Genomic DNA, 284076 nt, shown 5'->3' on the forward strand with positions numbered 1-284076 from the left:
GTCCTGGCCGTTGGGGTCACAGAGCGGTGTGTGTTGGGGGGGAGGGGGGGGTGTGAATCAGCAGATGGAAGACCGCTCTCTGTTTCTCCCTCTCTCTCTGCAACTATGCCTCCCTGCACAGCACCAGCCCCGTGCTAGGGTAGGCGGGACCAGGCTGGTTGTTACATTCCCAGCTGTTAAGCAATTAAAATAAATTCAAGACCCATCATTCCCTAATGGCTACATTTTATTATTTCTGCACTGTTGGGGTTTTTACAGTGATACCGTCAGCCCGGTGCCGGTTCGCAGAGCCTGTGTGAGCACAGCCTGTGCTGGCCTCTTGTCTCCTCCCTGCAGGCTGCACCCCGAGACGCGGAGCTCCCCCACAAAAGTGCAGGTTGCTCCGGCTTCCCACGCATCGGAACGCCCGGCCGCAGAGAAGCCGAGCAGGGGCGTTCAGGGCGGCCCGCCTGCTGCAGGCGCGAAAGGCAGGAGGTGCCCGGGTCTGTCTACTGGGCTCAGCCGCGCGGCTGCTGGGGAGTCCTTGACCTGGAAAAGAGAGATCGATCACTCGAGCCTCCACTCGCCGAGCCTGTCAGGAATCGGGACGCGGGGATCTGCTGGGGATGCCTGGGGGCGCCGGCGCGCGAAGCCCGGAGGGAGGCTCGGCGCGGCCGGGCGGGAGGGCCGAGGGCTGAGGGCTGAGGGCCGGGGTGGGCGGCTCGCACGCGGCCGCGCGGCGCCGGGACCGCGTCCCAGGTGCTCGCCGGGCCCCTGGGCTGCGGGGCCGCAGCTGCGCTGGTGCCGGCAAGCGTGTTCGCAGATGCGGGCGACTCGGGCGCTGCTGGGTCGGTGCCGGCCGGCGAGGCCGGAGGCGCCCTGGAGCCCATCCCACTGGACGGCCCCCGACGCGGTGGTTTCCTAGAAGGGCCCCGAGCGGTGTCCTTTCCCAAAGTTGCCGCCGATCGTCCGCAGAGCGGGGGGCGTATGCCTCCAGCCCAGGTTTTCTGCACCCGAAGTCCCGCCCTCCGACGTGCGGGGCCCCGGTTCACCCAGAACAACGTTGCGATCCATATTTGCTGTATTTCGTAGGGGGAAGCAGTTGAACGAGGACCATGAGGTCAGAGGCTCACTTTTTTACTGTCTCAAATCAAGAAAGCGAAAGCAAACCGTCGAGGCTTTGACTGAAGCGTCCTGCGCGTTGTGCCTCGGAGCACCGGTTTTGTGACTCTCATCATGGCAGAAGGGAGATCGCCAGACAAAAAAAGGCCTCGCAGAAGCTTATCCGGCAGGAAAACTGAAAAAAAGGCGCCGAGTTCTATCATCTCGTTCTTTAACAACGCGCCGCCTGCTAAACTTGCCTGCCCCGTGTGTAGTCAGATGGTGCCAAGATATGACTTAAACCGACACCTTGATGAAATGTGTGCTGGCAGCGACGTCGTTGGACTCGATCCAGCGCAGACCGGCTTGATCAACTCTAAGGTATCCGCAGTGGGGTCGGCCAGTATTGCCCTAGCAGGTGTAACACCGAAGAAGCCATCACCAACCAAGACGCGTTTAACCCCTGGCAAAAACGATTCAGCAGAAATGAACAGAAAACAGCATACGAGTCCCTACTTTAAAGCGAGTGGTGACTTCATATGCAAAAGTCAAGATGAGCTGAGAAATCAGAACGTGCAAGTCATTTCTTTGGGAAGCCTGTCATCCAAGTTGTCCAGAAAATACATAAAAGCTAGGGTGTCGGGAGATAAGGGTGAGGAGTTGGCCAGCCGTAGTCCACGGGGCGCTGTCTCCCCGGCTGGGAGGAGTCTGGTTGGTAGCTGTTCAGAACCTGAGGACAAGGAGGAACTTTTGGAGAATAGTTCTCAAAAGGAAAACATTTTTACATGTAATTCTTTAGAGGAAGAAAGTCCTGAACACGCACTAGAAAGCAGCAGAATAATGGAAGCTGAGAGCCAGAGGGGCACCGGGGAGTGTGGGAAGTCAGTTCCCACCCGCGGAGTCTCAGCTAAAGCTCCCGCTCCGTCTTCGCCAGATGTAACAGCCGGGCAGGCACTGAATTGTCCTACAGAAGCCGGACTTGTGAAGCAGGAGAGGGTCAGCAGAATAGACCATGTAGGGGTTGAAACACGTGAGGCAGGCAACCGCGAAGAGCAAGAACTGACTGGCGTTTCAGAAACTAAAACACGGTCATCAGATTCGGAGCCAAGATCTCAGGGTTCAGCAGCGGATGCTCCTAGCTGGAGTGCTGTCCAGAAGCCTCCTCTGGAGGGTGACAGCGGCTCAGAGAATGAAGTCGCTCGCAGTGTTCCTGCGGAACAGGGGTCAAGCTGCAGTGTGGCCGGAGCAGTGACCGCGACCCCGCCGAGCCAGCCTTACTACCTCCAGAGTTTCCTTGTGGTGCTGCGAGCCGTGCTGGGGAGTGAAGATGATATGATGCTTTTTGATGAACAGGAGAAGGGAATTGTAACTCGATTTTTTCAGTTATCAGGTATCCTATGCCTGTTGGCTTTTGAGGTTTTCCCTTTTGCTGTCCTGTTTGCTTGTGACGGATGGGTAGTGATCTAATGACCACAAGGAGGCACTGTGGTTTTGTAAGTACCGGTGATTCCCATGGTATGACAAAACTTACCGACTTTATGGTGGTTTGAAATGGTCTTCATACAAACGTCCTGTTTTTCATTGTCAATACAGTATTCAGTACATTACACGAGATATTCAATACTTTCTTTCAAAATGGGCTTTTGTAAGTAAAGTACCCCACTCTAGGAAAATGCAAGTGTTCTAAGCACATTTAAGATAGGCTGGACTACACTGTGATGTTTGCTAGCTTAGGTATATTACATGCAGCTGTGACTTACTTTCCAACTTAACAACAGCTTAGGCCGGCGCCGCGCCTCACTAGGCTAATCCTCCGCCTTGCGGCGCCGGCACACCGGGTTCTAGTCCCGGTCGGGGCGCCGGTTCTGTCCTGGTTGCCCCTCTTCCAGGCCAGCTCTCTGCTGTGGCCAGGGAGTGCAGTGGAGGATGGCCCAAGTGCTTGGGCCCTGCACCCCATGGGAGACCAGGAGAAGTACCTGGCTCCTGCCATCGGATCAGCGCAGTGCGCAGGCTGCAGTGCGCCGGCCGCGGCGGCCATTGGAGGGTGAACCAATGGCAAAGGAAGACCTTTCTCTCTGTCTCTCTCTCTCACTGTCCACTCTGCCTGTCAGAAAAAAAAAAAAACAAAAAACAACAACAAAAAAAAACAAAACAAAACACCAGCTTATCAGGATGTAACTGCTGTAAGTTGGGGAGCACCCTATCTGTACTCTGGGAGAACTCTGGGGATCTGAGCTATTTCAGTTTGTATTGAGATGGGTGGGCATGCCTAAGAGGCAAGATTTCCTGCCTGGTGACGTCTGCTCCTACAAGTGTACTTTGGTTGTAGCAGAAACAGCTGTTTTTCCTTTTTGTGTATATTTGACATTTATAAAATAGCCTTTCCCAGATTTAAAAAAGTTTGACTTAAAAAAGTAACCTTACATTTTTAACATATAAGTAGGCTCACTGTTAGGGTGTTTTGTTTTCACACACCATTTCCTCCACCATGAAAGTAAAGTAAAATAAAATGCAGGAAAAAACAGACCAACATGAGGCAGATTTTCTTTCCCCAGCGACATTTTGGATTCCTGGACTTACCTTATAAAGTCAGGGTGTGGAGGAAATGGAAACTTTGAAGCTTCATTGGGACATTTCAAAGTGCTGGTTTATACTTCAGATTTTGGGCAGCCTGAGTGGCTGTGAGCTGTAGTGCGAGTTTGAAGGAAAAGGCGCCCTTGTGTTGCAGCCCTGGTGACCCAAAGGGCCACATCGGCTCTGTGGAACAGCCCCTTCAAGGTCGGCAAACTTCCTTGGTGACCTCCCTGTCCTCTGATAAACTGGAGCCATGTGTGACTCGGTAGATAGAACAATGAAAAACCCTGAGCATTGCTACCACCGTGTAAGAGAAGATTTGGTTTTAACTTTGCACTGTAGGATTATGATACTCCTTGCATAACTTGCTAACTCCTGATTGATGCCGGGACTTTGGCAGAGTGGGCACAATCCTTTGGTTGGGAGTTGATTGCAGTCTGCCTGTATTTTTTGAGTAGTTGTTGGCTGTGTTCTTCCTATAATTGAAAAATACGAAGTTTGCCTAGAACAAGTTCTTCATTTTCTTTTATATTGTCTCCGTGGAGAATCATATACAATATGTCTGTGTATGACGATAATGGTTGCTAAATTGATTTTGCCTGTTTAAAAGGCCTATGCTGTAGTGTAGCAGGTTAAGCCGCCACCTGCAGTGCTAGAACCCCATGTGGGCGTTGGCTCGAACCCAGCTGCTGCATTTCCAATCTGCCTCCCTGCTAATGTGCCTGGGAAAGCAGCAGAAGATGGCTCAGGTACTTGGGCCCCTGCACCCTCCTGGGAGACCCAGATGAAGCTCCTAGCCCAGCCATTTGGGGAGTGAATCAGCAGATGGAAGAGCTCTCTTTAAAGCAAAAGAAAAAAAAAAAAAAAGGAGAATGTCAAAAATTTTATTTTAGAGTTGACAGAAGTTCAAAGCTAAAGGTCAGTGAAACAACTTGGTCAAGAACACTGAATTAGAACGGGGCTGCTACACATTTTTTTAAAAATTATTTTCAGGTTGTATTCAACCAAAACCAAAATAATGTGTGTTAAACTAAAAGTAAAGAACGATGGGGCTGGTGTCATAGCACAGCTGCTTGTATCACCAGCATCTCTTATTGGAGTGTTGGTTCAAGTCCTGGCTGCTCTGACTCTGACCCAGCTCCTTGCTAATGTACTTGGGAAAGCAGCAGATGATGGCCCAAGTGCTAGGGCCCCTGCCACCCATGTGGGAGACCCAGATGGAGTTCCTGGCTCCTACCTGGCCCAGCCTAGGTCCTTGAGGCCACTTGGGGAGTGAACCAGCGATAGAAGATCTCTCGCCCTGTCACTCTGCCTTAAGAAGACAAATCTTTTTTAAAATAGAAGTATATAGCAAAATAACTAGATTGGGGGGGGGAGGTTGGGCTTCTTTGAGACCTAAAAGTAGCTAGAAAGTAGGAAACTTGATTGGAACCTCTTTGTGGCTTATACCATGAGATGCATTACTGTATGTGTGGTAAGCATAAAAGGGGACTTCCAGAAATTTGTGGGCAAATGAAATTAAAAATATAATGTAAACATTCTATGGATTTTTAAAAAAAGATATATTTATTTGTTTGAGGAGTTACAGAGGCGGGGGGTCTTACATCTGCTATTTCACTCCCCAAGTGGCCTCAATGGCCAGAGCTCAGCCAGGTCGAAGCTAGGAGCTTCTTCCGGATCTCCCACATGGTTGGCAAGAGCCCAAGCACTTGGGCCATCTTCCAGTGCTTTTCCCAGGCCATTAGCAGGGAGCTGGATCAGAAGTGGATCAGCCAGGACACGAGCCAGCACCTATGTAGGATGCCACCCACTATTCCACTGTGGACTTTTTGAAGCCCTATCTTGTGTTTTTCTAGTAAAGTTTATTTCCTCACCTCAGGTTTAAAAAGTAAATGATGTTGGTTTTACAAGAAAGAAAATGTTTTTCACCACTTTTCTTAAATTTATTGCAGCTAGTGGCCAGAAGTTATATGTACGGCTCTTTCAACGGAAGTTGAGCTGGATTAAGTTGAATAAATTAGAATATGAAGAGATTGCCCCCGACCTGACACCTGTGATTGAGGAATTGACTCGTGCTGGCTTTCTACAGACAGGTATGACTAGTAGAAGGAAATGTGAAATGAAAATGTCCTTTGCCGGCACTGCAGCTCACTAGGCTAATCCTCCGGCTGCAGCGCTGGTTCCCCGGGTTCTAGTCCCGGCTGGGGCGCCGGTTCTGTCCTGGTTGCTCCTCTTCCATTCTAGCTCTCTGCTGTGGCCCAGGAGTGAGTGGAGGATGGCCCAGGTTCTTGGGCCCTGCACCCGCATGGGAAACCAGGAGGAAGCACTTGGCTCCTGGCTTCGGATCGGCGCAGCGCAACGGCCGCAGCGGCCATTTGGGAGGTGAACCAACAGAAAAGGAAGACCTTTCTCTCTGTCTCTATCACTGTCTAACTCTCCCTGTCAAAAAACAAAAACAAAAAAGCGAAAATGTCCTGAAGAGTTTTCTGTAGAATGATGGTATTGTGACTCAGGCTCCCTCTCCTAGTTGTTGCCTGCCTAATCCACAGTAATTTTTTTAAACTGGGTTTAATCTTGGGATAAAAATTAACCCTATGTTGCTAAAGCCATTATTAACCAGCATTAAGCCTTCTAGGGGGGCTGGTGCCTGAAGTGCCACCGTCTCATAGGGGTGCTGGTTTGAGCCCTTGCTGCTCTACTTCTAATCTAGCTCTCTGCTATGACCTGGGAAAGCAGTAGAAGATGGCCCAAGTCCTTGGGCCCCTGAACCCACATGAGAGACCCGGAGGAGGCTCCTGGCTCCTGGCTTCAGATTGGCCCAGCTCTGGCCATTTGGCCACTGTGGCCATTTGGGGAGTGAACTAGGAGATGAAGACTTCTTTCTCTCTCTCTCTCTCTCTCTCTGTAACTCTGCCTTTCAAATAAAATAAATAAGTCTTAAGAAAAAAAGACTGATTGTTACAGATCTTATAGGTTGAGGATCATAAAGTTACCTTTAGGATATAGGAAAGAGATGTGGTATATGAATTAGAAGAAATATATTCCTCCTTTGCTGTCTCCTTCAAGAAGAACTTGGCCCATCTTACTCAGATTCCTCAGGACAAAGCTGACTTGAATATTGAAACCAATATTGCCTCCAAAAATCTCATCTACCCCCATGTGCACACCTAAGTTGATTGCCTGAAGAATTTTAATTGCTTTAAGCATATAAAAACACTAAAGAAACGTCTGTCTTCCCCAGTGATACCTCGGTTGTCTGAAGTAGCATGGGTTAAGTACCTACTGTTAATTGGGTATAATGTTATACTGGGAATGTAGGTCAAAGGAGAATGAAAGAGGTGAGCCTTGAGTTCGTTTGGATGAATACAGGAAATCAAGCCAGGTGATTGCTCAGAAGTGGAGTTTGTAGGGGGAGCAGTAAGAGAAGGTCAAGTTTGGGTGATTGTTAGGGTGGAACTGGTTAGGGTAGAAGATGGGGAAAGTTGGGGAGAGGCATGGAGGCTTAGAGGAGGAGCTTTGACATGAGTGCTTGGGTGAGACAGGAAAATCCATCCAACAATGCTTCCCACATGTCCATGTCATCCTGGGAGCTGGAATCTCAGTACCCCCACTGCCCCAGTGTGGAAAATCTATAACAAAATAATTAGATTTTTAGGTAGGGCTTCTCTGAGGGAGAAAGCTAACTAGAAAGTGGGAAACCTCATTTTAGATGTTTTAAAGTAATGAATAATCATTACAAAATTGAAAACTTTTTATGGCTTATACCATAAAATGCATTACTAAACATGAGGTAAGCATACGAGGGATGCAGATTCTATAAGTTGACATGTCTGACAGGTGAGTGCTGCAGGTGAGCCTTTAATTACCTTTCAATGACCTTTAGCAACAAAATGAGAAGCCCAGTAGCCCACTGTTGCACTCAGTGGATGAGGAATGTGATGTGATGGACGCGATCGAGCTGGGCACCGCCTGGTGAAATGTGATCTGTCAGGTGTAATGTGAGTGGGAAGAAAGTTCTTCACACGGACCGAAACCGTACTGTTTCACTACACCACAGGAAGATGTATTTGAAGGCTTTAAAATACCAGGATCACCACCACCATCACTGGGGGGAGGAAGAGACCGGAAAGTTCCTCATGGCTAAAGGTCAGCTGGGCAAGTTGTTCCTTTATACAGAGGCCACTTGTCATCTGGATTTCAGAGTTTTGAAGGACGCTTTGTCTGTAAGGGAGGGAAGATCTACAAGCTTCCTTCCCCTGAAGCAGAAGCCCTGGCAGCTGGCTTCGTGGGACTGTTTGGAGAATGTCACTTCAGAAAATTCCTAGTGTCTGCTGCCAACTTTGATGAAAGAGGCGCTTGAACTTTTGAAGGTGTTGATCCTGAGAAGAGTGCGATGCAAGCTGTGTATAAGAAACTTGATTTGGGCCAGGCTGCTTCAGGTCTTGGAGGTTATGCTCTTGTACTTTACAGGACCAGTGACTACTGAGATCAACTATGGTGTGAAACCATCAGCAGGGTGAAACTTTACAGTGAGTCTCCGGCAAGAGATGGCCAAAGCACATACCTTTATCCACTCTATGGCTTTGGCGAACTGCCACAAGGATTTGCAAGTCTAAGTGCTGCTGATGGAGGTACCCACGTGCTGAATAACCCTACTGAAGAATTCGTTGTGCAGAATGGGACAGTAATTGGTGTGAGATCTGAAGGAGGGGTCGCTCACTATCAGCAGCTCATCTGTGACGCCAGCTATGAAGAAAGTAGGCCAGGTGGACAGTTATCTGCATCCTTGGCCACCCCGTCAAGAACACTAGTGGTGCCAGCTCCTGCCAGTTTGATGTCTCTGCATGATTTCCTGTGCACACTGTGTGGCAGCATAAGGGAGGCACAGTGCCATAGTTAGTACAGCTGTGTACACAAGGAACCAAGAAAGAAGTCAGACCAGCTGTGGTGCTCTTGGAACCAATTCAGCAGAAGTTTGTTAGCATCAGTGACCTCCTTGTACCAAAAAGTTTGGGAAAAGAAAGCCAGATCTTTATTTCCTGCACATATGATGCCACAACCTTGAGACAACTTGTGATGACATCTATAAGAGGATCAGAGTTTGAGGAAATGAAACACATCTTGGGGAAGACTAACAACAGTATGTGTTATTTAACTAGGACAAATTAAAAATTTGGCAAATAATGCATATTGCCTGAAATCAGTATTGTTGGGCCTGCTTTTGTAAACAAGATGGAGGGATTGAAGATCACTATACCTGTAAATATTCCTCCCCTTCATCTTTCTAATGTCATGTATTTTTTTTTTTTTTTTGACAGGCAGAGTTAGACAGTGAGAGACAGAGAGAAAGGTCTTCCTTCTGTTGGTTCACACCCCCCCCCCCCAAATGGCCGCTATGGCCGGCGGGCTGCACCGACCCGAAGCCAGGAGCCAGGTGCTTCCGCCTGGTGCACGCCATGTGGGTGCAGGGCCCAAACACTTGGGCCATCCTCCACTGCCTTCCTGGGCCACAGCAGAGAGCTGGACTGGAAGAGGAGCAACCGGGACAGAACCAACGCCCCAACCAGGACTAGAACCCTGGGTGCCAGCGCTGCAGGTGGAGGATTAGCCTAGTGAGCTGCGGTGCTGGCTGTCATATATTAAATTACTTTCTTGGAGTGGCTATTCAGAATTGGCAGGTTACTACATTCTGGTCAATTTAACCAAACCAACTTTTCCCCCTGGTGAAGGATCGGCTTTAAACAAACATTGTGACACTGATACAGAAAACTTAATGCAGTATTTGTATATTTTAATCAGCATAGCTTTGCGATTATGTGCTGCTGCTACTCAAGAGCTGGATCTGTACAATTTGTGTGCCATCTGTCCACATGACATTAAGAAGATTGTAAACTGAATATTCTGTCATTTGGAACAGCATCCCCAAGTTTTCCCTCTAACTTTATGTTTGATGTTATGTCAAGTATTATGGCAGGGCCACAGGTTTGGTTTATGTGGGCATAAAATTCTAATGGAACTCCAGACTTTGGGAGTCATTTGGAGGAAGCCAGTATGTCGTTTAACCTATGGAAATTGGTGAGGAAGGGGAAAGGAATCTTTCCTGAAGCAGGGGAAATGTAGAAGCTTCTCTTATACCCCATGTGTGGCTGCTTCCGTGGGCCACGCTGCAATGCAGTGTTGATTTCACAGAGTCTACTTTAGTCTGCCTCAGAAAGGCTCCAGATGCTTTCTGTCCTGCAAAAATAAAGCCAGACTCTGGAGACAAAGCAAACAACAAAGAACATTACCAGGCGTGCAGTGCATGCCTAATCACCATTTGTACCCTGCGAAAGAAGGCACTGCCCTAAACTGACTGCCTTTAAGGCAGAGACCAGTTGAGTCTTTTAAAAATTTTCTTTTCTTTTCTTTTCTTTTCTTTTCTTTTCTTTTCTTTTCTTTTCTTTTCTTTTCTTTTCTTTTCTTTCTTTCTTTCTTTTTTTCTTTCTCTCTCTCTCTCTCTCTCTCTCTCTCTTTTCTTTCTTTCTCTTTTCTTTCTTTCTCTTTCTTTCTTTCTCTTTCTTTCTCTCTCTCTCTCTCTCTTTCTCTCTCTCTTTTTCTTTCTTTCTTTCTTTGCCTCCCTCCCTCCCTCCCTCCCTTCCTCCCTTCCTTCCTTTTTAGATTGATTTATTTATTTGAAACAGAGTTACAGAGAACAGAGGCATAGAGAGAGAGAGAAGTCTTCCACCTGTGGGTTCACTCTCCAAATGTCTACAGCAGCCAGAGCTGGGCCAATCCAAAGCCAGGAGCCAGCAGCTTCTTCTTGGTCTCCCATGTGGGTGCAGGGGTCCAAACACTTGTGCCATCTTCTACTGCTGTCCCAGGCCATGAGCAGAGAGCTGGATTGGAAGTGGAACAACTGGGACATGAACCGGCCCCCATATGGGATGCTAGCTTAGCCTACTATGCTGCAGCACCAGCCCCTATTTATTTATTTCATCTTATTTGAAAAAGAAGGAGACAGAGACAGATAGCAATCTCGCATCTGTGGTTCACTTTCCAAATGCCTGCAATAGCCAGGGCTGAGTGAGACTGAAACCAGGAGCCAGGAATCCAGTTTGAGTCTCCGCCGTGGGTGGCAGGGTACCCAAGTACTTGAACCATCACCTCCTGCCTCCAGGTTGCATAATAGCAGGAGTCTGGATTGGAAGAAGAGCAGCCGGACATCCCATGTGGTGTAACCGCTGTACCAGTCGCTGGCTCCCACCAGCTGGCTGTGATTCAGCTGAATCCCTGGGCTTGGTCTGGTGTCTGGGCCCACGATAGCTGGACATCTTCCTGGGCCTGAATGCCTGAGCCCATGGAAGGGCTGCCAACCTGTAACATGTGAGCAAGCAGAGACCTGAGGAGAGGGGGCAGCCGGTGACCAGATTACCAGCAACCTGATTTGAAGGGGTCCTGTCAGAGGCTTTGTGATGACAAAGACAAGAATGTGTATTCCAGTAAGCTTTCCAGTAGTTGCCTGTGCCATAATGGCTGTTCATGTATGTCCTTGTTTTAGTAAACTTTTCTTTTAATTTTTAGTGAGAAATTCTATTATGTTGTAACTTCTTAAGCGATAACTACCTTCTACACTCTTTAATAATTGGTTTGGCAGACTAATGAAAATGTCGGCAGAATTTCATTGTGTTTATATTTAGCTAAGCTTTCTTCTTCCTAAACTGAGTAAAGCTAGAGAATAGTAAAATTCTTTGAAACCATTTTTAACCTTTTTTTAATGTTTAAATTATTTCAGAATCTGAGTTGCAAGAACTCTCTGAAGTGCTTGAACTCCTTTCTGCCCCTGAACTAAAAGCCCTGGCCAGGACCTTCCACTTGGGGAATACCAACGGACAGAAACAGCAGCTGGTGGACGCCTTTCTCAAACTGGCCAAACAGCGCTCGGTCTGCACTTGGGGCCAGAGTCAGCCTGGGATCCGTGCAGTGATTTTAAAAAGGTTTTGTTGGCTATTGTTACAGTAAAACATTCAGTTGTTGATTAGACATATTAACTCATTATAATAGATTGTGCACATCTTCAAATTGTCATTGCTTATTTCTGTTGTAATTAAAAGGTGAAAGCTAGACGAGCCTTAATTATAATAGCTGGGATGTTTTCTTGGACTATTGTTTTTGGTTCTTATTGTTGCACCCTGCTACTTTAGGATCAAGAAAAATCAGTAGGCAGTAGAGTGAAGGCAGTGGGCCTTTGGTCAGTTCTAGCATTTTATCACCCAAGAAAAACACAGTTTTATACTGTTCTTATAAGATTTTAGGATAGACTATTCAGTCAAATTTTTTGTTGAAGGTAATTGGTCGATCTTTTTAAACTTTTTTTTTGACAGGCAGAGTGGACAAGTGAGAGAGAGAGACAGAGAGAAAGGTCTTCCTTTACCGTTGGTTCACCCTCCAATGGCCACTGTGGCCGGCGCACCGTGCTGATCCGAAGCCAGGAGCCAGGTGTTTTTCCTGGTCTCCCATGCGGGTGCAGGGCCCAAGCACTTGGGCCATCCTCCACTGCACTCCCTGGCCACAGCAGAGAGCTGGACTGGAAGAGGAGCAACCAGGATGGAATCCAGTGCCCCCACCGGGACTAGAACCTGGGGTGCCGGCGCTGCAAGGTGGAGGATTAGCCTATTGAGCCACGGCGCCGGCCTAAAAACATTTTTAAAATTTTCTTTTTTAAAGGATTTCTTTCTTTTTTTAGAAAGATTTATTTATTTATTTGAAAGTCAGAGTTACACAGAAAGAGGAGAGGCACAGAGAGAGAGAGGTCTTCCATCCACTGGTTCACTCCCCAGATGGCTGCAATGGCCGGAGCTGCGCTGATCCAAAGCCAGGAGCTGGGAGCTTCTTCCAGGTCTCCCACGTGGGTGCAGGGGCCCAAGGACTTGGGCCATCCTCGGGTGCTTTCCCAGGCCAGAGCAGAGAGCTGGATTGGAAGTGGAGTGGCCAGGTCTCGAACCAGTGCCCAAATGAGATGCCAGTGTGCCTCAGGCCAAGGCGTTGACCTGCTGCACCGCAATGCCGGCCCTAAAAGATTTATTTCTCTGAAAGAGAGAGAAAGGGAAAGAGAGAGAGATTGAGAGAGAGAGATTGAGTGATTTTTATATCCTCTGGTTCACTCCCCAAATGACTACAACTGCCTACTGGACGAAGCCAGGAGAAGGAACTCCCTCCGGGTCTCCCAGGTGGGTGGCCATCTGCTGCCTTCTCAGGCACATTAACAGGGTGCTGGGTTGGTAGCCGGTACTTGAGCCCACCCTCTGATATGGGATGCCAGCGTCACAGGCTATGACTTAACTGTTGCACCATAGTGCCAGCCTCAGACAGTCTTTTTTTTGAGATTTATTTATTTTTTGGAAAGAGTTACACAGAGAGAGGAGAGGCAGAGAGAAAGAGGTCTTCCGTCCGATGGTTCACTCCCCAGATGGCCGCAACAGCCAGAGCTAATCTGAGCCAAGCCAGGAGCCAGGAGCTTCTTCTGGGTCTCCCACATGGGTACAGGGATCCAAAGTTTTGGGCCATCTTCTACTGCTTCCCCAGGCCATAGCAGAGAGCTGGATTGGAAGAGGAGGAGTTGGGACTAGAACCGGCACTGATATGGGATGCTGGCGCTTCAGGCCAGGGCATTAACCCGCTATGCCAGCCCCCAGACAGACTTAATATGCAACTTTTCTTGAGTTTAACAGTCGTTTACCAAAAACTGGGTGATTTATTTTGCCTTTGAGAAGCGCTTAAACTTTCAGTTTGGGGAAGATCAGAACTTTTAGACTAGATTTATTTTGCCCACTTTGTTTATAAAGCAAACCATATCACCTTTAGTCTGGGAAACCACTATTCTGGAGTGGTCGGGATGAAATATGATGATGCTTCTGAAAACACTAAAATGATGTCATTGTTATTTATTTTGTGTAACTTCAAGCTGTTCTGTGCCAAGAACCCATCCCATCAGGGATATGCTGTAAATACTAATCTTTAATAAAATATGGCTTTAATAAAGCAGACATTAATTAAGGAAAATGTCACTATCAATACTTCAAAAATGTTTATATTGTAGATTTTCCAAGATATTTTCATAAATTATGTGTTTATAGTTAATTGCCTTTAGAACTGTAAAACACTCATCCTGTGGTATCTTAAATGTCTTCTAAGTCCCCTCTTTATGCAGTTGAGTGTATATTTCTTAAGTATTCGATAATAACCTTATTTATAGGTAAACAAAATTCACAGCTTTCTCTTAGTATTTAGCATATAAATAGGTGCAGTAAAAGAAATAAGGTAAATAATTGTTATCAGTGAGTTTAGGAAAATAAAATTCTTGAGGCCATTTTAGCTGTAGTAAAAATCGCTCTTCTTTAGGATTGTGCTTTATTTCTGCATTCTGATGTGGAGCCCAGCAGGGAGATTTCAGAGTCCGGGAGCCCCACGCGGGCAGCGCCTGGCCCTCCTGCCGTGCTGTTGTCATCTGCTGTTACCTTGAGGAAACGCAAAGCGCAGTCTTCACCCTTACTCAGTCCTTGCCTGTGTAACTTTCCATTCGTGGCCCAGAGACTGTCCACAGGGGCCACCCCTGGGCCTCCGCAGGGAGGTGGAGGCAATGAGCCCTTGTGGCAGTTTCTGGGATGAGTGGTTTGTAGTAAAACGCCATCCCCTCTGCTCTCAGGACTCTGATGGTGGCATTGACCCTGCAGTGCCCCCAAGGGTGCCGCACTGCTTCTGGCCTAGTAGTTTCTGTGATGGGGTACCGGGTCTTCCACTGGTCAGGGGGTTCTCAGCTGGGGCATCTGGCATCATCTGTGGTTAGTTTTGGTTGTTACTGCGAGAGATGGTGATGCTCATGGCATCTTGTGACCGGAGGCCAGGGACGCTGCCGAGCATCCTGTGATACACTGGACAGCTCCCCTGGCTCCCGCCCACCACCTGGTCCCCCACCGCCTGGTCTCCAGCCTGACCAAGTGTCCATTGTGCTGGGTGAGAAGTCCTGCTGTAGATGCTAGGGCTCAGAGGGTCCACATGGCCCGGAAGTTAGTCCAAGCCCACCTTGCAGAAGCTAGAGGTGAACTGAATTTGCTCCGAGGCCACGCTGGGGTGGAGATGTTCCTGGAGCGCTTTGCGCGTCAGAGTAGCGCCAAATGTCGCTTCCTCTTACAAAATCCGATGCTTAACAAGAACCTTTGAGGATGACATTTTAAATAACTATGTAATATAAATCATTGCATGAATCAAAAATGGAGACTTGGTGATGTCAGATAGCACCACTTTATGAAAGCTTTCCTGGTGTTCTGAAGGTTCGCACCCAGCATGGGCAGTGGTGGCTAAGGAGAGACTTATTGAACCCCACTCTGTGTGGAACCATTTGGAGATGGAGATTCATTTCATCCTCTTGGTGGCCCCTGGGAACTTGAGTGATGCTCCAGCACCACAGGTGGCAGTGGTAGACTTGGTTTTGGGCTTAGAGTAATGAGTGCCATTTCTCTTTATTTTAGCTGAAAATAACTTGTGAGGTCTGGTATCCAAGTGCTTGTGAACCGGAAAGAAAGTTCTGTGTTGCACATTTTTCAGAGCTAAGGACTTGGCTGGTCCATCGCTGCGAGTGTGTGCAGGCCCCAGGGCTGTGTTCTCCCGGATCTTGCTGCTCTTCTCGTTGACCGACTCTGTGGAAGATGAAGAAGCGGCCTGTGGAGGTCAGGGTCAGCTCTCCACCGTCCTGTTGGTCAACCTTGGCCGACTGGAGTTTCCCAGCTACACCATCAACCGGAAAACCCGAATCTTCCAAGACAGGGAAGACCTTATCAGGTAAGAAATGTTAATTCACTGTAATATCTGTGTATTGTACAGTGTAGCAAAAAGCTGTTATTTTTCTGCTAGCTAAAGTAGAGCATTAACTCTACAGCCAAGAGTATCGGATGTGTCTTGTGTCTTACTTACATGCATTTCTAAGACGACAGGAGACTGCAGAACTGTGTTTCGATTAAGGTTGCCAAAATCATTGTTTTGAGTTAGAGCTAAAAAGGACGTTCCCTGATTTGTGTTCTCAAATAGCTTTGGCAAGGAGCATTTTAAATTTTATTTTACTTTTTATTCAAGAGACTGACACAGAGAGAGATGTGGGGGGGTGGGGACAGAAAGAAAGAGCTCCCATCCATTGCCTCCTCCTGGAGTGCCTGAAATAGTCATGGCTGGGGCCAAAGCTGGCAGTGGGAGCTGGCGCTCACTGCCAGGACTCCCACGTGAGTAGAAGGAACCCCATTACTGAGCCATCGCCACTGCCTCCCAGGATCTGTGTTAGCAGAAAGCTGGGGTCAGGATCTGGATCTGAGAATCAAACCCATACTCTGATGCGGGGCCTGGGCATCTTAAACAGTAGGCCTAAGGCCTGTACCAGGAGTGTCTTGAAAATACAGGCATTTAACAGACGCGCCTCCGTGTGTTGTTGGCGTGAACTGGGCTGTGAGGAATGTTGTCCGAGTGCTGTCACTTCAGATGAAGCTGATAACTTGTGTACTGTGTATCAGAATTACGAATGTGGTGAACTAGAAATTTTCACCAGTTTATATTAGAACATGGATTTGGGGAAAACGTGGTGTGATCAGCAAAAGTAGGTCTGAGGAGAAAAAATAGTGTGGGTGTTATAGAGAAGAAATACTTGAATATCCTAAAAAAAATACCTTTTTCAAGAAAAATGAATTTGGGTATCCTATGGTGGTCCTTTTGGTTCTTGATTTAAGAATGCTGGGGGCCGGTGCTGTGTGTAGTGAGTAAAGCTGCTGCCTGCAGTGTTGGCGTCGCATGTGGGCACTGATTCGAGTCCTGGCTGCTCCACTTCTGATCCAGCTCTCTACTATGGCCTGGGAAAGTAGTACAAGATGGCTTCTTGGGTCCCTGCACCCATGTGGGAGACCCGTAAGAAGCTCAGGCTCCTGGCTTTGGATCGGCACAGCCCCAGCCATTGTGGCCATCTGGGGGTGAACCAGCAGATGGAAGACCTCTCTCTCTCTCTCTCTTACTCTCACTCTCTCTGCCTCTCAAATAAGTAAATAAATCTTCTAAAAAAAAAAAAAAAAGAATTCTGACTCAGGGCTGGTGTTGCACCCTAAAGAATTCTGACTCAGGGCTGGTGTTGCACCCTAATGGGTTAAGCCACCGCCTGTGATGCTGTGATGTACATCCCATGTGGATGCCAGTTCAAGTCCCGGCTGCTCCACTTCCGATCCAGCTTCCTGCTAATATCTGGGAAAGCAGTAGAAGATGGCCCAAGTCCTTGGGCTCCTGCGGCTATGTAGGAAACACGGAGGAGGCTCCTGGTTCCTGGCTTTGGATCCGCCCAGCTCCAGCCATTGCAGCCATTTAGGGAGTGAACCAGCTGATGGAAGACTCACTCTCTCTCTCTCTCCCTCTCTCTCTTTCTCTCGCTTTGTAATTCTGCCTTGCAAATTAATCTTTAAAAAAATTTTAAAAGAAAGAATTCTGACTGAAATTTAACTGAAATTCACTCTGACGTCTGCTTTTAGGAAAGTCCTTCAGTATTTCTAGAAGAGCTTTTAGAAGTTAGCGGTTGAAATGATTGGATGAAAGCAGGACCAAAAGGTAGTGTCTGCAGGCCATTTTGCCTTCGTTATTAGAGGGCTCAGTATCTCATTTCTGCTCACTGAGGGGAACATTTTAAGCCAGGTCTCCTAAAGTGACAGTTCCTCTTACTCTGGTTTCATTTTTAGTGGGCTTGTGTTTTCTGTTCCTGGAGATGTGACTCTGCAGCCAAGTGCCAGGCTCGCTGCACTCCTGGGCCACAATGCCACACTGTGCCTCAGTGTTTCCCGTACAGTGGGACAAGTAACAGCACATTCTTACCGGTGCGTGGATGACGCATGTGACGTGCTTAGAGCCGGCCTCCGGGGAGTGCTAGCACATGTTAGGGTTAGGCTGGCACTACTGCTGTTGCATCTAAGGCAGTTGCTTTTCACTTCTGTGATGCACAAAATCATTCACACTCAAAGTTTGCAGGGGGTGGGGTAGTTTGCCTGGGGATAGAAAATAAGCCATCCCACATTCTTTCTAGTAAGTAGGTGTGCTTTAAGTAATAGGAATAACTAAAACTCTTCATTATGCAAAATGCCTTAACAGGGAAATGAATTTGGACTTCACTGACTGCAGGATGATACCAAACACGTGGTAACAGGAGAGCTGGCCTCAGAGCCCCTTCGTCTACCTCTTTACTTGACATGATTGGTCCTGTTTTCTTTCTCCTCGTGTATTCGGTAAACATGAGTGAGTGTTGAGTACCTGCTGTGGGTCCAGGTAATGGGTTGCAGCAGCAAACAAGATGGCGTCTGTGCTGTCATGGGCTGCATTTCACTGGGGAGATGGACATGTTATAGGGAATGACAAGTGCTGGGACAAGACTGGCTCAGGCAGTGTCCCTGGAGAGCGGACGTTGACGTGAGACCTGAGAATGGGAAGGAGCCGGCCCTGCCGGGGCTTGGTGAGTGAGTGGTGCACAGGCCCTGAGGCAGAACAGACCTTGCCGAGCTGGAGAAACTCAGAAGACTGTGGCTAACTCCCCAGAATAGTAGTGCAAGGCAGGTTCTGCGGGGACCAGGACCACAGGGCCCAGAGCGTCCTCGCCCTAGAAGCCCGGGTGAGCACTGAGTCTCTGAGCACGTGGGCAGGTGAGTGGCTGTCTCAGGCGTTCACAGACGCGTTCTGTGGGCTGTGAGCAAGAGGAGCTGCAGGAGGGCTGGCTGCACTTGGTGACCTCAGTGCAGGGTGCTAGCGGTCATCCACGACTGGGCCGCTGGCAGCAGTGGAGACGGAATCAGTCTGGGAAAGACGGGGAGTGGAAAAGGCTTGACCATGATTCGATGGGGGCATAGGAAAGGCCGGATCGCTGGAGGCTCGGGTGTTTGCCAAGGTGTTGATGGGGGGACGGAGGTGACTCCACTGGGGTCAGTTCGTGGGGTGCCAGCAGCCGCTCAGGTGACACTGCCCTCTGGTGTTGGGCATACTGTCAGCTGCTCAGGGAGGGATTCGGCCTCCAGAGAACTCTGGGAGTCACTGGCATGCGGGGGGCACTGGAAGCTGTGGAGCTGAACGGGGCCCTGAGGAGGACGGAGAGTAGGAGCCTGCACTCGGAGAGCAGGGGGAGGAGGAGCAGCCTGGTATGCGGGAGGGATGCTGGGGGCTGGCAGGAAGCCTCTCAAGGATGAGAGACCATCGGCCCGAAGTCAGCAGAGAGGCAGGCACACCTGGGGCGGAAGGAGGCGGGGCTTAGCCAGCTGTGTGCGGTGGGAGGCCTGGGCAGGGGCAGCTCCAGAGGCACCTGGTTCCATGCGTGGTGAGCGTGAGGCCGAGGCAGTTTCCTCGAGTTGTGTTTGTCGGGAGGGAGAGCGGCAGGTGTGCACAAGAGGGCTGAGGACAAAGGAGGGGCCGTGAGCAGAGCGGGGCCTGCAGCCATGGGAGCTCAGGCCCTCTCCTGGCGTGGCTGGGGAAGCAAAATGACAAGGAAGCCGTCTTGCGGGGTGGGCTGAGCTGCAGCACGAAGTACCTGCACATTGGAAACCTGTGGTCTTGGCTCAGTGCAGCCAGTCCCCTGGCCCTGTCATTTTTTTTAAGCAAAGTTCAGGGCCCTGGAGACAGGCCAAGAGGAAGAGGTGCCCGTGCCTGGTGGCCCAGGTGGACAGTGCTGTTCCCAAGGAGCGTGACACTGGGTTCCCGCTGGGAGTGCGGGCCCAGCTGGGGGCCTGTGAGCCGGGGAAATCGCTGCCAGCAATGCAGGGCTGCGAGGGTTGGAGGGCCAGCGGGTGAAATGCTCGCAGTCGGGTTGTTGAGGGCGACGGTCACTGAGGAGGAGGTTCCGAGTGGCCGGGGGCATGTGAGTAGCAGGAGATGGAGGTAGGGGTTGCTGGCCAGGAGGTCTCAAGGTTGAGTGTTCTGTGTGTCCTTGCCCGTGTGCTGTGTTGGAGTCATGGATGGGAGACAGGGAGGGAAAGCAGGGCACCCAGGTGGCGTCTCCCAGAGTCGACAGAAGCAGCCCGCCCCTGCCCAAGGCCTCAGCAGCTTCCACGGAGGAGGGAGATGATGAGGGAGCCCGAGTGGGCAGGAAGGATGCCCAGGGCTGAGGATGTACCACCCCTCACCGGGCAGTCGGGAAGAGGCGGCCGCCCCTGGTTGAGTGGTTCCACAGCAGCAGGGGGAGGTTTGGGGCAGATGCGGGTGAGTCTTCCTGCGTGAGTCCAGAGGTGATGAGAGCTGGCCCGTGGCAGGGAGGCCTCAGGAGGTGAGGCGTGGTAGGGTCCCCCCACCCCTTGGATTAAGCTGCAATGCTGAGTGTGTGGGGGCTGCTCTGACCGAGTGCGGGGCCGGGGCGAGGAGGGCACTCCTGCCCGTCCGTGGCAGCCTCCACTCAGTGTCTCTGCTGCACCCTCTTCTTAGTGGCCCCGCAGTGGTGCAGTGGCAGACCACCAAAGCATTGGGTCTCACAGCTTGTGAGTGACATTACACACGGGCAGTTTCTTTTCCTCTTATCTGCATGTCTGTACACATCGGTAATGCATGCTTTGCTGTGAGTCCAAAGCAATGATTATGTACTCAAAAGTGGTACAGAATCCTCGGTCAAATGTCTGCTTTTGCATCTAAAGGAGCAAAGAGAAGTTGTCTGTCTGCGGCTGAACGCAGGCCAACATTTCAGCATCCGCATCGCCCATAGAATGTTCCTGAAGTTAGTTTTGAAACATCCTAAGTAAAAGCTTGGTTGGGCATCATCCTCGGGCTACCTCTGACTGCAAATGATTCAGGTTATCAAATCTAATCTTAGTGTAAATCCACAGGAGATCACATGTTGGCATGGCTGCAGCCAGGTTGTCGAATGATGGAATGAAGGCGTGCCAGACGTTGGGAATGATGATGTTTCCGAAGCGACCTGTTCCCTCAGGATCACTCTTGTGGCTGGGGAGGGGTAACTTGTGGAAAGGCTCATTCCCATCTGAGGCTGCCTCTCCCCCAGGTACGCAGCGGCCGTGCACATGCTGAGCGACATCTCCACCGCCATGGCCAACGGGAACTGGGAAGAAGCTAGGGAGCTCTCTGAGCGTGCAAAACGGGAGTGGAGTGAGCTGAAAGACCACCCTTCCTTGAGGTGAGAGGTTTTCTTTTTAGGTACCTGCCACAGTTTACTTCCTGACCGAGCTGGTGCGGCCACTGTGGTTGTTCGTGACCGACGTTCTGCCTTGGCTCTGCGGTCAGACAGCCGTGGCGTCGCTCGCGTCTGCTGCTCGCTCTTCATGGAGTCCGAGGGCAGCGGGAAACAAGCACAGGTCTGAGAGTTTAAGAGAATTTTATGAAACTCCCACTCCCGTGCTCGCGACAGCGCACATAAGCCAACACTGGGCTTTGGCTCGCCGTCCTTGTGAGTGGCTTCGCTTGGTCCAGCTGCATTTATGTGAGGGAAGCGAGCCCAGGACAGGGCACGGGACAGGCACCAGGTCTGTTCTGGTGGAAACTGAAAAAGGCCACACCAAGTGAACGTTCACCTTTAAAGGTCCAAGTCCACAGCACGTGGCCTTCTGTTCTGTTGGATTGATGTTGAACACCTTTAGTATTTGTTTTCCTTTGTTACATAATGCTAAGGAAAATTAGTATTAGCAGATGCCTCTTTAAAAAGCACATTTAGGATATATATATATATATTTTTTTTTTGACAGGCAGAGTTAGACAGTAAGCGAGAGAGACAGAGAGAAAGGTCTTCCTTCTGTTGGTTCAACCCCTAAATGGCCATTATGGCTGTGCTGCATCAATCTGCATCCAGGAGCCAGGTGCTTCTCCTGGTCTCCCATGGGGTGCAGGGCCCAAGCACCTGGGCCATCCTCCACTGCACTCCCGGGCCACAGCAGAGAGTTGGACTGGAAGAGGAGCAGCTGGGACAGAATCCGGCGCCCCAACCAGGACTAGAACCTGGAGTGCCGGCGCCGCAGGCAGAGGATTAGCCTAGTGAGCTGCGGCGCCGGCTAGGATATGTATTTTATAACGAGATAAAGTACTGACTTAACGATCATAGCCAGGAGGCTGGGTTCCTGGAGAACGAGGCTGATGAGAAAGACCAGGCAGCCCGCAGGGGCTCGGGGGCGGCAACTGCTCTGTGCCCTGCAGTGCGGGAGAAGAGGATGGCTGGGCTCCAGGGCACTTCCGGTGTGCACGCTGGGGTTCAGGTTTCTTACAGCTTTCACAGCTGCACAGTGCTATTCACCTTTTGACTGAACCATTTTCAAAGGTAAAAACCATTCTTCGTTCGCAGGATTTAGAAAACCACAGGCAGGCCCAGGGTTTAGCCCGCTGTTGTCCGCTCACTCCACTGTCTCAACAACCGGGGACGCAGTGGCCGCCTGTGGGAGCACAGTGTGTGCTCCAGACAGCTGGAAACACAGGCACTTCCCGACTTAGAGAGGTTGGAGGACGCTTTTTCAACTTCAGAGTGGTCAGAGAGCCTGATGTGTTCTGCAGGAAGCCCACTTGGACTTTCCCCAGGCTAGACCCAGGCCTGAACCTCTCGTGGTGCCCAGGGGGAGCAGCCAGGACTGGGCCGCGTGCTGTGTGCCAGGCCGTCCTGTGCGGCAGGCGGGGTGCGCTCAGTGCCTTTCCCAGTTAGCATCCTTCCAGCCTAATGATGGGCGTATCAGAATGTACCCCCTTGTCAGGCAAGGAGCGTTTGTGTTAGAGTATACCTTTTAGAAACATAGGAATTCTGTCGCCTTTGTCACTGCGTGGAGTTGTTAAACTACGTTTCTGTCTTAGGTACCACGAGGGTTTGCCCCTCTTTCTGCGGTGCTTCACCGTTGGGTGGATTTACACGAGGATCCTGTCTCGGATGGTGGAGGTACTGCAGAGACTTCACCTGTATGAGGTGAGTGTGAGGCCCCGCCCCTTCCTCCTGAGGGACCTCCTGCCGGGCTCCCAGCAGTTCCCACACACTCAGTCAGCTCACAGTAGTGGACGAAAGTCATTTAACGCAGGCAACCTGCTGTCTCTCGGGTAAGCAGAGAAGAGGTGCCAGAGACGTGCTTGCTCACGTGTTGGGGGTCTCTGCTGGACGGTGTGTCTCCCTGCCCCAGCCAGGGTCTCTAGCTGTAGCCTGGGTCTCTTTCGGAGCTCGCTGTGAGCTCTAGGGGGTCTCCCAAAACCCTAGAGGTGGAGATCTCACGTCTCCTTATGCGTCCTCGTCAGCTCTCACGCATTCTCTGGAAATAACTTATAATCTCAAATAGGAAATCTCCTTTCTTTAAAACTAACATTGTGAAATTGCTTTATTTCACTTTTTTTGTTGTTGTTGTGTTTGATATTTGTATAAAGGTTGAGCATCCGTTATCAGAAATGTCAGAGTGTTTCAGATGTTTCAGATTTTTGAGTTTTTTCTGACTTTGAAATACTTGTTTCAATGTTACTGATTGAGCATCCTTCATCCAAAGATCCAGAATTCTCCAAAACCCAGAGCGTTCCGTGCTGAAGTGCCCGTTTTGGGTTTTGAGGTTCGATTAGAGATGCTTGGCCTGCTGAAAAGCAGCGATTCGCACAGAGGATGCCGGGTGGGCTCTTGCCCGGGGCGCTGGAGACCCCGACGGGAGCCCCAGACGGACTCTCGCAGTGCTGGGTGTGGGCTTACGCCTTCTTCTGGGGCAAACCTTTCGTGTTCCACAGAGATTCAAGAACCACAGAAGGTTAATATCTAGAATGGCCAAACACGCTGTCCATCAGTGCAGCCCGGAGGAGTCCCTGTGGAGGTGGCTGTTTGGCTGCAGACTTCCTGTTTACTGTCCTGCCTGCCCCAGATCCCTCTTACGACCGGTCCGTACCTGCTGGGTTCTCGGAAGCTTGCAGGTCTGCCAGCCCTGAGCGTACTCGAGTGTGGCTCCACCCGGGCTGCCACGGCTTGCCGAGAGCCTCATGCCCAGGCTCAGCACCTGCAGGCAGGGGCCTGAGTGAAAAGTGGGGATGTAGGGTGCCACGGCCACTCCAGGGGGCATGGCCGCCTCCACCCTGTGAGCCCCAGGTCCTTGGCCGTGGTTTAGGGTGGAAAGCTGTGAGCCGATCCTCTTAGCTTCTAAATGTGATTACACTGGATTGCCTCGGGAGCTCCTGAGCGCTCTCTGTTGTTGTCGCCGTAGGAAGCTGTCAAGGAGCTCGAGAGCCTTTTGTCTCAGAAGATTTACTGTCCTGACAGCAGAGGCCGGTGGTGGGATCGCCTGGCCCTGAACTTGCACCAGCACCTGAAGCGCCTGGAACTGGTACTCGTAGCAAAACACACCCTAGGCTCTTTATACTCCCATGTGAATTTTTAGCGAACTTTAAATCCTTAACAAATGTCACTGTAACGAGAACATTTATTTTATGAATGTTCTTCTGTCTGAATTCTTGCAAGCCCAGAAGAAAGCCCAGGGGCGGTAAGGGAAGCATCAGCATGAAGACGGGAGACAGCTGCCTTCTGCTTGCTGATTCGGGAGATGGGTTGGCAGTGGACTCTGCACTGGGACTTAGGATTTAGGGTCTGGGGACTGGGGGAGAGGGAGAGTCCGATGCCTCAGCCCTGGGCAGGTGCCTTCAAGGAAGGTGTTTAGTTTTGCAAAAGGTGGTTTTTATTTGTTTGTTGCACGGAGCCTCCAGGTAGAAAGATGGATGAAAGTAGGTTCCCCAGCTTGTCCTATTCCAGGTGGATTTGCTGTGCTGCTGGGATGTCAGGCAGGCTGGTTTTTCTAGCCAGTGCCTGTGTGCCTGGGGTGGGATCTTAGGGACTTGAAAGCGGAGGGATTGGTTGCCTCCAGGACAAGCAGGGTGGGGAGGAAAGCAGGGCAGGGCCCCGAGGCTGCGGCCCTGAGCCCAGCAACAGTGGCTCTTTGTGCGGCTGCCTGGAGTTCCACTCCCCGTCTTCATCCCAGCCAGCCAGGAGTTGAATGGAGGGCACTGTGCTGCTGGGAGCTTTGGTTTTTTCCAGAGGCCCATTAACCGAAGCAGGGTGATGTAGGCGTGGAAAAAATTGGCCACGGAATGTGGAACTGTGACATGGCTTGACAGCCTTAAATGAACAAGCGCCTTGTGAGCCAGTGTGCTGGGGAGCGGCCCTGGAGTGGGCGCGGGCTTCCTGTCCTGCCCGTGTTTACAGCAGCTAACGTAGCAGGAGGAAGCCCCTGTTAGCCCAGAACCAAGTATGGGATGGAAAACGCCGAGTGTTGCTGCCGCGTACTTTCAGTGACATGCGGGCTCTCGGATTTTGCAGATTTCCCTGTGTTCACAGTTGCGTTAGGAGTAGTCTGGCCTTCACAGGGAGGACCTGCACGGAGCTGGATTTTGAGACTGATGGGAAGAACACCCTCGTTCCCTTGAACCTTGCCCCGCAGTCGCCTTGGCGGCCCTTGTGATCCCTGCAGTGTGTTCCTGCCTCCCACGTGCTTTGTATCCATCCCCAGCAGAGCCTGAGAGCAGAGCGCTGCTTCCTGCAGGGTCCCGCAGCCCCAGGGGAGGGGTGCGGCCGGCCGGCCATGCCCTCCTGTGGCCAGACCCCTGCCCTCAGCTCTGCCGAGCCCGCTGCAGCCTCACATTCTCACGTCTTGACTTCTTTCGGCCGTTTACCTCCTGGTGGCCTGAGCCCTCACTGATTTTTAAGTTTCCTTTCCCCCTCCTTTTTCTGTTGTGTAGTACAGTATAACGTAGATAAAATCTGCCGCCTTAAGTTTTCAGGTGTCCCGTTCAGTGGCGTCAGTGCTGCTCGGCCACCACCGCTGGCTGCTCCTCCCTCCAGAACTGGAGCGGGGTGGGGGCATTAATTTTCACCCCGGGCTCTTGCCAAGCACAAAGCATTCTTAGTGCTGATGTGAATAAGGTCAGTTTTATTCAGTAGGTAAGAAAGTGAACACACACACACGTGCATGAATGCAGGTTGCCCCCACACAGACTGGGCAGTGGGCCGGGGGGGGGGGCAGCGCCCCAGCACCCCCTCAGTTGTGGTCTGGTGGAAGAGAGAGCGCGAGCACCCAGCTGTTGGCCTTGCTTCCGAGGGGCTGCCTCTGCAGGAGAGAAGCCACCCGAGGTTCTGTGGTCCCTCCGGAGGTTCCGTGTGGAGCTTCACACGCGTATTTTCATGGCCTCTTCCCCCCAGATAAAGCAGGTGCATCTCAGAGAAGGGGGTGTTGTGATAAGTAGCATAGAGTCGCCCTCGGGGCGGGGGTGGTGGCAGTGGCTTGTAGGTGCCTCCAGCTTGGCAGACCCTCACCTTGCTGCCGCCTCTCCTGGTCAGAACCAGTGAACAGCCCCTCCCCACCTTCTCTTCCCCCAGCCTCTTGGTGAGCTCTTGCCTTTTTTAAAAGACTTACTCATTGATTTCAAAGTCAGAGTTACAAAGAGAGAGAGAAAGAGAGAGGGAGACATCTTCCATCTGCTCACCCACTCCTCACATGGCTGCGGCAGCCAGGGCTGGCCAGGAACTTCTTCCAGGTATCCCCCCATGTGAGTGGCAGGGCCCAGACACTTGGGCCATCCTCCTCTGCTGCTTTTCCAGGCCATGGCAGGGAATACACTCGCAGTCCCTGCTGAGGGTGACTGTTGCCTTGTTTGCAGAGGAGCAGTGGGTGAGACAGTCACAGGCTGTCTGAGCAACATGGACTGCACTCCAAGAAGCATACTTGTTTGTTTGTTTGTCTAGAAACCTTTTAAGTAAGGGCTACAAACTTCATGCATTTCATAAATACAACTTTAAGAACGTAGTGATTCTTCCCACCATACCTGCCCTCCTACCCCTCTTCCTCCTCCCTCTCCTATGCCCATTCTTCTTTTTTACAAAGATCTGATTTCAATTAACTTTGTACACATACAATTAGCTCTGTACTCAGTAAAGAGTTCAACAAATTGTATGAAAAAAAGACAAAACTGCTCCTCAACAGTCAAGACAAGGGCTGTTCAGAGTCATTGTGTCTCAAAGTGTCAATTTCACTCTGTAGATGACCTGTAAGGTGCTCTATTAGTTATCACAGATCAGGGAGTCCTTTTAGGACTAGCTTATTTCACTAAGTATGATGTTTTCCAGTTTCATCCATTTTGTTGCAAATGACAGGATTTCTTCCTTTTTTTTTAAACTGCTATGTAGTATTCCATGGTATACATATCCCATAATTTCCTTATCTAGTCTTCAGTTGATGGACATTTGAGATGATTCCATATCTTAGCTATTTTAAAAAAATGGACATTTTTCACCAAATGTATTTGAAGAATTGGTGGATTTTAAAGTATAAATCTAGTATCTATTTGAGAGGCAGGCAGAGAGCTCCTCTCTACTGGTTCATTGTCCAGATGCCTGCAGCAACCAAGGGTGTGCCTGACTGAAGCTGGGAGCCAGGAACGCAGTCCACGTCTCCATTGTGGGCGACAAGGACCCAACTCCTTGTGCCATCAGCTGCCACCTCCCAGAGCGGGCATTAGCAGGAAGCTGGACTGGGAAGCAGTGAGGTTAGAATCTAGGTACTGTGGTATCGAGTGAGGCCTCCTCACTGCTCTGCCAGACCCAGCCCCATAGTTTTTTGGTTTTACTTTTTTGGGTTTTTAAAAAGATTTATTTATTTATTTATTTGAAAGGCAGAGTTACAGAGAGGCAGAGGCAGAGAGAAAGAGAGAGAGAGAAAGAGAGAGAGAGGTCTTCCATCCACTGGTCCACTCTCCAGATGGCTGCAATGGCCGGAGCTGCACCGATCCGAAGCCAGGAGCAAGGAGCTGCTTCTGGGTCTCCCACGTGGGTGCAGGGTCTCCCACGTGGGTACAGGGTCTCCCAAGGACTTGGGCCATCTTCTGCTGCCTTCCCAGACCATAAAAGAGAGCTAAATTGGGAGTGAAGCAGCCAGGACTCAAACCAGCACCCATATGGGATGCCAGCACTGTAGGCGGCAGCATTACCTGCTATGCCACAGCACTGGCCCCCCATAGTTTTTCTCATAACATCTGTTTTTCACTGATTTCTCAAGTGTCCTGGTACAAGTAGTTCCCCTAAACCTTGGGTTCCACTCCCTGGGAATAAGGAATCTGGACCAGCCTTCTGGGTCCTGGTTGCCTGTGAGATTGACCTTGGAACGCTGGTGTGTGACACCTGGCCCCTGCGCTGCAGATTCTTATCTGTGGACCAGGGCTGGGTGCACAGTTGCCTTTAAAAGTTTCTCGGGTGATCCTGACAGCCACTGAGCCAGGTTTTCCTCTCGAGTCCGCAGCACAGGCGTCCCTGAGGTCCCGTCCTCGGAGGTGGTAGCGACAGGGATCCAGGGCCCATGCGAACAGCAGGCCAGCTGTGCTCTAACGCGTAGACATTGGCCCGGAGCGGATCGTGTGTTCAAAGCGGCAGGTCTCAGGATACGGCCTGCACGTCTAGAAGTGCTTGTCACTCATTTGCTAACTAGCAATATTGAATAACTAGCAGTGGTTTTTCCTGTCAAGCTGACTAGTGGAAGCTGCCACAGGTCCTAACGTGTGATTTTGCTGTTTGCTAGGCCATTAAGTGCATTGCTGAAGGGCTGGCAGACCCAGACGTCAGGACAGGACACCGGCTGTCCCTCTACCAGAGAGCCGTGCGCCTGCGAGAGTCTGCAGGCTGTAAGAAGTACCGGTGCCTCTTCCGTGGGCTCCCGGAGATAACCGTGGGAGAGGTCAGGCATGTAAGTCGGTGTCCTCGGCGCATCGGATGTGTTTATTTCCTTATTTGAAAGGCAGAGTTAGAGAGAGGAGGAGCTTGATCTTTTGTCTGCTAGTTCACTCCCTAAATGGCTGCAAAGGCTGGGGCGGGCCAGGCCGAAGCCAGGAGCTTCATCCAGTTCTCCCACGTGGGTGCAGAGGCCCAAGGACTTGCGCCATCTGCTGTTGCTTTCCCAGGCGCGTTAGCATGAGCTGGATTGGAAGTAGAGCAGCCAGGACTTGAACCTGCACTCATATGGGACGTGAACTTGCAGGTGGTGGCCTAACCTGTGCCACAGCCCCGGCCCTGGTGCTTTGGATTTCAATGCATTCTGACTGGAAGCAGCCTAACAGCAGTTTTTAGAGTGTTGTCTGGGACAGGGACAGGGCCGTTGCTGCTGTGTCCCTGTCACGCCCTCCTTCTCGGAAGGCTGGGCTGGCCACACCCCAGGTAAGTGACCGAACTCCTGAGTGGGAACTGGCAGCACTGGGGCCTGGAGGTGGCTCTGGGGCCGGGACAGCAGAGTTGGGCTCATGGCACGAGCCCTGCATGCCGAGTCCTCAGGACGCAGGCAGGGTGTCAGGGCCTTAAGCTGCCGTGAGGCTCACCGTGCCCCTCTGCTGCCCTCCTAGGTGACCATCACGGGTAGGCTGTGCCCGCAGCGTGGAATGGGCAAGTCTGTGTTTGTGATGGAGACTGGGGACAGCGCCACCCCCACCACGGTCCTGTGTTCTGTGGAGGAGCTGGCCCTCGAGCATTACAGACAAAGTGGCTTTGACCAGGGTAAGCCGGCAGCCCCCACCCCACCCGGCCACTGTGTGGTGAACAGCATTGCATGGTGGCTTGTCAGTAGCAGGACACTGTCATCCGTCTGTCCTCTGCCCACGGTAGGAGATGCTGCTCCCCGTGGGAATGGGGAAGGTGACTGGGTTTTCAAGGTCATCTTCCCATTCCGTCAGGAGCCGCCACCCCTTGGGGCACGGTGCTCTCTGGTGGCGGGGCAGCACGTGGACCTGTCTTTGCTCTCCAAAGGCTGGTACTGGGCGGGCATGGGACGAGGAGGGCCAGAGGACTGCGGGGAGCCTGATGGATGGGCGGGGGCCAGGCTGCTTCCGAGGGGTGTGAGCAGGCCCAGAGGCAGGGCAGCGCCGGGAGGCACTGGAGGGATGTGTTCCTGGGTGGTGGAGCATCAGGGGCCAGCGAAGTGGCTGGAGAGAGCAGCGCTTGGAATTCCTTGCCAAACGAGCTCTGTCCCTCTGAGGAGGCGAAGGGTTTCCTGTCTCCCCGTCTTTGTGGGTGTCTCTCCTGGGAGCCCAGAGGCTGCAAAGGACGATTGTTGGTGACACTGATGGAAGTGACACCAGTAAGAGAAAAGCACCATTGGTCCCCACTGAGCCGGCTTCTCTCTACCTTTCACACGCTTTGGTTTCTTTTTTATTGGTGGGAGAGGAGGAAGGCGTGTGTGTGTGCATGTCTGTGTAGGTGTGCTGGAACTGTCGGCGTGTGGTGTTTGCCCACTGCCTGTGTGTGTTCACGGCTGTTTGTGTACAAGAGTGAGAAGCCCCTGTGGTGTGCTGATGAGCCTAGAACCTAGAGAACTTGGCTGAGGACAGGGGTGTGATACCCCGGCCATGAACCTGTACCTCAACTCCCCATTTCCTTGCAGAGCCTGGCGACCCCCTGCCTCCCTGCTGGAGGACGGGGAGCTGACCTCTGTTCTCTCCACCTGCCACCCACCGTGTGTGCGTCCTTAGCGTTCAGGCGGCAGCAGCGTGGCGCCTGGGCAGTTGAGGAATCAGAACAGTCCCTGCCAAGTCCAGGGATGCAGGGCAGCTGGCACTGCCCCGCCTCCTCCCGGCAGATCTTGGTTGAGAGGATTTATTCAGGCTGCCTGTGTGGACTCTGCGCCGGCCCAGCGCCCCCAGCAGGGCCTCTGCGGCCTGGGAGGGGCCTCTGCCGTCTCCTGTGGCGTGCGTGCAGGCTGCTCACTGGAGTTTAGAACCCAGCTTTGTGCCTTGGAATGGGGCATCCAGTGTGTCTCTTCCTTCCTTGCACTGGGGTGCTGTGTTTGCAGACAGAGCTGATGGGTGCCTGTGTGTGCCTGTGTCGTAGGGATCCACGGGGAGGGGTCCACCTTCAGCACCCTGTGCGGCCTCCTCCTGTGGGATGTCATCTTCATGGATGGGATTCCAGACGTCTTCAGAAACGCCTACCAGGTACCCCGGCTTGCTGCAGCCCACAGACCTTTGTGTTTTATTAAAGATTTTCTTATTTGAAAGTCAGAGTTGTGGGGCAGAGGGTGGAGGGGAGAGGTCTTCCATCCGCTGGTCCACTCTCCAAATGGCCACAGTGGCCAGGGCTGGGCCAGGCTGAAGTCAGGAGCCAGGAGCTTCTCCCAGGTCTCCCACGTGGGGGCAGGGGCACAAACACTTGGGCCGTCTTCCACTGCTTTCCCAGGCCATCCGCTGGAAGCTGGATTGGAAGTGGAGCAGCCTGGACTGGAACCGGTGCCCATATGGGATGCCAGCCCTGCAGACAGTGGCTTGACCTACTGTGCCACAGGGTCATCCCCAAACATGTTTTTAAGCCTTCGCTTCAGCCTGCCCTGGGCGTCTCTCAGCCCAGCTCCGTGCCAAGGGCTGTCACATCAACTGTTACATGTGCCAGCCACGGGGGCAAGTTGCTTCTCTAAATAACCAGCCTGATAACGTGCTCTTCCATCAGATTACACATCCGATCGTGTTTACACATTTGTGAGAGGGGTACGTGGACAGCTCGGCCATGTCCAGACTGCGTAGGTAGCAAACAGTCCTGTGAGGGCTGCAGCTGGCTGCAGGCCCGCAGGCGCCAGCTCGCTTCCCTGCCCCGCAGGCCTGCCCGCTGGACCTGTGCACGGACAGCTTCTTCGCGAGCCGGGGCCCGGCCCTGGAGGCCAGGCTGCAGCTGATCCACGACGCCTCGGCGGAGAGCCTGCGAGCCCAGGTGGCGGCCACGTGGCGGGCCCAGGAAGGCAGAGCGGCCGCCCTCGTCAGCTGGGATCGGTTCACTTCTCTCCAGCAAGCTCAGGTAAACCACTCGCCTGTGTGGCAGGAGTTGGTCAAGCCTCCCTGGAGCTGAGTGTCTTTTAGGCACCTGTAGCAAGGCACACTTTGGCACATGTGGCACACGTGGCACAGACGCACGTGGAAGCCACCTGTGGGGAGCCCGAGGCTGTGGCGTGCGCCACGGCTTCTGCATGTCAGCTGTGGCGGCCTCCTGGGTGCTATAGATCACGCCACAGTACTCGGCCCTCACCCAGCGTTAACTCCTGTGTGACAGCTGTTACGTCGCACTCTTCAGGGAATAGTGGCCAAGTCGAAGTCTGTCTTGGTTTGCTACGGGGTTTATTTATTTTTTTACCTGAGTATTTTCTGTCCGTGGATGTGGAAGCCCTGGGTACAGAGGACCACCCGAACCTGTATTTGTAGATTAGACGTGTGTGTGTATGAGAGAGAGCGGGAGACACCCCTGCCCCCAGCTCAGGTGCCAGTGTCACCGACAGGAACAGGTTCAGGCGGAAAAAAGCCTCAGTTGTGCCTTTAAAAAAAATTTTTTTTTAAGATTTTATTTATTTATTTGAGAGGTAGAGTTACAGACAGTGAGAGAGGGAGAGAGGTCTTCCATCTGCTGGTTCACTCCCCGGATGGCCACAACAGCTGGAGCTGTGCCGATCCAGGTCTCCCCTGCCGAGCCAGGTCTCCCACGCGGGTACAGGAGCCCAAGGCCTTGGGCCATCTTCCATTGCTTTCCCAGGCCACAGCAGAGAGCTGGATGGGAAGAGGAGCATCCGGGGCTGGAACCAGCGCCCATATGGGATGCCGGCACCGCAGGCGGAGGATTAGCCTATTGAGCCGCGGCGCCGGCCCCAGTTGTGCCTTTTCTACCCAAGTTAGGGTTTCTGTTGCGGGAGCTCTGGCCCGGCAGGACTCCGCCTCCGGGAGTGGCCGCAGCCTGTCCCTGAGCGCTCGCTCCAACTTCCTTTGTCCTCACCAGTCCCGGGTCTCCGGGGCAGAGGTGCGATGAGTGACCCAGAGCTTGCAGGGGGATTCCCGCAGGGCAGCTCTGGTTTGCACTGGGGCCCTCTGGCTGCGCGGGGCGTGGCTCACCACCCGTGCTTTGTGTTCAGGACCTCGTCTCCTGCCTGGGCGGCCCTGTCCTCAGTGGCGTGTGCAGGCGCCTGGCCGCTGACTTCCGGCACTGCCGAGGGGGCCTCCCGGACCTGGTGGTGTGGAGCTCCCGAAGCCATCGCTTTAAGGTGGGTTGAGTCCACGTCCAGTCACGCTGATAGCTAACAACGGAACCGGAGGCCTCGCTGCCGCCACCGCGAGGCAGCTTGCGTGCGAGCGGAAGTCGCCGTCCGAGGGCTGCACCGCGGTCCCCAGAGCCACTCTCGGGCAGTCTCGCGGGGGTGGACGCCACCTGGGATGCCCTGCGTGCCTGCGGGGGCCTCGCCTGTCCCCCACCCCCGCCACAGGGCCCTGCTGGGGGTTTTCTTACCGAATGTTCAGATTCAGAATACACACACACGATTGGGGGGCGGGTCTTAGAAAGTTCGTGGAATTTGCACATCTTGAAACAACTACGAATGAATTTCAAAAATTCGTGTTTTAGTTCCATTTTTCTTCAGATGTTTTGAAGTTCCCTTGCAGATGTTAGTGAAAACTGTAGCCTGCTGGGATGGCTGCGTGTTTTCTTGAGACACTAACTTTTTAAAACTTCCCTTCCAGCTGGTGGAAGTGAAAGGCCCCAACGACCGGCTGTCGCCCAAGCAGGTGATCTGGCTGGACGAGCTGCAGAGGCTGGGCGCCGCCGTTGAGGTCTGCCACGTGGCTGCGGTTGGAGCGAAGAGCCAAGGCCTCAGCTGAAAGCCACAGAACCAGTACTCTCTGGCCATATACTGATAGGCTTTCAAAAGCATAAAGCAATGTATTGTGTTTAATTTTTATTGCTGTCCGTTATAAACCAATGGTTTCACGACTCACTGTATAGTGTTGGCATATTGTAAAACTTGCTGTTTGAATGCACTGATCCTACACAGTAGGCAATAAACGTTTCAGAAGGTCAACACTGTCGCGGCCATGTGAGGAGCTGCAGGCTTCCGTGCTAGGCTGGACTCAGGAAACAACTGACCCGAGGTGGTGCACAGCTTCAGGTTCTCACGCAGAATAGCTCGCTGGAATGGAGGTGCCTGGTTCATCTAGATTTTTCTGCTGCTTTACTCATTTAAGCTGTTAAACATTCTTGTTTTATGTTTATGCATGAGGGTCAGATGAAATTCTGATCTCTTTAACAATCTAAAAAAAGAAAATTCAGATTCTCGTCAAGTTGCTTACCTGCCTAGGACGCGTGTCCGTGCCTGCTCTCAGCAGCAGGGCTGGATCAGCGGAGGAGCGTGCTGGCCTTGCAAGCACAGACCTGAGGGGCAGGCGTGCGGTGGCGTGGTCAGAAAGCTGCTTTGGCTGCCTCATCCCATGTTGGAATGCCCAGGTTTTTGAGTCCCGGCTCCATTCCCAATTCTAGTTCTTGCTAATGCACATGGTAAGACGCAGCTGGGGCCGGGCCGTGGCTCACTTGGCTAATCCTCCGCCTGTGGCGCCAACACCCCAGGTTCTAGTCCCAGTTGGGGGTGCCGGTTCTGTCCGATTGCCCCTCTTCCAGTCCAGCTCTCTGCTGTGGCCCGGGAAGGCAGTGGAGGATGGCCCAAGTGCTTGGGCCCTGTACCCGCAAGGGGGACCAGGAGGAAGCACCTGGTTCCTGGCTTTGGATTGGCACAGTGCCAGCCATAGCAGCCATTTGGGGGGTGAACCAATCAATGGAAAAAGACCTTTCTCTCTCTCTCTCAGTATCTCACTCTGCCTGTCAAAAAAAAAAAGAGAGAAAGAGAGAGGCAACTAGGACCAGCACTGTGATGTAGTGGGTAAAGCTGCTGCCTGCGGCACCAGTATCCCATATGGGCTGGCTCCTGGTTTCTGATCCAGCTCTCTGCTGTGACCTGGGAAAGCAGCAGAAGATGGCTCAAGTCCTTGGGCCTCTGCACCCACATGGGAGACCCAAAAGAAACTCCTGGCTCCTGGTTTCAGATTGGCATAGCTCAAGCTATTTAGCCATCTGAGGAGTGGATTAGCGGATGGAAGCTCTCTCTCTCTCTCTGCCTCTCTGTAATTCTGCCTTTCAAATAAACACACTTTTTTTTTTTTTTTTTTTGAGGCAGCAAGTGACAGCCCAAATAACTGGTTCCCTGCCACCCACATGAGAGTCGCTGGCCTCAGCCTGGCCCAGCCCTGCCAGTGCAGGCATTTGGGTGTGGACAGCGGATGGGATTTTATCTAATAGAAAACATCCTAATGAGTAAATTAGGGGTGATTTGTACATTGATATAATAATTGAACAGGATAGTGCCTTACCACTGCTGGAAGGGCCCAGATTCGGGATGGTGGATGGCAAGAGCCAGGCCCAGGAGTCAGGGACCGTGTTCTTGTCCCCCGGGGACTCTGAGCCCTTCGTGGGAAATGTTACTGCCCGGTTTGTGCATCCATCGACTGGAAGGAGCAGTGAGGCCGTGGCTCGCGACCATCCCTGTGGACTTCACTTAGCCGGGTCTGGGGCTGTTCGGAGTGCTGCTGCTCACCACCCGACTTTAGAGGGCGTGCACAGCAAACGGGTGGCACGCAAGTGTGGTGAGTGCGGGAAGACGCCTGTGTGTCTGCAGTCACTGAGCTCCTGCGGATTGCACACTGATACCGACAGCAGAGGGTTTGTGTCAAAGTTTTATTAGCAGTCACAATTTTGTTCACATTCAATCCGTTAAACAGACCTGTCATCTCCCTGCTCATCCTACTTAGCTCAAGTCATCAGTTTTAGGCACAAAGGTTTTAGCTTTCAAGGTCAAGTTTTAATTCCATGAGGTTACTGCCACAGCAAGCAGACTTTGTTGCAGGTGTTGGACAGTTTGCACCCTCTGTTAGTAAAAACTAATATCCTTTCCTTAAATAGAGTCAAGCATTTTTGGTTTTAAAACTCCATCATAAAATATCAGTAAGACACTGTACATCTTTAAGCTCGACACTGCCGAGTCCGGCGCTGGCTGGCGTGTGTGTGGCGCTCAGCAGCCCAGGCTCCACTCGGGGCTATGGCCATGCCCGTGAGCCGCGGCCCGTGGAGCCCTGTACAGAGCCACGTGCACCCCTCCTCCACAGAGTCCTTCCTGTAGGTAGAGGGGCCGAGCAGCTTTACTGTGGCCCGGATGTAAGGCTGTCACAGTTGTTTTTCATATTATGCACAATAACCTGTGGCACAATAATCATGATACAACAACTCTCCAGCAAAAATAAAACATTTTACAACATTTATCATACAAAAATATGCATATTTTCTATTTTAAAACAGTATTAGTACCTAGTTTTTTAAACTTACAAATTTTAAAAAATTACTAAATGAGTTGAAATAAATGTGTGAGGGAAGCGATTAGAGAAATAGATGCTTAACCCAAAAAATGAATTGAGAACAATGAGAAATAATAAAGCAGCTTACTGAAAAGGGAGGATGATTATTACACTTTACACGGCATGGAAGGCTGTGGTGTTTTAAAGGGATCAGGCCGTTTTCCAATCAAGGATCATGAAATGTTTGGTGGTGATGATGTCATTTATACACACTGAAAGCAGCCCTTATGTCTGAGGCAACAGGTGGGCAGAAACACTGGATTCATCCCCAAGTTGAATTTCCTAAGACGTTTTATAAGAACTCCTGTCCTGTTAATCTAGACGCATTATCGAACAATTTTTAAAAGGTAAAGAACTTAAATATATACATCTGTTTGGTACACATAAAGGCAAACACTATTTTGAGAACACTTGTTTTTACAAAAGGAAATAAGCTAACTAGACACTTGACTATAAAAACCTTCCAAATCTCAAGATAGCAGTTTAAGGAGACCATAGACAACAAACACGTGGGTCTTTTAATCAGGGAATGGGGGTGGGGCAGTGCACGGCCTGGGCTAGAGACCTCCGGCTTGGCCTCCTGCGGTGCTGGCCAGGCTCCTGTCGCCAGGTGTGCGACCAAGGGGGTCTCAGGCTGAGGCACCTTTGCCCCTCAGCTTCAAGACCGCTGCTGTGGCTATTTCTGAAGAGGCAGTGTTCCGAGAGAAGCTCCCTGTCCTCCTCCTACTCTTTCTTCCTAAGCAAGAACTCTGAGAAGGGAGGGACCTCTGCACGTGCCAACGACAGCTGACTGCACTGGAGAGACCGGCAGGAGCCCCGCGGTTCTGAGGGTGCAGGCGGCGCAGCAGTTGCTCACATGGTTCCCAGCTGCCACGGCTGGGGTTGCACCACTGAGGGGGGGCCTGAGTAGCCTCTTGGGATCAGCGCCCCAGACTTTCAGATTTGGGGACCCCGGGCTGTTGATATGAAGCTTTTTAAAAATCTACTTGCAATATGCAGTGGGATTTTAACTCCCCAGTTTTAAAAAGTGTTACTTGTATCTTAATATTAAAGGCACTTCCAAGTTTAATTATAGTATCTTTACAGTTAACAGTGCATGTCACTTTACAGTTCTGTGTAGCTTAAAGCAAACTCATGATTTGAAAACACAGTGATCTAAGGTCCCAACGTGGTCTGAAATAATAAATTCTGGCCTGAGAACACCGAACCCTCATCAGGTGAGTTCAAGTACAGATAACAGAAGTGACCAGAAAAATCCATGAACGCCTGCGAATGCCTGTTGGGGATTTTACCGGGTGTTTCTGAAAACAATGGAACTATTCACTTTGATGTCTGTTTCTCTGGGTTGGTTCGGAATAGCGGGATACAGCAGACAACACCTGGTTTGATGAGTTACAGGAAGGGGGAATGTGTGCCTGCCCATCCCTGAAGATGAGGCCCACTTAGAGAGAGGAGACCTGAAGTTCCACCTAGAACCGTGAAGAACATGATTCCTCGTTTTTAAATATTAGTGCAAATTTCAACTATTATTCTTACATATAACAATGATCCAAGTTTTAAATGTCTAGCTTAGCACTTTTAATTTAGAGAAGAAAATGTACAGCATCCCTCAAAACGTCTAGAAAACCCTACGTCTTAGTCTTCATTTGCCAGTGTCTCAGTAGATAACCAAATTTTGGCCCCACTTAAAAATTTGCTTAATGGCGTTCCTAAAATGCTTCGTCGGCACAGATTCCCGACCGGAGAGAAGGGGAAGGAGGACGACAGGAACTCGGGGGTGCCCGCCGCGTGCGCCTGCGGGCCGCCGGCGCGGAAGTACATCCTGCTCTGGGCCGGCTCCGCACAGCCGGCGTCCAGGGCGCCGCCGCGCTGCTGCCGCAGGGTCCTGCTCAGCGCGTCCACCTCGTCGGCCAGCAGCGAGAGCTTGCGGAAGGCCGTGATGAAGCCGCCCAGGCTGATCTGCGCCTCGGGGACCCAGCGGAAGTAGCACAGCTTCCAGAGTTTGATGTGCGCTGCCGAGAGGCGGGGCAGAATCACGCCGTGCAGGTCGCACGGCCTGGAGAACCAGTCTCGGAAATACTGCTCCGCGTCGCCGCCCCGGCCGTCGGCCTGCTGCTGGGGGTCCGGCTTCGGCTTCAGGACGAGCGAGTTCCTCCTGGGCAGCAGCTCCGGGTCGCTGAGGACTCCGTTGCGGAAGGAGGACGGCACTGCTCTGAGCGTGGAGCTGTAGCTCTTCTGTGCGGAACAGAGACGCGTTACTCTCCGGGCTTCCCGTTCTGGGAGGCTCACGAAGGTGCGGCGCAAACGTCAGCCCAAATCCTGAAAACGGTCGGGCCTGCAGCCTCCGAGGGCACTGCCAGGCCTGCTCGGTGGCACTGTGAGCCGCCTCTGGATTTAACTGCACAGAGCACCGACTGCTGAGGCCGCACCCACGCCTGCACGGGGGGGGGGGGGGGGGGGTGGGGGGGTGCACCCTATCCATTAACAACAGCAAGTGCAAATCTCAGACTCCTGGATTTAACTGCACAGAGCACCGACTGCTGAGGCCGCACCCACGCCTGCACGGGGGGGGGGGGGGGGGGTGCACCCTATCCATTAACAACAGCAAGTGCAAATCTCAGACTCCGAAGAACAATGAAACCGAGTCCCGGCGCGCCCCAGGGAGCCTGGGGAGCTGCCCGTGCCCAGGGGGCAGGCGCCCCCAGGCCCACAGCCACAGCTGCCGCAGGCAGATGCTCGCGGGGCACTGCGGGCCGCAGGGAGGAGGAGGTTAGGATGCGCCGTTTTAGTTAGAAAGGGAGGGATTCCTCAGAAAGGTGCATTAGCGGTGGCCGGTTTTAACGCTGTGTGCCCCGGGAAAGATGTGTCTGCGTGAGGCGGCATCGGGTGTTCGCTCGCGCGGCTAGAATTTACCTTTGTCCGTCTGAAAGACTTCATGGAGCTGCTCTGTAGGCAAGGCGTGCTCTTGCCGATGTAGACGGGGTTGTGGAAGAGGGCGCGCTCCCTCGCTGTGAACTGGAGGGACCAGTCCCACACCGAGGGGAATTTCAGGCCCTTTTCATCACCCAACTGGATATTTTTGCTTATAGCAAATTCCTACAAAAGAAAACAGCTGCGTATTTGTGAAAGGACAGAACTGAAGACGTCCTCGTGTGACTTCTGTTTCGATGCAGCAGGTGAAATGTGCGGAACTAGAGCATTAAAAACCCGTCAGAGCAGTGCTCCCGCTTCCAGGACCGAGCCACGCCTGCCCTGGAGACCCAGCTTAGGAGCCCAAGGAAGCCACATCCCCCGACCAGTGAGAACCTGAGACGTAGGCTTTCCCCCACAGACACCATCAGATCCTCGCTGCGGGCTGAGCCGCCCTGGGTCCCCCCAGAGCAAGGGAGCAGTGCAAGGCCACTGGAGGAAGGTACCCTTCACCGTGCACAGGGCTTGGGCTCCCCGGCAGGCAGCACGGCCCAGCCCGAACTGCAGACTGAAGCAGGCACAACGTCTCCTGGAGGAAGCACCGCAATACTGGGTATTCAAATGGTGGCAGAAGACTCTTATTTGCTGTTCTGTACCTTAAAGAATTTTTCCAAAATTTCTACAAAACCCCCAGGAATTTCTGTAGGAAGAGGAAAGCAGGAAGGAATGTAGATGCCACAGCCCAGCTCTCGTCCCTGCTGGAATGATGGCCTGCAGTCATCGGGACACGGTTAAGCTTTGCAACACCTACCACACAGAGCTTTTTAAAAAATGTTTTTGAAGAATTTTCTTTGGCGTAGTGGGTAAAGCCACTGTCTATGATGCTGGCATCCCATATGGGCACCAGTATGTGTCCCAACGGCTCCAGTTCTGATTCAGCTCTGTGCTAATGGCCTGGGAAAAGCACGGGAAGACGGCCCAAGTGTCTGGACCCTTTCCATCCACGTGGGAGACCCAGATGAAGCTCCTGGCTTCGGTCTAGCCCAACTCTGGCCCTTGCAGCCATTTGGAGAGTGAACCAGTGGGTGGAAGATCTCTCTAATTCAGACTTTCAAATAAATAAATATATCTTCACCCTCCCCCCAGAATTTCTATGCCAAATAAGAATTCATTAAGCATCAAATATTGACAATTTTTTAAATGACTTAGGATTTCATCATACATATGCAGATTGAAAACAATCCATTTGCTTTAAAAATAGTACTGTTCTGAGTGGAAATTAAAACAGCAATCCTAACATGTTTTTCATGGCCCTTAGCGAAGAATATAGAGAACAGTTGGGGCCGGCGCCATGGCGCAGGTTAATCCTCCACCTGTGGCGCCAGAATCCCATACGGGCGCCGGTTCTAATCCCGGCTGCTCCACTTCCCATCCAGCTCTCTGCTGTGGCCTGGGAAAGCAATGGAAGATGGCCCAACTCTTTGGGCCCCTGCACCCACGTGGGAGACCCGGAAGAAGCTCCTGGCTCCTGGCTTTGGATCGGCGCAGCTCTGGCCGTTGCGACTACTTGGGGAGTGAACCAGCAGATGGAAGACCTCTCTCTCTGTCTCTACGTCTCACTGTCTGTAACTCTACCTCTCAAATAAATAAATAAACTCTTAAAAAAAAGAGAGAGAGAACAGGCATCTTTATTTTAAGTGTGAAAACTACAATTATTTTTCTCCACAGCTAGATGTTCCACCAACAGTGCCTGACCACTGGCATCTAAAGTGGCCTCAGAGTGGAAAAAGGGGTTCACCTTTGGCTTGTGGCCTACCAGTGAGGGCAGCACTGTGTTAAGAACGGCAACTCTTAGTCAATGGCCATTCCCCTGCCAGGGAGGTGGGAGGGGCGGGCGGGACTGGCGTTAGGACCTGTCAGAAAAAGTCTCTGAAAAAGACAAATTAAAACTATTTACCACTGGGACATAAGAGAGGAAAAATTAGGTGAAACAGCTTTTTTTTTTTTAAATTCCCAATTAATAAACTATTGGTCATCGTATCTCAGCATATCCAGAACCCAAGAAGCCAAAGTGATCAACAAGCGTCTCTGGGCATAAAGTGCCCCACTCGGGTGCCCACTGTCCCCGTCACTGTCCTCTTTGCCACCGTGCTGACTGCTGCTGCCTTCCCGGGCGCCCATTCTTGTGCAGGCTCTCATGCCAGGCAGGGAAGGGAGAGGTGGAGACGAGAGCCAGGGAGGCAGCAGCCAGGCAGGGATCCCGGGGCGGGGGGAGGGCAGGGGACCGGGAGGCCTCTGAGCCGGGCACAGTGCGCAGCTCAAGCTCTCTCGGGGGAACAGCATTTGTTCGCAAACTTCCCTTCCCTAAGCAGCCCCTGACAGTGCTCCGTCCCTCCGAGCCCTGGGGTCTGGGAAGGCAGCAGTGCTCCCTGTCCTGCTGCTCCCCCGGGGCTTTCTGCCTCTGGGGAAACTCCGGGCCCTGTCTTGCTGTGGGATGCTCTTTTCCCCTGTAATGGAGTTCTCCCTACTGCACAGCATGAATAAGCTCCTTACTGTCCTCTACAGTTTGTCTTTTGTCCCTTCTACCCAGTGTTAAGGGTGATCTCACAGTGCTTCGGAGTTGAACCAGTGTTCACACCTTGCAGTGCCGTCAAAGGCACAGCTGTGAGGCTGCTGGTCCCCCTCACAGACGAGGAGCTGGGTTCCTGGGCTGGGGTCTGAGCGGCTGGCACTCCTCCCACACGAGGGCCAGAACTCAGGCTGCGTGCCCCGGGCCGCACTGCCTCGCGAGGGCCCTGAAGCCCCTCTAACAGTCTCCAGCAGGCCTCCGGGAGCCCTGTCCGCTCCTCTCGGGCTACTGCAGCATGTTACCAGCCGCCCTGAGGGGTCACACGTGGCCAGGACACAGCTCGTGCTTCTCGATGGTTTCCCGATGCACAAGGCTGGAGACCCTCCTTAGTCATAATCACTTTCCTTTAGGTGAGGGAATTTGTGACCAAAGATTCCTAATTCTACCCAGGGACTGCCATGTGACACACGGGTTCTGAGAATACAGCAAGAGAGCGTCCCAGTCTAGTCCCCCGACGGGCGCTCATTCCTATGCCTTCTGCTCCATAGGACTTTCTTCCCCACAACGCTCTTCAAGAGAAATCACCTTGTTTTCTACAACTTTTACTCCACTGATTGAGGAAAGAGTCTTATTACCTAGCAGCCCAAGTGTGAAAATATAAATACCAAAAGCATGACATTCGAGGTGGTTAAACTAATACGAATATTTAAACTGGATTATTATGAACAATTTGCATAGAAGAAAAATATTCTTCACAATTAAGTAATCTATATTTTTGTCCTTAAAATAATTTATTCAAAAATTGCAACTTCAAGTAATAGCTTTGAACTGTATGTTTTAAATATACAGTTAACTATATTTCAATATATCTCAATAAAGTTTAAAAGAAAAAGTAGACATGGCCACACAAGGCCACTTACTGTGCTCTGCTTCACCCGCTGGTGGGGCGAGTTGAACAGGAAGGTGCCGAAGAGTGAGATCCGAGTGCTGTCATACAGCACTGCCAGGTAGGTCTCCGAGAACTCGAAGGCTGCTGGGTACTGTTCTAACAGCTGCCACGTGGCGTCCAAGAACAGCAGAAATAAGGGGGACTGTCACATACAAACAGTGCGGTTATCTAGTGTTGTCCTTTGGGCATTCACATTTCTAAATTATTGCTGATATTAAGGAAGAGATCAATAAGAAAACATCTAAGCACTGAGCTACAGATCTGTGACTGAATAAACGTATCTTATGTCAAACCTAAGAAGTATATTTGACGAACATCATAACCCTTATTTGCCTACTAAGTACAACAGACTGAAATGGCAAAGCAGAGAGATGAACAAGGAAGAGCCAAATATGCAGGAAGGCATGTCCTGGAACATTCTTTAGAATACTCAACAATCCGGCGCCGCTACGCGGAGGATTAGCCTAGTGAGCCGCGGCGCCGGCACACTGGGTTCTAGTCCCGGTCAGGGCGCCGGATTCTGTCCCGGTTGCCCCTCTTCCAGGCCAGCCCTCTGCTGTGGCCAGGGAGTGTAGTGGAGGATGGCCCAGGTGCTTGGGCCCTGCACCCCATGGGAGACCAGGAAAAGCACCTGGCTCCTGGCTCCTGCCATCGGATCAGCGCGGTGCACTGGCCGCAGCGCGCCGGCCGCGGCGGCCATTGGAGGGTGAACCAACGGCAAAAGGAAGACCTTTCTCTCTGTCTCTCTCTCTCACTGTCCACTCTGCCTGTCAAAAAAAAAAAAAAAAAGAATACTCAACAATCAACTGACTTCCGTGATTACCCTTTGGTTGCCCTGTAGGCTTACTACCCAGAAATCCTCCCTAAGTTTCAGTAGAAAGTTTGACCGTGGCCTCTAGACTATGTGGTGTATCCCAAAGTGCCGCAGCTAATGGCAGCTGTTTGTAGGAGATACCAAGAGTCAAACGGTGCTCCTCTAACACCCCTGCAAACACCAATCTGACCCACGTGGTTTATAAGACACCTGCAGGGTCTTCTGTGGCCTGACGACGGATCCAAGGCAGCCGCAGCCCACAGCTGTCCAAGGACGACCTGCTCAGACTGCCCGTTCTCCAGACAGTGCGTTACTCCTGAAGTGACTGGAAAATAGCTCATGTGCCTGCTACCTGCTCTGCAGAGGAGTTAATGCAGAATCTCTTCAGATAATTTTGAAGTTAGACAAATTCAATAATTTTTTTAAATTTCACCTGTGTAGCCACAATACTCTTTCCTACAGTTCATCAAGTCGACCTCTAATGCATTAGTTAGCCCTGGACGGAGGAATCTGAGACGTTCTAGATGAAGTAAAACCCCTCTCTTTCTGTAAAGGCATTAAGACTCGTTACCTCCTTCTCCGATCTCTTTAAATGGTTGCATCTGTCTAGGAACTGATATCCCGACATGACCCACTCCTTCTGAATCAGACTCTGAAATCCAGTAATTGTCCTAAAATAAGGATCCAGCATCACTTGAACAAGAGAAGCCACAGAACAGCTCAAGTCTCTTCCCTCTTCCTCTGTAAATAAAATGGAAAGAAAAAAATTACTGCACAGAAAAACGCTGAGAAGGGGAAGGTGTGTCAATGGGGAAATTTAGTTGCTTTCCGCTGGTAGGCTGCCTTCAAAACAATTTGCATAAGGAAATTTTACTGGATTCTAGTGACTCTAAGATAGTAGACTTTTAGATAAACTAAATTAGTATTTAACAGAGGACTGTCTTTTATCTAAGAGTGTTTGCCAGGTAAGAGAAGCTCATTCCTCACACCTTTTACATTTGAATGTTTTGTAACAGAAAATATTTCTGGAATCACTGTGCTGTTTTGTGAAGGATACTAAATATAGTATTTTTACTGACAACATTGTAATGACCACAGGTGAATGAGGGGATGAGACTGTCTACTATCGCTGTGAGGGTAGCAAATATTTCCTTCTTTTTATAATTCTTTTTCAACAAGACCAGAATTATCATATTAAAGCTAGCCAAAGAAGTCAGAAGAAAGCTACCAACCACTATCCCTTATCATTACAGATATAAAAATATTAGCGAAATTTAAGTAAACAAAATTATCCCAACCAAACCCAAGGTTCGTTTATCCCATTAAGACCATGTTTTCAATTCTGTACTTCAGCAACAACATATCTATTTCAAAGTTACTGTAAGTGGCATATTCCTCAACTTGAGTCTTTAAATAAGATGGTGGGACACAATGGGTTAGCAGCTGACAAAGTAATGTATATTAATACAAGACAAGGACAACGTGATCATCTCAGCACACGCAGAGGAAGAAGCTGCCACATTTCTGCGTTTATTCCCGACAGACATTTGGCAAGCTGGAGACCTGATCAGAGGCATTGCCAAACAACGCTAACATCATTCTCACTCGTCAGAGACTGCGGGCTTTCCTCCTCCCATCAGAACAAGACAAGGATGCCGGCTTCTGACAGTCTCTATACTGGATGGCAGGCTTAGCCAGAGCAACCAGGCACCAAAAATAAATAAAAGGCATCCATCTCAGAGATAAAAACTGTATTTGCGGGCAACACACTGCTACTTTAGGATTCCTAAGGAATTCACAGAGTAACTATTGGAACTAATAGATGAGTCCAGTAAGGTTGCAGGGATTCCAAACACAGTAACACACTGAGTACATCATAAATCTAGAGATGAAATTTGAGAGCAATTATACATAGTAAAATAAAAAAACACTTAAAGAGTTTATAAAGTAAATATAAGACATGTAAAAAAACCACAAAACATTGCTGGTGAAATATCTAAATAAAAGGAGAGAATTCACTTCATTGACTGGCCACTTCAATACAGATAATATTTTCCTCAAACTGGCCAATGGGTTCAACACACTGCTATCAAAACCCCAGTAGGGGCCGGCGCCGCGGCTCACTAGGCTAATCCTCCGCCTTGCGGCGCCGGCACACCGGGTTCTAGTCCCAGTCGGGGTGCCAGATTCTGTCCCGGCTGCCCCTCTTCCAGGCCAGCTCTCTGCTGTGGCCAGGGAGTGCAGTGGAGGATGGCCCAAGTACTTGGGTCCTGTACCCCATGGGAGACCAGGAGAAGCACCTGGCTCCTGCCATCGGATCAGCGCGGTGCGCCGGCCGCAGCGCGCTAGCCGCAGCGGCCATTGGAGGGTGAACCAACGGCAAAAGGAAGACCTTTCTCTCTGTCTCTCTCTCTCACTGCCACTCTGTCAAAAAAAAAAAAAAAAAGAAGAAGTAGATTAATTATTGCCTGGTGCTGGGACACAGGAATCTTTTTGGAGTAATGAAACTTCTTTTTTTGCAATTTATTTTATTTATTTGAAAGGCAGGGTTACAGATGGGAGAGAGAGAGATGGTTCACTACCCAAATAGCTGCAATGGCCAGAGCTGGGCCAATCTGAAGCCAGGAGCCAGGAGCTTCTTCTGGGTCGCCACGTGGAAGCAGGGGCCTAAGCACTTGGGCCATCTTCCGCAGAGAGATGGATCGGAAGAGGAGCAAGCGGACAGGAACCGGCGTCCCTATGGGAATTCAGCACAGCAGGCAGAAGCCTAATCTGCTATACCACAGTGCCAGCCCCATGATGGACCATTTCTAAAACTGGACTCTGTATTTACTAAAAATTATTGTACATTCAAAATGAGTGAATTTTATAGCATGTACATTATTCCTCTATGAACTGTTTCAAAAACATACTCTTAAAAAAAAGTAAAACACAGGAACACAGGTTTAGCACTTTTGTTGATGTCTTTTACATTATAAATGCGTAGAGAATCAAGGGTAAGCAGGACTTTACCGTAAGATGAGAACACCCGTTGGCTGAGAGGAGAAATAAGCTGATTTGGGGGCTTAGCCTGCATTTGTGAATCAAAATACATACTTTGTATCAAAGAATTACTTTATGTAGTGAATATTTCTCCCCTTTAGGGTTTTATGCATCTTTGCCTGGTTAAAGCTAGTTGTTTGACAGTTGGTAAAAATATTTCTCCAGCCGTAAGTAACATCCTGTATCCACACACTGTGGGGAGCAGCCCGGACTGGACTGAGTTACTGGAATTAAGACTTATTCTGTGCATCTGCTCTCCCACAATATGGCGCTGGGAGAGAAGTAAACAGCTTCCGCACAGCTGCCTCCAGTTCAACCAATAAACTGTAGGACTTGCTACTGATTGGAGGAGAGCAGCATACTCGGCGTGTGGGCAGCCGAGTTGGGATTGGCGGAGGAGGACTATAAAGGAGGAGAGAGACGGCATGCACCAGGAACATCTAAGGGGAACATCTAAGGGGAACATCTGAGGGAACACCTGTGCAGCCCCCAGAAAGCCGGCCGGCGGTGTGCCGCTCCCCTGCGGAAGTGGGGAATGTGGCCAGGGGGAACTGCCCTTCCACGGAGGTGGAAGGGATAGTAGCCAACCCGGGAAGAACCAGCAGCAAACCCGGGGAGGGCCGAGCAGATGAAAGAACAGCGCAGGGTCCTGTGTCGTTCCTCCACGAAGAGGGGGAGCGACAACACACTATGCAACATGAATGTGTTATAAAAAAGTAGTTCATGGTGCATTAAACTTTATCTGTAAACTTAGACATTCTGGTAGTGTGAAGTCTTTCACTACAAAGTCATCCTCTGATGAACTGAACCAGCTGTACAGTGACGTTATATTAGACACAATTAGCATAGCAGTGCAACTGTTTCCTCAGTCACAATCTGCCAAGAGTTAGAGGCATTTAAAGCTAAAACAAATCTGTATGAATTAGAAAACAGCAAGATTGGAGAGATAAGGTTAATACTAAATATTAATCTATAAGTGATGATTCACTGTTCCCAGGTTATAAAAGGTATCTAATAAAGGTAGAAAATCAGATGTTTTTGTGCCACTGTTTGGCTCTAATGTGCAAAATCTGTAGTGTGTTTGACAGTGCTGTAGTAAGACAGCTGAGATGATTAGTTTACTGGAATGTGGACAGTCACCTAGGTTGGCTGGCGCAATGGTCACAATATTTTCAGGAATTACTTTAATTACCTTGTAGGACTACAGAGAGATGTTTGCTTTCTAGCATGTACACAAGTTCTGCTGAATGTTTAAGGAATGCCCTGAAAAGAGAAGGAAACATACTGTTAAAAATAAGATTTCCACTACAAATATATTTCAAAAGTGTACAACTTGCTTTATTGCACTTCACTTTATTTTGTGTCACAGATACTCATGTTTTTAGAGCTGGAGGTTTGGGGCTGGTGCTGTGGCGCAGTAGGTTAATCCTCCGCCTGCAGCGTCAGCATCCCATGTGGGCACCGGTTCTAGTCCCAGCTGCTCTTCTTCTGATCCAGCTCTCTGCTATAGGCTGGGAAAGCAGTAGAGGATGGCCCGAGTCCTTGGGCCCCTGCATCCACATGGGAGACCCAGAAGAAGCTCCTGGCTACTGATAGGCCCTGCTCCAGCTGTTGCAGCCATATGGGGAGTAAACCAGTGGATGGAAGATCTCTCTTTCTGTCTCTCCCTCTGTAAGTCGACCTCTTAAATAAATAAAATCTTTAAAAAAAAAAAGAGTTGGAAGTTGGTGTCATTCCTGTGTCCAACAATTCTATCGTGCCACTTTTCCAACAGCATGTGTCCCCTTCATGACCCATGCTCATAAGACAGAAACTTAATTGATAAACGTGTGCGTGTTCTGACTGTTGCATCAATTAACTGTTCTCTCATCCCCCTCCTGTTCTTGAGCCTATTCCCAAGACAGCAAAATATTGAAAGTGGGCCAATTAGTAACTACAATAACCTCTTAAGTGTACAAGTGAAAAGGGATGAATCATGCCGTCTTTCATTTTAAATAAAAAACCGGGAATGGTTACATTTAGCAAGGAAGGCATGTAGAAAGCTGAGATAAGCTGAGTGCTAGGTCTCGGGTCAAACCTCGTAGAAACACCTGTGCACAGACCCACATGTGGAAGTGTGCATCAAACTGACGAAATCTGAGTAAGATGTCAGACTGTAGATTGTACCTGTAGATCTCACCAATGCCAATGTCCTGGTTTTGATGCTGTGCTCCCATTATCTAAGATGTTACCACGGTGGGAAGCTAAGTGAGGAGTCCATGGCTTTCTGTACGATCTTTGTACCTCCTATGAGTCTATAATGATTTCAAGATAAAAAGCTAATGAAAGAAGTTGTACAAACCTGACATATTCTAACCACCGGGTACTTTCCAGTGAAGATAACCATTTTTCTTCAGTTTCTTCAAAAGGCTCTGTAATAAATATGGCAATTTTAAATATGGCTAAAGATACAGGCATATATAAACACAATCACACATTTTAGGCTTTTGAAGCTTAATTTTATGTAAGTAACATCAGAGGTAAGAGATAACATCGCAGTCTCTAACATTTAAAAGTTGGCTCTCAGTGTCATGAATCTTCACTTTAGTAACACAGAATACACATCTAAGGTGACTTGTTATTATTCTCTATCACATAAAACAAAGCACTTCCCTCTGCACTCCGGGAGATGTCAGACAGGCTGACCAACTCTGCCTCCCGAGGAGCGATTCCCAGCCTTCCTGGTCAGCCTGTGTCTTGATTCTGGCCATCCTGATCTGTGTGAACAGAGGCCCAGGCACTGTCTCACCGCTTCCTGACTGCAAACCACACTCTGCTTCTCTTCCCGAGCCCTGCTGCCAGTGCTGCCTCTTGAGGCTTTGCTTATGGGGCCTGGGGGCTGACCATTAAAAGGAGGTGGCACCTGTGCCCAGCCCAGAGAGCAAGTATTCAGACACTTGGCATGGGGCTGCAGAGCTCTCCTTCCAGGCAAGTGTCAAGGCTGCCTCTCCTCACCCCTAGGGCACATGGAAGCCACCTGATAACAGACACATTAGAAAACTTGATACCCAGGTCAGGTCACCCATCCCAAATAAAACTAACTGTGCATTAAAGCCTTGAAGTAAGTCTGTCTGTAAGGTAGCACGGTGCTCCACTCAGCAGACGCTTCTAGAAAACTGTTCTATGTGCCTTTCAGGACGCAGAGACGATATCACAGGTTCATTTTCTCTCCAAAACAAAACGCAGCTTAAATCTCACTTTCTAGATTTTGATATCCTCATACAATAAAATCTGTATACAAATCTCAATGAGCCTCTCCTTAAATATAATCTATTTCTATATCTTTAAGGAACATCACTTTCCCTGATAGAACTCATGCAATTCTTTACCCTCCATACAATTATATATATATATAGTAAATATATCTATATACATACATACATACACACACACATATATGAATTTGAAATGAGTGAAATTACCATTAACACACAGTTGCTTTAGTTTAACAAATGCTGCCTGTATTTCTTGAATGTTAGGCAAGGTCTTATCCAAATCTGATTTGTAAACGTCACTTCTCTGTGGATGACTTTTAGTTATTGCATTACAAATCCTAATAAAGACAAAATGAGTTAGTCACTAGTCCTTCATTCATTATTAAGCACTTACTGCAAGCCAAGATACTATCCTAACAGCTGGGGACAGAGATGAGAACAAGCTCAGCCCTCACGGAAGTTACACTCTCAGCAGTGACGGGTCCATAACCAGAACACAGTGCTGGGGCCACTGCCCCGGACGGCTCAACCCAGGCGACTTGGGGTTACTTTAGATCAAAAATCCAAGAAAGCTCCCTGCGAAGACAGCACTGAAGCTGAGACTCAAATGACTAAGAACAGAGCAAAGTCTGGGTAAAGTGTTTGAGGCACAAGGAACGTGGGTGCAAAGGTCCTGTGGTGGGGGAAAAAGGCTGGGCTGCTGGAAAAATCCAGGGAAGGCAGTGAGGCTACATGACATGCCTGAGGGACAAAGGTGTGGAGAGGGGACTGGACACCAGAGGACCTGTCCTGTTCAGGAAGAAAAGTAGGAACGCTGACAAAACAAAAGGCACTGAATGGACTCTTAGCTTGATCAATTAAATAACCCAAACTGCCACTGGCTGTAGCTTTATACCTAACTCTTACCCAACTGTGTTGCAATCTTACTTTTTTCTTTTGACAGGCAGAGTTAGACAGTGAGTGAGAGAGACAGAGAGAAAGGTCTTCCTTCTGTTGGTTCACCCCCCAGATGGCTGCTACAGCCGGCGCGCTGTGCCGATCCGAAGCCAAGAGCCAGGTGCCTCCCCCTGGTCTCCCATGTGGGTACAGGGCCCAAGCACTTGGGCCATCCTCCACTGCACTCCCGGGCCACAGCAGAGAGCTGGACTGAAAGAAGAGCAACCAGGACAGAACCGGCGCCCCAACTGGGACTAGAACCCGGAGTGCCGGCGCCGCAGGTGGAGGACTAGTCTAGTGAGCCGCGGCGCCAGCTGCAATCTTACCTTCTTACAGCAAAATTCCTAAGTGGGCACTTAACCAGTTTAGAAAACAGGGGTTAGAATATGACAGTTTCTAATGCGATTAAGAGGACGTTTAAATCCACAGAGAATATGGATTCATGTGGACTGTGGACCCCTCATTTCTGGAAAACTGAATGGACATCTGAGGACCACTTGAGAGTCACCCAATTCAGCTCAATGATGTCGTGGAAAAATCCCAAGATCTGGCAGTAGGTATACGGGCTGGGATATTTCTGAGGTGCCCAGAGCCTGTGTTCTAAGATCTGTTCATGTGTTCCTAATTTAGTCAAATACAGACAAATATCCTGGCTACTTCCTGGGTGTTAACTACATAACAGTGTGTTAAACACACATTCCAGTTAGGAAAGACAAACATCACACACACACACACACACACAACGCAATTGAAAGCTGAAATTAAGTGTTATGAAGGAAAGTTAGAGACCTCTACAGAATGATGAGTGTGAGGGCTGACTAATTCGGAGGAAGGCTAATCCTAAAAAGTGTGCTACAAAGAAGGAGGACCAGTGGGCAGGAGAGGAAGGCGATGTGGATGAGCAGGAGGAAGGCAGCCAGGATCAGGGGGTGCAGATCTGTACCACAGAATGTGTCCAGGGTGTGCAACATGGAAGGAAGAAGTGACAGCACTTACAATGGCTGAAGCAGGTGGATTTGCAAGCTCTCTGAAGAATGAGGTGAGGAGGACTGACGAAATATGAAGATGGGGAAAGCAAAGAATAAAGGCATCGAGGCTGAAACCTCAGTTTAGGAGTGGGCTCGTGAGGCGTGCAGGCCGTATCCTTGAGTGTGCTTTTGGACAAAAGGAGTTTACAGGGCCTTTGAGACCTCCACACGGAATGTGTCAAATTAGACTGGAGACAACAACAGGAGTCACTGTGCACTTACTCCTCATGTAGGATCTCTGTCCTTAATGTGCTGTACACTGAGGCTTAATGCTATAACGAGTACTCAAACAGTATATTTCACTTTGTGTTTCTATGGGGGTGCAAACGATTGAAATCTTTACTTAATGTACACTAAACTGATCTTCTGCAAAAAAAAAAAAAAAAAAAAGAAATTATCAATTCCCAACTTGACTCTCACTGGGATTAAACATGACAATAGGTCTGATCTGATTTCATCATCACTTAAAAAAAATCATCTATTATTTTTCACTTTATGTTTCTGTGTGGGAGCAAACTGTTGAAATCCTTACTTAAGGTATACTAAGCTGATCTTCTGTATATTAAGATAATCGAAAATGAATCTTGATGTGAATGGAAGGGGAGAGGGAGTGGGAAAGGGGAGGGTTGTGGGTGGGAGGGACGGTATGGGGGGGAAGCCATTGTAACCCATGAGTCGTACTTTGGAAATTTATATTCATTAAATAAAAGATAAAAAAAAAAATTAGACTGGAGAAATAAATGTACTGGTCACTAAAGCCACAGCCCTGTATGCACTTCTTCAGGGTAAAATACAGACTGGGAAGAGGAAGTGGCCTTAGACAGCCTCTAGGCGACGTCTGGGGAAAGAACGGGTGTGCCCACGGGAACAGGGCTGCAGGAGCGGAGGGGGACAGCAGCTGAGGGCCCAGAGCGCTGCCCAGTGAGCGGTCCACAGCGTGGCAGCTACTGCTGGAACTGAGGGCCCCTGCTTCAGGGACAAGTCACTAACGACTTCAGCAGATGCTGCCAAGCTCATGTGCAGTGGCTCATCAAAAGCATTTCCTAGCTACTGTGACTACGTAGACCTTGTAAGACAAAAATAACACACAATAAATACAAGAAAAGTTGATTTGTCCTGAAGTCACTCAATTGGACCTCACAGCACTGGTTTTTTTATTTTTCATCTACTTGAAAGTCAGAGCGACAGAGAGACAGAGACAGAGAGACCTTAGTATCTGCTGGTTTAGCCCCCAACCGCTAGGGCTGGACAAAGGCCTGGAACCCCATACGGGCTTCCCATCGGGTGGGAGGGGCCCAACCACCTGGGCCACCATCTGCTACCTCCCAGGCAGGATGCATTAACGGAAAGCTGGATTAGAAGCAGAACTGCCAATACTTGAGCTGGCACTTGGAAAGTGGATGTGGGTGTCCCAAATGGTGGCTTAACCCCCTGTACAACACCCACCCCAGCACTGTGAAAGTGTATTAATGCCACGTTACAGCAAGATGTCAGTAATGTATGATCCTCAAGTACCTTATAAAGCCAAAGAATTAAAATTATATTTAGTATAACTTAAATGTTAGTAACCATATTCACAATCTCTTCAAAATGGCAATTCTTATATAGCATATATGGTGTTAATAATAAGACTATGCCACTTGCCAAGTATTTTCAATTAACAAGGAATTTACTGTATACTTAGTTATGACAAGTACAATATCTAAAACAACAATGACCGTATCTCAGTCACCTCTGGTCAATCTTCCTCTGCTGCAGCACATCCTTGATGAGGGCCATTCGCACAAGGGCACTGCCGTTTGAGTGGCTCCAACACCAGAGCTAGGAAAGAGGCAGACCCCTTACTTGACTGGGGGGTGGAGACAGAGGACATCAGTGCTAAGGAAGCCAAACAGAAGGCACTTACCGGTATCCTTCTTCCAACAAAAGAATGGGAAAAGATCTTTAGATCTTGGTCTGCTAAAGAACTTGGCACTACAAAGTATTCTGGAAGGCTGCAAGACAAAAAAAAAGAAAAAAGATCCTAATCAGAGTATTGTGCTGAAGGCAGAACAGTGCACTCTATAAACGCTACCTGTAATTAAACACGCTTATCCCATTTAACATGCACCCCCACGAACAGCAACGTGGAGGGATGGGGGTCACTGAGGGTCCTAGGCATTACACGCTACACCATGTGCCACGTGGCCAATTCTCACACAATTTAACTTGCAGCATGAGAAAAATCTAAAGAAGGTATCAGAAATCTTTTCCAGAATGACTATTAATCAAATATGCAAGCAGTTATTGAAACACATACACATTTTTGTTTTGATAGGCTGCAGAGAACTTGAGTCTTAAAATAAAGCATCCAGAAAAAAATCATATATACTAAATGATATTAAACATATTTTAAAAAGAAATTCCTGGTTATGTTTGGGGATTCTAGGAAACCAGTTCAATATTTTGAAAACTGGAAAGAGGAAAAAAGTAGTGATTTATACTTCCTTTCTGTTTTTTAAAAATTTATTTATTTATTTGAAAAGCAAAGAGTAAGAGTGAGAGAGGGAAGGAGAGAAGGAGAGAGAGGGAAAGGTAGAGGGAGATGGAGAGCGGGAGAGGCGGAGGGGTGGAAAGGGGGAGGGGGAGGGAGGGAGGGAGGGAAGGGAAGGGGGAGAGAGGGGGAAAGAAGAAGGGGGGGGGAGAGAGAGAGAGAGAGAGAGATAGAGAGAGAGAGAGGTTGACTGAGGTATTTTTCACCCAGGGGCTCACTTCCTAATGCCCACAACAGCTGGAGCTGAGCCAGGCAGAAGCCAAGAGGCAGGAACTCAAGGTAGGTCTCCCACGTGGGTGGTAAGGACCCACCTACCATCATCATTGCCTTCAAGGGTTCACATTAGTAAGAAGATGGAATCAATCAGGAACACAGCCAGGACTTGAACCCTAGCACTCCAATACAGGATGTGGGCATCCCCGCTGGCATCTTAACCTTCAGGTCAAATGCCAGCCCCTACCCTGCCTTTCTTATTACATAACCTGTATTTCAGGGTACTAGTGGCTGGTCAGAAAAAAGGTCTGAAAGAAAAATGACAGAATTGGAATATGATTAACAGCAACCCCTAATGAAGTAAGCGATCTAGGCAATGATTCTCACTCCCAAAGAACACTATTTTTGCAGCTAAAATCTTAACATAAATTGGAAGACTATGCTGGATGGGTCAGGTTGACAGCCTAGAACCCTGGGTCAGCCAGCATCACAATGAAAAAGCAACTGAAAGACACACGCACACATATACACACACATGTGCACACACACACATATACACACATGTGTGTGTACACACACATATATACACGTGTGCACATACACATAGTCACATATTCTTCTTCACACACACACACACACACACACACACACTGAGCCAGTCTCAGACAGAAGTTGATCCAACAGGAAGCACACACCACCTCCAAATGAGACACTGTGGCCAAAAACATCTAACCTGAATCCAGTGAAGCCTCTAGAGCTAACACTTTACAGGAAATACAGGAAACAAAGGAATGTGTTAAAGGACACCACAGGGATAAAACCAGCAGCATCTGAAGTATGGAAAGTTCTATGGCACAAATGACTTGGCTTTGTCAACCAAAAAATACGGTCAGTAAAAATAATGGGGGAACACAATTGTGTATTAAAAGGTTGAAGAGACATACCAACCGAATGGAACCTCTATACTTTGCTTGAACCCTGTCTGAACAAACCAACTGCACAAGTTAACAACATAAAAGCAAACAAACACTGGCTAGACTATTGATAATAGTAAAGAATAACTGCCAAATTTTTTCAATGAATAATGGTATGTGTTAAAAAAAAAAACCCTTATCTTTAAAATATTCATTAAAACTATTAAAAACAAAGATTCCACTGCCCATAACTTGAAAGTTATCCATTACAGCAGAGTTTGATTATTCACGTCATAGGGAAGTCACCCCCAGCTTAACAGCAGTCAAACTGTACTTACCAAGTAGATACCATGTAACCCTCATTAACAGAACACACTCTCCACCCGGAAGCACCAGTCCTCTTGACTTCTCTGTCCCAATCTGAGTACGTTTCAAACAGCGGAGTTTTTTGGCTACTGCCAGCACCTGGTCCACTAACTCCACCTCCTCCGCTTTCACAGGGTACTCCATTCATGTTGCTGGCTGCAGGAAAAAGCGCATGCTTACTCTTGTGCACGTCGTGTTTCACGCACCATGACTCCCCCCATTCCGTGCTTCCGGTCACGTGTGCACTTTGTAGTATCTCCACTTCGCCGCATCCTTCAAGCTCCTCAAGCATCGTCTCACCCTTCCAGGCTAACATCCCTACCAGCTCTTTGCTGGCAAACACCGCTGAGCTGCCCGCCCTCCCCCAGATCTGCCTCTTCTGCCTCCACCTTGCCTTGACGACTTCCACAGGATCATGCTGGCTCCTCTACTGTGCTGACCTCTTCTCCCTGCCTTTCACTGACCACCTTCCAAGCAATGCGGAATGCCTGCTGCCCACATTTCTTCTCTGTTTATTGCTCCTTAATTTTCAGCAGTCGCCCATCTCTCCCATTCCATGGACACTACGGCTGAGCCTCCCTCATCACCCTGCCCTACACTGTGGGGTAAATCCAAGTCCTTGCTTATTTTCTCTACATTTTACTCGTGAAAATGAATACATCCAATAATTATCTCTGTTCTCAAGCCCACCACATCTTTCATTTCTCTAACACTGACTTCTCATCTAATTTGCTATTTTCTGTCTGCTCATTAGAAAATTCTTGGTTTCCTGTATCTACTCAATTTTCCTTTGAGAAGGTCACACAAAAGGTTCTTTTGCTTAGCTTGAGTGTTGCTCCCACACATAGACTTAGCACGTGGAACTAGACTTCAATTTCCTTAGCAAGGAGCCTTCCTATAGAGGGATGCAGCTATCTCCCAGGAACATCCCTCAGCCTCGAGTGTGCCTGCAAAGTGACTAGAGAGAAGCTATCGCACAATCAGTCAGGTTTACGGCAATCTGGGGTGATCGGTGGCACAACCCCTCTTGACCCAGAATCTCACCACCACACACTTCAACTGTGGCCAAGTCTCCCCACTGACATCCCTGACGGGATGTCCTACTGGCTTTGAACCAGACAGCAGTTACAAGACACTCTTCCCTAACATGATGCTAGTACCCAGCCCTACACTTCTAGTTGTGTGCATTTTCCAACTGAATGAAGACAACCTAACAGCTTCTCTTGGTCTTAAAGAGCCTCACTTAAATGACGTGGCCTCGGTTCTCCATTCCTTCCAGTTCCCATTCTCCTCTGCAGCCACATGATGTCCTTCACTGCCCCATGAATCTACCATGCCCATTGCTACTGATCATTTATTACTCCTGGTACAAGTATTTTCTGAGCGCCCACCAGATGCCTGTGTGTGAGAGCAAAATGGTAACATCTGAGCTCTATCCTGAAAGCACTAACGGAGGAGTAGGCCGTGACTGCAGTAATCGCAGTGCACTGGATGTCTCAGCGCAATGAAGACGCGGGAGAGGAAACCCCTAACTCTTGCTGGGGAGGAAGGCTGGGGCAGGAGGCTTCAAGACTTGACCACATCTGAACAGAGTGCTAAGGAGTGAGTCACAGTGGCCAGGTGGCTGGTAAAGATGACGCAAACACACTGGCAGAGAACATAAACAGAGTACAACTGTACAACATCAAGTAACTAGATACTGTTAGAGCAGTAGAGATGCAAGCGATGGTGGGAAAAAGGCTAGAGAATTAGATGGGGTCTGAACTCTACGTCTGCGCTGCAGGAAAGAAAAACTGCTAGCTGTAAGTGCCCAATGAAATATAAACTAAAATGAAAATAAAATTTGAGTTCCTCAGTTGCACTAACCTCATTTCAAGTCCTCAAGAGTCACATGTGGCTAGTAGTTATCCTTCTAGGCAGCACAGAGGAGAAAATATGTCCATTACTGGAGAGTGCCACTGTAGATTATGAAAATTCTTATGTAACTGTGAAGTTTTTCTGGCATCAGAATTACTCAGTGTGAGACCAGCATTACGGTGTAGGAGGTCAAGCCACCGCTTGCAACACTGGCATCCCATACTGGAACGCCACCCCAAGAGCCAGCTGATCCACCTGCTATCCAACTCCCTGCTAATGCACCTGGGAAAACAGTGGATGATGGCTCAAATATCTGTATCAAAAATACACGGCACCCACGTGGGAGAGTTGGATTGAATCCCAAGCTCCTGGGTTCAGGCTAGCCCAGCCATGCCATTGTGGCCATTTTGGGGAGTGAACAAGCACTCTTCCTGTCTTTCCCTCCCACGGTAACTCAGCCTCTCCAATAAATAAAAAATAAATAAAAAAGAATTAGTAATTCTAATTTTAGGAATTTGTTAAATATGAAGATGGCAATTCTAAGCCCACCTCCTGGAGTCCAGTTCATCTCAGCACTTTCTGTGGGGAAACACAACCACCAGAATATGCACTGGGCAGCCCGGGCACAGTGGTCTCTCCAGAACATAAAACCTGCCAGGAATTATCAGGCAATTCCCAATCTATATGGAGTATTCCACAGCACCAACACACAGAAACCTATTCAATACCAGAAAACTGGTGATTCATCATATGACTAAACTGGGGGAAAAACCCACATGACCAGCTTGGTAAATACAGGAAAACATTTGACAGAGTTCAACACCTGTTTATCATTTTACCAAAAAAAAAAAAAAAAAAAAAAAAAAAAAAAAAGGCTAGCAAATTTGGAGTAAAAGGGATTGTAACTTGAAACAGGGAATTTATGAAAAATACACATCACACAGCATCCTCATCAAATCCAGGAAGAGAAATGATCCTGTTAATGTTACTGCTGTTCAACACTGTACCAGATGTCCCAGCCACAGCACTGTCAGACAAGTATAAAGAATACACTCAGACTTTTAAGAGGGGTGTGTAAATAGACTGATAACAAAGCCCTAGCTGAGAGGCTAACACTGAATAGTTTTTAGTGTTCTGAGTTGAAGATTTTGTTAAGCAAGGCTGAGAATGTGTTATTGCTATGAAACTGTTTCTCTGTGATCTAATTTAGAAGTCTAAGCCTAGATTTCCCGTTAATTTTTAGAGGTTCCAGCTAATTCGGTCCACTATTATCAGTTTGGCCTCAAGCAACAGGATCAATAACAACAGTGGTCAGGACTAGGTTTTTAGTCTAGCAGTCACTCCCTTCACATTGAGTACTTGGGTTTGATTCCTGGCGAGAGACCCTAACTTCAGTTTCTCTGCCAATATAAACCTTTGGAGGCAGCAGGCTGTAGTACAAATAATTAGGCTCCTGCCACTCACATGGGAGATCTCGGCTGAGCTCCCACGCCCAGCTCGAGCTCTGGCTGTTGAGCGTTTGGGGAGTGAAACCAGTGGAAAGGAGTGAGAGCTGAGCGAGCCAGTGCGTGGTTCACGTAGGAAAAGGGAGTGAAACCAGTGGAAAGGAGTGAGAGCTGAGCGAGCCAGCGCATGGTTCACACAGGAAAAGAAAACTACCACATTAATGACACTGCAGAAGAAGGTAAAAAGAGGACTGTGATCATTACTGTGTTCAAAAGAGAAAGAAAGTGGCTCTTAAAGGGGATATCCTGACTTAATGAGCCTGTGGTGAACCTACGTAGTTGCGTTTCTAAAGGCCCCAAAGTGATTCTGATGCCTGTGGCTGACTGATTTAATCACGAGTGGTAAAAGAACTGACAATTAACAAACTTTAAAAATTCCTACAATGGTTCAAATGGATTAAGTATTTTAAAAAAACGATTCAAACAAAAATCTAAGACCTGTGTTAACATAAAGGATAAAATTTAAAAATAAATTTCACTGAAAAGGTGCATTTTCTGATGTGCAACCACAATGTAACCTCAGACCTCACCACAGTATTCATAAGCAGTTCCATTAGGAGGCAGAGCTGCTGGCACTGAGCCTACAAACAACGTCAGGCGGTTTTCAATGACTCTAGTCCAGGGGCCGGTGCTTGTGGCATGGTGGGTAAACCTGCCGCCTGCCGTGACAGAATCCCACATGGGCGCCGGTTCAAGTCCAGCTGCTCCACTTCCTGTGCAGCTCTCTGCTACGGCCTGGGAAAGGCCTAGAGGATGGCCCAAGCCCATGAGCCTGCACCTGCATGGGAGACCTGGAAGAATTTCCTGGCTCCTGGCTTCAGATTGGCCCAGCTCCAGCCATTGTGGCCGTTTGGGGAGTGAACCAGCAGATGGAAGACTCCTCTCTCTCTTTTTCTCTCTCTCTCTGCCTCTGCCTCTCTGTAACTCTTTCAAGTAAATAAATAAATCTTTAAAAAAAATTCTTTAGTCCAGAAGCATAATCTGACACCTTATCAATTTTATAACAAAGATATATCTCTACTTTTAAAAATCTTTGCCCAATAATAATCTGATCAATGAAAAGAGTTCTCATGGTTTCTTTTCAAGGTGAAAAGAAAAAACAGAAATCACTGTTGTTGCTAGTGCTCCCGTGGCGTCTGTGTGCAGCAAAGTTCTGAACCTTGTGGTTGCTACACATTTTCCTGTACTCAGGACACCCACAGAAGTGTTTGGATGACTGCTGAACTTTTCAGAAATGGTTTCTACTCTTGTGATGCAGGTTTGTGAAAGAAAATCTCACAATGTTTAAGGTCAGGTAAAAGATTCTTTTCTTAAACAGTTGCAGGGGCATCTTCTAATTTCAGATTTTACTGTGGAAATAGCATTGCCACCTACCTGCCTGCAAAAAGGACTCCTTTAATCCAGGCAATGAATCAAGGTGTCATCCAGAAGTTCAAGAGTAGATTATTGGGCATCTTTCACTCACAATTTAATGAATTCTGACTGTAGTGTGTGGAAATTTCAGGCTTCTTTTGATCTTAAAGATGCAGTTTATGCTTCTGTAACAGCATGGAAGGATATTAAAGGATGTTATCCTATGAGTCATCTTAACACAACTTTGGCCAGTGTTATGTTCATGAAGTACTTGTCAAAGTTGGACGGGTTTGAAGAATGTAATATAAAAAGGTATTGCTGAATGTTTTAGGTATTAAGTTTTACCAGTAAACTATAGAAGAAGAAACAGAGGACTGACTAATAGAAAACCCAGTAGGAGAGGAGCTACTTTGGTTTTTAACTGTTTGAAGCATTATAAATCTAAGATGCCTAAAAGGAATGAAGGAAGAGAAACGTGAAAAACAATTTAGAGGAGGCATCAGGTTACCAACTGTGGAACAGTTTACTGCATTTGCTAAGCCCAAGTCATTAAATTACTGCACCAGTCATGGGTCTATACACCGGACCAAATCATTTCTATTAGAAAAATAGTAGCATGAAGAACTGGTCTGTTTCATAAACAAGTTTAAGTGGGAACTGAAGACTGTCTCCTTCAACTCGTCCATAGACCCCTTGAAACTTTCAATGCTACTCTCTTGCAACTTTGCAAAAGGATCTTATTGAAGGTAACTGGTGATCACCATTCTGTAAGCCTGATGATGACCCAAAGGAACACCTACCTAACAGTGCAGGAACTATACTACTTTAAGATAATAAGTGAATTTAGTTTATATTCAGAAATAAACTTAAAAATGCAAATGTACTGTTCAAGTCTAAGCTATAACTAGTGTACATTTTGAAAAGAAAAATTAAGTCACAATACTTTTCATCCAATTTCTATATTGCACTATAAGACACAAGTTGTTCTGCAAAGCATTTTTGCATATAACATCTCTTTAGTCTTGATATCTTTTAACATAATAAAAATGTACTTACACCATCCACTGAGTACCAATACTACATTTTAATGTATTTACAATACAGTGATGTTGGAATATACTTTTATTTTGTAGGTTATTTAGATTATTATCACAGGGTTCAAAGTAACAAGATATAAAAGTCCAGTACAGTTATTAATAATTTGTAAGACCCAGACCAGGCTGCAATGAATGAGTCTTTCATTATACAACAGACTGATTTATTTGACTTCGTGTGCTTCAATCTAGCTGACCTGCAGTCATTAACCCACATGTGGGCTAAGACACAGCCTTTTTGTTTTCCTCTATCTTTGTAAGATTTTAAAAAGTTTATTAAAATTATATCTGTATATAATTAGAAAGTACAGAATCACAAGCTCCTCTAGAATTTTCCTTGGTGACATCACAGCTGACCCAGATAATGCAGACAAAACTATTCTACTTACACAAAATTCTGTCATTTGGATAAATGTTCATCTTCCTTTCATTACTCTTACTCAGAAACACAAAGTCAGTATTTTGGCAATCTTAATGAAATCCATTAAAATTTTTAACCACTTCAGCTTTTGTATGAAATTATACCTTGCCAGAAAAGATCATGCTTTTCAACTACTTTTTAGATTTTTGCCAGTGTTCTTAAAAAGTAAGATTATTTTAACCTGTGCGACCAATTAAAATGGGCTGAAGATTTATTCTTCATCATAAAAGGCAAGTAAGTGACTGGCGGTAAAATATTTGATGTGGTGGGCAGGTGCCGTGGTGTAGTGGGCTAAGCCTCTGCCTGTGACGCCAGCATCCCATACAGGTGCCAGTTCATGCCCTGGCTGCTCCTCTTACAATCCAGCTCTCTGCTTATGGCCTGGGAAAGCAGCGGAAGATGGCCCAAGTGCTTGGGCCCCTGTACCCACATCAGAGACCCGGAAGAAGCTCCTGGCTCCTGGCTTTGGACCGGCCCAGCTCTGGCTGTTGCAGCCATTTGGGGAATGAACCAGTGGATGAAAGATCTCACTCTCTCATCTCTATTTATCTGTAACTCTGTCTCTTGAATAAATAAATTTTTAAAAAATGACATGAATCTTGTAAGACCACATTTATAGTCATTTAAGGTTCTTCCTGACCACTTTTCATGAAACAATCTGGTTATGGTGTAGGGGGATAAAGCCTCTCCCTGTGATGCCGGCATTCCATATGGCCACCAGTTTGTGTCCTGGCTGCTCCACTTCTGATCCAGCTCCCTGCTAATGCACCCTGCTAAAGCAGCAGAAAATGACCCAAGTGCTTGGGCCCCTGCACTCACATGGGAGACATGGATGAAGCTTCTGGCTTGGGCCTGGCAGTTGCAGCCATTTGGGGAGTAAATCAGCGGATGGAAGATCTCTCTCTTTACATTTCTCCATCTCCCTCTTTGACTTTCGAATAAATAAATAAATTTAAAAAAATAGAATCTGACAAATATTGGTTCTTTTAGTATACAGTGCTTCTCTAACAGTTATGAATCTGTTTATTAAAGTTTCATGTGCTTGGAGGCTTCTGATAAACATAAGAATAAAATTTATACATGTAAAATTAGTTACAATATTCAATATGTTCATATTTACCTGAATTGTGGTATTTTTTCCCAACATATTCAAATGCAAAGAGTAGCTGGAGGTCTGTTGGCTGGGAATAATGAGCTATTGCAAGGCATACCTAGGAAAAATTCTACATTTAGAATTTGATTTTAACACACTTAGTTAAATGAAATGTACAATAAGGCCTTGGTCACTGGGAGCATCACCATGGGGCAGTGATTACAGATACTATTTACAGGTTTTTCTGTTGACCTAGAATGTGAAAGAGCCCCTTATGGCCAAGTTTCTCATTCACTGATGTGCCCTCAGGATACTGCTAAATCTTTAATCAGTACACGGTAAGTATTCAGTATGCATATAGTAAGTTGAATTTTAACAGAAAAGTAATTTTATTCCAGTAAATGGAACTGTAAAGTCACAGAAGCAGTCTCCAGAAAGGCAGTGAGAACATATCCACTCACCAAAAAGAAAGGAAAAAAAAAAAGCTTCATTTTGAATGGACTGGAAAGGTGTATATATATGCACACACACACGGCATACAATTTTACAGTTTATACCTCATGGACAAAAAAGTCTAATATAAAGTCCACAACCACAAAAAATAAAGAAACCCAAAATACATGGGTGGCTGTAAAGAGGTACATCAAAAAAACCTGGTTAGACTACAGTGGTGGGGGACTACGTCCTGAGGTGGAAACGGATCGAGGTTTGAATTCCTCCATCGAGCACTCGCTATGTAACTGGAGTGAAGTCAGTTCCTCTCTCAGCCAATCTGCTCACCTAGAAAATAATACCTAGGCGTGGTGAAGATAATCTTACTGTATGCTTGGCCTTTGGAGGAGCTCCATTTATGGAATTTGGGTTTTTATTATTTTCAACTGCTGTTGGATAGAATGAAGGATGGTACTTTATGCTTACAAATCCTGAACTAGACTGTGGGAGAAAAAGTTCTTAAATGAGCAGAGAAGAAAGAAGAAATTTTGTAAGACATATGCAAGAAGGGTCCAGCAAAATGTAAACAAGGTTAAGTATCACTTAGAAGGTAAAGCATTAAGCCAGACAACATACTCTGGACAGTGAGCAAGAAAAGTTTAGTCACTAGTTTTGTCAAATTAGTGGTGTTCTGAGTGACTTGATATAAATTCTATTAACCACAAAACATGTGTCAGTTTATTATTTAAACTATATTTTATATGTTAAATATCTTCCATGGAATAAATGTTTCTTGTCTGACTAAATTATAACAGGCAACCAAGGAAATGAAATTGATCACTACTTCCAACCAAAAAACAAAACAAAACAAACTTCCTCTTACACAGTATCTCAACTTCTCAATATCTTTAGAACTTTCTCTAAGGGTCCCACTTAGAAAAGTAAGAAGACGGTTATCTACATTCCCATTCCTACTCTATCAGTCTTCCTCGAAGTACTTCTTATAGTAGCAAAACTACTGAAATCTGTACTTTGAAAAAGTCACCTCTTCCTATCCCCTTGGGCACGATATTTAGCTTGTAAGCTTTGTTGTACTTTTCTCCACAAATTTTTCGGCCCATTTCACTACACTGCCATAGCTACATCCTTAAGCCATATTTACATTATGACACTTTAATAGGCTTCCCTACATCCTGGAAATCCACATTACTTAAGAATTCTCTTCGAAAGACGTCATTTGGAATAATAATTGTGCTCTCTTGGTATCTTCTATGTTTCCCAGATACCTATACAATAAATTCCCTTATTCTTGACTCCTCATAAAACTGGCTCTCCTCACTGGTCACCCCTCTCTTCCCAATGTTCAACTCAGTAGTTCGTGGTCAGAGAAAACCACGTATGAACGTATCTCACAGCCTCAGCCACCTCCTCTGTCACACTCTTGGGTTGGGAACTCCTTCTACTCCTCTCAGCCAAGCATGTTGGAACTATCCATTCTGTCCCACACCACTCCCTCCACAAGCCTTCACTGGCTGAACCACTTTCAGAGTATTACTTTCAGAAACCCTTCTGTTGTCTCCAAATAATGACAATTCCAACACAAAGTGGCACTAATTATTTGTGCTTACAGAACTGTACTTTCAAGGTACTCACATAATAGTGTGGAGTAAAAGTAGGACAGGGGTAGTTGTTACACTTCGACCATCAAGTTCAATCACTTAAGAGGAGATGCCACATTTCTTACTCATTCAACAAATACTACTGAGCACCTACCATGTTCAAAGCCTCAAGGATGGAGTGAATGAAAGTCAAATCCCTGTCCCCATGAAGTTTATATTCTAGTGGAGAAGACAGACACTGACTAAGACAAACAAGAAAAAATACAGTGAATCAGACAACTGTAAGTGCTAGAGGAGGCACAGACAAAAAGGGCAGGAAAGGCATGAGGAAGCATTACAGTGAGAACAGAAGAAAGGAGACTGCAGACGTGGACACTGGGCTGAGGGCCTCTGCAGACGGGCACCGGCCTGGAGACCAGGGCATTTTGTAGCTCCGGGTCAGCAGCCCTCTGAGGGTGCTTTGTGTCTAATAGCAGCTGTATTAAAAATACTAGTTGACAAAATTAGTTACCACAGTGCTCTACATCAATTAATACTAGTCTATCACATTCTCTAAGACAGTTAGAAAGCAGTCACAAGCCCTGTTTACATAAAAGAAATTCACAGATCATTGACTATACAACTTTTTTTTGTGGTCACAAAGCAAAAGCATCAAGAATAACAACAAAACAAAGCCTATCGGCGAGATAAAACCCAACACAATCTATTTCTAAAAAGTCCCTTAAAAAAGCACTGTATCTCATTAGGTTAGGAAGTGAGAATGTTTAATATCACCTGCACTTAAAGAAAGAAAAAAATACTGTGAAACTAGCACTCAGTGTAACTGCTCCCGCAGTGGGTGATTTGTGGGGTGAGGGGACACAGCTTGAACCGCAGGTACTGTTGTTTGGTGGTCTGACTACAGGTGCACAGACAGCCTTTTCATATAACTGAGGTAAGGGGTATCTTTGGGGACACAAAGGCACATAAACTTGTGTATCTGACTGGACATGGATTACATTCATGTTGTTACCACAGAACCCTCTGAAGAGAAAGCCAAGTGTCTTTCTTTCTGAACTTTTTCATACAATTAAAAAAAATTGCAGCAAATTTCTCCTGAGTTTTTGAAAGACTTAAAAATAAGTTCTCATTTCATGTAAACTCATTCCAATTTCATAGTTATTCCCTAAACATTAAAATTTTTAGAAAAACTATCTTTAAAAATTGGCTTTGAAATAGGTGCCCTATCATAAGAAATGATAAGAATGCTGGTGTTAAAGACATTAAATTATGGAAAATATTTTACTGCAGAAAAAAATTAATCTACTTTAAAAAAGAAGGAATTTTTGGACCACAGCAGACACTTCTCTGGACAGAGCCAGAAGTACCCATAGTTCACAGCTTCTCCTCTAAGACAATGTGGTGGTACAGGACTGGAGAAGCTCAATCACAGGAGATACTCAAATCTCAACAAGTTCCATCCCATTTGCAAACAAACCAGTTTTCCTCTATTACTTTGGTCTGAAAACCAAGGATTAAATATAATATTCAAGGTAAAAATGATAGTTTAAGAAAAAGCCAACTTGTTTTTTCCTCCAAAGAACCACTCATTTCTAGAAAGTACGCCTGAATAAGGTGTGGTTTATAACCAACTAATTTGAGAATAAAGCAGAGACAAAGCATATACATTCCACTTACCAACTATATATATAAAGATATAGATAGATATGTGTATATATATATATGTATATATATATATATTTGTAAGCAATAAGTCATTATTTAAAAACATTTTTGGCCCCTCAACTTTAAGCAAAGTTTCTTCAGCTAGAAATGGTGGCTCAATGTTGCCATGAGGTTAGATGTCAAGTTCTATATCACTACATCCCTTCTTTTACACAAACTTTTCGCAAACATCGTTTTCCCATGACAGTCCAAGGATAATGAGGATGAATAGATATAGTTGAAGAATAATCTAATTTCATCATGATATAAATTGAGACACTGACTAGACACCCAGAAGGTTTTAGAACAACATTTAACAAATGTGAACTAATTTAGTATTTTGAGATTTCATATTTCAAACAAAAACTGCAAAACTTTCAGTATTTCAAAACCTAATCAATCACCCATCAGAAAACTCCAAACATGCATCTCGTCATTTTAAGACAACTTATAAAATCAAAGCATTTTTTCCAGAGAAAACTTAGTATTCAAAGCTTCTAGGAGGTAAAATTGAGCTGTAACTTTCCAAGTTACCTAATTTTAGATGAAAGCTTTCATTTGAAATAAGAGTGTGCCAGCATTTCTGTTTTATCTCAGAAAGCCACCAGACTTTGGTAGCCACATATAACCAACTCTCTGTGTGTGAAAATATGTAAATCTAGGAAAATTTTTATTCTAATTGCCTGTATGTTTTTCCTGTATTTCCCTCCCCATGACTACACAAAAGACACAGAGTATTTCTTTCAGGCCTGAGGTAACGTGCTGTTTATACTTTCAGACCCCAGGGAAAGGACTTTTGTCCGAATCCTGGTTTTGGGAAAGGGCACCAGCTGGTGCAGCTTGTGCACAGGGTTCAATGAGGGCCTTCATTATTCTCAGAAGCACAACAAACAAGGGATACGTTGAATTTTCAGAGGACTTATTATGTTTTGTTCATTTGGCAACTAATCATTTGTGTGGGAACATTTTTATGCTATGCAGTCTCCATTTGCCCCTGCTTCATCTTCTCCACTAGACTTAAACTCTTTAAAGAAACAAACAGCATCTACCTTTTTCCTATTTTTGAGCACACTGACTCACACATCAAAAATAACCCATTTTTTGGCTCATGAACTAAGTCAAATAATTATGATTTCTACTTGTTAAATAGTGTCATCTGGGGCAGGCGATTAGACTTGTGGGTTAAGATGCCAATTGGGATACCTGTACCCACATCAGAGTGCCTGGGTTCAAGTCTCAACTCTGTTCCTGATTCCAATTTCCTGCTGATGCACACCCTGGGTGGCAACAGAACATAGCTCAAGTGACCAAGTCCCTGCCACCTGGACTGGGTTCCTGGCTCCCAGCACCAGCCTGGCCCAAGTCTGGCCATTGTGGACATTTGGGAAGTGGAACCAGTAAATAGCAGCTCACTCTCTATTTAAAAAAAAAAAAAAAAAGTGTTATCTGAAACATACAGTAAGGGAGTAAGAGTGAGTTAAGCTTCCCAAAAGAATACTGGGCTACCAGTATCAATCCCCTACTCAAAATGTCTTGTCCTAACTCTGACTCCCAAGTTCTGCAACATCCCTTCTCTTGAGATATTATACATTTCAAGTTAGAGTTGTCACAAGCAAGTTCTTGATGCTTTGATCAATTAGATTACAAGTTTGAGAAAGTAACCTGGCTAAAATATTTTACATATAGTCTACTACTTAATTAATTCTAAAGTCCTTCTGTATCAGAAAAGGCATACCACACTATAAAAAGCCAAAGTCACAAATATCGGAATCAAAGCGCTCAAAGGGGCCATCACAGTTACCTATCGAATCGTCAATGGGAGCGTGCCAAGAGCTGGTTACACAGACTCTATTCAAAAACTCAGTCTCACAGCCAGCCCATGGTGACACTGCTGGACAGTCCCCATGGTCATGTATTTTCAGACAGCCTTCCACCTCATGCTGACTCTCTATGAAGAAACTAGGTCTGAGGTGGCGGGAGAACTGTTGCTTCTAGTTCTGGAAGCAAATCTACCACTTCCTCATCGCAGTAAATGGAGACAGCTGCCTTAAGATCTTTTAGACCTCTCATTTTGACATCACAAGAAATGTCACTGCAGTCTAATGACCATGAGAAGGAAATGCATCCACTGCTTGGTGGTGCAGAGCTGCCTCAGTTCTGAGAAAAAGTCACTCCTATTCCACTGTTGCTCTATTCCCAGTACACGGGAGGAGGCTTTCTTTGGGAATTTTGTCACTGTTCTTCACATTTGCTGCATCACAGATTGACAGAGGGACATGGGGTCTACAGGCTTCACCCTGCTGGCAAGAGCTGGAATATATAGCGAAGTGGAGATGTTTGCCCTTGAATTTACTTCATGATCAGGCAATAAACATTCTGGAAGGCAAAGGGGAAAAAAATCAAACAAAAAGTTCCTAGCTTTGGGGTGGGTGTTGAGGCACAGCAGGTTAAGCCCCTACATGGATACACACATCCCATATTAAAGTGCTGGTCTGAGTCCCGGCTACTCTACTTCCTTTTCGGCTCCCTGCTAATGTGCCTAGGAAACAGTGGATGATGACTCAAACACTTAAGTTCCTGCCACTCATGCGGGAAACACAGATGGAGCACCTGGCTCCTGGCTTTAGCCTGCCCAGCCCCAGCTGCTGTAGCCATTTGGTGAAGGAACCAATAGATGAAGATCTCTGTCAGTTTTTCAAATAAATAAATAAAATTAAAAATGTTATTTGAAGTATACGAATTCCATGTATTTCATATTTACAGATTTAGGAATATAGTAATAAATAAATCTTAACCAAAAAAAGTTCCCAGTTTTGAGCTACCTCTGTCAAGTATCATTCAAATCAATTTATTAAAATTTCCTTGAAGCTCTAATAATTACTAGGCCTCTCCCATAACTCGCCCAGCTCTTATGTAACCTGAGTCAAGTTCTCAGTTGTTTCACTTTGTGGAATGAATTAAAGACCTTACCAAATCCCAATCACAGCACATCTTCAACCCTGCAACCAAGGACACCAGCCACTACCAGTCTAAAAAAGGTCTGTAAATTTCCCCATTAGATCCAGAATATTTTAGGAGTTGACGAGAAAATTATATAGCATGTTTTAAAGCAGCTATAAACTAATATAAGAAAATAGCGGTTAATACTCTTGGGTTTGTTTTACTCGAGGAGACATCTGATAATTTCCCATAAAACAAATCTAAGCAATTAAGGAATGAAGCTTTCCACACACCAAGACAGCGAGGAGCCCAGGACTGGGTCAAGTTAACAGTTTTACCTTTTTGGCACTTTCAGGACCTGATTCATCAAAGCGAAATCTGACAATTCTGAAATCTTTGCAATAAATAATTAACTCTGTTGGGTTAAATTTCAGTTTCTGGTTAGGGCCTAGGACTTTCTGCTTCCTCTTGTGGTCATTTACTAAAAGGAAAAAATATAGAAAAAACGTGTGAAAACTTTTTGTTACTTACATTTTGTACACTTTCACGATTTCTCAGTGAAAATAAGTAGAAAGGTACCCATCACTTGACCACTGCTTCTCTGCAACCTTCGTATTTGTCTATAACTCCTAGAACTTTGGGGTCTATTTTGAGTTTGCTTTTGAAGATACTTTAAAATATAATCTGCATGCAACCACCACCATCTACATACATTTAATGATTAAACTTTTAATTTAAAAGAGGACAAAATATTGAAACTTTTATAAAAAGCTGTACAATCTGTATCTCCGTTTTAAAATAATTTTCTCAGTTTCCCTCTCTTAGTTAACGTTCAAGGGACTAAAAAAACACATCAGTAAATCTACAGAAACAAAATTCCAACTCAAGTACTTAAAAGGTATGATTCTTTAAAGAAGAATTCCAGCGCAGAGCCCATTTTTATTAGAGCAATATGTACAGAATACTACATACCTGTGACAATTTGTTCAATGCATGTTAAAGGGACATCATGTTCTCCAAGAAGGAGGTTTCTATAATGGAATTTCTGAAATAAAAAATGTTCACATAAATTTTTTCCCAGTAACCTCACAATGATAATACAAGCCTTATGTTTACATGTGATGAGAAACTGTAACAGCGATTTCTAAAAAGCACAGGAAGCTTTTCCCTGTGCAGCTAGGACCATTCTGAGGACACAGTATCTTAGAGCACACTGCAGGAGTAAGAAGCATGTTAAAATCATGTTCTCTCCGCCTTTCTCTCCACACTCTATTAAAAAGAGGTGGAAATTATGTTCAAATGTGTAGCACAATATTATTATAATACCCAAGCACTTCACAGGCAAACATCTGTATATCTGGTTCTGGAGCAGTACTGGTTTCCCATATGGGTACTGGTTCAAGTCCCAGCTGCGGCACTTCCAATCCAGCTTCCTGCTAATGTGCCTGGGAAAGCAGCAGAAGATGGCTTAAGTGCTTGGGCCCCTGCACCCATGTAAGAGACCCAGAAGAAACTCCTGGCTCCTGGAGCCCAGTTCCAGTCATTAAGGCCATTTGGGGAATGAATTAGCAGATAGAAGATCTCTAACTCTGCTTTTCAAATAAATTAATTAATTACAAAATGAAAAATGAAGAAAAAGGGGCTCCTAGGTCATTGCATTACAATGGGGTAAAATCATACATGATTTTCATAATGGAGATTTTAAGAGTAGAAAATATCTTCTTAGAGCAGAAAGCCCACCAGGAAAAAATACTTCAGAAAAAGCTTTTGACAAACTATAACATTTTTTTCCCCTGTTAAATCAATGTTTTATACTCATTTTTCAAACTAAGAACACAGTTGACAGAGAATTTCAACTTGCTGGCAGCAGGGAACTGGTTTGTTTTTCCTATTAATGATACCAGATTTAAGCTGCTCCAGGTATATGCTGCTCATTTACACTGAATGCTAGGGCCAGAGATCATAATGATACAAAAAAAAAAACCTAAGGAAAAACCCAAGTCTACATCCAATAAGCCAGTATCTTTATATACAACGTATTGGTAATACCTCAAGTTTATTCTAAATATACCTACAGAAGACTGTAATAAACACATAAATTGTAACAAGCACATAAATTAATAAATGACTATATGAAAAATAGTTATCCACAGTGAGACCATTCAATGCAAAGTCTATGGTTAATAAGCAATATTTCATTAGACAACAATTACTATAATAAATAGAGATCTTGGGAACAAATGTGTGTAACACTTTATAAATCAAAAGAAAAAGAGCTGAAAGAAAAGTCCAGGACCTGTAAATGAAATCAATGACTAAAACTTTTTTAAAAATAAACTTTGCTTTTCAGTAAGAATATAATAGTTCAAGAGGTTTTTTTCTTTTTAAGATTTATTTATTTATTTGAAAGGATTACATAGAAAGAGAAAGAGAGAGAGAGAGAGAGAATCTTCCATCCGCTGGTTCTCTCCCCAGATGTCCACAACTGCCTGGGCTGGGCCAAGCAGAAGCAGGAGCTTCATCAAGGCCTCCTACATGGGTGCAGGGGCCCAAGTGCTTGGACCATCTTCTGCTGCTTTCCCAAGCACATTAGCAGGGAGCTGGATGAGAGGTAGAACAGCTGGGACTCAAACCAGTGCCCAAAACGGATGCTGGTGTCACAGGCTATGGCTTAACCTACTATGCCACAAAACTGGTCCCAGTTCAAAGGTTATTAAAGAAAGAGCTCATCAATAGTTTTCCTCATTCTTGTTATACACTAGAAATTAGAATCTGATGTTTTGAGAACAGAATGAATTAATTAAAAAATAAAACCCATAAAACATAAAAAAAATTGTTAATTAAGTTCTTTTGACTAATAAAAAAAAGGAGGGTCCAGCGCTGTGGCGCAGCAGGCTGGGCTGCAGCCTCCAATGCTAGCATCCTGTATTGGCACTGGTTTGAGTCCCAGCTGCTCCACTTCTGCTCCAGTTTCCTAATGTGCCTAGGAGAGCAGCAGAGGATGGCCCAAGTTCTTGGGCTCCTGCACCCCCGTGGGGGACCCAGAAGAAGCTCCTGGCTCCTGGATTCAGTCTGGCCCAGTCCTAGCCATTGCAGCCATTGGGTTAATGAACCAGTGGATGGAAGATCTTTCTGTCTCCTTCCCTCCCTCTCTCCCTCTCTCTATAACTCTGCCTTTCAAGTATATAAATAAAAAATATTAAAAAAAAATAAAAACCAAAATATGTTTGTTTTTATAAGCAGGTTGAAAGATTTGGAAGAAAGTAATTCCCTTTTACATAAAGGTTATATATCCTATATATCAATGATCACAGAGAACAAACAAAGCAAGGTATTTTTTTTTAAATCTCCTCATTAATTCTATTGCTTATTAAAATCCCAACATTCTTTTCAAACTTTATTTTGAATCTTAATGCATTCCCAACATTTTATCAGTTACTAATAATTGTATTATAATTTTTCCACACTGACTTATAATAATATGTACTACTTACAGTACGTCACACACCCTGACACAATTAAACAGTGTACAAGCAAAACATACCTGCAAGGGCATTGGGTCATCTGTAATGAAGGAGATTTTGAAGTTACTGCATATCAGCTTTCCCCATAGATCATACTGACTTGTGTCTGTTGCAATGCATTTTCTCACAAAATTGACTTCATTTACAACAATTTCTCCTTAAAAAAAAAAAATGGAAAAAAATGTGTAAGCTATAACTACACCATAAAATGTCAACAGTCACTGTGCAAGCTAGAACAAACAGTTCATGATGATGACAATAAGAGGACTATTCACCGATTACTTCCCGGGTGCTCTAAAAAGGGACAACAAAAAGCACCATCCTCCATTTGTGAGGCATGGGAACTGAGGTGAGCGGTTAGGGGCCTATGGCAGTGGAACCAGAAGAAGGCTGAGCTGAGTCCGCACTCTTCTCCGTGCCTCAGCCCCTCAGGTATCTGCCAAAGGGCACTCTGGAGAAGAAATGAACGGCACCTTCTCTTTCACGGTGCCCTCATGGAAGATCTGTGTTCTACTCACACGTGACCTGATCTCGAAAACCAGCATCTCTGATCCCGTTTATTAAAAAAATGAGAAAGAGTTCAGTTTTATTTTAAAATACATTACATAAAGCCAAATCCAGCTTCTCTATGCACTCAAATCATAACTTAGTAGGCAACAAACCTTAAAATATACATTGAGTTCAAAAGATTGAAGAAATAAATTTAAGAAACCAAAATAAAAGTTACAATGTGCCTTAGAGGAGTAATTTTCTATAGTCCATTTAAAACTCGGTTATCATTAACCCTTAATTTCAAGATCTAAAACTCAACTAGATCTGGGAACATCTTTAAGCCATTAGTCTCTAGAGCCGGTGGTGAAGTTAGGGTACTGATTTACTTGGCTTTTTCTATCATTACACAAATCTCTAACAGGGGCCAGCACTGTGGCAGAGGGGGTCAAACCACACTTGTGATGCCGCCGTCCCAGACTGGAGCACTGCTTTGAGGCCCTGCTCCCCTGCTTCAATCCAGCTTCCTGCTAACGCGCTTCGGAAGGCAGCAGACGGCCCAGGAACTTGGGCCCCCGCCACCCATGTGGGAGACCCAAATGCATTCCCAGCTCCTGGGGTTAGCCTGGTTCATACTCAGCTATTGTGGCCATTTGGGAAGTGAACCACCAGATGGAGGATCTCTGTGTCTCTGTCTCTCCATCACTCTGGCTTTTGAGTAAATCAAACAAACAAACAAACAAACAAATCTTCAACAGTGATGGATAGACTCTGTCTGAAGTCACTCCCCAAACACCTACCAATTCATGAAGAATGAAACTACCATCTCAGAATAATCCACTAACAAAAATGCTACAGTAGGTGTGAGTTACAAAAGCTCCTACTCAAAGTTCTTAAAATGTGTAAGGCTAGTTTTAAGAACAGCTCCCCTAACTTATTTGAAGATTTAATTAAAATCTATTCATGTTACATTCTTGGCTCAAACCACGTGGGTCTGTTTCCGTTCCGAAGACCAGCTTCCTTCTATGGCCCTGGCACACGTAGCCAGCATCCTCCACCTCAGCTCCCTGCTTCACCACAACAGCCGTCCACACTCCCAACATGTGCCACAGCATTTCCATCGATGCAGTCTAAGCGCAAGCTTCCTCTCGGGATACCCTGCTCTTCGCCCAGTCACTCTCTCAGGAATACCTTCTCTTTTAAAATGTTCCTGCCTACATTAATCCTCCTTCCATATAATCACATAATTCTAATACTCACATAGTGCTATAATTTTATATACATGGGATCTTCAAAAACTTCATGTAAAATGCAAATTATTAGAAAATGGTCATGATTTTCAAGGTTTTTTACACCAAATACTCATCTTTTAATACCATTTTCCATGAACTTTTTGAAGTGTTCTCACATATATTTTCTTTTTTTTTTATTTATTTATTTTTTTAATTTATTTTTTGACAGGCAGAGTGGACAGTGAGAGAGAGAGACAGAGAGAAAGGTCTTCCTTTGCCGTTGGTTTACCCTCCAATGGCCGCCGCAGCGCGCACTGCGCTGATCCGATGGCAGGAGCCGGGAGCCAGGTGCTTCTCCTGGTCTCCCATGGGGTGCCGGGCCCAAGCACCTGGGCCATCCTCCACTGCACTCCCGGGCCACAGCAGAGAGCTGGCCTGGAAGAGGGGCAACCGGGACAGAATCCGGCGCCCCGACCGGGACTAGAACCCAGTGTGCCGGCGCCGCAAGGCGGAGGATTAGCCTAGTGAGCCGCGGCGTCGGCCTCACATATATTTTCAAATTAATGCCTGCCTCACCGTCAGGATCCTATAAGGGTAAAAGATGGACTGACTTTTAATCAATATTGAAATGTTAGCACACTGTTAAAACAGTGCTTACCACATGGTAGGTGCCTGCGAAATGAAGTGTTAAACGTGTAGATGACTGAAGTCACTGCACTACACCAGGTTTACCAGCTAGCACAAACTATTCCAGACAGGATGGAAATCAGTAATTCAACATGGCCAAGCAGCGAAGTGGGCTTGGAAGAAAAGGGCTCTCTGGGTAAACATACATAAAGCTGGGAAAATGTCGCAAACTACTACTGTTGGATTACACACGCAGGGAGGCACTGTAAAAATCAACCACTGGGAGTTTCTCCGCTTGTCCTGCCTGGTTCTCTAACCGGCCTGTAAGTATGGAAAGTCGATGTTTTCCTTAATGCACAGACAAGGGACCTGTTGGACCCACTTTCCTACAATTTAAAAATAGTAAGAAGTAAATTTGGAACTTACAACTCAATGTTATAATTTCAAATCCGAAACCTATCTCCCTATATTTGCATAAAGTTACTAAATGTACTACAGAGAGATACAGCAAGCACCAAAATTGATTTTAAAGATACAAAGTACTGGTCGTAACTGCATTCTACTGTGAAAAATTAAAAATTGCAAAGACATACATCAGAATTCACTGAATAATTCAAATACAACATTTAAATCCTCTAAATGCCCTTGAACAGGAAGTTTGCCAATTCTCATATCTGGGTTATTGAATACTTCACCCTTTCTCCCCAATAAATCTTAGCCAGCAGCTTTGAGTGGGCCTTTAACTTAAACAACTAACCTAATTATTCTCAGTTCAGAGTTAGAGGACACATCCCTGTAACACGAATGTCCTTGTGCCAAAACTACAGGCTTGGAGTATCCCCCTATGTGTTACCTCACACTGTGCCACCTTCTTTACCCACCCCACCTACCCAGAAAAGGACTCTTGAAGCAATGCTACAAAATCTCATCCAGTTCTAACACTTACAACTCATACATACTTCTTATATGTTGTACTGAAATAAAAGTTTATTTAAAAACCAAAAGAGTGCTGGCATTGTGGTGTAGTGGGTTAAGCCACCACCTGTGATGCCAGCATCCATATGAGCACTGGCTAAGTCCTAGCTGCTCTGCTTCAGATCCAGCTGCCTGTTAATGCACCTGGGAAAGCAACAGAAGATGACCCAAGTACCTGGGACACTGCCACCCACGTGGGAGACCTGGATGGAGTTCCAGGCTCCTAGCTTCAGCTTAGTCCAGCCGTAGCCATTGAGGCCATTTGGGGAGTGAACAGTAGACAGAAGATCTCTCTTTACCGCTTCCTCTCTCTCTAACCTGCCTTTCAAATAAATCAATCAGTCTTCAAAACAACACAACACAAACCACACAACGGGATTTTAGATTCTGGAGAAGTGGAGCCTAGGTAATAACGGAAAGGAAGAGATAGAGAGCTTGTGACCAGGATGTTACAGCTATACCACAACCATCAGCTAACTGTATTTATGAGGCACACACAAGATCCCTTCTCTAGAAACCTGATTTTCTGACACAAAAGTAGAAAGTAAAGCCTATGAATGCAATGAGAATGAGACAAAGAAAAGGAGAATGCATTTAACGGGTCCAGGACGGGGTGGAGCTTTTTTTCTGTCAATGGCCATTTGGATGTTTGTAACATCATTCATAGGCTATACAAAAGTATCCACTTAGAAATCAGCCTCCTATAAACTTATTCCATTGCAAGTCCCACCTATGGTTGCCTTGGCAGGCCCAGACCAAATGATTGCAAAGGCCTACGACAGCCAGTAGGCCAGACATTCCCCACCCTGGTCTAGGAGATAGTCAACCACGGACCACGGGCCAAACAGAGCCTTATTTTTGTAAATAAGATTTTAATAAAACATAGGCATGCCGATTCGTTTGTGTACTGCATTTGACTGCTTGCAAGGCACAAAGGAGAGCTGAGCACCCACAACAGAGACCTTATAGCCTACAAAACCTGAGACTTTAAAAAAAAAAAAAAAAGATTTATTTATTTATTTGAAAAGTACAGTTCAAGACAGAGAGAGGGTGAGACAGAGAGGTTTTCCATCTGCTGATTCACTCCCCAAATGGCCCCAATGGCCAGAGCAGGGCTGATCTGAAGCCAGGAGCTAGGAGCTTCTTCTGAGTCTCCCATGTGGATACAGGGGCCTAAGCACTTGGACTATCTTCTACTGCTTTCCCAGGTCATTAGCAGGGAGCTGGATGGGAAGTAAAGCAGCTGGGACTCAAACCAGGGTCCATATGGGATGTCGGCACTACAGGCCGAAGTTTAACTTACTATACCACAGCCTAAAACATTTACTACAAGGCACATTACAGAACAGGTTGGCCAACTCACATCGGAGATGGTAAGTTGGGTGACAACTCTCAAAATTATGTGAGGCATGGGCTGACACTGTGGTGTAGTGGATAAAGCTGCCACCTGCAGTGTCAGCATCCCATATGGGCCCTGATTCGAGTCCTAGCTGCTCCACTTCTGATCCAGCTCTCTGCTATGGCCTGGGAAAGCAGTGGAAGGTGGCCCAAGTCCTTGGCCCCTGCACCCGCGTGGGACACCAGAAGAAGCTCCTGGCTCCTGGCTTCAGATCGGCACAGCTCCAGGCATTGAGGCCATCTAGGGAGTGAACCAGCGGATGGAAGACCTCTCGCTCTCTCTCTCTGCCTCTCTTCTCTCTGTGTAACTCTTTCAAATAAAAACACAAATCTTTTTTAAAAAAAAATTATGTGAGACAAGGCTTAGAAGATGCAGTTGGGGCTTGGCATCTGAGGGCTGGTGCTTTAATCTGCAGTGTGGCCACGACCCCACAGAGCTCTGGAGGACACTCAGAGCAGTAACAGACCACCTTTTCTGGAAGGTGTCCGGAAGAGCCAGGTGTCAAAAGGCTCCTTTCTCACCAAAGAGCTCAGCACAAAGCACAAAGCCCTGTCTGCTCACCTAACAAGTTTCTGCTGATAACCTAGAAAAAAAGGATAGGAGCTGTCGCATTAAGCTACTGCCATATACTGTAAACTGTGGGCCAGAAAACTAGCCAACAAAGAGAAAGCAGGCAAAGATGGCCTCTTTCTAAATAGACACATAAAAGAAAAGTACTTGGACTGTTTTTGTTTACATTTTAAATTAGTAGCCTTGAAGAAGAAGCTCATAATAAAAGCATGAAGAGGGCACTGAGCCTGTATCCTGGGCTTCATATTCCGTGAAGAGGCATGTGCTAGGCGACGTAAGCACGCACCGTGCTCGTATCAGCACGGCGCTTCACGCCATCAGCCATGCAGAACTACCCACACTGGTGGGAAGTCATGGGAAGCCTCATAGACAATAAAGCAAGCAGATTAGCTTCAGTGTGGGTAAGCAAAAAGCATCACAGAAAAACCTTCTACGTCAGAATATCAGCTAACGGTTTCTACAATTCCTCCCAGGGAAGGAATCATCAGTTTTCTTAAGGCCCTTCTTTCCATCTGAAAAGATAAATAGGAAAGGAAATGTAATTAAAGTTAATACATTTCCAAATGCTAACAGCTAGGAAAGTTTTTAACTCCTTGAGGATCAATTATATTATATTATCTTTCCTAACATGTTACACATTTATAAGTCAATACATGTTTGATGAATAGAAATACATTTTCTTATAAATTTTAGTTTGGAAAATAGACTAAGAGAAAATATCATTGTGCACAGTAGCTAACTTACTTATGGAATGTGTAAAGGCCAAACACATAATTCAACCTATGACTTTATTATTTTATTTGTGAAACAGACACGGAAACAGAGAGAGAGGGAGTGCTCCCTTCTGCTGGCTTACTCCCCAAATGCCTGAAATAGCCTGGGATAGGCCAGGGCACCACAGGCCTCCCAGGTGGGTGGCATGGCAGGAACCCAACTACTCTGAGCTCTCATGATTACTTCCAAGGGAAGACTTGAGCTGGGAACCAGGAAGAGAATGCAGGCACTCTGATGTGGGACAGGGGTGTTTTAACCACTAGTCTAAACGTCTACTCCCTAACCTGTGGTTTAAGTAGGATGACCTACTGTACCATTTTACCTAGAATGGAGGCATTTCCCCAATATGTGGATTTTTAGCTCTAAAATTAGGTCAGTCTCAGATAAACTTGGTCATCCCAGTTTTAAATAAATTCAGGAATTAAAGTAGCCTGAAAGGTATTATGGGAAGGTACAACTATGTAGAAGACAAATACAAAATATCTGACTTTGTCACTGTTACTAAGAAGGTCTGACTCTACCAGTCATGGTCACATGCAATACAAAAAAGCATGTAGTCAAGTACCCATTCAGTGAGTGCTAGCCACAATGGAACAGTTATAATGCAGACCTCAGAAGTGACTAGAATGAAATTTTGAAAAGAGAAGAGGGTTGGGATAGTATAGAACATAAAGTAATTGCAACAAAGGCCTAAATAAGGAAGAAGACATCTGGGAGACAGTAAGGAATCTTCCTGATTGAGGTCAGAGAGTGTTAGAAAATTGTAGATTAGCCGGCGCCGTGGCTCAACAGGCTAATCCTCCACCTTGCGGTGCCGGCACACCGGGTTCTAGTCCCAGTCAGGGCGCCGGATTCTGTCCCGGTTGCCCCTCTTCCAGGCCAGCTCTCTGCTATGGCCCGGGAGTGCAGTGGAGGATGGCCCAAGTGCCTGGGCCCTGCACCCCATGGGAGACCAGGAGAAACACCTGGCTCCTGCCTTCGGATCAGCACAGTGTGCCGGCCGCAGCGTGCCGGCCTCGGCGGCCACTGGAGTGTGAACCAAAGGCAAAAGGAAGACCTTTCTCTCTGTCTCTCTCACTGTCCACTCTGCCTGTCAAAAAAGAAAAAAAAAAAAAATTGTAGATTAAAGAATTTGGATTTCTATCCTGTTTTAGTAAGACTGTATGTATGAAGGTTCATAAGGAGTTTCTTTTTTTTTTTTTAAAGAAAAAGATTTGTATTTACTCATTTGAAAGTCAGAGTTGGGGCCAGTGCTATGGCTTTGTGGGTAAAGCTGCCGCCTGCAGTGCCAGCATCCCATATGGGCACGGGTTCTAGTCCCGGCTGCTCCACTTCTGATGCAGCTCTTTGCTGTGGCCTGGGAAAGCAGTAGAATATGGCCCAAGTCCTTGGGCCCCTGCACCCACGTGGGAGACCCACAAGAAGCTTCTGGCTCCTGGCTTCAGATCGGCCGAGCTCCCAACGTTGTGGCCAATCAGGGAATGAAACAATGGAAGGAAGATCTTTCTCTGTCTCTCCCTCTCACTGTCTGTAACTCTACCTCTCAAATAAAAAATAAATAAAATCTTAAAAAAAGAGAGAAAGACTGACAGTGAAGCAGAAAACAAACACAGTACATTAAGTGATCCAAAGAGGAAATACGTAAACCACAAACAAGACAGCTACACAACAATGGTTACTGCCATTTTCCAGATGGCCCACGGTTGCACATGTTGCTGATCTGATTACAAAAGGCTCTCACAATCAGTGCATTCACCATCAATCTCATGGTTAATTCCAATAATAAAAGTGCTGTCAGCACTGTCCATGGGAAGAGGGAAAGAACTGAGTGACACACAGCCTCAGCACAGCAGCAAAGGTGTAGCAGGCATTCAAGATCCACAGAACAAAGCATTTCCTGGAAGCCTTTTCTGACAGCCCTGCCCTAGCCCCACATCTGGCTGAGGTGCCCTTCTCTGAGGTCTCACAACCTCTGTTCTCAGCAGGTCCCCAGTGAACAAGCAGCTCCCCACCTCTTCAATCCTTCTACCTCCCTGCCACGAACGTGGAGCACACATTCCATAACTGTGGAACTATTGCTAGCCCTAGCATTTCAACTCTTCTCCCTCCCAGCTCACAGACCCTTAAAACGATCAGGCCTCGGGTTGAAAGACAGCAGATACTTTCAAGTCCTACTCCCTACAAATCTTCCATCCTCGCCACAAAGATGTCACCGGCATCCCCAGCCTCTGCTTTGGAGCAGCCAGCAACCGGAAGTCCACTGTCTCCCACGACATTCTGCTTTCTGGCAGCTGAAACTGTAAGATTCTCCTTGCACACGGTCAAAATCTGTCACTGCTGTGAAAAGGGTACAGGCAAGGACAGAACTCCCTCTGGCTGACATGCAATCTGCACCCTACTGTCACCGTGCAGCCAGGCAGGCCATGCTGCTCCACGGTTAGAGGCACAGGCTAGAAGCTGGGCACAGAACTCTGGCTCTGCCCTTGCTAGCTGCTCAACACCAGGCAAGCTACTTCACCTCTGCACATTATAGTTGTCTCATCTGTCACATGAGTACCAAATGGTACCTGACTCGACAGTGCTGTTAGGAGGACTAGCTACTACCACCATCATAAATAACATACACACCCCCAAAGAAGGTAGAAGGACGTACCTCAGCATGAGGGGTGAGCCTTAAACCAAATAAACCTGGCTTTATGGAAGAAGGCTACATTCGTAACTGTCTCATTGTGAGCAAGGGTGGGTAAACACTTCACCCAGATTTGAGGCCAGGCCCTGGCTGGACTTCGCCAACCCCTAGGTTGATCTAGGTCACAATTTTCTACCTCTTACACAGGCAGCTTGGAGATCACCTGGGTCTTGCTGCCATACAAGCACACAGCACTTCCAGTCCCTTCGCCAGCTAGTACAGAGCCTGGCACCCAGGACACACCGAAGCTCGCCCTGAACCACTCCACCAGTCCGGCAGCTAGCCGAAAGGCGACAGGCATAGACCAACATTCCACGCCCTTAACAAATATGCTGGAACACAAACATATACACATTTACACACATACGTTTTAAAATTCTCGCTTGAATGTTAGAAAGTACTGGAGTGACTTTACACATACATGATCAATTAACCAAAGACAGACTCACATTACGATGGAAGATGAACAAAAAGTACGCTAAGGCTAACGACTTCGACAGAGTGCTGGATTTCAACCCTTCAACCTAGGCTCTAGGAGAACACTTGTGAGATACTTGGCATCAAGTAAGTCTTCCTTTTATCCTTCTGTCTGGGAGCTGATCTGTGTGCACGGCTAAGGGAGCCGTGTGAGCAGGCAGGAGTCCTTCAGCCACTCGTGCAGCAGGCCCTGCAGCGTCCCCGCGGCCCAGGCATGCCGGACATCAGCACCAGGGATTTCAGTCGGGTACGGGCTCCACCTCAAGGGGCTTTACAAACCAGGAAAGCTGAAGATTATGAACACAAGCCACAGCCTAAATTAAATCACTAGTCAATTTCTTCTATTTTCTTTACTTAATAAAAGATGAGAAACGTTTTAAAATTAGCCTTGTTATGTCCCAAAAGAACACATGGTGACTGCACACAAATAAACAATTGATTTTGTGTTCTAATTTTCATCTGCTTATTGAATTAAGAGTTCAAACTTCGGGCACCTGAAGTAAGATATCCTAGGACCCAAGGCATGATGCCAAAACACAGCACACGAGACTAGATTTCTGAACAATTACTTTTTGTCCTGTGTGCCCGGGTGAAGCCACAGGTGACTTGGCTAAGTTTTCTCCTGATTCCTGACTATAATGAAAGCCAGAATACATTCTTCAACCCCTCAGTAAAAGCCCTAGCCTAGCCTAGGTCTTCATTTATTTTAAAGATTTGTTTACTTATTTGAAAGGCAGAGTTACAGAGAGAGAGAGACAGAGAGACAGACAGACCGACCAGGGCTGGGCCAGACCAAAGCCACAAGCCTAGAGCTCCATCGAGGCCTCCCAGATGGGTGGCAAGGGTCCATGACTTGAGCCATCTTCCGCTGCCTTCTCAGGCATATTAGCAGGGAGTCAGATTGGAAGTGGAACAGCTGGGTCTCCAACTGGTGCTCTCACAGGATGCTGGCATTACAGGCGTTAGCTTTACACACTGCGCCACATTAGCAGCCTCTAGCCTCGGTCATAGGTCACCAACACTTCAGTTACTTCCCACTTGTCTACAGAGTTCATGAGTGTAGCAGAAGGGTAAGGGTCAAAGGAGAAGCAACAGAGGTTCTAGTGGTATTCAGAGATGTGACACAAGAGGTAGAGCAGGAGAGAGAGGCCACTGTAGGACGGTCAGGGAGAACACACTCAGACAAGTGTGGAAAGACCAGGGTGAGAAGATAAAAACAGAGGGCACGAGAAGGAAGGGCAAAAGACACAACAATTTGGGGGACAGGTGCTGTGGCACAGCGGGTGAGGCTGCCACCTGCAGTGCTGGCAGCCTATATGGGCACCAGTTTGAGTCCTGGCTGCTCCACTTCTGATCCAGCTCTTTGCTGTGGTCTGGGAAAGCAGTAGAAGATGGCCCAAGTCTTTGGGCCCCTGCACCCACATGGGAGACCTGGAAGAAGCTCCTAGCTCCTGGCTTTGGACTGGCGCAGCTCCAGCCATTGCAACCAACTGAAGAGTGAACCAGTGGATGGAAGACCCCTCTCTCTCTCTGCATAACTCTTTCAAATAAATAAATAAATAAATCTTTAAAAAAAAAAAAACAAACAATTTGGGATTGGTTCAGGGTTCTTTAAGGATAGGTCAAGTACCAACAGAAGGCTGGATGACACAGCCATGTTCACAGGTTAGCTATGATGTGGAATTCAATGCAAGAAAAATTAACACAGCCAGATAATTCCTTAATAGGCCATTAAAAGACCCAGATTTGGCTATCATTTCTAGGACAAGTAAACCACTTACAGGCAGGAACTGGATATCAAATCTTTCTCAAAAAACTGACTTTTCTATAGAAAGGTGATTTTTTAGTAATTTTACAGGATAATCCTTCAATGAGAAATCCCAAGTTTTTTAAACAGTTCTCATGAGCACATCTTAAACTTAAAAGCCGGCTCTAAAACATCAGGCATCATCCTGAGAAGCTAAGACTATGTGTTGACTGGAGTCATAGCGGGGGGGCGTGAAGGCCTCAGACCAGGCCTGTCCGAAGTCGAGGAAGCCGAAGTCCAGCAACTCCCAGGCACTCATTCAAGACGAGCCGCTTCCCGTCTGCTATTCCAACGCCTGCAGTGACTAAGACTAAGCGAGAGCACACACAGGGCGCAAGCGTTACTCAGTAATTCTGGTTTTCACCCTGAGGAAGGGTACAAAGGATGAATTAGCACATAGCTTGGATGAAAAACACGGAGGAAATCAAGGAGAAACATGTATAACTAAGGCCCATAACAAAATTTAAGAAGGTTATGGGTTAGTTTATACCATATGGAGCCAAAGGTCGATGTTTATAATGTGCCCGTCTCTACTTTTCCAGTTATTATGGGTAAGATTTTAATTGATACTCCTTAAAGGTGACTTTACATAATGACTGAGATTTTAAAATGCTGTGAGAAGCCACACAAACTGGCATTTGATTATACTTCAGGTTTAAAACAGGCTTTCCTAAGTATCAGGCTCCTTCTCCCAAGAACCTTATTAAACGACTGACTTTTCCTAATGATTAGACAACTGTTACAAGACTCAAAATACAACCTGAATACTATTTTGTAGGCTCTAAAACAAACGCAGCTCCAATCCCTACCCTGTCTCTAAAATCCTCCAAGGCAGTTCTTGTTCTAAAGCAGTGATTCCTAACCTGGAGACTGTGTTCCCACAAGGTGTGTAACACACACACACACAGCGATCAATGCCTGGAGACACTGTGGATGTGGCAACTAACTTGCAACTACCTGGTGGAGGAAGGGGGGTAAGACTGGCGCCCACTGGGTAGAGGCCAGGGAATGGTCGTACCCAACAGCTCTCTCAACAATTACTAGGCCCAAAATGTCAACAGGGGCTGTGCTGGGAAACCCTGTCCAAAAGGGCAACCAGCTAACTTGCAAATACAGCTGACAACCTCAAAGACGACCGCCGAGGGAGCAACTCCAGGTTCACCGAGCTTTGACACTCCAGAGACACAGACGCGCCACGAGTTACTTTGCAACTATCAAAAGGCATTAAAATGATGACCTACTAATCATAAATGCTCAAAACTGCAGACAGACAAGCCGGGCAAAGAGTACTTTCACTACCCAGGCAGTTAAAGGCATACTTCCCTTCAAAAGGGACATTTCAGGAGACCAAGAAGAGAGACTGAGGGAGCGATATATATGCCTCAGAGTTTTCAATGACGCTAGAAACGTCCCAGAGCAAACACCAATCCTCATTATTTTTGCTGCTGTGGGCCTGGTCGATGCTAAGCAGCTCATCTTCTCCTCTCGGGCATCCGGCTTCTAACTGGACAGAGTTGAAAACAAAGGCAGGGGGAGTAGCACACCCTACTCCGAGATCAAGACACGACGCCCAGGTACCTGCTGGAACCCCGTTTACCTGGCAAGAGGACTGGCTCCAGTTTTTTAATCTTCGGTTCCGCACTGATCTGATCGTCAGTCTGAAATACATGAGCGATTGAAATCCATCAAGCCGCCCTCAAGACACGAAGGCCAATGTCCCCGCTCAGTGACGACGCCTGGAGCGCACCGGATCCCACCCACCGCACCCCGCACCCCTCTCCCGTCTCAGCCCAGCTCCTCTCCAGACCTGCTCGTTACCGACAATAAAACCAATAAGGGGCTTGGGCCCGTCCCAGCGTTCCCCCATCCGACGGGCAGGTGACCTGCCCCGCCGGGTGACACAGGCGCTGCGGGGCGAAAACCGACCCAGCTCCCCGCGAGGTCTCTCCTGGACCTCGGCACGCACCGGGCGGACCGAGCCGGCGGGGCTGCGGGCACAGAACGGCTGAGCGCCCTCCTCCAAGTTTCCACCGAGCCCGGGGGCACTGCCCGCGTCGCGGCTCGGACAGCGCGCGCAGCCTCCCCGGGGCCCCTGCCCCTGCCCCCGGGGCCGCGCTGGCCCGGGGGCGCCCCGGAAGCTCGAGGCGGGAGCGGGCTGTTTACCTGAGGCGGCGGCAGGAGGTAAGACCTGAAGGTGGGTCTGGGCGGCTTGAGCGAGAACATGGTGCCGCCGTCGCGGGCCAGCGGCAGCGCCGACGCCTCCCGACGCCCCGAGGCCGAGAGCTCCCCGTGCGCCCGCCCAGGCCCCGTCTGCGGCCGGCCGGGCCGGACGGGCTGACGGGCGGGGACTCGGCGGAGCGCCCGCCCGAGCGGGGAGGAGCCTGGGCAGAGCCGCACCGACGCGGGCCCCGGGGCCCATCCCCGGAAGGGGCTCGGCGCCCCGCCCCGAGCGACGGCGCGGACGGCGCGGACGCCGCACCCGCCTCTACGCCGCGCTGCCTCCGGGGCCCGCGGTGGCGCGGAGGGCCTGCTGCCCGGCGGTCAGCTAAAGCGCCGGGGGCCGCGGCGCCGAGTAGCCATTTTGGGAGCGCGCACCTACGGCGGCCCGCAAGGGTCACCAGGGGCCCCTGGGACCTACGGCGGCCCGCAGGGGTCAGGGTCACGGCGGCCCTCTCTGGTGCCCGGGCGGCAGACTGGTGGAGACGGTGCTGTCGCGGGTCCCCCACGGACCCTCTGCCTGGGACAGCGCTCTTGGCGGCTGCTCGGTAGTCAGTCGGCGCGGGCGAGCGTTATTTGTTGACGTCTCCGGGGAGGAGCCCGCGGCCGGGGCGGGGGGCCACCAGGTGTCCTGGTTCAGACCCTCGCGCGGGCAGTGCCGCACGGGGACGAGCCCCGCCGACCCTGGGGCGGATTCCGCCGCGTCCCTCCGCCTGTCTCCTTGGCGCGAAACTTTGAGAGGGCAGGGACCTCCCGTCAGTGTCTCTGGCTGCTGGGTTCCGTGGGATGCGGACGCGCGTGGGCGCCGCGGGGACAGGGCGGGCGACGCTGGCGGGCAGCCGCGGGCTCCTCCGCGGAGCCGACGGATCCGTCTCCAGCCCGGCCTCGCGCGTCCCGGCACCGCAGCCCCCGCGGGAGTAGGCGCTGGCGCTGCGCGCGTGGCCGTCGGTGGCCAGGGACGCGTGCGGGGCGTGTCCGGCCCTCGCCCGCCGCGTCTCGGTGACCCTGGCAGTCCTGGCTCGCTCCTGTACTTTGAGGAGTTAGACCCCGAGACAGCGTTGCATGATTCTTCTCACGGAGGGGTCCCGTGTACCGTGCCAAGCCACAGGCACGCTGACCGGCGGTGCTAATGGGAACCTCTGCAAATCAAACCAAGATGCAAGAAGTGGCTCTCTCTGCAGACCGGACATCCCACTGGTTAGGTAGTTAACCTGCTTGAATAACGTGTAGCTCCATTTTGCCCAGGAACTGTAGTTATACTTTTTTAAAAAATTATTTTTCTAAAAGACTTTTTAAAAATTTACTTAAAAAGCAAAGTTACACAGGAGAGACAGAGAAATCTTCCATCCGCTGGTTCACTCCCCAGCCGGCCACAGCTGCCAAGGCTGGCCAGGCGGAAGGCAGGAGCCCAGAGCTGCTTCTGGGTCTCCCACATGGGTGCAGGGCCCCAAGGACTTGGCCATCCTCAGTTGCTTTCCCAGGCGCATTAAGAAGGAGCTGGATCAGAAGTGGAGCAGCCAGGAATGAACTGGTGTCCATATGGGATGCTGGCGCTGCAGGCCAGGGCTTTAACCTCTGCGCCACAGCACAGGCCCCTTTAAATTTATTTTTAAATTGAGCTTTAAGATGTTAACTCTAGGCCGTTGCCACGGCTCACTAGGCTAATCCTCCACATGCGGCGCCAGCATCCTGGGTTCTAGTCCCAGTTGGGATTCTATCCCGGTTGCTCCTCTTCCAGTCCAGCTCTCTGCTGTGGCCTGGGAAGGCAGTGGAGGATGGCCCAGGTGCCTGTGCCCCTGCGCCCGCATGGGAGACCAGGAAGAAGCACCTGGCTCCTGGCTTTGGATCGGCGCAGCGCTGGCCATGGCAGCCATTTGGGGAGTGAACCAATGGAAGAAAGACCTTTCTCTCTGTCTCTCTCTCACTGTCTGTAGCAGTTGATTTCTCAACAATGTTGCAGTGGATTCCTTTCTGAGAGGAGGAGCGTGGTGAGGGCAAGAGGTGCGAGTCACCACACAGACCCCGGTAGTTGGGTGAAAGCAGACTTGAGGCAAGCAGCCCGCAAACTTGTTTATTTCAGTTGGTACAACATCTTATATAGCCAAGACCAGCCAATCCGGTCAAGGGGCGGTCTATGCCCCAACCAATCACAGCCTGTTGCCAGGTGGGTTTCAAAGCTATTCCTGAGTAACTGACACTTGCTTGCCAGCGGCCACCTTGCCGTGGCCTTCTCATTCCACCACATCTAACTGCCTGTCAAATAAATAAAAACAAAAAAAGAAAAAAAGAATCTACTAGACTTCCCTCCTGCAATGGGACCCCCACTGAGGGCAGGCTGCTAGACTGACAGCAAAACTGGGTGGAAGAAATAGAATAGAGACAAAGGAAAGACAGGGTCTGGATGAAAAGACAGGGTCTGGATGAAAAGACAGGGCCAGGAAGTCTCCTAAAGCAAGCTTTTAAATTTAAAAATTACACAGCAGGGGCTGGTGCTGTGGCACAGTGGGTTAAGCCGCAGCCTGCAGTACCGGCATCCCATGTGGGCACTGGTTCAAGTGCCAGCAGCTCTGCTTCCGATTTAGCTCTCTGCTATGGCCTGGGAAAGCAGTGGAAGATGGCCCAAGTGCTTGGGCCCCTGCACCCATGTGGAAGACCTAGAGGAAGCTCCTGGCTTTGGCCTGGCCCAGCCCTAGCCATTGAAGCCAGTTTGGGAGTGAACCAGCAGATAAAAGATCTCTGTTTCTTTGTTACTCTGCCTTTTAAATAAATAGATAAATCTGGCCGGCGCTGAGGCTCAAGAGGCTAATCATCCGCCTGCGGTGCCGGCACCCTGAGTTCTAGTCCAGGTCAGGACGCCGGATTCTGTCCTGGTTGCTCCTCTTCCAGGCCAGCTCTCTGCTGTGGCCCGGGAAGGCCGTGGAGGATGGCCCAAGTCCTTGAGCCCTGCACCCGCATAGGAGACCAGGAGAAGCACCTGGCTCCTGGCTTTGGATCAGTGCAGTGCGCCGGCCACAGCGCCATTGGAGGGTGAACCAACGGCAAAAGGAAGACCTTTCTCTCTGTCTCTCTCTCTCATTGTCCACTCTGCCTGTCAAAATGAATAAATAAATAAATAAATCTTTTAAAAAGGATGCTCATCTTAAAATAATTGTATGTTTTTGTGATCTTCTATGACAAAAAAATTCTTTAAAATTCTTTCTAATGTAGGAAATAGTAAGATTTCACTTCTCTTCATTTCCAATATTCAGCAAACAAAAGGCATTTTTTGGTATGAAACAGTAATTTTTAGATCTTGAAAACTAAATGCTGGGGGACTATAGGAACTTTGTGTTAATGCATTGTACTTTCAGAATTTAAACAATCCTACAGTCTGGAAGGAGAGAGCCACTTATAATGATGTCTTTTTTTTTAAGATTTATATATTTACTTACTTGAAAGAGTTACAGAGAGGCAGAGTGAGGGAGGGAAGGAGGGAGGGAGGGAGAGAGAGAGAAAGTCTTCCATCCATTGGTTCACTCCCCAAATGGCCTCAACCGCTGGAGCTGTGCCAATCTGAAGCGAGGAGCCAGGAGCTTCTTCCAAGTCTCCCATAGGGGTCCAAGGACTTGGGCCATCTTCTACTGCTTTTCCAGGCCATAGCAGAGAGCTGGATGGGAAGTGGAGCAGCCGGGACTTGAACCAGTGCCCATATGGGATGCTGGCACCCCAGGCAGTAGCTTGACCCAATATACCTCAGCGCCGGCCCCTATAATGGTGTCTTGAGAGCTGTATCTTAATTCTCACTGATCTTTTTAGCTGATATAACTCACTTAGGTGTGTCCCAGTGTTTGGGTGTTATGAGGGGAAAAAAATCTTTTCTGTTTTGTTTCCTATTATATTTGACACAGAACAGACATTCTCTTCTGAAACAGTTCTACGTTAGATAATTGAACATATACAGTGCTGAGGGTTAGATGTGTTCCCTGAAGGTCCCTGGGTGGAAGCTTGGTTGGGGTTCATGTAATGGAAATGTGGCCAGGTTGGGAGTGGGGGAAACTTTAGGAGCTGGGGCCTGGAGACAGGACGTTCCTGTCCCTTCTTCACCCTCACTTCCTGTCTCACCCAGCAATCTCTCCCCCTGTCACTCACTCCCATCCTTGTGACACCTTCCTTGTGACATGACTCAGCCAAGAGGACCCTCTTCAGAGACCGAATTAACAGGGCCGCTCAGTCTTGGGCTTTCAGCCTCCAAAACTGTGAGCCAGGTAAACCTTTGTAAATTAGCCAGGCTCAGGTATCCTGTAGCAACAAAAAATAGACAGTTGGATATTTGTTCCCAATATTTGGTTCCCCGCATTTAGACAAAATTGTAATGACATTGGGAATGTGATGTACTGATTTAAAAATATGTAATTACAAGCTCTGTGGCGCAGTGCCCTACATCAAACACCCTCAACATTTGAGCAGTGCTGAGTTGGTCTAGCACACAGATAGCTGCATGGTGTCATTTGACACATGCAAGAAAGGTCTCGGGATAGCCGGCTTGGCCACAGGTCCTGGAGTTCCACCATAGATGAATGTCCATTGAAAATGGTGCATCAGCAGTCCCTTTCAGGGTCTGGCATTGTGCAGCAGCTGGTTAACTCCTGCCTGCGGCACCAGCATCCCATATGGGCTCCAGTTTGAGATCTGGCTGCTCTAATTCTGATCCAGCTCCCTGCTAATGTGCCTGGGAAAGCAGTGGAAGATGGTCCAAGTGCTTTGGTCCCTGCACTCATATGGGAGACCCAGATGAAGCTCCTGGCTTCCACCAGGCCCAGCTGGGCCATTGCAGCCACCTGGGGAGTGAACCCAGATGGAAGATCCTTCTCTCCGGCTCTCTCTCTAACTCTACCTTTTAAATAAATAAAATAAATCTTTAAAAAAGTCTCTTCCAACTAAAACCTAGGTAGGTTTCACACACTTTAGTGATATGGAAGGGAATGGGACATGGGTTCCCATACTTGAGCAAGGTGGGGCATTTGGGGGAACCAGGCGGGAATAGGTGAGCTGAGATTTTCAGAGCCCTGCATTGTAACTCCACACCCCTCACCTGTCAGTCCCGCATGCCCACTTTCCTACGATGCACCTGTATCTCTTCCAGGACCAGGAAGGTGGAGAGACGTAACGAATACGTGGACATTAAACCCATGTGGAGGCACCATTAAGCACCTAGAGAGTCTCATACACACTGAACTCCACCCCGTTTGTGTATTCAGTTAGGGCACTGCCCCCATCTCAGAAAAGATGTGGGAGGGGCTTGGCCATGTTGAGGAATCCTCTGACTTCTCACAGGCAAGTCCCCAGCCCGCTCATGACAGGTATCTCTGTGGGCGGCCCACACTCCACTCATGTGGGTAGATATTCACACTCTCAAAAAAATCCTGTTCTTGCTAGTGCACTAGATTTATGCCCCTGCTTTGAGTTGTTGTCTCTATGGGGGCAGAGATAAGATTCATAAATATTAATAAAGATTAAGACATCGAGACCCAGACAGGAGAGCCCTCAGGAGGGGGCTGTGTGGTCGAGGCACAGAGAGGTGGAGGACTCCAGAGAAGCTGTTCCTTCTTCAGAGCGGCCTGTCGTGTTGTCGCGGGTTCCCCAGCTGCTTCTGAGAAACCTTTGCCCCTAGAATATGGCAAAAGACTGGATGCTTTTGGGGGGCACCCAAAGGAAACGCTTATGAATCAGATAAAATGGAATGTGCCGTCTTAGTGTAGCAATGTGAAAACAGGGAATAGTTTTATTAAAGAAGTGTATTGTTTATCAAATGCCAGACACACACACACCCTGCACCCTAGCCTTTTTTGGCAAATTCAACCCAGTTCAGGGATTCTAATCTGTTAAATGCTCAGTCTCATTCCAAGGAAAGATGCCATCACGTGTAGGTATTGGGCCACTGCTGTGCAATAGACCACGGTCTCCCTCTCTGTCTCTATCTCCCCCGTGTCTCTATCTCTTCCCACCCCCACCCCCTCCGGCCAGTTCATGGTGGTGTGACAGTCTACATATCAGGTGAGAACAGGAGCGAGCGTCTCCTTTTGTATGATCATTGTCCATTTCGGACTGAGACCTCTCCTACCCTTCCACCACCAATTCCTGGATATTGACCCAATGTTTTTTTTTTGTTTGTTTTTGTTTTTTTTTTCAGGCAGAGTGGAGAGTGAGACAGAGAGAGACAGAGAGAAAGGTCTTCCTTTTTGCCATTGGTTCACCCTCCAATGGCTGCCACGGCCGGCACGCTGCGGCCGGCGCACCACGCTGATCCAATGGCAGGGCCCAAGCACTTGGGCCATCCTCTACTGCACTCCCTGGCCACAGCAGAGAGCTGGCCTGGAAGAGGGGCAACCGGGACAGAATCCGGTGCCCCGACTGGCACTAGAACCTGGTGTGCCGGCGCCGCTAGGCGGAGGATTAGCCTATTGAGCCGCAGCGCCGGCCGACCCAATGGTTCTTTCTAGGTGCTTTGCTGAAGTTAACAGCTGGTGGTAACTTCAGGCAGGAGGCACCTGCTGTGCGCTCCAGAGAAAGAGACACCTGAGACCTCCAATAAGGTGCTCCTGGGAGATTGTGAGCACCCAAGGTCTCAGTCTAGCCTCTGCTGTAGCCAGAGAAGACCCCTTCCCACCCCCTCTCATTTTGGATAGTCAAGAGTGGTGGTGGTGGTGGTGGCGTGGCCCCCTGGGACGTCTGCCTGGGGGGGCCTAGTACATGGTGGGTGTTTGAACTTCAACTCGGAGCATTCACCTTGCATTCTTTTTTTTTTTTTTTTTTTTTTTTTTTTTTTTTTTTTGACAGGCAGAGTGGACAGAGAGAGAGACAGAGAGAAAGGTCTTCCTTTGCCATTTCACCTTGCATTCTCAGGCGTGAGCATAGCCAGGGGTACATTTAATTCACGTTTGCTGTTCAGGACTATATGACAACAAGAAAATGTATCTTGCACACTTTATTTTTACACATTAACAAAACTCTTGGCCACCCTAAGTTCTAAGAGTGTGCTGTTGGATATCATTGGGCATCCCCTCCCCCACCCTGTTGTGTAACTTAAAAACACTGAGACATAAAACAAACAAAAAAGCCCCATAAAGAAACATCTGCTGTTTGTGGCTGCTCCCCACATCTCCCTTCTTGCACCTTATAATTCTGTTTTCCAGCTCCCCATCTCCCCACGCCCCTCCTTTTCTTGTGTTTTGCCTTCTCTTTAATTCTCTGTCTTACATGGTTGCTTGCTCTTTAAGTGACCTGCTGGAGGCTCATGTGCCCGCAGGCACTTCTTAGGCTATTTGGTAATACAATCTTGTACACTGATGAATCAGTCTGTGTGCACTGGAGTATTGTCACTTTCGTTTGATCCTAACCTAACTAAAACAAACAAACAAACAAAAAACTACTAACATATGCTAACAAAATACGACTTTAATTCAGCCCATTACATTTTAACTTCAGTCAAAATTTCTAGGTTTTAAAAATGAAAATGTGGAGCCAGCAATATGGTGCAACGGGCTAAGACATTGGCCTGCAAAGCCAGCATCCCATATGGGCGCCCGTTTGAGTCCCAGCTGCTCCACTTCTGATCTAGCTCGCTGCTAAGGTGCCTGAGAAAGCAGTGGAGGGGATGGCCCAAGTGCTTGGGCCCCTGCCCCACGTGGGAGATCTGGATGGAGCTCCTGGCTCCTGGCTTCAGCCTGGTCCAGCCCTGGCTATTGAGGCCATTTAGGGAGTGAACCAGTGGATGGGAGATCTCTCTCTCTATATATAACTCTGCCTTTCAAATAAATAAATCTTTGGGAAAAAATGAAAATGTTTTCAGTGATATTTGGATGACCAAGGGGGGACCTTTTAGTGGCTCTGATTTAAAAAAACACACACACACACACAACGGGTTAGCATTCAGTTTCTGGGGAAGTTTTCTCTTGCTTCACCTTTGGTTCTTCCGTCGTAACTCCAGATACAACGACCAAGTTGGTCACACTGCTGGCGTGGCCTGGCCTGTCTAATCTGTGCTGGAGGGACCTCACGCCCCTTGGGTGGCCATGTAAACTTTTGGACCTGAGCGACGGGAATCCCAGAGTTTGCTCTGGTTTCACAGACAGCAGGTTTCCCTTCCCAGTCCTGTCGGTGACTGCGAGGGATAGACGGGCGATTCGAGGGACTGTCTGAGGCGCACTGTTCTCGTCTTCGGTGTCTGTAGACTGCTCTCTCTGCTCGGCTTGCACTGCAGCTTCCGACACGATGGCAGGGATGTCCGTGCTGCGCGAACGCGTGATCTTTTGCACCTGGTACTTCCATTCTGTCGTCCACTGTTGCGCTGCGGAGGGGCACGCTTGGTCCATGATGGAGCTGTACTCTGCACTCCACTGGTTAACGCCGCTGACCAGCTGTCGTCCATGGGAATAGATGAAGCTTCTGGACTTCACTGTTTTGCAGGCATTGAACGTTTCATCTGGGTTATAGCGTGTGACTGTGGTTTCTTCCAAGGGATAGGAAATGCTGCCTTCTATTTTTGTCGTTTCCACTGTCAGCTGAGTGTTTTGAAAATCTGATTTGTTCTGCCCATGCCCGACATCTGTTTGATTTAAACTTGGGGAAGCAGTTTCTTCTCTTTTAGGGTCCGCCTGCCTTTCATCTTCTGTTGAAATCCCGATATCTGGACCTAATTTGGGCTCTGAAGTGTTCTTACCGTCGGCTACAACCAGCCGACTGCCATCTGGTGCCGCAGGCGTGCCTGACGGCAGGTGAAGGCTGCCCTGCCGTTCCGGGACGAGGTGCGTCTTCACATCCTTCTCTTCCTTCACACGGAAGGAACAGGCTCTTTTCCTGAATCCTGGCCCTGGAGACATGGAGAGAGACGGGTCCTCAAGCAGTAGCTCCTCTCCATTGAAATGATACCGACACATGCTGTAGCCGTCGGCGCTGTTGACGCTGCTCTGCCGGAGCAGGTAAGTCACATCGCACTCAGAGGAAGCCCGCGACCGCGTCTGGGTCAGCTCAGCCTTGTCGATCCCGGCAAGATTTTCCAGAGCATTGACCATTCTGCTGGATAACTCTTCCAGCTGAGAGAGCCGAAGGTCAACCGTCTGTAGGGACGTTTTCATAAAATTCTCTCTTTCATTGATTTCTTCCAACCTCATTGACATATTTTCAACTCTGGTGAACACAAAAGGATAGACGCATTAAATCGGGACTCGCTGGATATTAAAAATCATAAGATAATGTCATTGTTGTGTGAGTTTTTAGTCTTCTGAGGATCGTGGAATCTGTTGGGCATCCTTGCCAACCTCACATGCCCCTGCTAGCGCCACTAAACTACCCTGAGGGGTCAGAGAGTGATGGCAGGGATGAGTGACATCTGTGGAGCTGACATTCACCAGTCATCCTGTTAGGTGTGTTCACCACAAGTGCTCACTGAGTTACCACTCCAGGTTCTCTTCATCCTCACCGCAGCCCTAGGAGGTAGGCAGTAATGTCATCTCCATCTTACAGATGAGAACATCAAGTCACATGAAAGCCAGTAATTTGCCCAAAGGCCCACAGTCAGTGAGCAGTGGAGCTGGGGCGTGAGCACACCGCGTGGCTGTGCCGTTTGCGCCTGTGCTTGTCTCCTGGCTGGTACATCACACAGACTCTGGTAATAAAGAAAGGTACAGTCCTGACTGCCCTGGGAATTCGCTCTGGGACCCCACATTCCCAAAATTCAAGCTCATTACCTAAAATGGCCTAGCATTTACATATAATCTCTGCACACCTCCTATATATATTCAATAATCTCTAAATTACTTACTTGTAACACCTAAAATGAGGCTACTTCCAAAAGTTCTCTGAAAATAGAATTAAGAGCTAAAGGGTTTTTTGGTACAAAAGTCTTGAAATTCATGGAAAGCTTTCTCGTAATACACATTTTCTATGAACTTTTTAAAGAACCTTCATATAGTGTAAATGCTATGCAAATAGTTATTTGCTGCATTGTTTAGGGAATGATGTCAAGAAGAAAATCAGAACATGTTCAGTACAGGTACAATATTTTTTTCAAAAATTTGCAATCCAAGTTTGGCTGAATCTGTGGATACAGGACCCTGATGACAGGGGGTGCCGACTGCTCCTGCACTTGGTTTTGGAGTTTTGATTACACCAGCAATGAGTGGTTATAACTAAATAAATACATTTACATCTTGTCTGAAGTTCAAGGGATTCAGACATGACATGTTAATGGTTCAGATTATTAGTACTTAAGGGATGATAGGTAATGTTTGTCTGAAGAAACAGTAACTTTAAATTGTTCTTTATTCTTAATGTTTAGTATTCCCATAAAGAAAGATCATGACAGGGGCCGGCACTGTGGCTCATTCAGTTAAGCCGTGGCTTGCAATGTCAGCATCCCACATGAGTGCAGGCTGAGTCTCAGCTGCTCCACATCCAATCCAGCTGCTTGCTAATGCACTGGGAAAGCAGCAGATGAAGCGCCAAGCTACACCCACGTGGGAGAGCCAGATGGGGTTCCAGGCTCCTGCTGGGCCTGGCAGTCCTGTCTATTTCAGCTGTCTGGGGAGTGAACCAGCAGGTGGAAGATCTGTCTCTCTCTCTCTCTAGCTCTGCCTTTCAAATAAATAAATAAATTTTTAAAAAGAGATTGCAGCAGATTATAAATGCCTGCCATTATATTATTTTAAAAAAGAAGAAAAAAAAAAGAACTCTTAGAAGACCAGTCAGCAGCTTGTGAAGCCATTGTGTCTCCTGGGCCCAAATCCTCTGGTGGAGACCTCGTTCTCTAGTTCAGCATGTACAGTGTGTGTTCTTTCGGCGTGCTCATGAAATTTCACTCTAAGAGACAGTGAGGGGTGCCCTGGACCAGGTTTGCCTTCTCAAAGTTGACTTAGTCCCAGGGATGGGGATGGGAGTTCCGGCTCCCAGCCAGGCAGTGTGGTGGTCAGTTCCAGCGGGTTCATCCCGAGGTGAAGACAAATCCTTCAGTCTGACTCTGTTCTGCCTCCGTCGCCTTCCACCTTCCTCAAGAGTACAGACAGGCTCTAGAGTCCCATAGCTCACACTGCAGTCTATTTCAAGCAGGTCTTGGCTGCCCTTTCTACCTGCCCTCCCAGTCCATCCCTGGTCCTGGTGCGCTCCCCTGAGCCCTGAGCCCGGCCTGCTGCCGCCCTCTGCTGCACCTGCCCTTCTTTGCCCTGCACTGTTCTGCTCTGAGCCCGACCATCCCTGCGCTCCACATCCTGTGCTTCTGCCCTGCCTTGCCCCGCCCCTCCCAGAGGTGCTTTTGCTCGCGCCCCTCTCGCCACTCTCGCTGGCCCCAGTGACAGCTGCACTCCGAGGTATGGCGGGATCCTTGGCCTCTAATCTTAATCCTTTCCTTGGAGAACTATTTATACGGCCCCTAGGAAACCACATCATTTGAACAGGAAGGGTCTGGCTTCCTGGAGCTTCACCCCCAGGGAGACAAGGCCTCCACGTCTGGGAAGGCCGGCTCTCAGGCTCCGGCTCTCCCCGTGTTTCAGCGACCTCTGAACTTGCCCCGACTTCTGGGAAGAGTAAAATCTCCTTGATGGAGCACATATCTTCCCTCTCAAATATTGGATACTTCTCTGCCTGCTTTTCCCCTTATTAGCTAATTTGTATAACAACATTGCCAGTCAGACACATAGAAAGGAAACCTCCAAACCGCTGGATCTTGTGGTCTTCCTTGCACTTCCCCCGCCTCTCCCCAGCCCTACACTGACTCAGTTACCAGGCTCTGCTGGGGGACTCCTCTCTTGGCATCACAAGTAAAGCTGTGGGAGAAGCAGTGCTTCACTGTGCGGCTTAGGTTAAGAAAAATTGTCCCGTGGCTTGTTCCAAGCTCATGGAACAGCTGGGAAGTGGAGACAGCAAATTTTAAATGGCTACACCAAGTCAAGGAGGGATCTTCAAAAAAGTTGATGGAAAATTTTGCATAGAATGTGGATTTAATCAGTTTTTAATTTCATTTTTGAAGTCCCCGTGTGTGTGAAACAAGAAAGAGAAGGCCGGCGCTGCAGCTCACTAGGCTAATCCTCCGCCTAGCGGCGCCGGCTCACCAGGTTCTAGTCCTGGTCGGGGCGCCGGATTCTGTCCCGGTTGCCCCTCTTCCAGGCCAGCTCTCTGCTGTGGCCAGGGAGTGCAGTGGAGGATGGCCCAGGTGCTTGGGCCCTGCACCCCATGGGAGACCAGGAGAAGCACCTGGCTCCTGCCTTCGGATCAGCGCGGTGTGCCAGGGCCGCAGCGTGCCGGCCGCGGTGGCCATTGGAGGGTGAACCAATGGCAAAAAGGAAGACCTTTCTCTCTGTCTCTCTCTCTCACTGTCTACTCTGCCTGTCAAAAAAAAAAAAAAAAAAAAAAAAAAAAAAAAAAAAAAAAGAGAGAGAGAGAGAGAGAGAGAGAAGAAAATGTGGTAAAGGTCACAGGTATCTGACCTGGTAGACAGAAAGGACAAACAGTGAGCCAGCTCCTTTCTTAGCCATGTTCTGTGACTCCCCACAGTTACTTCACACATGCTTCTCAGACCTTGGCGCCCACACAAAGAGTGGTTTCAGATGGCAGCTGCAGACCCTCTAGAGATCAACCTGACAAGGGTCCCATATCTGCTTACACCCCCTGGGGCAGGCAGCCACAAAGAAAGCCCATCATTCGTACAGAGCTCCTGTGCAGCATGATTCATCAGCAAACACAGGCGGGGTTAGCTTCCTAAGTTTTAGCTCAGTTCACCTTAGGACAGGCTGAAATACTTTCCACACAAAATAGAAGACAAAAATATTTGCTTGATTTACTTTTAACTAGGATGCCCTGTTAAGGATCTATTTAGGGATGTACAATAACACACTTCGGAGGACTTTTGGGTTGTTCCCCTTCTTTTGGGAGAGGGGAAAGTTTGAAAAGAGCTGCTATAAACATTCACGGACAGGTTTTGTGTGAACATAAGTTTTCATTTCTCTGCTGTAAACACCTTGCAGTTAAATACAGCAATAAACTGCCTAACAGCATGTTGCCCAGTGACAGGCTGCATATAAGACAGGTCCTCAGAATTCATAATGGAGCTGAAAAATTCCTATTACCTAGTGACGTCACAACCGTAACATCTTAGCACAATGCACTGCTCATGTGTGGCTGTGTGTGGTGGGGTCGTTGTAACCATCCCTACAGCACTGCCAGTCGTGTAAGAGTATGGCTCCTACAGTTACTTGCTACTGGTTATAATCACTCATTTGTGTATTTACTGTACTGTCCTTGATTCATAATTTTATAGTAAATTCCTTCCACTTATGAAAAAAAAGTTTCACTGAAAACCAGTGTGCCACTCGGCACCATCAGCAGCCTCACACAGCTGCTGTGTGCCACGTCTAGACTACGTGGAGAGGTGTGTGGAGCGACTGACCACCCCACTGTTTAAACAGCTTCTGACTCTGCATGGGACTGATGGTTCTAGGTGTTGTGTATGTTTGATTTCCTAAGAAATTGCTAAGCCGTTTTTTCAGAGTGACTGTACCATTTGCTCATTCCTCCAGAAGTCTGTGTGAGTTCTAGTTGCTCAACATCTTTCTTGGCTATTGGTAATATTGGTATTTTTAATTTTTTAGTCATTGTAATAAGTATGTAGTTGTGTCTGATCATGGTTTTAATTTGCATTTCACTCATAGGTAATGATGTTGAATGTCTTTTCGGGTGCTTGACAGTCTCAAGTTCTTTCCAGTGAGAATATATTGAAATCTTTAGCCTATTTTTAGCCTACTTTTAATTGAGGCAATTTGTTCTCCTTATTGATTTTTGAGAATTCTTTTTTTTTGACAGGTAGAGTTTTAGACAGTGAGAGAGAGAAAGGTCTTCCTTCCATTGGTTCACTCCCCAAATGGCTGCCATGGCCAGCGCTGCGCCGATCCGAAGCCAGGAGCCAGGTGCTTCTTCCTGGTCTCCCATGCAGGTGCAGGGGCCCAAGGACTTGGGCCATCCTCCACTGCCTTCCTGGGCCACAGTAGAGAGCTGGACTGGAAGAGGAGCAGCCGGGACTAGAACCGGCGCCCATATGGGATGCCAGCACCGCAAGCGGGGAATTAACCAAGTGAGCCACGGTGCCGGCCCCAGAGTTTTGAGAATTCTTTGGTTGTGTTGCGTACAAGTTATTTGTCAAATGTGTGACTGGGAAACGTCTTCTCCAAGTCTGCACCTTGTCTTTTCATTCTCATAGCAGTGTCGTTTGCAAAGCAAAAGTTTGTCATTTTGATGAAATCCAGTTTATCACTTTTTCTTTAGGGACTATGCATTTGGTGTCATGTTAAGAATGCTTTGTCCATTCTCAGATCCTGAAGATAATCTCTTATATTTTCTTTTAAAAGTTTTATAGTTTTGTGTTTTATGGTTAGATCTATGACCGTTTTTGTCAACTTTTGTATGTTTTGAGATAGATTTTTGCACAAGAGTGTCCAACTGTTCTAACACCATTTGTTGAAGACTATCCATCCTTCACTGAATTACTCTTGCAATCTGGGGGAAAGTCAGTTGGCTCCATTTAGATAGATCTACTTCTGGACTTTCTGTTCCATTCCATTTGTTCAGGTGTTCAACCTTTCACAGATGCCACACCATCTTCATTAGTATAGCCAGATAAGAAGTCTCAAAACTCGGTAGGGTGATTCCTGTGATTTTATTCTTTTCAAAATTGTTTGAGACAGTCTAGTTCTTGTACCTTCCCATGCCACCTTTTAAAATCAGCTTACCTCTATCTACAAATTAACCTGCAGGGATTTTGCTTGATATTGTGCTAAAACTATAGCTCAATTTTGGGAGAATTGACATCTGTACTATATTCGTGTAAACCCAGTGAATCACTATGGCATGTCTTTCCATTGATTTGATTCATCTTTGGTTTCTTTCAGCAATATTTTATAGTTTTCTGCATACAGATTCTATGTGTGTCTTATTAGGTTTATACTTACGTACTTCTTTTTGTTGGAGCTCTTGGAAAATGTTATTTTTTTGGGTGTCCAATTATATGTTGCTACTATATAGAAATAAGACTGATTTTTGTGTGTTACTTTAGTGTTCTGTAGCCTTGCTAAATCTACTTATTACTTTTAGGAGGCTTTTTGTTTGTTTACATTTTAAAAAATTTTTTTATCTGATTTTTCTGTTTACACAGTTGTGTCATCTACAAACAGGAATGGTTTTAATTCTTTTCAAGACATATGTCTTTTGTTTCTCTCACTTGCCTTACCCACTCTGGCTAAGACCTCCAGTACATTGATAAATAGCAGTGGTGAGAGTGATAGAGCACCTTCATTTACACGAATTTCATTTATCTCTCACAACGCTACCATGCTACGACTATCATCATTATTGTTTTAGGCACCACGGCTGACAGATGCAGGATAAAGAGGAGCCGGTGGAATAACTTCATGCCTAATATAATCATGGGCACATCTTAAAGGGGACCCTGAAGCTGACAGCATGCTAATCACAAACAATCTTTGTTCTTCTCAAAAACAAAGCAAACATACAAAAATAGTAAGGCCATGGAATGTCAGTTGGAAATTGCTCCCTGAACTGTAAATGCTACCCAAGTCTCAAAGGACACAATTATGTGAGATAATGTACTGCAGATCTTCTCTGTGTCTTGGTGTATCTATAATTAAGGGTATTTGTTTTTGAATGTGGTACCCTAAAACCTTAAAATAATTCAACAAGAAAACCTTTTTGTTAAGGAAATATAGCTAATGTTTTCCATTTCATTCAAATGTTAGCACAGCAATATATACATTTGAGGAACTTCTGTAGTAGCTTCCGAGAGAATGCCTATGTGTGACGTAACTGATAGGTCTTGTGTAGACTCTTGTCTGCTGAATGTAAGCCACGAATTCATCCTGTCACAATAGGAGTTCCCTAGGACAGGACTTAGACATTTGGAGTTGTGTAGTGAGCTACTTATTCAGTCTTGTTTTATGTGCAGTCATCTTTACACATGAAAACCTCACCCTTCACCTGCAAGGCATCTGATAAATTATATGGGAACATTTCCTTAATGATAGAGTTAAATGTTAACATAAAAACATGACGTTAATGGAGCTAGGTTCAGTTCATACTTGAAGAAACCCATGTTTCAAGCTCTCATGGTATTCTGAACTTGAGTTCTAAGGCTTCCTACCCTGTAATTTTATTCCAAATGTATAGATCGTAAAGTTGTCTAATCCACTCTAATTTTTACATCCGCTATTTTAATTTTCATGTACTTCCTTGTACTGGGCTGCCTTTTAAATTTAGTGATTATAGGGAGAACACCCAGGCCAGAATCTTGTGCTTACCTACAGAATTTGTATATGTGGAAGACTTAACGAAGACTAACAATGAAGGAACAAGACTCAAGCCTTCAACCTTCTGGCTTTCTCATTCTTTGTAAAGCCAATAGACTGAGTTACTAAAACAATATTAAGTTGGCTGAGAGTCCAGCTCTGTGCTGCCTTACATACACCCACGTGGCTGTCCCTCAGACCTCCAGCTTTCTAGAATTCAAGTCATCTAAATCATTAGCCCTTTCTGGCTATGTTCTACTTTCTGTTCTGGCCAGGCTCGGCAGTCAGCCACTAAGTGAAGCTCTTATTCATATCCTACGTTCTCTTTCCTTCTAACACAATAGCACCAATACCTGACTCGTCAAGTATCCAGGGCTAGACAGAGATCAATGGGGCCTGGAGATGATGGATTACTAGGTAGTTCAAATACTTTTGTAGAAAATAAACAAATAATTTAAAAACTCTATGGAAAATGGAATTAATTTTGGTACAAAAATCTATGGTGTTTTTTTGTTTGTTTGTGTTTTTTTTTTTTTTGACAGGCAGAGTGGACAGTGAGAGAGAGAGAGACAGAGAGAAAGGTCTTCATTTTTCCGTTGGTTCACCCTCCAATGGCCGCCGCTGCCGGCGCGCTGCGGCTGGCGCACTGCAGCCAGTGCACCACGCTGATCCGAAGCCAGGAGCTTCTCCTGGTCTCCCATGGGGTACAGGGCCCAACCTCTTGGGCCATCCTCCACTGCACTCCCGGGCCATAGCAGAGAGCTGGCCTGGAAGAGGGGCAACCGGGACAGAATCCGGCGCCCCGACCAGGACTAGAACCCGGTGTGCCAGTGCCGCAAGGCGGAGGATTAGCCTAGTGAGCCACGGCACTGGCCTAAAAATCTATGTTAATATGAGGGTACTTCAAGAAGTTCATGGAAATGAAATCAAAAGATAAATTTATTTTGGCACAAAAGATTTTTGAGATCCATGAATAGTTTTTTTTTTCTTAATACACATCATCAATGAATGTTTTGAAGACTTCCTCATATACTTATTGTATTAAATATTAAGCTTGGTGTTCAACTTCATTGAAGCCATGGGAAAAAGGAAAACACACTGGGTGACATAATTCTATTGCTTTTGGAAAGAAAGTTGAATTGCTGACAAAATTTTGTCAACAAAGATTCTTTCCAACCAATTCCTCTTTTTTTTTTTTTTTTTTTTTGGACAGGTAGAGTTACAGTGAGATAGAGAGACAGAGAGAAAGGTCTTCCTTCCATTGGTTCACCCCTGAAATGGCCGCTAAGGCTGGCACACTGCGCTGATCCGAAGCCAGGAGCCAGGTGCTTCTTCCTGGTCTCCTATGCCAGTGCAGGGCCCAAGCACTAGAACCCGGAGTGCCAGTGCTGCAGGCGGAGGACCAGCTTAGTGAGCCACAGCGCTGGCCCTCAACCAATTGCTCTTTTAAAAAATGTTCCTGCCGGCGCCGCGGCTCCCTAGGCTAATCCTCCGCCTTGAGGCGCTGGCACACCGGGTTCTAGTCCCGGTCGGGGCGCTGGATTCTGTCTCGGTTGCCCCTCTTCCAGTCCAGCTCTCTGCTATGGCCTGGTAGTGTAGTAGAGGATGGCCCAAGTGCTTGGGCCCTGTACCCGCATGGGAGACCGGGAGAAGCACCTGGCTCCTGGCTTCGGATCAGTGCAGTGCGCTGGCCGCGGCAGCCATTGGAGGGTGAACCAATGGGAAAGGAAGACCTTTCTCTCTGTCTCTCTCTCACTGTCCACTCTGCCTGTCAAAAAAAGAAATGTTCCTTTATTTTCATGTACTTGAAAGGCAGTGACAGAGAGAAGAAACAGAGGAGGTGGGTGGGGGAGAGAGAGAGAGAGAGAGGTTTTCCATCTGTTGGTTTACTCCCCAAATGCCTGCAACACCTAGGCCAGCCAAAGCCAGGATCCTATAACTCCATCTGGGTCTCCCACTTGGGTCTCAGGGGCCCAAGCACTTGAACCATCAACTGCTGCCTCCCAGGAAGTTGGATTAGCTAGAAGCTGGTTCAGAAGCAGAGGAACCGGACTCAAGACAACACACTGACAAGAGATGTGGATGTCGCAAGCAGAGTCTCACCCACTGAGCCAGAGTACCTGCCTCCCATTGCTCTTGAACCTGTGATTAAGATTGGTGAACCAAAGAAAGAACAATGTGTACAACAGTGGATTTGTAGAAGACACAGAGATGGCCTCGAAGCTCCAATAGATAGCAATACATGTTAGCAGTTATCTGGTATGATGAGAATAGAGTATTTAGGCTGACCAAGTTCTAACTTGGTCACGCTGACAGAAGTTATCTATGGAATATTCTCATCCCACAAGCCCTCTTCAAGCAGAGGGATTATGTCTGCCAACACTAACCCTTATTTTGGTGTTGCTGATGTTAGTCATTCCTCATGACACTCATGAGTGGTACAATCCTTTGCACCTTGATGCAGCTCCTTAATTAATGAAAGTAATGAAGTAAAACCAATGTTTTACTCAGAGAAATATTTGATTTCCCTTTTCAATATTTCAGGAAACAATCCATTGAGCATGGGGTAGAAATTTGTATTCAAATCAGGAGATAATGTTTTGAACCATTCATTCATTCACACACACACACACACACACACTTCATTCCTGCTATATGGAGCTGTGTAGACTCTGGGGATAAATATCATGGCAGAAAAATCCAGACATGGTAACTGCCTTTATGGAGCTTAGGGCCGGAGGATCCTGGCCTGGCCTAAGGACGGAGATGGTTGTGGAGGCTTCCCATAAGGAAATGGCATTTGAGCAGAGAACCAAAGGATGAGAGAAGAAGGGTAAGGTGTGCCGAGCAGAGGGAGCAGCATGCGCACAGCCTCTGTGGGAGGAAGGATCCTGTGCTTTGAGGACACGAACGAAAGCCAAGAAACGAAGTGCAGAGCCGGAGAGAGAGGAGATGGTCCAGGGTAAGGCTGCCCTTCCAGGCCTGAGAGCAGTGGGAACCACGGAGGGAATATCAAGGGAAGCAGACGGGGCAGGAGCACAAGACCTCCATGGAGCACAGCGTGGGTTGAAAGACAAAGACGGGCCGGCGCTGCAGCTCACTAGGCTAATCCTCCACCTGCAGCGCCGGCACACCAGGTTCTAGTCCCGGTCGGGGCGCCGGATTCTGTCCCAGTTGCCCCTCTTCCAGGCCAGCTCTCTGCTGTGGCCCGGGAGTGCAGTGGAGGATGGCCCAAGTGCTTGGGCCCTGCACCCCATGGGAGACCAGGAGAAGCACCTGGCTCCTGGCTTCGGATCAGCGCGGTGCGCCGGCCGCAGCAGCCATTGTGGGGTGAACCAACGGCAAAAGGAAGACCTTCTTTCTCTCTGTCTCTCTCTCTCCCTGTTCACTTTGCCTATCCAAAAAAAAAAAAAAAAAAAAAAGACAAAGATGCTCAGTCAAGCATCTGTAGCAATGGAGTCAGACGTGATGGAAGCTTCAACTAGTGCTGGTGACAGAGGTGGAAAGAGGGTGGGCCATGTTATAGTCATGAGGGGAGTAAATAGAACTTGATAGCTGTTGGTGAAGAAGGGGAGGGGCCACAATGATGTGCTCCTGTCCATCTTGCTCAGATAGTTGAATGGCAGAGCCTAGAGGTCAGGAGAAGATATCCAAGATTGGAAGAAAAACCATGAGTCTGGTGCCTCTCAGGCCCCGAGGTGGGCGTGTTGAAGGGCTTTGGGTTAAACACCTGCTGCAATGCTAACACTGTCTCACACTGCACATCTCCTACTGAGGAACTAAATACTGGACCTCACAAGATGTTAAAGCTTCACAATAAAACAGCTGGTTTAAGTGCTTAGAATGTAAACTTTCCAAGCATTAGGAGAGAGCCATGAATTTAGCTCCTGCACGCAGGCAGCTCAAGGCTTTCTCATACAGGAGCGTGACTGATGTTGAAATGCGCTGGGTCACAAGACGAGGAGTCACGAGGCTCTCCGGCTCAGGCGTGAAGTGGTAGCCGAATAAGGAGACAAGAAAGGACTGGTGCTCTCCTAACATTCCCGGGTCTGAATGGCGCTGCGAAGACCGCTGAGAAAGGGGCAGGGAGATCATAAATGACTAATAGTGACGCAGAAAATGAGAACCCAACACATAAAGAAGACTGGAGAAACAGCAGGAATGTCTGAGCACTCAGAAAGCAGTCACAGGTGCCTGAAGCTAGGTCCGAATCACTAATTGTTCATTCTGCTTTAGTCCTAGCTCCTCAGCAGGCCAGGTTGAGAGGGAAGGAAAGTTCCCTTCTCGCCAAACCTCCTCCTCTTTTTGTTGGGGCATTCACCTGTGAGTCAGCCCACACAAAGCCAGTAGAGGGAAATGGAGGGGCAGGAATGTGCCCCCAAGGCTCCTGTGGATCCCTGCCAAGGGAAACAGGAAGTAGCATGTTCTTGCTGCCCTGCTCACTTTCATAGCTATTTCGTGTGCACACAGCCCCCAGAGAAAAATGCGATTTGGTAGTGACCTGATAACTACATTCTTGGAGACTTGGCTCAAGAATGGTAAAAATCCAAACAATGTCAGGGGAAGAGAGAAGGGAGGGAGCCAGCCTGGAGCAGAACACAATTTCCATTGTAAATGACTGGCTAGGATTACAGCCCAGTTAATGTCTCACTAAAACGTGGAAATTTTAGATTATCGATGTGGAGTGCCTTATCTTATGTAGAGATAATTTTCCTACTTTTGAAAGCTTAGCAATTAGTGTTAACGTAGCAAATAGATGTCTCAAAGTTTCATTGAAAATGTACTTTATTGAGGCCAAAAGTTGGTGTGGACAATCCTTGAATCTGGCTCGTTGGGTTTGATTGGATTACAAAGTGAGTCAGGAGCGAGGCCAGGGACCTGCAGCTGCCAGGGGGCATCTTCCCTCCTGCGGGCGGGGCCGCGTCCACGGCCTGGACATGCCCCAGGGAGACTTCACGGTGAATCGTGCAGTCTGTTGTTAGTTGTTGGGGCCACTGATGGGGACTTGCCTGCCTTGTTCTCCTGTTTCTCCGTACGATGTGCTTGCTTCTGTGTCGGGAAGATTTCATTCTGATGCTCAAGGATCTAAGGATGCCCCAGAATCCCCTTAGGTGTGTCCTTTGCCAGGCTTTCTTCTATCTGCATGGTTAGTTAAATCCTTGGAACAATGTACTACCAATTATCAAGATCTTTAGGGACACTTGGCCTAGTGATGGGCATTCTGGGCATTCGGCCTAGTTTGAGACCCTTGTGTCCTTGGTCAGAGTGCCTGGGTTCAATGCCTGGCTCCGGCTACTGACTCAGCTTCTTGCCAATGCACACTGAGGTAACTGGGTTCCTGCTACACATGTGGAAGACTGGGATTGGGTTCCTGGCTCCTGGCTTCAGTCTTGGCCCAGTGCTGGCTGTTGTAGGCATTTGTGGAGAAAACCAGTGGACTGGAATTCTCTGACTCACCATCGCTCTCAAATAAATTCAATCTCTCTCTCTCTATCTCTCTCTCTCTCTCTCACACACACACACACACTTTAGCAAGCTTAAACTGCCTTCACTGAGTAATAAGTTTTCTCAAAAATCACGATTTAAAAAACATAGACAGGGGCCAGCGCTGCAGCACAGCAGCACAGCGGGTAAAGCCACCGCCTGCAGTGCCGGCATCCCATATGGGCACCGGTTCAAGTCCCGGCTGCTCCACTTCTCATCCAGCTCTCTGCTATGGCCTGGGAAAGCAGTAGAAGATGGCCCAAATCCTTGGGCCCCTGCACCCACGTGGGAGACCCGGAGGAGGTTCCTGGCTTCAGATCCGCACAGCTCCAGCCGTTGTGGCCAATTGGGGAGTGAACCATTGGATGGAAAACTCTCTCTCTCTCTCTCTCTCTCTGCCTCTCCTCTCTGTGTAACTCTAACTTTCAAGTAAATAAATAAATCTTTTTTAAAAAGTGCAGACAGTGGAGGTTAATTATCCCTGTCTACCCTTTATCTAGCTCAGGACAGGGCATCAGAAATGTCACTTTTTGTCCTTCCCTGTCCTGCCTTCATTCACCCGTTCTTCGATTCAAACAGTTGCATGCATGCACTCTGCACACAGCCGGCTGATGCTGACTTTGCTGGACAATGTGTAAGTCAAAGACTGAGCCTGCCTCTTGGGGGACACACATCTCACACCCGCGCACACACTCCCCACGGCTCCCAGTCTCCTGGGAGCACGGAGGAGCCGCTTCACCCCTGCCCTGGGAGTCTGGGAGGACGGTGGAGGGAGGCAAGGGGCTAGGCCGGAGGCGGCCCATCCCCAGGGGTGCGCAGGCTTGGTAAAGGCAGCGACATGGACGGCCTCACAGAAGGTGGTTTCCGCAGCTGGCGAAAGCCCCCACTTGTGGGGTGTGAGGGTGGGCGAGGGCTGTCAGGTTGGGGGGCCCCGCACCACATGCGCTAAATGTCACTTCCACCCACAGTGTACAACTCTCTCACCCCTGGGGAAGCCACGTCAAAAGGCGACGTCTGGAGTTCATGCTGCAGGGACCTGGGCGCCCCCCACCCCCGGACGCGCGACCCCGGCGCACCTCTCGCACGTGACCCGGATGCGCTCGTCGCTGGACGACTGCTGCTCGTCCTCCTTCTCCCGGAAGTGCTCCTGCACGCACTGCTCCTCGAACTCGTGCAGCCGCTTCAGCTCGTCGTCGCTGAGGAAGAGCTCTGCGGAGGGAGAGGCGGCGGCCGCGTGAGCCCCGGCCGGCTCCCGTTACCCTGCGCCTCCACCGCCTGCAGGCCGTCCCCGACTGCGCCGAGCTAAGTTACCCAAAGCCTCGCCCCAGGTCCACGTCCCAGTAATGCTGACCGACAACTCCGCGTGAGTTTTATTCATGGAGCCAAACGACTAGCATTATTTTCTCTTCCTCTTTAGATGCAACAAACCCACGCCTTGTGAGGGGAGCACTGGGTTAGCCCGTAGACAGAAATCTGCACACCCGACTTCTGAGCCCCACGAGCCGGCTCTCAGTAACACGCATTACGAAGGAGCGCGCAAGCCCGAGTAGAACCCCCCGAAACGGGAACCGCTCGGAAAGCACAGCGGCTGGCGGCCTAGTGCGGTGCGCGGGACGGGGCCTGCTGGGGACGCTGGTAAAACAGCCCGAGCAGCCCCGCGCGTACTCAGGCCTCGGTCGCGTTCCTCCTGGTCCCCCTCGCGCTTCTTGCGGCAGCGGCCGCTGAGCCGCACGACGATGATGTAGAGGTGGCTCAGGACGATCATGGGCGGGGGCAGCACCGGCCTGTCGTGGAACGTCATGATCAGCTGGTAGCGCTGGAACTTCCACACCTGGTTGGATATGGACTTGACTTCGAAGAAGGTGTTGCTTCGGAAACAAGACGCGGCCACAGTTAGTCGTTTCCCCAGCAGCCAGGGACGCACACCGCAATGAAACCTGCAGAAGTGGGCTCTCGGCGCCACCTGGTCCCGAGCCCTCCCTCCTCCGTCTGTGGACTGTCCGCGCTCCAGGACAGTTCACTCATGGAGGTAAGAACTAAGCGTCTAAGTTGCTACCAGCTACTTTCCTGAAGCACCATGCCACGGCCTGCTGACTCTCACGTTTGTGCAAACGCCATATTTTAAAATGATGAGCCGTTCAGGCAAGCACTTCAAAGTGTGTAAAGTTTCAATTCAGACGAATAGATACCTACTTTTTTGGTACTGAGTTGATTACTGAACTTATCTCATGGAAGGTGCTGTTACTCTGGACCTGGGGTAGGTACAGTCTTTGTCTTAGCTTCCAGGAAGCACACAGTTTCATTGTCTTTCACACGGGGCCTTGGGAACGGGAGTAACCCTCCCAGGAGAAGTCAGATCCTCTCCAATGCCCTGTTCACTTCCAAGATTTTAAATTTCTTTGAAGGATTTTCTTGCCTCATAGTTTTTATCTTAGAAGCTAAAGTTATTTTCAACGTTGAATATGTGTAGTTGATATATTGAGTAGATCAAGGTAAACAGCGAAGTTCTGGGAGGAACTTGATTTGAAAGTTTAAACCCTCCTCCTGCCCCAGGCCATTCTATCTTCTGCCTTGGAAAGAAGAAAATGTAGTTCATACACTAGTACAGATCAGCTCTTCTCTACCTCAGGAGACCTTCATCAAGAAATTATTTTCATGATGCCAGCATGGTGGTAAAGCAAGTAAAGCTGCCACCTGCATCCCAGAAGGGTGCCAGTCTGTTACTCCACTTCTGATCCAGCTCCCTGCTAATGTGCTTAGAAGTGGTTACCCCACTTCTGATCCAGCTCCCTGCTAATGCACTTGGGAAAAGCAGTGGAAGATGGCCTAAGTGTTTGGGCTCCTGCCATCCACATGGGTGACCGGATGAAGCTCCTCACTTTGGCCTGGCCCAGCGCTTGCCATTGTGGCCATCTGGGAAGTGAACCAGCGGATAGAAGATCGCTCGCTCTGGGTCTCCCTTTCTCTGTGATTTTCAAAGTAAGTAAATAAAGCTTTTTTTATAGAAAGAAAAAATATTAGATAAAAGACATGCTACAGTGTTAAATTACTAACCAGGATTACATTTAAATGTGTTTAAGTGTTACCTCTTTTTTTTTTTTTTAAGATTTATTTTTATTTGAGAGGCATAGTTCCAGACAGAGAGACAGAGAGACAGAGAGAGAGAGAGAGGTCTTCCCTCTGCTGGTTCACTCCCCAAATGACTGCAACGGCCAGAGCTGGGCCAGGCCAAAGCCAGGAGCCAGGAGCTCCTTGTGGGTCTCCCAAGTGGGCAGGGGCCCAAGCACTTAGGCCGTCTTCTACTGATTTCCCAGGCCATTTGCAGGGAGCTGGATCAGAAGACGAGCCTCCAGGACTCAAACGGGTGCTGCAGGCAGAGGCTTAACCTGTTACACTACAGCACTGGCCCGTAAGTGTCAGCTCTTGATTTAGGATTAAATATTAAAGTTGAGCGGCTGGCATCACGGCTCACTAGGCTAATCCTCCGCCTGCGGCGTTGGCACCCCGGGTTCTAGTCCCAGTTGGTTCTGTCCCACTTGCTCCTCTTCCAGTCTAGCTCTCTGCTGTGGCCACTGCTGTGGCCCGGGGAAGGCAGAGGAGGATGGCCCAAGTGCTTGGGCCCTGCACCCGCATAGGAGACCAGGAGGAAGCACCTGGCTCCTGACTTTGGATCTGCGCAGCGCGCCGGCCATAGCAGCCATTTGGGGGGTGAACCAACAGAAGGAAGACTTTTCTCTCTGTCTCTCTATCTCACTGTCTAACTCTGCCTGTCAAAAATAAATAAATAAAAAATATTAAAGTTTAGCAAAAAAAACCTTCAAAAATTCTATGCACTTAAGCCTAGTGAACTTCTCTGCATTTTAAAAAGTTCATGTGAGCTGGTGCCGCGGCTCACTAGGCGAATCCTCCGCCTTGCAGCGCCAGCACACCGGGTTCTAGCCCCGGTCAGGGCGCCGGATTCTGTCCCGGTTGCCCCTCTTCCAGGCCAGCTCTCTGCTGTGGCCCGGGAGTGCAGTGGAGGATGGCCCAGGTGCTTGGGCCCTGCACCCCATGGGAGACCAGGATAAGTACCTGGCTCCTGGCTTTGGATCAGTGCAGTGCACCGGCCGCGGCGGCCATTGGAGGGTGAACCAACGGAAAAAGGAAGACCTTTCTCTTTGTCTCTCTCTCTCACTGTCCACTTTGCCTGTCAAAAAAAAAAAAAAAAAAAGTTCATGTGGAAATGGGAACAAAAAATATTTGAAACTGTTCATATGGGAGCTCTTCAAAAATTCATGGAAATAAGTATTCTGAAAAAAGCATGCATGCATTTCAAAAATTTTTCACCAAAACAAAGGATCACTGAATTTCATTTTTACATGAACTTTCTGAAGTCTGTGGTCACGTGGGAGATTCGGGGGATTAAACTGAAAATCTATAAAACAAGAAAGAACAAGCACACAGACGTCAGTCATGACACATACTTGAAAACAGCGATCAGCAGGTTGACCAGCAGGATGTTGGCTACCAGGAGGTAGCAGGCCATGAGGGCTGGCGTGAGCCATGCGCCCGGGATGCAGGGGGGGAGCCTCTTGCCGTCCTCGTCATAGAGGTTTTCACCACAAGGAGCTGAAAGGGAAGGTGGTCTCTTTATGTTTGCACTTATGGGCAATGAGAAGAGCAAATATCGGCTACTTGTGTCTTTAAATGACTGATTTCTTTTCCAAAAACTTTCCAGGTGAAAAATAGCTCACACGAAGAAGGCAAGAAACTCACATCTGCACTTAGAGATAGTCACTCTGTCATATTTGTAACCATTTTCCCATTTATTGTGTTTTTCATATATAGCAGTCTTTAGTATTTAAGCTGACAAATCTTTTTTTATTTCTCCCCATATTGTTTTCTATTAGAAAATTATCATGTTTTCTAATTATTTATCATGAGTTTGTTCTGTGTTTGGCTTGTTTTCTTTCATTTGTACATTAAATTTGAAAATAATTGTATCGTGAGCTGTGGGGTCAGGATCCCCTATACCCTCACTAATTGGTAACTATTCTGGAGTCATGTCTGAAAACTAATTTTTCTTCCTTCTGTTCATTTGAAATGCCACCTTCATCCCAGGGAGTCTATTTCCCAAAGGGAAAAAAAAATAGGATGATCCCAACATCACATTTATAATCTTCTTACTTTTAACTTACACTTTAAAAAAGGCATTAACACCAGAAATCGAGGAATACTTGAAAATGATGTAAGACTATCCGCAGTCCAAAAGGAAAAGGCAAATTAATAAACACATTTCATGAACTAAAAGAATCAAGTCCATGTAAACTTACGATTAATTTCCATGGCGTAGACTTTATAGTGATTGGAGATCCGAAGGTTTTATTTAATTATTTTTTGAGTTGTGACAGAAGGCGGGGGGAGAAAAGATGACAATTGAGAGAAAAGTGAAACAATGATTTAACAACACAAGAACATTTGTTGTCAAGGAATGAAAATATTTCAAGCTTGGGAATTCCAGGTTCATTTATGGAAACAGTGATCTCTTTAAAGAATTGTCCATATTAATTTTAGGAAATATATTTCACATTTATTTTGCCATATGTCATGAATAACAGCAAAAGTTCACTCGTTAAAAATACTATGAGAAACTGATGCTGTTACTGGCAAATGATCATTTTAATTTACAGGTTAACCAGTCAGAGATTCTCTGTATTCTAACACAAACACCACATAAGCACAACGAGATATAAAATTGTTAGGTAACCAATCAAGAATTGAAAAGCTGCATTTCATGATGTTATTGAAAATAGTATAACCTTGTGATGTAGTGGGTCAAGCCATCTCAAACACTGACATCCCATATGGGCAGCAGTTCGAGTCCTGGCTGGCTACTCCACTTCTCTGATCCAGCTCCCTGCTAATAGCCTGGGAAAGCAGTGGAAGATTGGCCCAAGTGCTTGGTCCCCTGCACCCACATGGGAGACCCAGAAGAAGCTCCTGGCTCCTGGCTTCAGCCTGGCCCAGCCCTAGCTGTTGCAGCCATTTGGGGAGTGAACAAGAGGATGAAAGATCTCTCTGTCTTTCCCTGTCTCTGTAATTCTGCCTTTTAAATAAATAAAATAAATCTTAGGAAAAAAAAGAAAATAGTATAACCTCAACTTTACCTATTTTCTCTCTCATCCACATTAATGATAATTTAAAAAAAAACCATGAAAATATTACAACATACTTGAAGTCTAGGGACTTTTAAAATATATGATACCAGGTTGGATTTCAAAACTATAAAAACATTTAATGGTTGACTTTGTGATACTTGTAATAAAGATGTGTTCAGAATCGTGTTGTAGAAGTGAGAAAGAATTACCATGTGGGGCCGGCGCCGTAGCTCAATAGGCTAATCCTCCACCTTGCGGCGCCGGCACACCGGGTTCTAGTCCCGGTCGGGGCGCCGGATTCTGTCCCGGTTGCCCCTCTTCCAGGCCAGCTCTCTGCTATGGCCAGGGAGTGCAGTGGAGGATGGCCCAGGTGCTTGGGCCCTGCACCCCATGGGAGACCAGGAAAAGCACTTGGATCCTGGCTCCTGCCATCGGATCAGCACGGTGCGCCGGCTGCAGCGGCGGCCATTGGAGGGTGAACCAACGGCAAAGGAAGACCTTTCTCTCTCTGTCTCTCTCACTGTCCACTCTGCCTGTCAAAAAAAAAAAAAAAAAAAAAAAAAAGAATTACCATGTGAACTTGTTGTCAGTCCTAGTCGTGGCTGATAAACTAACAACTGCATTTCCTACGTGAGGGGGAAGACAGCAGACACACTCTCGTCCTTGATGCTTTATCACATGGTACAATATGCAAACAAAAATGTTGGGACCTACGTGAAAACAGGACTGAAGGATTTCTTTTTTGGTGAATTAGAGACAAGAACAGTTGGGCTGCACGTCCCCACCACGCAGCAGACACCCTGACCTGTCGGCTCAGCCTGCAGCGGAGCTGGGGCCTACATGCCCTAGAAGCACATGCAGGATTGTGGCTCATTTCCTCTGCCAATAGCCAGACCATTGTTGATTTTTTTTTTTAAATACTCCAGTAGTGAAGAGGAAATGGATAGCTGTTGGAAAATTGGCTTTGATGGCTTGAAGAAAAAGAAGATATGAGGGGTCAGTTGCATTGCTGTGCTATTTTGTTCTACTGGAAGTACACTATCAGCTTTATCCTGAGGTGGAAAATTACTGGAGTTGAAGGAAAACTAGGATATTGGCCCTGGGACTACATTCACGCAATAGGACGTCAACAAGGTCCAATGGAAGGGAAGTGAGTCTTTCAGAACTCTACTGAATGACTTTTTAGAGTAAAATAAATGACTGGTGCTTCCAAATCTACATTCCATAGTCTTTACTTTTTTTCCTTCATAAAATAATTTGATGCCTAAAATAATCTAATGCAGGAAGAGCGTTTGACACAAAGACTTAAATTGCCACTTGGGACACCTGCATCCCATATCGGATTGCAAGGTTCATGTCCTGGTTCTGCATCTGATTCAGGTTCCTACTGATGAAAATCCTGGGAGGCAGCAGATGATGGCTCAAGTACTCAGGTCCCTGCCACCCACAAGGGAGACCTGGGTGGAGTTCTGGGCTCTTGTCTCTGGCCTGATCCAGCCCTGGCTGTTGGGGGCTTTTAGGGAGAGAACAGCAGATGGAAGAAAGATCTCTCTCTTTCTCTCTGCCTTTCAACTAAAAAATGAGAATAGATAAATGTAAAAAAAAAGGTTGAAAAATGAAATAATCTGATGCAGAATACAAGTTAACTTTGTTTCCAAATTAATGTGTGTGCTCTTCCATTAATTTGGAGCTGATCATCTTCCTTGGAAGCAGGGAAGAGAATCTTACTATGAATTCTATTCTTACGGTCTATCTGGTCTGCAAACACCTCTCCATAGATCATCCAGTAGGGCATGTAGAAGATATTTCGGGCCAGCTTCCAAGAAGGCTTCTCCTCTGGGTGCAAAATGGCTTGACGGGCCACTCCGAAACTCATCAGCACCACCAGCATGATGACCACAAAATATAGCATGTCGATCATCTGAGTACAGAGAACACAGGTCTCTTATTTGTCTTGACTCCATGGGCCAAGTTCACCTCAGTTTTTTATGCTCATATGCCCATATTGCTCTCTCCAAAATGCTTTATTTGGCTGAAGGAAGCCTCCTCTCCTTCTTCCCACCCATCCATGGGCTACTAGTTTTTCCTACTCTGTGCATTGCATTTGTCTTATTCTAGAGCGTTTCTAACCTCATCCACTTTTCGACCTCATTGCATCTCCCCTTTTGTGGCCCATAAGTAGATGTTCCTTTATTAACTACAACTGCCAGTCGACAAAGGGAAGAATCATGAAAAAAGATGAGTGTGTGTAAGGAAAGCTAAGGAGTCAGAGGAGATACTTATGGAGGTAAAAAGATAATGAATGGAGGGTGTACACCAATATTAATCCATTCATTACAACTGCTGCAGGGTCACAGTGAGCAATGCTTGGGTTACTGGGGTATTAATTAATTAATTAACTTATTAATTAATTCCTAATTTTGACCATCCCTTAAAATGAGGATGAGGGCCCTCACTGGAATTAACTGAACCCTGTATCTTTAGCTCACAGATACTTGATCTACTAAGAATTATTCCAGGGCCCAGCGCTGTGGCATAGCTGGTAAAGCCACCACCTGCATTGCCAGCATCTCATATGGGCACTGGTTTGAGATCCAGCTGTTCACTTCCAATCCAGGTCTCTGCTATGGCCTGGGAAAGCAGCAGAAAATGGCCCAAGTCCTTCGGCTCCTGCACCTGTGTGGGAGACCCAGAAGAAGTTCCTGGCTCCTGGCTTAGGATGGGCTCAGCTCCAGCCGTTGCAGCCATGGAAGACTTCCCTCTCTCTGCCTCTGCCTCTCTGTAAGAATTATGCCAAAACCTAGGAGTCTTTCTTTTTTGTGGGACCAGTGCTAACAGTGAAGCTATTTTGGGTAATGTGAGGCTCCTGCTGGCTCATTTTCAGTCTCATATTCTGTGACGTGTTCTGGAATCAACGCAGGTGTGGATTTGTCTGGGCCCAATCACCTTTATTACTACTCCTTTATTTTCTATTCCACAGGAGCCAAAAATTTTCTGGAGTGAGGGTGACGGAAGAGCTCTGGATTCCTCTATCTCCAGCTTCTACTACAGCTTAGAAGGTTGTTGATCGTGTTTATGCCAAATAAACATTGTGGATGTAACCTTGCAGAACATCAAATCCAGGTCCCTGTGCATAAAGCATGCTGAAAATACATTTCTAGCTGTCAAGATGTAGAGTAAATACTTTGAGATCTTTTACTACTGAATTCCTATTTCATCAACACTTAAATGTTTTCTTTTGCCCTGGGAAGGTAGTTTGAAGCAGTCTTATAAAAGAAGAGGATATTTTATCTTACTGTCAAAAATGTACTTATTAATAATAAATTAGAAGGAATAAAAATAAAAATATTTGGTCATTATGCAGTTTAAATATGATATGGAAAAAGGAAGTTGGTATGTATCAAGTGCCTGATACATACTGAGGGGTGTGTGTGTGTGTGTGTGTACACATGTAAATATACAATAAACCCTTAACTCTGGTTTTTCTATTGCATTGTCAGGTAATGAACTGGGGAGGAGAATTGTGTATCTCAAAGCAAAGAATTCCCAGTAAGAAAGCAACTGCCGAGGTGAGTAGCTGGCAGTCAAGATGCCCACATCCCATACCAGGTTACCTGGGTTCTAGTCCCAGCTCTGCCCCCAGTGCCAGCTTCCTGCTAATGCAGACCCAGGACAGTAGCAGGTGATGGCTCAAGTAACTGGATTTCTGCCAACCATATGGGGGAGAACTGGATTGATTTTCTGGCTCCTGGCTTCAATCTGGCCCAGTCCCAGCTATTGTGGACATTTGGGAAGTGAACCAGCAGATGGGAGCTCGCTCGCTTGCTCGCTTGCTCTCTCTCTCTCTCTCCCTGCCTCCCAAATACAAAGAAAGAGAGAGGGAGGGAGGAACCACAAAGACCAAATGACATCTGAGGAAGCCACGCCAAGGCCTGGTCTCAGGTTCTACCATAGCCAAGTATCTTTGGTGACTGACAAGCTGTCATTACTCACCATCTTTCCAATCATCATCACGTAGGGCCCCAGGTACTTGTTGACTCCAAAAATGTCCAGGACCCGGATGTACCAGAGGATGATATCCACACAGTAGATCACCCGGCCGTAGCCCATGTACGGCTGGTTCTGCAGGCGAAGGATTGCTCCGATCATGAACATGGAAATGGCCACGAGATCGGTGATGTTCCAGTACTCCTGAAGCCAGACTTTTATTTTTTGTCTGAGTTTGCCTGGTTCTGACATGAGAATCTGAAAACAAGCCCAAAGAACAATAAACAGAGAGCGCAGTATTGGAAGCCTTGTCTTCTTAGAATCTTGGGAAGACAAGCCTGGTGGAACAATCCGGGGCATCTGGTCTCTTGCCTCCTCAAGACCTTTAAATGCTAATCTTGGGCAGAGAGCACTCTCTAGAAAGGGAAATTCCACAGAATCCTCTGTGTTCTTAGATTGAGGGTTCCAGAGACTCTCAGGAAATGCCTTCCAAATTGTCTCCTTCTGGCTGTAATTAAAGCAGCTGCCTTTTGACTTCTTTTCTAATGATCTGGCCATGTGCCTGCCAGGCCACGTTCTGGGCTGCTGCAGGAGGAGAGCCCCAGAGCAGGGGTCATCCTTGCACGGTCCCACGGAGCTGCAGTCCATCCAAGGGAGACGACAGGACGGAGTGGGAAATGCTGAGCTGCTGAGACCCCTCTGCCACTTAGACATGAGAAGTCAGGGGAAAATGGGACCAGATGTTCCCCGCTTGAGAAATCACCCTTTCAAAATCACCACTGATTAAAATGAGACTTCCACGGGGTAAAATGGAAAATATTTAGCAAGCAGCATGCATGGGCGTGCAGAGAGCAGGCCTGGCGGGCACAGCTGTGGCACTACAGCAGGGTGGGGGCTACACCGCTAGATGGGGAGATCCTGGGGAGGTTCCAGGATCGCAGGGGTGGCATGAGGGGGGCAGTTGTGTTGCAGCCAACTCCAAAGGGATTCACTGGTTTTAGAAGCTGTGCATGCCAGCCACCGGCTGCCCTGTCCTTCCTGTAATTGGAGGGCAGGCTCCTGTCTCCATGGATGGCTCGGGCTCAGCAAGGTCTCAAGGGCACTAGAGGTGGGACCCTCGGCCACTTGGGAAATCCCAGTTGTAGCCTCTGCAGAATTCGGATGGCGCTCGGCTAGGAAACAGAGCCATTATCCAGGACGGGGCTGTACAACCTGGGACTCGGAGCTCTCTTGGTTTCTGGGGCTCTCATTAGATCAGCAGCTTTAATGCTGCCTCTCCCTGGATCACGGGTCCTGCTTTTCAGGTCAGCAGTAATTCTAAATGAACAGTATTGGTTCTGTGTCAGTTGGAGAAAGGATAGGAAATTGTGCTGCGTGCTTTTTAGTTCAAGTTTGTGTTTGCTCGCATACAAGCTTGCTTTCTCTTTATAAGCAGATGCAGGGTATTGAAACTGTGGGTGATACTAGAAAGAGAAGGATTTGGCCCATCTTTCCTCTGTGACCCGCAGAGCTTGCCTCCCTGGAGGTTCGTATTAATTTTAAGGTCTCTGTGATGTAAGTCATGTGTGAGCAGTGTCCTCCTTTTCAGCAGGTGGTTGAAAATCGTGTTCCCTCCCTTGGCAGCAGATGTTCTGGGCCCCACCCAAATCCCCGGGGGCCTTCCACCCAGGGGCTGTGCCCGCCCCATCTGGTGCAGGTGCCGCTGTGAGGCCCACACCTGTCCCCTTCCGGGAGGCCTGCCCTTGGGCAATTGGAGCCACCCCTCCCCTGGGTACCTATGTGGATACAAACTCTGCTCCCTTCACTCAAGGTGGGGTAGACTCTGTGACATCCAATCCACTGAGAGCCCCCTTCAGGATTAGGCCAGGGCTAGAAAGCACACCCCACTCACCCTTCCCCTCCCTTTGTCTGCCTGCAGCCCCCACCTCTCTCCCTCCCATTGAGAGCCCTTGTTTCATTAGTCCATTGCACAAGGGTCCAAGTGTGCACTGTAGAAGTCTTAAATTACAAGAATCTCCATTTTGAGTTTCAGGACTCAGAAAACAGAGCCAAAATGTGTGCCCAGTATGCACTCAGACCTGCTTTTATTGCTATGTATCATTTATTTTGTCCTCTATTTTGATTTGCAAGTGCAAGTTGAATTGGAAGGAGAAGGCATATACATCGGAGACAGATTAATGAAATACACTTGGGAGTGTGACACCCCCAAAGGACAGACCCACATACTTGTGTGAACTCTGGGCACTAAGGAGCCATATCTGAAACTGAAGCCAGCGGTTAGCGGGGCTGGGACGAGACTCTGCAATCACCTCTCGGATTTTCTCTAACGCCAGGCTCACGATGTAGGAGATGACGATCCACTCCTGGAGGGAGGGCCAGCCATCCATGCGCACCAGGATGACATAGTTAAACAGCAGGAGGTAGCCCAGGTAGGAAATCTGAAAGGAAGGAAAGCTGTCAGCATGTCTGGAGGGACGTGCCCGAGGCCGGTTTGGAAGCTGTTTTCAGGCTGACACTACGGTGGATTTGCTCTTCCAGCTGGGCTGACTCATCGGAGCTGGCCCTCCCTGAGCGCCATCACTGCAGACACAGCGGTTGGGGGTGGTTGCGAGGCATTTCATCCATCAGCAGGACAGAGGCATGGGAGTTTGTTCTCTACAGAGGCATATTTATCGGTGCTGTCATCCTCAACGGGGAAATTATGAAGCTGCAAAAACTATGACACAGAGGCAGCTCGTAAGCGTCTTCTGCATTCCTGGAAGCTGGAGCTGGCGCTTCCTCCTCGCAGCCCCTCTGCTTTCCCTCCGGGTTCTGTCCCTACTGACAGATGGCATGTGGATAAGCTGTGTGCCCAGGCCCGTGGAGCTGACCCAGGAGACCCCTGCGGTGGCTGCAAGAGGGTCCCTATCTCTGTGGCGAGGAAAGAGGGGGAGCTGAGGCGGGGCGCAGAGGGGAGGGAGGCCGTCTGCAGTCGGTTGTCCCAGGGTGCTCAGCATCTCCCGAGGAATCTTTCCTCCCTGGCACCAGCGTCTTCTGAAGTCTGGAGGGAGGGGCCCCCGCACCTGTGCATTTGTGATTTGGCAAGTCTTTTATTTATTTGTTTTTATTATTATTTTTTTAAGATTCCCCTCTCCCTGTGGCATCAGCTTTATCAGGACACAGATGAAGCTTCCTGTATTCACTGCTGCCATGGTTTGTCCCTGCCCAAACTCATGCCGAAGCCTACTTGCTAATGGGATGGTGCTGAGGCTCTCATGAAGGGAGTAATACTGTCTCTGGGGAGTGAGTGAGTTTGGATTAGTTCTCTTGGGAATGGACTAGTTAGTTCTGGTGGGTGTGGGTTGTCCCTTCTCTCTCTTCCACACATCCAGCTCTTGGATCTCTCAAAACCATGAACCAAAATCAGCATCTTTGCTATAAGCAATCCAGTCTCAGGTGTTCTGTTACAGCATTGGAAAACAGACTGAGTCAACTGCCTACTGCTTACTAGAGGGTGAGACAGGGTTCTCTAAACACTGGCCTGTGTCCGAATCCCTGGGAAACTGACACCTGCGTGACATCCTCCCTCACATCTGGGCGGTCTGGGGTGAGGCCCAAGGCTGGAAGCCTGGGCTGGGGCTGTGGATCTCCTGGACTGCCCTCTTCTGCATTGTCTGGGGTGGAGGGCTCCCGCAGGCTGCCGCATCTCAGGCCTCCACCGGTTCTGACTTGAATAGGCGGACATCATCATCAGTTGTGGCTGCCAAGGGGTTGGGTGCCCAGGCCTGCGGCTCACCCCGAGGCTGTCCACTTCCATTCAGAGCGCTTCCTTGACCCCTGCCCACCAGCATCCATTGCCTGCCTGGTATCCCTGGACTTGGCCCCGTGTCCCATCTCCTGTCCCTGCTTGGTCAACAGTGGAACCGCAGCACCAGGATCTGCCCGATGTGGACTGTGGCTTGGTGTTTGGGATTTCATGAGCGGTCCTGTCTGCACTTCAGACTGACATGGCTGCCTGAGCCACACTGCCTGGCTACCCCTGCTGGGACGGTTTTCCCCAGATGCATTCCAGTCTACTCTTTCTCCTCCTGTCCTTGTTGCAGTGAGCCACACCCCTGGAGCTGCTGAGACCTGGGCGCCAAGGAGGCCAGAGGGTGGTGTGCTGGCCCGGGGGTCAGTCTGATGGACACTTAGGAGAGAAAGGCCTTGATCTGCCTCTTTATTTTAGGAGTTTACGATCTGGGTTCAGCCACGTCCTTTTAGTAATCTCATCAGTTTAATGGAAAATGGGATATTTGAGCTTGCTGTTTATACACTAGTCGTCTTTGTTCATTTAAAAATAAGTCTGTATTCCCCTAAGGTTGCATTGCTAAAGGCATGTATACAATTCTTCATCTTAAGCAAAAAGAATTCAACCACTTTGTTTCAAGAAATTATGTATCTGGGGCTAGGATGGCCATATTTGTGTACCTTGGACAAGATAGCTAGATCTAGTTTGAAAGTTTTCAGTTCCATAATTCATTTGCTTTCATAATTCAATTTAATTCAGTGATCAGACACTTTCTTTGCCCTTGAAATCTTTCTTGATTTCAACATATCTAAGTATTCAAAACATGCTAACGGGGACACGCTAAGGAGGAGGCTTACTGTATAGAACCAGAACTTGACGATGGGAGCATTGTAGAATTCGCAGATCTTGGTTCCAATGGGAATACTTTTTTGCTTTTTGTGCTCATTCTCCTCATCCCCCTTTCTGGAGCCAGCATCTGCATTTGCATCCTGGAAAATAGCACAGCACATGGCAAGCAGGTTGTTAAATGGAAATGCAGTGTACCCCAGCCCACAGGCACTTTTGTAAACAAAGAATTATGAAAAACTACAGCTGGCTCCTGGGAGCCTCAGGTTACACATTGAACCAACCAGGGACTGAAAATATTTGAAAAAAAAAAAAAAAAAAACGCATCTGTACTGTACATGGACAGACCTCTCTTCCTTATCATTATTTGCCAGTAACAACTGTGGCGTGTATCTTGTTTAGGTATTAAAGTCATCTAGATTCAATTTCAGGTAAACAGAAGGATGTGTGTAGGTCATATGCAAACGCTATGGTGGCATTTTATATGTAAGGGCCTGAGCATCTGTGGAGTTGGGTATCCACCGAGACTCCTGGAGCCAGTCACCTGCGGATACCAAGGATGACCGCATCTGCAATTCAAGAGGTTTCTAAATCCACATCAGAAAACCCTCAACAGTTCTGTAAATGACAGCAAATCGATGCTTCCAGGGGCAAGGTGCGACTGACCATATTCTCCTCCTCTTTCTCTTTGCCGTCTTCATTTTCCTTGGATGTCTGGTAGGAGAAATCATCATACGTGCGGAATTCCAAAAACAGGATGGTGGGGGGGAGAAGAATTCCCATGATAACCTAGAAGTGGCGAGAAATAAATCCATGTGTAAGCCATGGCGTTGCTGGCATTTTAAAGTCACAACCACTAACGTCCATCAGTAACCTGAGAGCCCTGTGCAGACCCCTGCTCTGGTGCTCAGTGGCTTTGGGGTTGCTCCATTGCCAGAGTGGCAGACAGTGACAAATTCAAGGATATGCACTGAACTTCTCAGAGGCATGGCAAGCAGCACTGTGGCAATCAGGCCAAGTTCTCATGTGAGATTTCAGAGCAAGGGAATCTTTCACTTATAATAATGTAAATAAGGAAATCAAATATTATGGTGAAGTTCAGAGCAGGAGACCAGAACTGTGCTATGGACAGGCAGTTATGTGGCTGTAAATATGAGGGGACTCCAACGTTGAAGTCTGAGGAAAGATGGAATGAAAAGATACGTTCATTTTTGGTGCAGAAAATTTGGAGATCCGTGCATAGTTTTTTTCATGATACACGTTTTCTGGAAACTTTCTGAAAACCCCTCAGATGTGAACTTAAGAGTCGGAAGGCTAATGAGACTCACAGAAACACACTCAACTGGGCCAGTCCAGACAACTAAAGGGTGCCCTGGGCCACAGATGGAAAACCTGTTGTCATTGTCAACAGTGCTTTCCTACACTCTATGATTCAGGGTTTAGCTTGAATCCTGCGTGAACTTGGCTTTGGCATGCACTTTGTTTTTTCCTGAGATTGTGGTTCCCTTTCCATTTCTTGTTAGGAACTATAAACTGGTTTTGCTTCCCTAACCCATATCCATGATGCTTTGTGGCTTCCTGGTCCCTGTCTATTTATGGGAGACACTCTGTTCTTCCCCAGTGCTTTCTTTTGAATGCCACACCCACCTCTCTGCACTCACCGAACCCGGCTGCCTGTCACTCTGCTGCACAGTGCTTCTATGGGGGTTTGAAAAAAACATGGAGCTTGTTTCCTGCATCCCACATTCCCTCTGCTCTTGTAATTTTTACCCCTCCCCCCACACACCTGCTTTTTTGCTGGGATACCTGCTGAAGTCATTTTTCTGAATGGTTATAAGACTGTCTTAAATAGATATTCTTTCCTCATAATTTTTTTAAAGATTTATTTGTTTATTTGAAAGTCAGAGTTACACAGAGAGAAAAGGAGAGGCAGAGAGAGAGAGAGAGAGAGAGAGAGAGAGAGGTCTCCCATCCGCTGGTTCACTCCCCAATTGGCCGCAATGGCCGGAACTGCACTGATCTGAAGGAGCTTCTTCCGGGTCTCCCACGTGGGTGCAGGGGCTCGAGGACTTGGGCCATCCTCTACTGCTTCCCAGGCCATACAGAGAGCTGGATCAGAAGTGGAACAGCTGGGACTCGAATGGGCGCCCATTTGGGATGCTGGCACTGCAGGTGGTGGCTTTACCCAATATGCCACAGCGCCAGCCCCTCCTCATCATTTTATTTTGTTTTATTTTTTAAATATTTGTTTATTTGAAAGATAGAGTTACAGAGACAGAGAGGGAGAGACAGACAGAGAGAGATAGAGACAGGGAGAGACAGAGACAAAAAGAGAGCTCTTCCATCCGCTAGTTCACTCCCCAAATGGCCACAACGACCAGAGCTGGGCCAGGCTGAAGCTAGGAGCCAGGAGCTTCTTCCAGGTCTCCCACGTGGGTGCAGGATCCCACGAACTTGGGCCATCTTCCACTGCTTTCCCAGGTACATTAGAGGGAGCTGGGTCAGAAATGGAGAAGCTGGAACCTGACCCAGTGTTTATATGTGATGCCAGAGCTGTACCCACTAGGCCACAGCACTGGCCCCTTTCTTCATGATTTTAAATAGTAAGACTGGGTTAGAAAATTCCAGGTCCCAAGTGTTTGCCCCGCAGAACTGTGACAGCCTCGCTCTGCTGAAGTCTGATGCAATCTGATGTTCCTCCCTTTATACGCGACTTGTTTTATTTTCTTTAAAACCTTCAGAATATCTTTGTTCTGAGCATCCTGAAGGCTATTTGGTTATTAATATTCAAAGTTATGCATCACATCAGCAGAGCATATTATGTAGAATTGGACAGGTGCCAATGCCTTCTGTTTGCCAGACCATGCTACATAGCATTCCATATATATACATGTACAATACCTAAACCTACACCTACACCTATTCCTATACAAGGATAATTCAGAGAGTTCAGGGACCATGGATTTAAAATATGAGTTTATTTTGGTGCAAAAGCCTTGAAATCCATGGAGAGTTTCTTCACAATATGAGTTCTCCATGACCGTTAGGAGTGCGTTCACATTTTCTCCTTTTCCCTCCAGGGGATGCCACACATGTACTGTTGCCATTTAGCAGCTGGGGATCTGCAGATTAGAATCCATTCTCAACGTAACATGGTAGTTGAAAGTGGCAGAGCTAAATTTTGATTATAATACAATCTTCTCTCTGCTACTCCTTCTCAAACTCTTTCATAGCTTCATGTTCTCTTATAAACTGCATGGAATGAAAACATGCCAGTTACAATAATATCACCTGATTTCAGAATTCTAATCTACAGAAATAAAGTTCAGGGCTGGGTGTTTGGCTTAGCAGTTTAGACACCAGTTAAGACACCTGTATCCCACGTTGCAGTGCCTGGCCTTGACTCCCAGCTCTGGCCCCCTGTCCTGGCTTCCTACCAGTGCAGATTCCGGGAGGAAGCAGCAGATGGATAAAGTCATTGACTTTCTGCCACCCACATGGGAGGTCTGGATTGGGTTCCTGGCTCCTGGCTGTAGCGTGGCCTAATTCTGGCCATTGCAGGCATTTGGGGCACTGAGCCAGTGGATGCAAGCACTCTCTCCCTGTCTCTCAAATTAAAAAAAAAAAAAAAAGAAAAGAAAAGAAAAAAGAAAGAACAGAGTTCAGGGTCCTGTTTCCAAGGCAGCAGTGGCCGGTTCAGGGTGCATAATCATGGGAGTTCCATGGGCAGACGGTGACTGTGTCAGCAGTTTGTGCAGGCCGGGCATGTCTGCTGGGCGGGGCTCTGGTGTTCAACCACCTGAGAGCACACTGGCCAGGTGAGGTCCTGGGAAAGTTCCTTACCCTCAGAGCTGCAGGGTTATGTGGACTGTTGGAGAATCTCTTTCATGTAGTTTCTCAGGGGACGACAGCAGTCTCCCCTCTTATCACTGGCTGCCACATTCCAAGGCCCCAGTGAACACCTGAAACCATGGACGGTGCCAAACCCTGGCTAGATGACACTTGTTCCTGCGTGCCCTGCAGCATTGCCACATGGTGCCAGTGGCGATCTGCCCTCTCGTGTGTCATACTTTGCATCCCTACTCTTGCACTCAGAGGCCAGTATTCAGGAAGACAAGGGTTCCATGAACACAAGCATTGCAATGCCACAGCAGTGGCAATCTGATAAGCCAGAGGGCTACAGAGTAACTACCAGGCAGGTGGTGCACACACTGTGGACACGCTGTACAAGGAGGGGGTGATTCGTGGATGAATTGAGACCGTGTGAGATTTCACCATGAGGCTCAGAATAACATGCAATTTAAAATTTCGCAAATTGTTTGTTTCTGAAAAACTTGTCCATTTAATATTTTTAGACTGTTTATGACCACAGATAACTGAAATGGCAGGAAGCAAAACCGTGGCTACGATGGGACTGACCAAGAGTAAGTGAGATAACCCACCAGAAGTGCTTAGCTCAGCCTAGCAGAGAGTGGGAGTTCAACTGGCCTCCTTGTCGCTTCATCCTTACCAGTCTCACAGCCACATCATAGATACCTTCAGGCCAGGGTTTTTCCTCATTCGAAGCCTCCCCATCCACATGTCAGTCAGCAGCATCTGGCTGCAGGTGTGTGCAATGAAGTCCCGGTGTTTGGCTGCAACAGCCAGTTTGAGGCAGGTCGAGTTGCTCCAGTTTTTCAGCTCGTAGGTCAAAAGTTTCATGGCAATCTGCTCATCGTGCTTGTACGACTGGTCCAACAGCTCCACAGCAAGCTGGCCGAAGTCTCTGGAGAAAGAAACAGAACAGGGGATGAAGCCAACGGCCAGCAGCCCGTTTTAGCCAGACATGTCCACAGGCACAGGTGAAGCCGCCAGACACAGAATCCTCCAAGCAAGAAGGAAACAGACGCTTGCAAAAAGGGGGCAGCAAATGTGCTTAGTTGTGGGGGGCTCATGGCCCTTGCTGAAAATGGAGATTTGGGCTCAGCCCAAGTCTGCTCCTCGGTCCCCAGGGACATGGGGATGAGCAAAGATCAGGGAGACAAACAGAAGGGACAGGGAAGGTGGGGTCAAGAACAGCCCTTGTGGGATGAAAGTCCGCATAGCAGCTGCCTTTGGGGCAGGGAGCAGGAGGCGGACACTGAGAGGCCTTGTGGGTGCCGGTTAGGTTCTGGTTCTGGTTAGGTTCTGATTCTGGTTCTAGGAGCTGGTTGTGCCCCTGGGTTTTGTTCGTGAAGTTATCCAGCCATACATGTAGGATATGTGTTGCTCTGTGATTACAGTACTTCAGGGATGCAATGGTTATAAGAGAACTCAACATTCCGGTGCTATGGTAGAGACAAGACACAGTTTTCGTAGGACACAGAGCAGGGAGCATGTCGTTAATCACACGGGGGTGATGCGGGTGGCGGTGATAGTAAGTTTGGTGAGGGTGGGGCCTGTGAAGGTGACGCAAGCTGAACTTTAAACAAGAGGTTTATTCACTTTCCCACATGACCCCAGTGCAGATATCTGATGAGTCACCCTGGCAGCAAGGGACAGACGCACTGTGGGACCCTGCAGGGAGGCGGGCGTGTCCCCATTTTCAATGCTTTGAATTCTGAATGTTTAGAAGTCAGCCAGCAGTTTTAGCAATCATGGAGGCCAAAATCAACGCAGTGCACTGCAGAAAACCAAGGTGGGAGATGCTGCTGGCTGCCTGGCTCTGCCCCAAGTTTATGAGTCTGCAAAGTCGTGCTGGGACTTCCAGCGTCCAGTCTTAGGTGCAAGGAAATTGGAAATCACCAGTCAGGCCTGCCAAGGAAAAAGTTGAAGAAGCCGAGCATCAGTGACTCTGTTTTGCTGTTCCGGAAGTGCAGTCACAGGACAAACTGCTGTCGCCCACTTGGTGAGACAGAGGAGTAGGCTCAGAGACTCACGACTGACTGGAACAGAAACGTCTGTGGGACCAGTGCTGGGGAGGGCAACTATGGACTGTGACTGATGAACCGCGGGAGGCCCAGTATGGCCAAAACTTCAGGGAGCCCTTTTTATAGGGCGCGGGTGGGCAGGCTTCTGTGTCTCTATGAGCATGGCCAGGTTGTCACAGTGAAAAATGAATAATGATTCATTATAAATAATTATAATTATAAATTTTAAATTATAAATAACTCCTATTTCCAGGAAGCTCGGGAGAAAAGGAACCATTTTAAAAATGTTTATTTTTATTTATTTTCATCTATTTGAATGGGGAGAGAGAGAGAGATCTTCCATCCACTGGTTTACTTCACAGATACCCACAATAGCCAGGGGTGGGCCAGGCCAAAGCCAGGAGCCCAGAACTCCACCCAGGTCTCCCCTGTGGGTGACAGGGTCCTAAGCAAGTCTTCTGCCTCCCAGGTGTATTAACAGGAAGCTGGACCACGAGGGGAGCAGCCGGGACTTGAATGACAGTCTGATATGGGCAGTGCATGTCCCAAGTGGCGGCTTGACCTGCTGGGACCCAACACCCACCCAGGGACTGTTCTTTCCAACGAGGCCTGCCCTCGGGGCACAGTAGTTAACAGAGCCCCGTCTGCTGGGGAGAGGGAAACCCCAGTCCCTTCTAGCCATCGCAGCCCTCCTGAGCAGGGAGAAAGAACTGACACTCCGTCCAGGGCCTGGGCTCCACAATGGTGCCCTCCTAGTTAGCCCGAGCTTCCGCACAGAAACTCATTTCATTGTTTTGGCAATAAAATCTGCATGAGAAGGCAGGAAACCAAATCAGGGCCAGAGGGAAGAGAGTGACCTGACCGGCCAAGTGATTGACAGGCAGGCTTTAGCCTAAGTGTCCCCAAGTGCGCAGCACCCTGGTGGCCCTCCCCCCACGGGACCAGTCCCCAGGACAGGGCTCTCTCCAGGCCCTCGCTGCCCCCTGCGGACACTCACTTGGAGTTGTTGTCCAGGTCCTGGGAGATGTCGTCGACCAGCTCGCTTTCCGAGGACTCGTGGGCCATGGCCTTGTAGAGCTTGCAGGCCACCAGCGCCTTGGCCATGCTCTCCTCGCCTCGCTGCCAGAGGAAGACGGCCATCCTTTGGCGTTTCATCAGCACCGCCCACACCATGAGCTCGTGGAAGGGGTACTGGAAGCGGCTCACGGCGGGGTCGTCCACGTCGATGTCGATCTCCTCCTCCTTCTTCTTCTTCTTCTTTTTCTTCCCTTTGGCGGGAGGCTCGTCATCCTGAGAGCACAAAAGCACGCGGTCTGTGGCTCTGCCACGAATGTGCGGCAGAAGGTTCTAGAACGACCTGCCTGGCAGAGGTGGTAAAGGGACCGGTCAGTCTTCACTCAGCCTACCAGTTCTTTGGAAAAGATGCCCGTGTTGACTGTGGGAGGTAAGCTGCCTAAAACCAGAGAGGCTGCAAAGTCACGCTGCTGTTTGGGTGGGGGAGCGGTTTTCTTAAGAAGCCTTTAGCCGAGATGTTGGAAAACAAGCAAACAAAAAACCACCCCCAAACTAAACGCAGTAGCCCCACAGGAGGGGTAACGTCCACACCTTGTGACCTCTAGGAAATCTGCCAATGCAGCAAAACAGCAACCCCCATTGGCCAGACATAGCTGAACCAGAAAGGAGCAGGAGCTGGACGGGGTCACGTCGGGGAGGCCTGGCACGGGGATCATGGGGCTGACACTCTCCCAGGCTGACGTCAGCACTCAGTGGAAAACCAGAAACAGACACGGGCAGCTTTCTGTTATCTGCAGGTGCCGCACGAGAGGACTCAGTCAACTGCAGGTTGAAGATGGTTGGGAAAGAAGTGGAATTTGCTGTTGAATGCATGCACATGTTTTTTCTTGCCATTATTCCCTAAACAATCGGCAACCCACTGCATAGTGTCTACTTTCTACTGGGTACGAGTAATCTAGAGGTGATGCAATGTATGTGTGTGTGGGGGGGGTCAGTAGATTATGGGCAAATATCACCCCCTCTTATATAAGGGACTTGAGCATCCAGATTCTGGGATCAGAGGTGCAGCGTGGAAGCAACTGCCCGAGGATATGAGGGGAGGACCGTATTTGCTCTTTTTCAGCTTTCCCATCCGTTATCACTTCTACCCTATAATGTCTGGCTTGGAGGGTTGTGGATTCCTTTTGCTTGCTCACATGAAGTTTGGTGCCAAGTCTGAGTAAAGTGTGCACATTCACACAGTTGGAGTGGGCTGGAGCCTGGGGGTCTGGGGTACCCTGGCTCTCTAATTTCTCCGACTGTGATGCCAGCATCCCATTTGGGCACCAGTTCAAGTCCCAGCTGCTCCATTTCTGATCCAACTCCCTGCTAATAGCCTGGGAAAAACAGCAGAAGATGCCCCAAATATTAGGCCCCTGCACCCATGTGGGAGACCCAGACGAAGCTCCTGGCTCCTGGCTTCATCCTGGCCCAGCTCTAGCCATTGCAGCCATATGGGTAGTGAACCAGCCGATGGAAGATTCTCTCTTTCTGTCTCTCGCTCTCTCTCTTTGTGTCTTTCCTTCTCTCTCTGTAACTCTGCCTTTCAGATAAACAAATATTTTTAAAAAATAATAAAATAACAGTATTCCTCAGTTTGATTTGTTGGACAAATAGAACTGTACCCAACAAACAGAGAATACACATTCATTTGCAACACACATGAGTCTTTACCAAAACGCAACCAGGCATCACAGCCCAATTCCTTTGAGTTTTCTATTTTAACAAATTCCAAATGTCGGAAAGAGTACGTCTACAATTCAAGAAATAAAACCGGAAACCAACAGCAAGAAGAAAACAACAGAAGTCTGTATCTGGAAAGTACACTTCTAAATAGCTGTTAGAGTAAAGGGGAGATTATGCACTCTTTAGACATGAAGGGCCACTCACCCACACATGTGGGAGACCACGAGAACAGTGTGTAGGGGGGAAGCAGCCCTCCAGTGCTTTTACTGGAGCACAGGGTAGACTGCAAATGCGTGAGCTCTACTTTAAGTTAAATCGAGCAAAACAACACAGGACTCTGAGAAGGTGTGAGGGAGTGAATAAAAATAGCAGCAGACGCTGGATAAAATAGAAGCAGAAAACAGAAGCCTGCTGGGCGAAGCAAAAATACCAATACAATTTGCAGGCAAGTATGGTGAAGGAAAAAGATACCAATTTTCAAAAATACCAGAACAAGGGATGACACATGGCTAAAGATGCCGAGGAGACTGTGAAACCAGCACACCGTGTGGGTACTTATGCCACTGTACTTGAGCGTCTCGATGAAATAAATCAGCTCTAGGAAATGGTGAGCTACCCTGGGAAGCTGGCTAGGAAATAGGAAGCCGGCCCCTCCTGGTCTCCTTGTAACAGGTGTCACGAGGAAGGCGAAAGACAAACTCCTGAACAACCAGGATTGAAAGCACACGGTTTGACCGCCTCTCCAGGGGACATAAAGAGTTTGAGAGGACAGGGAGTCGTGGAGAACGCACGGCCTCCGCAGGAACACAAGTCCAGCGACTCCGGGAGGCCGCGCTGAAGGTCAGTCTCAACCGTGAACCCGAAAGTGAAACTTCCCACAGGGAATCCACACAGAGCTGGGCTACCGTCTGACTCTGAGTTAGTTATCTTAGTTTATCTGACAAGAATCTTTCCTAATATTCTGTTAGGACATTGCTTCCATGCATTTAAATGTTCTCATGCCTCAGTCTTTGTTCTTTGCTTGTTAAGCTTATTTCTGGTGCTTTCTAGTGTTGTGAGGGAACTTTAGATGATTTTCTTATATTTTCTGGATAGAAAATATTTTTTGCTGATAATCATTTTCTTCCCCTTCAGGATGTTTTTTGTTTAATTTACTTTTTCTAATTTTCATTAAATTTATTTAATTTATTTGTATGTGTGTGTGTGGTAGAATTTCCAGGACACTGTGCCACAACACTGGCCCCTGTTTATAATTTTTAACGTATAGGTGCCATTATTCTCTTTTTTGGGGGGAATCTAATCTTTGCTTGCTTTTGAAACTGTGGTCTTACTAATTTTATAAAATGAGTGAAGTAGCCTTTACCCCTTTATTAATGTATATGATTGTTTTGGGTGATTTCACTAAGTCATTAAGTAATTCTGGTGAGTAGCATGGTGGATTTATTATGGAAAACAAACTTGGTCAATCTTGTGTAAACAAATACAGAAACAAAAGGGTTAATATATTTAACCAAGATACCATAGAAAGATTGAAAAGAACTACTCACTTCCATTCCCAGGAGTTTAAGAGCTTTAGGCTGTATAATGAAAGAAGGGGGAAAAAAATCAGTGCACCGAGACAACTGTTAGCTTGTTAATCACACCATAGTCATGGAACATAAAGTACTTTCTGTCATTAACAGTGACGACATCCAGGGAACAGAAATGTTTTCATGTGGAATCTCTGCTTCATTCAGCAGAAGTGGACACACAGCCCCCATTCCAGGTAGAACCAGGCAGAAATCCAGACCCAGGCCTGCAGGGCTTGGAGGGGGAGGGGGCAGTGTGTCAGGGGAGGGCTTCGTGGAAGATGGGACATTTGAGTTGGGCTTCTGGTAAGAGCAGGAGTTTAAGAGCCACAGCTTGGGGGGTCTGGTTCTGGTGGAGGCTCACAGTGGGCAGGATGGGGTGGGAATTGGGGGTGGGTGACCACGGATGCCGGGATGGTGGCCCTGATCTTCCAAGCAGTGGGGAGCCCTGGGCATTTCTGAGCGTGGAGTGCGCTGCCCTGTCCTTGGCTTTGGAAGATGATGTTGGCAGCTACAGGGACAGGGTGGTGGCCTGGGTGGAAAGGGCAGAGCCAGGAGCCCAGGAGCAAGGCTGCTGTGCAGATGTGAGTGGTGGGCTGTGCTGCCCAGTGCACTAAGGGCTGAGGGCCAATGACTCTGCATGGGGCCAGGGCGGCCTCACGCCTCAGAGTGACCCCTGCAGGAGACAGGGCAGGTGTGCTTGGGGTGGGGGGAGGGCAAATTTGGCCTTGAACAGGCCAAGTTACTGAAAAGCAGAGCAAGGAACCCCACGCCACCCCAGGGACCACCACGGAACACGACACGTCCACCGAGTTCTACCCTCTTTGGTCCAAACAAGTTGTTGTAAAGGGTCCGAAAGCTTTTCCGGGTGTAGTTGCAGCGGTAGGCCCCGCCCATGAGGTACTCCAGCACGAGCCCTATGTCTATGAGGCTGATGTGGTAATCAGGCGGGAGATTGCTCTGTAAGAGAAGAAAGGTGGTCTAGGGCCCCGGAAGAACACACGTGCAGGGTGGACTGCATCTCTCACCTGGCACACCTGCGGTCCCCCCTCCCCCGGGCCCAACTTGGGAGTCTGGGTAACGGGTGTGGATCAAACAGTGTTCAGTCTGTCCCCATACGATTGAGGAAGGTGTGGTGGGTGTGGCTGTGTTCCAGAAGATGGGTTAAACTTTCCCCATGGGAAGAAAGGGACAGCAACCCGGGAGCTGCGGGCTCGAAGGCTGGGCACTCCCGTGACCCAACAGGTGGGTCTGCAGTACGCGTGTGTGAAACGAAAGGAGAGGGGCATGCAGCGGGAGCGGCTGCCTGTGTGGGAGTGGATTTGTCTGCATGAGAAGGTGCTTTGAGGGCTGCCTGATGGGAGAAGCCAGGGTGAGGGGCTGGAGGCCGGATATGGGGCGTGACCGGGAGGACTCCGGGGAGGCCATGGGCTGGGGCTGGGACTTTTCTAGTGACAGCTCTGCAGCTGTGTGTAGTGGGGCCCGTCCTTCCTGGGGTGAGCTTGGACTTCAGGCTGTGGCCCATGGGGAGACTTGGGAGGGCTTTAAGAAGGGGTGAGGGGAGGCGTGGAGGACAGGGGAGGATTGTTGAGGCTTTCCAGGTACGGATGCTTGGGCCTGAGCTAGGGTCTCTCGAGCAAGCCTCCCTTTATTTGCAAACGCCATTATGAGCTGTAGCTTTGGAATGTTTGCACCTCCAGATCCGAGTCCTATGAAGGAATCGACCCCTAGTGGGAAACAGGGTCCTGGGGGACTCTCAGCTCCCAGGTGACCTCCCGTGACCGTTCACAGAAGCCACATTCTCATATTGTTGGAGTTAGATATTCGCGTGCAACACTCCTGGCTTCTCAGGGGTGCCTGGCCTCTGCCCTCTCCGCTGAGTTATCTTCTCCCGCTCAGAACATTCTACAGGCCGGGGGCAGCACCATGAATCCCTCCCGTGTGAATCCAGTCTCATCCTCTAACCCGCGGCCACGTGGCCCGGACAGTGCCGTGACAGGACACTGAGCGAGGAGACCCTGGCCGTGGTCAGGGGCTGTAGGACACAGGGATAGCAGCTGTCCCTTATAAGAAATATCAGCGAGGGCCAAGAACACCTGCGGCTACCCGCAGGGCACACAGAAGGAAGCGAGGAAACTGCCCTGCTACTTCTGGACAGGGCACAGCGGAGGAGTGCATGACCGTCACGTAGATACAGAGCCGCGGCTGCCCTGACAGACGGCGGTGCTCGGCCGGGAGACGGCAGGACCCTCACTGACCGTGGCCCCTGGCGCCAAGCCGTAACCAAGCGGCCATTTGGCTTGCTGGTGGCACGTGTGGGATGTCCACTCAACTTAGAACACGGGAGCCTTTTCTTTATTAGTTTTCAGTGGACTCTTTTTATAAAGGGAAGAATTCCTGATGTGCTATGCCTCAAATAAGAAGATCACACGTTTTAGAAAAGATGTCGCTTGATGAGAGTGACCAACAGGAGGACCGACTGACCTTTTTCACGTCCCGCACCAGCAGGTGAAGTGTGTTGGGTGGGCCCAGTCTCTGAAAGACAAGCATTTAGCCATATTCAACCTTTTTTTTTTTTCTTTTCAACCCAGAGTAAAATCCTGCCCTACCACATTGAATTAATGAGTTGTGAGAACCTGAGTACGACCCACCATCAGCCTGTTTTATGAACCAGGATCCACTGGAGTTGAGATGTATCCAACACATTAAAAAACACGTGAAACACTTTGTACTGGATTGTTTTCAAGAGCATCTCAACGGTGGACAAAACAGAGTGAAACATTCACCGAGTTTTAGCAAGCAACTGCCGAGGGTCATTTCTGCTACTTAAAATCCGAGGTCAGGAAAGGAGAAGGCAACTCCCAAAACTTACGTCATCATCATGTAAACCGAGGGGATTCCATTCGAATGCTGCCATTCTAACAGAGGGGAGCGCCTTGCTGTGAAGACTTAGTTCTAGTCTTTCACCAAAGCCTCAAAGCAAAAGTGGAAGTCCTGGGTTCCACTTGTCTGATCACCCCTGGGTGAACTTTCAGCCTGACGCTGTGGCAGCCAGTCTCTTGTATCCCGGGTGTGAGGTAAGACAGACAATCCCTGACTTACAAGGGTTTCACTTGCGGATTTTTGGCTTTCTGGTGGTCTACACATTCAGTAGCAGACATTCATTGAATTCGGGTCTTTTCCTGGACTGATGACATTTGGTGCAATGCTAGGCAGCAGCAGTGAGCTCAGCCCCCAGCCAGCCAGGTGACCCCAAAGGGGAACAGCTGGCACTCTACAGTGCTCTGTGTTGCTAAGCTAGGATGCTCGGTGGCTTAGGTGCGTTCAAACATTTGGGGCTTGGGATGGGTTTATCAGGCCATTACCCCTGCAGTCAGGCAAGGAGCACCTGTGACGGGCTGGGCACGGCAGCGCTTGGTAAGAATGCAAACACAGGCTGTGGCCAACAGTGAGTGAGAGACTGCTGCCTGCCGTACGTTACGGCCCTTCCACCTGAAACGGTGTCCCAGTTGTTCTAGGCTCAGTTTTGCACGAGTGTGCTGTCCTCCTCCCTCTGGAACGCTCACCGTGTTGTAAAGCTCCTCCAGCCTGGGGATGGTGAGGAAGTGCTGCATGTTCACTCCGTTTTCAATCAGGAGCTTCACAAACTCCACGCGATCTAAGACTAAGGCGTCCAGCATGGCTTGCTCCAATGCATTCACCTGCACAGAACAGGGACGGGGGCCTGAAGCTGCTTCTCGGAAGGATGTTAGCCGGGGGGCCCTTTGGAAACACCAGGGAGAGACACTCTGAGCCCTAGATCCTGGAGTTACCCTGAGCACCGTTCTCTGTGCTCTTCCACCTGAGCAGACACACCCCGTCTCCCGTCTCCTTTCTCCTCTCTTTGGCCCCTACATGTTCTATCCAAGTTTGAAATTTTCTCCCTCTCTTTTTTTTTTAAAAAAAGATTTATTTATTTTTATTTGAAAAGCAGAGCTGCAGAGAGAGAGAGAGAGAGAGAGAGAGAGAGAGGTCTTCCACCCACTGGTTCACTCTCCAAATGGCTGCAATGGCCAGGGCTGGACCAGGTTGAAGCCAGGAGCCAGGAGCGTCTTCCGGGTGTCCCACGTGGATTCAGGGGCCCAAGCACTTGGGCCATCCTCTGCTGCTTTCCCAGGTGCACTAACAGGGAGCTGGATGGGAAGTGGAGCAGGCAGGACTCAAACCGGTGCCTGTGTGGGATACTGATGTTGCAGGTGGCAGCTCAGCCCAGTGTGCCACAGTGCCGGTCCCATATTGTCTCTTTTTGAAACTGCGTTGAAGAGGATTTAAAATCCCATTCGCACAGTATTTGCTATTGCTCTGTCCAGTTTCTCTCTTTGTTTCCTTGAAAGAAAAGTACCGTGTGGCAGTACCTGTGGGACCTCACAGACACACAACAGGCCACCGGGACCCTGCAGAGGGGAGTGGCCGTGTGATGAACTGCAGAGTGCCTGGTCTTGCCCATGTCCTAGGAGTAAAGAGGCCAAGAATGGCCACGCATGTGTGGTTGCAGCCTCCCAGCACAGACAGCTGCTGGAACCCCCGCACCCCTCCCCGCCCCACATCTCTGGCTCCATCTTCCATAAAAAGGTGTGTTGTGGCCGGCTCAACAGGCTAATCCTCCGCCTAGCGGCGCTGGCACACCGGGTTCTAGTCCCAGTCGGGGCACCAGATTCTGTCCCGGTTGCCCTCTTCCAGGCCAGCTCTCTGCTGTGGCCAGGGAGTGCAGTGGAGGATGGCCCAAGTGCTTGGGCCCTGCACCCCATGGGAGACCAGGAGAAGCACCTGGCTCCTGCCATCGGATCAGCGCGGCGCACCGGCCGCAGCGGCCATTGGAGGGTGAACCAACGGCAAAGGAAGACCTTTCTCTCTGTCTCTCTCTCTCACTATCCACTCTGCCTGTCAAAAAAAAAAGGTGTGTTGTATTTATGCAGTTTGTTTCCCATCTGTTCACCTGGGTAGAGGGATCCACTGCTGAGCAGGCCAGCGAGATACCCTCTCTGGGTTAGCATCTTCCCCCCTCGCCCTGACCCCTAGCAGGAGTATTTGGTGTTTTTGACAACAAGGCAGCCGCATGGCAGCAAGCGTGCTGTTACCCTTTGAAATACTGAGACTGTCCCCTCGGTGCCCTACCGCTGCCCCTTCCTGCAAGGACTGCCCCTCTAGGCGGAAGCAAAGGCGCCACCCATGGTCTCCAGGATCCCCAGAACAGAAGCAGAGCCCTCACACGTACCCAGTTCAGCAGCTCCAGCTTCCGGGGGTCCGTTTCTTCCTCTGCTTCCTCTTTCCCTTTCCCCTTCTTCTTGCCTTTTCCTTTTCCTCTCCCCTTGGTGGTGGCCGTGGGTGGCTTCTTCTCCTTCTCTGTGGCTTTGCTGTCTGTTGGGGGTGCCAGGCTACCCAGGGGCTGCGGTTCACAGCAAGCAGAATTGGGACAAGGCATTAGGGCTGGCGCTTGTGCCAAGGCTAGCACGCTGGCTCCTACCTTCCTATGCATGCATATGCATACGGTGCATAGACACACACATGAGTGCACACCCACCCAGTGTCTACACTTGCCCACGCACATGCTCACAGATGAGTATAGAGTGCATAGGCGCATGTGCACCCGCACGCGCACACACGCACACACACACGTACCCATGGCAGGCCTGGTTCTCTTATGGAGAAGACACTGACGTCATGGAGCTCTCTCACTTATATGCCCATGTACACTCTTAGCCTGATGCAGTGGCTTTTCCTACTCAAAGTGATGGGTGTTTTGATTGATCCAGGTTTTTATAGAAAGGAAAGGCTGCTGAGTTCAAAAGCACCCAGCGGTAGGAGGAAACGGTTGTGAAGTGGAGAACCGCGGAAGATTGGGCAGGTGCCTGCTTGGGTTTAAGCAGGAACTGGAACTTGGCAGCCAGCAAGAAGCTGTCGTGGGGCAGACTGGTGGCGTCACCCGCAGAGTATGCGCTGCCCCAGAGAGCAGAGAGCAGGGTAGAAGCGGAACTGTGCTCTGGGCCTTTCTCCCAGGCCCCTGGAGCACCCGGGGATGTATGGGTTTGGACAACCTTGACCCCTCGGTCGGGGTCCTCTCCCACCAGAGCTTGTCCCACCAAACCCTTCTGGTGAGCGTTCTGTGCCTGGACCCTTCCTCCGCCCTCTCTCCCGCCCGCTCTGCTGTCTCTTCCCCATCTCCGGCTTTGACCACCAAGATGTGCTGGTGCCCTTCTATGGACACGTCTCGCTCCTCTGTGTGCATCGGGTTCCGCTGCCTCCTCCTCCAGCCTCTTCCCTCGGCTTCTCGGCACCACGTGCTCCTGGTTTTCCCCTGGCTTGTCTGGCTACTGCTTCTTAGGGTCCAGGTGCTCTGACCTTGTCCTTAGCCCCTTCCCTTCCACTCTGTTTTCCTTCTGTGAGCTCATTGCCTCCACACCACTGGTCACCATTTATTTGCACATAACTGCTCCTTTCTACTTTTGGTCCCCCTATCTCCCCAAAGTCCCCATTGCCTTCTCGGCATCTCTACTTGCGTGTTCCAACGATCCTTTACAAAGTTCATGTCCAAAGCTGTACTCAGGACCTCTGCTCCCACCTGTTTCCCTTCCAGGGCCCTTATCCCAGGGAAGAGGCACCACAGCTTACCAGCTGTGCAAGCCAGCTGACTGAGGGTCATTGCTGACCTCCCACTCTCCCCGCTGCCCCCGTGGTTAATCCATCCAGACATGCAGTCATGTTTCATACCAGTTATCGCTCAGTTCTATCCAGTCTCGCCTTCCTCTGCCTCTGCCCCAATCCCAGGGTCATCTTTCATCTGATGACTCCAGGAGCCTGTTAACAGGACTCTGTGTATCTGCCACGGCCCCCACCTTTTACACAGCAAGTCTAGATCGATGTTCAAATACACGTGTGGCATCATCTGACTCTTGTGTTTAAAATCCTTGAGTGGGGCGGGGCAGAGATTACATCAGCGGAGGTGTGTGCATGTGCGTAGGTCATGGGCAACAGAGATGTGGATTGAAAAGTCTTATACAGAAAGACTACCATGGTCCCGAGTGAGAAGATGGCACAGCAGGGCAGGCCAGATCCCAAATCTAAAGCAATGAAGTTGGACCTTCACCTTACACACTATGCAAACACTAACTCAAAATGGATACAGAAAACCTAAACATAAGTGGTGTAAGTGTACAACACTTAGAAGAAAACACGCAGAAGTTGGGCGCTTGGTGCAGTGGTTACAATGCTGCCTGGGAAGCCCTTGTCCCATATTACAGTGCCTTGGACTGAGTTCTTGCTTTGGTTCTGATTCCAGCTTCCTGCTAATCACACCCCGGGAGGTGGCAGGTGATGGCTCAAGGACGTGGGTCCCTGCCATTCACGTAGGAAACCCAGACTGAGTCCCAGGCTCCTGGCTTTGGCCTGGCCAACCCTGACTGTAGCAGGTATGAGCCTGCACACGGAAGAGCTCTCTGTCTTTCTGTTTCTTCCTCTCTCTTTCTTTTTGCCTTTCAAATAAATAAAAGTAAATAACTGAATGTTAAAAGTGCCATGATATTGGGTTGGGAAATTCAATTCTAGAATGTAATATCAAAAAATATGGCAAAAAAGGGGGAAATGAATTGGACTTCATGAAATTTAATAAATTGTGTGCGACAAAGATGCTATCAGCAAAGTAAGGGCACCCACAGAATGGGAAGATACATTTGCAGATCCTATGACGACAAGGATTCAGGGTATAAACTCAGGAACAAAAAGAACCAGCTGGATTCAAAATCAGGCAAAGGACGTTTCTCTGAAGACGATCTCCAAATGTCCAATAGCCACATGAAAATATGTTAAACATAAATCGCTATGGGGCAATGCAAATGAGAGCCATTCGAGCTACCCTTCACACCCGTCAGGATGGCTGTCATCAAAACCTCAGAAAATGACAAGTGTCAGCAAGACTGGAGAAATTAGAAACACGGGGCGCCGTGGGTGGGACTGCAAAGCCGTGCAGCTGTTTCGGAAAATGGTACGGCAGTTCCTCAGGACATTAGAAATAGAATTACCAGATGATCCAGTAATTCCGCAACTAAGTATATACCACACATAATTGACAGTGGATTCCTGAAGAGCTATTTATACATCCGTGCGTTTATGGCAGCAGTACTCACAGTCAGTAAACTTGGAAGCAGCCCACATTTCCATCAGTCGATGAATGGACAAAGAAAATGTGGTCAGCACATCGCTAGTCAGTCCAAACAAGCTGCATAGGACACCTGCTGCCGCAGGGATAATCCGAATATCCGAAGATGCGGTTTTGGATTTGCAAGATCAAAAGTTGTGGAGGTGGATGGTGATGATGGTTGCACAATAAGGTGGACGTACTGGATGCCAATGAGGTATACACTTAAAGTGGCAAATTTTACCTGTATTTTACCACAATAGAAAGACTGGGGGGGGTGGGGGGGTAAGCAGACAAAGAAGAGATTGACACAACTGATGGAGGACCCGGGAGGAAAGACCAGAAGGAAACCCCCAAGCTGTCAGCCCGTGCTGTGACGACACTCAGGCTGCACTTTGGAGAGTCTCCATGGGGAGGAGCTGAGGCCTGCAGCCCACAGCCGACATCCCCCTGCCCACCACAGGGCGAGCCATCGGGAAGAGGGCCCTGCAGCCCCCGTCAAGACCTCAGCCCCAGCTCAACCACAATCACACCAGAGCCTCTGAATAGAGCTACACAGCTAAGCTGCTGCCAGACTCCCAACTCCTGCAAACTGTGCAACATGATAAACATTTCTTCCCTGAGCGGACCCCTAAGCTCTTGGTCCTGCCTGGATCTGCAGGCCTCCGCAGCGCACAGCTCCTGGCCACCTTGCAGCCTCTCCTGACTCACCTTCTCCTCACTCTGCTTTCCAACCGCACTGGCCATTTTTTTTTCCTTTAATTATTTGAAAATATTCAGATACTTCTCCTGCCCCTCCTCCCTGGCATGGGCAGTACTGGCCTCTCATTTTTCACCAGCTACCATCTACCTCCTTTCTGCTCTCAGCGTTCATTCCAGTGGTCAGAGAAGTCTCCCCTGGTGCCTAGTGAATGAGTCTCCCGCTCCTGCTACACTCACTCGCACGGCAAGGTGCATCGTCCTTCTTAGCCCTTGCTACCATTTGGTTTTCTAAAGATTTCATTTATTTGTTAGAGAGAGAGAGAGAGAGAGAGAGAGAGAGAATCTCATCCCCTGGTTCAGTTCCCAAGTGCCTGGGAGTCAGGAACTCAAATCCAGGTCTTCCATTTGGGCGGCAGGGGCTCAGGCACTTGAGCCATCACCTGCTCCCTCCCAGGATGAGCACTGGCAGGAAGCTGGAATCCCGAGCAGCACTGCTATCAAACCCAGTGTGCTGATGTGGGATGCTGGTGTCCTAAGCAGTGGTTTAAGGGCAGTGCCCAATACCTTCTCCTACTATTTGTAATCCAGCGTTCATTTATGTGTTTGTGTGTGCCTCTCTCTTCCTGTCCAATCCCCATCCTTGTCCACCCCCATGCCACACAGAGAGTCCCCTAAGGGTGCAGCAAGACTGCCTGATTACCCACTGTGTCCCTGGCAGCTGGAACGAGGGCCTGGCAACACAGGAAGCCATTGGCTGACGCCTGTTAAGTGAATGAATGAGTGGAAACATGGATGTCTAGAAGTCTGACCTGTTTCAAGAGGGTAAAGGAGAGAGTGACTCCACTACTACTGCTGGGCCAATGCAAGGCCGCAGGAGCGCTCTGCTTTTGGGGCCTCTGTGTTTGCTGTTGAGAGTGAAAAGTGGAAGCGGTGCGACTGGGCTTGGCAAGGGACTTCTGGGTGCAGAGCCCAGGTCTGCTTGGCCTCCTGGTCATGCCCGGGGTTCTGAGTGCGCTGGCGGCCTTCTGGAGCAAGGGCTTTCAGCCCGGGCCAGCAGAGCCCTGGGTGCTGGGCCAGGCTCCAGGACCTGCGTGGAGGGAGGTGGCAGGCAGGAGGCGGGGTGGGTGACACGACTGTTTCTCATTAGCTTCATATGTTGAAGCTCTGCGTTAGATGCCAGTTGTGTGAGGGGCTCTTCCTACTAAAATAACGTGAACATGAATGTTCTAGAGGAATCTCAGAGTGTAAGAGACATGTGATAGCCTGGAGAGAGGTTGGGTGCTCATGGCTTTGGTTTAGTGCTGAGAGGAAAGCAAGATTGGGGGACACTTTGGAATTTTAAAAATCTTGTCTGACCGATGTGACCAAATCTAGCAAATGCCTCCCTCTTGGGTCTACCTGGCCCAAGAGCGGCTCCCCCTACAACTATAGGACAACCTGGATTGCCAGGTGTTTCACTTGATTTGAGGCTTTTTCTTTTAACTATGTGCTATTTAAAAGTGTGCTGAGTGGCTGGCACCGTGGCTCACTAGGCTGATCCTCTGCCTGTGGCGCCAGCACACCAGGTTCTAGTCCCGGTCGGGGCACCAGATTCTGTCCCGGTTGCCCCTCTTCCAGGCCAGCTCTCTGCTGTGGCCCGGGAGTGCAGTGGAGGATGGCCCAAGTACTTGGGCCCTGCACCCACATGGGAGACCAGGAGAAGCACCTGGCTCCTGGCTTCGGAGCGCACTGGCCACAGTGGGCATTGGGGGGTGAACCAACGGCAAAGGAAGACCTTTCTCTCTGTCTCTCTCTCTCATTGTCCACTCTGCCAATCCAAAAAAAAAAAAAAAAAAAAAAAAGTGTGCTGAGTAAACTTGGGAAAAATCACCCAACTTCTTGGGGTGTCAATATATTCCCAAACTATAAAAATGAAAGAAATTTGAGTTGTTTCAGGGCTTGGAAGGTCGATGAAGTAATATTCTTGCACCTGAACATGTGAGGGTAACGACAATGTAGCATCCAGATATCCGGCGTTGTCACAACGTCTACCAAATGGCAGGCATCTCGCAGGCACCTGCCAAACACCAGGCACCATCAGTGACATCTACTAGACATGAGATATCAGTGACATCTGCCGGACACCAGGTGTCACCAACAACAGCTACCAAACACCAGGCCTCACCAACACCAACACCTGCCAGGCCTCACCAACAGCTACCAAACACCAGACCTCACCAACAACATCTACCAAACACCAGGCCTCACCAACATCAACACCTACCTGCCAGGCCTCACCAACACCAACACCTACCAGGCCTCACCAACACCAACACCTGCCAGGCCTCACCAACAGCTACCAAACACCAGATCTCACCAACAACAGCTACCAAACACCAGCCCTCACCAAAATCAACACCTGCCAGGCCTCACCAACACCAACACCTACCAGGCCTTCCCAACATCAACACCTGCCAGGCCTCACCAACAGCTACCAAACACCAGGCCTCACCAACATCAACACCTGCCGGGCCTCACCAACAGCTACCAAACACCAGGCAGCGTCACCAGTATCCGCCTTGGGGCCCGGAGTCGGATTCACAGTTCTACCAGCGGTGTGTACCCTGTCTTCTCAGACGAGAGCCAAATGAGTAATCCTTGTTCTGAAGCATCGGCAGACAGTTCTTTCTGTTCTAAAATCTCAGTGAGGGCAGCCTGTGTTCACAGATTTTGTCTGCAAAGTAACCAGCGGTCTTGGACTCTCAGACTGAGTTTAGGTTTTTGTTCTTTCAAAAATTGCTAGTTTAAGTTCATACGATTCCACAAAACTAAATTACCTTGTTACTTGTATATATCAAACACCTCATCTCTCTCTGTTGTGATGTTTAGAAGCATGTTTTAACGAGGGGTTTTTATTGGGGCAGCTTTATTTATTTATATTTACTTGTTTTAGTGGACACATGATAAATTGCATGTTTATGGTATCATGTGATGTTTTAATATAAATCACAAACCAATTCGCAACACACATTGCCTCATATACTTGCCAGGTTTGTGTTGCAAACAGAATCTACTGCCTCAGCAGTTTCAAGGGTGAATTACAGTCACCATGCCGTACCATAGCTCTCCAGAATGGAGTCCTCCTTTCTGTCTTTCTTTTTTTTAATGGAAAAGTTGAAAATGTAGTTTGCTTTTTTCCTATCTTGCAGATGGCGGGTGAAAAAAATCCAGCTCCAGAGCTGGACACTCAGAAGGAATCTCCGGCCGTGAAAGCCGAGGACGCCAGCAGCACACTCAGAAAGAGGAAGTTCAAGGACGGAGAGGCCAAGAAGGGGAAGCCCCAGGGCAGCTGAGCCCCTGAGAGGGACTGGCAGGTGCTCCCGGTCGGCCATGCGTTCCGGGAAGACCCTGAACAAGAAGTGCTCGGCTCCCAAATCCAGCACTGAAAAAGAAGAAAGCTCTTGCTACTGTCACAGAACCAGTTGGTGGTGACGAGAATTACGGCACCAGGTGGTTGAGCTTTGCAAAATGCCCCGCACTCCCACTGAGAGCTGTTGGGCCCCGGCATAAAGCCTCCCCTCAGCACGGGAGGACCGTGGGCCAGCGCTGCCCGGGACTGTTCCATCCCCCTCACTGGGCGCGCGGCTGCCTGCAGAGGCTGAGCAGGGGTTTGCTGCTGGTGACTGGGCCTCTCCCTCAGTCAGGCTCCTCTGAGTGGAAACACCGCACTGCTCCCACTACCCTGTGCTGCAGGCCCCCACCACACTGCCCCACTCCCCTGCGCTGCAGGCCCCCACCACACTGCTCACTCCCCTGCACTGCAGGCCCCCACCACACTGCTCCCACTCCCCTGTGCTGCAGGCCCCCACCGCACTGCTCCCACTACCCTGCGCTGCAGGCCCCCACCACACTGCTCCCACTCCCTGCACTGCAGGCCCCCACCACACTGCTCCCACTCCCCTGCACTGCAGGCCCCCACCACACTGCCCACACTCCCTGCGCTGCAGGCCCCCACCACACTGCTCCCACTCCCCTGCACTGCAGGCCCCCACAGCACTGCCCACTCTCCCTGCGCTGCAGGCCCCCACCACACTGCTCCCACTCCCTGCACTGCAGGCCCCCACCACACTGCTCCACTCCCTGCACTGCAGGCCCCCACCACACTGCTCCCACTCCCCTGCACTGCAGGCCCCCACCACACTGCCCACACTCCCTGCACTGCAGGCCCCCACCACACTGCTCCCACTCCCTGCGCTGCAGGTCCCCACCACACTGCTCCCACTCCCTGCGCTGCAGGCCCCCACTGCACTGCTCCCACTCCCCTGCGCTGCAGGCCCCCACCACACTGCTCCACTCCCTGCGCTGCAGGCCCCCACTGCACTGCTCCCACTCCCCTGCGCTGCAGGCCCCCACCACACTGCTCCCACTCCCCTGCACTGCAGGCCCCTACCACACTGCCCACTCCCCTGCACTGCAGGCCCCCACCGCACTGCTCCCGCTCCCCTGCACTGCAGGCCCCCACCACACTGCTCCCACTCCCCTGCGCTGCAGGCCCCCACTGTACTGCTCCCACTCCCCTGCGCTGCAGGCCCCCACTGTACTGCTCCCGCTCCCTGCACTGCAGGCCCCCACTGCACTGCCCACACTCCCTGCGCTGCAGGCCCCCACTGCACTGCTCCCACTCCCCTGCGCTGCAGGCCCCCACCACACTGCTCCTGCTCCCTGCGCTGCAGGTCCCCACCACACTGGTCCCACTCCCCTGTGCTGCAGGCCCCCACCACACTGCTCCCACTCCCCTGTGCTGCAGGCCCCCACCACACTGCTCCTGCTCCCTGTGCTGCAGGTCCCCACCACACTGCCCACACTCCCCTGCGCTGCAGGCCCCCACTGCACTGCTCCCACTCCCCTGCGCTGCAGGCCCCCACTACACTGCCCACTCCCCTGCACTGCAGGCCCCCACCGTACTGCTCCTGCTCCCTGCACTGCAGGCCCCCACCACACTGCTCCCGCTCCCCTGCGCTGCAGGCCCCCACTGCACTGCTCCCACTCCCCTGTGCTGCAGGCCCCCACTGCACTGCTCCCACTCCCCTGCGCTGCAGGCCCCCACTACACTGCCCACTCCCCTGCACTGCAGGCCCCCACCGTACTGCTCCTGCTCCCTGCACTGCAGGCCCCCACCACACTGCTCCCACTCCCCTGTGCTGCAGGCCCCCACTGCACTGCCCCACTCCCTTCACTGCAGGCACCCCACTGCACTGCTCCTGCTCCCTGTGCTGCAGGCCCCCACCACACTGCCCACTCCCCTGCACTGCAGGCACCCACCACACTGCTCCCGCTCCCCTGCGCTGCAGGCCCCCACCGCACTGCTCCTGCTCCCTGCACTGCAGGCCCCCACCACACTGCTCCCACTCCCCTGCGCTGCAGGCCCCCACTGCACTGCCCACTCCCCTGCACTGCAGGCCCCCACCACACTGCCCACACTCCCTGTGCTGCAGGCCCCCACCACACTGCTCCTGCTCCCTGTGCTGCAGGCCCCCACCACACTGCTCCCACTCCCTGTGCTGCAGGTCCCCACCACACTGGTCCCACTCCCCTGCGCTGCAGGCCCCCACCGCACTGCCCACACACCCTGTGCTGCAGGCCTCCACTGCACTGCCCACACTCCCCTGCGCTGCAGGCCCCCACTGCACTGCCCACTCCCCTGCGCTGCAGGCCCCCACCACAGTGGGCGGGTGTAGAGCAAGCAGTCACATTCCTGGGCCTCACTCCCAGGAGAAGCTGGGAGAAATCTCTGCTAAGAAGGGGAAGAACCAGAGCGACCAGCCTGCTCCAGTCTGCGCAGGGCAGGGCAGAGCTGTTCAGGGAGCACCCCCATTCCTAAGTGGGAATTCCTGGGCAGTCCTTCCAGGGAGGGGAGAAACGTGTTGGCGACACGTTTGAAGCGGATAGTGATGCAGTGGGCTTTGAGAGCACCGAGGTGGACAGGAGCATAAGTCACAGGGCTTTAAAAGGTTCTGCAAGCCGGAACGGGATAGTAACGATTAAGAGTACGCACGTCTTGATGATATGCGGGCAAATATTAGGAAGAAGAGAATTGATTACAAATGCAAAGAAAAGCTGACATCTCTCTATGCAGAGAAATCATGATCCAAATGGGAATGAAATGAAAATGTCGCATAGTTTGGACAACTGGTGCACCAGAAGAGCCTTGGTGCTTGTTGGCTTCTCCTTTGTGTGGCAGGTGAGTGACCCAGGGACTCCTTCCTTGTCTTTTAGTTCAAGTCCACTGTGAGGCTCAGCAGCAAACAGTCCCTGTGTAGTCACGACAACACAAAATCTGGTTTCTCCATCTGCAGACTCAACAGAGACCAAGTATGAAAACTTCGTGGTGATTATAGAACTTAATAATGGCTAAAGAATGATACATAAGTGTTACGTCTCATTCTTTACATGTCAAAGATGAGGCTAATTGAATTAGGAAGGCTGACGGTGTAAAGCGAGTGAGAAGGAGAAGTAGAGAGTGAGTCCGCTCAACACGAGAGACTGAAGCTGATGAAACAGGCGGATGGCTCAGTGGGGTCTCTACCATCGGTGAGATGACGGTGGAAGAATTCAGCAGGCAACTGTCAAACCCGGATGGGGCGGTGGAAAAGAAAGCAGCGCAAGTGAACCGCTCCCTTGTATACCCAACTGATAATTTCTAAGTGATTAATAAGGAAAAGGTCCATGTTGGGAGGCAACAACCAGGAGATCAAACATAAAGACAACTAAACACTTTGGGAGGTGGGCTGGGGGCTTCTGCTGGGCTGTTTATGGTCTTTATTGTTTGATTTTTAAACGCCATATGTATGTGTTAACTGAAAAACAGAAAGCAAAAAATACTAAGCAACATTAAAAGGTGGTTAAAGGAATATTTAATGCCCAGTGATCGGAAAACTGAAATTATGAAACACACCCAGCACTGCTGAGTTTTTCTATGGTAGCCTCCTTTTTGCTTGCCTGGATTTTCTACAAGTTACTTATTGCTTTTTAAACAGGCATATGGGGTGCAGGTGTCGTGTTAAGCCCTGGTGTCGTGTCTGGTTCTCTGGGCTAAATGCTCTGTGTGACATCGCCATGCTTTCCCAGGAAAACTACCCCTCCCTCATAAAAGAACAGACAAGGAGCCTGAGAGTCGTTCTTCCTGAGTGGAAGCCTCAAGACTTCTCAATAGCAAGCCCTTCCTTGTCATCATTCTGGAAACTTCTAGAAGTTCTGACACTGCATTCTGCCTCACAGCCATGTTAAAGTGATGTATTTTGTTCCGAATTCTTTTACCAAGAGGGGAAAGCTCAAAAGAACAAAGAGGCAGTTAAAACATTTAAAGTCTTATATTATTTTTTCCTGATCTTATTAATTTAATAAGAAAACATACAAATATCCCCTCAATGTTTTATTCCCTTAATGTTCTCATCTTCTATAAACTCATCACACTCATTTGCTACACATTGTCTTAACAAATGAAATGCTTTGAGAAATAGGGTTTTCTTTTCTTTTTTTTTTTTTTAAGATTAATTTATTCATTTGAAAGGCAGAGTTACAGAGAGGCAGAAAAAGAGGTCTTCCATCTGCTGGTTCACTCCCCAAATGGCCGCAATGGCCAGAGCCGGCCAATCTGAAGCCAGGAGCCAGGAGCTTCCTCAGGTCTCCCACGTGGGTGCAGGGGCCCAAGCACTTGGGCCATCTTCTACTGCTTTCCCAGGTCACAGCAGAGAAGTGGAGCAGCCGGGACATGAACCGGCCCAGTGCCCACATGGGATGCCGGCACCGTAGGCATCAGTCTTACCCACTACATCACAGCACTGGCCCAAGACATAAGGTTTTCAAAACCCAACCTGGCATTGGGAGTGGGGGTGCCAGCGCTGTGACGTATTGGGTGAAGCCACCGCCTGCAGTTCCGGCATCCCATATGGACGATGGTTCAAGTCTAGGCTGCTCCACTTCCGATCCGGCTCTGAGCTAGGGCCTGGGAAAGCATGGAAGATGGCACAAGTCCTTGGGTACCTGCACCTGTCTGGGAGACCTGGAGGAAGCTCCTGGCTCCTGGCTTTGGATGGGAACACTTCCGGCTGTTGTGACCATCTGGGGAGTGAACCCGTGGATGGAAGATCTCTCTCTCTCTCTGCCTCTGCCTCTCTGTAACTCTGTCATTTCAAATGAATAAATGAATCTTTAAAAAAAAAAAAAACACCCTGGACCCTCTGGATTACGTCCCCCACCCCCAGCCCACCACAGCCTTTTCCCAAACACCAAGTTATTCCGATCAAAGGACAGCCCCTTAACCGAAGAGGTAGGAAGCCAGGAGGGGGCTTCAAAGAGTTTGCAGAAAATGGAATGAAGAGACACGTTTATTTTGGTAGAACAATTCTGAAATGTGTGCAGAGACAGTTCACGGACATGTATGTTATGAAAACCTTTCTGAAGCACCCTCGTCTGTGTCCTCACGCACACTCTGTTCCCCGCCCCCTCCCCAGCTGCGTACAGGAATCTGCACACTCACACCATATTCTTCCCATACCACAGCACACAGCTGCACACACACACACACACACACTCGCTCTGTGATCCACGCTCACACCTAACACTACCACCTATCACACACTGCTATGGTCTGGATATGGTTTGGGTGGCCTAAGCTCTATTGTAAGTCAATCAGAGGTTGGAAGCTTCGCCTGGCCTTGAGAGGGGAGACCTTGGAATGTGATCAGGAATAGATGAGACCGTCAGGGTGGAGCCCATGAATCCTGGTAGCCAAGGGGAGAGCAAGACCAGAAGACACACACATGCTCTCCAGGCTCTTGCCCTGTGATACCCGGCACTGCCTGGGGATGCCGCCAGCACGAAGGCCCTTACCAGTGGCTGGCCCTGGATTTTGGACCAGAACTCCAAACCAAAATATACCTCTTTTCTTTATTAAGTAGCCTACCTTAGGTATTTCATTATAGTACCCAAATACTTGACTAAGACACACGCACACTGACACCTACAGCCACATACAACATACACATCACTTACCCCCCCACATTCCCTGTCACATTACACTCATACATGTTAAATGCTACATTCAGAGTACATGCCACCCCCCAGACACATTTACTGATCCACATACATCATCACGCATTGCACATACACTACCCCCACATCCATACTGTATACAGACACACGACACACAATACACGAAACCACATCTCTCTCTCTCTCTCACACACACACACACACTGCTCTCTAGGCCTCCAGGGTTTCAGGGAACGTAGTTTGAAACAGCAAATACAGCGGAAGCACTGTATTTAGCTTTAATGAGCTGTTTTCTAGCTTGCTTAAAGGATACGCGCCCCCTTCACCAGCCAGGTTAAAGCATTCAGTGGCTAATTTCTTCACGAGGACTGACACAGGTATGAAATTAATGCTCCTAGCGCTCACTTCTTGCTGGGTCTCCCACTAATCCTAAAGGTTGTCCAGTGGATCTCAGCAACCCCAGCTCATCTCCTGAGATCCATGTCACGGGGGAAACGGACTAAGAGATCAGCAAACTCCCGACCAACGATAGGAATTGAACAACAGAACAACGTTGCTTCACCGGCCAGTGGGGCCCAAAGACAAAGATCTGGCTCCGGGCGATGTCCACACGGTTCCAGGCCAGGGCCAGGCTCAGCTGATCTGGAGCCGAAGCGTTCGTTCCTGAAAGGGCAAAAAAGAAAAGTGACTTTTCACTGGGAAGGCCGGCCCGGCAGCGAGCCTCGGGGAGGTGAGCACGGGCCTCCCCCAGGCTAGCTCAGCGCCGGTCTGGAACTAAGCATGGCTGCCTCTCTTCTTGCCCTAAGAACTACAAATTCTCAAAGAATTTTCCTCTGGGAGGAAGGTGGAGGCCGCCTATTGCTCTGCCAGCTCTGTACAACAGACAGGAAGAACCCAGTGATTTGGGACTTTGTCTGCAAAGGCAGGACCCCTGGGACCGCCCAGCTCTGGGCTGCCCATCCCGATAGCCCCTGGCCTGCAGGGGGACCAGCGCAGCACAGCCAGTCAGCTGGCCCCATGGTGACCCCCGGCCCCAGTTCCTTTCCTCTGTCCTCCTCGTGGCTCCCATGCAGCTGAGAGGCGGGGAGAAATGTGGGTCCTGGAGCAGACCTCATCTCCTGAGCACCAGGCAGCAGCCGTCACTAGAGGTGGGATGGAGACGTTAGACAGAGCCCTGCAGGACTGCCAATGAGAAACCATTCCTTGCTTACAGTCTGGGAACAGAAGCCCTCAGGGGGACACGTACAGATGGAAACGGCTCCAATTGCAGCCCAGCCAGCCCAGGGGCAGCCACAGACCCCTGCCCCCAAGGCACCCAGGCCTGGCTTTGTCATTTCTACCGTGGCCTGGGTGACTCAGGGTGGTCACCCACAGATGCGGACCTCGTAGGAGAGGACTGGGTCCCAGGCCAAGCCCCAGGCCAGGCCGGCCCTGGGAGGAGAGGAGAGACCCCTTCCCCAGCTCACCTTTCAGCAGGGCTGTTAAAATCGCCATCTCCACGTCTTGCTGGCCCTCCGAACCCATTCTAAACACGGTGACCTGGAACACGGTGAGGAAAGGCTGCGTTAGTTACTGCACAGGCGGAAACAGGAGGGAGAACTGGGGTGTTCGTGAGAGACGAGCAGAGGCGGACTTGTGTCTCTTAGTGACTGATCAGCTCCTACACCCTCAAGAGGAGGACGCCCAGTCGGTACCTACACTCTGATATCTCAGTTGCCAGGGGCGCTGATAAAATTGTATCTGACCAAATAGGCTGTATTGGGCATTGCAAACTGCTGCTTGTGGTGCCAGCATCCTGTGTCAGAGCCCTTGTTCAGGTCCCACTGCTCTCCTGATCCAGAGAAAGCAGCAGAAGATGGCCAAGTCCTCGGGCCCCCTGCCACCCACGTGTGAGACCCAGCTGAAGTTCCTTCAGCCTGGCCCAGCCTCAGCCATTGTGACCATTTGGGGAGTAAACCAGCAGGTGGGAGATCTCTGTCTCTGTCTGTCTGTCTGTCTCTCTCTCTGCCTTTCAATTAAATAAAACAAATCTTTTTTTAAAAAAATGATGTATTTGTAGGAAACTGGTAAATTTAGAATTTGCAGATGCTATTTTAAACGTGCAAAGAGTGCTTATCCCGGTATCAACACAATCAAGGAAAAGTCGGAACTCCTTTCTGCGTGAGGGAAGTGAGATGCCAGAACTTTGTAAGCCCATCTGAAGGGAGGGCTCTGTCCCTCTTCCCCGAGGCTGCCCATCTGATGAGAGCTATGCAGCGCTGAGCTGTGTGACTCGCTGTGATGTCGCCGCACATTCGCTCCAGTCTGGAAGCCCCCGAGACCCTCGCCTGCACAGGATTCTTCTGCTTCCGTCTCGGGGACACCACCCCCAATCTGGCATGAATTTGCAACTAGCCTCTTGGAAAAGGCCGATCTAAAATGTGAACAACCCCATCAAACACACATGGGCAGAATTAGAAAAGGAAACATAATTCTCTCCGTGGAGCTCGCTTGGGAATAAGTTCAGGCACTTACGAGTTCCTTCTTCTTCATGCACTCCATGATAATTGCAAACAGCTGATGCGACTGGGTCTTGCTGTAATTAAACGTTTTCTGAATGGTGACTAGAAGCTGGTCCCTGAGCGACTCATTTATGACCCTGTTCAACGGACGCGAGCAAGAGAACAAAACAACCCAGGTTAAGTCCATACGTGAATAAACCAGACATCTTGATGTGCATTTCGTATCTCCGATGTGAAACGTTGCTATTTGGAAAGTGTCCCAGCAGAGGAAATAAAGTGACCGTCATACAACTGTGTTCAGGCTTAATCCCCGGAACCGCAACCTTACAGGGAAAAATGGAATGGGAAGAGCGTTGCTCCCCGGGGAGAGAATTCCATCAGAAAGGACGAAGCTGCCCGGTACTGCCCTGGGGACACGGGGCGCAGGTCCCACAGACCCTCAGGGTTTACACCTGAGTGGATCGCTCCAGGTTCTCCCCTCGGCCTAACCAGGGGACACTTCCGAACCCACCCTGGGCCCGTGCAGGACTCCTACCCTCCTTCTTCACTGTACTTGTGTGCAAAGGACAGAATGTCCGAGGCTCGTCCGCTGCCGTCACAGACCACCACGGGGACTGGAGGGTCTTCGCGCAGGTATTCCAAGACCACGGAGACCACATTAGGGCCGCCTTCCACCACGAGGGCCACGACAGGCACGCCCTGGCCCAGTCCTGCAACGCACAGCACATTCTGCGTTCAGCCCAGCGCGCAGCCTCCTCCCCACAACAGTGTTGGCTTCTGCAGCACAGCGAAGAGCGCGGGTGATGGGTGCGCCGCGTGGTGTTCGCGTTTGCCACGGGCTGGCCGGAAGTCAGGCACAGGACGAGTGCTTTTGCTCGTGTATTCAAAACAGATCTCAAAAAATCCTGAGCTTTCTGACTTGCACAGGGTTAAATTCCAAGTCCTACTCACCTGGCCTACACAGGCTCCTGCTGTCAGAAACAGGCACACCTCCCTCGGGGTCCCGCCAAGGCTCTGGGATTGCCACCGTGATGGCAGAGCCTCAAACAGCAATGCAGAGAAGGGGGACACAGCCTCAAGGGCTCGGCTCAGCTCCTGGCCTCTCTTTACATTTTTTTTTGACAGACCCCCAAATGGCCGCTGCGCCCATCTGAAGCCAGGAGCCAGGTGCTTCCTCCTGGTCTCCCATGCAGATGCAGGGCCCAAGCACCTGGGCCATCCTCCACGGCACTCCCGGGCCACAGCAGGGAGCTGGACTGCAAGAGGGGCAACCGGGACAGAATCCGGCGCCCCAACCAGGACTAGAACCCAGGGTGCCGGCACCGCAGGCGGAGGATTAGCCTAGTGAGCCGCGGCGCCAGCCAAGCTCCTGGCTTCTCTTATAGTAACTGGGTGGCATCTGACCAATCTCCATACCTCTGAGTGCCTTTCAGGACCAACTGTAAGGGGTGAATAACCACGGTGCCTCCCTTTATCTCCCAAAGGAGACATTGATCTAAAATATAAGAGTATTTTGCAAAGTTTATGCGTGAGACAAATAGGCTGGGTTGTTGCTGTTTCCGCCAGCAGTGCCTGGAATAAGGCGGTACAGACCGAGCATCCCTGCCTGGACACGGAGAGCGTGTCAGATTTCCGATTTTCAGACCAGTAAAGTCCATGCCAGTATTCCAAATCCCAAATACCCTGAAATCTGAAATCCTTCTGGTGCCAAGCTTTGGATAAGGGACACTCCACCCGCATGTTATCTTGAAGGTCAATGCCTGGACTACTATCAGCCCCTAAGTTACTGACCTGCAGCAGGTGCAGGCTAATTTTTGGTGGCAGAACCAGCAGGTTGAACCCTGGGAAGCAGAAGGTGGCAGGAGGACTCTGGGGAGGTGGGACTCTGGAGTGGGAGTGAAGAAGAGGCGGGGCCACATCTGCCCTGAACAGGTCAGCACAGTCTACAGACTCAGTGTCCACAGGGGATTTCCCCCAGAACTTCTTGTGGATACCGAAATATGCTGATGCCCAAATCCCGTTTGTAGAATAGTGTCTTGTTTTCATATAACCTGTGCAATTCCCTCTATCCTTCTCATCATCTTTAGCTCATTTACAGGACCTAACTCTTGTAAATGTTGTGTATGGAGCTGTTGCACTGCATTGTTTCAAGAATAATGACAAGAAAAACAAGTCTGCTCGTGTTCAGGGCAGGTGCAATTGTTTCTGAATATTTTCCATCTGCAGTTGAATCTGCAGGTGCAGAACATGAGTGGGGGTCGGTGGGGGTCTTCCAAGCACATTTCACAAGGCGTCTGTTAGTTGTGATGGGAATTCGTTGATCAACATTAACAAATGGCAAGTAGGAGAAGTGTCCTTGGTCTCTGTGTTCTGAAGGGTTTCAGATAAATTCTGCCAGTACAGGTTATGAGAAAATTTGAGAATATCAAGTGGGCAGATTTAGAGTTCCAGGTTTGCTCCCATGATGTGTTCCTGTAGGTAGGGACTCTTCAATATTTTGAACAACTTTGCTGTCTCCTACCCATAATTACAGGTGGGTTCATTTCAGCAAGCCATCATGGAGGGCCTGCTTTGTGCCGAGCCCCGACCAAGAGATACTGGAAAAGGGAGCAGGAGGACCCCGACTTTGCCTGGGAGATCTCCACCCTAGGCCAGGCTTGCTGCTGTCGATCTCCACAGTGCAGTGGCCAAATCAGCCTCTTTTCCAGACGCTGTGGACAGCTCGTTCTCCTAGCTCAGGCTGGACTCCTGGAAGCTCCATGCTGTGCAGGGTGACGACTGAGCACCCCTTTGCTGTCCCTGCCCTGCTCAGAACCCTAGGCAAAGGATGACAAAGGGAAGCCCACCAGTCACATGGCCAGGTGAAAACTTACAAGTCCAGGGAGACATTAAAGCAGTGAGAACAAAGTATGTGTGTGTGTGTGTGTGTGTGTGTATCAGTTATCAACCAGTGTATCCCTCTTGATCTGATTCTCAGATACCCACAATAGTTCTCTGCGGTAGGCCATTCCCATTCTATCCACTCGTGTGTGTCACAGGTGATTAAATTGTGCTCTGTCGTGACGTTTTTCCAGCTCCAGAGTGTCTTTCACAAAAACCTCTCCAGTAATAGTAAAAGCAAAGTGTCAGTTAACTACTGTTTGCCGGTAAGAACAGGTGGAGTATGAACATGTTCCAAGAGCGCATGCTAGTTGCTTTAATCCTAACCAGTTGTTCCCGTTCTATCATCTGGTTGAGGCTTATCCCTTTCTCCCTATTTTGACCTCAGCTTTCTCCCAACAGCAGCCACTCCCCCTCTTGGCTGTGCCCCCGGGACCACAGGGACAAGGCCCTCCCAGGAGCAGGTTGGCCCCGGCAGCGCTCTCCGGAAGTTTCCTCACCGGACCATTCTGGTCTGAATGACCCAGAGCTACAGAGATATCTAACGACTGTATTACAATTGTCAGTTGATAGGAGGAATCATACTAATTCTCTCAGTGAAAAACGTGTTTCCTATTAAAACATTCAAAAGGTAATGGCAGTAGAGGGAACAAGAACCGCCGGACAACATGGAGGGGGCGGGGCACCTCATCACCATGGCAACCACTGCAGGGTTGTTTCTTGCACCCACTTGTTAACTTGGGGAAAACATCACAGCGCAGGTCAGTGAATGAAGCTTAGCAGGTAGCTAAGGTAAACCATTTAAGCAAGTCGTTTTCTGTTGATCTACTCATCATCGACTTTAAAACTGAGCCACTCTTGGGCGATTTCCCTCCCAGCCTAGAGTTCAGGATGGAGGCACCGGTCCCGCGGCAGAGCCCACGGCCTGAGCCGGAACTTACTTGTGTTGATCTTCTGCAGAGAGATGTGCTTCTCCAGCTGCCTTCGCAGCTTCACCTCGGCGCCATATTTGCCCAGGGTGCCGTTGTCGGCCAGGATAAAGTGGGTATGGGAGTTGTTGAGCACAGAGAGCTTACTTAGAGGGTTGGACATGGTCTGATACACTCTCGTTACCTGACAAAATGACAACACAAATCAGAGCTGCACAGCTTAGACGCTGAGACCAGCAGGGGAGCAAGTGGACTCTGTCTGAGGGAGGTGGGAAGTGGAATTGAAAGATAAAGCTTGTTTGGGTGCAAGGGATTTCGAAATTGATGCCTCGTTTTTTCACAGTGCATTTTCCACGAGCATTCTGAAAGCTCCTCATAGATAATGACTTCATTTAGAGCTATTCTCACTTCTCCATCTTTCCTATTAAAGGCCCTTTCCCCCAGTTGCTATGTTAAAATGTACAAAAACATATTTAGAAAATGACAACTCAGGAATCTCACTCTTGGATTTTATCACAGAGCATTGAAACTCGTGGTAATGCAGAATCCTATACACTTGTGTCTATGACAACTTTTTTTGTGATAGAAAAATGGTAGATAACTCAGATGGCCTCAATGCATAACTGGTTAAGCAGCCGGTGGTATAGCTATACCATGGGAAGCCGCTCAGCAGTGGGAAGGAAGGGACATCAATACACATGACAACTTGGACAAATGTGCAGAGGCTCATGTGGCGTGGAAACAGCCAGTCCCTGAAGGTCATACACACTGAGTGATCCTGTTGATATATTATTTTGCCATGATAAAACTGTAGAGATGTGAGGCAGATTGGTGGCTGCTGAGGGTCAGAGGAAATTAGCCATAGTTATGAAAGGGCACGGGAGGGAGCCTTGTGTTGATGGAGGTGTCCTGCCCTTGACTGCATGGATGTCCACATCCCAGCTGTGATATCCTACTGTCACTATGTAAGATGGTATCGTTCCGGGAACAGGTGAAGGGGATATGGGGGCTCTCTTCATTGCTTCTTACTTCTGCACGCGATTCTACAATGATCTCAAAATAAAGACTTTCATTTGAACAGAGTTTCTTTAGAGAAAACACTTACATCCTTTCCAACCAGGTCTTCCTTATTCTCCACCATGCCCCAGGGAGCGATTCCTATGGCACAAACCCGGCCTCTGGATTTGGAGGAGTGGTCTTTCAAGGCATCCCCCACGTGGCTGATGACACCTGCGAGCAGCCAGGAGTCTTATTTTAGGACTCCACTTCCCGTCATGCCCATCACACCACACTCATGTATCCCTTCTGGAAGAGGGATAAGACGCATCCACCTTCATCATGAAAAGAAGTTCCCTAAAAGCCTGAGTTCATAACAGTCCAGACTCCCGCCTTAGCGCCTTAAAAGGGGAAAACAAAAACAGAAATCAGAGCAGAGACTTCCTTTTCAAGCTTTCATGACCTTGAGATGGAAGTCACCGAGGCCGCTCTGGGGGTCCCTGGCTGCATTCGGCTGGAGTTGAGAATCAGACTGCCCGGCACGATCCTTACCCTCTCCTTGCCTCAGTTTCCTCTCCCAACAACAGGGAAAGGATTGTCAAGAGGGTCAGTGAAGATGATGTCACGCAGGGCTCAGAGACTGCCCTGTGACAGGTGACCCAGCGCTGTTTGTTGTCATCACTGGTGTTATTATACTTGCTGTTTGAACAACATGAATCACACTCTAAAACAAATTACTGAAAAAACATCTCACTTCGCTGTAGGGTCAGGAGTTCTGAGTGTGTCCGTTCCCAGTGAGGGCAGGGGTCTGCTCTTACCGGTGCTGACGCCCCCCGTGAAGATCCAGGCCCCCGTGGTCATGGCTGCCTTGATCAGGCCTTTCCCGAAGACCAGCTTCAGCTTGGGCTGCATCTCAAAGTTCTGCAGGCCTCCATGCACGGATATTAAGAGCTTGGGGAGTTCCAGCTGCCAGTCTTTCACCATGAGATGAAGCAGAGCATCCGGTTTGGTGTCGTAGGATACCCGGATGTACTGCAAAGCAATGGGCGATGCTCAGCGCCTGTTCTTGGTTTTGCTTCTTGTGGCAAAGGGAAGAGGGGCTTTCACTAAGGTCCAAGCAGGAACTATCTGCCCTCTCCCTCGGTGTCCTGAGGCCCTCTGGGTAAGACTTAGGCCAACGGACTACAGGGAAATAGAGGAAGATTTAGCAAATAAAAATACAGGACGCCCAGTGCAATGGTCAGAAGGCATTCCCCAAAATTTGCATGTTGAAGCTGAATCACTAATGCATGTGGATTAAGACGTGGACCTCTGAGCAGGCATTAGGCCATGAAGGCCCAAATCAATGGGATTAGTGCCCTAAAAAAAGAGGCCCATGGAAGCCTGCTACATACAAATGCAACAAGAAGGCATCATCTATGAGCAGGAGGCTGCCCTCACCAGACGCCAGCTCTGCCGGGGCCTTGATCCTGGACTTCCAGGTTCTAGAACTGTAAGCAATACAATTTCTGTTCATAAATTACCCACGCTAAGTGTGTAGTTACAGCAGTCAAGTAGACAAAGACACCAGGAAACTGACTTTTAGATGAACAATGACAAGCTAAATTTTAGTACAATATTTTTACTAAATGCAGTAAGTCACATGTTTGAGACATACTTGTACTAAAACAATCTTCCATTATTTGTCTGAAATTCAGACATAATGAGGTGTCCTGTATTTCGTCTGGCAATCCTAACCTTAGAGATATCAACTCCAAAGTTGGCTCAGCTGGAGCAATGGCCTGAGAAGTTGGACAAGGTTGTTGATGAGTGAGTGGGGAAGAGAATCATGGGCCCAGAACTGGACTTGGCCTTCTCCCTAATCAACAGAGACTAATGTTCACAGGGCTTGGCCCCTGTGCATCGCTCCCCTGTGTCCATGCCATTGGGGTGGGGGGGTGCCATTCCGGATGACGATATATTGTGGCATTTGGAGTACAACAGAATTTTATTTTAGCGGTGACATTGGGCCAATTAAATAAACTACCAACATGGTCGGATGGGTGTGTGGGCGTATTCTTCAGAAGCAGCTGAAAGGGATCCCAGCGCTGAAGCCTCCCCTCTCTGGCAGGCTCACCAGGAAGGCCACTCCCTGTCTACATGCAACTGTGGGAGACCTTCATGCTTTTCAGGCCAGCTGAGTACAAGCCCAGGGACTCTGTGGACAGACTCCAGGGGAAAATACAAGAGAATTTCAACACATCTAACAGGGGTTGCATGGTCACATTTATTTTTTTAAAAAAAGGAATTTCTCTCTTATCACTGGAGATGGAGCAATGGGATGATAGCTAGGTTGTAAGGCTGGACTACAGCATCGTTTGCAGGTTTTGAGCTTTGGTACGGATTTTCGGGATACTATGTATGTTTTACAGTGGAGGCCAGTATCCAAATTCCATGACTCAAAAGCCATGCGCACAGATAGATAAATCTCTTGGATTTACAATGAAATATCTAGGAAGACCGAGCACAACTTTGAAGAAGGTCTAGGTATCTGCAGGCTGGGGGACTGTGCCCTGGTGAAGTCTGAGATCCCCACAACGCTGTGTCCAAATACCCTTCTCACTTCTCACCATGGCTTTGTTGGAGTATCCGCCACCCTGGAATTCCAGAATTCCATAGGAATCTGTTGGGTAGCTCTGGGTGTGCTTGCTGACAGCCCACTTCTCGGGCTGAGTCTCCACCTGTTTGTGCTCCTCTCCATTTTTGCTGGGTGTTGCGCCTGGCAGAGGGGGGATATGCTGGTTGATGAGCTGTCCACAGCAACACCTGGAAACAAAGGCAAAGCACGTCTCTCTGGAACGTTTCCTCCTTCCCCACCATCAGCACCAAGAGTACGCTCAACAGGTGAGTTGGGTTCAAACAGGGGCTTACTCACAAACACCTTAGCTACCCAATGTCAGTAGGGACAGAAATGCCCCTTAGGATGGCCTTTCTCAAGGCCAGTCTGTTTATGTCCAGTCTATTTACAATGCACTGGATAGTCGCCCTTCTATACCCAACACATCTGAACTCTTTTCAATGTCTTGGCAATATCACTATGACATCCATTACTGAACACCCTCTGACGAAGTAATCGTATACTCAGAATGTACTGCTGCCCTCCCAGGAGTGGTCAGGACTGTCGAACTCCTCCAAAACTCCTTTACCAAGCAGCATTAAAAGTGTATTTTAAATCTGCTCGAGCCGCTGGCCCACTGGGCCATACCCTAAGCAGCTTCAACGATCTTGTTTGCACGGTGCCTCCCCCGGAACCTGGCCAGCCTCTCCTGCTCTCATGGAGGTCTCTCTCTCTGGTTTTCCCTGCGCACGGTCCTTGGTCTCGTGCCAGCTCCCTCTCCTAGCAGGCCTAGGGTTTCATTTGTCACCCAGTCACTTTTGGCTGCCACACTTTTGAGGGGGTTGGGTCCAGCCAACACTTGAAACATCTGCTGGGAAGAACAGCAGTAGCCTGGAGCAATGTCTTGGTGCAGATGGGATCCAGGGCCCAGTGACATGGGAGAGCTGGGGGAGGGGGTGTCTGTTGCTGCCCCAGAGGACCTGCGTGGGTGGTCATGCACACCAGCAAGTTGCGGGGGGCGGAGCTGGAGAATGAGAGAGCTGCGGGCGGAATTGGCTTGGGGCTAAAGGGGATACTTGTACTCAGGCAAAGGTGAGTGAGTATGTGCGTGTGTGTGGCAGATGCGTGTGCAAGTGTGTAGGGGCCTTGCCAGGGGCTGGCTGTGCCTCCATTCTCTTTCCATTTCTGGCTACTTTTTGGTTTTCTTTCTCTCCCTCCCCCAACCCTTTCCTTGCTCCCTCTACCCATCTTTAAAAAAAATCTTTATAAAGACAAAGCTTTATTGAGGTATAATTCACATACCACAGAACTGACCCGTTTTCAGTGTACCATTTGATGGTTTTTAGCATTGACATGTACAATCATCACTATAATCGATTTTAGAACGCTTTTTGGGCTGACATTAACAGTAGTGGGTTAACCTGCTGCTTACAACTTCGAGTCCTTGCTGTTCTGTTTCCCATCCAGCCCCCTGCTAACGAGTCTGGGAGAGCAGCAGTGATAGTCCAGGTACCTGGGCCCCGACACCCCCCTCGGAGACCTGGATGAAGTTCCAGGCTTCAGGCTTCAGCCTGGCCCAGCCAGGAGAGTGAACCAGGGAACAGAAGACCCCCCCTACCACCACCTTTCAAAGTAATTTTAAAAACTCAAATTGGTAAAAAAAATTTTTTTAGAACACTTTCATCACCAGAAAAGAAATTTTACACACTTGGTCTCAGCCTCCTATCGCCCATCTACATGTGCATTAACCAGCCATCAGCGACCACAAATCCACTTCTGTCTCTTGGATCTCCCTGCTCTAGATATCTCACACGAAAGGAGTCCTTCACCGTGGTCTTTCGTGACCGGCTTCCTTCATTGGCTGCATTTTCAGGGTTCATCCATGCTGCAGCACACGTCAGTACGTCCTTCTCTCTTACAGCGGAATAACATCCCAGTATATAGATGGATAAACATCCATCCGTCATTTCACGCACATTTGGGTTGTTTGCACCTTTTGGCTACCATGAGCGTCGCTGTTATGAATATTTGTGGAGTGGAAGTTTGTATACAGACGTGTGTTTTCATCTCTCTTGGGTCTACACCTAGGAGTGGAACTGCTGTGTCATGTGGTTACTCTGCGTTTCATCAGCTGAGTAACCACAGGACGGGTTTCCAGGGTGACTGTGCTGGGGACACTCCCACCGCAGAGAAGGAGCTTCTGATTTCTCCAGGGCCTCTCGGACACTCGTCATTACCTCACATCTTGATTCTAATCACCCGCCTGGATGTGAAGTGGCAGTTTCGATTTACATGTCCTTGTGTTTGTTGACTATTTGTATAAATTCCTTGGATAAATGCCTATTTAAAAACCTTTGCCCATGTTAAAGCCTGAGTTATCTTTCTTTTCCTTTTGGAATAGTGAGAGTTCTTTGATGTTCTGGGTCCAAGCCCCTTATCAGATGCATGATTTGTAAATCTTTTCTCTCAGTTCTCTTTTTACTTTCTTAATGGTCCCTTGAAACACAAATATGTTTAATTTTGATAAAGTCCAAATCATTTTTTTTCTTTTGTTGCTCATGTTTTTGGTGTTATATCTCAGAATCATTTGATAAATCTCAGGTCATGAAAACTTATTCCTATGTTTTCATCTAAGAGTTTTATAGTTTTAACTCTTAAATGTAGGTGTTCAGTCCACTTCGAGTTAATTTTCACAGGTAGTGTAAAAATGGTCCAAACACACTTGTTCCAGCACCATTTGTTGAAAGCTGATTCTCTCCTCCCTGAACGGTGTTTCACCCTCCCCTCAAATCAATTTGTGATGTATATGTGGGTTTCTTTCTGGACTGTCAATTCTATTCCATTGGTCTGTGTACCTATCCTATGGCAGTATCATAGGGCTTTGGTTTCTGTAGCTTTATATTAAGTTTTAAAAATCAGGAAATAGAAGTCCTCTTACCTTTTTTTTTTTTTTTTAATTTTGCAGAGTTGTTTTGGCTGTTCTGGATTCCTTGTGAAATTTTAGAATCAGTTTGTCAATTTATGCAAAAAAGTCAGCTGGGATTCTGATAGGGACTGAGCTGAACCATTTTGAGAGTACCGCATATGAGCAATTTCTTCTAGAAACATAGGAACTTTCCCAATTATTGTCATTCCTTTCTTTCAACAGTGTTTGTAGTTTTCAGGGGGCATATTTTGCACTTATTTTAAGTTTATTCCTAAATATATTGTCCTTTTTCGTATTATTGTATATAGCATCACTGCGCTAGTTTCATTTCATATGGTCTATTGTAAGTGTATGGAAATACACTTGATCTTTGTGTCTTGATCTCCTATGCCACAACCTTGCTGGACTCATCTATTAGTTCTAGTTTTTTTTCTTTATTGGTGGATTCTCTATATACAAGATTAGTCATCTGCAGAGACAGCTTTACTTTCATCCAATCTGGATGTTTGTCACCTTTTTTTCTTGCCTGATTGCCCCAGGCAGAACCTCCATCACAATGCTGAAAAGAAACAGGGAGAGCAGACATCTTTGTCTTACCCCTGATAGTAGGAGAAGCAGCCAATCTTTTGCCATTGAGAATAATGTTAGCTGTAGGCTTTTCATAGACCTTACTAGGTTGAGGGAGTTCTTTTCTATTCCTAGTGGTCTAAGTGGTTTTTATTATTATTATTATTATTATCACAAAGTGTATTGGGTTTCATCAAATGCTTTTTCTTTGTCTATTGAGATGACCAAGTGAATTTTGGTTTTATTCTATTGATACGATGCATTACATGAATTGTTTTTCTGATGTAAACTAACCTTGCACCCCTAGGATAAATCCCATTTGGTTATAGTGTATAATTCTTTTTCTATGTTGCTAGCGTTCAGAATTTCTACATCCTTATTTATAAAATATATTGATCTGTAATTCTCCTTTCTGGTAACACTCTAGTCTGGATTTGCTATCAATGTAATATTTTTTTTAATTTTTTATTTTTTGACAGGCAGAGTGGACAGTGAGAGAGAGAGACAGAGAGAAAGGTCTTCCTTTGCCGTTGGTTCACCCTCCAATGGCCGCCGCGCTGATCCGATGGCAGGAGCCAGGTACTTCTCCTGGTCTCCCATGGGGTGCAGGGCCCAAGCACTTGGGCCATCCTCCACTGCCCTCCCGGGCCACAGCAGAGAGCTGGCCTGGAAGAGGGGCAACAGGGACAGAATCCGGCACCCTGACCGGGACTAGAACCCCATGTGCCGGCGCCACTAGGCGGAGGATTAGCCTATTGAGCCGCGGCACTGGCCTTCAATGTAATATTGTTCCAATTTCAGTATCTGTGCGAGCACTATCAACGTAACGTTGCCCTCACAAAGCGTGGTGGGAAGCGCTCCTCGCTCAGCTCCTTTGGGAAGCGTCTGTAGATCACTGGTGTGAATTCTGCTTTGAATGTGTCTTAGAACTTGGCAGAGAAGCCACCAGGAGTGACAAATAGTTTTTTGATTACTAATACTATTTCTTAACTTCTTATAAATTTATTCAGGTTGTGTATGTTTTTAATATTTTATTTATTTGACAGGTAGAGTTACAGACAGTGAGAGGGAGAGACAGAGAGAAAGGTCCTCCATCCGCTGGTTCACTCCCCAAATGGCAACAACTGCCGGAGTTGCGCCAATCCAAAGCCAGGAGCCAGGAGCTTCCTCCAGGTCTCCCATGTGGGTGCAGGGGCCCAAGGACTTGGGCCATCTTCTACTGCTTTCTTAAGCCATCAACAGAGAGCTGGATAGGAAGAGGAGCAGCCGGGACTAGAACTGGCGCCCATATGGGATGCCGGTGCTGCAGCTGGAGGATTAAACTCCTGTGCCATAGCAACAGCTCCCAGATTGTGTATTTTTTAAAGACTTATTTTATGGGGCCTTGGCCATGGTTCACTTGGTTAATCCTCCGCCTGCAGCACCGGCATCCCATGTGGGCACTGGGTTCTAGTCCCGGTTGCTCCTCTTCCAGTCCAGCTCTCTGCTGTGGCCCGGGAGTGCAGTGGAGGATGGCCCAAGTGCTTGGGCCCTGCACCCACATGGGAGACCAGGAGGAAGCACCTGGCTCCTGGCTTCGGATCAGTGCAGCGTGCTGGCCATAGCGGCCATTTGGGGGGTGAACCAACAGAAGGAAGGTCTTTCTCTCTGTTTCTCTCTCTCTAACTCTGCCTCTCTAATAAATTTTTTAAGAAAGACTTATTTTATATATTTAAAAGGCAGAGTTACACAGAAAGGGGGAAAAGAAAAGAAAAGAAAAGAAAAGAAAAGAAAAGAAAAGAAAAGAAAAGAAAAAGGAGAGGAGAGGAGAGGAGAGGAGAAGAGAAGAGAAGAGAAGAGAAAAGAGAAGAGAAGAGAAGAGAAGAGAAGAGAAGAGAAAAGAGAAAAGAAAAGAAAAGAAAAGAAAAGAAAAGAAAAGAAAAGAAAAGAAAAGAAAAGAAAAAGAAAGATATCATACATCTACTGTTTCACTCTCCAAATGGCTGCTATGGCTAGGGCTGGGCCAGGCCAAAGCCAGGAGCCTGGACCTCCATCCAGGTCTCCCAAGTGGGTGGCAGGGGACCAAGGACTTGAGTATCCTCTGTTACTTTGCAGGAGCATCAGCAGGGAGCGGAGACAGAAGTAGAGCAGCTGGGACTCCATCTGGCTGGCGCCCATATGGGACGCCGGTGTCACAGGCAGGCAGGGGCTTAACCTGCTTGCATCATGGCCTGGCCCCTTGCACTGTGTATTTGTTCTTGAATCCTTTTGTTAGTTTGTGTCTTTCTAGGAACTTTCCCATTCATCTAAGCTTGTTGGTGTACAAACTATAGTTTCTTGTATATTTTATACTATTTCTATAAGACTGGAAGTGATGCCCCCTTTTTCATTTCTGATTCTGGTCATTGAGTTTTCTCCCATTTTTCTTCATCAGATAAAGATTTGTTGCCTGGTTGATCTTTCCCCGGATCATCTTTCCCTTTCATTGACTTTCTCTGTTCTATTCTTTTTCATTTATTTCCGTTTCCATCATTAACTTCCTTCTAGCTGCTTTAGATGGAGTTTCTCCTCCTTCTTCCAGTGTCTTGGAATAGAGGGTTAGGTTAATTATTTAAGATATTTCTTTCTTTCTGATATGGCATTTTTCAAGTATAAATTTTCCTTTCAGGGGCTGGCCTTGTGGAATAGCCGGTACAGCCACTGCCTGCAGCGCCATCATCCCTCATAAGCACCAGTTCAACCCCTGGCTGCTCCACTTCTGATCCAGCTCCCTGCTAAGAGTCTGCACACATGAAGTCCACGAAGATGTTGGGTGAACGTATCAATAAATCAATCAGCCTCAAGGTTCTTTCCCCTCGGTGATGCCAACTTTCAGCCGGGTTTACTTCCAGTCGCTCACGTGACTTTAGAAGGCTCTCTGTTGTATTTTCATACAGGGGATTGAATAGCTGCAGTTTTGTGCACACGTCAAGCCCTTTAAGGAGGCTGTATCGGGTCACCTAGGCTGAGATCTTGCCTGTGGTGCAGAGTCTAAATTCATTATGAGAGTCTGTGGAGGAGGCCTGGCTGGTAGATATCCTGGAAATCCAACCACAGCTCTCAGCATCACCATCACACTCAGGCTAAGAGCTTGCCGTGGGTGCATCTGCTTATGAGGGTCACATCTGGGTGAGTGGCAGACGAACCTCTTTTCCAGGGCTCCTGGCATCTTCCCAGAGGAGCCCAGTTAGTCCCGGTTAATGAGTCACAAGAGGAAGACTCTGGCCGCCCCCCCTTGGCTCTGCTCCTCCCATCCCCCACAAACACTAGAGGACCTGTTGCCAGGCAACGGGTACACAAGCACTGGTTTGGAGAATGTCTTCATTTTGAGGCTTCCAGCTTACCTGTTAGGGTCTTTTGTGCTGGGAATTACAAAGATACATTCCCGTTTGCAAAAGGTTTTCTCTATCCAAGCTTTCTGGCCCTGGAAGAGAAAGAAACAGAAATCAGGCTGATCTTTCCCAAGCTGCCACCCGAATTCATGATTTCGCTTGTAGAAAATGCGCATGATTTGGAGGTACGCATTTATGGTTCCCATTTGGTGACTCCTAATTCACCCTCTGGACAACAGGCACTGAGGGGGCGGGGCAGCTTGAGGAGGCCCCCAGGGCAGAGGTAGGCAGCAAGACAAGTCCCTGTGGAGGCCCCAGTCCTGGCTGGACGGCACGTGGCAGCCTGCCCCTGCAAGCTTCCTCCTAGGGGTCATCATGTTCTAGGTACCAGGAACACCCTCACCAAAGCAGGGGCCCCAGGCCCAGAAGGGGAAGTGACCGGCTGCATGAGAAGTGGCCTGTGGCTCTCGCCGCCCAGAATTGAGGGAGCCAGCAGGCAATGAGGGGACAGAGCCCTTCCAGAGCAGGCCAGGTCCTACGCTGGCACAGCTCATGGGAGGGGGGGAAGCCGAAGTCTGCCTTGCTGGGGAGTCTGTCCTGCCCTCCGTCTCCCCACGGTCTGGCTCACTGTGCACCTGCAGTGCTGGGCATGGGTGACGTGTGCAGTTATGTGATGAGTTTGGGTGTATTGGAGTATGTGTCATGCATGTATGGTGTGTGAGTATAAAGTATGTGGCGGGAGTGCATGTGAATGTATGTGTGTGGTGTATGTGTCCATGCTGCATGTGTTATGTTTGATGTGAGCATTTGCTATGTGTCATGGATGTATAGTGTGTGAGTAGAGAGTATGTAGTGAGAGTGTGTGTGCAGTATGTGTGTGTGGTATGTGTGTCTGTGTTACATGTGTATGTGTTGATGTGAGCAGGTGGTATGTTTCATGTATGTATGGTGTGTGAGTGTAAGGTGTGTGATGGGAGTGCATGTGAATGGGTGTGTGGGGTGTGTGTGTATGGTATGTATGTCTGTGGTACATGTGCCATGTGTTGATGTGAGCACGTGGTATGTGTCATGTATGTATGGTGTGTGTATAGTGGGAATATGTGTGAATAGGTGTGTGGGGTGTATATGTGAGGGTGTGTGTGTGTATGTCTGTGGTGCATGTGCCATATGTTGATGTGAGCATGTGGTATGTGTCATGTATGTGTAGTGTGTGAGTATAGGGTGCGTGGCGGGAGTGCGTGTGAATGGGTGTGTGTGCAGTGCGTGTGTGTGTGTCTGTGGTGCATGTTTCATGTGTCAGTGTGAGCACGTGGTGTGTGCCATGTATGTTGCATGGGCATGATGGATGATGTGTAGTGTATGTGCCTGTATGTGCCTGTGGCACTGAGTGCCTGTCTCTGGCAGGCACTGGGAAACCAGGCAACTTAGCCTGTGAAAAACAGATCTCAGAGAAGGGAGGGAGAGTCCTGGCCCCTTTCCCACAGTCTCCACGTGGGGCACCACGGCGTGACCTATGACCATGGTGTGACCGGGGTGCTCCCCCACCCACCCTGTGCAACTCCCTTGTCTCTGACGGTTTCCCCTCAGAGGGCTGCAGTGATGGCCCAGTGTCACCGGCGCTCTACTCAAGGAGAGCCTCAAGTCCCGGATAAGAGGAAGTACTTCCTGGGGAGGGCTCCCCTGATTGACAGCTAGGTGAACACAGCGACACAGAGCAAAGGAGCTGCAGCTTCCAGCTCGTGCACTTAAAATTACCTAAGATTTCCCACATCGCCCTGAGCTCTGGCCCCTGCCCCAGAGCCAGAGACAGGACACCGGGGACAGCAAGCCCAGCCTTTCTGGGCCATCCCAGAGCCGTTCATCACTTAGCTTCCTTTGTGAATAATGGGAGTGATTGCAATCCAAAGCCTTCCCCAGGGGCCCTCATAAAGCAACATCGCACACTATTCTCTCCAAACAGTTCGGGGCTGGCCGGCAGACTGCACGGCTGGCTGCCCAGAGCGTCGCGTTTGTGCTAATGAGAGGCGAGCAGGCAGCCGCGGCTCCCAGGAGAAGGCACAGAGCAGCCTCCGAAGCCGCCTGCCCCAGCCCTTCGGACCTGCAAGGCTGGAACAATCCGGTGCAAAACAGCAAGGCCGAGCGCTGCCTGTCTGGGGAGCAATGAGCCTTCCCCTTTGCCTTTCATGCCTCACTTCCCGGAGACGCTGGGCGAGCACACGCATGCCTCTTTTTAACCACAGGGGTCACGGTATTTGCACTGGATGCCAACTAAAGACAACAAGACTGAACTCCCCTGAGTAGCTTACTTTTTCACAGAAGACACGGAACAGCAATTCTGAGACTGCTTTCTCGGGATCCTGGGACTGAACAAATAAATCAAGGCACTAAGGAGAACTGGAGCTGCGTTTCTCGCTGTTGGAGCAGGGAGTGGGGAAGGGTAGAAGGAACCCGGTAGCACCGAAGTGAAAGTTACCAGTGTGAGCTCAGGGTCTGTAATGCACCGGGATGGATATAGCCACAGACGCGGCTGCAAGTGCGATCCCTCTCTAAACCAGCACACACGGACGCCAGGCACGCACCTGTAGTTAGAAATACTGCATTCGCTTTCTATCGCTTAGCCTAACAAACTGCCCCCCCAAACTTGGCGGCTTGCAACAGCTCCTATTTATTATCTCACAACTTCTGTGGATCAGAGATGTACGCGGCTTAGCTGGGTGCTTCTGAAGTGGGGGGTCTCTCACGAGGACTCCCGCACACCATGTGTGGGGGCTGGGGAGGATCCATCGCCAAATTCCCGTGCTGTCCTTAGGCCTCGTCCGTCCCTTGCCACATGAGCCTCTCCACACAGCAGCACCCACTTCAGAAGCTGAACTCCACTGGGGGAGCAAACGCTAGAGGACATGCAAGACAGAGCAGGGTCTCCACGCAGCCTGGCATCTGCATCACCTCGCCTTCTTTAACCCCTGGCAGTGAATCCCTCCTCCCCGCACTCCATGGGGGGAGGGCTACAGAAACCATGACAATCAGGAGTCAATCTGCCCACCACCCCACCCACACACCGGCAGGTCCGTGCACACACGCGGTCCCCACGGAAAGGGCCGAGCCCCAGTGCCACCTCACCGCAGTGAGCAAACCTAGTGCCCAGACACTGCTTTCTAAATGCCATTCTCCACTGAAAGCAGCCAGAGCTTCTAGCAGAAATGACTCAGTTCAGGGCTGGGGCAGGGAAGTTCAAGAAGAGCCCGGGACATTTTGTGCCAGCAAACTAGGAAGTATTTACTTTTAACACGGGAACACGCCAAAAGAACACAGAAGCCAGTGCGGAGGGCTCCTACTGGCTTGTCTGGGATTATCTGAGCACGCAAATGAATGGTTGCCATCAAGGATGAGAACTCTTACTTATTAAGGACCTGAGTCCACAGTGGCACAAATACAGGCATAAATAAATACACAGGCAGATGGAGAAGCACTTTCTTCCCGCGGAAAGTCCCCTGATCCATGTAGAAGGAACGATGGACTCAGAGGAATCCGAGAATCACCGTCTGGCTGTCATCAAAAATCTTGGATGAACGCGGAAAGTAGTGAGTGACAGGGCACTTCCGTCATCTCAAAACATCACCCACAGCCGTTTATGAGAATTCCTGACCTGACCGGACAGTGGGGAAATTCGGTGAGCGCCACCTAACACAAAGTGTGCACCCCTGGAATGGAACCCCCGTTCCCACCAGGCTCCTGATGAAAGACTCCGAGAACAAATGCTAACCCGAATCTGGCGGGGAGGAAGCATGGGGCAACCCGAACGGAGACGCAGCCTAGAAAACACCAGACCCGGCCCTTCCAGGACACCAAGCCCACCGAGGCAAGGAAAGGCTAGGAACTCCCAAGGAAGAGGCAAGACCCCGCACGGCTGCCTCCCTCCCTAGGCCCTGCCCTCCCCTCCAGGCCCCGCCCCCACTCCAAACTAGACCCGCCCACCCTTTCTAGGCTCCACCCCTATCCATCTCTGGGCCTGGCCTTCTCAGCTCCACCCCTTGCTTCCCCTCTTTACCCTGCCCTCTAGGCCCCATCTTTCCCCTCCCTAGACCCCGCCCATCGCTAGCTGGCTCCACCCTCTCTAGGCCCCGCCCCACTGTAGCTGGACCCTCCCCCTGGGCCCCGCCCGCCCCTCTAGGCTCCACCCCATCCGTCTCTGGGCCTGGCTTCTCAGCTCCACCCCTTGCTGTCTCTCCTTACCCCGCCCCTTCAGGCCCCGCCTCCTTTGTGCCTTCCGTCCCCTCCAGGAAGGACGAGGTGAAAGCTGGGCCAGTCCAGTGTGGGAAGTCAGAGAGCAGAGCGCAACCCCATGCTGCCCGGCTCGGGCCGCATTCTTAGGAGGGGAAGCGCCGCCCGTGCTACAGGACTTGGCCGGGCGGCGGCCGAAGCAGCTTGGGCTCACCTTTAGGACTGGTGTGTCCTGCCAGGGGCGCACCTGGACGCTCCGGTCGCGGGGCTGGCCCCCCCCCCCCGGCCCTCGTCGTGCCTGGAGAAGGAGGGCTTTCCAGGGCGCGTGCCAGCCTCTGCGCGGCGGCCTCATCAGCGTGAAAACACCGCAGGTGACCGCACACCTTCCCCAGGAGACACAGTGCTTAGCTTTGGAAGTGACCTTTAGGCTTTTAGAGCTAAGGTCGGACAGCAGTTCAGGGCTGCCCATCAGGAATGTTCTGGAGCCTAGGGGGATTAAACAGAGGGGTAATGGCCACTCTTCCTGCGGCCTGTTACGGAGGCCAGAGGCATGGATCATGCCCTCATTTCAGGAAGGCCCCGGACTGCTCATCTCACCCCAACCCCACACCTCCCCCCTCCCTCCTCCCCACAAAAGGCAGGGAGCAGCGGCAGCGTCCAGGGCTCGCTCTGTGTAATCTGGGCCCTCCGGAATTCCTGGCAGAGAGGCCCTGTTGGTGTTGTTTGGTGACTACACAAACGAACGTCGGCAATGCCTGGCTCGCCCCTCACCAGCACGGCGGGCGGCAGCCTCCCCTCTGCAGTCCACACACATCCGGAAGGGTGCGTGTCCAGACAGGAGCAAACCGAGGTGACCCAAGGGGCGTGCCCACTCCTGGCACTGCTCAGAGCAAAGGTGCCGGGTGGCGGCCCCGAGTCAGACACTCCTCCCACGCAGAGTGCTGCCAAGGTTGCAACAAAGACACACAATCTTTGAGCCGAACCGCCTGACTCCTCATAGATCCGTCATGGGTCCAGCGTGACAGTGACCACCCCAGGGGAGACCTTGTTACAGCAAAGCAAGAACCGAGAACAGGTGGTGGTGGGGTGTGGGGTCCCATGGCTCGGTCACAGAGCCTTCCGAGTCCCCACACTGCCTGGATACTACCCAACTTGTGTGAAATACGCATCCTCCAGCCATCAGAAATGGCTGCTTTGATGTCAAATCCACACTGCCGGCGCCCACTGGGAATTCTGGGTGCAGGGCCGGTGAGGTCCTCCTGGGGCCACCATGCCGCCAGGTCCTCTGAGCTGCGATTTACTCATCTCTGAAATGGAAATGACCCCCTGTGGCTTTGCGCCTCCGCTGGGATCACATTTTGCATAGTACTTGGAAGGGACTGGGTTTAATCCTGGTTGCTCCTACACGACACCTCTGCCAAGGACCACCATCCCTGGGGGGAGGGGTCTCAGGGAGACCTTGGGAAGAAAATCACAGAGTGGCTGGCGCTGTGGCGCAGTGGGTTAACGCCCTGGCCTGAAGCGCCAGCACCCCATATGGGCACCGGTTCGAGTCCCGGCTGCTCCACTTCTGATCCAGTTCTCTGCTATGGCCTGGGAAAGCAGTAGAAGATGGCCCAAATCCTTGGGCCCCTGCACCCACGTGGGAGACCTGGAAGAAGCTCCTGGTTCCTGGCTTTGGATTGGCGCAGCTCCAGCCGTTGCGGACATCTGGGGAGTGAATCAGCGGATGGAAGACCTCCCTCTCTCTGTGTAACTCTGACTTTCAAATAAACAAACAATTTTTTTTAAAAAGTCATAGAGAGCACTGGAAACTACTGCACCACCTCGGTAACTATGATTTAAACGCTTATGTACTTATTTTAAAAACTTGAAAAGCAGAGTGAGCAGAGAGAGAGAGAGAGAGAGAGAATCTTCCTTGTACCTGCTCAGTCCCAAAATGCCTGCAACAGCCAGGGCTGGCCCAGGCCAAAGCCAGGAGCCAGGAGCTCCATCCAGGTCCCCCGTGTGGTGGCAGGGGCCCAAGTAGTTGGGCCATCAGCCGTTGCCTTCCCAGGTTGCACTAGCAGGGAGCTGGATTGGAAATGAAGTAGCTGGGACTACTTGGGGTCACCCCAAGAAGGCCAGGGAGGGCACAGTGACAAGGACGGGGTGCTGGGTAGGCTGCAGAGCCCGCGTGTGGCAGTGGGAGACGCCGAGGGAAGTGGTTCTGAACTCAGGAGCTGGCTCACCGCTGGGCGGGCGAGTCTGTTTACTAACTGACCATGTGTCTTGGGCCAAAATTAACAGCAAAGCCCGCAGTGAAATGAGGGAGGTGTGGCCCAGTTTAGCCAGGAGAAACCGCTCGTTTCAAGTGTATATTTAGAGCACATGACTCAAGCTCTCAGCCCACGGCTGCGTGTGGCCCACACGCGGGCTCGGCCTGACCCTCATAAAGTACAATTCACTGCCGATATTTAACCAAGAGCGAGATTACTACTCTCGGCTTTGCTTGAACTCCCTCTTGACGTGGAGCCGCCGGCTGGCACCCCTGCAAAACTGCACTTGGCTCTGGGTCCCTCACCTGCACCCATGGCCCCACGGGACCCGCCCTTGCCTGTCTCTGGGTCACCTGTGGGGCCCGCCTGGGGAGGCACCTGTGTTCTTGGAAATGCTCCATTGCAGAGGATCAGGTGAGTTCCCCCAACCAGAGCCCGGCACAGAGCCCCCATCTTTCATGTGCGCAAAGGATTCAAACCCACACTCCCCCGGCCCGCCCCCAGGAGGCCCTGGCCTGGGCACAACAGGTCATTTCCGGGTGACTTAGCTGAGCCTGCCTGCCCTGGCTGCTCTGGGTCCCTCTCAGGTCACGCACAGCCTCTGTCCCTATGACAGAGCGCACAGTGGGAGCACCCGACTGCCGCCAGCTCTGGGCCAGCCCCTCACACTGCTGAGCCCCTCCTGCAAACTGAGGGTGACAGCGCCCCTCACCCTCGGATCTGCAGGCTGTGGGCGAGTGTGAGACCCGCGTGACAGAGCTCCTGGGAGAACTTGGGGGACTTCAGTCCTGTGCCTCGCGTGGCAGGGCATGTCAGGGCGTGTCAGAAAGGTGTCACAGCCGAGCCTTCCCCTGGGCAAGGGGGTCCCTCTTTCACAGGCGTCCAGCCCCCTCCCGCCCGGGACCCCTGCCCCGGGCACTGGGAGACAGTCCTCCAGTCTGGAGTCCCACAGACAGAGCTAGACCTTTACAACGAAGGAAGTGACACTTTTCTATTTACTATATATTTTTTTTAAATTGAGATATAACCCACAAACCGTAAAATTTGCCTTTCAAAGTGTGTGGCTCAGTGGTTTTTATGACGTTGCTAAGCTGGTATAAACCTCACTTCTGAGTCCAGAATGTTTTTATCACCTCTGACGGTAGTCCCGCCCCATCCCTCTCCCACCCGTCTGCTTCCTGTCTCCTAGGCGGCTCACAGGGAAGGGGTGGCCTTTGGTGACTGGCTCCTTTCACCAGGTGTGATGTTTCTGGAATTCATCCCTGTTGAGCGCGGCACTATCTCATTCTCTGCCATGCTCAGGGACATTCCATTACGGGAACTCGTCCATCGATGGGTATTTGGGTTGTTTTCACTTTGGGGCTTTTGTGAACCGTGTTGTGACTGCTTTTTAAAGAGAATGCCCAACAAGGCTAGGAAGAAAGGAAGAGAATTTGTTAGCTATGGAATTTTGTGGTTGTGGTGGGGGATGCAGGTTTTGTCCATGTTGTATTTTTTTTCTAGAGAAAAACAAAGCTTTTTTAAGAGAAAAAAAAAAAAAAAGAGTACGCCCAGGGTCACCCAGCCAAGGTGAGGATGCGTCTGGGTCCCGCGTCTCCAGCCCTGGCCGGCTCCAAGGGCCAGCCTCGCGTCACACTCAGGCTATTTTTGCAGTGTCACTAATCTTTTTATTTCCAGTGCCACTGCCGGTTGCCCTTCCGCCTTCTCGGGTTCATGCATATTTAAGCTGCAATTGCAAATAATGGGATCATGATCCACGTCTCCAGTGCCAACAGTAGTTTAACGCAGAGCAACGAAAAGACCAGAAAAAGCAAGTCTACCGGAATTCAGGGAATCTTGTCAGAATTGCCTGGGTTTTACAGTGAAAACATGAGCACACATTTGTTTTGGGAGTTGCCATTGGATGCATCTCCAATCCTGTGAGATAATGTCTTACACCAAGGTGGCCCTGGCGGGATGCCAGGAGCACCTGTCATACTTGCAGCCTGCCAGGCTGACCTCCCCTGTAATGGGGCTGCTGACTTCTGGGTAGAATGCAAGGTGTTTTTAGTAGCTCTGGCCAAGTGCATACACAAGGTTCTCTCTGTCTCCATGGGTATTTGTTCCAGGACCCCTGCGGATACCCAAATGCACAGATGCTCAAGTACCTTACATAACATAGCATAGTACTGCTTAGAACCTGTCCACATCCTCCCATATACTGTAAATCATCCCTCGATGACTTAGGATACCCTTGGAAGTTCAATGCTATGTAAATAGTTGTGACACTGTATTGTTGAGGGAGTAATGACAAGGCAGGAAGGTCTATCCATGTTCAGTACAAATGCAATGATCCCAGGCCTAACTTCAGAGCACAGGAAGGGGACACAAGGTGACCAATGCTCCCCCAAGTGCAGGGGGAGCGCCCAAACCCCAGGACGTTGGGGGAAGCTGTGGGGTCTGCCCTCACCACGCTCCATTCCCTGGGATTCTGTGCAGTGTTCAAGTTTTGCTTTTGGGGACTTCATTGAAATTTGGCCTGTGGTTGGTTGAACCCACAGACCTGAAACCTGTGAATTCGGAGAACTGATTGTAGTCAATTAGGAGGAAAAAAAAATAAAACAAGAGTGCCACGAGCCCAACAATTAATCATACAGACCAGCCACACAGACAACAGTTGGCTTCCAGCTGCCAAGCCTTGGATATTTGCCCCTCACTTGATACCAAAGATGGGAAACCCACCCACCCCTGTACACACACACACACACACACACACACTGCCCATGTCCCACAGAGGCAGAGGGCTTGCGACCTCCTGGAATGAAGATCTTGTGGACAACACACAAGGCCACTTCTCTCTGACCCTTCGCAGGAGGAGACAAAACAAAAATGGGCCAGGTGCTGGAACAGGCAATGTTCTGGTCACCAGTGACGCACAAGGAACCCATGTGTGGTTCTGACTCCCGCTGAGGATGCTGTGCTGGCCCTAAAGAAAAGGGGGGCACTGTCACGGTGTGCCTGGGGGGCCTGGAGGGTGGTGGGGTACAAGGAGGAAGAGAGAGGGGAAGGCAGTGGAGGTCAACTTCTAGCCCCGGCGCTGACAGAGCCACCTGAGCAGAGAGCGCCTGCAAACAGGGGCCTGTGAGGGTGTCAGACCTCTCTGCTCCCCACTTCTAGGACAGCGCCAGGCAGGTGTTTCTGACACAGCTGTACCCTGCAGATGTGGGTACCCTGCTTCCCCCTCACAGGGTGGGGCCCTGAGGCCACCCCTGTTTTGGGGGATGCTGCTTTGGAGGGCAGCAGTGCCCAGGGTCATGTCTTACTGTAGCCGGGGGAGCCACTGGTTGCTGAGTGCTGTGCCAGCACCCACATCACCCTGCCAAGCTACTTCTCTTTCCAGTGCCAGAGGTCGTGCCTGAGGGTGCTCGGGCCAGGGCAGCCACCTGCCCAGGTCCTGGGTGGAGCCAGCCTTCCCCCGTCTCTGGCTCCTGGGGCCCTGCTCCTAGGTAGAACCTGGCAGAGAAACTTGCTTCTGAAAAGAGGTCCATAGATTCTACCCCTGGGTTGTTATTAAAAATGCAGGTATCAGGCAAGCTATGGAGTGGGGGAAATACCTGAATCACACATCTGATAAGGGAAGAACATTCAGAATCCACAGAGAACTCCTTTTTTTTTTTTTTTTTTTTTTTGGGACAGGCAGAGTTAGACAGTGAGAGAGAAAGACAGAGAGAAAAGTCTTCCTTCCGTTGGTTCACCCCCCAAAATGGTCACTATCGTCAGTGTGCTGCGCTGATCCAAAGCTAAGAGCCAAGGACCTGGGCCATCCTCCACTGCACTCCTGGGCCACAGCAGAGAGCTGGCCTGGAAGAGGAGCAACCGGGACAGAATCTGGCACCCCAATCGGGACTAGAACCCGGGGTGCTGGTGCTGCAGGCGGAGGATTAGCCTAGTGAGCCATGGTGCTGGCCTCCACAGAGAACTCTTACAACCCGAGAGGAACAGCACGCCGAGCGACCTGATGGAACAGCGGACAGCGGGGCGGACTTCAGTGCAGCAGTTAAGACGGGACCTGAGATACCCGCTCCAGGCTGCAGGGCCTGGGTTAGGTTCTGGCTCTGCTTCCCATTGCAGCTTCCTGCTAATCTGCATCCTGGGAGGCGGCAGGTGGTGACTCAGGTACTTGGGTCCCTGCCCCCCATTTGGAAAGATGCAGATTGGGGTTCAGGTTCCCAGCGTGGGGCCAGCCCTGGATGTTGCAGGCCCTTGGGAGTAAACCAGCAGGTCCTCCCTCTCCCTCTCCCCCTCCCCTTCCTCTCCCCCTCCCTCTCCCCTCCCTCCCACCGGTTACTGTGGCTACTCTGAAAACAGGATATCGAAGTGTTGACGAGGATGTAGAGAGCTAGGAAATTCATTAGTGGTGGAAGCCTAAAGTGGTGCAGGCACCGCAGAAAACAGTGGAGTTTCTCAAAAACGTCACAGAGTTCCCATCTAATCCAGCAATTCCACTCCTGAGAACATTCCCCGAAGAGGAAAGCAGAGTCGTGAAGAGCTGTTTGCACACCCACGTCCCTGGCAGCATTATTCACAATAGCCAGAAGGAGGAAGAAACCCAAGTGCCCATCAACAGATGAGTGGATACAGAAAAAATGCGTGATCGACTACAGTGGAATATTATTCCGCTTTGATAAGTAAGGAAATTCTGACGCGTGGCTGAACCGTGAAGACATTACGCTGAGTGGAGTGAGGCAGTAGGTAAAGACAGGCGCTGGATGGTTCCCCTTACCGCAGCTACTTAGAGGAGTCCAATGCCAAAGACAAAGTAGAACGTGGTTGTCAGGGGCTGGGGGACAGGGGAGGGACTGAGGGGCTAATGTTTCATGGGCACAGGGCTTCAGTTTTGCAAGAGGAAAAGAGCGTGGTTCACACACCCCCTTGCACGCTGAACCGGTGGTCCCTGCTCTTGCTCCTATTACAGAACCCCAGTGACTCTCAGCCGCCGTCCACTGCTGTCCCTGGCAGGTGGCAGGCCCTGGAGGCCTCCCTGTGGTTGCCAGCAGCTCCTCCTGTGTTTGGAACTAAGTGGGAGAGGGAGTTTGGGAATGGTGTATGGAAAGCTTCTCATTGCCGTCGTGTCGGCACGCCATTGTCAATCCTCAGAAACGCGCCCAGCGGGGCACCCAGGAACCCTGAGCCCACTGTGAAGGGCCTCCCTGCTGCACCACAGTGCAAGGTCATGAAGCAACATCAGCCTGTCTTTAAAATTTTGATAATGCTTTTCTAATGGACTTTTGGCATTGATTCCTGTTTTTTTAAATATGGCACTAAGTGTCCTTTATCTTAATTACCGCGTTTTCAGCATCATCCCACCTCACATTACCCTGGTCCCGCCCATCCCCCAAGAGAGCTCCTTAAGCCCAACTGCATCCCCGGCTGGGCACCTCCTGAGCCCCGGCCAGCAGATCCTCCTCTCCTGCCCTAGTGCCTGGGTGCCACCGCCGGCTCCACTCGCCTCCCAACAAGGAGCACCTGCGGTTCCCGCAGAGGCCAGGTGTGGAAGGCCCCCTGCTGAGGGCAGGCAGCTGAGCACAGGGTGTGCAGTGGAGCACAAACTCCAGGAGTCACAAGGGGGCTGGTTAAAATGCACATTCCTAGGCCTGCTTCTGAGTCCAGTGTCTGGAAGGAAGCCCAGAGATCTGAATTTTACAATTGTTTAAAATTTTTAATTGCAGCACAACACAAGTACATTTTAAAAAGTTCATGGAAATGGAATTAGAATTTCTTTGCGGGGGGCACTCTGGCGTAGCAGGTTAAGCTGCTGCCTGCAGCGCTGGCATCCCATATGGGTGCCAGTTCGAGTCCCAGCTGCTCCACTTCCTATCCAGCTCCCTGCTAATGTGCCTAGGAAAGCAGCAGAAGATGGTCCAAATGCTTAGGCCCCTGCACCTACATGGGAGAACCGGAAGAAGCTCCTGGCTCCTGATCAGCCCAGCTCCAGCCTTTGTGGCCATTTGGGGAATGAACCAGTGGATGGAAGATCTCTCTCTCTCTCTCTCTCTCTCTCTTTGCCTCTGCCTCTTTCTATCTCTGCCTTTCAAATAAATAAATAAAACTTGGAGCGGGGAGCAGTTTCTTTTGCAGCAAAACAATTTTTTGAAATCCATGCAAATTAGAAAGTCTTCAATACGCTCATGGGAAATGTGTCCTTTGAAATAACAGCATGGATTTCAAAAATGTCTTTCACAAAAAGAAACACCTCTTTCGTTGCATTTGGCCTCAAAGCCTTTGAAGTCCCGGCGTGTGTAGGCAGGACTCTCCTGTCTGGTCTCCTGAGTTCCTTTCACAAGGTTTAACCGTGACCCTCAGTGTTCCACCCCGCCCTGCTGCAGGGATTTGTCTGCTCTGAAGTTCTGCCTCCAGGTCAGCCTGTGGCCATGAAGACAGGCTGGCTGCCAGAAACTGCATTTACGGGAAGGCACCGCCAACCCCGGGGCAGCAGGCGCAGGACTGATGAGCTGTGTTGACGTAGGAGAATGTCTGGTCTTGCCATGGCCTTAGAGGGCACAGAGCAGGTGGGCTGGAGGCCAGAAGCAGGTGTGTGGGGGTGGGGGTGGAGCAAGGCCAGCAACAAGAGATGACCAGGGCACAGCAGATGGGGAGGCAGCAGGTGGCGACTGCTCTAGGCTGACATTAGCTTGTTTTCCCAAAGTCCTCTCTGGCATTCGAAGTGTACCCTTGCCCCCATGTGAATGGCAACTGAAGACACAATTTCTGGAAAACATTGAGATAAAGGCTAGTAGGTGCTGTCTACAGGAGCCTGGGAAAATGGCTCCTGTGTGAGATGCATGCCTGGAGAATGGACCAGTCCGCTTCTTGGCCCCTGGCTGCTCCTGTAATACTCCTGCTCTAACTCCCTGTCCCAGGGTGGCCTCCAGTGTTCCAGCTGGAAGGTGGTGCCACTGACCCCTTTGCTGTCATGTTGGCAGCGTCTCTGCTATTTTTTTCTCCGTCAAATTAAATTGATACAATTTAATTTAAAGTACAAATTAAATTGCTTTTAATGGTCAACTGTATTTTATTTCCACCATGAGTCTGTCTGCTCTATTTTATCAAACTATACAATTGTACATTTCAGAGTTGTTCTTTCCAAGGATAAGGATTGAGGTTCCAATTTGGTCACATTTGCAACTAATCCCTTAATTAAAACAAGCAAACAAAAAACAAAAAGAATCACCAGGGCATCATTTGTATGTAGTCAAGACGCTGAATTTTAACAAATTTTAAATCAAATAAAGCTGTACACCACCATAAGCCATCAATGTCCAACTTTAAACAGAGACATGATTCTTCAAAAGAAATAAAATTTTAAATATTAGGCTAAGCATTTGAAAGCAAAGTAGTCCCACTTCTTTCTCTGGAAGTTCTAAGATGTTGAATCCCATCCATCTCAAGGTTATGGAAGGCACTGGGGGGTCGGGTCCCCTTATTCCACTGGCTGAGAAGACTCCCATTTTCCCAGAATCCACACACACGAACATCCAAAGGACATTTTGCAAATCTTTTCAACCAAAGCAAAAGATAATTTTCTAAAAACATCAGTGCCCCAAGTAAGAGAATCTTATGTTGCTAGAAAATCCAATTTTCTCTCATTTAATTCCAGATGACAATGACTAGAAACTGAAAATGCCTTGCGTCATTCCATTTCTTGTTCTACTTATCAACTTTGCAAAGCAAATAAATGAGGTTGCAGAGAGCCAAACCAAATTCCAAACTTCTAGAAAAGAGCCAATAAAACGTAAACAATTCCAGCAAACACGTGCAACACGAGCCGATGTTTCCAATTACATTTTCTGGGGCCTCACACACACCCTGCAGAGAGCGGCTGACTTCCACTGCACCTATAATTGCAAACGCCATGCGTTAAAACCTCTGCTCGTTAGCTTGCAGAGGGAGAGCTGGGGAACACTAGCAGAGAAAACCCTTCCCCAAATCAAGCCTGCATTCTTCAAGCTCACTCCTAGACAGGCTGGGCTCCCTTCTTGATTCCTCCCTCAACGTTCCATTCAGAGCAAATGTGCCTCCTCGTCGCCATCACTCCCACTTCCTACCCCTCATCTACTCAAATCCAGAATCCCTGCAAACATTTGCCTTCTCTCTCACCTCCTCCATTATGCTAATTTTGCTACAGTTTTAAACAGTTTCTGGTAAAAAAAAAATGTATCTTACAGAAAATTATCGGGCCGGCACTGCAGCTCACTAGGATAATCCTCTGCCTTGTGGCACCGGCACACCGGGTTCTAGTCCCGGTAGGGGCGCTGGATTCTGTCCCGGTTGCCCCTCTTCCAGGCCAGCTCTCTGCTGTGGCCAGGGAGTGCAGTGGAGGATGGCCCAAGTGCTTGGGCCCTGCACCCCATGGGAGACCAGGAGAAGCACCTGGCTCCTGCCATCGGATCAGCGCAGTGCGCAGACCGCAGCGTGCCAGCCACAGGGGCCATTGCGGGGTGAACCAACGGAAAACGAAGACCTTTCTTTCTGTCTCTCTCTCTCACTGTCCACTCTGCCTGTCAAAAAAAAATAAAAGAAAAGAAAAAAGAAAAAAAAAAGAAAATTCTCATTATTGTTAGAAGAAGAAGGAGGTGGAGGGGAGGCGACGCACACAGGAATAAGCAGACACCACCCAGGCCCCCTTAACTCCTTAACTCGCCAATGAACTCCTCGCTTGTTTCCAGTGGCTAGTTCGTGTATCTTGAAGAACGTGACCATTCTGCACGCAGCCCTACCTTTCTCTCTGTCATGAAAAGAGTGATTGCATTGCCTTTCATCCTGCGGGTAGACCATGCTGGACATGACCAGGCCTCCATGTTGGACAGCTGGATGGTCCCCTGTGTTCCCGTGTAGTGAGCCACGCTGTGCACATTTTTGGCCAACTCCAGTGCTGTTTGCTTGGCACGGGTTCCTGGCTGTGGAACTACTGCACTTTGGCCCATGTTGCTGAACCACCTTGCAGAGTGAGAGGGAGGACGGATCTGGCCCTTCACAGCTGTGGGTAGCGTAGTCAATCTGTTCCTCAAGGCCTTAATTAATAGTTAGCTCATCGGCTGATAAAAGCTTCCCTGATAAACCCTGTGCCTCATAACCTTCAGTGTTGGGTGGGGGTGGGGGTAGGGGTCGGGGGTGATGTCTAAGGAAGATGCAGATGTCCCCAAGGTAAGGGAACGGGGATAAGTTGCTAAGAAATGACAAGGAGGCTGCACGCTGGGACTGGGGTTTCTGAGCAAATCCCAGTCATCTGGAAACTGGCCCTGAGGGCCGCTCAGAGCGAGGGCCCCCTGTGAGCAGCGGACAAGCCTGAGCGTGTGTCTGTGCTCCCCACGATTCCCCTGGGACCCTATTCAGCCAGCCTTAGCAGGAGAGAAGCAAGGGGCCCTGGGGGCGAGCCCTGCACCTGAGCTCACAGGCACGGGGCTCCCTGCACCTGAGCTTACCTGCCACAGCAGCAGCGGAGAGGGAAGGTTGCAGCCCTGCCTCCTCCAGCCTCCCGTAGCCGCCTTCCCGGGGCAGAGGCAGGACGCCGAGCGAGGGCTCCCCCTTTAAGAGGAGCTGTCCACATGAGGAGCATGTGATCGCTGGTGCCCAGGCCCTCATGATTCCTGTGAGACGATGGCCCCGTGACCTGACTCCCAGGCCAGCAAAGGAAACGAGGGCCCTGACTTCCAGGCTGCTCCACGTGGGAGCCCAGGACAGCAGCCTGGGGCCCCGGGAGAGGTGGGGGAGCTCAAGCCTGCTCTTTGAAGCGGGGCCCCCCTTGTCCCTCCCACCCAGCCAGGCCTTCCCCTGCTGCAAATGTCAGCCCGATTTGCATAATTGGGACAATTGCACATAATCCTTCAGAGGCCTCCCAGGCTCGCAGCGGCTGGCCCTGGGGAGCCGGGAGAGGGCGGCCCATGGCGCTAATTATCGAGAATCCTTTTCCAAATCGTCTGAGGTTGGGCCAGAGGTCAAGGTGAACCCGGCTGCAAAGGCGGCATGAGCCTCACATGACTCCTGCCCCTTCCCGTGCTTCTACTCCCCACCAGCCCCAGCAGTGGCCTGCCTGACTCCTACGCGCAGTCACCCCCCCACTGCCACGGTGGGAGTGTTCGGATGCGCTGTAACAATACGCAGGGTTACCCCAGCTTTCGGGGAGCCCGTCAGCCCAGCTGGAAAGCAAACAGCCAGGCCCTGCAAGGTCCCTCCATGGCAGCCAGAGGCACAGGCGGGCTGGATGCAAGGGCAGTTAGAGGCGTCCCCACTGTGCAGGTGATGACCCGAGGTTGCCGGGCGAGGACCTTGCCAGAGAGCTGTGAGGTGCAGCCGGACTCTCCCGTTCACCCTGCAGAGCCCTGGGGGGACAGCCTGAACCTGGGCCGCCTCTCCTGGCCCTCAAGTCTCAGGAGCTCACGCCTGCACCAAGGGGCTCAGGAAGTCCCTGAACTCCCATGGCAGATGCAGGCTGGGGCACCTACACCAGATCTTTCTCTTGGGAAGGAGGTCCACCCTTTCTTTTCATTGGCTTACCTCTGCCCTGCACCCACCAAACGTGGACAACTTTGTCCCAACAGAGTGGGCACAATATTTTGATTGAATAAAACACATTAATGTTTCACCTGCTTGTATCTACTTAAATTTTTCTTTTTTGAATCTGAGAGCAAGGTGCAGGGGTGGGCAGTGCAGGCGCAGTGGCAGCAGCCTGGCCCAGCCCCCAGGTTGGCCTTCTTGTCTACTGTGGTTGGTCCTGGAGGCCACAGGAGACCACAGCAGGAGACCCCACGGGCTAGAGGGACATGGCTCAGTGGCCCTAGTTCTGGCAACCGAGGTCAAGACAGAGTTTTGGAGGCAGGCATTCCAGGACCCTAGAAGCAGCAGGGAAGGCCTCTGGTGCAAGGGGAACCCTTGGCTGGCCCTGTGACGGCTGCGCAGCCTGGGAGCACAGTGGTCACTGCCAATGACCAGACCCATCCCAGCTGGCCCAGCCAGTGCTTCTCCACGCAGTGAGCCTCCCCACCCAACCTCTAGACAGATAAGCCCTTGCTCAGGGTCAGACGCCATGGGGAGAATGGGACTGCCAACCTTCCTCGGGAGGACACCCCCTCCTCACGGGAGCCAGCACAGTGATCCCCCAGCCGAGAGCTGCTGTGTCCCACACAGTGGCCACAAGCCCACGTGACCACGGACCACCGGGAACACAGCCAGACTGAGGCGTGCTCTGAGCATAAGACTGCCAAGACCGGTGACAAAATCTTACATTGGCTGCATATTGAGATATTTTAGTTGAATCAACTATGTTGTTAAATTTTTCACCTGCTTCTTTTTTACATAAAATTTCTATCCTTTGTTTCACTCCCTGAGTATCTGCTGGGGCTGGGCTGGGGCTGAGGCTGGGAGCCAGGAAATCAACACACGTCTCCTATGTGGGTGGCAAGAACGCGACCACTAGAGTGGCCTCCAGAGCCAGAAACAGATACTGAGCCCAGGTCCTCCAATATGGAATGTGGACGTCTTAATTGCTAGGCTAAACGTCTTCCCCTCTCTATGTATTTATTGTTATTTAAAAGCATGGTGTGCTCTGTGGCTTGCCTTATCTGTTTTCACTGAAATGCACTGAGCTGGAGCCGTGGTCTGCCCAGCCTGGGCGTGTGCTTGGGAACTGAGCCCATGGCAACCTCACCCAGCCTTGAAGGGGCGCATCCTGCCAGTCGTGGGTAGGAATGAGGACACGGAGGCTCGGAGGGACTGATGGTCAGCCTGTGGCCATGGCTGGCGAGGGATGTTGGCACTGGGACCTGTGCTGTCACTGGTGAGGGCTGGGGACCCCAGGGTCCTGGGTGGGTTCCCCTCAAGGCAGATGCCGAGACAAGTCATTGGTGGTGCGTCTCTTGCTCTGTCCCCCATGGCTCAAACCTCAGACGGCGAAGCCTGTTCCATCCAAGGTGGACTTCGCCGCCGCAGTCCCGGTGATGGAGTGTTCCCCCCTCGGCAACACCTCGGTGCCGGCTGCCTCTTTTCTGGATGTGTGCAGAGTCTGATGGTGACCTAGCTCCATCATATCGCCGGGGCTTGGAAAACAGCGATTTTCTAACTGGATGCTGTCCTCGTCCTGCTGTAGCTGGAATTCACCTGTAAGGAGACACTCGCCCCAGGCCGCTTTCCCCAGGAGAGGCAGGGAGAGGCCTCTGCTTCCAGCAGAGGGAGCACCTCCCTGGCATCACCCCGAGCCGACCAAGGCGCTGCTTCTCCCGGAGTGCCACTGTGAATTCATGGGCGCAAACGTGTCGGGCGCACCTCAACCCGCCACAGTCCCTTTCCTGCCTGCGGCTTGACTTGTCCCAGTGTCACCTGGGCCTCTGAATGCTTGTGACACCAGCCCAGGAGCTTCTTTGCCATCTGCAAGGAAAAGGTGTTTCCAGCTCATCTTGCACATCTCTCGCGCAGATCTGGGCTCAGCCAGTTCTCCAAACAGCCCTGGTTTGTTCAGTTGGAAATGGTTTTTTGGAAACCAGTATCTGCTTCAAAATGGAGCAGTTTCTAGGCCTTGTGAGTGGGCGGAATGGCGAAGTTGTGTGTGTGTGTGTGTGTGTGCATCTTGAAAGAAAATTCTTCACAAGTTCCAAGTTCCTGTTGACAGTTTCCAGTTCAGAGACTTGACTTCTCAGATGCTGTATTTGTGTCTCTTTTTACTTTTCGTGAAAGGTTCATCCTAATGACATTAACCAGATTCCGCCTTTGCCTTATTCTGGGTATGGTTTACAGTACTATACCAGTATTTCGCCAAGAATATGATCACTCAAAGAAGAGTAAAACATTATTTTGGCTGGCGCCACGGCTCACTAGGCTAATCCTCCGCCTTGCGGCGCCGGCACACCGGGTTCTAGTCCCGGTCGGGGCGCCGGATTCTGTCCCAGTTGCCCCTCTTCCAGGCCAGCCCTCTGCTGTGGCCAGGGAGTGCAGTGGAGGATGGCCCAGGTGCTTGGGCCCTGCACCCCATGGGAGACCAGGAAAAGCACCTGGCTCCTGGCTCCTGCCATCGGATCAGCGCGGTGCGCTGGCCGCAGCGTGCCGGCCGCGGCGGCCATTGGAAGGTGAACCAACGGCAAAGGAAGACCTTTCTCTCTGTCTCTCTCTCTCTCACTGTCCACTCTGCCTGTCAAAAAAAATTATTTTGTTCTTTTTGACTTTAGGTGTAACCTGTTAGGGTTTTTATTTTATTTGAGAGAGAGAGAGAGAGAGAGAGAGAGAGGAGAGACACAGAAAGACTGAGACAGAAGACTTCCCACCCCTTGGTTCACTCCCCAGATGCCCACAGCAGCCGGGCTGGACCAAAGGAAGCAAGAGCTGAGGACTGATCCAGTTCTCCTTCCATGGTGGCAGGGACCAACCACCTGAGCTGGAACTGGGAGCAGAGCTGGGACTGAAACCCAGGCAGTCTATGTGGGACGTGGGCATCCAACCTGCATCTTAACCACTGCCCCATTAGAGCTTTTAAATCACTTAAAATAATTCATCTCTGCATAGTTTTTCTGCAAACTTGATACACAGTAAGAGTCACTTGTTTAATTTTCCTTTCAGTTGTCAGGAATTGGTTTTTAAATGTTATGTGATTTGATGACTATGTAAAACATTTAAACAGAGTGTGGCCTGCAATTCTCCAACCCTGTTCCTCTCCCTACCCCTTCCTTCCCCACAAGTAAACCGTTCTTTCACTCATTATTTCCATTTTAAAACACACATGCATGTCTCCTTCCTCCTCTTACATAAACGAGAGCGGGCTTATACACCTGTCCCCACAGCGTCTCCACTTTTCCTGGAGATCTCCCTTCATCCTTTTTACAGCTGTGCAGCCCTGATCCTGGGGGACTGCGTGACAACGGATCCAATCCCCTGATACTTCCGAGTGTTTGTTACAAATGGCTCAGCAACAAAAAGCATTCGCTGGTCATCTTTAAGTGAGAGTCCCCAAAGTGAGACTGCTGGGATGAAGGGTGAGTGCACATGTGATTTTGCTAACTCTGATTGCAAAATTTCCCTCCATAGAGATTGTATCATTCTGCATTTCACCAGCATTCCCTGGGGGTTCCTGTTTCCCCGTCGCCTCACCAACAGAACATGGGGCTAAGTCTTCGGGTTTCAGTACATATTGTCAAGAACTGGAGTCTCCATATGGGTGGATATGCTCAAGGCATGGCTGTCATGCTCAGCATGGCTCAGAAATGATATCCAAGGGCTCTCACACACACAAGGTCAACTGTAGGAAGCATTCCAGTCAGACTTGCCAAGCAGAGGGAGAAGGCACAAAAGCAGAGAGATTTCTCAAAAGAAGAGGGAGGTGGCAGCAAACTGGGCATACAGGTTGGGTGGGAGTCCCTTGCAGGCTAGCAGATTCTGTGAGCAAGCACGGTTCCCAGGCTGGAGAGAAGTGACAGGTTGCAAAAGAGAAGCCAGACTAGGAACAGAGGGCAGGGTAGGCAAGACTTGGGGAAAGCGCAGGCTTGGGTTAGCATTGGCCAAGAAAAGGTTTGTGAATCTGAACCTGGAAGCCCTGATCTGAATACCTTCCTTTTTGAGGTAAGATTTGTATGACGCAAAAAATGCTACTGAGGGGCCAGCGCTGTGGCATAGTGGGTTAAGCCACCACCAGCATCCCATATGAGCACCGGTTCAAGACCTGGCTGTTCCACTTCTGATCCAGGTCTCTGCTGCGGCCTGGAAAAACAGTGGAAGATGGCCCAAGTGCTTGAGCCCCTGCAGCCACATGGAAGACCTGGAAGAAGCTCCTGGCTCCTGGCTTCAGATCGGCGCATCTCAGCCAACTAGGGAGTGAACCACCGGATGGAAGAGCTCTCTCTCTGTCTCTCTGTCTCTCTGCCTCTCTCTCTCTCTGCATAACTCTGACTTTCAAATAAATAAATAAATCTTGAAAGAAAGAGAGAGAGAAAGAGAGAAAAAAGGAAAGACAGATCTATTTCTCTCACTTGTTAAAAAAAATGCTGTTGCTCCTGGGATTGGCTGCAGAGATGAGCTATTTGCATATGCTTTAAAACAAACCAGTACTGACTCACAAATGACTCAACTGGTAGCATCTGCAAAATGAAGCAGAAGTGGTAGATTTAAAAATGTATATTTGCTTTGTAAATGGAACACGTATTTTATCAAACAATGCCTCAGTGAATGAAAAACACTAGAGGGTAATTTAAATCTTTGGTGTTGTTATAAAAGGCAATTGTAAGGATAAATAGGTGGGTACTAGATGAGGCAAAGATCAAGAACCTTTTTGCAAAGATTTGTTTATTTATTTGAAAGGGGGAGAGAGAGAGAGAGAGAGATCTTCCATCTGCTGGTTCACTCCCCAAATATCCACAACAGCCCGGCATAGGCCAGGCAGAAGCCAGGAGCCAGGAACTCCGCCCAGTCTCTCACATGGGTGGCAGCAACCTAAGTACTTGCACTCTGTCTTCTGGGTGCCTCAGCAGGGAGCTGGACCAGAAGCATGGAGTAGCTGGGACTCAAACCAGGGACTCCACTGTGGGATATGAGAGTCACAGTGGTGGCCTAACCAGCTGCACCATCACACTTGCCCCTATGAGTGCTTTGATTGCCTGAACTCTGCCTCCCTGTCTCCATTAACAAAAATAATAAATAAACAGAGTTTCCCCACGTGGGGGAAATCTTATCTTCAGACATTTGGGCCTTTGAAATTCCTGCCTTTTCTTCTGACAGGTGGAGGGTCTTCCTGGTGAACCTCACTTGCCAACTTGGCTAAAACACACCGGTCACCCTCCAAAAGATTCCCAGGCCCATCAATACTTTCACGCTGGCAGTGGCCTTTTCCTATCACGCTCCACATGGCCCCAGGCAGTGGGAGCCAGGACCCAGCCTGTGGGAACCCATCACGCGGGCATCCGGGGGGGAGCTGAACTCCCAGTCTGAGGGCAAAGCTTGCTTTCTCCGATTTCCCCCTCTTTTATCTTCCTCATTTCTTTGCTCTCCATCGGGTTGTGTTGCAACGCTGGCAGATGATGCGTGCTAGAATAACAAACACATGGGTGAGGAAGATCTGCCAAGCATTCAGTGCTTCTTGGCTTTCAAAATAATCTCTCCAATGACAGAAAGCCAGCGACTCTGCGGTGGAAATAATCCATTAGGCTAAAGCTTTGTCAAGGTTGTACAACATTGGGAGCATCAGCAACCAGCATGGCCAAGTGGCCTTGTTCTGGGTCCTTCTGTGAGGAAGGGTTGCAGCTGGCGCTTCTGGAAGTTCCAAGGAGAGACCATTATCTGCACTGGTTTCCCTTCTCACCAAATTCCTGACATCTCATTAATCCCCCACTCCACCAACCACAGGCAAGATGTCCCGGCGTGTCCCTGGAGTCCGAGGGAGTCTGAGTGCATGGAGGATTTGCAAATGCCAAGCACCATGGCTAACGCCTCTTAAATCTTCATGCTGCAGAGCTGGCGAATCTCCCAAAATGTGGCTCCAATTACATGGAAGTCAGCTTGACCTTGTCTTCCTTCAGGACGTCTGTGTTTCTGAGAAGCAGTCTGGGCAGGAACCATGGCAAGAGATCATCCTGCCTCCGTCTGAGTTCAAGCCTCTTTTGCGTGTAGCAGCTGAGTGCAGAAGGACAAGATGGTCGGAGGCAGCACCCTGACCAGGAGCCCGTGTGACTGCACCTGCTCAGAGAGCGCACTGGAGGTGCATAGAGCATGCGCGAGGCCCCCACACCCGGCCCACAGCTGGTATTTCTGCCCTGGTGCATGCGCCCGCCGAAGTCTCCAAGGCCATCGCCTAGCAGTTCCATCTCTTCGGCTGAGGCTTCATGGCTACTGAGACCTGGATTTCACCCAATTTGCTTACAAAATCTCACTGACGCTGTCACAAAAGTTCTGGGAAGGTGAAGGGTCTTCAAAAAGTTCACAGAAAACGTGAATCACGGGAAAACCATACAAGGATCTCAAAAGATTTTGCACCAACATAAACTGATCTCTCAATTCCATTTCCACAACTTTTTTTTTTCCTTGGAACTTGGGCATTCTCAAAAGCTGGTTCCAGAGCTGGTGTTGTGGCTTAACGGGCTAAGGCACTGTCTGCAGTGCCAGCATCCCAAATGGACACCGGTTCAAGTCCCAGCTGCTCCATTTCTGATCCAACTCCCTGTCTGGGAGGATGGCCCAGGTGCTTGGGCCCCTGCACCCACGTGGGAGACTCGGAAGAAGCTCCTGGCTCCTGGCTTCAGCCTGGCCCACCTCCTGCCATTGTGGCCATTGGGGGAGTGAACCAGTGGATGGAAGATTCCTATCTCTCTTTCTCTCTCTCTCTCTAACTTCTACCTTTCAAATAAATACAATAAAACTTCTTTTTAAAACAAAGCTAATTCCATATGAACTGTGTTGCCTGTTTTCTTTTTGGAGATTCACAATGCACAGCAGGGTAACCGAGCCTCTGAGAATCCCCCATGCTTCGCCCAACCCGGCATCCCCCTACTCATTTGCCCTGGACCCCCCTTTCCTTCTGAAGAAGCCCCACCCCCCAGCTCTCAGATCCACGGTGGCACCCAGCCCCTCCCCCCAGGTACCCACCAGCTTAACCACAGGAGGTGCTGGTGGCTGCTGGCTCCACCTGGGCTCCAGCTGCCTCCCGGAGGTCCCCTCTGAGGCCTGGGCCCACCCTCCCAGGCTCCTGGGGCAGAGGCCACCTCTGGCGACTGCCCAGTGTCCTGTGCTTTCGGAAGGGCAGGGTGAGCTCCAGGATGGGCCTGGGTGGCTCCTGCCCGCGCTGAGGTCTGCCGACGTCTCCTGCTGACCCCAGCCGGCTCCGGTGCCTGCTTCACGCCCCCCGCGGGCAGCATCCCCCCTCAGCAGGCCTCCCCTGGGCACCTCCCTGTGGCTGGGAATCGTGGGCCGGCCTGTGCCCTCTGCCAGACCGCAGCGTCCGGTGGACTCCGTTGTACCCTGCAGCCCTGAGCCCCACCGGCCCTCTGGAAACGGGCATTCAACAGAGCGCGTGCGCTGGACGGGCGATTCTGACACCTGCACCATCCCGCGGCTGCGCTCTGTGCTTCCTCCTTCCTGCCGCTCCGGCTCTTGGGGTCACCTGCCCGAGGCGCCTGGGTTCTGACATTGCCTTGGGGTTCTTGCTGGCCACAGCTGGCTTCCCAGCTCGTCGCCTTGCTCGGCTGTGGGCCACCTGGCTCTCTAGGGCCGGGCCCTGCTGACTCAGGCCTCTATGTCTGCGCTCCTGGTCCCCAGCCCTGGCTGGAAGTTCCTCCCCCTGGGCTTCCTGGTGCTGTGGGGCGGCCTCAGGCCTGCTGTCCAGTGAGGACGCCGGCCCCAGTCTGCAGGTTCAGTGCCATCGAAATTAACGCCTGGTTCGTGTCTGCGACTGACATTTCCAAAGCACAGACGGGCTGACAGTGCAGCCCCTGCCCACGCGGGAGAGCCATCCCCACCGCTCCCCCACGTCTCTGACCTCGGTAAGACCCGGTTTGGTTTATTTTGTCGGCGTTCATGATTTTGCTGCATTGCTACAGGCTCAGCCATAGAAATGTTTCCAAAGGGTCTGCTCCAGCCCTGGAGACCACAGCTGGTGCCGGGTCCTCCTAGGCCTGGGGAAGTGGGGAGTGGCCCGAGGGGAGGGGTGGGAAACTTTGGGGCCGGGCTAGCCTCTGACCTGGGAGTAGAGGACTGTGGGATGGGGAGCGGCAGGTGGCGTCTCGGTGACACAGATCGCCCTGAGGATGTCTTTACAACGACCTAACCCCTTCCTACTCTGCTGTTAGAATAGCTAACAGGAGCCGATGTTTTAAATACTCCTGCTAGCTTTTTTTATAGAACTTTATATTATTAAATTTCTGTTTTTTATATACTCCTCTACTCGTTTTTATAACGTCTTAGTGTGGTACAATGTGCCTAACATAAAATCTGCTATTTTAACTACTTTAAGTGGACAGTTCTGTGGCATTAAGTCCACTCAGAGTGTGGTGCAGTGGCCACTACTGTCCGTCCCCAGGACTTCTCACCACACCAGTCTGCAACTCTGCACTTTTTTTTTCTAACAAAAATAAAAAGATTTGTTTCATGTATTTGGAAAGCAGAGTGACAGAGAGAAGGGGGAAGACAGACAGAGATCCTTTATTCGTTGGTTCACTCCTCAAATGGCCACGACAGTCAGGCCTGGGTCAGGCCAAAGCCAGGAGCCTAGAACTCCTTCCAGGTCTCCCATGTGGGTGGCAGGGGCCCGAGCACTTGGGCCATCTTCTGCTGCCTTCCCAGGTGCATTAACACGGAGCTGGATGGGAAGTGGAGCAGCCACTCTAATATTTGATCCGGCATCATGGGCAGTGGCTGGACCTGCTGTGTCACAACGCTGGCCCACCTGTGCACCCTTGACCGCCAGCTCCTCATTCCCTGACAACCGCTGGTCCACTCTCTGACAGGTGAATTTAACTCCATCAGGATCGCACAAGTACAATCGTCAGAGATTTGTTCCTGCATGACTGGCTTATTTCACTCAAGGCTCATCCGAGGTGTAGCATGTGCTGGAATCTCCTGTACTCCGTCGTGTGCATGTCCACGCCATGTTTTGTGGATCCATTCATCTGTTGAAGGACATTTTGGTTGTTTGCATCTTTGGGCTGTTGTGAGTGGCACTGCCGTAAACACTGGTGTGCAGGCATCTGCCTGAGTCCCTGTGTCCAGTGCTTTTGTGTATATACCCAGGAGTGCAGCTGCTGGAACATTCGGTCATTTCATGGTCCTTTTTGAAGGGGCACTGACACCATTCTCCATGGTGGCTTCACTGTTCTGTGTCCTCACCACCAACGCACAAGGAAATGCACCGGTTTCTGTGCATCCTTGTCAACACGTGTGTGTGTGTATGGGGCAGGTGCTATAATGATCTCCATGTTACGTGTAAGACACAGGCCGGCACTGTGAGGCCAAGCAATTTGTTGAAGGCAACACCGTGATAGTCTCCAGCTCCAGAGCCGGAATGGGGGCTGTGCTCCCCACACTGCCCTCTGCTGGGCACACCAGCATGGTGCTGGGACTTAGCCTCATCACCAACCATGGCGGCCCCGATGGACGCGGAGCCTGGATGCTTATTGAGATGTTGGGGACAGGATCCTTTCCTGGGCTGGGGAGTTGCCTCTAAATGCTGAGCAGAATCCGGGGACCCTCAGGCCGTGGGGGGGGGGGCATGGGAACCTCCCTGTGCTTTGGAGGGGGACCTTGACGAGATGAAGGGAGTGAGGGTGAGTAGACCAACCTGCGCAGGAAGTAAGGTGATCCTAGTGTACGGCCATACCACCCTGAACGCCCGATCTCGTCTGAATTAAGGTGGTCCTAGCTGCTAAATCCTTGAAGTCCTTAAGAGGGAAAAAAAATACTCTCTGGAGGAAGGTAACATCCTTCCAAGCCTCAGATAATTTCTTCAGTTTTCCACATCCTTTGATGGCATGCGGGTAAAGACAGACACTTTGGACCCTGGGTCAGCCTGGGAAAGAACCAGAGGAAACAGAAAACGGAAGGCCCCAGGGGTTCCACATACTGCGCCAGACTTTAATGCAGCAATACTAAATGGCCAAGAAGATAGAAGCGAAGTGGAAACTTTTTTGCAGAAAGCAGAAGACTATAAAAGGTACAGCTTTGAGAAGTAGCCAACGGGAGATCCCAGCACTGAAAAACCCAGGACTTGAAGTTAAGGATTCAGTGGGTTGGATTCGCAACGCGTGAGACCAGTGGAAGAGACAGTTGGTGAATGGGAAGCCATGAGAGTGAATTGTCCAGAATAGAGTAGGAGAGAGAAAAGTAAGGAAAATGCAGAAGAGAAGGTAGAAGACATAGGGAATTCAGTGAAAAGGTCGACCAGTGTGTGTTTACGAGGAATAGAGAGAAAACGGGAGCAGAAACAACATCCGAAAAGATAATGGCTTAGGGGACTGGCGCTGTGGCACAGCAGGTAAGGCCACCACCTGGGTGCCAGCATCCTAGCTGGTTCCAGTCCTGGCTGCTCCACTTCTGATCCAGCTCCCTGCTAATGTGCCTGGGAAAGCAGTGGAAGATGGCCTAAGTGCTTGGACCCCTGCATGCACATGGAAGACCCAGAAGAAGCTCCTGGCTCTTGGCTTTGGATCGGCTCTGTTCCAGCTGTTTGGGCCATTTGGGGAGTGAACCACTGGATGGAAGATCTCTCTGTTGGCCTCTGCCTCTCTGTAACTTTGCCTTTCAAACAAATAAATCTTAAAAAATAAAAAGATATTGGCTTAGAATTTTCCCAACTGACAAAAAACATGAGTCTGCAAGTTAAAAATCCCAGTGAATTCCAAACACAGACAGAGAAATTTACATCTAGACAAATAATAATGAAAGAGCTGAAAAATAAAGAGAAAATTTTCAGAGCTGGTGGAGATAAAAGACTGCCTTCAGCAGAGCTCACAACTACTGAGAAGGCAGAGACAGTGCGAGCTGGAAGATCCTTCAACAGAGCACTCAGCCCTGAAAGGAAAAAACTGCCAACCTGGAATTTTATGCCTTGAAAAAATAGTCCTTCACAACAAAAGAGAAAAAAAGACATGCTTAGGCAACAATAGCTGTGCGTTCACCATAGACTCAAACTGTAAGAACTGCAGTGGGGGCCGGCGCCACGGCTCAGTAGGCTAATCCTCCGCCTTGCGGCGCCGGCACACCGGGTTCTAGTCCCGGTCGGGGCGCCGGATTCTGTCCTGGTTGCCCCTCTTCCAGGCCAGCTCTCTGCTGTGGCCAGGGAGTACAGTGGAGGATGGCCCAAGTGCTTGGGCCCTGCACCCCATGGAGACCAGGAGAAGCACCTGGCTCCTGGCTTCGGATCAGCGTGGTGCGCCGGCCGCAGCGCATCAGCTGCGGCAGCCATTGGAGGGTGAACCAATGGCAAAGGAAGACCTTTCTCTCTGTCTCTCTCTCTCTCTCACTGTCCACTCTGCCTGTAAAAAAAAAAAAAAAAAAAAAAGAACAAAAAGAACTTCAGTGGGTTTTCTTCACCCAGAAGCTGAAATGTCACAGATGAAGGCGTGGAGCAGGGCTCCGTTCTTTCCTGGGATGCCTGCTGGTCTGTCAGGTGCATTGTGCCCATGACACTAGGCTGTCCTGCCTACTGCTACTCTCTGGCTCATGTCTGAATTGTTTCTTCCACAAAGACCTGGGCTAAGCCTCCCACTGTGACACCAGCATCCCATATGAATGCTGGTTTGAGCCCCGGCTGCTCCACTTCTGATCCAGCTCCCTGCTAATGCACCTGGGAAAGCAGTGAAGATGGCCCAAGTGCTTGGGCTGTTATTATCCATGTGGGAGACCCGGATTGGATTCCTGGTTCCTGGCTTTGTCCTGGCCCGGCTTTGGCCCTTGCACCCATTTAGAAGATGTTTCTCCCTTTCTCTTTCTGTCTGTAACTCTGCCTTCCAAGTCAAATCAATAAATCTCTAAAAAAGAAAGTATGGAGCAGAAAGAAATAAAGAACCATGAAAACAGTAAGTGTGTGTGTACCTCTGAATGGATCTCAGTTATATAAAATGACAGCTATCCAACTGGTTCTCAGCCTTTTCTTCCAAGGACGAGAATTCCATTCTAGACATCTCTGACCCCGTTACCTAATTACCTCCTAAAGGCCTTGCCTTTGAACCCTATGACACTGGGGTTAGGGTTCCCCCGTGTGGATTTGGGGCACACAAACATTCAGACCACAGCAGAGCCTTAAGGTGCAGGGGCAGGGGGATGACAAGCTGCAGCCCCCTCTGGCCTTCCTGTCCCACATGAGTGGAGGGGAGAGCCGAGAACCTGCGGAGGTCACAGCACGAGCGGAGGGGAGAGCCGAGATCCTGTGGAGGTCACGGCCCGGGCGTGTGGAGCGCTCAGAGCCAGAGACCCAGTCATAGCACTGAGCGTGCGTCTCCACCCTCCACACGTGGCCACAACCACCACAGCGCCCCTGTGTAATAACGGAGCGTTACAGCTCAAGAAAACCTTCAGGGCTCAGGCTATTTAAGGAGTTTCTAGGAAGCCAAAGATAACAAGCAGGGGGAAAGAAAGATGCGAGAGAATGAAGCCTCCAACCTAGCCCTACAGTTAGCGGTAAACACAGTGCTGCCCCAGCCAGATTACATAAATCCTCGCACGGAGGGTCTGGTTTCTTCCGTTCTGATTACTCAGCGCATCGAGTCTGGGTTTCGACACGAAATGACAAGGTACGAGAAAGAGCAAGAGGAGCAGTCGGAAGAGACAAAGCAAGCAACAGAACCAGACTCAGAGATGGGGGAGAGTTTGTACTTATGAATTTGGACCAAGAGTTTAAAACAACTATGAGGAATACAGAAAGTGAACCACAGACAAGAATGGACGGGTAATGTGATCAGAGACAAGAAAACTCCAAGAAAGATTAGAAAGGAAATTCTAGGCTCACAAGTGCTATTATAATAGCAGTAACAAGCACCTTTAATGGCCTTGCAAGTAGACTGGATGTTACCAAGAAAAGAACCCATGGCTTTGAAAATGCCAATACAAACTTCCAAATCTGAAATGCAAAGAGAAAACAAGAGTGTTTATTCGGTATCAGGAGCTGTGAAGCAGTTACAGAAGGCATAGATACCTGAAACAGGAACACCACAGGGGAAAGAGGGAGAACAGAACAGAACAAAGTTTCGAAGTAATGATGGCTGTCCAAAACTTCGGACAGACACCAAGCCACAGACCCAAGCAGCCTGGAGAACGCCCAACAGGATAAACACCAGAAGATCAGCATGTGGGCCCAGCACATTCGAACTGCAGGAATCCGAAGACAAAGAGAAAATCTTGCAAGAAGCGAGGTGTCGTGATCGGCTCAGGCTGCCAGGACAGAGTACGGGAGCCTGGATGGCTACAGAGATGCCCCCTCTCGGTTCTGGAAGGGCAGAGCCGGAGAGCAGGGCCCAGCGCAGCTGGGTGAGGGCCTCTTCCAGGTTGCAGAGGCTGACCGCTTGTTGTAGCCGCAAGCGGAGGCAACAGCGCCGTAGCTCTCTGGCCCTGCTGCCTTTCGGAAAGGCCTCCGTCCTCATGACCTCATCGCCTCTCACAGACCTCACTTCCAATCTCACTTGAGATTGGAGTTTAACGAGCATCCAGTCCACGGCACAGGGGATAAATCACCTCTCACAGAGGAGCAAGGATAAAGCCCACGCCAGCATCCTCCTCCGAGTCCGCAGCAGCAGGGCACAGTGAAGCTGTTAACGTGCGGAAAGAAACAAACCAACAGTCTCGATTCTGCATCCAGAGAAATCATCTTCGGAAGTGCAGGGGACATAAAGGCCGGCTCAGCCACAGAACTGGAGGAGTTTGTAACCAGTAGGCCTACGTTCAAAACATACTGAAAGATTCTCAAGAGCAGGATATGATTCGGGTCAGAAATTCAGAAAGGAAGCGTGTCGGAGAAGGATAGAGGAAGGTAAAATAAAACCTTTTCTTTTCATCTTAATTTAACAGGCAACTGTTCACAACAATAACAGCACCCGTGTTCTGGGTGGTTCTCGCTTACAGATAAGTAAGATGAGTGACAGAGGTGTTATCAGGGACAGGAGGGAGGAAGCGGGAACACCAGAGAGTACTCTCGCTGCCTGTGAGAGACACAGTGGATTTCTCGTCCTTGTAAATGTCAGTTCTAGGGCAATAGCCAAGAACACAGTTCATATGCTAAGAGTAGAGAGAAATGGAACCATATAAAATGCTCAGTTAAAATCAGAGAAGGCAGAAAAAGAGGGCAAGATCAAGAAACAAAAGAATGCAAAAAATAGAAATGGTAGATATTAATTCAATTATATTAATAATCACTCTATGAGCATACTTCAAAAGATGTTTATTTTGATACAAAACAATTTGAAACCCATGCACAGCTTTTTTCATAATATGCAGCAAAAATGATAGAAATGCAAGAAGAAATATGCAAATCCATTATTGTAGTATTATAGTTGGAGACTCCAAACACCTGTTAGTCATTTATTGATCTAACAGGCAGAAAATCAGTAAGGATATAGTTGGATCAACTTGATATTTGTGTAATACATCATCCAGCTACATCAGAAAACATACTCTTCTCAAGGTCACATAAAACATTCATCAGGAGAGACCACTTCCTGAGATATAAAACACACACCCAAAATTTGAAAGAATAGAAATCATACAAAGTATGTTCTCAAACTAAAATAAAATTAACCCAGAAAATACCAGAAAGATAGTAGAAGATTCCCCGAACATTTGGAGATTAATTGATACACTTCTTTTTTTGACAGGCAGAGTGGACAGTGAGAGAGAGAGACAGAGAGAAAGGTCTTCCTTTTCTGTTGGTTCACCCCACAATGGCCGCTATGGCCGGCGCTCTGCAGCTGATGCTGCGCCAATCCAAAGCCAGGAGCCAGGTGCTTCTCCTGGTCTCCCATGGGGCGCAGGGCCCAAAGACTTGGGCCATCCTCCACTGCACTCCCGGGCCATAGCAGAGAGCTGGCCTGGAAGAGGAGCAACCAGGACAGAATCCAGCGCCCCAACTGGGACTAGAACCCGGTATGCCGTCACCACAGGCGGAGGATTAGCCTATTGAGCCCCGGCGCCAGCCAATTGATACAATTCTAAATAACTCATGGGTCAAAGAAGAAATTATAAGAAAAATTTAAAAATATTTTGAACTAAATATTAAGAACTAAATAGTTCTCAAAATGTGCATGATGTGGTAAAAGCAAAGCTTAGAGACAGATTTATAATGTTAATGTATTAGGAACAAAGAAAGATCTAAAATCAGTAAGCTTCTGTCTTAGGAAACTAGAGAAAAAACACTAATTAAATCTCATGTGAGAAGAAGAAAAACAGTGCAGGAATCAATTAAAATAAAAAGCTGGGACTCAAAAGGAAAAGGAATTAAAACAAAAGCTTTTCCTTGGAAAGACTAGTAGAAGTGATAAATCTGTAGCCAGGCTAACTAAGAAAAAGGAAGAGGAGACACATTGCTAATAACATAAATCAGTGCAACACTCCCCTACTGACCCAACGGACATGAAAAGATAATAAAGGGATGCTACAGATAACTATCTACAAAAGTTGGAACTCACATAACGTGGACTAATTCCTGGGAAGACATAATCTATCAAGACTCATACAAGGAGAACTAGGTAATCAGAATAGCGCTATCTGTATTTTTAAAAATGGAGTCAACAGTTTATAAGCTGCCAATACAGAAAGAGGCAGTCCTCCCTAGATGGCTTTACTGGGGAATTACATCATATATTTAGAGAAGAAAATACACCCATTCTTTGCAATACCTTCCAGAAATTGGAAGCAGAGGGCACCCTTCCTAACTCATCTATGAGGCCAGCATAACCCTAACACTAAAACCAAAGTCAGTATGAGAAAACCAAAGACCAATACGTCCCATGAACATGCATGCAAAAATTCCTCAACAAACTCTTACCAGATGAAATCCAAAGAGTCACACACCATGAGGAAGCTGGATTTACTCTGGGTATGCAATGTTGGTTCAACATTAAACACATGAATTAACACAACATTAAACATAAGCCATTACATCAGCAGATTAAATAAGAAAAATCACAGGTCATATCAATAGATGAAGGAAAAGCATTTGATAAAATTCAACTCCCATGCATGCTAAACCCTGGAGCAGTGGGGAACTTTAAAAAGCACCTGCAGCAGAACCTGCAGCCAACGTCACACTTAGTGGGAAACTGGAGTCCACTAGAACCAGGGCTGGATGTCGCTGCTTTCGATGTCACATTGGAAATTACACCTAATCCTCCACCTGTGGCACCGGCACCCTGGGTTCTAGTCCTGGTTGGAGCACCGGATTCTGTCCTGGTTGCTCCTCTTCCAGTCCAGCTCTCTGCTGTGGCCCGGGAGTGCAGTGGAGGATGGCCCAAGTCCTTGGGCCCCGCACCTGCATGGGAGACCAGGAGGAAGCACCTGGCTCCTGGCTTCAGATCGGCACAGCGCACCGGCCGTAGCGGCCATTGTGGGGTGAACCAACGGAAAAGGAAGACCTTTCTCTCTGTCTCTCTCTCTCACTGTCTAACTCTGCCTGTCAAAAAATAAAAAAATTACACCTAATGCGATAAGGAAATAAAAGGCATATCAATTTGGAAGGAAAGAATAAAACTGTCTTTGCTCACAGATGATTTGATAATACATATAGAAGGTTTAAAAAATCAACAAAAATATCCTTGTAACTAATAAGTGGTAATAGCAAGTTTGCAACATACAAGGTAAAAGATAAAAACCAATTGCTTTCCCATATACCAACAATGAGTTATTGGAATGCAAAACTGAAAACACAATACCATTTACATTAACACCAAAAAATGGGGGCCGGCACTGTGGTGCAGCAGGTTAAAGCCCTGGCCTGAAGCGCCGGCATCCCATATGGGCGCCGGTTCTAGTCCCGGCTGCTCCTCTTCTGATCCATCTCTCTGCTATGGCCTGGGATAGCAGTAGAAGATGGGCCAGGTCCCTGGGCCCCTGCACCCATGTGGGAGACCTGGAGGAAGTTTCTAGCTCCTGGCTTTGGATCGGCACAGCTCCGACCATTGTGGCCATCTGGGGAGTGAACCAGCGATGGAAGACCTCTCTCTCTCTCTGTATCTACCTCTCTATGTAACTCTGTCTTTCAAATAAATAAGACAAATCTTTAAAAAAAAAAAATGAAGTACTTATTAATAAATCTAATCAGATATGTAAAGATGGACATGAGGAAAGCTCTGATGAAAGAAATCAAAGTTCCAAATAAATGAAGAGATATTCTTCATTCTTTCATGGATAGGAAAACTCAATACCATTAATATGTCAGTTCTTCCCAACTTGATTCAATGCAATCCCAGTCAAAGTCCCAACAAGTAAGTTGGTTTTTTGGATGTCAACAAATAGCTTCTAAAAACTAAAAGAAAGGCTAAAAAATGCAGTACTGAAGAAAACGAAAGTCAGAAGATTGACACTGTTTGAACTCAAGTTTTGCCATAAAGCTACCCTAATTAAAACAATGTACTATGGGAGTAGAAGTAGACAGTGGCATTGGTGGACAGAACAGTGAACTCCTAAATGCACCGATACTGATGCAATCAACCGATCTGTGACCAAGCAGCCACGGTGAATCGATGGAGAAGGAATGCTCTTTTCAACAAATGGGGCTGGCACCACGGGGCATCCACATGCAGATAAATGAATCTGGACACTGACCGTGGACCTTCCATGAAAAGTAACTCAAAACGGATCATGGGCCTAAGTGTAAAACCTCAAATTATAAAACATCTACAAGACAACATAGGAGAAAGTCTAGGTGACCTTGGATTTGGTGATGACTTTTTAGATAGAACAAACCAAAAGAATGATATTTTGAGCTTCATTAAAGTGAAAAACTGCTCTGTAAGACACTGTTAAGAGAATGAAGAAATCAGAGACTGAAGAAAATATTTGCCAAACACTTATCTGACAAAGGACTGTGTCCACAATACTCATTGGACTCTTAAAATCCCATTACGAAGGAAAACAGCCCTATTTTATAAATGGGAAAGCGATCTGGAAACTTCACCAAAGATATACACGTGAAAAGTAAGCTTATGAAAAGAAAGGAATAGCAAATAAGGCAAAATGGGATATGGCCAAAATTAAAGAAAAAAAACAATATCAAACACAGGAAGGATGCAGAGCACAGAAATTCTTACCCATTGCTGGTCAGAGTGACTTTGTGAAACAGTTTGGCAACTTTTCACAGAGATAAACATAGTATTATCATTTGATCCACCAATTAGGCTCAAGATTTTTACTCAAATGAATTCAAAACTTACTTCCACACGGAAACCTGCACACAGATGTTTGTAGTCATCTTATTCCCAGCTATCGAAAATGTGAAGCAAACAAGATGTCTTTCAATAGAAAAATGGCAGCAGCGGTGGAGTATCATTCAGTACTGATGGTGGAGTATCACTCAGTACCAATGGTGGAGTATCATTCAGTACTGACGGTGGAGTATCATTCAATACCAATGGTGAAGTATTATTTAGTACGGACAGTACAGTGTTATTCAGTACTGACAGTGGAGTATTATTCAGTACCGTCGGTGGAGTATTTTTCAGTACCGATAGTGCAGTATTTTTCAGTGCTAAAGGAAATGGGCTACGGAGCAACAAGATGTGGAGAACCTGAGGTGCACGTTGCTTAGGGGGTGAAGTCAGTCTGAAAGGCTGCAGACTGTGTGATGCCAGCTGTGTGACATTCTGGAAAGGGCAAAAGATGTCGGCGATGCCAGATGATGGGGGGATGTGTTCCAGAGGAGTCCAGAGGTGTGAGGCTGTGGCACAGGGCATCTCTATGGCAGTGTGAGGATTCTACATAATGTTATAATAGTGACTGCGTGACATCAAGTGTCAAAACTCAGTAAATGTGCCATAGGAAGAGTAATCTCTGATGTCAACTATTGGCTTTGGTTAATACTAATGGATCAATTTTGACTCATCAATTCTGACAAGTGTACCATACAATTCAAATGCTTGTAATTAGGAGAGGGATGGTGTACATGAACTCTCTTTACTATGTCTTTAAAGTTCTGTAAAACTAAAACTACTCTAAAAATGAATTCCAGTAATTGGGCTGGTGCTGTGGCTCACTTGGTTAATCCTCCGCCTGCGGCGCCAGCATCCCATATGGGCGCCGGGTTCTAGTCCCAGTTGCTCCTCTTCCAGTCCAGCTCTCTGCTGTGGCCCGGAAAGGCAGTGGAGGATGGCCCAAGTGCTTGGGCACCTGCACCTGCATGGGAGACCAGGAAGAAGCACCTGGTTCCTGGCTTCGGATTGGTGTAGCTCTGGCTGTAGCGGCCATTTAGGGGGTGAACCAATGGAAGGTAGACCTTTCTCTCTGTCTCTCTCTCTCTCACTGTCTGTAACTCTACCTCTCAAATAAATAAATAAATAAATGAAAATATTTAAAATGAATTCCAGTAATTATATGCTTTCAGTTATTTTTTTTTAATTTGAGAGGGGTTAAATGGAGTTACGTCTTTGCATTGTCTGAGAAGGGGGTAAATGATTTAAATTATACTGGACTTTGATAAATCAAGAATTATTCTTATTCAATAGAAAGGAAAACATGCTGGCATCGCAGCTCACTAGGCTAATCCTCTGCCTGCGGCGCCGGCACCCCAGGTTCTGGTCCTATGTGGGGTGCTGGATTCTGTCCTGGTTACTCCTCTTCCAGTCCAGCTCTCTGCTGTGGCCCAGGAAGGCAGCGGAGGATGGCCCAAGTGCTTGGGCCCTGCACCCGCATGGGAGACCAAGAGGAAGCACCTGGATCCTGGCTTCGGATCAGCACAGCGTGCCGGCCGTAGCAGATATTGGGGGTGAACCAACAGAAGGAAGACCTTTCTCTCTGTCTCTCTCTCTCACTGTCTAATTCTGCCTGTAAAAAGAAAGAAAGAAAGAAAGAAAGAAAGAAAGAAAGAAAGAAAGACATAATAACAGAAATATTCGATCTGAAAGAAGGCAAAAAAAAAAAAAAAACACGAAATAGGGACATAGTGCAGGTAGAACTAATAAAAATCACATACACAGTAAGATGCTGCATTCAAACCACCAAGTCAGGATTTAAGCTCTGGATGTGTGGAATAAGCACTCCAGATAAAAAGAAGAAATTTTCAAACTTTAGGTTTTTTTAAAGACCATATTCTATTTACAAAGCTATTCTCAGGCAAAGAAGACTTTAAAGGGGAAAGAGAATAAGAAGAGATTCCATTCACTAGGGCACTGTGAGAATTTTAGATGTGTGTGTCCCTGATAACATGGCTTTAAATTACATACAGCAAAAACTGGCAGACTCACAAGAAGAAATCATAGTGAAAAACGTAAGCACATCGTTCTCAGTAATTGATAGCAAAACAGACTAAAAAACGAAGAAAGATACAGATTTTTTTTTTGACAGGCAGAGTGGACAGTGAGAGAGGGAGAGAGAAAGGTCTTCCTTTTGCCATTGGTTCACCCTCCAATGGCTGCCGCGGCTGGCGCACTGCGCTGATCCGATGGCAGGAGCCAGGTACTCCTGGTCTCCCATGGGGTGCAGGGCCCAAGCACTTGGGCCATCCTCCACTGCACTCCCTGGCCACAGCAGAGAGCTGGCCTGGAAGAGGGGCAACCGGGACAGAATCCGGCGCCCCGACCGGGACTAGAACCCGGTGTGCCGGCGCCGCAAGGCGGAGGATTAGCCTAGTGAGCCGCGGCGCCGGCCAAAAGATACAGATTTTTGAGAAACTGAATTAACAAAACCAACTGCAGGACATTCATAACGGGTTTTACCCACAACTGTGGACCATTGCGAAGTGCACATGTGGACGTGGTCCTCCACTGTGGGTGCTTCCTGTGATCAGCTCACGTGCACACAGGATGCAGGGGTGCATTGGTGGTCCCCTCTCCCCCTCCACACCCTGCTTCCTTCCAGAATGCTCCTACCCTCACTGGGGTCAGAAGTCCTTCCTGTGGGTCCAGGAAGCTAGGAGCCAGGGAGCTGGGAGGAGGGAGCTGAGGCTGGCGGCGTGGGCAGAGTGCGGTCACAGCAATCACACACGCTGGGAGAGGGGCTTTATTGTCTTAGTTCCCCAGATGGGGAAGCGGAGGTGTAGGGCAGTTTGCCCCGTGGAGCTGTGTGTGTGGGCTCTGGGCAGAAGCCCCGCCTTGTCACTGGTTCCTAACTTCGACAGCGGAGCACGCCCAGGACAGGGACAGCGATGCTGTGGGTGATTCTCGAGTCTCGTCCCTTCCAGGTGCGCTTCCGAGCCTCTGCCAAGTGCAGCTTCTATGGGCAGCTGCCCTCCGCGTGCAACTCAGAGTTGCCCAAGGCCTGCAGGTCCTCAGGGATGGAGGCCTTGAGTGAGCAGAAAACTATCTTTAAAAAAGTATTTATTTATTTATATTTATTTGAAAATCAGAGTTAAAAAGAGAGAGATTTTCCAGCCCCTGGTTCATTCCCCAGGTGGCTGCAATGGCCACTGCTGAGCCAGGACCTCTGCCCAGATCTCCCACGTGAGTAGCAGGGACCCAAGCACGTGGACCATCCCCTGTTGCTTTCCCAGGCCATTAGCAGGGAGCTGGATCAGAAGTGGGGGAGCTGGGACACGAACCTGCACCCGTATGGAATGCCAGCTTCACAGGCGGTGGCTTTACCTGTGGGTCTCATGGACCGCAAGGGAAGCCACTGCACCTGGCTGGATGCATGGCTGTGTCCCTGTGGCCCACACCCTGAATCCCAGGAAGGTGCCCTGCATTGCCTCTGAGTGTCCGGAGCTCCATGTGTGTGTATTTTTTATCCTTTTTTTTTGGAAGATTTATATATTTATTTGAAAGCTAGAGTTTTACAGAGAGAGAGAGGGACACACACAGACACACACACACACACACACACAGACACACACATACTGTTCTGTCTGCTGGTTCACTCCCCAAATGGCTGAAATGGCTGGGCCTGTCCACAGCCAGGAGCTTCTTCTGGGTCTCCCAAATGGGTACAGGGACCCAAGGACTTGGACCATCTTCCACTGCTTCCTCAGGCACACTGGAGGGAGCTGGATCAGAAGTGGAACAGCCAGGACTCGAACTGGCACCCATAAGGGATCCTGGTGTTGCAGATGGCAGCTTTACCCACTGCAGAACTCCTTGTTTCGAGCTTCAGACCAGCCCAGCTCTGGACATTGTGGCCATTTGGGGAGTGAACCAGCAGATGGAAGACTTCTCTTTTTCTCTGTCTCTCCCCCCTCCCCGTAACTCTGACTTTCAAATAAATAAATAAATCTTTTATATGTATGTATATGTATATAAATGCATGCACTTTCTAAGAAAACAGAACAGGCCTGCCATCAAACTCAGTGAGCAGTAAGAAAAAGTCAAAATAAAGTCATAGCAAAGCACAAAGGATGCTAGGCAGTACCATTTTTTTAAAAAAAGATTTGTTTATTTATTTGAAAGGCAGAGAGAGAGGGAGAGATGTCTTCCATCTGCTGGTTCACTGCCCAGATGGCTGCCATGGCCAGAGCTATTCTGATCCGAAGCCAGGAGCCAGGAGCTTCTTCTGGGTCTCCCACATGGGTGCAGGGGCCCAAGGACTTGGGCCATCTTCTAGTGCTTTCCCAGGCCATAGCAGAGAGCTGGATTGGAAGTGGAGCTGCTGGGACTCGAACCAGTGCCCACATGGGATGCTAGCACTGCAGGCGGTGACTTTACCCACTATGCCACAGCGCTGGCCCCTTATTTGGTTTTATACTCTGCTTTGCCGTCTTGAAATTCTTCATGATTTTTGAACAAAGGGCCAGCCATTGTTGTTTTGCTCTGGACCCAGCACATTTTGTAGTCAGTCCTCTCCAATCCCCCTCTAGCTTCAAACTAGAGGAGTCTGCATCCAGCGTCAGTGGCCCAGAGACACTTTGGATGGTGGTGCCCTTGGGCACTAGCAGGTGTGGAGAGGAGGGTGGTGGGAGATGCACCTGGGCTCAGGTGCCTCACGCCCCTAGAACGGACCAGCCCTGGGAGCATAGTGCACCTCTGCTTCTGCCAGGGTGTTCTGCCATCTTTCCTGTGGTCAGGATGACCTGGGAGCTGCGGGAGCTTGGTATGTCCTGGTCCCCAGAGCTCAGCTCTGCAGCATAGCTGGGATGGACTGGGCAGTCCAAGGAGCTGTTGATGCAAGTGTTGCAGCAACGTCAGCCCTGTAGGTAAGTCTCCTGGGCAACCTGGAGCAGCCAAGATCTCTTGCAGATCTGCTGCCGCCCAGCCTGTGAGCCCCAGGTTCTGCCAGCCCGGCCCTCTGCTGCCCCCGCCTGGCTCTCGGCAGAACTGACCCGAACCCAAGATAGGGTGCTCTTGTTTGCTGACTTCCTTAAAAAATATACAAATTGATATCATCTGACTATTTCTGATCTACATACAGGGATATTTGAAATGATTAGAAGGGTTTTATAAATGGGAGCCAAGAGGCAAAACGGTTGAACATGTGTATATTGAGGACAATTGAACTTGGAACTGACATTGGACTCTAGCATTCGCCAAGGACAGCTCAGAGGGGTGTGCCAGCTGTGTGGGCATTTCAGGAGCATCTGACGCCTGTGTGTGGTGTCCCTGGTCTCGGAGGTTAGAGAACATTGGAGAAGGGGTGGGAGCCTGCCCGGCACAAGGAGAACCTCCGTGCAGAGAGCAGAAAGGGTGGCTAGAACCCTGCCGGTGGCCAGCTCTGCCAGGGACGGCCTGCAGGGTCCAGACATGTTCTGAGCCTTAATTTTCCCATCTGTGATAGGAACCAAAATACCCAGCTCCTCTGTGTCCTCAGCAGGGCTGCTCTGCCCCGTGCTGATGTACCAGAGAGCTGCCACTCAGGCCAGGACTCCCGACAGCTGCCTGGGGGCCCTGGCCCCTCCCTGGCTCCTCCCTGAGACTCTGTGGCCCAGCAGCTGAAAAGTGAATGCCGGGCCCAGGGCTCTGCCTTCCTTGCCTGGCACCCGCCCTTTCTGCACCCACCCTGCTGTTTATAGGGCCCGGGGTTCTCCAGGGAGACCACACACAGAAAATACATGTGGACTACAGGAGTAGAGTGGCCTCAATTGGTTACAATGGGAGGTCAGGGTCGGGCCTGGGGAGGTGGTGTGGCCCGAGGGAAGAGTGGGGCAGCAAGCGGTGGCCAGAGCCAGAGCCCCTGGCCCCGGCTGCTTTCACATCTTGGACGGCAGGTGCAGCCCTGGCCCCTCTGCCCTTCCCTGGGCTCTCTGTGAGTCCTGTATTATTTTCCTTCTAAACAAAAATGATGGCTCAGTTAAGCGGTAAATCGCCGAACCGACTCCTGGCTCCCGGCGAAACCCAAGTGATGCTCTCGGCTGGGCTTAGCGGCCAGGCCTGCTTTCCTGGGATCAAGGTTTTATCCACAGCCGTTAATCACACGAAAGCAGATAGTCGGAGCATTAGTCCCCGCCAGCTGCCACTCTCTGCCTGGGCCATTACAGGGATTACTCTCCGAAGTGCCCAGGGCTGCCCTGAGGGTGAGGTCCAGGGCCCTGTCCCCACCACCCCGTGTAGGCCTGGCCCAGAGCACATCCTCAACAGGGTTTTGTTTTTTTTGTTTGTTTGTTTTTGTTTTTTTTACAGGCAGAGTGGACAGTGAGAGAGAGAGAGACAGAGAAAGGTTTTCCTTTTGCCATTGGTTCACCTTCCAATGGCCGCCGGGGCTGGTGCGCTGTGGCCAGCGCACCGCGCTGATCCAATGGCAGAAGCAAGGTACCTATCCTGGTCTCCCATGGGGTGCAGGACCCAAGCACTTGGGCCATCCTCCACTGCACTCCCGGGCCACAGCAGAGAGCTGGCCTGGAAGAGGGGCAACCGGGACAGAATCCGGCGCCCCGACCGGGACTAGAACCCGGTGTGCTGGCGCCGCAAGGCGGAGGATTAGCCTAGTGAGCCGCGGCACTGGCCGCTCAACAGGGGTTTAAAGTCCTTGCAGCCACCCCTGGACAAGCAGGTGGCACTCCCTCGGCACGGGGGCTCTGGGCAGGCAGGCACCCCAGTGAGTTCCAGGGTGGGAAAACATGCAGAGTGCAGGCCTGGAGGGTGGCTGGTGCCTCCCCAGCGTGCAGGCAGCCAGTCTGCACCCAGAGCCGCTCTGATGGCAGCACCGCACTCAGCTGGCTGATTCAGCCCTCTGATGGGGTTAGAATCCACAAAAGCCTGATTGGTCTGTTTCTTCTACTTACAACCCAAGAACTCCTAAGGTTAAAAATGGAGGTACCACTGACTGCCCAAAGAAGTGAGGGCCCTGAGCACCTCTTTTGCTAGTAAAGTGATTGCTAACGTTGCAAAGGATCGCTAATGGTGCGAAGGATCGCTAAGATTGCAAAGGATTACTAAGATTGCAAAGGATTACTAAGATTGCAAAGGATCGCTAAGATTGCAAAGGATTGCTAATGTTGCAAGGCGCATTGATGTCGGAGGGGCAGGTAGAACGTCAGGCCCCTGGGAAGGAACACTGGAGCCGGCCACAGCATCCTCTCTGGGTGGACATCGCCAGCATCTTTAGGACTTGGAAGCTCACCAGCTCCCTGCGTGGCCCTGAGCTAGCTGGCAGCTGGGTTTCACTCACTTTGTTGCTAATCGCAGGCAGTTGGTCTTTTTGACAAGTGAGGGATTTGCAGATGTTGACCCTGGCACTCGGCTGCCACCCGGAAGCTGAAGGAAAAGACAATGGCAGAGCTCAGCGGAAAGGCCTGGCTCAGCCTGGGGCTTCAGCTGTGGGTGGCCGGACCCCCGGCCCTCCCTGACCGCAAAGGTGCAGCTGAGCCAGTGCCTGGGGCGGGGCAGACCCTGCTCTTGGGAGCCTTCCACCAGTGGGCAGGAGAATGACTGACAAGTCGTCACATAAGGTGGTGAGAGGCGCTGTGTGTTGGGAGGGGGTAAAGGGGAAGAGGGCGCGTGGGAGGGGCTGTTTCAGACAGGGGTCCTGAGTACCGGGTACAGCGGGTAAAGCCACCGCCTGGGGCACAGGTATCCCAAATGGGCACCAGTCTGAGTCCTGGCTGCTCCACTTCCAACCCAACTCTCTGCTAATGTGCCTGGGAAAGCAGTGGAGGATGGCCTAAGAGCTTGGGCCCCTGTACCCTTGTGGGAGACCCAGAAGAAGCTCAGCTTCAGCTCGGCCCAGTCCCGGCTGTTGTGGCCATTTGGGGAGTGAACCAAAGGATGGAAAATCTCCCCCACCTCAACTCTGACTTTCAAATAAATAAATAAATCTTGAAAGAAAGAGTCCATGGCTGATTGGGAAGTCCATGCCAGGTAGGGGCAGCCAGCCAAAGGGACGGCAGGAGGGCCCTGTGGCTGCTGAGTGGGGACAGGAGTGGGGCGAAGGGCCCATTAGGCCGGGCTGTGTAGGGCAGAGGTAGGCCCAGCCAAGCGCAGCAGGTCACCCCTTTCTGGGTCCAAGTTCCCCTAAACGAGCTGCTTCTGTGACTCTGAAGCACAGAGATGTGTGTTCATGATGCATGTTCATGACCAGCCCCGTGGGGTTCAGAACACACCAGCCCAAAGCATGACCTAGGAGGTCACGATGGGCCACCTGGGACGTGCCTCTTTGGCTTAAGGAGTATTTTGAGCTGGTCATTTTGGAAAACTGCAGGCCCAGGAGGAGCTGTGAGAACAGGGAAGTGAGCCCTCGGGAAGGGACGTTTACATCTAGAAAGGATATCTGGTTTGCAGGCGTGTCTTGCTCTCTGTTCCAGGAAGCAAAGGAGGAATCTAAGTCACCAGACGCTTATCTGTGGGCAAGGGGCCGACTTCAATGCGCAAGACAAACCTCGCTCTGTGTTTCCAGAGTGTTCTTGGCCTCCTACCCCAGCCTCTCCCCAACCCCTCTCCCAAGTCTGCGTCAGCTCTCTGCGGTCCGCTCTAGAGTCCTCCTCTCTGGACCATCGCCCTGGTTTGCAGGACACGCTCCTTAGTAAGCTTCTGTCTGTTTCCCTTGTGTCAGTGATTGACACTTTGCTACAGCGATTCTCAGCTGAGACCTCTTGAAGGCGGGGGAGGAAATGACGTCAGAAGCAGAGGCTGCCCCACGCCCCAGCTCTGTGTGCACCTTCTGCACACAGCTGCGTCTGAGCAGGGGATTCGGGCAGGTTGCACACCACCACTGCTGATCATGCTTGCAGGAAGTAAAGAGACAGTCAAATGGAATAAAGGCCACGTTAGCGTATTCTAGGATATCACATTGTGTGTGATACATTGATACGACTTTCACTTGTCAGTTAAGACTTACAAATGAACACACTGTAAAGCAAGGAAAGTCCTTATTATGGAGGCTGGCAATGTGGCACATAGGTTAAGACATCATTTTCAGATATGCCAGCATTCTATATGTGAGTGCCGGTTCGAGTCCCAGATACTTCATTTCCAACCCAGCTTCCTGCTAATGCGCCTGGGAAGGCAGTGGATGATGGTCCAACTACTTGGGCCTCTGGCACCCATGTGGAAAACCAGGATGGAGTTCCCGGCTCCTGGCTTTGGCCTGGCCTGGCTGTTGCTGCCATTTGGGGAATGCACCAGCAGATAGACTCAATCTCAATCTCTCCCCCTCCACCCCCTTGCTCTGCCTTTCAAATACATAAATCTTTTTAAAAACCCTTGTAACAGTTGTCCCTTCTTATCCAAGCGTCTGATTTCCACAGCTTCAATTACCCACAGTCAACTGTGCTCTGAAAACATCAAGGCCAGGCTTTTGGATAAGCAATTCCACCTGCGCCTTATGCCTGCATAAATAAGACTACTTCCTGTTAAAACAAAATATCAAAAGAAAGACTCTAGAAATGAACAGTTCCTGTTTCAAGCTGCGCACCATTCTGGGCTGCATGAGGTCCTGCTCCGTCCCATCCAGGAAGTGAATTCCAGTGCCCAGCGTGTCCACCCTGTATGCACCACCACTCCCTAGTCACGCAGTAGCTTTCTGGGTTATCAGATCACCGTTGCATCATCGCAGGGCTCGTGTCTAAGTCACCCTTGTCTTGCTGAATAATGGCCCCAGAATGCCAGAGTGGGGATGCAGGCGTTGGTAATGGAACACGGAAGGGCAGACCCACTCTGCACTGTGTGGCAATGCTGCAGGGCCTAGAGACAGGATTCCCAGGGTTCAGCACCATCCATGGTTTGAGGAGCGTGTCCACCGTGGCTGAGAGGGCGCTACTGTGTGCCCCAGTACACACATGTGGGTGAAATAGCATGAAATGCGAGGTGGGGTTAGAGCGAAATCCACTGATTGGTAGAATGTCCCTGAAGGAGTAGCTGGGACAATGATGAAGCTGAGAGTGCTGAGAAGTGGGGGAGTCTAACTCAGGAAACACAAGGCTGCCAGCAGACCCCTCGACGTGTGTGCACCTTGCAGTCTGTGTGCAGGGCCACAAGGAGGGGTCACCATGGGGCGGGGAGGGGGGAGCAGCCCTGAGTCTGGCTCTGTGGGGTCTCCACCCACTGGCTGGCAGCCCCGGCTCCGTGTTTCCTCGTGTCCATCCTTCCCCACGCCACACTTGCTGTAAGATCCTGAGCACAGGTCACAGCACCACTGACAACCAGAAGGTGTTTGTGTGGCTGATCTTGTTGAGACGAGCACATTTGCCAAGCACTGGGGGGAACGCCTGTGAATCCGCGTTCACCCGCCAATGGGGATGGCTCTGCTGGGCCTGGCTGCTGCCGGGGCAGATGTCGCCAGGGTGACAACTAACTCCACTTCCCCCACCCACAAAGAATCCCCAGTCTCGGGGCCTCCTGGAAAGCCCTTTTGACGTCATCACGGGTCAAAACCAACCATAAATTCTGTGCACTGCCGCACAGAGCTGACAGGCCCCGGTACCTGCCCCACACACCCTCCCCAGTGGTGCAGTCTCTCCTCCCCACTCTGCACCCGCCCCCTCTCAATCCACCCAGGCACACCCCTGCCCGCAGACCCCTGCACTGGCTGTTCCCGCAGGTGTCAGCGTGGCTCCCTCCCTCGCCTCCTTCCTGTGCTCAGTGCAGTCCCTCTGCTGTGTTCTGGCCCCCCTGTGCTGCAGTGCAAGGCTGTGCAGGGTGACAGGTGTCTGTCTCCATTGAAACACCACCGTGGGCATGCAGGGAACAGGGATAAGGGACCACGCCACGTCTCCATGAACTGCTCACTCACTCACAGCAGGGTGGTGTGAGCCTTGCAATCAGTGACTTGCAAGTTAAACCTGTGAATTGCTGCAAGACTGTGTTCAGTGGTAAAAAATATACAGGAAGTCGCGAATGTCTCCATGAGAAGGCACATACCCCACGGCCAAACAGCTGCACTGGGATTTGGACGAAGGAGTGGGGCAGCTCTTTCCTGCCACTCCATGCTGCTCTCCCATGAGCTGCTGCTGAGTATTGAGGGTACCAGGGAGCCCCGCAGCAGGTGTGGCCACTGTCAGAACATCTGGTGTCACTCAGGGAGATGTGGCTTGTGTTGAGACACTTGCCTTCCTGTGTGCAATCAAGGGAATGTCTCCAAAGACACAGATGGATGGATAAGGGAAAAAAAAAAAAAGGCAGACACACTCCCAGGGAGGAGGCTGCTTTGGAAGGGGAGGAGGGGGCCCAGGAGTCCAGGGAGGCGGGCGGCTGCTGAGCTGTCTTCCGGTGGTGGTGGCCAGCGGCACCATGAGAACCAGTACAAGAAATGTCAGCAGTGGCCAGGAAGAGGGACAGCCCGGAGGGACAGGGGGTTGCTAAGGCTGCCCTGTGTCCTATCTTCCCCAGATGTTCACAACACATGTGCCTGGGCAAGAGCGGCAGCCCAGGCTAACCCTGAGGGTCTGACAAGGGGACAAAGCCATGAGACAACTTGTGTGACCCAAAGAGCCTCAGGTGACACGGATCATCCAAACAGCAGGTGCAAGGGCAGCAAGACTCCAGACTATTGACCTTTGAAAGGTGTTAATAAGCCCAGGGTGGCCAGTGAGGTCCCACACGCAAACCCTCTCCTTGCACCAGCGAGGGACTATGGGACTTGGGGTGGCCTGGCTCAGGCACAGCCGACCCTCGCTCTGTCCTGATTACACAGATGGAAGACCATCTATGCCCACCGTGTGCTGGACGGGAGTCAGCCGGGAGGGTGCGGCTTTCAGTGTCATGGGGAGGGGAGGATGAGGAGACCTTGCACCAGAAAGCCAGCGAGGGCGAGGCGACAGAGGAGCAGCTGTGCGAGCCATGCGCCTGGGAATGACCTCCCAGAGAAGTCTCAGAGCCGTGGTGCTGTTGGGGTGCCACTCAGCACATTCAGTGCCCCCTGGCGGCCGTGAGGAGCAGGAGGGGGCTGGACCAGCACGCGGGCCCCACCCCAGGTGGGTCTGTAGACCCTGGGCTCTGCTGCCTCCCCTCCCTGTGGTCCTGGGGCAGCCCCCGCAGCACACCTGGCAACAGTGCCAGGCCCCTCCCCACATACACATAGCCCTGAGGTGTGTTCCCTGAGTGGAGGGCCACCCCCGAGGGCTCAGAGGCACCGGACCCTGAGCGTGAACATGGTACCCGTGGGGAAGCCACAACCAGCCTGGACGAGCTGAGGTGGAAAACAGCGGATTGGCCTGATAGTCATATCACGGATCTCTCCCTGGGAGGCACCCGCGGGGACCCTGGGCAGGTGCCAAGACCTGGAGTTGGGCTAGGGAGGCCAAGCAGGAAGTACTCCCAGAAGTACCACATAGGCCCCTATAAGAGGAAGGATGGAGGGGGTGGGAGGGAGGACGTGGAGCCGTTCAGGTTGCCAGCTGTGCTGGGTACCGCTCCTGGGGGCTTGGCTGGATTGGGGAATACGTGAAGAACAGCCAGAGAGCGAGGCCCCCATCAGCTGCAGATTGAGGGGAGAGGGGAAGAAGGCCGTTTTCCAAAGTCCCTGCAACCAAAGTGTCTGCTCTGGTCCCAGGAGCCACCTCTAGTGCAATCCCGGCTCCGATGGCGCCCAGGAATGTGTGTTCTGTTGCTGCTGTGAAGAAACCAAGTTTTCGCCGGCGCCACGGCTCACTAGGCTAATCCTCCGCCTGCAGCGCCGGCACCCCGGGTTCTAGTCCCAGTCGGGGCGCCGGATTCTGTCCCGGTTGACCCTCTTCCAGGCCAGCTCTCTGCTGTGGCCCGGGAAGGCAGTGGAGGATGGCCCAAGTGCTTGGGCCCTGCACCCCATGGGAGACCAGGAGAAGCACCTGGCTCCTGGCTTCAGACCAGCACAGTGCGCCGGCCGCAGCGCCCTGACCACAGCGGCCATTGGAGGGTGAACCAACGGCAAAGGAAGACCTTTCTCTCTGTCTCTCTTTCTCACTGTCCACTCTGCCTGTCAAAAAAAAAAAGAAAAAAGAAAAGAAAAGAAAAGAAAGAAAAGAAACCAAGTTTTCAAGACCTCCTGCAATCACATACTGGCTTTGTTTAACGTCGTGCACAGAAGCAGCACACGCTGTCCCTGTGAGCCTGTGCAGCTGGACAGACAGCGCCCGGAGTCCTGGGGGTGCCCTGGCTGCTAGGATGCGTCACGTGCACCTGCAACTCCCTCTACTGCCTCGGCATGCTGCCAGGAACTTAGAAATACTCTGTTGGTGCACTTGACAATTTGATAGGGACTTTGAGCAGTCAAGTCTGTTTGTTCTGGAAGACGCTGGGCTTGTGCTGGCTGATCCCCCGGGCTGGGTGTGAGGAAATTCTGGAGTACAACACATTCTCCACGTCCTCCGTGGGAGCCACCTCCCAAGCCTGCACTTCCTGCAGCCCTGGGGGACACCACATGTGGTGATGGGTTTTACGTGGAAGGGGTTTCTTCAAGCTACATGGAGGTCCCCTTCCTGCAGGACTTACAGAGCTTTAGTGTGCAAATGTGCTTGGTGGGTCTCTGATGGGGGGCTCTGTGGTCCCTCTGGTTTGGATTAGGCTGAGGACCAACCTCTGGGAGGTTCTGAACAGAGGGTACCTCGGTCGGTTATGCCACACTCAGTGCCTCAGATTCTCACGCAGGACTGGGACCCCTGTCCACCCCTCTCGGGCCAAATTCATCAGGGCCTTCCTGGCCCCAGTCCTCCCCCAGAGTGGCAGGGCCCCTTCCAAGGGTCTCCCCGTCTCGTTCTCCTGTAGCTCCTGGGCACAGTGCTCCCTTTGTGAGCACTTACCCTGTGGAAGGTGATTGAGTGGGCACAGGGGACTCCGCACAGAGCAGCCCAGTGCAGGGTGACAGCTCTGGCTGGACCCAGCGTGCACTCAGGCCTTATCAAACCTGCTCACGCCATCCCCCCAGTGCCACATCCCCACATAGCCAGGCCGGGTGCTGCCCTCCAGGGTGGTCTCCACAGCTTCTGACTTCAAGTCCCTGTCTCAGTATCCTCACTCGCCCCTGCTCTGGCCCTACAGCGAGCAATGGCCTGGGAGCCAAGGAGCCTGGTTCGTTTCCTGCTTCTCTCCCAGCCCCCTGGGCCTGCTCTGAGGCCTTTGCAGAATGGGGCACAGAGCAAATGGGCTAAAAGTGGGAGGAGTGGAAGCGCAAGCAATGCAAGGGAATGAGACGCCGCCTCGGGCAGACCTGTGGTCACTGGCTGAAGGCTGCGGTCACTGGCTGAAGGCGGCGCTCACTGGCCGGCTGGCCGGCCCTCAAGCTCAGAGCCTTCCATGCTCCCTCCCTCCCACCCCCGACTCTTGGGCCCTTGGCCTTGTCACTCAGGGTTCTGCACAGGTTGGGCACAGGGTCTAGGGCTGGTTCTGAGGCTACAGTTGATACACAGTGGAAGACGTGGAGCAGAAGGCACGGTCAGCAGCCCCGCACACAGCCCTGAGAGCTGCACCTTTGCGAGTGTGGGGTCTGGGGGACAGTGGGTTCAGATGGAGGCCCCCACTTCTGAGAATCGTCCTCAGCTTGAAAGGGGACCGGAGTGCCTTCGTCCTGGGGCTGGACACAGGATCGAATGAGATGTGCAGAGCCTCTGAGAGCCTCATCCTCAAAGCCGGCCTGGGGCCTGCAGCTGGGAACGGTCACCCCCCAGCCAGGACCCCAGTGCAGAGGGCCAGGGCTGGCGCCCAGACCCAATTCTCGCAATGAAGGAACCAATGCATGCCTGTTGGTTCTGTAATTAAGCCAAATAAACAAATTAAAAACCCTGGGGCTTGGGTTTTGTGTGTCTGTCTCAAATTTCATTTTTCAGCATTTCATTTGTATTGCCTTGTATGGAAGCATTGTTCTTCAATGGGTTGAAAGTCTTACAATAACCAGCCCCATGCTATAATCAGATTTCAAATTTTTCCCCAAGTGCGACACACAGCCAAGAAGACAGTGGGGCTATGGTGGGGTCGAGCGCCTACCAGGGTGAGGAATCCCCGGAGTCCCCCATCCCTGGGACAGGAATTGCTTAGGATTCGCACAGGGAATTCTACACTGGGGTCCAAGCACAGGCTAGGTGGGTGCACACGGAGCTCCTGGGCTCCAGCAGCACGCTCTGAGCAGCAGGGGTGCCGTGACCTTGACAGGAGCCAGCTCTGGTCCTTGCACCCCAGGCCCCTGGGACCTGCCTAGCCCTGAGCAGGGTACCAGCCTGCTGCCGCGGCTGCTCTGTGAGCCAGGAGGGCCAGCTTGGTGGAGGGGAACCCTGCCTGCCACACGAGGCCAGCCAAGCACCCAGGGACTGAGTAGGAGACACACAACCCAAGCCTTGCAGCAGGCTGCACTGCCTAGGTGGGGCAGTCTCCACCTCGGGGGGCCATGGTTCACCGGCCCGTCCACTCATCATGGCTCACTCGAAAGGTGTCAAAACAGTTGTCAATGGTGAGAACATCCCCTTGATTTCATCGGGAAAGACTCCCAGGAAAACCAGACAGGACTGATGCGACAGGCAAGAAAACCCCAGGCGTTATGCCTTCCTACACCTGCTTCTGGTTTTCTCTCTTTTGAAAGGAAGAAGGCGGGAGGAAGGGAGGGAGAGAAAGAGAATGAAAGCTAACCACCTCCACACTGGGGAAATACAGGTGTTTATTTAGGACTCCCTGCGTCTTTTAGATTTTCTCTAAATGGCATATTTTCAGGGCTTTTTTCTTTTTTAATTCGACAGTGTGTTCTAGAATTGATCCCTGTAGGTACAGGTGGCTTGGTTCACTCAAGTGCTGAATAGTAGTCCGTCGTTTCAATAAACAAAAGCTGATTCACACCTTACGCGTGGGCTACGGGGTTGCTTTCTGCTGGCCACAGCAGGCAGTGCTGCCACGAATACTCCCGTGCCCACGTGCGCCAGCGTCTTCCTAAGGCAGACTCTGAGCACACCCGCTGTGCTGCACCACTATTTAATTTTGCTTTGGACCTTGATCTTCGACTTTAAATGTGCCATCCCTCTAGCAAAACAGAACGTGGGCAGAGCTGGAAGTGCTAGGCCAAGGAATCGCGTCTTCCATCGCCACGTGGACGCTGGGAGCCCGTTCCCGGGAGAGGGGCTGCTGGGACCAGCGGGGCTCCTCGCAGCATCTGCTCATTTCATCAGGACTCCGCTGTGTGTCCTTGGAGGCCCCAGAGAAGAGCTTCAGAGTTGACGAACGAGGGCAAACAGCCGTGGCATCTGCCTGTGACATGCACAGGGCCAGGCTGGAGGACCTGTGGCCGACCTGTGCGTCATGTGCGTTTGTTTTTCCCCGTGGGGCAGCTGGTGCGGCTCAGCAAACACCGGGCAGCTTGCAGCTGGGAACTGGCTCCAGACCTCAAAGGAGGGCCAAGTAGGCGAGGGAAGGCGGCGGGAACAATCCACACCCATGTGATTCCGTGGAAGTTTTCAGTACCTCCTTAAAGAGTAGCTCCCTGGGCCACGGGTGGGGTCTTTCATTCTTCCGGTGTTACTTTTACTTGGCTTGAGGCTGTTAAGTAGGCCGCAGGGCAAGCTACGCTGCCAAGACCTAACTGTGCTGAGTTTCTACAGGAGGGTGGCAGGCACCAGCACAGGGCGAGGTCACCTGGGAGTGGGGGACAGCCTTGACCTTGGACTTAGGAACAGCTAGGAGGCTGTGTGTGTACATGAGGTGCTCTTTTTCAACCTTGACCATCATCGGAGTGCTTCCTCCTCCTCCTTTGTTGAATTCCCTACTCCCAGACTCTACCCATCAGGGCCCCATGCATAGGCAACGCAGCGGGGGGAGGTCAACAGGAAATACCAAATCCAAGAGCGACAAAAGCCTGGTCCTCTTCTGAGAGACTGGCAGGAAGAGTGTAGATCAGCTTTGTGACTGAGGGGGCGTCACTCGGGTGTATCTTTCTATGCTTGACAGAGGAGAGCTTTAACTCTTTATTTTTAAAAGGAAGCCTTTTGTTTCTTTTTCTCTTGCATTTTCAGGCTCATAGGATGTCAGAGATTAGCAAATACCTGACGCTACCTCTGTGACTCCCCTCCCAGCTTCTGGAGTGGGGACACTGCAGCCCGGAAGCTGTGTGCCCACGTGGTGCAGCTTCTGCCTGCTGACCCTGGGTTTCTAGCCCCGGAAGGTAACCTTTCCACGGACAGTCACCTGGCTCCCGCTGTGTGCCTGGCTTCTCTCCCCGGTGCCTGGCTTGTGGTGGGTGCTGGGTGAGTGCCTGCTGGGGGGATACCCCGCTCTGCCTGCTGCTTGTCTGTCACCACCACTGGGCACAGCGACAGTGGGCAGCACCCCGGAAAAATCAGGGACCCCCACTGAGCCCTCAGGATGCCAGAATGAGGCAAGGGAGGTCCAGAGGCACCTGCTGTGGCCGGGTAAGGCTCCTGGTTCTGCTTCCATGCCAGCCGAGGGGCAGTTGGGGCAGCAGGGTGAGGGGTGGTCTATGCAGGCGTCTTGCACTCGGATGGTCACTTAAGGAAGCCCTGGGTACTCAGGATTCCAGTGCCAAGGCTGGGAAAAGCACACCCAGAGTCCAAACCTAGCGCTGCTGCAAGGGTCAGCCCCAGGCAGGGCAAGGCCCTTCCCACAGCTTGGCCTCTGGGGAGCCTCTTGCCCTGCCCTCATCCTCATGTAGCCTCAGCCTGGCCGCCCCCCTGTTAGAAGCGTTGGCTGTCCCCTCACCTCTGCCAGTCTGTGACTCCATGAGCCATCAGCTGAGCCCCTGAGCCCACACGAGAGCCCCCAAGTGCCTCTGACACACAGCCCAGGGTAAGGCAGAGTCCAGCGGGACTCCAGCATCGTGGAGACACCACACCTGCCGGCTCAGGTGAGCAGACAGAGCATGAAGGTGGGGGCGGCAGAGACCGCAGGAGTCAGACTCAGCGGCAGGAAATGCAAGGTCACCTCCCAAACAGAGGGCCTGATGCAGGAGCTCCGCACGCCGATGCCCCTGCCCACCCGATGGCCGGGTGACAGAGCTGGAGACCAGCGTGCCACTGGCCTTCCATCCGTCTGCTCGCAGGGTGCCCGCAAAGCTCACTCACCTTCTGGGACCCCGACGTGGAGCTCTTGAGCGAGCCCCGCTTGAAGGAGCTGCTCATCTTCCTCACGGAGCCCATGAGCCGGCCTGGGGCGTCGCTGGTGCAGCCGGACCCTGCCGCAAGGGGCCACCCCTGTGCAGGTGAGCAGAATTGGAGAGACCCACTCAGCAGCACCCACGGTGCAGGGTGAGGCCGGCAGCGGGGACAGCCCCGGTGGAACCTGTGCGGGTGACCGCTGCCGACTCCAGCCCAGCGCCCCAGGCTCTCTCCTAAAACATCTGTAATCGGGCTTAATCCCTCCCTCCCCACAAGGTTTATAGGGGGGCAGATTTAGCAAATGGCGATTGAAAGTAAATCCACTTTGAGAAAGTGCTGGCTGCAAAGGGTAGCCAAGTAGGAAGGATTTGGCTGTTGAGAGAGACGCACAGCCAGAGCTGAGAGCCACCTGGCCTCACCCCTCCCTCCCGTGGTCCGGGGTCCCCTGAGTCTCAGAGCAGGATCCCCACCCAGGCCCCAGCCCCTGGGGGTGATCACAGCTCCCAACCCGCGCAATCATTGAGTACCTCCTCCCCTGTGGCCTTGGCATTGAGTCATGGGTACCCTCTGCTGGGTGCTGGTCTGCACCACGCTGCACTGGGGGGGTCTCCCTGTCATTTCCCATTTCTGGGGTGCCCGCCTTGCCCCTCTATAGGGCAGCTGGTGGTGCAGGCCTGGGTGTGTTGCTGTGCCCCAGGCACAGACGGGGCAGGGAGCTGGATGCGAGTCAGCCTTGGCACCGACCTCCTTTCTCTCCTCTGGGCTCCGTCAGCACCCCCCACCCCATGTACAGAGGAGGGAACTGAGGCTCGGAGGACAAGGCCGTGCGCTCCTGTTGCCAGAGCTGAAAAGAAGTCCAGTAAAGGATAAGTGGCCAAGTCCACTTATAAGTGAAGCCACGCTCCACTTGTGCGTCTGGCTTCGCACCCCAGGAGGCAGGTGCGAAGAGTGGAGACCCAGCCTCCGCCTCTTGGGATCTGGTTAGGAACTTGGAAGGGGGTCTTCCTCCCCAGAACATCTCCCACCCGCAAGTTCAGCCTCTGCCTGCCACCTGCCTTCCCTTACCATCCCTTTGAGTTGCCATGGTTTGAGCTTCTCTGATGGGCTGATGGGCCACGTGTGGTATGCACCCAGTGCTGGGGACACTGGGGAACAGCAGGTGACAGCCCTGCCTTCCTGGAGCTGCCTGGTTGGGGGAGGAGAGATTGACACCTGAAGCAACAAAGCACGTGGCAGCTGGCTGGTGGCTGGGAGGTGCCAAGGAGGGAGAGAAGGCGGGGAGGAGGGACCGCCTGGGGTGCTGGGTTCTGAGCCTGATGGTCTGCTGGGGGTGGGGGTGGGGGGAGGGGTTGCGGAGAGCAGGGAGGGAGCAGAGTGCAGGGGTCTGCGGGGAGGATTTCCAGGCAAAGACAGTGGCAGGGCAAAGTCTTTGGCTTGGGAGCAGGGTGAGGGCGTTCTCAGAAGACTAGGAAGGCGGAGGGGACGGGAGGGGAGGGGACAGGGCGACTGTGCCGGCCCTGGAAGTCTTCTCAAGGGCCTGGGGTTTGTCCCCACGCCGTGGTCTGCACTGCAGGAGAAAAGGACCACGGAGGCTCCGGAAGTGGACTAGCTGGAGGAGCAGGGCAGAAGGGGAGCCGGCCTGCTGGACAGCGGCAGCTTGGAGCAGGGCGGGGGCCTGACCCTGCCAAGACTCTGAATTACAGCTGAGTGGGTGCACAGGAGCCTGGGGTAAGGCAGGTGGGGCAGACAGAACCAGGCAACCTCGGGCTTCCGGCCAGAGCTGCTGGGAGGGTGGCGTACCCCGCGCGTGAGCCTTCTCCAGGTTCCTTTTCAGTGGCCTAGAAGCAGGTCAGGGTCGTCCTGCTGACCTGGTTTTCCTCCTGGCGCCCTCACACAAATCCTCAGCCGCCCGCGGGGTCTGGCCTCGTGCACACAGGCTGCAGTGGCTGCAGACCCGATGGATGGCTCTGCTCAGCCCTCCTCTCTTCTCAGCACCCCACCCGGATGCCCAGGGGCACCTGCAGCGCTGGCTGCCCTCAGGGCTCCATTCCTTGTGCCCATCGTCAGAGCTGACTCCACCCGCACAGCTCAGAGCTGCAAGCCTCTGACAGCCGGGGTCCGCTCTGTTTCCCACACCTGGTCTTTCTCCCAGTTTCTGGTCTCAGGACGCCAGCAGCAAGACACAAAGTCAAAGGCCTGGGAGCCCTGAGATGCCTTTGTGCTCTGGGGCTCCCAGCTCCCGTCACCGCCAAACCATGATCTCCCAGCCAGCTGGAAGGTCGATGCAACTCACAACCGTTTGAAAAGAGTCCATTTTTAAAAATGCAGATCTGGCCAGGAACGCTGCTTCTTAAAGTCCCACAGGGCTTAGGACTGAACCCAAGGTACTGCTTCTCCTGCTCCCCTCCCTCGGCCGGGCTCCTGCCTGCTCCTGGGCTCTGTGGAGGTCTCCTGTCCTCAGCAGCTGCTCCCTCTCTGTCCCAGACCTGTGGCTTAGTCCCAGCACTTCTTCAAGTTTCCGACCATAGAAAAAGCATGGAGACCTTCCCTACGGGGTTTCATGAAGTTGGCACAATTCTTTCATCAAAGCCAGGGCGGGAGAAGGCAGCGGGGCCCGTTCATTTGTGAAAGGAGACAGACTCATCACGAATGTGGCAACGGGGATGGGCACTTTGGTGCAGCCATTGAGCTGCTTAGGACACCTGTGTCCCTTACTGGAATACTGGGGTTCAAGTCCCAGCTCCGCTCATCCTGCTAAGGGCACCCTGGGAGGCAGCAGCCATGGCTCAGGGAGTTGGGTCCCCCCCTTTCTCTTGGGAGACCTGGTTTCATTTCCAAGCTGCTGGCTTTGGCCTTGCCCAGCACCTGCTGCTGTAGGTTTTTGCAGAACTACCAGATGAGACCTCTCTGTCTGTCTGTGCCTGTCTTTGTGTCTCTCTCTGCCTGTCCCATAAATTAATTCAATTTAATTAAATGAAAATAGAGAATGCACCAAGTGAAGTTCTTAAAGAACCACACCATGAGGCCAACATGGGTCCAACTTTCTCCCAGGAATGCAAGGATGACTCAGCACTGGAAAATCCACCCACAGAGTTAAGCACATTAACAGATTAGCAAAGAGACGCTCCACGATCATCTCAATAGTGGCCAAAACCATATGGTCCATCTTAGTAGGGGAAAAAGGAAGAAACCCAGGCACAAACACCCTTCACAATGCTTGGTAACCATTCTTTCTTAACACAGAAACAAGCAAACCCAAGCCCATAGCAACCGAAGAACACAGGCAACCCCTCTAACCTCGCGACAGATGTCTACCAGCGGCTCCCCAAGATGACACAGAGAAACACTGGAAACATTCTTACAGACGCCAAGGACAGAGCAAAAATGTCTACTATCCCCACAACTGCACAACATTTTCTGGAGTTCTAACCAGTGCAGAAACGTAGCAAGACAAGAAAGAGAGAAGTAGTATAAACACAGGGAAGAATAAAAAATTCTCTGCCCATAAAAATCCAGGAAAATCAGCAAACAAGCTGTTAGCATTAGTAAGAGGGCTCGGCAGAATTGCCAGATACTGATTCAACATAGAAGAAAACCGTGGATTTCCTGTCTTCAAGCATATTCAATTAGAAAACGATTCCAATCAAGTTGCAAAATAATCAATAAGACACCTGATAGCAAGACTAGCAGAAGCATGAAGACCTATGTGAAGGAAATAATGAAATCTCAGTAGAGCACAGGAGAAAAGACATTGCAAAACGCATCTTCTCGTTCATTGCTGGAGTACTTTGTGGAGATCAATCTAGCCGTATCTCTAAAATAAACCACACGTACCCTTGGACCGGCACCTGCTCTTCTTGGAACCTAGCCCTTCGAAGTGAGAGCTCTAACATGTAGAAATATTTTTTCAAGCACTGTTTTGGGAAACCTGAAAGTAAAGTCAACGCCCTTTAGAAGAGGAAATAACTCAATACAACACGGTAGATGCCTACCAGGAAATAATAGGCAACCACCGAAAACTTGAGGTCAATACCAGTTACTTTGGAAGGCTACCCATAATATGCTGTGGAAAATAGGATGCAGAAGACGTAGACAAGCGTATACACTCTGATGTAATTTTGTCATTAAACAAAACATAAATACGGGTATAGAGAAGCTTCTATCTGTGTCTCCTCTCTCCTATGAATGTTGCTGTGAACACTGAGAGGAAGCATAGATGTGACACAGTTAGCCTGTTTCAATTTTGGTTTTAATGTTTAGCATCAGACCGTTTCTTGACCCACAATAAAAAATACCGATGCCTGTGCCTTCCTTCCTTTTCGTTCTCTGGCTCAGAAAGAATCACTTTCAGTTCATCCGTCTGCTTCTTTGTTATTTACCTCTTTATTCTAAATAACATGATTTTAACTTGATTTTCTGATCCCACGATTTCAGACATTATTCACCGACTTTCTATTAAGGAAAACAAAGACCCAGGTCCTGCACGCTAGCCCTCCTCAGGCCTCAGCCATGCCCCTCAATAGTGCCATACGCTGCAGTAAATCAGTCTCTAGTGTTTTTGAGACATTGTGTTTACAGTTCATAAAACATTGCTGTAAGCCCCTTCCAGCTTTTTGTTTTGCCTGGAGTTGTTACTTGCCGGATCTTCCTTTATTTAATTCATTTAATGCCTGACCCGGACTCTCAGTCTCCATATTGCCATATTGGTGACATGTGCCCTCCATTTGCTTCCTGGGGACGCGTCAGCTTCTGTCTGGTTGCCACAGCTGTAGCACTGGGGCTCATCTCCCTGGGACAGCCCCCTGCCTGCTCCCTGGCCCCATTGCTCCCTCTCTCTTGGTTTGCTTCCATACTTAGTGCTCAACCGCCTTTTGACGAGAATGTACGGAAATTAAAATTCTTTGAGTTATTACATAGATGCAAATGATTTTATTCAACCTTCATATCTGACGGATAGTTTGGTTGAGTATAAACTGTCAGGCAAGAAATCATTTCCTTCAAAACACCAAAGGCGTTGCTCCACCAGTTCAGCCCTCAGTGCTCTCTGAGAAGTGCCGTACCATTTTGATTCATGATTTAAAAAAAAAAAAAAGTATTTATTTATTTATTTATTTGAGAGGGAGAGGAAGAAAGAGAGAGAGCCTTTATTCTTCTGGTCTGCTACCCCAAATGCTTGCAACATCCATGGCCAGGCTGGGGCTGAGGCCAGGAGTGGGGAGCAGATCCAGGGTTCCCACATGGAGCCCCGTTACCTGAGTCTTCCCCTGTCTCTAAGGGTGCACTTGAGCAGAAGTGGGATCACAAGCCAGAGCTGGGAGCTGCACCAGGCGTCCCCATGCAGGATGCTGGCTCCCTAGCTGGCACCTTAGCCACCAGACCCAGTGTCCACCATGGTTTCATGCTGGCATTTTTTTTTTAAGATTTTGTTTATTTATTTGAGAGGTATGTGGTGGAATGAGGTGAAAAATTCATGCCAAGATGGCCACTGAGGTGAAAAGGTCATGCCAAGATGGCCGCTGAGGTGAAAAGGTCATGCCAAGATGGCCACTGAGGTGAAAAGGTCATGCCAAGATGGCCACTGACAACAGAAACTGCCTGGCAACAGGCCGTGATTGGATGGCTTCAGAAACCACATGACAACAGAGGAAACCATATGACAACAGAGCCTGGCTGATGGCAGGCCATGATTGGATGGTTTCAGAAACTGCCTGGCAACAAGAGCCTGCCTGGCAACAGGTTGTGATTGGATGGCTTTGGAAACTGCCTACAACAGGCTGTGATTGGTTGGGGCATAGACAGCCCCTTGACCAGATTGGCTGGTCTTGACTATATAAGCTGTTGTACTAACTCAAATAAACGAGTAGTACTAACTCAAATAAACGGGCTGCTTGCCTCAACTCCCAGGTTCTGTGTGGTGACTCAGCGCCTCTTGCCCCCACCATGCTCCTCCTCTCAGAAATGAATCCACTGCAACATTGTTGAGAAATCAACAGCAACATAGGTAAAGTTACAGTGAGAGGGGAGAGAGACAGAGACAAAGGTCTTCCTTCTGTTGGTTCACTCCCCAAATGGCTGCAATGGCTGGAGCTGCGCCGATCCAAAGCCAGGAGTCAGGTGCCTCCTCCTGATCTCCCATGAAGGTGCAGGGGCATAAGCCCTTAGGCCATCTTCTACTGCTTTCCCAGGCCATAGAGGAGAGCTGGATCGGAAGAGGAACAGCCGGGACTAGAACCAGTGCCCATGTGAGATGCCAGCGCCACAGGCGGAGGATTAACCCACTGCAACATGGCACCGGCCCCTCATGCTGGCTTTGAACGTGACTGGTTTATTTCCCTCTGAATGTCATCACTCCATCTCTTGTGTACTAAAACCTAAAAATGATGCACCTTAATACTTTTTTCTAGTTAAAAACAGTCTAGGCCAGCACCACGGCTCACTTGGCTAATCCTCCGCCTGTGGTGCCAGCACCCTTGGTTCTAGTCCCGGTTGGGGCACCAGGTACTAGTCCTGGTTGCTCCTCTTCCAGTCCAGCTCTCTGCTGTGGCCCCAGGAAGGCAGTGGAGGATGGCCCAAGTGCTTGGGTCCCTGTACCCGCATTGGAGACCGGGAGGAAGCACCTGGCTCCTGGTTTTGTATCGGCGCAGCGTCAGCCATGGCACCCATTAGGGGAGTGAACCAAAGGAAGGAAGACCTTTCTCTCTGTCTCTCTCTCACTGTCTATAACTCTACCCGTCAAAAAATTGAAAAAAGAAAAAGTCTGTTGTGTGGGTGTTTGATGTGTGCCCCCAATCTGGAAATCCAGGAAGCGGTATTACACTATTTCTAAAATCCCCCCACCTCCCTCCGTCCCCCAGTTTCTCTGCTTTTTTCTTTTTATCTTGTCTTCTGCAACGCCTGGCCTTCAGCTGTTGGGCCTGCTGGATCGAGGCCTAATTTCCTTCACTTTGTCTGATCCGATCTTCTGGGAGACTTCCTTTACTTTTCCTGACACTCCTTACGTTGAATTGGCTGTTGATGATCCATCTCCGTAGGTGTTGTTTTCTCTCTAAATCTATCCCTCTTTACTCGCTGGAGGTATTCGTCCTACCTTAAGGACTGTTTTATTCTCTCCTGACATTGTGTCTTCAGCACTTCCCATGTGATTTGTTTTGTCTGTTCTGCCTGCTTGGTGATCCTCTCAAGTGCTCTGAATTGGAGCCTTGGGGCCAGCATTGTGGCACAGTGGGTTAACGCCCCAGCCTGCAGTGCCGGCATCCCATATGGGTGCCGGTTTGACTCCCAGCTGCTCCACTTCCTGTCCAGCTCTCTGCTGTGGCCTGGGAAAGCAGTAGAAGATGGCCCAAGTCCTTGGGCCCCTGCACCCACATGGGAGACCTGGAAGAAGCTCCTGGCTCCTGGCTTTGGATCAGCTCCACTCTGGCCATTGTGGTCATTTGGGAAGTGAACCAGCAGATGGAAGACTTGGCTCTCTCTCTCTCCATAATTTTGTCTTTCAAATAAATAAAATAAAATAAAAATCAATGGAGAATTGGGGCCCTGAGTATGTGCCTGACCAGCGAGATGGGGGGTCTACAGGACCCGGTATTTGGGGCCTGCCAGCATCAGTCTACACTGTCTGCAGAGTGCTTCGCGCAGAGAGGAGAAAGCTGCTTCCCAGGTTCCCAGGGCTGTGCAGGGAGCCAGGGCCAAGTGTCTCCCCTGACCAGTGCCCGTGTCCAGCGTGGCGGCTGTGCCTGCAGCTCCCACATCCGCAGGCCTGGGACTTGGCCTCTGCAGGAGCAAGCATCATCTCCCATCAGGTAGGGCCCTGAGGCCACTTGGCAGCAGATGGAGCCTATGGAGACCTGGTTGCCTAGCAGGCTGCCTCGTGACAGCCCCTGTTTTCGTGTTCTCCCAAGGGTTTCGATGTCCCCAGATCCCGAGCTTTCCCAGAACTGTCAGGTGCATTTGAGCTTCCCGCTGAGGAGTCGGGGCCCCGCTCTTGCCGCTCTGCCAAGCCAGGGGGTGCTGGGTGCCCCTCCTGCCTCCCAGCTTCCTCGATGCCGTTGTTCTGCTGATCTCTTTGTCCTTTAGGGATAATGCTTTTGTCATCCATTTGCTGTCATTTTAGTGGGGTTTGGGGCAGGAGCAGAGGTTAATGCACATGTTCAATCTACTGTGTTTAACCAGAAGTCCATGAGAGATTAAGGACATCAGTGCCCGGAGGTGAGGTGGGCAGTTGAGGGGCTCAAAAGAAAATGACCACATTAGGAAAGGCGTTTAAAATTGTCCTAATGCACGTCTGATATTACTGTAAGTGTGTGTGTGCGTGTGTGTGTGTGTGTGTGTTACGAGGTGGGAGAAAGGGTGGTCACACAATGGTAATTTTTTTATCTCCGGTGGTGAAGTTTTAGATGCAATTTATTTGCTTTTTGATGAATGTCTGGAGAAGAGGAAATTGCAAGGGGCAGAGACCACTTTGCCATGACTGCGGGTGAAGCGAGCGCAGCTGTAGGGAAACACAAAGTGCCCCCCAGGGGCAGCTGCCTCCGAGGGCAGTGCACGTGCGGTCCCCGGCTCCGAGTAAGGTTCTCACTGAAGTACGGGTTACAGAGCTCAAACTGCGAGCAGCTGAAGTGCCTGGCAGCAGGGGAAGGCCATGGGAAGGATGGCTCCAGGGAGAATGACATCACCACTCTGATTGACTCAGGTGCCGAATACGGGTGTCCCCTGGCACCCGCAGGGGAACTGGCTGCACGGTAACCTTTGGATACCCACATCCATGGGTGCCCAACTTTCTTTTATAGCATGGTGTGGTGTTTGCATAGACCCTGCACAATCCTCCTGTATCCTTAATTTTTAAAATCTAACTAAAATTTTTTTTTAATTTGTGGGGCCAGCATTGTGGCACAGTGGGTGAAGCCACTGCCTGCAATGCCAGGGCATCCCATAAGGAGGCTGGTTCAATTCCTGGCCGCTCCACTTCCGATCCAGCACCCTGCTAATGGCCTGGGAAAGCAGTGGAGGATTGCCCAAGTCCTTGGGCCCCTGCACGCACATGGGAGACCAGGAAGAAGCTCCTGGCTCCTGGCTTCTCTTGGCCTAGTCCAGCCGTCACAACCATTTGGGGAGTGAACCAGTGGATGGAAGGTCTCCCTCTGTGTGTAGGTCTCTGTCTCTCCCTCTCTCTCTAACTCTGCCTCTCAAATAAATAAACAAATAAATCTTTTTTAAAAAAAATTGTGCGTATGTGCATGTGTGTGTGTATGAGAGAGAGAGAGAGAGAAGGAGAGGGAGAGAGAGAGAACCTCCCATCCATTGGTTCACTCTCCCAAATCCCACAATATCCAGGAACTAAGAACTCAATGATATGCATTAGCAGGAAGCTGGAATTGGGAGCAAAGCCTGGATTCGAACCCAGGCACTCTGATTTGAGATGTGAGTGTCCCAACCAAGCTGCCTAACTGCTGTGTCAAACAACCCCGCCCCACTGCACGCCCCGCGCACACCTTGAATTGCCTCAATCAATGCATTGTGAAGTGAACATGGCTGTTACACTGTGTTCCTTAGGGAATGATGACAGGAGGAACAGTCCATGCCGGTTCAGTGCAGACACCATTACCTTTCTGGTCTCCTGTTCGTAGAATCCACAGATGTGGGCTCACGGACGCAGAGGGCCGACTGTGTGTGGCCGTGGCTGCCTCGCTCTCCATGGTGGAAAGACGCCTGAGATAACCTGGAGACAGCCAGTAAAAAACCCGCCATGGGCCTGTTCTGTCTGCCCGGAGCTGAATGAGGCAGCCCAGGCTGTGTCTTTGTGTCACTTGTAGGAGCGGTGGCCGCTGGTTTCACTAGACATCATTTTTACCACCTGATATGATTGCCTAAATCATATGATTTCCTCACTCTATCTCTCCCTTGTTTCTCTTCCTGCCTATGTGTGTGTCTCTCCTTCTTCTTCCTCTTCGTGTTGCTCTGTAATCTGTCCCTTAAAAGTGTGTATATTTGCTTCTCTGGACACAGAGAAGTGTCACTGCTTTGAGGCCAACCAAGGAAAAATCTTGCAGTAGCTGCACCTAACGCAGAGCCAGGGTTGGGAGACTTCAGCGAGCAGGTTATTCCTGGGGTAAGAGTGGCTGCCGGGAACCTCTGTAGAAACAGGCACCGGGCACTCCAGTCACTAAGTGCACCTTTAGAAATCTCTAGACCCCAGGCCTGGGCGACTAGAGGTTACACCCCGCTTTGGACAGCTACATCCGCTATCAGAACACCTAGAACCGAGTTCCGCCTGCCCCTGATCCAGCTCCCTGCTAATGCACCTGGGAGGCAGCAGATGCTGGCTCTGGTACTTGGGTCTCTGCTACCAACGTGGGAGACCTGGCTGGAGCTTCTGGCTCCTGACTTGGCTTGGCCATCGCTGTTACAGGCATTTGGAGATTGAACCACTGGGTGGAGTATGTCTCCCCACCCCCCTTTCTGTCTTTCCATCTCTATCTCAATTTTCTGTCATTGTGCCTTTGAAATAAATAAAAATAAACTTTTTTTTAAAAAAAAAAAAGGAAATCCCCAGACCCCAAATACTAGAAAGAATTAACTTCACACTAAGCTCAAATGTTATTACTCCTGCTCCATTCTCCAGGCTTAAGCCTCCTGCACTTTGGAGCACCCTAAATCTGGATTAAGGGTGAGCCTGCAGGTCCAGCCAGAGCTGAGCCCCTAAAGGGAGTGGGGAGCACCTGTACTGGGAGAGCGATGGAGGCCGTCCTGCAGTGCAGGGCGGGGGTGGCTTCGGGTCCCCGTGGCCCATCTGGTCACCCGGCGTCACAGGACAAAACAGGTGCTGTGCTCTGTACTAGGAGGGGCCCTGGGCCCGGCGTAGGTCCTGGCGTGTGGGGCTGGTGAGCCTGGCTGTGTTTACCTCCCCATGGCTGTAAGAGCCCTCCTAGTGTATACGGAAGTCACTGTGAGATGCCCATAATTTAAGGCCTAGGGTATTGATCAGTTTGAGGCCAGCAGACTGGCTGCTTCCATTGTGAGTAATTTGGGCATGGCCACTGGTAGACACAGCCTGCCTCATTCTAATGTTTTCAACAGTTGTGGGTCAAACGTCCATATTTGCAAAGGTCAGAGGTCATTGCTGGGATTCATGGTGAGCCCGTGCCCCAGGGTTCAGGAAGGCTGCCCAGGGCAGGTGGAATCTGGCCCGGGGGGGGGGCCTGCTCGCACCAGAGCTGAGGCCCCCACAGCCTTGTCCTTGGTATCTGGGGGCCACTGGGACCGCTGAGCTCCAGCCCGGTAGGACACCCTGTTCTAGGAGGGATGAGAACATTGCCCTGGCTGTCCGGGTCGTCCCGCCTCACCCCAGGACATTGCATTTCCAGTGCATTCTACGGTGATACTGAGAACTGCAAGCGAGCAGGGAGGAGCTGGGTTGGCCAAGGCCAGCAGGGGACTTGCCCTCTTGTGGCAAAGCTCACACAAGTTCCTTACCCTCAGCCCTCTGGCTTCCTCCAGGCCTTGGCTGCTCTGTGTCACATCTGGTGTCTCTCACCCTGGGTCACTGCCTCCTCCCTCCCCACTACCAGGCCCATGGCCAGCCCAGGGGCTGGGGACCACTCACTCCTGCCAGGCCTCGGTGGACAAGGCATCACAGGCATAATATTCCACTTCTGTGGGAGCAGCTCTCTGATGCAGAGGGCACCAACACACTCCATAGGGGATGTCGGAGGTGACCACGCTCTACCCAGCCCTGAGCACAGTGTAGACACCATGAAGCTGCCAGGATAAGGCCCATGCTCCCCAGAGCCAAGGTTGGAGCCTTGGTGGGTTTCCATGTGAGGTGCTGGGGTCATGATCAGAGAGAGTGACTGTCTTGGTAGCCATAATCATGTGCAGGACAACACATGAACACCTGCAATATTTAAACATTTCCACAGAGACCTCCAGGGTTGCCCTGGGAGGTGTGGACCAGGATGGCCAGGGCATCTGGGTTCTTGTTGACAGTTCCTAGGGGCTCAGAGGCTTGGAGGAGGAGACGAGAATGATTAGTTCCATGGCATCAATCCAGGCTGTGTCTATCCATGGAGAGGTAAGGGGGCTGAGTCTCACTCCCAAGCCTCTTCTTTCTGTAAGCCCCCAACCCTGAGCACCACTTCCCTAGGACTGAGGTCAACCAAGGTGTTTTAATTTTTACTCCAGGTCCTTGTCTTGCACAAAGGCAAGCATTCTAAGTGCACACACATATCAGGTGCACCAAGTGATAGCAAATTTTACTTGCAAAGTGAGGAAGTGAACACATACCCACATGTGGTCATGGGTTGCCCCACACAGAGAATATCTGTTGTGAGTGGGCAGTGGGACAGAGGATTGCCCAAAGAGGGAGTGGTGGGGGAAGGAGAGCCCCTGTGTGGTACCTGCAACTGTGGTCCCTGGCAAGAGTGCCTCCCGAAGAAGTTTATAACTGTAAGGCTGTATAGTTTGCATACATTCCTATGGACTTCTAAGGATACAGTTTAAAAACTTGCCGTGGGACCTCAAATCCTATTAAGCTGGGTGGTAAAATTACCATCTTAAGTGTAAAAGTGACCACATTAAGTGTTAAAGTGATCCTATAGATAGGATTAAGTGTTAAAGGTATCAGTTCAATGTCTGGTAATAATAACAGAATTTAAAAGGAAAGAATGTTCTAAAATGGGTAGTCCAGACAGCAGACTTATAGTATAGCAATCAATTTAAATAGCACTCTGACCTCAGAATCAGCCCTTAAGGCATTCTGGTCTGGCTGAAAAGCCCATGAGAGCATTTCAGGCATGGGAAAGCCAGGGCATTGTGGCAAAAAAATATCCTACATGAAGGACCTCTGTGGGTGAGACCCCAGTGGAAAGAAGTGACCATCAAAGAAGGATGCACTTTTCTCTGAAGAGAGGAGAGAACTTCCACTTTGCTTATGGCCTTGTCTAAATACTGACAGAGTTTGTAGGTTCAAAAGACTTCCAAAGCCTAGGTAGCTCATGTCAAGAGCCTTGGGTGATCACTGATGATATACATAAGAGTGTTGATTGATAAATTAACAACTGGAGTCACTGTGCACTTACTCCCCATGCAGGACTTCTGTCCTCGATGAGTTGTATTATGAGAATTAACTGTAAAACATGTTCTCTTTTTGTAAATATGCATGTTCAAATTGTTGAAATCTTTACTTAGTATAGAGTTGGTCTTCTGCGTATCAAGTTAATGAAAATGAATCTTAATGGAGAATGGGACAGGGAATGGGAGAGGGAGGAGGAGGTGGGTAGAAGTGGGGTGGGAGGGTGGGTATGGTAGGAAGAATCACTATATTCCTAAAGTTGTACTTATGAAATTTGTACTCATTAAATAAAAAGTGTCTTTGGGGGAAAAAAAATGGAAACATGGGCAATAGAAAAAATTGAGCCCTCTGCCCAGTCAGATGTGTTGAATTCTCTTGAGGTTCTATTGGGCTCTGGGCATCAGTTTTAATTATCTTGTTAGAATTACAACAGTGGGTTTTGAGTCGTATGGATTCTGTTTTGGATTCCATGTTTTACTAGAAGTTATTATTGAGCTAGACTTGAATCCCAACTCAGAAATAAATGGTCAAACCATCAGGAAAAAAGAAAAGAAAAGTGCCTCCCTCAATGCTGGCCCCTTCTCATGAAAGCCCCCTGGGAATTTTCCGGTATCTCAGCAAGTCCCCCGTGGAGCCCAGCATCCGTATTTCATGGCGTTCCCCTTAGCTCCCAGATGAAGCAGATGCATCCCAGGAAATGGGGCATTTTGATTGACAAGTAGGAGGATGGAGGCTTGCAACTTCCGCTCAGCAGACCTAAACTACCCACCTGCCCATATATCACACATCAGAACCCCTAGACAATCTGTCAGGGTCACCCCTCAACTTCATCTGCCACAGTTTCCATGACGCAATCCCTCATGACCAAGCAACAGAAATGGTCCGTGCGCAGTCCTGGAGGCGGCGGTCTGGGCCAGGTTCTCTGAGGCCTCTCTCCCTGGGAAGCACGGTGTCCTCCCAGGGTCTTCCCTCTGTGTGTGTCCCTGTCCTCATCCCCTCCTCCTACAAGCATGCCAATCAGACAATAGGCCCCACCCTCGTGAGCTCGTCTTACCTCACCTCCTTCAAGCTCGCCTCTCCAAATGCAGCCACCCTAGAAGACAGGGCTTCTGCATGTGAACTCTGCGTGGACACAGCTCAGCCCATTCGGCCTTGGAGGAGAGTCCAGTCCCTGGAACCCCGCCGTGTCCTGAGAACCATTGCCACTCCCTCTCCTCCCAACCCAGGCAGCCTGCATGCCGCCCTGCCAGAACAAGTTCCTGGAGGGACTCCCGATGACCTCGTCCAGCCCCGAGCATCGGGGTGCTCAGGACCAGAGTGGGCCCGAGAATGAGCTCATGGGGGACGAGACGACGGCCTTTGACCTGCACGTTCCTGGGAGCGCGAGCTGCGCTGGAGGTGAGCCGAGCTGCAGCGGTGAGGCCCACACGCAACCTGGCCAAGCCACCAGGTCCAAGATGCCCCCTCGGTGTGGGCCGTGGCTCCCCGGGACATTCCTTGGCCTCCCTCGACCCCATGCTCCCATCTCCGTGACAGGAGCACCCAGGGATCCTTGGTCTGTCCTGCGCTGCTATACCGGGATATCTGAGACTGGGTGACTAATAAGCAGCAGAGATTTACGTGGCTCGTGGTTCTGGATGCTGGCTCTGCGTCTGGCCAGGTATCCGGTGGGCGCCTGAGCCTGGCACCATCCCATAGAAGGAGGCAGCAGGGCAAGACAGGGTGAGGGTGAGCATGAGAAAGGCAGCCAGACCCACCCTCCAATCAAGAACCCCCCAGGAGATAAAATTAATCTCCCTCTCACTTGCCCCCACCTCCCAACACTGCTACATTGGCTATCAGGGTTCTAACACAGGCTTTTTTGGGGGGTACATCTGAACCACAGTAATGGGAAAGAATTTCCCCTGGCCCTGGCAACAACCCTGGGACCATTCAGCTGCTGGTCAGTGTTTTCCCAGCCACAGGAGGCCAATTTGCTGGGCACCCCCAGGTTTGGCACCTCCTTCTTGCACGAAATAGTGCCTGCGCCATTTGATGCTGTAGTTGAGTTTTTAAAATCCAGGGAGGGCCGGCGCCGCGGCTCACTAGGCTAATCCTCCGCCTTGCGGCACCGGCACACTGGGTTCTAGTCCAGGTCGGGACGCCGGATTCTGTCCCGGTTGCCCCTCTTCCTGTCCAGCTCTCTGCTGTGGCCCGGGAGTGCAGTGGAAGATGGCCCAAGTCCTTGGGCCCTGCACCCGCATGGGAGACCAGGAGAAGCACCTGGCTCCTGGCTTCGGATCAGCGCGATGCGCCAGCTGCAGCGCACCAGCCAGCCATTGGAGGGTGAACCAACGGCAAAAGGAAGACCTTTCTCTCTCTCTCTCTCTCTCTCTCTCTCTCTCTCTGTCTCTCTCCACTCTGCCTGTCCAAAAAAAAAAAAAATAATAATCCAGGGAGGACAAGACCGGGGGAGGGGGATTGAGCAGAGCCCCTGCTGACAGTCAGTGGCGGGGGAGAGTGTTCTGAGGGGACCTGGGAGGCCCCTTCCACAGCTGGAGACGCAGTGCACGCTCCCTGGGGGCCCAAGGGAGACATCAGCAACTGGGATGCTGCTGTGACAAGCTCCCGTCCTGGGAGCTTCTTTGTCCCTGCAGGTCTGTGCCTCTACCCCCTCCCTTGGGGTGAGACAAATGCGGCAGGCAGCAGGTGGCACCTGACAGGAGGGCGCTCCCTCCAGGGAGTGGCTGCACCACCCTAAGTGTTCAGTGAGCTGGGGACCCTCTTCCTTTGCCGGGAGGCACCAGGCAGTCTGAGAGAGTTCCCTCCACCCCGCCCCACAAAGAGCACCTGCGGGGACCCAGAGAAGCGCCAGTTACGTGTGAAGAGCCCAGGGAACTGAAAGCGCTCAGCAGAGACTGGAAATCAGAAGTCCCTGCAACCAGACCACAAGAGCAGGTCGCACCTGCACTTGAGCAGGGTGGCTGCCTCCTGACACAAAGGGGTACAAAGGACCCGGAGTTTCCCGACAAAAGAGCCCAAATTGCAGGCTCTGACAGGAAATCACCCCTCACAGCAAGAACAAGAGAAACCGCAACTTCAGAGAGAGAACAACTGATGCTCACACGGGGGTGGGTCCCAAGTGGGCATCATCTGGCAACGATTGTAAAGCGATCATAGTGACAGCGGCTCAGCCGTTCATTACAAACTCTCTTGAAACAAGTGGAAAGAAATGGAAAGCCTGAGCACAGAAATGCATACTATATTTTTAAAAGAGCTAATTGCAGAATCGAAACACCATAAAAGCAATACAAATGTGGGGGAGGGACCAAGTGGTGGAACAGAGATGACAGAGGGTAGGATCGGTGAGCTGGAGCGTGGGTCAATGTAGTTCATCCTTGAGAGAAAACAGACTGAAAAAAAAGAAGGATAAGAACAAAGCCTCAACGACCTGTGGGAACACAGCAAAACTGACCTTCTCATTCCTGTCTTTGAGAGAGCAGTGGGGCTGATGCGTATGAAAACATCACTCAGCGTCCAGCCATTTGGGAAGCAAGTGAAAATCTCTACGAGAGAGTGGTCCACAGTCCACACCTATCAGAATACCTACAATCAAAAATGGTGCGGTAGCCTTGTGGGGAGCGGGTTGGGCTGCTGCCTGCAATGTTGGCATCCCTTATCAGAGCGCCAGTTTGAATCCTGACTGCTCTGCTTTGATCCAGCTCCCTGCTAATGCATCTGGGAAAACAATGCAAGACTTGGGCCCCTGCTACCCATGTGTGAGACCTGGATGGGGTTCCTGGCTCCTGGCTTTGGCCTGGCCCATCTCTGGCTGTTGCAGGCATTTGGGGAGTCAAACAAAGCATAATAGAAGCTTGCTCTCTCTCTCTCTCTCTCTCTCTCCCCCCCATATATATATAAAAATCTTGCCTATGTGTGCCCCTGTCTGTCCCTCTCTTTCAAATAAAATTTAAATAAATTAAATATTTTTAAAAAGGAACTATGTTGGGGGCGTTGTGGCATTGCGTGGGTAAAGCCACCACCTGCAGTGCCGGCATCCCATATGGATACTGGTTCAAGTCCCGGCTGCTCCACTTCTGATCTAGCTCCCTGCCATGGCCTGGGAAAGCAGTGGAAAATGGCTCAAGTCCTTGGGCCCCTGCACCCACATTTGAGACCCAGAAGAAGCTCCTGGCTCCTGGCTTTGGATCAGCACAGCTAGGGCCATTGTGGCCAATTGGGGAGTGAACCAGAGGATGAAGACCGATCTCCGCCCCCACCCCCCGCCTCTCCTTCTCTCTCTGTGTAACTCTGACTTTCAAATAAGTAAATAAATCTTTAAAAGAGAGAGAGAGAGAGAGAGAGAGAGAATATGGAAAGGATTATGCACCGTAACCAAGAGGGATTTACTCCTGGAATGCAAGGAAAATACAACACAGGAAAATCAAACAACCTGTGGCTGGCGCTGTGGCTCAGTGGGTTAAGCTTCTGCCTGTAACAAGGACATTCCATGGGAGCTCAGGTTCAAGTCCTGGCTGCTCCTGTTCTGATCCCAAGTCCTGCTAATGCACCTGGGAAAACAGTAGAGGGTGGCCCAAACACCTGAGCCCCTGCCACCCACGTGGGAGACCTGGATGGAGTTCCAGGCTCCTGGCTTCAGCCTGGCCCAAACCTGGCTGTTGTGACCATTTGGGGAGTGAACCAACAGATGGAAGCTCGCTCACTCGCTCTCCCTCTCTCTCTCTTTCTCTCTCTCTCTCTCTTGCTCTACCTTTGAAATAAATAAATGAATCTTTTTTAAAGTCCTATTACAGCTGTGCTGCTTTTTTGAGAAGAATGGGGACTGGTGTAGCCACTAGCGAAAACAGCACATCAGTTTCTTAAGAAACTAGAAATAGAATAACCGTGGGATCCAGCAATTCCAACTCCAGATTTATATGCCCAAAAGAACTGACAGCAGTTTTAAAGAGCCAGGTGTGGGCCCACGCTCAGAGCGACATCGTTCACCAAAGCCAACATGTGGAAGAAGCACGCATGTTCATCCGTGGGCGAACGGACAAAGTGTGATGTATACACACAATGGACGTTACTTGGTCTTGTAAAGAAGGAAGTTCCCCCACAGCCTCCAACAGGGCTGAACCTTGAAGACTCTACGCTCAGTGAAATGAGCCAGCCACAAAAGAACAAATATTGTCTGGTTGCACTTGCATGAGGTACCCTGAACAGTCAAACTCAGACACAGGAAGTGTGTGGTGGCAGGTCGGGGTGGAGGGGGAGGGCTGTTGTTTAATGGGTACAGCTTCAGATTTGCATGACAGCGTGAATCTACCCAACACCACCTAGCTATCCTCCCCCCCCCCCCCCCGCCCAGATGCTTGGGCTGGGAGAGTCTATCGCACATATATACTATTGCAATTAACAATTCTAACTGGCTCGCTCAGACGGTGCTTAGGGAACACTGACGTCTCCTACAACGAACCGTGCAGCCAACGTAGGACCCGGCAGTTGCACTCCTGGGAAACAAAAGCTGATGTTCGCGCGCTACGCTGGATGTGACTGTTTGCAACAGCTTTATTTGTAGCAGGCCCAAAGTGGAAACCGACCCCGCGTTCCTCCACAAGCGAATGATTAACCCAGCCGTGACGCACGCACACCTTGCACAACAGCTCAGCTACAGGAAGACTACTGACAAACCAACGTCACCCGGGAATTATGCTCAGTGGTAAAAACCAACCATCTCAAATGGTTGCACACTGTCTGATTCCATTTCTGGAACATTTTTGAAATGATAAAGTTATAAAAATGGGGATTAGATTAGTGTTTGCCAAGGTTTAGGGAAAGGGTGTAAGGGGAGGGGAGTGGGTGTGGCTATGACAGGGCGCCAGGAGGGAGCCTTGCGCCATTCTGTGTGTTGGCTGTCTCCACATTAATATCCCAGTGTGCATGGTATATTCTGGTTTTGCAAGACGGTGCGGGCAGAAGACTTGAGGGCTGGGGCTGGGACCCACTGCAGGCTCTTTTCCTGCTACGTAGGAGTTGGTTGATACTGACTGGTGGGGGGGACACGAGCAGCTATCCGCCTGGACCCTTATGCGCATGGACCTCCTCTCAGCATGGTGGCTTCCTTCAAGGGCACCAGTCCCAGGAAAGCACCAGGATGTATGACTCAGCCTCCGGAGCTACCCAGCAAATCTGCAGTCACGAGTCTCACCAAGGCACAAGGGGAGGGGACGGAATCCAGTTCTTGATGGGAATGGACGAGGTTCCAGACAGCCAGCTCTAAAGCACTCAGAGCACTGCCGGGTGGGCGGGAGGGAGACGGCAGGGTCAGGAAAGCGTGAGAGCCAGTGCTCCAGGGCTGTGGTGGGAGGCACCGGGGCTGCGGGTGCGGGTGCGCTCACTGGGAGCCCAGTGAGGGAGGGGCTGCAGCTGCAGGGAGGGGCTTAGTGGGAACTCGCTCCACGCTGCAGAGAGGTGGCCAGGAAACAGGTCTCTGGGGCAAGAACCATCTAACAAAGCAACAGCACAGACCACACTCAGCGCATGAGTGTTTTCCACTGCTCCATAACAAATCACCACCACAAGGTGCGACTCAGTCCACGTTCTGTTGCTAGAACAAAATGCTTGAGGCTGGCTACCTTATAAAGAAACGAGGCTTGGGGCAGGCGTTTGGCCTGGTGGATAAGATGCCCGAGTCCCACCATCAGAGTGCCTGGCTCTAATTCCTGGCTTCAGCTTACTGCTAATGCGGACCCTGGTGGCAGCAGTCATGGCCTAAACAGATGAGCCCCTGCCACTCACGCGGGAGACCGGGGTCGTGTGCCCAGCCCCTGGCTTCGGCCGTCAGCCCAGCCCAGGGCTGTTGCAGGTATGTGGACAGTGGGAGCTGGCTCTCTTTCTGTCAGTCTCTCTGCCTCTCAAGTTAAAACAAAAATGAAAAACGTAAAGAATCAAAGCGGGTTAACACCCTGGCCTGAAGTGCTGGCATCCCATATAGTTGCTGGTTCTAGTCCCCGCTGCTCCACTTCCTATCCAGCTCTCTGCTATGGCCTGGAAAAGCAGTAGAAGATGGCCCAAGTCCTTGGGTCCCTGCACCCACATGGGAGACCTGGAAGAAGCTCCTGGCTCCTGGCTTTGGATCAGCACAGCTCCGGCCGTTGCGGCCATCTGGGGAGTGAACCATCGGATGGAAGACCTCTCTCTCTCTGCCTCTCCTCTCTCTATGTAACTCTGACTTTCAAATAAATAAATCTTAAAAAAACAAATGGTTTGCTTAGCTGCAATTCCTGGGGCTCCAGGCCATGGCCCTGGCACCTGCTCAGATGACGTCACAACGCAGCAGCGTGTGCAGAGTGACAGGCAACCCTTGCAGAAGGGAGGGTCAGGCAGGGACCAGGCTCGCTTGTAACAGGCCATCTTGTGGGAAGTAGTCTGGTGCTGCAAGACTTGAATGAACTCATTGGTCCATCCATGGGGGCAGAAACTCGGTGACCTGATGCTCTCCCACCGTATGCCACCCGGGAAGGCTCCACCTCCCCAACACCTCCACTCTGGAGACCAAGCTCCCAGCACACGGACCTCTGGGGAGCAAACCACATCCAAGCCGGAGCAGTGGCTCACGACCACCCAAGAGCATCACCCAGAGCTGCTGTGGGCTGGGGCCCCGGTGCTGCCGAGGTGCACCTGCAGCTCCCTCCTCACCCTCACCGCCTCCTCCAAGCTTGCTCAGGCTGTTGGCAAAGTTCAGCTCACTCTTGGAGGTGCAAGGCTGGGGACCCCACTCTCTCGGAAGCTGTAGGCCACATGGACTTGTCAGCTTCTCCAGCTGCCCTAGCTCCTCGCCACGTGGACCCCGGGCCACGCGGACCCCTGGGCACCATTGCTTTGCTGCCTTCCAGCCCTGGGATGGCTGCTGTCTCCCTTACTCCTGAAGGCTCCTGCAGCTGGGTCGGCCCCGGCCCCCTGAGGATAGCCTGGGCCGTCTCCCTCCTGATGCACTCAAAGGCAACGGGGTCGTGGCTGATCCTGGAGTGGCATCGGACTCTTCTTGACGTTCTGCACACCCACGGGGGAGGCGTGGGAGTTTCTGCGGCAGAGTGGGAATCCCGAGGCCGTCTTGGAATCCTGCTCCGTGACCTGGGTTGTGGCAATCCCGGAGCTGGGGATATCTTTGCAGTGCAGGGGAAGAATACAGGGAAAGAAGAAAGAAGCACTCCCACTGATGCTAACATCACACACACACACACACAAATGGACCTAGTGCACAAGAACACCGCCCACCCTGTGAGCAAAACAGGAGGAAAAAAGCAGACAGGTCAGCACCCTGAGGCCTGGAGTCTGGAGGACAGACACCCCACTCGAGCCTCCGCCTGTGCACTTGGCTAAAAACAGCGAAAACAGGTGAACACCGTTACGTAGCTGATGAAAATCTTCACTATGCAAGGAAGTATTAAAATAAGTGTTTTGTGTGTTTTCCGCTGTAGGGAAATCTCATAGGGACCCACTGCAGGATTTGATCACGATTTGTACAATCGACGACCACTTCCAAATCTGGGTCCTGCTGGAAGATCTGAGTGATAATTCCAGTGGCGAGGTGCTTCTCCAAACGGAAGTGAATTACCAACAAAACCAAACCAAGACGGGGCCGATGCTGGGGCACAGCAGGTTAAACTGCTGCCAGCAGTGCCGGCATCCCATATGGGCTCCAGAGTCCTGGCTGCTCCTCTTCTGATCCAGCTCCCTGCTAATGCACCTGGGAAAGCAGCGGACGATGGCCCCAGTGCTTGGGCCCCTGCACCCATGTGGGAGACCTGGAAGAAGCTCCTGGCTCCTGGCTTCAACCAGGCTCAGCCCCAGGTCACTGGGGCCATTTGGGAAATGAAACAATGCATGGAAGATTCTCTCTCTCTCTCTCTAATTTTGCCTTTCAAATAAATAAATCCATCTTTTAAAAAAAACTATTTTGGCTTAAGGGAAGTTATCTAATTTGTTTCTCATCATTTGAACATAAATCTGTGAAAATTTTAGTATATCAACATAATTAGTGATTTTGATGAAATGAAGGCACGAAACATAAATGTTACGGGATAAACACGTCTGTGAATAAAGACTTTATTACTCGGGGAAACAATGCCAACCCGTTCCTGGCGCACCCGGACATACACCATCATTAAATGCAGCCATCTGTGATGTTTTGCCAAGTTTTAGTCACATAAAAACTGCAATTTTGTACATATTAGCCTGACTGATAGCTTCTACACATTTAGACACGTGGTCCGGATGTCGGGCCGAGAGGGTGGTGGCGGAGCTAGGGGTGGGCCCTCCGCAGTCCCGGGGAGGGCAGCCCCCAGGCACCAGGTCGGACCCCAGCCTGCGGGCAGCCAGCAAGCTGCGATGACGCTGACCCGGGCTCAATGGCGCCGCCGCGTGGCCATTTTTAGTAATGGCAGGAACCTCCTCTTCCCACATTAGGGAAATTTCCCAATTTTCAGGATTTTTTTTTTTTTTTTTTGAGAGTTCAAGGGGAGAGTGAATCTCCAGGGGAAGCTATGGGGTTTTCTATTTTTAAATCAACTGAATATCAGAAGGCTGATTTTTAAAATAGTTCTCACTTTGAATTTGTAGAGTAGTGTTGGTTGGGAAATATTTACCCAAGCTAGATAGCTTTGCGTGAGCAGCAGGGAGCCGTAGATCATGCACCGGACCCCGGCTTGGCTGCGTGACTGCGGGCAGTTTCCGGGAATCTCCAAGTCTGTTTTCGACCTGTGAATGGGAGTCCCAGGCAGCTTCGATGTCACCAGGGGCTGTGATGTAAGCGTCGCCTGGCTCTTGGCACTCAGCAGGGGCAGGACTAGGGGAGCCCCTCCCCTCTGCCCCTCCTCTCCTTCCCCCCTCATCCCTTCCTGCCTCCCTTCCTCCCCTTCCTCCCTGGCCCAGGCAATCACTGAGTGTTTGTGGGGTGAGTTAATGAATTTGGATGCACGTCCCCCAGGGTGACTGAACCCTGAGTTTCTCCAGGTGCTCGCTGGCCCGAGCCCTACGGCTTTCCCTGGCACACCTGCCTTCCCTCCCTACCCCTCTTTCCTTCTGCCTTTGAGTTCCCAGGGCCCTGTCCCCACCGTCTCCCAGCAGTCGATTTGCATTGCAGTTTGTGAAGACCGTGGAGGACTCGGGACACCCACTGCCCCCGCCTGTCCCGCCATCAGCCAGCCTCCCTCCTCTACTTCCACTGAGGCCAGCCCTCCCTGCCTCCTACCCCTCAACAGCTTCACCCCTGCAATGACCCCACACACACACACACACAACTTGATAACCAGCTCCCTACTACACACCCCCACCCAGCCTTGCCCAGAGGCCTGTCACCCTCCAGAGTGGGCCCAGCCCTCCACTGCCCCCCGCCCCCCTCTCCTGCCTGCTCTGCTCCTAAGAGCCTGCCTTGCCCCAGGCTGGAGTGAGCCTGTGAATTCTCCCATCTGCAGAAACAGCTCTTCATCAAGGTAGTGAAAACTGGCCTGCCTTTGAAAAGGGAGCCAGGGAAGGACCCCCCCCCCCCCCCGCCCGCAGGCTCAGAGAAGCGTCTTCCTGCCTGGGCATCCGGGGGAGCCTGTGGCTGGAGTGAAACTCCCAGAACTCGGGGCTGTTAGTTACTGCCGCTGCCCCCACCCTTTCATGGGCCTGCAGCAGAGGCCTCTGCTGGGCCTGACCCAGATTGCCACGCGCACCTGCTCACTGCGGGTGCTTCCCCAGCCCACAGAGCGTTCCTCCCGCACCTGTATTCAAGGGGCCCCTGGCTGGTGTGAGGTGCCTGCAGGGCCCATTCTGTGCCCTGTTGAGCCTTCTCAGTGCCTTTGACTGTTTGTTTATTTTCATTTTTATTTGAAAGGCAGAGAGACAGACAGACGGAGGAAGATCTTCTATCCGCTGCTTCACTCCCCGAACGTCTCCAACAGCCAGGGCTGCAGTCAGGAGCTGGGAACTCCATCCGGGTCTTCCAGGTGGGCGTCAGGGACCCACATGCTTGAGCCGCAGCCTACTGCCTGCCAGGGTGTGCGCGAGCCGGGAGCTGGCCTATCCCTGGAAGCAGGACAGGCTGCACTCACTCCAGCTCCTCAACGTGGGGCGCAGGCGCCCCAAGCACTGACTTAACCATTGTGCCAAACGCTTGGTCCTTTTTTTTCTTTTTCCTTTTGCTTTGTCACATTTGCCCAGATGGTCCACACTCCGACTCCCCCTGAGAACTCTGAGAAAAGGGGGCATGTTCCTGTTCCCAGTGGGGGGACACTGAGGCTGTGTCACATCCCAGCCATGCGTCCTGGAGACCCCCGAGGGGCCCCCTGTCATTCCCAGAGCTCTCCTCTGCCTTCCTGCCGCCCTACCCGCTGCTCCATTCTTCCTTCTAGAACCCGACTGCTGGCCAGGCCCTTCGCTCTGGCCCTCAGCAGCACGTTTCCAGCAAAGCAAAACCACAAGGTTACCCTGCCCAGGGTCCCCAGGCAGCAACTCCGGGCACGCACCGCACCCCACCAGCCTCCCCAGGGGTGTGTGTGGGGAGGGGTCCAAGTCCCCAGAGGCGGAACCCCATGTCCTCGCTCTGAGCTCGGCTTCACCCGGAAGCCTCTCTTAAGTGACTCCAAGCCAAGTGAGGGGCCTGGAGACCAGGGGTTGGGGGTGGGGGGCAGCTGGGAGCACCAGCCTCAGCCTCCCCATCCCAGCCTCTGCCTTCGGAGAAATGTACAGGAGGTGTTTGCCCTCTGAACTCTGACCCCTGACCCTGATAGAGAACGAGTGTGGATACAAGCTTGAATTCTAGGTGGGGGCTTCCTTTCTGGCCCCTCACACCTTCACACTAATGCCATCCCAGTGTCACATTGTTGTGGGGGATGTGGCCTGGGACCCCCTGAGCGGGAGTGAAGAGAAGCTACTTCCTGGGCTCCTGGCCCTGGGCAAAACGGGGTGAGGGCTCACACTCGCTTGCCAAGACCCCGGTCTCCCTGCCCCCCCCCCCCCCGTGGCTGGGCACGGAGCCAGGGCGCCCTGTCCTGAGACCTCTTCCCAGCATGCCTCCCTCGTCCCCGTGTATCCAGAAGCAAAGCACAAGATCGAGGCTTCTGGAAGATTCCTTTCCACTAGGGAAGCTGGAAACCCACCAGCAGTTCAAACTGAGCAGCTGGCGTTGTGTGTGTGTGTGTGTGTGTGTGTGTGTGTTGTGAAACAAAGGGATTTAAGGTCGGGGCGGGGCGGGGAACAAGGCCCCGCAGAGCACTGGGCGAGGGGCTGGGCAGCCCTGCCCGGGCTCCAGGTCCAGCTGTCAGAGCAGCTGGTGCCCCCTGCTGGTCTCAGGGCCTCCCCTCTGTCTCTGCAGGTGGGGACTGTGCTCACCAGCAGGTGGGGTCCGTCAGCCACTTTTCGACAAGTCTCTCAGCAAGTCAGCCCTGGGGGCTTCTCGCCTCAAGGAAGGAGCCAGAATCTCCCCTGGAGAGACTTGCGCGCAGAACCTGCTGGGAGGAGTTGCTGCCAGGAGGAGTGGGAGTCACAGGGGCCCTGGCTCGGCCCGGCCAGGTGGGCTCCGTGGGTGCTGGGCCTCGGTGTCTGTCCAGGAGCAGTCGCTGCACCTGCTATCTCATCACCAGCCCGGCCAGGGAACAGGTCTCAACCTCTCAGCCCCTACTGCTGCTTTGTCTTGGCCACCTGAGGTCCCTTCTCCTTGGGGACTGGGGCTGTTGTGTCTCCTGAGGGTCCGAGCACTGAGGAGGCTGGGGGCTCCCAGTTGCTGGTGGTGGTCAGTGACTCAAGGAGTGGGGGCGGAGGGGGTGTGGTCCTCCTTCCCCATTGCCCTGGACTTGCACCCAGCTCCAGCCTGGCCCCTCTCAGCCTCCGGCTCCCCCTACTCCAGGCTGTCTTCCCAGCCCCTTCCCAGGCCCCCACCTGCACACGTCTGGTCCCCACCAAGCTTCTGGAGGTCCCAGACAGCTCCTGACCGCAGTGCCGCCTACTCCACCTGCCACTCTGGGGGTGGGTGACAGGTCATCAGACCCACCCACCAGGGATGGCTGCACCTGCTGCATGAGTAGACCAGAAATACCAGTGACTGATGCCACACTGACCTCCCAGTGGCTCCTCACTGGCATGGGGCAGAACCTTCTGGAAGGCTGGCTGGGAGATGTGCATGACTCCTCTCCTGGTTTCTCTCACTGTCCATAATGCCCTTTGACCTGTGAGGCTAGTGTTGGGTCAGAATTGACACCCCAAGCTGGCCGTCGGCCACGCGAGTCCAGGGGCAGGTGCCTTCTTCCCACCGACGTGTGTGCGTTGCTCCAGCACAGCTGGGAGAGAGTGACAGGAGCCCTGCTGCCCTTGAGAAGTGTGGGGCTCCCAGCGGGAGCTGCCTCTTCCCACCAGCACTAACTTCAAGTTTACCATGTAAAAACGGCTTAACCCTTCGCATATATTCATTCGTGCACACCTTGCAGTAATGCTGTAGTTATTCCCACTGTGTAGATAAGAAAAGCAAGGCCCAGCTCAGCTGAGGGCCCTGCTGTAGCACAGCGGGCACGCTGGGCGCCACTCCTCGCAACAGCCGGTAAAGTGCAACCTCCCCACCTTCCTGCTGGCGGCTGCCGCCACGCCTCCTTGCCAGCCGCTGGCCCCGCCCCCTGACAGCGCCCTCTGTACCGCCATGCAGCTGGACGGGCACAGGGCAGACAGGTGGCAGCTGGGGCCAGGAAGCAGCTCTCTGCAAGGCCCCCGGCGCCCACACAGACGCCCTGCCATGTGTCGCAGCACACAGAGGCGTCATGCCAGGGAGTCTGTGTCCTGAGTGCCGGCGCAGATGTTAGGAAGACACAACCCCTCCCTTCCCCCAGCCTGGGACTCCAGGCCTCTGCAAGCACAGGCGGGGACAGAGCACTCTCTCGTGCCCACCTCCACCCAGCCCCCCACCAAACGGATGCGGGACCAGCAGACTCAGGGACCTGGTGGGCCAGGGGCTCTGCAGCCCCCGGGGGCCAAGAGGTCCCTCTAGGAGCAGGGGACACAAAGGCCGCCCCTGAGGTGCTGTGTTAGTGGCCTTGCTGTCACTACAACAAAACATCCAAGGAAACTATAAGGAGAAAAGGTTGGGCAGGTGTAGTGGTGCATCAGGTAACGCCTGCAACGCCGGCATCTCATATTGGAGCACTGGTTCTAATCCCAGCTGCTCTGCTTCTGGTCCAGCTCCCTGCGAATGCACCTGGGAAGGCAGCAGAAGATGGCCCAAGTGCTTGGACCCCTGCACCCACATGGGAGACCTTGAAGGAGTTCTGGGCTCCTGGCTTTGGCCTGGTCCAGCCCCGAGAGTTGTGGCCATTTGGGGAGTGAACCAGAAGATGGAAGACTTTTCCCTCTCTCTGTAATTCTGCCTTTCAAATAAATAAAATAAACCTTTTAAAAAGAGAAAGAGAAGGTTTATTTATCTCACAGTTGGAGGTTCAAGTCTAAGACCTGGGGGCCTCACTGGTTTGGTCTCTGATGAGGGTGGTCATGGGGGAGCCTGGGGTACAGGCAGGGAAAGGCTCATATGGTGAGCCAGCAAGAAGAGAGAGCTGCTGGCCCAACTGTTACACACAGCTCTCCCCAGAGCTCCTGTCCTAGGACACGCCCCCAGAGCCCTAAGGACCTCCTACCAGCCCACCTCCCAGGCAGCGCCGCTGTTGGATGGAGTTTCCAGTTTGAGTACCACTAACTTGTGACTTGGTTCTTTAAAAGTGCTGTATGAGGGGCCGGCTCTGTGGCGCAGTGGGTTAACACCCTGGCCTGAAGCGCCGGCATCCCATATGGGCACTGGTTCTAGTCCCAGCTGCTCTTCTTCCAACCCAGCTCTCTGCTATGGCCTGGGAATGCAGTGGGAGATGGCCCAAGTCCTTGGGTCCCTGCACCTACGTGGGAGACCAGAAGAAGCTCCTGGCTCCTGGCTTCAGATTGGCGCAGCTACGGCCGTTGCGGCCATCTGGGGGAGTAAACCATTGGGTAGAAGACCTCTCTCTCTCTCTCTCTCTCTCTCTCTCTCTCTCTCTCCCTCTCTGTCTGTCTGTCTGTCTGTCTGTCTGTCTTTCCATCTACTGGTTCACTCCCCAAATGGCTGCAACAGCCAGGGCTGGGCCAGGCTTGGGCAAGGCTGAAGCCAAGAGCCTGGAACTCCATTCTGGGTTTCTCATATGGGTAGCAGGGGCCCCAGCACTTGGGCCATCTTCTACTGCTTTCCCAGGCATGTTAGCAGGGAGCTGGATCAGAAGTGGAGCAGCCAGGACTCCAACTGGTGCCCATATGGGACACTAGCGTTGCAGGAGGTGGCCCAACCCGCTGCACCACAATGCTGGCCCCTTGTTTGTGCTTCTCTGCCTGTGATAACAGCGTGTGGCTTGAACACTCCTGTTCTAACCCTGGAAATCTGCATGACAGCACCGGGCATGTGCAAAGAGGAGGAAGACTGCCCTGGACTGATAAGGAAGGGCTGGGTTGAGCTGCAAGTGAGAAAAGGAGACGGGGTGGGTGGACGACACAGTCTCCGCCTCACTCTCTCGCCCTGCAGCTTTGCCTTTAGGGTCATGCGAACATTTTGAACAACTGTAAAATAAAATCAAGCCAAAGGGGAAAGAAAGCAATTAAAAAAGCTAAAAGCAAGTGCAAGAAATAAATCCATGTATTGAGTGGGTCGTTTAACCAAAAGAGAGGAATTGTTTCAAGGCCCTTTCAACACAGTAATTGGGTGCTGTGTCCCCTTTTTATCCTAAGGACAAAAGGCACTGCACAACAAAAACAAATCGTAGACTCTCTCCAGTAATCCCATTGTCAGTGCCACTACGACACTCAGGTCCACGTCGCCAAGTTATTACTCTGTTGGTTCTAAAACTGTTGCTCTCCAGGGTGGAGAACAATGGCCCATTTGGTGTCAATGAGCTCCCCCGCTCCCTGTCCCGGCCCCGCTACCACAGCCCAGACTGTGGTGTGCAAACTGCCTTTCCCACTGGAAGGAGCCCCAACGCTCAGGGAAATGCCTCGCGCCTGGCAAAGGGCAGGAAACAGACAGCAAGGGAGGAGCAGAGACTTCTGGGAGTGTGCAAAAAGGATTCAGGACCAGCTCCACCAGCCTCGCTGGCCTGAGACGGGAGACTTTGAACACCAGAAAGTTGCGGCCAAAATAAAACTCACAATGATCTGAAGCATTTCATTTATGAAAAGTCAAACACAAATTCATAATTCCCAAACAAAACAAATGTAATTGATCACTTTTGGAGAAGCCTGGGAAGTGGTACTTAAAGGATAAGAGCTGGCTCTCCCTACCCCTCCCCTGCTCTTCCCACCCCTCCTCTCCCCTCCTGGCTCCTCCCCCACTCCTCTTTCCACCCCTCCCCTCCTCTCCCCAGCCCTCCCCACCCCTCCCCTCCTCTTCTCTCCCCTCCTGGCCCCTCCCCACTCCTTCCCTCTTCTTCCCACCCCTCCTCTCCCCTCCTGGCTCCTCCCCCCCTTCTCTTTCCACCCCTCCCCTCCCCTCCTCTCCCCAGCCCTCCCCACCCCTCCCCTCCTCTTCCCTCCCCTCCTGGCCCCTCCCCACCCCTCCCCTCCTCTCCCCTCCCCTCCTGGCCCCTCCCCACCCCTCCCCTCCTCTTCCCTCCCCTCCTGGCCCCTCCCCCCTTCTCCTCCCTTCCTTTCCCTTCTCCCCTCGTTTCTTCTGTGTGAACTGTACCCAGGGTGATGAGCTAATTAGTGCAGGGGAGTGAAAGTCTCTACTATTGCAGCCCCTAGTGAAATGATGGCTAAGGCCAAAATGGTCAATGACTAAAACCACTGAATAAAAAGCTGACAGTTAAGGCTGCAAATACCTAAACCTGTGTGCTGTGGTTTCAGCTTGTGTCCCAAAAGTTCATGTGCTGGAAACTAAGCTCCTAAATGCAAATGTTTATGGTGTTTGGAGGTGGGCCTTTGGGAGGCAGTTAGGGTTCGGTGAAATCATGGCCAGGGTGGGCCTGGGGGTCCCCATGATGAGTGGTTATATAAGACAAGCAAGAAAGACCTGAGCTGGTAGCTTACTCTGTCCCACCATGCCAGGTCCCCTTCTGTGTTCCAGTGTGGCAAGAAGACTCTCGCCACATGCCAGCACTATGCCCTTAGACTTTTCAGCCTCCAGAATTGTAAGAAATCTGGTTTTAGAGGCTGGCGTTGTGGCGGAGCAGGTAAAGCCACCGCCTGCAGTGCCGGCATCCCATATGGGCACTGGTTCAAGTCCCAGCTGGGACACTGGTTCAAGTCCCAGCTGCTCCATTTCCGATCCAGCTCCCTGCTAATGCATCTGGGAAAGCAACAGCAGATGGGACAAGTTCTAGTAGAAGCTCCTGGCTCCTGGCTTCCAACTGACCCAGCTGCAGCCATTGTGGCCATTTGGGGAGTGAACCTGCAGATGGAAGATCTCTCTCTCTCTATCTCTCTCTCTCTCCCTCTCTCTCTCTCCCTCCCTCTCTCTCTCTGTCTTCAAAATAAATAAATTGGGGCCGGCGCTGTGATGCAGCAGGTTAAACCTCTGGTCTGCAGCACCAGCATCCCATATGGGCACTGGTTCGAGTCCCGGCTGCTCTGCTTCCAATCCAGCTCTCTGCTATGGCCTGGGAAAGCAATAGAAGATGGCCCAAGTCCTTGGGCCCCTGCACCCATGTGGAAGACCCAGAAGAAGCTCCTGCGTTCAGATCAGCTCAGCCCTAGTTGTTGCAGTCCTTTGGGGAGTGAACCAGCGGATGGAAGACCTTTCTCTCTCTCTCTCTGGCTCTGCCTTTCTCTGTAACTCTTTCTTTTTTTTTCTTTTTTTCTATTTTTATTTCTATTTATTTATTTTTGACAGGCAGAGTGGACAGTGAGAGAGAGAGAGAGAGACAGAGAGAAAGGTCTTCTTTTGCCGTTGGTTCACCCTCCAATGGCCGCCGCGGCTGGCGTGCTGCGGCCGGTGCACTGCGGCCGGCGCACCGCGCTGATCCAATGGCAGGAGCCAGGTACTTATCCTGGTCTCCCATGGGGTGCAAGGCCCAAGCACTTGGGCCATCCTCCACTGCACTCCCTGGCCACAGCAGAGAGCTGGCCTGGAAGAGGGGCAACCAGGACAGAATCCGGCGCCCCGACTGGGACTAGAACCCGGTGTGCCGGCACTGCAAGGCGGAGGATTAGCCTAGTGAGCCATGGCGCCGGCCCCTCTGTAACTCTTTCATGTCGCTCCCCCTCTTCATGGAGGAACGACACTAAACCCTGCCTAGGCTTCATATCCGAGTCACGGCACCATTATGCCTCCTAGGCTTCCTATCCGAGTCACGGCACCATTATGCCGCTCCCCCTCTTCGTGGAGGAACGACACAGGACCCTGCGCTGTTCTTTTGTCTGCTCGGCCCTTCCCGGGTTTGCTGCTGGTTCTTCCCGGGTTGGCTACCGACCCTTCCACCTCCGTGGAAGGGCGGTTCCCCCTAGCCACCTTCCCCACTTCCGCGGGGGAGCGGCATACCGCCGGCCGGCTCTCTCGGGGGCTGCTCAGGTGTTCCTTCAGATAGATGTTCCTGGTGCATGTTGTCTCTCTCCTCCTTTATAGTCCTCTTCCACCAATCCCAACTCTGCTGCCCACACGCCGAGTACGCTGCTCTCCTCCAATCAGGAGCAGGTCCTGCTGTTTATTGGTTGAACTGGAGGCAGCTGTGTAGAAGCTGTTTCCTCCTCTCCCAGCACCATATTGTGGGAGAGCAGATGTATAGAATAAGTCTTAATTCCAGTAACAGTCTAGTCCGAGTTGCTCCCCACACTTTCAAACAAAATAATTCTTTAAAAAATAAAATAAATAAATCTTTTAAAATACATTTTATGTCGATTTTCCAGGCTCAGGTGTTCTGTAAAAACAGCAGAAAATGTACTAGACATCTCGGAGCATCTCAACATCACTGAAAGAGATCCCACCAGACGTCAGGTATCTGCTGGTGCAAATGCAGAGCATCATCCACGAGACACTTCCAAACCCACCTGGGAATCTGCTGTGCCGGGCACATCGCACTACTGAGGTGCGTTAGCACAGCGGACACATTCACAGCACCAGCGAGATACGAACCCCACAATCCAGGGGCTGGGAGTTCTTCAGGGAAACTCCCAGGTTCTCCAATAAAGTATTGTAGTGAAAGAGGGGGAGGGGGAGGGGGAGAGAGGGAGGGGGGAGGGAGAGGGAGGGAGAGGGAGGGAGGGGGAGAGGGAGGGAGGGGGAGGGGGAGAGGGAGAGAAAGACGGGGAGGGAGAGGGAGAGAATACAAATGAACAGGCATCTATAGCTTTAGAGACCTAAAAGACTTGGCCAAATGCAAGGTGTGGGCTTATATAGACCTAGATTCAAAGAAACCAACTCTAAGAAGTAACAAAAACAGAAACATGCAGGTGACAATTGGGGAAATCTAAATGCTGAATGGGTATTGTCAACCCTAAAGATTCATAATTAGTGTGCTAGGCTGTGATCCTGGAACTGTGACTATGTTCAAAAGAGCAAGGCTGAGGGTGGGGGGCATGGGGTGGGTGTTTGGAATATCAGTTAAGGCACTGCTTGGGATGCCTGCCTCCTGTATGGGGGTGCCTGGGGCTCAATCTTGCCTCCACTCCCAATTCCAGCTTCCTGCCGACGCACACTCTGGGAAGCTGCAGGGGATGGCTCAAGTGCTTGGGTCCTTGCCAGCCATGTGGGAGACCTGGACTAGGTTCCCAGCTCCTGACTTTGGCCTTGCCCAGCCCTGGTTGTTGTGGTCATTCAGGGAGTGAACTAGCAGATGGGAGATCTCTCTCTTTCGAACAAGTAAAATAATTTTAAAAGGGGGGGGGGTGTCTTTATGTCTTACAAACGTGTGCTCCTCGTCCGTGTATTGCAGGGATGGCCCCCAGGGACCTCATACACACCCTCCCCCCACGATAACCCTGGAGCTGGCTGCATGCCTTGTTTTGCCTAATGAGACGCTAGCAGTCGGGATGCAGGCAGAAGCTGGGAACTCTTGGAACACTGCCACTATGGGAACAAGCCCCAGCTGGCCTGGTGCACAGCTTGTGTGGAGAGCCGAGTCCCCTAGTCCGGCTGCCAGACACATGAGAGAGGTCATAAAGGCAGTCCAGCCCCAGTCAAGTCACCAGCTGACTGGCATGACAAACCCGGCAGAAGAACCATCCAGCTGATCCCAGCCCACACTGTCAGCCCACGGAACCACGAGTAATGAGCGATTGCTATCCCAGGCCATGAGATGACAGCAACAGGCAAGCCAAACACTTCTAGAACATGGACGGGTGAAACTACAGATGTCTGAGATTCACTTCTGATTAAACTGGGGGCAGAGTGGGCAAAGGCATAGAAGGAACCAGACTGGTTCTAGGCTGGTAACTGCTGAACCCGCTGAGGGGTGCGTGAGGGCTCACTTTACTCATCTCTCCGCCTTTGGGTGTGTTACCAACGGAAAATTCCCGCACCAGAAAAGGGAACGAGGAGCCAGCGCTGTGGCACAGCGGTTGGGCCGCTGCCTTGATGCTGGTATTCCTTATGAGCACCGGCTCGAGTCCTGGCTGCTCCACTTCTGACCCAGCTCTGCTAACGTGCAGAAGACGACCCAGGAGCTTGGGCCCTGGCACCCACGTGGGAGACCTGGGTGAGGGCCCGGCTCCTGGCTTTGAACAGGCCCAGATATGGCTGTTGAGGCCCTTTTGGGAGGCGGGGGTGGAACCAGCAGATGGAAGATATCTCTCTCTCTCCCTCTAACTCTGCCTTTCAAGTCAATCGATCTTTAAAAATAAATAAAAAGGGGCCGGCACTGTGGAGCAGGGGGTTAACCCTCTGCCTGTGGTGCCAGCAACCCATATGGGCGTGATTCTAGTCCCTGCTGCTCCTCTTCCAATCCAGCTCTCTGCCACAGCCTGGGAAAGCAGTAGAAGACGACCCAAGTCCTTGGGCCCTGCACCCGTGTGGGAGACCAGAAGAAGCTCCTGGCTCCTGGCTTCAGATTGGCACGGCTCCGTCCATTGCGGCCATTTGGGGAGTGAACCGGCGGATGGAAGAGCTCTCTCTCTGAGTCCCTCTCATCGTCTGTAACTCTACCTCTCAAATAAATAAATAAAATCTTTAAAAATAAAAAAGAAAGAAAAATAAATTAAAAAAAAAAAGAAAAGAAAGAAGGAAGTGGGGGTGGGGAGGAATGGAGGAAGGGGAGCAGGATTAGTCATCTATGGACAAGTAAAGCAGCTGAGACTCAGAGAGGGACAGTGGGTTCTGCAGTGTCACACAGCAGACTCACAGCCAGGCCAAACAAGGTGACCTCCTGCGGAGAGCCCTGTCTGTCAGGTAGGAAGTCAGATGTGAGCTTTTGTGTGTGTGACAAAGGCCTAAGGAGACATCTATGTCCAGCATACGCATCTCAAAGTCATCCCGGATAACACTTGAGGGACAGCCCAATATTGCCCTGCCTCCTCCCTTCTACCTGATCACCTGCCAGATGGGGGTCCCCGCCCCTTCTGCCTGATATCTGCATTTCAAATATCCTGCTCTAGATCCTGATCCTCCAGGGGGTCCTGCCCATCCTTCCTCTAACCAGGATGAAGCCAGCCAGCCCCCCCACCCCCATCTGATAACTTCAGGGGGAAAACTCAGATAGGAGTTTTTTAGTACTTACATCCATAGAGTCTTTTGTTTCAGGAGATGTGAGAAGACAAAGACCCATCTCCTTAACAACCCCCCCACCCCCCGCCCTGCCCCAGCCTCAACCAGACTGCGCGCTCAGCCCTCTGCCTCACTGCTGAGCCGCCCCCCGGCCTGCCCAGGTGTACTCTCTCCACTCAACCGCGTAACCTCGCTCTCCCCCAGTCTGGGCGGCTGGGCACTCTCTCTCAGGCTCTGCATGGAGAGGTGCCCATCTGTCCTTACGGATGTCCCTGCCCTAATAAACCTTGCTGTTTTACTTTCCGCTACTCTGTCTCACGCCTGGATTCTTTCTTGCGCGGAAGACAAGGACCCTGCCATTCACCGGTAACAGGTCCATCCCCCACATGCTCAGGAGGCAGCCCAGGCAGGAATACTTTCTCCTCGTGCTTGGGAAAAGCCTCCTGGCAGGTCTCAGACATCAGAAGGTGGCGAGACCTTTGATGAAAAATGGAGCTCATTTGTGGCACGCACTGCTGACCTGGTGTTTGCAGGAGAAATGTGTGTTCTGCCAGGTGTGTGCACTACACCACATAAAAGACAGCCAGGGAATCCCTCCCTCCCACACCCCTGCTTCTGCTTGGCACCGAAAGCTTGCTCTGCCTCCGAAGGTGTGCAGTCACCGCGGCCCAGACACCCGGGGCCATACGTGGCAGTGCGTCAGCCCGGCAACACCAAAAAGGCACTTTCAAGCCCAAATATATTAAAGTTGCCTCTTTCCCACACATACAAAATGAGCAAAGCTTTCATTATTCATCAAATGGGAAAATTAAGCACTGCAATTATCTATTGCCCGAGGGGTAGTTTGTGCACTGTTTAAACAGACGTTGCTACGTGAAACCACAGACTGCCTGGCCATGAACAGACATTAAAGGAAGGTTACTTAATAAAAAAGAAAAAAAAAAAAAACCTTCCAGGTCTTTATATATCCAATCTCGGTTTCCCTGAGAACTTCTAAGTCTCAGATCTCAGCTGGAGTTGGGGGAAAGGGGGGAGGAAGATTGTAGAAGATAAGTGGACCTACGACCACTTAGAACAGAGCTAAGCTAAATTGAAATCTTTCTCATAACCAGACTGGCGGGGCCCTGCCTTGCGAGCGAGCGCTGTTTACCGAAAGGATCCACGGGGCTGTGTTTGTTTTTCATAATTGGCCCACAGTCCGGGAGCCAGCCGGCAGGGGCAGGGTCTGGCCAGGCCTGTGTGTCCCTGGAGGGCAGAAACTGGCAGCCCTGGCTTTAGCTCAAATCCAGGCCTTCAGGGGAGTGAGATACTGGAAATGTCCTGGGCGGAGGGAACCTCTTGTCCCTCCCTTGAGTCCCGCTCAGCTCCCTGAAGTTGAGACTCTGGGGCCACACCCAAGGTCACACCAATTTTTTTCTATTGGATCGCCTTTGACTCATGCTGGAGTGCCCCCTGGCAGAGGGTCCTGCTGGGGAGAGGCCCCCGGGGCGAGGACGGCTCTCCCTGAGGATGGGTGCCCAGCTGGCTTTGCCAGGGCCCGCCCTCTTGGGTTCAGGGTAATGTGATTTGTCACATTGCCCCTCCCAGCTGCCCCTGCCTCCCTATCCATCCCCCACCCCCGAGGTGGGGCTCCTTGTGGACACCTGGAGGGCTCAGGAGCTAATGTCAGCCCCTCGACAAACCTGGCAGGAAAACCAAAGACTTGTCGGTCAGTCCAGCTCCACTGGCCACGGAGCCGACCTCAAAAGCAGGGGGCACCGAGGACTCCGCGGAGCGGGCTGTGGCCATAGCAGCTGCTGGACCCGCACAGGTGAGGCAGTCACGCGGGCTTCCTTGGAAGCGTCTTTGCAAACCCCTCCAAACCTCCAGGTTCATGTGTGAGTCGCTCGGCACGGCCCTGGCCTCCCCCAGCCAGCAGAGGCCAATGCCCACTGTGGTCACTGAAGGACCAACCGTTCAGCAGGAACCAAGGGCGGAGACGCCTTCTGGGGAGAGCCTGGGACAAGATGAGCCATTCATCAGGAGACGGGTGGCCGGAGCTCCGCGGAGTCAGAGTGCATGAGGCTCAGGAGGTACACAGGACAGAGGGGGGAGGTGTGCCACTGGGCTGGGGGCTGCTGAGGGGCTATCAGGGGCTTTTGCTTGGAAGGCTAGCCCCAGCTCCTGGTGTCCAGTCACTGCTCTAGGACACGTGACCCAGGTCTGCTGCCGGCCCTGCCAGCCTGCAGAGAAAGTATCCGAAATGCTTAGGGCAATGGGTGGCCAAGCATCCCGCCACAGGGCCACAGCCAGGCACGTGGCAGGGAGCAGCGAGGCCTTCCCTGGGCAGAGCTGGGTCCCTAAGGCGGACTCGAGGGTGCAGAGGCCCGTGGCGGACACTAGGGGGCAGGTGGAGTGGCGGGAACCTCACCCGGAGGAGGGAGCCGCCCTGACCCAGCCTGGAGACTGACGCAAAGCCGGCGTGGTGGGCGCCTGCTGGCTTCAGCTACGGTGCCAGGACGTGGGGCTGCGACTCCGGGGGACCAGTCCCGCGCCGGGATCCCTGGCGCAGGCCAGCTCGGGGGTCGAAGCGGCGGGCACGAGCTCCGCGGTCGGAAAAGGAGGCACAGGCAGCCCTGTGAAGACCCCGGCGGCGTCGCCCCCGAGGCCCGCGTCCCGGCCGGCCCGGCCTCTTTGTGCCCGGCGAGCCACGCGCGGGGCCCTCTCCTGGTACAACAGCAGCGCGGCGCGTCCCCCACTTTCCCCTGCTTCCAGCGCCCGAGGCTGCGGCTAAACGCGGCGTCCGCCGAGCAGGTGCGAACCGGCGGGCGGGGCGCGTGGGGCCCGCCCTAGCCCTCCGATCCCCAGGGGCGCGGGCCGCGGCTTCCGGGGCGGGGGCCGGGAGGGAGGAGGCGGACCCGGCGAGGGGAAGAGGAGGGGGCAAGCGGCGGAGGGACCGCGCCCCTGCCTCTTCGCTGGGCGGGGGCCCGCCTGCGAGGAAGTGTTGAAATGGGTGAAGTGCACGCCCTCCCCCAGGCCCCAGAGTTCCATGGCCGCACCAGCCTCCCAGTTCCCAGCCCTCGGCACCCCGACCTCTGCCTTCTTTCCGTGAGCGAGCCGAGGCTGTGCACGCTCGGCTGGGTGCACGCTCGGCGGGTGCATTTTTAGACGAGGCCACGTGCTCGCCGCCCGCCTGAGTGCAATTGGAGAGCTTCCCACGCCGCCGCACCGAGGCTGAAATTCATCTTGGCCTGGCACTGGGGAAGCACCCAGTCGTGGGACGGCCTCCCTGCCCCTGGGCGTCCTCAGGCCCCTTGGAGGGGCCCCCCCACTGCCTGGCGCCAGACCTGGGAGAGTCCCTGAGCCTGCTCAGCCCTGTTCACCCCTTCGTGTGTCTACTCCCTGTTTCCTACTTACCTTTAAGAAATGGGGTCGGGGGTCTTAGAAAAGCGCTAACAGGCGTGAAACACCGAGTCCCTGGTCAGAGCACTGTCCACCTATTACTTCATTTATTCGGAACTTCTCTGCGAAGTTCATGACTGTCTCCCTAAGAGCCTGCTTGAGACTGCCCGGTTACCAAGTAGAGTCGGGATTGGAGCCTGGCTCCAGGGCCCACGGGTTAACAACCAGGCTCTTACTCCAAGAATATGGTGTTTTTGCAAGTAGTGGACATTCCTAGAACTGCTGGGTGTGTGTGCATTTAAGCTGTCGGTACCTACTGGAAAAGCCCCCCAAAACAGTGGGGGCCTTGTCACCTGGTCTGCAGGTCCAAGCGCTCCACCCATGACAACCCCACCCCCCAAGCATTCTAGGTCCCCAAGGTCAGGGGATGGGGAAGAGTGAGCCCCCCAGACCAAGGGCAGGGCAGACACCCACCCTGGCACTGGCAATGGGCACAGGTCATTTGGGCAGGGAGCCCCAGGGCTAAGACTAGAACACGGTGCCCAGCCCCGGTACTAATGGCATTGCCTGACTGTGGCCTTGTGCCCTGTGGCAGGTGGAATGTCCCAGCGAGCCTGCTTGACCCTTGTTCATTTCCCCAGCGTGGCCCCTTAGCATCCTCAAGATTCTCCGATCACCATCCAACATGAAATCCTTCTTGTGAGTTGCTGATGTGGGTTAAGATACATACAACTTAGTATTCACAAATGTTTGATTTTTGCAAATCTGATAGGCCAAAAAAGAAAAAAAAAGGCAGAAAATGGTTTCATGGGTTACTTCCTGTTTCCTTTTTATTTGGGAGGTGACGGCGGAGATGTTTCAAGTCAGAGAAAATCCGTTCTCTCCTTCCAGGAGAGCTGGGCAGATGCTTCCGAGCCGGACTACACTTCCCAGCCTGCCCTGCAGCCTGGCGCTGCCTCTTGGTGAGGTTCTCATCAGCAGGGGGTGAGAGCAGCTACTTCTGAACCTGCGCCTGTGGGTGGGTGTGGCCCTCCAGCTGCCCAGAGTCTGGCTGAGGTGGAGCAGTGTCTTATGGGAGCGCTCAAAAACGCGACTTTGATTAGTTTTACCATCCTCAAAGATCTGTCATTCTGTGGTTTTAGTTAGCCACATGCTTTGTGGCGTCTTGCAGTCTGGGAGTGGGATTCTTTTCAACATCACGGGGTTGCGAGAAAGCCGCTGCAGGTGGAGAACAAGGCTAGTTGGGCAGTTCTTCAGCACTGACTCTCGGAGCGAGCGTCACGGCTGGCAGCGGCCGCTGTGCGGCGCCGGGAGTTCTCCTGCATGGCCTGGGAGCTGCGTACAGGAGCCGGCGGCCAGCGCTAGTGCAGGAAAAGAGCACCGTTCAAAATGCAAAGCGTGGTTTCTGTCCGATGCCTGTGGCTCTTGTCCCATCCTCAGGTCGAAAAATCGTAAATCCGACCATGATAAGTCGGTGACCGTCTGAATGTGTGTGGACTGGTGCTTCTGTGTGTCCCTCCTGTCTGTGTGGTTGGCTTTCTGCTCTAGCAGCTGAGCGGGGCCCTAATCCGGAGATTGATTTGTTTGCCTGTGTGTTGCCCCTTTGGTTTTTAAGATTCTGTCTTCTTCCTAGGACTCTCCAGGAATGTAAGCACCTTTACCTTCTGACTTACATGGAGTTGCAGAAGATAAAGAAGATATTTTTTTTTTTTAAGGTTTGTTTTATTTGAAAGGCAGAGAGAGAGAGAGATCTTCCATCCACTGGTTCACTCCCCAAATGACCAAAATAGCCAGAGTTGGGACAGGCCAAAGCTAGGAGCCAGAAACGCCATCCAGGTCTCCCATGTGGTCAGCAGGGGCCCAAACACTTGAACCATCTTCCACTGCTTTCCCAGGTGCATTAGCAGGGAGCTGGATCAGAAGGCGAGCAGCCAGGTCACAAACTGGTGCTCATATGGGATGCCAGTGTTGCAAATGGCAGCTTTACCCACTATGCCACAACGCTGGCCCCCGGAGTGCTGGTTTGATCCCAGCTGCTGTTTGCCATCCAGCTCCCTGATAATGTGTCTGGGAAAGCAGTGGAAGACTGCCCAAGTTCTTGGGCCCCTGCTGCTTGTGAGCGTTCCTGATTCCTGCTACCCATGTCAGAGACTTGGATGGAGTTCCTGACTCCTGGCTTCGGCCTGGTCCAGCCCTGGCTGTTTCCACCATTTGGAGAGTGAACCAGCAGACTGAAGACCTTTCTATCTCTACGTGTGTCTCCCTCTCTCTCTGACACGCTACCTTACTAATAGATACTTTAAAAAATGTATTTATTAGAAAGAGATAGAGATCTTCCATCTGCTGGTTCACTCCCCAAATGGCCGCAACAGTTATTGCTGGGCCAGGAGGAAGCCAGGAGCCAGGAGCTTCTTCCCGGTCTCCCACATGGGTGCAGGGGCCCAAGGACTTAGCCCATCCTCTGCTGCTTTCCCAGGTCATAGCAGAGAGCTGGACTGGAAGTGGAGCAGCTGGGACTCTCATGGGATGCCCGCTCTGCGGGCCTACCACACCACAGCGCTGGCCCCTGATAGACTTAACCCACATAAATAGACGCTCTCTGGGACCTCCCGTCATTTTGCAGAGGCGGAAGTGTTCCTGAGTGCAGTGTGCTTGGGCACTGCCAGTCTTGACTACCCAGCAGCCCTTGCACCATCAGCCGAGTGGGTCACGGAGACAGACAAGGGTGTGAGGGGCGGAGCCTCTGCGGGAGACCTCTGCTCGGGCACTCTGGCCCTCCGGCCCTCCTCCTGGCTTGCAGGGCCCCCGCTGCTCTCTCTGGGGCCACTGTTCACTCTGGCAGCTCCCCTGCAGCTCTCTGTCTTCATTTTTTGGGTTTTAAAAAGTATTTACAAGATTTTAATAACTTTCAAAATGATATGAAGATATTACATAAAAAAGCAAATTCAAATATTATTTCTTGACATTTTAAAAAATTAATTTTTGTTTACTTGAAAGGCAATGAGAGAGAGCTTAAGAGAGAGGGAGAAGGCCAGTGCCGTGGCTCAATAGGCTAATCCTCCGCCTTGCAGCGCCGGCACACTGGGTTCTAGTCCCGGTCGGGGCGCCGGATTCTGTCCCGGTTGCTCCTCTTCCAGGCCAGCTCTCTGCTGTGGCCCGGGAGTGCAGTGGAGGATGGCCCAAGTGCTTGGGCCCTGCACCCCATGGGAGATCAGGATAAGTACCTGGCTCCTGCCATCGGATCAGCACGGTGCACCGGCCGCAGTGCGCTGGCCGCAGCAGCCATTGGAGGGTGAACCAACAGCAAAGGAAGACCTTTCTCTCTCTCTCTCACTGTCCACTCTGCCTGTCAAAAAAAAAAAAAAGAGAGAGAGAGAGAGAACGTACTCCCCTGTGCCAGTTCATGGGGCTGGAGGCAGGAGAGCAAGCCAGGTCTCCCAGATGGGTGGCAGGAACCCAATTCAGCCACCCAAGGTCTGCATTAGCAGGAAGCTGGAATTAGGAGGGATTGAACCCAAGGTAACTGCTAAGCTAAACACAGGTTCTGTGTTTGTTTTTTCTTTTAAAATTGACACATAATACTTGCGGTGTTTATGGGTTACCATGTGACATCTTGGGACATGTGCACATTGTGTGCTCATCAAATCAGGGTAAGTGGCTGCCTGCTCTGCCAGCGCTGCTCTCGGCTTTATCCTGGGGCAGGCGCTTGGGTAGTCCTCTAAGGAAGGGCCGCCCCCAGGGGACCACCCCAACCATGTCCCATGAGCCCTTCCTCCCTCCCTGGCACCTCAGCTTCCAGACTTGGGGGTCGCTCAGCTGTGCTGGGTTTCACCATTGATCTAAGCTGAACTGCTTTCTAGCTTCCAGAAATTCTCCAATGTTCTGGGTTGCTCCTGGCACTTTTCCTGGTTTTCTAAGACTTCTACCTATTTGTGTATTTATTCTGCTATGCCAGAGGACCAGAGGATAAGGGGGCGGGCGTGGGCGCCAGGGAGTCTTGGAGAAGGAGCTTGGATCTGTTAAACAGCCATCTTAAACCTGATGCAAGGGGGAAAAAAGGTTTGAAGGAACCAGCAGGGCCTAAGGGTGGCGGTGGCCGTGACCTTCCTCCAAGACAGGGCTGCTGGGAGGGTGCATGGGCGTGGCCTCATCCTCCCATGTGAGCGCGCCTGCCAGGCGGGTGAGGCCAGGGTGAGGACCGACCATGCGCTGTGCGCTTGCCGTCTGCAGTCCCGGAGCTCAGCGATGGATGGATACGGGGCGAGGAGGAGGAGGCCGGCACCCCGCGAGGGCTGTGGCAGGCGCCTCCTCCCTTTGGGCCTAATTTAGTTGATGGGAGTTAAGCCCTGGGGGCCCGCGTTGCCGGAAGAGCAAAACACGGTGCCCGCCTCGCACCCTCGACATTTCAGAAAAGCGTGGCTTGGGGGCCAGACGTGAAGAGGGGGGACGCCAGGGAACGGCCCGTGGGGGTGGTGCGCGGAGCCTCGGCACGCACAGCTCGCCCGCGTTGTGCGGGGCATGCGTTGGGTGGAGCCTGCAGCCTGAGGAGGCGTTGGCCACCGTGCCCTGCCTTCCATGGAAGGCAGACAGAAGCCTTCAAGACGCTGCCCCCGCAGCCACATGGGGGCTGGGGGCGGGTGGGGGGACTGTGGAGCGAGCCAAGGGGAGGAGACTCGGTCACCTCCCACGTGATTTAAAAGGAAATACTTGCGTCCTGAAGCAGGGGCTGAGCCGTGCGCCCTGGCACGCGTGCGAAACCAAAGCAGACCCCGGGCTGCTTCTCTGGAAGTCTGGCCTCGCCCTCCGGACACGGGAAGGGCTTTCTTCTCCCTCCCAAATTTCGCCTTTTTTAGATGCAAGTGTTTATTTGGTCTGACTTTGAAATGCCTCGGCGCAGCTGAAATAATTTCAGGCAGCGCCCTGAGAAGCGGCCACTTCCGGGCCTCATGGCGGGCCCACGGCGGGAATCTGCAGGGCACCTGAGGCCCAGCTCTGGCCTCCGCCCCAGCTGATCGCCCTGGCCGTGTGCACGGACTGGGCACCCTGCACAGGCCCTCGGACACCGTTCTGCTGGGCGGCGGCCAGCAGTTGTTAGAGACCTGATGTTTGCCTGTGGGAGAGGGGTGAGAACCTAGGGGCTCATCTTTCAGCGTGTGATTAGCTTGTGCAATTTGACTTTTTTATTCCAAATCCTAGCGCTGCCGGATATGCAGAAATCTGTGAAAGAGGAATAATCCCCCGAGAAGCATTCTGAGGACTGAATTAGTAAAATGCACTCCAGCCTCGGCGTCCGTGGGGGATGGGCTCCAGGATGCCCGCGGGCACCAAAATCCATGGATGCTCAGGTTCCTTACGTGACGTGGTGCAGAATCTGCATGCTTGTGATACCTAACGCAGTCTAAATGCTGTGAAAATAGCTGCTACAGTGTGTTATTTAGGTGACATATTCAGGACAAATGCATTTTCCTAACATTTTCTATCTGAGGTTGGTGGAATGCACAGATGCAGAACCCACGTATCTGCAGGGCCCGGCCCACCACCCTCCATCGGCTCTGCTGCGTTGTTCTCACTGATTTGAGGATTCACGTGGATCTAGGAGTCTCTCCTCTCCACTGTCAGGGGCTGCCATGGTGTGACCCCATTTTCTGGATAAAAACACTGAGTATCAGAGTTTGTTTATTTTGAACTGGAACCTGGGCCCGGCAGGTGGCAGGACCTGGCCGGTTCTCCCCGCTTCTGCCAGTTCTCTGCCTCCCAGTGTGGGTCTCCGGAAGTGCTTGGCTTTGCCAGTGAAGACTGTCTACCCTGCCTGAGGCTGCACCCTGTGTGCAGGGTCCTGGTCTCAGCTGTGGGCCTGCAGTGGGGAGCACCCTGGTCACTGGCCCTTGGTTCCTGCCATACCTGCGGCCTCCTGACCTGGCCCATTGTGCATGCTTCCCGCTCCAGGTGCTAGCCAGCCCCTGCTCTTGGGCAGTGCCCCCAGACTAAGCGAGAAGGCCCCTGTAGCGTGCACAGAGTGTGCTCAGCCTCACCCTTCCACCCAAGTCTCGCGGCAGGTCCTGGCACAGAGTGGCCACTCACCCATGAATGGTGGTGTCTTGTGGAGGACAGAGAAAGCTGGGCGGGAAAGGCCAGGAGACAGGAAACTGGACAGCACTGGCTGTCTCTTTTCTTCACCCCTGCATAGGCAGCTGGACCTTGGCCCTGCACTGGGACAGCCGCACATGTGATAGGAGGAGGTTAGGGGACACTTCCACTTTGGGGCACAGTGATCTAGCCATGGGGTACAAAGGGGCCAGACGGCCTCCCTGGCGGGGCCTTTGCCATCTTCAGGCCTGTGGGGAGCAACTGGGAGCAACTCGGACTAGACTAAGTTACTGGAATTAAGACTTATTCTAAGCAACTGCTCTCCCACAATATGGCGCTGGGAGAGGAGGAAATAGCTTCTACCCAGCTGCCTCTCACCAACTTGACAAGCTGCAGGACCTGCTCCTGATTGGAGGAGAGCAGCGTACTCGGCGTGTGGGTAGCAGAGTTGGGATTGGTGGAAGAGGACTATAAAGGAGGAGAGAGACAACATGCACCAGGAACATCTATCTGAAGGAACACCTGTGCAGCCCCCGAGAGAGCCGGCCGGCGGTGTGCCGCTCCCCCGCGGAAGTGGGGAAAGTGGCTAGGGGGAACCGCCCTTCCACGGAGGTGGAAGGGTCGGTAGCCAACCCGGGAAGAACCAGCAGCAAACCCGGGAAGGGCCGAGCAGACGAAAGAACAGCGCAGGGTCTTGTGTCATTCCTCCATGAAGAAGGGGCGCGACAAGGCCCTGCAGTTCCTGAGACGGGGCTCTCTGGGATCGGAGGCTGAGCCTGCAGCCGGGAGAGGGGCAGCTTCACACTGGCCTGTCTGGCTGGGCATGAGGCCAGGCTGGCCAGGTGGACATTCACAGCACAGGCTCACCAGGGACCTAGAGGGTGGAGGCAATGACATCCCAACCTATAGGAAAGCTGAGTTACTCAGCATCTAGCGGGTGACAACTGGGCAGCCATCTGGAAGAAATTAAAGTGAGTGCTCACCTCTTATCGTCACCAAAATACATCCCAGAGGGCTCCAGATGGATCAAAGACCTAAATGGAAAAAGATGGAAACCATAAAAATGCTGGAAGAAAATGATTTAAAAATTTGTAGTCTTGGAGGCAGTGAGCTTTTTGATTATGTTATGAAACCCTGAGACCGTCAGTAACATAATTGATTTGTTCCACCAGATAGGAGCCAGGTATTTATACGTGGCACAAAACATCCTGGTTACAGTAAAAAGACGAATGATAAACAAAGCGTAAAATCATAGCAAGTCCCCAGGATGGAATTACCATGAAATCATTGAAAAGAATAAGGTATATTTATGCATGGGCTACAAGAATAGTATCATATGCATAATGATATATGAAATTTATGTCACAGGCAAAAGGCTGCTATAAATCAGAAAGAAATCCAACAAGTGAGTTGGAAAATGAGCAATGGATAGAAATTTCTTCCTGAGAAAGGAAAATGCTTCTAAACATTTGAAAATATGCTTACTCTCATTACAGTAAGAAACATACAAACTAAAACATCAGCGAAATTCTACTCGCCACCTATCGGGCTGGAAAGTTCCAGACTTCGACAGTGGCTAGGCCAGTGAGCCGGGAGGACAAGGTCCGTGGGAGACTTGGGGTGCCTCTGCCCAATGTAAGTTTGTGTTGTAGGTGTGATCACATACCTGTAGAGGGTGTTTAACACGGAGGCTCAGTGCAGCCTTGCTAGTGGCCACAAAAGGATGGAAACAATTCAAATGTGATCCACAGCAACACTCACCAAACCAGTGACTTCCCATCCCTAGGACAGAATTGGCATACGGTTATTAAAAAGCATGCAGTTGGGACCATCACTGTGGTGCAATGGATTAAGATGCCATGGGTGATGCCGGCATCCCATTTAAGCACTGGTTCAAGTCCCAGCGGCTCCACTTCTCATCCAGCTCTCTGCTATGGCCTGGGAAAGCAGTGGAGGATAGCTTAAGTGCTTGGGCCCCTGCACCAACATGGGAGACCTGGATGGAGCTCTTGTTCGCTGGCTTTGGCTTGGCCCAGTCCCAGCCAAAGGGCCATTAGGGGAGTGAACCAGTGGATGGAAGATATCGCTCTCTCTCGCTCTCTCTCTTTCTGTAGCTGCCTTTCAAGTAAATAAATAAACCTGTAAATAATAATAACAATAAAAGAATACAGTATATTTAGGTGTATGGTATGGAGCAATCTTCAAAGCATATTGTGTCAGGAAAAAGAGGAAGGAAGAGAGTACAGCATGTGTTGGTCGATGCACTCGCGGGAGCTGTCAGTCCACACCATCCCAGGACCCACTGGGGTCCACATCACAGGTGGAACCTGGAGGTGACGGCTCCACCCCCTGCATGGAGATGGAGCTGTCTTGTCACAGCCTTCTGTGTGCCCTTCCTCCCAGGGGGCTCTCAATGGCTTTAGGCCCTCCTTCCCTTACATTTCTGCCTCTCCTTCTCCCCCGCCTTCCCCCACCATCCGTTCCTCTAACCAGGAGGCAAAGGGCCCTGCAGTCCACAGGAGGGACTGCATCTAACAGGTACTTTTCTTCTTCCACATGATGTAAATACATTTTGCATTTTTCCAAATAGACACCTGACAGTGCCCACATCATCAAACAAAATGCGCCCAAGCATACTGGCTTCCCTGAGATCCAGCCAAAGTCAGTGTGGCCTCTGCTGGTGCTGAATCCGTGATGGGCACAGCCATGGTCCACGTGCACGGCCATGCAGCCTGGGTGGTCCAGCCGGGCCTCTGGGCATTTCAGGCTCCAGGCAAGGCTTCACACTGTGCCAGCCTGGGTAGGGGCAGGAGGTGAACGAGCCCAGAGCACAGCCCTGGCAAACCTGGCTCCCTCAGCTCTTCATGTCAGTCACCTGTGATGCTCCCTGGCAGGAGCCTGTGCAGCCAAAGGGAGCCCTCTGTCCTTTCAAGGGTTAAACCCGAGCAGCACAGTACAGCTCACTGCCTCTGCAGCGAGCACTGGCATCTTTTATCACGGCGGTGAGAATTGCTGCTCAAGGCAGACATCATTTCGAAGGTAGGAAAAAGTAACTTGCAAACTGGGTGGGCAGATGGTACAGAGCCCGCTCCCCCTCCTCCCAACTGTCAGCAGCCTTACAAGTCTCAGCTGCCACCTCATACTATTATTATTGCTACTTTGCATTTGTGCACATTTCTTCCCGTGGGTGTGGAGGGAGGGGGCTGTGCGAAGCCTGGGGAGGCTGCACACATCCTCTTGGTGCCAAGCTCGCCTGGTGACTTTGTCGAGCGGTGATTGGCAGTGGCCTGGAGCATGAGGAAGGGGCGGATTTCCCTGGCTCGACGTGCTCACGTGTCTCATCATCCCTGGGCTCAGTGCCTCTGCCTGAGCCCCTGTGAATGAAGCAGAAGCCGTGCTGGTAAACAGAGCGTGCCCAAGGGGGCCGCCCGGTCGGGTCCCATCATGCATTGCTCTGCACTCACCTCCTTTTCAGAGCAACCCCAGGAGGCGGGAACCACTGTGATCCCGATACTCCTGATGAGGAGACAGGCATGAGAGGGGTAGGGTAGAGAGGAGGAAGCCCTGGGACGCTGTTGGGGCAGGGGAGGTTGGTGCCAAGAATCAGATTCATCCAGTGGGTGCAACCAAATCCTGGGCAGTGGGATGCAGCTGACCTCAAGGGAAGCACAGTGGAGCAGGGATGAGGAGGTGAAAACAAAGGAGTCGATCCACAAGCTTGCAGGTTCGTTCCTTGGAGGAGCCAGAGAAGGGAAGCTCTGGGCTCAGGGACCCTGGGGCTAGCAGAAAGTAGGGGTGGACTTTTTTTTTCCCCAAAAGATTTATTTATTTATTTAAAAGAGAGAGAGAGAGAGAGAGGTATCTTCCATTTGCTGGTTCATTCCCCAAATGGCTGCAACAGCCGGAGCTGGGTCGGTCCAAAGCCAGGAGCCAGGAGCTTCTTTCAGGTTAACCACATGGATGCACTTGGGCCATCCTCTGCTGCTTTTCCAGGTGCACTAGTAGGGGGCTGGATTGGAAGTAGAGCAGCAAGGACTCGAACCAGTCCCTATATGGGATGCTGGCATTGTAGGCAGTGGCTTTACCCGCTGCGCCATAGCGCCAGCCCCAGCGTGGACTTCTGGACTGAAAAGGAGTTGGGTCTAAAATGAAATAATTCACACATACTGAGGAGACCCCGAAGAGTCCCGTCCTCCACTCTAATCCCAGGAAATTGACAGCAAGCACTACACACCCCAGTACTACACACGTGCCTAGAGGAAGACCTCAATGTGCATACCAGGGTCATCCTGCAAACAAACCTGACTCAGCCACCCATTTAAAACCATCCCTGCCAACAAGTCTTCAGAGAGCTCTTCAGTGTTGCACTCCTGGAAATGAACCAAGGAGCACTGAGTGTCAGGGTGAAGCAAGCTAGAAGTGAGCCAACGTCACAATGAAGCTCCCCCCAATGCGTATGTTCAGAGATGTGAGTGAGGGTGTCGCATCCAAGAAACAAGATGAGCATGGAAGAGCAGCCAAGAAGAAAAGGGACGCCCAGGAGACGGGGTGGAAGGCAGTGTCCAGGAAATTGCTCAAAAAAAGAGATGGACAATAGAAAAGAGGACTATAGCGTCAGTCCAGATAGTTCTAGGTTCTACTAATTAGAATAAGAGTAGAGAACAGAGAAAACAAGGGGAGGACATTCTCAAAGATATAATGCAAGAGCCGGGCTTGTGGGTAAAGCCACCGTCTCTGATGCTGGCATCTCATATGGGCACTGGTTCGTCTCCTGGCCATGCCACTTCTGATTCAGATCCCTGCTAATGGCCTGGGGAAAGTCAACATGGAGCGGCCTCAGTGTTTGGGCCCCTGCCACCCATGTGAGACACCTAAATGAAGCACCTGGCTCCTGGCTCTTGGCTTCACCAAGGGCTGGCTGCCGCAGCCATCTAGCAAGTGAACCAGATGTGCACATTTCTTCCTGTGTATCAGATGAAAGATCTCTGTCTCTGTGTCTCTCCCTCTGTAACTCCAACTTTCAAGATAAATAAATAAATCTTTAAAAGATACATGAGGCCGGCGCCATGGCTCAATAGGCTAATCCTCCGCCTGCGGCACCAGCACACCGGATTCTAATCCCGGTTGGGGCACCGGATTCTGTTCCAGTTGCCCCTCTTCCAGGCCAGCTCTCTGCTGTGGCCAGGGAGTGCAGTGGAGGATGGCCCAAGTGCTTGGGCCCTGCACCTGCATGGGAGACCAGGAGAAGCACCTGGCTCCTGGCTTTGGATCAGCGTGGTGCGCCGGCCACAGCGCACCAGCCGCGGCGGCCATTGGAGGGTGAACCAACGGCAAAGGAAGACCTTTCTCTCTGTCTCTCTCTCTCACTGTCCACTCTGCCTGTCAAAACAAACAAACAAACAAACAAACATGAAAATTTCAACCAAAGCCTGGGAGGATGGGAGCCACCAAATGGAAAGAGCTTATTAAGCACTGCCATGATGAGTGTCTGAAATCCCACATGAGATGTAGCACCACGAAATCTAAAAGCATTCAAAGTAAAGAGAAAATCCTACAAGTTGGAGGTTGGGGAAGGGGGGATGGTAGGGGTACAGCACACACAAAGGTTTAAGGATTGGAATGGCATAAGACTTCACAACAGCAGCACTGGAAGCTAGAAGACAATGGAACAATGTCCTGGAGATTTTGATGGAAAATAATGTTCTGTATATGCACAAATTATCTCTCAAGTGTGAAGGCGTACAAATGTAGTTCTGGGCAGGTGCCATATTTAACATCTTTAGCTTCTCTGTATCCTTTCTCAGGAGAAACCAGAGGATGCGCTCCACCAAAGCAAACAGGTGAACCAAGAAAGAAGGGGACCAGGGGTGCGGGAGGCAGGGGAGCCGCTCAACAGAGAAGCCAAGAGAAAGCCTGAGGTGACAGTTGGTAGGGACGATACAAGAAATCAGAGGGCTCCTGGAGAGACGCCTGGCGGGGAGGGGAGCCATCAGGTCGTCAGATAAGTTAAGACTTTGAAAACAGCTGTCGAGAGGTGATTGGCAGAAATCTGGAGTCCATCAGGACACAGAAAACTAAGTGAATGATAAAAATACGTGTTTAGCTTTGGTGCGGCAGGAAGTGGGGTGTGTGTGAGCATCGCAAGGAGGGGTTGTGTTCATTGTGCGCTGTGTGGCTCTGTAATGGACAAGATTTCTCAGTCCTAGTCATGGACGTTGATTGCTAACTAAAGTGTGATATAGAGATTTGTTAGGCTGATGGTGAGGGAGGAAAGGGACCCCAGTGGACTTTGAGTGTCCAACCCTCCAGTATTACAACAGAAAGTCCGCAATTAATGTCAGCATTCAATAGCTAAGAAATAACACTATGTCCTTATTTTTTTTTTTCCAGAAGCAAAAAGAGGGTGGGGGAGGAGGATACGGAAGCAGAGGGGGAGCAGAGAAAAAGAAAGTGGTGGGCCCTGGCTGGGGACTGGGTCTGCAGAGTGCGAGAGGGGAGCAGAGAAGGAGCACAGCACAGCACGGCTCTGAACAACCTGTACTGTGCTCCACATGCGTGGACCACGTTTCTGAAATAGGAAACCAATCGGAAAAGGAGAAAGGAGCCCTCACCACCTGCTCACCGCTGTTGCAGGTGTGCTGGAGAACAGGACACGGGTACAGGAGGGGGAGGGGCTAGCCGCTGGAGGAACTGGGGGATTCTGGGGGAATTGGGATATTTAACAAACAGACAACATTTCTGTCCAGTAGGTGCCTGGAGGCAGGATCCTGAGTGTGTGCCGGCAGTAGGCACCTTCTGTCTACTTCAGGAACTCGTGTCCAGTGACACTGACTGGATTTGTTAATGGGCAAAGTGATCTCCAGAAGAACGGCGGCCACGGTCTGGGACACGTGGGAGAGATCCTGCCTGGACGAGAGGGGCGGTGCTGGCAGGGCCGTCTGGTGGTGGGGCAGGAAGAATGAAAAACTGAAGATTGGGTGAGGAGCCCTCTCTCAGGAAATGAGACTGAGACAATGTGCCGGCGGCAGCAGGGTCAAGTTTCCATCTCAGGCCAGAGGGAAGGGCTGTGAGGTCCCCTGGGTTCTGCGGTTTTGTGGGGCTCCCACTCAGGGATGCAAAGGCCAGGAGGCGGGGCTGCCGGGGGCCGCCTTGGAGGCGGTGGAATGGGCGAGAGAGACTCCGCCTCGGCAGTGGCTGTGACGAGACCTTGGAGAGGCACCTGCTCCCGAGGAAGTTGGGCTACTGGTAGAATTCTGGGGTGGGGGTGCAGTGACGGGATAGCCCAGTCTCGGCCAAAGGCTTGAGTTCCCATGGACGTTCCTCAGTTCTCCTTTGCTCTTGCCTTTCACAGATGTCCCCGTTCTAGGCACTGGGGACGGGCTGTCAACAGAAAAGCTGTGCCTGTTCCCTGTGGAGGATGTGTCCTCTGTGACAGGGGACTCAAGTGAGCCTGAGCATCCCACAGATAAGTACGTAGACGTCCACATGAAAACGTGATAGTGATAGGCAAGCGAGTGCGGGATAGGGGGGGATTGAGATTATAGGCAGCCCCATTTGGCTCAGGGCCCAGGAGGCACCTCTGCGGAGGAGGGCGGAAGCACTGGTAATTCCTGCTTGTCACCAGCATCAGAGAACAAAGAAGGCCCCAACCTCTCATTTATCTGCAGCCTAATATTAACTCGACAGACATGTGAATCATTTACTTCTTCTCACCCGTGTTTTTAAATACTTAAAGGGGCCGAGGAGAAGATGGAGCCCTGAATGCGGAAATGAAGACAACCTTCAGTGATGTATTTCGGCACCAGGCAAGGTGGGAACAGCAAAATCACCCAGAAACAAGGGTCTAATTATAGCAGCGCCATCTGTGGCACTAAAAGCAGGGTGGTTATCAACACTATCTTTCAGGTTTTTCACTAAGTCAGAACAATTTGCTAAAAATAATCCATACTGTATCCGCAACGCCCCCAAGCAGTGTGTCTTGCTGTCCCCAAGGCTGCCAGCTCCCCGCAGGCCCAGGGGGCTGAGAGGGAGCGCTGGGCCCAGCTGGCAGCCGCAGCCTGTCACTGGCTGGGTTTCATCCTGAGATCGGCGCTGGGGTGGTGGAAGACGGGTGGGGGGAGTGGAGGCTGCGTCCAGCCCGCGGTGGAGCCACACACAGCGGGTTGGGCCTCGACTGGAGAAAGCGGGGTGCCTTTTCTCTGAGCCTCAGTCCCTGGAATCCTGCTGGGTGCAGGGAGGCGGACTCGGGACTCTGCCACTGCGCTGCAGGGGGAGGCTGGATACCGATCCCTTGCGGGCACGCGCAGATCGCCTTCTGGATCGGGGCAGTCCGGGTCTCCATCCAGAGTGTCGCGTCCTAGGCTCAGAATTGTGCAGAAGTCTGCAGGATCACAAAGACGCCCGATGAATGACACCAAGTTCAGAAAGGCAGATGGAGCCATCAACGGTGACACTTCATCCTGGCCTGAAGGCCATTGTCGCCCTGAAATAGAAACAAAGGAGACCCAAGCTGACCAGTTAAGGCATGCACTAGACTTCAGAATCCACCTGCCTCCAGGGCTGGGAGTTTCTGAGGCGTGCACAACCTGTACAACCATTCACGGCCCCCTGCAGTTGACATGGGCATTAAGCCACATTTGTGTTCTGCAGCACCAAGGACCTCTTCCCTAAGCCAGAGGAGCTCCTGGCTCAAGTTCAAGATTCCCCTCCCTGAGTATACCAGGATGGACACTTTCCACACTGCCCTTTGGATTGCCTTAGGCTAAGGGAATAGTCACTTTATGCTGATTAATGAGTTTCTAGGTTAATGATTTTTCGAACTGTGTCCTGAGGTTCCCTTAGGGTTCCCAGCAGGAGCTTGAGGTTGATTGGGTGCAGAGAAGGTGGAGCAAGGAGAGTTCTAGACCCCAGCCTTCCAGGATTGCTTTTTTTTTTTCTGCCTTACTTGTTGAACTAAGTAAGAGTCGATTTGGAGAAAACAAAGACTACAGGCAAATTGCCCATGAATGGAGACATTCGAAGTGTGTCATGGTCCAGGGACTAAAATCGCCTACCAAGAAAAGCAGTAAGAAACGCGAGGTGCGTGGACACACGGAGCCCTCTCCAGGTCTGCTCTCTGTCCTCGCCGCCCGCCCAGCGTCCACTGGGGCCACAGGGGTGCAGGTGGAGACCATCTGCCCCTGAGGTTCACACACCTTCCAGAAGCGCGGACAGACCTGCAGGGGGCACTACACCAAGGTGCTCGCAGATGAAAAGAAATTTGATTCCTCCAGGGACAGAAATAAGACTTTAAGTTGATGCTGGGCAAGCAGGAGGTGATCCGAGGCTGGGAAGATAGGGTTGGCCAGATGAGTGTGGGCCAGAGAGCGCAGCTGACCACCAGGGACCCGGGCATCATCCCACCACATGCCACTCTCGTCATGAGCGTGGAGCTTCTAAAACCGGGGTGACAGGAATGGCCTCCGCCCTTAGCTCCCTGTTCTTGGATCCGCCGTGGAGGGGTCTGGTGCTGCAGAGGTGTGCACGTGAGAATCCACCCAGAGCTTCCCCTGCCGTTCCCCTGTGCCCTCTGTACAAACATCTGCTGGCTGAACGTGTTCTCTCTCAGCTTTGCTTCTCACACCCCTACTTCCTCTCCCCTCCCCCCTTCCTACTGTGGTCACCTAAACCACGAGGCCATAAACCTCAAGAGACTGGGGAGGGGGGATGCGAGGTAGCATCATGGGGCGGGACGTCTGTCTGGGGATAGGAACTAGGTTTCAGACGCTCCTCATGAAGAGGTTGAAGACGTGTTGGACATATTGTCTTTTTTTTTTTTTTTTAAACGAGGCACCAGGACAGCTGCCGCCTTGGTGCGATGGCCCAGGCGGGTAACTCGATGAGCTGTGGGCCCCAGGCCGGGATTTCTCCGGAGGCCCAGCCTAACTGGTTCTTGCCCCCTCCCACCCAGCGACCAGGGACCATCGCTCTGGAAACGGGAGGCAGTACCGGCGGGGATTGTGGCCCTGGAGCCGGGACTATTCTGCGGTCTCCCTGAGCCCCTCGCCTGAGACCATGGCCGCTTCCCCAGTGCACCCGCCAGCCCTCCTGCGGGCGAGTTTTCCACGCAGAGAGATGCAGGCCTCCCGCCCCGCGGCCTTCTGCGCCTTCCCGGTGCGGTTCCCCCAGCCCTCCATGCGCAGCCTCCCACAGGCCACCCGGAGCCTGGACCTCAGCAACCAACCAGCCAGCAGCCAGGTCCCCACGGTCATCACTGCCTCGGCCGAGATAACCAACATCTTCTACGAGGACACGGAATACATGCCCGTGGCCGACGCCCCCAGCTCGAATCTACAGCTTCTTTGACCCCAAGACCGACCACATCCACGACGCGGAGATGACGCAGGGCCGCCCAGGCGAGAGCCGCTCGCCCACCTCATGGAGTACCGCGCCATGTCCTAACTGGACGCCCACTGGTGGTCTGGGTTGTGCAGGCCGCCATCGGCCCAGCCTCGGCTTCTGGGGGCAGCTAGTCGGGAGGACCAGGGTGCGCATGCTCAGTTCCCCACGGGCCCGACCCCAACATCTACGGGCGCAGGTGCTTCAGGATCCCTCTGGGAGCTACCCGGCCAGGCCCGGTGTCGGGGGCAGAGGTGCAGATCTGTCGTTCCTCCTGGGCCAAGATCTGAACTCGGACTTCATATTTCTGTTGACACATAACAAGGCAGGCGATGCCTTTAATAAGACCAAGAAGAAGAAATGATTACTGCAGCTTTTAGCCTTGTCATCCCTAATTCAAAGATGAAACTCACTGCTGTGAAATGATGAAGGTAAGATTTCTACCCTGTGAGCAGGCTGTGACTGTCAGCCCGAGGGTAGAGGGAGGCAGCTGGTACCCAGGACACAGAGACCCAATGCCCAGTGCATGTGGCAACAGTCCCGCAGGGTGACCGACTCAGGAATGAGTCTGCCACAGTCCCACCTTGCCTGCTTCAAGCCCAAAGCCAGAGCCTTAAGCATCCTGGCACCTTCTGCGCTTACCAACCTGCTGGGGAAGTGACCTTCGGGCCGTGCTTCGGAGCCGAGGGGGGGGGGGGCCCTCCTTCCAACTCCACTACCATGGCCGAACTCTGGTTTTCTACATCAGACATATGCATAAGACAGTTTTCAGAGAAAGCATTCCACTGAATAAAAAATTTCAACCAAAAGAAAAAAAAAAAACACTGGAAAGCATCATACTTAGTGAAATAAGCCAGTCCCAAAAGGACAAATACCATATGTTCTCCCTGTTCAATGATAACTAAGAGAGCACTTTCAAGGTCATCTATAGAAGTGAAATTGACACTTTGAGCTGTGGTGACTTTGAACAGCCCTCGTCTCGACTGTTGAAAAACAGTTCTTTTTTTTTTTTTTTTTTTTTTTTTAAGATTTGTTTATCTATTTGAAAAAGTTACAGAGAGGCAAGGCAGAAAGAGAGAGAGAGGTCTTTTATCTGCTGGTTCACTTCTCAGATGACCACAATGGCCGGAGCTATGCCAATCCAAAGCCAGGAGCCAGGAGCTTCTTCCAAGACTCCTAAGCGGATGCAGGGGCCCAAGGACTTGGACCATCTTCCACTGCTTTCCCAAGCCATAGCAGAGAGCTGGATCAGAAGTGGAGTAGCTGGAACTCGAACTGGCACCCATATGGGATGCTGGCATGGCAGGCGGTGGCCTTACCCACTACACCACAGTGCTGACCCCAAGGAACAGTTATATATATATATATATATACACACTACTTGTTGGACTCTTTACTTAGTATAGAGTTTTACTTATCATAGAGTTAATCTTATGTGTAAAAAGTTAAGATTGGGAATAGGAGAGGGAGGAGGAAGAAGGGTTGGGAGTGTGGGTGGGAAGGTGGGTACAGTGGAAAGAATCACTATGTTCCTAAAGTTGTATTTATAAAATGCATGAAATTTGTATACCTTAAATAAAAGGTTTCTGGTAAAAAATAATAATGAAACTATGGTATCAACTAAAAATATTTTATTTATTTATTGGAGAGTTAGAATTACAGACAAAGGGAAAGATCTCCCATCTGCTGGTTCACTCCCCAAATGACTGCATTGGCCAGAGCTGGGCTGATCCAAAGCCAGGAGCCAGGAGTTTCTTCCAGGTCTCCCACGTGGGTGCAGGGGCCCAAGCACTTGGACCATCTTCCACTGCTTTCCCAGGCCATAACAGAGAGCTGGGTCGGAAGAGGAGCAGCCAGGACTAGAACCTGTGCCCATGATGAATGGTGGCACCATAGGTGCAGGCTTAGCCCACTACACCACAGCACAAGCTCCCAGAAATATTATTTTTTTTTTAATTTTTTGACAGGCAGAGTGGACAGTGAGAGAGAGAGACAGAGAGAAAGGTCTTCCTTTGCCGTTGGTTCACCCTGCAATGGCTGCCGCGGCCGGCGTGCTGCGGCCAGTGCACCACGCTGATCCGATGGCAGGAGCCAGGTGCTTTTCCTGGTCTCCCATGGGGTGCAGGGCCCAAGCACTTGGGCCATCCTCCACTGCACTCCCTGGCCACAGCAGAGAGCTGGCCTGGAAGAGGGGCAACCGGGACAGAATCTGGCGCCCCGACCAGGACTAGAACCCGGTGTGCCGGCGCCACAAGGCGGAAGATTAGCCTAGTGAATTGCGGCACCGGCAGAAATATTATCTTAAAAGTGCAAAGAACTGGCCAGATGGTGGAGAACCTCCTGGCCAGAGGTAAGAACGCTGACACCTTTGAAGCCCCTTTGGCCTTCAAGTTAAGACCATCATGGTGCAGGGGTGCCCAAGGTAGGGAGCTGGGGTGAAGGCCCTGCCCACTCTGCAGGCTGACGCCCTGGGGACAAGGGTGAAGCCACAGGACTGGGAGGGGCCTCGTGGGCGCCAGTCGGGGCATCTGCCCAGGTGCTTGAATGCAGGGAAGTGGCACGCAGGTGTCAGACAATATGGAATTTTCTACCCAGGTGAAAGATTTTTCAAAAATGAAGGTGAAGGGTGGGAGTGTGGCACAGTGGTTTAAGCTGCTGCCTGCGACACTGGCATCCCATAGAGCACTGATTCTAGTCTGGGCTGCTTCACTTCTGACACAGCTCCCTGCTAATGCACCTGAGAAAGCAGCAGAAGATGGCTCAAGTGCTTGGGCTCCTGCCACTCTCTCCCCCTTCAAATAAAAAATATATCTTAAATTTTTTTAGATTCATGTGTAGTTTTCTTTTTTAAAAAATACTTATTTATTTGAAAGGCAGTGTTTCAGAAAGGCAGAGGTAGAGAGAGAAAGGTCCTACATCCGCTGACTCACTCCCTAGATGGCCGCAACAGCCAGAGCTATGCTAATCCAAAGCCAGGAGCCTCCTCCGGGTATCCCACATGGGTGCGGGGGCCCAAGGACCTGGGCCATCCTCCTCTGCCCTCTCAGGCCACAGCAGAGAGCCAGATCAGAAGTGGAGCAGCCTGGACTCAAACCGATGCCCACATGGGATGCTGGCACTTCAGGCAGCGAGTGGCTCCACCCGCTATACCACAGTGCCAGCCCCGCATGGTTTTCTCATAATCTACATTTTCCAAGAACTTTTGGAAGGCAACCCATATATTAAGAATTCATAGCATAAGTGTTAGTGGTAATTATAATTCTTAATTGTACTCATATTAAGAATTCTAATTATTCACAAAAGCATTTGCTATTAAGTGTTCACTGAAAGATCGCAGCAAGAGTAAAATAAGCACGTGAAAGAAGTGAGAAAAGCTGGAAGCGTGAAATTGGCAGCTACATTAAAACTAATTAAAGTGCTGGGCGGCTGAACTGCTGGAGTGGCTGACGGCTCTGTCCGGGGGCAGAGTTCTAGTCATGACTGAGTCCAGCCACCATGCAGGAGGGCCCAGAGCCCCAGCCCAGGTCACCAACCCACGCCCTGCCGAGGTGGGTGGGCAGGAAGGATGGTTGGGGTCCTGTGGTTTCAGAAGCCGTCTCCGACTGAACTTCCTTCACAGGCGGGTCCCCATCAGAGCAGAAGGGATTGTGGGTCAGGTCACGGAGAGACAGGTGCCTCTTGCCTGTTGCTAGGTGAGAGGATCATGGGTGGGGGTGCTGGACTACTCCCTCACATGTGCCATGAGAGCACCTGTGTGTCAGCAGCAATGGCTCCCTGCATCTACCCTGCCCTGTCCCCGTAAGGTGCAGGTGACCGTTTTTCATGATGTCATCACTCCCACACCACAGGAGACTGGCTGGCGTGGGCGTCTGCAACCGCCACTCCCACCATCACTAGCCTTTGGCCAGGGCTGCACCTGCTGTGGTTCCCTGGCAGCATGTTGGCAGCTTCACAGTCAGTGCTGGAGAGATCGCTGACCGCACCGGGCTACTGCCTTAGCACTTGGGGCAAGGCTGGACACCTTCCGTGCAGCCTGCTCACTGTACAGCTGGGAAGCCTGCTCTGCTCTCTGGGAATCATGGAGGAAATGTGGGGGAGAGCGTAGGCCCCTGGGCTGCCCAGAGCCTCAGTTCCCTCTCCGCCACACTGAGACACAGAAGGCTGATGTCCACAAGCAGCACAGGGGCTGTATCCTAATAAGCCTATCCTACAAGTGGAAAGCGCACTGGGTGCTCCGGCTGCTGCTCCTCCTAGCTCCGCCACCCAGTGCACCATACAGCACCACTCGCTTCTGTGGTGACCACAGGCTGACTGGGAGCTGTGTTCGCGGCTGCCTGGCCCGGTAGGACCCAATAGGAAAGGATGGGGCTGCACAGTGCTAGCCCAGGACAGATCCAAAGGCAGAGCTCTGAGGGTGGCTTTTTTTAAATTTTTTGACAGGCAGAGTGGGCAGTGAGAGAGAGAGACAGAGAGAAAGGTCTTCCTTTGCTGTTGGTTCACCCTCCAATGGCCGCTGTGGCCGGCGCACCGCGCTGATCCAAAGCCAGGAGCCAGGTGCTTCTCCTGGTCTCCCATGGGGTGCAGGGCCCAAGCACCTGGGCCATCCTCCACTGCACTCCCTGGCCACAGCAGAGAGCTGGCCTGGAAGAGGGGCAACCGGGACAGAATCCGGCGCCCCAACCGGGACTAGAACCCGGTGTGCCGGCGCCGCAAGGCGGAGGATTAGCCTAGTGAGCCGCAGCGCCGGCGAGGGTGGCTTTTTCTGAATGCCAAACACTTTCAAAGTAGCACAAAGTGAAGCAAATAAAATAATCCTAAGAGGAGCTGGCTGTCATTGCAACATAGACTCCATCTAGAGCTCTGTAGATGACAAATAGGAAATTTAAACTTACAACTGCTTTTTAAAAGATGTAATATTTATTTCGTTATTTGAACAGCAGAGAGAGAGAGAGAGAGAGAGAGGAAGAATCTTCTATCCTCTTGTTCACTCCCCAAATGACCTCAACAGCCAGGTCTGGGTTAGACCAGAACAAAGAGCCAGGAACTACACATGGGTGTCAGGGGTCCAGACGTCGCCTTCTCTGGCACGTTTGCAGGCAGCTACCTCAGAAGCAGAACAGCCAGTGTCGCAGGTGGCGGCTCAACCTGCTGTGCCACAACCCTGGCCCCTATGTGCATTAAATAACACAAACAACCCATTCTGCAGTTTGGAACCTGAGCCTGCCCAGATCCTGTGACCCTGTACCGTGGTCTGCTCTGAACACCGGCTGTGGGGTGGCTCCTTCATGGGTCAGATGTGCCCTCAACCCTTGCCATCCCTAAAGTGGCTGATGTAGCACACGAGGCTGACCGAGGGGGACCGGAAGACAGACCTGCGACAGACATGCCTCGATGACAGTGCTCTGGGCACCCCACAAGGCAGCAGCAGAGAAGCTGGGAGGCACCGGAGCAGGCAGAGCCAGGTGGAGACGGAGAGTCCAGTCCTCTGGGCGGCGGCGGAGGAAGGGGAAGCGCTCTCCTCGCCCGCTGGGCCTGGCTTGGCACACAGCAGGTGCTGGTGACCGGGGGCTGCTGTGGACGGGCCTGGCCCACACTCTGGTGCTTCTCTCAGCCTCTCGGCACAGGCTGACCTGGGTGCTGCAGAGGCCGCTGGGGTCCCTGAATGTTCCCTGGAGCTGGAGCTGGTGGGACATGCGACAGAAGCAGGAAACTCCTCTTCCACCCAGAGCAAAATGGTCTGCCAAGCGGGGAGGCGGCTATTGTGGGGGAGGGCGGTGGTGGCGACTCACAGACCTCTGGGCTGGTGAAGGCTGCCACCCCAGGAACTCCTCATCCGCTCCCTGTCAGCCCGGGCCGCGGTTATCAAGGCTTTGCGTGTGGCTTCCACAGCCTTTGGCATCCAGCAAAGGACAGTGTCCCCCAGGCTTGCAGGGGAGGGACTTACCTTGTGCGGCTGGGCTGGGGTCTTCCACGAAGTGTTTTCTGAGGATGCTGGCAGGTGCAAGGAGAAGGAGTGGGGGTGGGGCTGCAGAAAGCTTGCTTGTGTGCCTGTGGGCCCCACCGCAGCCCCATCCAAGGAGCCCCTGAGGTGGGTAGAAGCTTCCTCTGCTGCCCGGAGCCCTGCCTGTCTGCTCTCTCCTTGCCCCTTTCACTCTCCACTCAAAGAAGCTTCTGGCAAGCCGTCCCTGCCCTGTGCCATCCAAGCTCACCAGGCAGGGCCCCGGCTGGTTCCCCACGGTGGCTGCTGTGTAGCTCCAGCAGTTTCTGAATTGGTTAAAAGTTCGAAAATTTCATATAGAAGAAAATCAGTTTTCTAGCCTGGACTGGAATACTAAAGATTTGGGGTTCTGGGGCCGGTTTTGTGGCTGCAGCTTCCTGGTTGAGCCCGGGCTGCTCTCGGATTCATCAACACACCAAGTTTCTTTTCATTGTGTGCCACTGCTCTGTGGGGAGGCAGTGTTCCACAGGGAAAGTGAACTGGTACAACCAGGCTGTCCGGAACCACGCCCACCCGGATCTGGGCAGCCCAGGAGCGAGACTCCAGCGGCCTGGTCTATGGTGGGGGTCTGTGGAGCTCCAGATTTGGGAAAGCGCCTCTGGCCAAGCCCCTGAGAGCCTGCCAGCCATGCAGAAGCAAAGTGGGGAATGCAGCCTCTACCCAGAGCCCGAGGCTGCTGGAGACGCCACTGGTTGGGCGTGGGGGTGCCTGCTTCCCACGTGAGGGGTCTGGTACTGATAACTGAGGAACACAGGCCCCCTCCTCTGCTCTCCACCCAAGCCTGTGTTGCCGGCTCGGGGCTGGGTTCTGTATTTGACCTTGTTCCCCGAGCCAGCGGGTGCTCTCATTTCTTTCCTTCCTGTCTCGGGCTGGTTCTTCAGCAGTGCCATCAAGCCCAGCATGCCCAGGTGTTTGGTCCTCCGCTGGGACTGGTCCAGCGACATCTCAGCCTTTGAACTTTGCTCTTCTGCCCTCTCGAGGGAGATCTTGTGTGGTCGGTCCACCTGCCAGCTTTCTCTCCTCTCCCACATGGAGGTCCTGCCATCTGGTTGTACACAACAGCAAGCATTGGGAGATCACGATAAAAGGTGATCTTTTCTTTTTGTTGCTGTTTTGAGTTGTGTAACCCTTTATTAGCAACTAAAATAGAAGTTATCTCTTGCACACAGGTAGTAATTGGCTATAACTAGAGATTTATTCTATTCCAATACAGACATTTATAAATGCAATTTCTTTTTTTAAAACTTTAAAAAATTTTTTATTTAAAAACACAAACACAGACTTTTCACTTCAGTATGTGGTACATTGCATTTTCCAGTTTGTTCAATGCTTTAAAGCTCAGGGATGCCTCTGCTTTCAACTGTACACGGGCCTGAAGCATCCTAGCTTTTGCCAGCAGGCAGGAGACTCAACAAAAATCAAAAGAACAAGGCGAGCCGGCGCCGTGGCTCACTAGGCTAATCCTCCACCTTGCGGCGCCGGCACACCGGGTTCTAGTCCCGGTCGGGGCGCCGGAGTCTGTCCCGGTTGCCCCTCTTCCAGGCCAGCTCTCTGCTGTGGCCAGGGAGTGCAGTGGAGGATGGCCCAGGTGCTTGGGCCCTGCACCCCATGGGAGACCAGGAAAAGCACCTGGATCCTGGCTCCTGCCATCGGATCAGCGCGGTGCGCCGGCCGCAGCAGCCATTGGAGGGTGAACCAACGGCAAAGGAAGACCTTTCTCTCTCTGTCTCTCTCTCTCACTGTCCACTCTGCCTGTCAAAAAAAAAAATAAAAGAAAAAAAAATAAAAGAACAAGGCAGACTAAATGCAGGGCACATCTGTAAACTTATTATACATTTGAAAATTACAATTATCAGTAAAAGTGATACAGTTTACAGGTGAAATGAAACTATCTGGAACTGGCCTACCACAAGTTTCTGAACCTGGACTGATACAATGAGTTATTATATATATATATATATTATGTATAAAAAGTTTTGTTTTTTTTTTTGTTTTTTTTTTTTTTTTTTTTTTTTTTTTTTTTTTTTTGACAGGCAGAGTGGACAGTGAGAGAGAGAGACAGAGAGAAAGGTCTTCCTTTGCCGTTGGTTCACCCTCCAATGGCCGCCGCTGCTGGCGCGCTGCGGCCGGCGCACCGCGCTGATCCGATGGCAGGAGCCAGGAGCCAGGTGCTTCTCCTGGTCTCCCATGGGGTGCAGGGCCCAAGCACCTGGGCCATCCTCCACTGCACTCCCTGGCCACAGCAGAGAGTTGGCCTGGAAGAGGGACAACCGGGACAGAATCCGGTTCCCCAACCGGGACTAGAACCCGGTGTGCCGGCGCCGCAAGGCGGAGGATTAGCCTAGTGAGCCGCGGCGCCGGCTAAAAAGTTTTGTTTACATCAAGTGGAATTGGCAATCCATGCTTATACTCTTAAAAAAATCTAAGCAGGGCAGAAATCCAGACTAAAGATATTTTCTCTATTCTATATTGAGTCCAACAGCTTCTTTCATGAACTACTTGTT

The 284076-nt window shown here is 50.7% G+C and overlaps 3 protein-coding genes, 2 long non-coding RNA genes, 1 other non-coding gene and 2 pseudogenes across 21 annotated transcripts; 5 read left to right on the forward strand and 3 right to left on the reverse strand.

Moving 5' to 3' along the window:
* The first annotated feature begins 634 nt into the window (after positions 1-634).
* On the forward strand, positions 635-33461 carry FAN1 (FANCD2 and FANCI associated nuclease 1). Of its 3 annotated transcripts, XM_008269777.3 has the most exons (13): positions 635-2470; positions 5607-5747; positions 11426-11627; positions 15235-15468; positions 20672-20803; positions 22456-22564; positions 23823-23942; positions 28176-28340; positions 28990-29140; positions 30470-30573; positions 31229-31423; positions 32523-32651; positions 33124-33461. In XM_008269777.3, exons 1-13 carry the CDS (start codon positions 1216-1218, stop codon positions 33259-33261), a joined length of 3075 nt encoding a protein of 1024 aa, XP_008267999.1. In that variant the 5' UTR covers positions 635-1215; the 3' UTR covers positions 33262-33461. The 3 variants fall into 3 exon arrangements, 2 of the variants coding, with proteins under 2 accessions (XP_008267999.1, XP_017203844.1); XR_011380562.1 differs by lacking the exon at positions 30470-30573 and having other exon boundaries at positions 970-2470; XM_017348355.3 differs by lacking the exon at positions 5607-5747 and having other exon boundaries at positions 970-2470.
* Positions 6953-8895, forward strand: LOC138844840 (rab GDP dissociation inhibitor beta pseudogene; annotated as a pseudogene).
* A 1689-nt stretch (positions 33462-35150) lies between the features above and the next one.
* On the reverse strand, positions 35151-86412 carry MTMR10 (myotubularin related protein 10). Of its 3 annotated transcripts, none has more exons than XM_051822254.2 (16): positions 86111-86412; positions 85545-85605; positions 72929-73065; positions 70357-70429; positions 69723-69865; positions 62717-62807; positions 55339-55522; positions 53247-53334; positions 53073-53161; positions 49584-49714; positions 48464-48533; positions 47315-47385; positions 43652-43821; positions 42238-42408; positions 38752-38934; positions 35151-38073 (listed from the first exon to the last, which is right to left on the reverse strand). In XM_051822254.2, the coding sequence occupies exons 1-16, from the start codon at positions 86168-86170 to the stop codon at positions 37474-37476; spliced, it is 2322 nt and encodes a 773-aa protein (XP_051678214.1). In that variant the 5' UTR covers positions 86171-86412; the 3' UTR covers positions 35151-37473. The 3 variants fall into 3 exon arrangements, with proteins under 3 accessions (XP_051678214.1, XP_051678215.1, XP_069909635.1); XM_051822255.2 differs by having other exon boundaries at positions 35151-38070; positions 86111-86314; XM_070053534.1 differs by lacking the exon at positions 86111-86412 and adding an exon at positions 85755-85882.
* Positions 86413-93115: 6703 nt separating this feature from the next.
* On the reverse strand, positions 93116-221222 carry TRPM1 (transient receptor potential cation channel subfamily M member 1). Of its 8 annotated transcripts, none has more exons than XM_070053535.1 (28): positions 183492-183712; positions 182787-183046; positions 167564-167643; positions 160722-160917; positions 158931-159144; positions 158222-158346; positions 157129-157300; positions 153843-154017; positions 153321-153444; positions 152273-152345; positions 151369-151469; positions 138156-138326; positions 136468-136602; positions 135386-135436; positions 133721-133861; positions 132881-132910; positions 129592-129884; positions 127243-127471; positions 123373-123495; positions 122718-122849; positions 120401-120529; positions 118098-118349; positions 115833-116025; positions 113280-113300; positions 112431-112575; positions 109633-109835; positions 109044-109176; positions 93116-95329 (listed from the first exon to the last, which is right to left on the reverse strand). In XM_070053535.1, the coding sequence occupies exons 1-28, from the start codon at positions 183649-183651 to the stop codon at positions 94066-94068; spliced, it is 5325 nt and encodes a 1774-aa protein (XP_069909636.1). In that variant the 5' UTR covers positions 183652-183712; the 3' UTR covers positions 93116-94065. The 8 variants fall into 8 exon arrangements, with proteins under 8 accessions (XP_069909636.1, XP_069909637.1, XP_069909639.1 ...); XM_070053536.1 differs by having other exon boundaries at positions 115851-116025; positions 183492-183710; XM_070053540.1 differs by lacking the exon at positions 93116-95329 and adding an exon at positions 107253-107568 and having other exon boundaries at positions 183492-183725.
* LOC103351284 (uncharacterized) lies at positions 109835-148663 on the forward strand. Of its 5 annotated transcripts, XR_007910356.2 has the most exons (7): positions 109835-110946; positions 117085-117163; positions 117605-133098; positions 135493-135978; positions 140217-140346; positions 144962-145262; positions 148029-148663. It is a non-coding gene; the product is annotated as an uncharacterized lncRNA (long non-coding RNA). The 5 variants fall into 5 exon arrangements; XR_001795119.3 differs by lacking the exon at positions 140217-140346; XR_011380563.1 differs by lacking the exons at positions 144962-145262; positions 148029-148663 and having other exon boundaries at positions 117605-132173; positions 133016-133098; positions 140217-140439.
* MIR211 (microRNA mir-211) lies at positions 156090-156147 on the reverse strand. Its single transcript, NR_162582.1, has one exon. It is a non-coding gene; the product is annotated as a microRNA mir-211 (primary transcript).
* LOC127486451 (uncharacterized) lies at positions 192313-225369 on the forward strand. The gene is made up of 4 exons (XR_011380566.1): positions 192313-192512; positions 219917-220065; positions 220960-221118; positions 224258-225369. It is a non-coding gene; the product is annotated as an uncharacterized lncRNA (long non-coding RNA).
* Positions 225370-273674: 48305 nt separating this feature from the next.
* On the forward strand, positions 273675-276396 carry LOC127483731 (peptidyl-prolyl cis-trans isomerase FKBP1A pseudogene; annotated as a pseudogene).
* Positions 276397-284076: the final 7680 nt, after the last annotated feature.

This window comes from Oryctolagus cuniculus, chromosome 12 (assembly GCF_964237555.1).
Source record: "Oryctolagus cuniculus chromosome 12, mOryCun1.1, whole genome shotgun sequence".
NCBI lineage: Eukaryota > Metazoa > Chordata > Mammalia > Lagomorpha > Leporidae > Oryctolagus > Oryctolagus cuniculus.

Bases quoted from the DNA above. Each gene is read 5' to 3' on its own strand.
- FAN1 (XM_008269777.3), top strand. From the start codon at position 1,216: ATGGCAGAAGGGAGATCGCCAGACAAAAAAAGGCCTCGCAGAAGCTTA. The intron at 5,748-11,425 runs GTATGACTAGTA...AAATTATTTCAG, and splicing joins TGCTGGCTTTCTACAGACAG to AATCTGAGTTGCAAGAACTC. The intron at 11,628-15,234 runs GTTTTGTTGGCT...CACATTTTTCAG, and splicing joins CGTGCAGTGATTTTAAAAAG to AGCTAAGGACTTGGCTGGTC.
- MTMR10 (XM_051822254.2), bottom strand. From the start codon at position 86,170: ATGTTCTCGCTCAAGCCGCCCAGACCCACCTTCAGGTCTTACCTCCTG. The intron at 69,866-70,356 runs GTATGTAGTATT...TTTTCCTTTTAG, and splicing joins CATTGAACAAATTGTCACAG to TAAATGACCACAAGAGGAAG. The intron at 55,523-62,716 runs GTAAATATGAAC...TTTTTCCTGCAG, and splicing joins GAAAAAATACCACAATTCAG to CCAGCAACATGAATGGAGTA.
- TRPM1 (XM_070053535.1), bottom strand. From the start codon at position 183,651: ATGAGGGCCTGGGCACCAGCGATCACATGCTCCTCATGTGGACAGCTC. The intron at 136,603-138,155 runs GTACGTGTGAGG...TGTTCTGTGCAG, and splicing joins AGCTGGAGCTGCTGAACTGG to GTGAATGCATTGGAGCAAGC. The intron at 132,911-133,720 runs GTAGAACTCGGT...TTCATTATACAG, and splicing joins ACTTGTTTGGACCAAAGAGG to CCTAAAGCTCTTAAACTCCT.